Source organism: Salvelinus namaycush, chromosome 27, assembly GCF_016432855.1.
Source record: "Salvelinus namaycush isolate Seneca chromosome 27, SaNama_1.0, whole genome shotgun sequence".
Taxonomy (NCBI): Eukaryota; Metazoa; Chordata; class Actinopteri; order Salmoniformes; family Salmonidae; genus Salvelinus; species Salvelinus namaycush.
Genome location: NC_052333.1, coordinates 22,551,399 through 22,839,756, shown reverse-complemented (window position 1 = coordinate 22,839,756; position 288,358 = coordinate 22,551,399). Strand labels below are relative to the sequence as shown.

The window sequence follows — 288,358 nt, the reverse complement described above, 5'->3', positions numbered from 1 at the left end:
CATTGAGGCCTCCCTTGACAACAAAAAAAGTAAAAAAAAAAAAAAAAAAATGTACCAATCAGCGTTGAGCTAAATAAACTGAGCGAGCTCAACTGTGAATAGCCCTGGCGCACCCAAAAAAAATTGTCAAGGAAAGCCAGCTTGAATTTTGGAGTCACTCCTATCAAATCCCATTGAGAGCATATGTCATTGACAGATAGGGATTTGGACTTCTGGTTTTACTTAATTCTCCATACTGGCCAATGATTTTTATGATTTATTCATACATTGTTGTAGAAGGCTAATGTTAACTAGCTAACGTTGCCCATGAATGTAAGTTAGGCTTCCAAGCAAGCATTTTAACCAGTTAGGCTAGGACAACCAAAAATAAAAGCTTCTACTGTATGAAAGAGTGATAGACCGTTTCGACAACATGAAAGAGAGGAGGATGGCATTGGCGTTTCTCTACAAGTAGGGTGACGCCTCGATCACACCGACAGTATTGTTGTATTTTGGTACACCAAAAGTACATTCATTTCTAATGGTACGCAGCGTTTGCCTAGCAGCATTGCGTTGCAGAGGCAGTTGCAGTGCATTCTGTGTGGTGCATACGTTGGATTTATCGAACGTATGCGTCAAACTGTATGCATAGACGGCTTGACAGAAATGGTAGCAGATGGTGAATGTTGAACTTTTGTTGCACACATATCCAGATGATGCTGCTTACCATTTTGTGTAATGACGCTGTCGGTGTGATCAAGGCGTGACACGTGATCTAAACTACCTCGCCAGACTAGTGCAACGGGTGGGTTGAGTTGCACTTGGTTTAGAACTAAGTGGAATGGTCCCAAACAACTAAACTGTACTCACCTGTCAAACAACTAAACTGTAATTACCTGGCATGCTATAAATCCTGAATGAAGTGCAGCCTACACCTCTAGCCCACGGATAAAATCACTGCACCCTGCACCCTGCACACGCACACCCATCATTTGAATTTGTTGGAAGCAGCATGAGAGAAGATAGCTCTCAAAGTTAATCTGATTTTGTGGAAGATAAAAAAAGGAGCAAGTTTAAGGTAAGAATAATAAAAAAGCCTTTATTGCAGACAAATTATGATGATTTTTCATTTGCCCCTCGTTGGATTAGGCAAAAGATATCAGAACTCAAGTAGGCATGGTCTAAATTGGCATTTTCCTGGATTAAAATGTTATCTTTGAATAATTTTATTAAGCCTATAGGCATAGGGCTATATATTTCAATGGCAGACCAGTGGGTATTCGATGGTCATGAAATCACCTTTGTTGACTAAACCAGAACAAAGGTGAGTTTACCCCTTAATTTGTGAGCATGTGAAATAAAACCTTCATTAGGCTATTATGCAGCACTGTGTAATTACAATGCAAGGCTTCAGGAAATATGTACTTGTAAAAGGTTGTACTGATTATAATGAGCTAATGCTATAATGCCTATACATTTTCAGCTGTTTTATTAAGACCTATGCATCTATTCTACATGACAAGCTATTATTCGTTTATTATTGATCTCTTCACAGGTGTTGAGGATTCTGTGACACCCAACAGATACCCTGCTATCCCCAAAATGATTATCTTCAGGCATAGAAAAGGCCGTCTTATCACCGTTCTACTCATCACTATCTTTGTGTTACATACTGGACAGCTATTCTCCAAGTCACTTGTTGATTTGGCAAAAATTGCCCTTCGGCTGCTGGGCAGCCCAAGTCATTGTGCATGTATCAAATGTATGACTCAGCCGGATGATGACCTCTGGTTTCAGAAGCGCTTCATCAGGTCTATCAAACCATTTCTGACCAGAGAGAACAAGAAACTTAATGAAGATACCAGAGCATGGTGGCAGGTAATTATTATATATATTTTTTAGATCAACTGTTCTTTAAAATGATACCTTACCAAAATGGCAGAATAAACAGAATTGGACAAATAAAAGCATTGTCAGCGCACGTACATAGAAGGGTCCCTTGGGGAAAAACACCCCCTTAACCTTTTCCCCTGTGAGTTCCAAATATCTCTAACTGTCGCCCCAGCGCCAGTTGTTTTATGCATGTGATGTCAGAATGCACTCACTGTTCCAAAATGTGATTATTACGTAACAGGACAGTTAACACGCACTGCCTGCTAATTATCTATAGGCTGTTTCAACTTGTCAATTTCAAATTATTTTCTAACAACTTTTCTTTTCTAACAAACAGAATTGAGGTGTGTTCCGCCTCATTAATTCACATAGAAGTAGCCCATTTCAGTGTTGCGGACAATTTATTTTTGAGGTTTTATGGAGCTGGACAAACTTCTCTCTTTGAGGAGAGCCCAAGCACTTCCACAGTATTTCTGCAGATCAAGTATGCAGACATTTGCGCAGTCTTGCACAAACTGGCACATTTTCTGGCCGGCGCTCGCATTGCCTTCTTTGTTGTTTTCCTTACAAATAACTTTCTACATGTGTAAGTGCCTTATTTTCTGTATATCATGTTGTCGTTTCTACTGTAGCATACAGCATGTTTGTATGTATGTAGGGAGCAGAATATATTTACAGTTTTATTCACATTTAAGTACTGGTGACAAATAATGCATTCCAATTATTGCATAGATTGTAATGGACACCTATGATGTGTGTAAAATACTTGTACTAAAGGTTGTACTGACTATAATGAGCTAATGCTATAATGCTATGGCTCCATGTTTGTTGACATTATACAATGCATTCTGTCAGACCAAAGATGTTATAATGAGGTGAAGGAATGATTCACTCATCTTTTGAGTAAACTTCCAGAAGCGAATGAAGGGAAGTGAATGATACTAGATGACACCCCCCCTTCAACATGCATATTGCAAACAGAACAAACCCATCTTGTCTCCTCTTATTATCATTGGTTGATGCGAAAAAACAAACATGGCGGCACGCATAAACTACACATCGTCGGATTACTTTCGATTTCTAGAAAGTGTTTTACTCAATTATTTAGATCAATGGTGAGCTCGCCCGTGATGTGACGAATTATAAATAGTAATTGCTATTAGCTCATTCATATTGTGGTTTCTGTGTTACGTCAATCTTTCCTCAGTTAGTGCTAGAACCTACAATGTAGTTAGTGCTAGAACCTAATGTAGCCTACAATTTCCAGTTTGGAAGATTGTGCGGGGACTTGCTTCCATTCAGCCACAACAGCATTAGTAAGGTCAGGAACCGGTGTTAGGCAATTAGGCCTGGCTCGCAGTCAGCGTTCCAATTCATCCCAAAGGTGTTCGATGGGGTTGAGGTCAGGGCTATGTGCAGGCCAGTCAAGTTCTTCCACACCAATCTTGACAAACCATTTCTGTATGGACCTCACTTTGTGCATGTGGGCATTGTCATGCTGAAACAGGAAAGGGCCTTACCCAAACTGTTGCCACAAACTTGGAAGCACAGAATTGTCTAGAATGTCATTGTAGGCTGTAGTGTTAAGATTTCCCTTCACTGGAAGTAAGAGGCCTGAACCATGAAAAACAGCCTCAGACCATTATTCCTCCGCCACCAAACTTTACAGTTGGCACTATGAAGTCGCGCAGGTAGCATGCTGGCATCCGCCAAACCCAGATTCGTCAGTCGGACTGCCAGGTGGTGATCCATGATTCCTCACTCCAGAGAACGCGTTTCCACTACTCCAGAGTCCAATGGCGGCGAGCTTTACACTAATTCAGCCGACGCTTGGCATTGTGCATGGGGATCTTAGGCTTGTGTGCAGCTGCTCGGCCAAGGAAACACAATTCATGAAGCTCCCGACGGACAGTTCTTGCGCTGACATTTCTTCCAAAGAAAGTTTGGAACTCGGTAGTGAGTGTTGCAACCAAGGACAGAAGATTTTTATGTGCAACGTGCTTCAGCAATCGGCGGTCCCATTCTGTGAGCTTGGCCTACCACTTTGCGGCTGAGCCGTTGTTGCTCCTAGACATTTCCACTTCAAAATAACAGCACTTACAGTTGACCGAGGCAGTTCTAGCAGGGCAGAAATTTGACGAACTGATTTGACGAACTGACCCTATGACAAGGCCACGTTGAAATTCCCTGAGCTCTTCAGTAAGGCCATTCTACTGCCACTGTTTGTCTATGGATATTGCATGGCTGTGTACTTGACTTTATACACCTGTCAGCAACGGGTGTGACGAAATAGCCAAATCCACTAATTTGAAGGAGTGTCCACACATACAGTGCATTCGGGAAAAATATTCAGACCCCTTGACTTTTTACACATTTTGTTACGTTACAGCCTTATTCTAAAATGGATTAAATAAAACATTTTCCTCATCAATCTACACACAATACCTCATAATGACAAAGTGAAAACAGGTGCATCCTGTTTCCAATAATCATCCTTGAGATGTTTCTATAACTTGATTGGAGTCCACCTGTGGAAAATGCAATTGATTGGACATGATTTGGAAAGGCACACACCTGTCTATATAAGGTACCACAGTTTACAGTGCATGTCAGAGGCAAAACCAAGCCATGAGGTCGAAGGAATTGTCCGTAGAGCTCCGAGACAGGATTGTGTTAATGTACAGATCTGGGGAAGGGAACCACAACATTTCTGCAGCATTGAAGGTCCCCAAGAACACAGTGGCCTCCATCGTTCTTAAATGGAAGAAGTTCAGAACCACCAAGACTCTTCCTAGAGCTGGCCGCCTGGCAAAATTGAGCAATCAGGGGAGAAGGGCCTTGGTCAGGGAGGTGACTAAGAACCCGATGGTCACTCTGTGGAGTTTCTCTGTGGAGATGGGAGAACCTTCCAGAAGGACAACCATCTTTGCAGCACTCCAACAATCAGGCCTTTATGGTAGAGTGGCCAGACAGAAGCCACTCATCAGTAAAAGGCACATGACAGCCTGCTTTGAGTTTGCCAAATGGCACCTAAAGGACTCAGACCATGAGAAACATGATTCTCTGGTCTGATGAAACCAAGATTAAACTCTGTTGCCTGAATGCCAGTCATCACATCTGGAGGAAACCTGGCACCATCCCTATGGTGAAGCATGGTGGAGGCAGCATCATGCTGTGGGGATGGTTTTCAGTGGCAGGGACTGGGAGACTATTCAAGATCGAGGGAAAGATGAACAGAGCAAAGTACAGAGAGATCCTTGATGAAAACCTGCTCCAGAGCATTAAGGACCTCAGAATGGGGCGAAGGTTCACCTTCCAACAGGACAACGGCCATAAGCACACAGCCAAGACAACGCAGGAGTGGCTTTGCACACTCTTGGCATTCTCTCAACCAGCTTTATGAGGTAGTTACCTGGAATAATTTAAATTAACAGGTGTGCTTTGTTAAAAGTTAATTTGTGGAATTTCTTTCCTTCTTAATGCGTTTGAGCCAATCAGTTGTGTTGTGACAAGGTAGGGGGGTATACAGAAGATAGCCCTATTTGGTAAAAGACCAAGTCCATATTATGGCAAGAAGAGAAACGGCAGTCCATCATTACTTTAAGACATGAAGGTCAGTCAATCTGGAAAAATTCAAGAACTTTGAAGTTTCTTCAAGTACAGTTGCAAAAACCATCAAGAGCTATGATTAAACTGGCTCTCATGAGGACCGCCACAGGAATGGAAGACCCAGAGTTACCTCTGCTGCAGAGGATACGTTCATTAGAGTTACCAGCCTCATATTGCAGCCCAAATAAATGCTTCAGAGTTCAAGTAACAGACACATCTCAACATCAACTGTTCAGAGGAGACCGTGTGAATGAGGCAAATTGCTGCAAGGAAACCACTACTAAAGGACACCAATAAGAAGAGACTTGCTTGGGCCAAGAAACATGAGCAATGGACATTAGACCGGTGGAAATTTGTCCTTTGGTCTAGAGTCCAAATCTGAGATTTTTGGTTCCAACCACCATGTCTTTGTGAGATGCGGTGTGGGTGAACGGATGATGACTGCATGTGTGGTTCCCACCTTAAAGCATGGAGGAGGTGGTGTTATGGTGTGGGTGTGCTTTGCTGGTGACACTGATTTATTTAGAATTCAAGGCACAGTTAACAAGCGTGGCTACCACAGCATTCTGCAGTGATACGCCATCCCATCTGGTTTGGGCTTAGTGGGACTATAATTTGTTTTTCAACAGGACAATGATCCAACACACCTCCAGGCTGTGTAAGGGCTATTTGACCAAGAAGGAGAGTAATGGAGTCATGCATCAGATGACCTGGCCTCCACAACCCCCCCCCCCCAACCTCAACCAAATTGAGATGGTTTGGGATGAGTTGGACCGCAGAGTGAAGGAAAAGCAGCCAACAAGAGCTCAGCATATGTGGGAACTCCTTCAAGACTGTTGGAAAAGCATTACAGGTGAAGCTGGTTGAGAGAATGCCAAGAGTGTGCAATGCTGTCATCAAGGCAAAGGGTAGCTATTTGAAGAATCTCAAATATAAAAACATTTTGATTTGTTTAACACTTTTTTGGTTACTGCATGATTCCATATGTGTTATTTCATAGTTTTGACATCGTCACTATTATTCTACAATGTAGAAATTAGTAAAAATAAATGAAAACCCTTGAATGAGTAGGTGTTCTAAAACTTTTGACCGGTAGTGTACATATATATACACACACGTGTGTATAGCAAGACTAGTGGCATCCAGGGAAAGTGTTACATTTTTGGGGGTGACAGAGTGGTTTCTGTGAAAATAACTGGAGGGGGTTGTTTAACCCCAAGACACCCTAACCTACATACACAGACTTACAAAGCAACAATAGATACTATCCCATGTCATAAAAAAACTAAAACAAATTGGAAAAGTGACCTGTGGCGGGTAATTTATTATTAAAAACTTCATTACAGTATCCTACCCCATCTCTAAAAAACAACTGGTCAACTGTGCAGAAACAGTAGTGTCCTTTGTAGATTAGCCTATTAACATTCCTGTTGGTCAATGAATGCGCCAAACTACCACTATACTGTAGCGAATGGCGGGGCAGGGAAGCAAACCCAGGTCGCTGATGTGAAAGACAAACACACATATACTCATCGCACCAATAGGGTTAACCCAGTTGTAACGTGGCTCATATAGTGTGGATCACTACAATACATTCAAATGTCAAAACATCCAATAGCTTAATGTAGTCGCATGTTTTTATGTGTATTTTCATATTGACGTGTTCATATGTGGGAGTTTTTTTCAGAATGAACTCTTATTGGATGTTTTAGGCTGCAGTTTAAAAACATGGTCACTGACAACTGTTTGCTATTGTCATCAACAATAGCCAACAATAGCAATAGCAACAACAGTGTAAATAGCAGGTGGCTGGATTCAATACTTATGTATTTTATTGATGTATTACGTTTATTTGGACAGAGACAATGTTGAACAAAAACAGTCTCATTATCCTGATCCGTTGCACCAGATTTAGCCAACAGCTCATTTCCATTTGCAGTCCCTGGGCAGGTGAAAACGTAAACAGGAAACCATGAAATACAATCAGATATCACTTCAGTGTGAGGGTTTTCTCTGATGTTGTGGTGTGTGATTTGCACTGTGCTGTTTTTGGTGTCTATCTGTTGTGTTTTATGTAGGCTATTGGCTGGTGGAATCAAATAAAGTACTATCTTACCTTATCACCAGAAATTGCAGAATGACAGTAGCACAGCCACCTTCGGAGAGGTGGTGGAGCACTTGTTCCAGGTCATCCCTGATGATGACCTCTACATGGATGCGGCCCCTGAGCGCTGTAGGACCTGTGCTGTGGTAGGGAACTCTGGGAACCTCAAGGGCTCCCACTACGGAGCCCTCATCGACTCCAATGATGTCATCATAAGGTATAGTCCAACAAAGGGTGTTGATAGACTTTCCACAAAGCCTGTTTCAGCATGGGCAGTGCCATTGAGGACTCAGCAGGAGGGATTAGCTATCCTTCCTACCTCCAAATGTGTACTTGTTCACTTCCCTTTAATGATTTGAAAGGAAATGACTATATAAGAAATATGGTGGAAACTCCCACTAGCCCATGCCTCCACCAATCCAATGCTTTTGGATTTGTGAGAAGTAGTGAACAAGTGCACACTCCAGGAAAAAAGAGCAAACATTCTATAGTTGGAGGTGTCAATAAACCACCAACCTTGGCTTTATGCCTGTTCAGACCGCACACTCCAGGTAGCAGTAAGCACCATTTCAGTTTGTTTAGTGACTGCCAATAAACCATTAGAAGTAGAATAAGAAGAAATCAACTACTTTAAAATAGAGATAGCCCTCAAAGGCGCCACCAATGCTGTCACTATGTGTTTTGAATTCAAGTGCTTTGAAATATTGTTGTCATGATATGGGTCACTGCTTATTTTTTTACTGCGTTATCCAGAATGAACAAGGCTCCTACCTCTGGCTATGAGGAGGATGTAGGAAGCCGGACCACGCATAAAGTCATGTACCCAGAGAGTGCTATAGATCTGGACAACACAACCAGGTTCCTGCTGATCCCTTTCAAGACTCTGGACCTTCAGTGGCTAACCGGCGCCATCACCAATGGATCTAACATCATTTAGTGAGTAATCACTTATTATAGATTCTCTTTTGATTAGTCTAGCAGTTTGTTACACCATGCATTTTAATAAGATTACGTAGCACCTCCGGATGAAATCAGTCTTATTTTATTCAACAGCTCATATTTACCTCTTAGACCAAAGATAAAGGCCAACAAAGATTTGGTGAGTACCTTGTTGATCATGATGTATTTAATGTTATTATTATCATCTAGTGGCCTTGTGGTTAGTGTCCGCCCTGAGATTGGAAGATTGGAAGTTCAATCCCCGGCAGTCACACCGAAGACAAAAAAAATGGGACCCAGTGCGTCTCTGCTTGGCACTCAGCTTTAAGGAGATAGATTGAGGATAAGGCCCTCTGATAGACTAGCATCATGTCAAGGGGTGATACTTGTACATCAAGCTGCCTCACCTTACAGAAACAGGATATAGGCTCCTGCTCCTATAGCCATTCCAGTGCCAGCCTACTTACTTTACTACAAAACATCTACAGAGTCAATGATATCTAATGAATTATATTTTTATATTTTGGACACTATGATACACTTGTAATGCTTGTAATTGAGGATCTGTGTTAGGTATGGGCAGAGCCATCTACTACGATAAATAACTATACATATATAAATACATTTAAATAAATTAAATATGGTTCTTGGTATGGGTGGTTTCTTAACAAAAGGCAGTGAGGTCAGAAATGATTTGGATTGGTATTTGCCTCAAGGCAAATGTGTCATTAAGAGTCATGACCTGGCTCATAGTTTGAGACTGCATCAGAATGGAAGTGTACTAACAGTGCATCATGCCATCTATTCTCTGACAATTTCAAATCTAACAGCGTAAGTTCTCAAATTTGATGTATCACAAGTCATCGTTCCTCTTTTTCTAATTGAATCACATTGATATATACATGTTATGTATAATATCTTCCACACAGGTCTTGGTTCTTAATCCTGCATTTATGAAATATGTTCATGAAGTCTGGCTTGACTATCAAGGCAAATACCCCTCCACTGGATTCATGGCTTTAATATTACCCATACATATTTGTGACGAGGTAAGACTTCTTATACATATCTACATACATGCACTGCTAGGAATGTGGATAGGAGTGTACTTTCTCAGCTCTCTACAAGACACACTGGATAATAAAGAAATGACACAATACACACTGTATACTACACACAATGGGAGTATAGAGGAACAACACTGACATCTAATGGCTTTAAGTAGGGCTGGGTGATATGGCCTAACAATTTCAAACTTATGGGTGATTCACTATATATATATATATATATATATATATATATATATATATATACAGTACCAGTCAAAAGTTTGGACACACCTACTCATTCAAGAGTTTTTTGTTATTTAAAAAAAAAATTACATTGTAGAATAATAGTGAAGACATCAAAAGTATGAAATAGCACATATGGAATCATGTACTAAAAGTGCAAAACAAATCAAAATATATTTTATATTTGAGATTCTTCAAAGTAGCCACCCTTTGCATTGATGACAGCATTGCACACTCTTGGGATTCTTTTAACCAGCTTCATGAGGTAGTCACCCAGAATGCATTTTAATTAACAGGTGTGCCTTGTTAAAAGTTAAATTGTGAAATTTCTATCCTTCTTAATGCGTTTGAGCCAATCAGTTGTGTTGTGACATGGTAGGGTTGATATTCAGAAGATAGCCCTATTTGGTAAAAGACCAAGTCCATATTATGTCAAGAACAGCTGAAATAAGCAAAGAGAAATGACAGTCCATCATTACTTTAAGATATGAAGGTAAGTCAATCCGGAAAATACCAAGAACTTTGAAAGTTTCTTCAAGTGCAGTCGCAAACACCATCAAGAGCTATGATTAAACTCGCTCTCATGAAGACCGCCACAGGAAAGGAAGACCCAGAGTTACCTCTGCTGCAGAGGATAAGTTCATTGGAGTTGCCAGCCTCAGATTGCAGCCCAAATAAATGCTTCACAGAGTTCAAGTAACAGACACATCTCAACATCAACTGTTCAGAGGAGATTGACATGAATCATGCCTTCATGATCGAATTGCTGCAAAGAAACCACTACAAAAGGACACTAATAAGAAGAAGAGACTTGCTTGGGCCAAGAAACAAGAGCAATGGACATTAGACCGGTGGAAATCTGTCCTTTGGTATGATGAGTCCAAATTTGAGATTTTTGGTTCCAACCCCCATGTCTTTATGAGACACAGAGTAGGTGAACGGATTATCTCCACATGTGTGGTTCCCACCATGAAGCATGGAGGAGGTGTGAGGGTGCTTTGCTGGTGACATTGTCAGTGATTTATTTAGAATTCAAGGCATACTTAACCAGTATGGCTACCACAGCATTCTGCAGCGATACACCATCCCATCTGGTTTGGGCATTGTGGGACTATCATTTGTTTTTCAACAGGACAATGACCCTAAACACACCTCCAGACTGCGTAAGAGCTATTTGACCAAGAAGGAGAGTGATGGAGTGCTGCATCTGATGACCTGGCCTCCACAATCACCTGACCTCAACTCAATTGAGATGGTTTGGGGTGAGTTGGACCACAGAGTGAAGGAAAAGCAGTCAACAAGTGCTCAGCATTATGTGGGAACTCCTTCAAGAATGCTGGAAAAGCATTCAAGGTGACTACCTCATGAAGCTGGTTGCGAGAATGCCAAGAGTGCAAAGTTTATTTTTTGGTTCTTCTCTAAATAAGCTACTTTGTACAATTAAAGGTAATATACACTGCATTTCAAACAAACAGCAATATAACTAATGAATTCAGGGCTTGTGAAATTATACCTAGGCTAAATACACTGCTCAAAAAAATAAAGGGAACTCTTAAACAACACAATGTAACTCCAAGTCAATCACACTTCTGTGAAATCAAACTGTCCACTTAGGAAGCAACACCGATTGACAATAAATTTCACATGCTGTTGTGCAAATGGAATAGACAAAAGGTGGAAATTATAGGCAATTAGCAAGACACCCCCAATAAAGGAGTGATTCTGCAGGTGGTGACCACAGACCACTTCTCAGTTCCTATGCTTCCTGGCTGATGTTTTGGTCACTTTTGAATGCTGACGGTGCTCTCACTCTAGTGGTAGCATGAGACGGAGTCTACAACCCACACAAATGGCTCAGGTAGTGCAGCTCATCCAGGATGGCACATCAATGCGAGCTGTGGCAAGAAGGTTTGCTGTGTCTGTCAGCGTAGTGTCCAGAGCATGGAGGCGCTACCACGAGACAGGCCAGTACATCAGGAGACGTGGAGGAGGCCGTAGGAGGGCAACAACCCAGCAGCAGGACCGCTACCTCCGCCTTTGTGCAAGGAGGAGCACTGCCAGAGCCCTGCAAAATGACCTCCAGCAGGCCACAAATGTGCATGTGTCAGCATATGGTCTCACAAGGGCTCTGAGGATCTCATCTCGGTACCTAATGCTGCTGGGTTGTTGCCCTCCTACGGCCTCCTGCTTCCTAAGTGGACAGTTTGATTTCACAGAAGTGTGATTGACTTGGAGTTACATTGTGTTGTTTAAGTGTTCCCTTTATTTTTTTGAGCAGTGTATAAGCCTTCCATAACATGAGACCCACTAATCATTGAATTATTTCATGAAAATAGTTTAACCAGTTTTTTTCTATCTTGCTTTCAAGACTGTCTATCAAAATGCCTTTTTGTTTCAAATTTAAATCAGAACCATGCATACTGCACATTCACTAATAATGACAAACTTCTTGTAGCAGGCATTATAGAAAATGAAGACAGGTCTCATAAACAACTTCCCAACCACAAGCCCACGTGCTAGTTGTAGCCAGCTTACCTTGATATTTAAAGTGGAACTGACAGTGGTAACTACTTTGCAGATTGAAACAAACAATCATAGTCAAATATACAATTCCCAATTTATACTAGAAAACCAACTTTTAAAAATCCCATGACGCAGAGTAAGACATTGTTGGCAGTTCAATGCATGACTAATATAATTCACCAATAAATGTTTTACTAGTCCAACAAATATTATATCTGGTTGTAAATTACAGCTGGCCAGGTACATTGTTTGCAGCCTCCATTCGGATGCACTGTTTCAGTTTCAATGACTCAATATTTTGGACAAAAACGGACTAATGTCGCTAAGGCTGGGAGTGTCAATACAATCAAACTAGCTAGGGCAATGATCACAAGTCAGTCATAACGTGTCAGATACTGTATGCTAGTTTATCTATTTATTTAACACGCTAAAAACACTGAGTATAACCATACCTAGCTAGCTGCTGGGAAGATGTTGTCATTGGAAGAGTTGGTGAAAGGCCGACTTTTCCCCCCATATCGTTTTTCTGTGGCTACAGCTAGAGATGCAGGTGTTATTTGGTTAGCTAGCAAGAAATGTAAATCACTTCGCTTGCTATGCTGAACTTGAACGACTGTTACAGTTAATCAAATGTATTTGGCATCGATCGAATGGGCAGGCAGGCAAATGTCCATTCAGTTGTCAAAACGTGGGTTGGGACACGCATGCATTGGGCGAGCAGGCGCCTATTCTCCATCGTTTATCAGTTTGACCGCCAACTACAAGCTGAAAAACGTTCAGTTTATCTACCGTTTCCACGTTAGATTTGAGCTCATCTCGCTCTGGCTAACAGTTGTTGATCTTGATGACGTGCATAGGCAACTGAGAGAGCCTACCTTTTCATGGTTGCTTGATCAATAGGACTGTACATTTCCCAGATGTAAGACGACTCCCGTGGTATTTACATATTTGCACAAATCCATTCAGGTGTATTTTGTGGCTTTTGGTGAATGCTTTCTATTGCGCTAAAGTCCTGCTGTTGCTAATGCATGTAAACACATTCCAGGTCAAAGTAAATCATGGCAGGCCGATGTGGCACATGGCTTATTTGCATGTAGGCCTACTGTAGCTCTGATTGGCTATAGCGTATCGGTCTGTGTAAGACTCCAGTGTTGAACAAGATATGTTTTTATTAAAGGTTTTATTTGCTGCAGTGTGTATTAATTGTCCAAACGCATGGCCGTTTTCCCACTAATTGCTAAAGAATTTTCACAAATGCCTTACTCTACCTCATTCTCAAACATTCTATGAATGTATGAAATGTAAAAATGAGCATATCGAAGTGGTCGCTTGTCAGAAAATGTCAAACAGAAAGTGTATATGTAATACTTTAGCCTCCGTCCCTCTCCTCGCCCCTACCTGGGCTCGAACCTGGGACCCCCTTCGCACATCAACAGCCACCCACGAAGCATCGTTACCCATCGCTCTAGAAAAGCCGCGGCAGTGGCTTGCATCCACGACAGTGCGTGTGCTTGGCCGGTGAGCGCGTTCCTGTAAGACGTAGAGTCGCAAGCTAGCGCGAGGACGCGCTCTTTGAAAGGAGAGAGTATTGTAACGACCCTGGGGTTATAAGCGCGGAAATCGACTCTGCAGCACGAGCATGCTTTAGCGGGATAGTCGATAGCGCGCCGGACTTCGGGCTAGAATATATACACAAAAAGCTTATTTCTCTCAAATGTTGTGCACAAATGTGTTTACATCCCTGTTAGTGACCATTTCTCCTTTGCCAAGATAATCTATCCACCTGACAGGTGTGGCATATCAAGAAGCTGATTAAACAGCATGATCATTACACAGATTCACCTTGTGCTGGGGACAATAAAAGGCCACCAAAATGTGCAATTATTGGACACAACACAATGCCAGAGATGTCTCAAGTTGAGGGAGCATGCAATTGGCATGCTGATTGCAGGAATGTCCACCAGAACTGTTGCCAGAGAATGTAATGTTAATTTCTCTACCATAAGCCGCCTCCATTGTTTTTGAAAATTTGACGTTAAGTCCAACCGGGCTCACAACCACTGACCACGTGTAACCACACCAGCCCATGACCTCCACATCAGGCTTACTCACCTGCAGGATTGTCTAAGACCAGCCACCCGAACAGCCGATGAAACTGTGGATCTGCACAACTGAAGAATTTCTGCACAAACTGTCATAAACCGTCTCAAGGAAGCTCATCTGCGTGCTCGTCGTCCTCACCGGGGGCTTGACCTGACCACAGTTCCACGCCATTTACAACTTCAGTGGGCAAATACTCACCTTCGATGGCCACTGGCATGCTGGAGAAGTGTGCTCTTCATGGAGGAATCCTGGTTTCAACTCTACCGGGCAGATGGCAGTATGGCATCGTGTAGGCGAGCGGTTTGAGATATAAATGTTGTGAACAGAGTGCCTCATAGTAGTGGTTGGGTTATGGTATCAGCTACGGACAACGAACACAATTGCATTGTGAATGCACAGAGATACCGAGACGAGATCCTGAGGCCCATTGTTGTGCCATTCATCCGTCACCATCACCTCATGTTTCAGCATGATAATGCACGCCCCCATGTCGCAAGGATCTGTACAGAATTACTGGAAGCTGAAAATGTCCCAGTTCTTCCATGGCCTGCATACTCACCAAAAATGTCACCCAATGAGCATTTTTGGGATGCTCCGGATCGAACTATACGACAGCGTGTTCCAGTTCCCATCAATATCCAGCAACTTCGCACAGCCATTTTTTGTATTTCACCTTTATTTAACCAGGTAGGCCAGTTGAAAACAAGTTCTCATTTACAACTGCGACCTGGCCAAGATAAAGCAAAGCAGTGTGACAAAAAAAAGAGTTACACATGGGATAAACAAAAGTACAGTCAATAACAATAGAAAAATCAATATACAGTGTGTGCAAATGGAGTAAGGAGGTAAGGCAATAAATGGGCCATAGTAGCGAAGTAATTACAATTGAGTAAATTAACACTGGAGTGATAGATGTGCAGATGATGATGTGCAAGTAGAAATACTGGTGTGCAAAAAGTAAATAAAACAATATAGGGATGAGGTAGGTAGTTGGATGGGCTATTTACAGATGGGCTGTGTACAGCTGCAGCGATCGGTAAGCTGCTCAAACAGCTGATGCTTAAAGTTTGAGAGGGAGATAAGTCTCCAACTTCAGCGATTTTTGCAATTCGTTCCAGTCATTGGCAGCAGAGAACTGGAAGGAAAGGCGGCCAAAGGAGGTGTTGGCTTTGGGGATGACCAGTGACCAGTGACCTGCTGGAGTGCGTGCTACGGGTGGGTGTTGTTATGGTGACCAGTGAGCTGAGATACCTAGCAAAGACTTAGATGACCTGGAGCCAGTGGGTCTGGCAACGAATATGTAGCGAGGTCCAGCCGACGAGAGCATACAGGTCGCAGTGGTGGTTGGTATATGGGGCTTTGGTGACAAAACGGATGGAACTGCGATAGACTGCATCCAGTTTGCTGAGTAGAGTGTTGGAGGCTATTTTGTAAATGACATCGCCAAAGTCAAGGATCGGTAGGATAGTCAGTTTTACAAGGGTATGTTTGGCAGCGTGAGTAAAGGAGGCTTTGTTTGCGAAATAGGAAGCCTATTCTAGATTTAATTTTGGATTGGAGATTCTTAATATGAGTCTGGAAGGAGAGTTTACAGTCTTGACACCTAGGTATTTGTAGTTGTCCACATATTCTGAGTCAGAACCGTCCAGAGTAGTGATGCTAGTCGGGCGGGCGGGTGCGGGCAGCGATCGGTTGAAGAGCATTCATTTAGTTTTACTAGCGTTTAAGAGCAGTTGGAGGCCACGGAAAGAGTGTTGTATGGCATTGAAGCTCGTTTGGAGGTTTGTTAACACAGTGTCCAAAGAAGGGCCAGAAGTATACAGAATGGTGTCGTCTGGGTAGAGGTGGATCAAGGAATCACCCTCAGCAAGAGCAACATCATTGATATATACAGAGTAAAGGGTCGGCCCGAGAATTGAACCATGTGGTACCCACACAGAGACTGCCAGAGGTCCGGACCAGAGAAGAGTGTGATAACTGTGCTTAAAACATCAGACAAGCTCAGTAGCCTACATAGTTGATTTTATTAAAACACATAGGGTGTGTCTATATAGGGAAAAATACAAGTTAAAACATTTTGACCAATTGATTGGTCGAAAGAACAGACAACTGTAGGTGGACCAAGATTTTTTTTTTGTCGGGGACAGCCCTAGACTGACAACATTCCACAGGCCACAATAAACAGCCTGCTCAACTCAATGTGAAGGAGATGTGTCGAGCATGAGGCAAATGGTGGTCACACCAGATACTGACTGGTTTTCTGATCCACATACATACCTTTTTTTCTGTATTCCCAGTCATGTGAAACCCATAGATTAGAGCCTAATTTATTTATTTCAAGTGACTGATTTCCTTATATGAACTGTATCTCAGTAAAATCTTTGAAATTGTTGCATTTATATTTTTGTTTAGTGTAGAACAGTTGAATTGTTTCTCCAACTGTTTGAACAGCATGCTAGTCTGTCCACTTTGTTCAGATGTTGAAATCAAGTGGCCACCTTATTTCTCAGAATGAGAACGAGTGGCCAATTACTTAGTTTTTTTATGCTCATTGCACATTTATAAAACACAGACTAGACAGCTAGTATAAAAGTCTGTGGCTAAAATGCTGCTAGCAGTACCCGTGCATGACAGAATGAATGTTCATTGACAGGCTACTTTCAGTTTAGTATTGTCTGCTCTTTGCTCAATTTGAGGAGTTGATACATAAAAAGAGCATCATTAGAAAGGTTAAGTTCTCCTCTAATACAGTAAAATAATGTCTCAATGTGTTTCGGTGCCCATATGACCCATTTTGATTGACCAAACAAAAAATGCAAATAGTGTTAAAACCACTTGTCAGAGAGGAAGAAGTGACATTTGATCTTTGTTGTGAATGGTAGGAGGGCGAGGAGCTGTGTGTGTGTGCGTAAATGTTAAAGTGCACACTCTTGAAGGAGCGAAGGAGAAGAGACCAAAAATACATGAGAACAAGCGAACATAAATTATATTTAAAAATCCCACTTGATTCTTGTGATACATGCATTTGGTGCTAAAACACACTAATTAATTGCTCAAACCTACCTATAGGTTGCATTAACAAAATATCACATTGCCATAAATACAACCTTTCATAAACCTTATTATTAAACTAACTCTACATTTAATTCCAATGCAGGTGAATGTGTATGGATTTGGTAAAGACAAAGATGGCCACTGGCACCACTACTGGGAAGCACTAACCAATAAATGGCTCAAAACTGGAATACATGATGGAAACTATGAGTGCAAGGTCGTCATGAAGCTCTCGGAAAAATTCAAACTACAGATATATTAAGTGATGTTGGTAACTCATCCAGATGATTTAATTCACAGTTGTATGCTGCAATAATCTTTTGAAAAAAGTCATCATCAAATAAGTGTTCGCTTATTGTCTACATTGCACAGCATTTACATATTATTTTAACCTTATCCTTTTATCTGCACTACCGATTTTGGTTTTGCATGAACTTGAACCGATTGTTTCCGTTTTAACTTAAAGTAATCAGCAGTTATTAGCCATTAAATCAAATGTCTCCCTTATTTAGAGTTGTACATGAGTGAGGGTGGTTGTGTTTTTGATGCCATGGACAACTAGTTTTATACTTTCTGAACCTTATTTGGTTACTTACTTGAATGAAAGGACTGTTACTGTAAATGTTACTATTACTTACTTGGGAGGATTTTGTTTATACTTTTCCATTGACTGATTAAAATAATATACACAACCTGCATCAGTTAGGCTTACATGCCCTTTGGTCTGTATGGATTTATCACATCGCTGTATGACCATAAGTACAACACTGACATCTAGAGGCTAAACACTGGTATAATGTGTTACATTGTTAGACGTGACATCTCATTGCTATGAAAGATGACTTTATTCAAAATGATCACTTACATATTCATTTATACGTTTAAATGTTTTATCATCCTCATAAAACACGACTGAGTGAATGGGAAGTGGCAAGGAGCTTATGGCCATGTTGTCAGTTAATCATAACAACAAATAATGTCATCCAGCAACAACAGGACAAGTCACATACCAAGAAATACAAACTTTATACATTGTTGAACATAATATACTCTACAGGCATATTCACGTCTCGGGTTGGATCCCTGCTAGTTTTAAAGGTAGCAGACATCCTACTCTGGAACTTTGATATGCCTGTGGCGCAGGGCTCTCCAACCCTGTTCATGTAGCACTGCCCACCTGTAGGTTTCACTCCAACCCCAGGTGTGACTAACCTGATTTCAGTTTATTAACCACCTTATTATTAGAATCAGGTGCACTAGATTAGGGTTGGAGTAAAAACCTACTGGACAGTAGCTCTCCAGGAACCAGGTTAGAGAGCCATGTTGTAGAGTATATTATAGAAAATTTGGCCAAAATAAAAAAGTTCAATATTCATAAATTAATGTGACAAAAATTAAAATACAACTCACTACAGAGCAAGTGGTACCGATTTTTGTAGCACCAACAGATTTAAAATTATGGAGTTTTAAAGGCCTGTGTAAGGCCAAAATGTCAAACATTTCAACTTCAATTAATTATTTCTCAATTACGCTTTAAAATACAAATGTAAAATATATATCAACAATCCTTCCTCCAAAGGACCAGTCTATGGATTAAATTTCATTAAAATCCTGGTCTTATTCTATCCTTGTTTCCTGAGAAATCACCCTGTTATAGAGTTGAGCTAGCTCGGTGCTGGCCATAAGACTTGTGGTAGATGACAATCCTCCATCCCTAGCATGGACCTGCTGTCGTTCTTCCTGTTTGGTTGGACGTCTATCCAAGCCAGTTAAAGTAAACAGCCTTCTCCCAGCCTCTGCTGCCAACTCACAGCTGAGTGTAGGATGTTTACATTAACTATAGTCTTAGCACTATATAGACCGTCTGTATGGTGTCCTCCAGATTATGTTAGAGCTAAGGAGTGGATATTACAACTGAGATGCACAGGTTAAGAGTTTATGTAGAACAGTTGTCATAAAATGTATTTCAGCATTCCATTGAAATCAGTAGAGAAGTGTTATTCAATCTTGGTCATGGAGACCCACAGGTAGAACTGCCAGCTTCTGATTCAGAGCTGAGCACTGTGGGCTTGTCCATTAGCTATCCTACATTAGGTTTATTAGTCGTGCTGGAGTGGCAGAAAAGCATCCACATCTTGTGGGTCCCCAGGACCAGGATTGAAGGACACTGAACTTCGGCATTGGTAAGGATGCAGACTGTGGTAGTAAGTGTCTTTAGCAGGTCAAGCAACACATGCTACTGATCTGCTTCCCAGTAGGAGATGGAGGCAGCCAGCAGCAGCAAACACCTGACTGAAAGCTCTGATGATAGAGAACAGATTCCAGTCGGGGATGTTTACAGCCCCAAACAGCCCTCATTTGGCACAAACCAGGTGGGATAACATCAGGGTGGAAAAAGTACCCAATTGTCATACTTGAGTAAATGTAAAGATAACTTAATAGAAAATGACTCAAGTAAAAGTCACCCAGTAAAATCCTACTTCAGTATAAGTCTAAAAGTATTTGGTTTTAAATATACTTAAGTATATTTTAACAATTACATTTACTTTTAATACTTAATATAAGGAATTTGAAATGATTCATACTTAAACAAACCAGACAGCACCATTTCTTGTATACTTTAAGGATAGCCAGGGGCACGCTCCAACACTTAGACGTCATTTACAAATGAAGCATGTGTTCAGTGAGTCTGCCAGATCAGAGGCAGTAGGGATGACCAAGACGTTCTCTTGATACGTGTGTGAAATAGACCATTTTCCTGTCCTGTTAAGCATTCAAAATGTAACAAGTACTTTTGAGTGTCAGGGAAAATGTATGGAGTAAAAAGTACATAATTTTCTTTAGGAATGTAGTGAAGTAAAAGTAGTCAAAATATAAATAGTAGAGTACAGAATCAGATACCCCCCAAAAATACTTAAGGAGTACTTTAAAGTATTTTTACACCACTGGATAACATTCATGCATCTTATTTTACAGCTTGCACAATCAACAAAACAATGCAGTTCACTTGCATCTTCAAAAAAGTACAAATTTAAAAAAGTATGCACTCAATACTGTTAGTCGCTCTGGACAAGAGCGTCTGCTAAATTACTCAAATGTAAAAAAAAACAATGAACAGTTACACGGCTCACAACGCAATATGTTATAAAGTATAGCCTACAAATTGGGGCCAAGCATAGCTATCCACACACGACAGAGCTCGATCTCATTTAGCAAAAAGCTTTGTTCAGAAATGGGTGTGTTTGGGGAGAGGCATTGTGGAGATGTTTAGGGTCAGAGGGGTCACCAAAGCCATTCCTTCCCAGCCCCCAGGGTTGAATCCCAAATGGCACCTTATTTCCTATATAGTGCATTACTTTGGTCAAAAGTAGTTCACTATATAGGTGATAGGGTGCCCTTTTGGAATGCACAGCACTACCCCAGAGCAGATGGGGTAGAAATGATTCCCAGCCAAGAGGCCCAGGCCACTGGTTGACCCAACAAATGGGCTTGGGTCAGGAGAGCAGTGACATTGTGCACCACCAAGAATCAACTCCTGACCTGTTGTTCTCCCAACTCAAAACATTATGGACAGTTGAGAAACAGTGCTGGAAAACACTGACATGAGGCCAAGGAGGATGGCTGGAGGGAGGACGTTGCTCAAATGATAGCCAAACGGCACCCTATTCCCTATATAGTGTACTACTTTTGACCAGGGTCCATTCTGAATCACTTGAGGAACATCCTTTCATCTCCCAAGCCAATCACTAGTTCTCCCTTTTTACGTTGATATACACATGACTAAGAGCACAAACATCAATATACAGTACATTGAATTAATACAATGGCATAATTGAGGACATGAAACAAATGTAATGAAGATAAAAGTGCATACATCTTTGAGATAAAGGAACGCTATCATTGATACTAATTTGCACTAACTAGCTAATAGACATCAGTATACAAGCTGGCTGGCTAGCATAGCTACAATAGCCAAGAATTAGGAGTGTCCTTCCATAAACAAGTAAGCAGTCAGACGGCACCAGTACACATGCGTTTTATGCCTGCCGATGCCCGTTGTTACCTAAAGGTGGCTAACAAGCTCAACATGAACAAGAACATACTTTTCTTTTGTTGTTGTTTGACAAGGTTCTTGAACAGCAAGTGGTCTACTTTGTGCTAGTTATCTACTTTTCTAGCTTACGTTAGTTAGCTAAAATTGCAAATGTTAGCTAGTTAAGCTATTCAGTGAATGAGGTATCAAGTAACTATTCTCTCTTGCTACCCGAGTCTTCCTTCAACTGTATGTAAAACCACTAGCCAACAGAGTAGTTAGCTGTGTATATCACAGTGACTGTAAAGTCAGCCTCTGAAGATTAGCTAGCTAACTTTTCTGGCTAGCTACCATTAGCTAGCTAACGGGTTTCAACTGATATGACTTGACAACTCCTTACCACCAGCTTCTCCGCCTATTCCCAGACAATTAAAAGGAGGTATCCTTCACAACAAACCACTTCACTAAATGTTACTTTTGTTTCTGCAACAGTTTAAAACTCCTTTCTCCAGTTTGCTTCCGTTTCACTCACTTCTATTTATTTTGACCTTTGGTTACCCGACACTGATATTGACGTCTTGTCATGGAAACAGAACTCCGCCTACTTCTTCTTCGATGAGGTTTAACGGCGGTTGGCATCCAATAGATGTTGCATTACCGCCACCTACTAGACTGGAGTACAACTCCCTTATTCTCCAAGTACCCTTGACTGCAGTGTGCAGTTCGGCCCGGCTCAATGTTGGCGGAGTCAAACGTTTTACTCAGCCCGCGTTTTTTTTTCTTCCATCTGAGGTTTGACAGTCACACACTAAATACAAACACACACGTTTGTGCAAGGCACACGTTGAATACAAACATATTTCCTTTTTGAAGATCGTAATAAATATTATATAAAATGATACCAGCACATGTGCTGTAACACTTTTTGCTTCATGCTTTATTTGAGACAAGCTACTAATATTGTTGCAGTGAACAACACACTTGTTATGTATATCATGTACTGTTCAAATTGTGTTGATAAATTATTTCATTGAGCATATACAGTGCCTTGCAAAGGTATTCATCCCCCTTGGCATTTTTCCCATTTTGTTGCATTAATTAATGTAATTTAAATAATTTTTATTTAGATTTCATGTAATGGACATACACAAAATAGTCCAAATTGGTCAAGTGAAAAAATATATATAACTTGTTTAAAAAAAGTCTAAAAACGGAAAAGTTTGCTATGAAGCCCCTAAATAAGATCTGGTGCAACCAATTACCTTCAGAAGTCACATAATTAGTTAAATAAAGTCCACCTGTGTGGAATCTAAGTGTCACATGATCTGTCACATGATCTCAGTATATATACACCTGTTCTGAAAGGCCCCAGAGTCTGCAACGCCACTAAGCAAGGGGCACCACCAAGCAATGAAGACCAAGGAGCTCTCAAAACAGGTCAGGGACAAAGTTGTGGAGAAGTACAGATCAGGGTTGGGTTATAAAATATCCGTAACTTTGAACATCCCACTGAGCACTAATAAATCCATTATTAAAAAATTGAAAGAATATGGCACCACAACAAACCTGCCAAGAGAGGGCCACCCACCAAAACTCACAGACCAGGCAAGGAAGGCATTAATCAGAGAGGCAACAAAGAGACCAAAGGTAATCCTGAAGGAACTGCAAAGCTTCACAGTGGAGATTGGAGTATCTGTCCATAGGACCACTTTAAGCTGTACACTCCACAGAGCTGGGCTTTACGGAAGTGGCCAGAAAAAAAGCAAACGCGTTTGGTGTTCACCAAAAGGCATGTGGGAGACTACCCAAACATATGGAAGAAGGTACTCTGGTAAGATGAGACTAAAATTGAGCTTTTTGGCCATCAAGAAAAATGTTGTCGGCACAAACCCAACACCTCTCATCACCCCGAGAACATCATCCCCACAATGAAGCATGGTGGTGGCAGCATCATGTTGTGGGGATGTTTGTCATTGGCAGGGACCGGGAAACTGGTCAGATTTGAAGGAATGATGGATTGAGCTAAATACAGGGACAATCTTGAGGAAAACCTGTTTCAGTCTTCCAGAGATTTGAGACTTGGATGGAGGTTCACCTTTCAGCAGGACAATGACCCTAAGCATACTGCTAAAGCAACACTCGAGGGGTTTAAAGGTAAACATTTAAATGTCTTGGAATGGCATAGTCAAAGCCCAGACCTCAATCCATTTGAGAATCTGTGGTTTGACTTAAAGATTGCTGTACACCAGCGGAACCCATCCAACTTGAAGGAGGTGGAGCAGTTTTGCCTTGAAGAATGGGAAAAAATCCTAGTGGCTAGATGTGCCAAGCTTACAGAGACATACCCCAAGAGACTTGTAGCTGTAATTGCTGCAAAAAGTATTGACTTTGAGGGGGTGAATAGTTTTGCACGCTCAAGTTCTGTTTTTTTTGTTATTTCTTGTTTGTTTCACAAAAAAATATATTTTGCATCTTCAAAATGGTAGGCATGTTGTGTAAATCAAATGATACAACCCCCCCCCCCCCCCCCCCCCCCCCAAACAAATCTATTTTAATTCCAGGTTGTAAGGCAACAAAATAGAAAAATGCCAAGGGGGATGAATACCTTCGCAAGCCACTAGATATACAGTTACTATCTATCCTGATTTATAAAGCCATTTACTTTCCTCATGAGAATGGAGACAGACTATACCATATAGACATACTGACAAGCTGAATGTGCTTTGTACATTAAGTTATACCAGCTCTAGTAAAGAGATCTAACACAATTAACAATTGGAACAATTTACACAGCAGACAAAAATGGCTTCACTCCTGCTCCTTAAAAGAAGCAAAGACAGTAATTTTCTTGTCAACTGCCTCCACATAGAACATCTCATAATCTCTCTGTAACTGGAACGAGAACATGAATGGTTCCTTGAGGAGAATATTTTCCTCTTCACCCAGGCCATCGTACAACCGTAGTTCTTTAAGGGTTGTAATGCGGTCTTCCCCGTCCATCTCAATTACACTAGGGAGGGAAACGGTGCCTTTAAATGTTTGGCGTTCGCACCACCTTGCTGCCTCTAGGGTGTCCCTTAGAAGAACATCTGCTTCCTTGAAGAAAAAGGAAGAATAAATATTAAGAGTAGTGCCTCATTGAGTGATCAAGCCAAATTACACCCCACTTTCACAATACCATCATGCAAACAAAAGCCACTATTACTAAACTACTCAACCAGTCATCACAACTATTATATCTTGCCAATCATCAAGCCTTCCTCATTACACACAGTAGACTACATACCCAGTTCACAGCTCCAAGTTCGCTGTGCATTTTGTTTTTACGTTTCTTCTAGAAAGAAAACAGATTGTGGTCATTAAGTAATGTAAGGGAAGCTCTAGGGATGTGTGTACAAGAATGCACCTTACTTTAGCTAATAGCCTATACAGTACCTGATCCTGCAGAGCTGGATGCTAATGTGACATGCTGTGACTTCTTGGGGGGGGGGGGGGGGGGGGGTCTTCTACATCATCCTGAAATATATTGGAGGGGGGGGGTTTAAGTCTTTAAACATTGGTTTAAGACTATACCACTCATCATATGACACCTTCTACCTGTAGTGTGTTTTGTCTCTCTTCTTCAGACCTTAGTGAGTGAATGACATACATTCAATATGAAAATATATTCAGGTAAGTCTGGCTACAGTGAAACAAGTGATTTTAAGGATGCAAATTAAATGTTTTTATAATGTTCAAGACTTACGACATGGGAAAGTTCTGCAGGAGAACTAGGCACCACCATCGCCTAATTTGCTGCATGTTTTCCTTTGAAAAAGAAAATCACACAATCGGATGGGTATCCCAAAAAAACGTATATCCACTAGTGATGAGAATTTCATAATTTATACATACCTCAGTGAAATCACATTGTGCTTCCATTGCAATGTACAGAGTGTACTTTAAGTTAAGAAAGAGTAGGTTGTTAAGTTTGATAGTTATGATAACAACAATAATGATAATAGTAAATAATAATAATAATAACCCCCCCCAAGGAATATATTTCAGGATGTAGAAGACATCCTCCCCCAAGAAGTCACAGCATGTCACATCAGCGTCCAGCTCTGCAGGAGTTTGATGTATGAATTGTGTAGTGTAAAAATTGTAGGAAATAGGTCCCAAAAAGTGTCAAGAATAATAAACAAGAAAAAGTATGAGCAATAACAATAGTGTGCTTTGCAGGCTGCAAGCACAGAAATAATAATAACTTTTCATATGTTATAACAACAGAAAATAGGACTAATATGATATACTGAATAGCCAGCATCTTACGATCAAAACAAACACCCCACAGTTGTTAGAGAAACCTTGCTTTGGTAGGCCCTGTGGTGTGAACAAGGTACAATTTTCAATAAAGGAATGACAATCAAATGGTACAGTTCATTGGAATAATTGAAAGAAATATCTAACCTGCACATCATCCACACCGAAAGTCCTCCAAGGTCCAGGGTACAAGATCTTGAGGGGCGAAGTTATTGAAGGGCCTCTGGGTGCTCTTGAGGGGCCACTGGTATGCTGACGGTATGTCAGGTGCTTCAGAAACTGTGCTCTGTTGATTATTGTTGCCGTGCAATAGCAGCAATGAAAGTGTGTCGCATTTCTACAACTAAAGCCACACTTTATGATTGTGAACTCTGAAAGAAAGGAATAACAGTAAAGTAACAAGTTATATAATTAAATACACTGATGGAACTGAAAAAAATAGGGCAAATTAAAAAAGTGAACGTCAAATATATTGAATAAAGAATGAAATAGTACCTCTGTGCCTCACTGAAGCATGACATTTGATGTGGTTGTTGACCATATAATGTTCAGCCTTATATATGCAGAACGGCAGTGATGAAGTTGACTGCTGCTGCATTTTTTTATTTTGGGACTCTCGCCCTCCAATAACACACTAACGTGTCTCTATACAGCAAAGAAAATAAGCATAGACATAAAAGGCATGATAATTAGAAAATCATAAATGAAGCAATAGGCATTTCATTTCATTACTGTATATACTATGTGTAGGCTGTGTAGACTCGCTATGTGTAACTTAGCCTCTAATTCCTCCCAAACCCGGATTCGGGAGCACCCCCATCAGTAAAAAAGCTGACTAGCATAGCCTAGCATAGCGTCACAAGTAAATACTAGCATCTAAATATCATTAAATCACAAGTCCAAGACACCAGATGAAAGATACACATCTTGTGAATCCAGCCATCATTTCTGATTTTTAAAATGTTTTACAGGGAAGACACAATATGTAAATCTATTAGCTAACCACGTTAGCAAAAGACACCACTTTTTTTTTACTGCATCAGTAGCTATCACAAATTCGACCAAATAAAGATATAAATAGCCACTAACCAAGAAACAACTTCATCAGATGACAGTCTGATAACATATTTTTCCCGGGTGGCGCAGTGGTCTAGGGCACTGCATCGCAGTGCTAGCTGCGCCACCAGAGTCTCTGGGTTCACGCCCAGGCTCTGTCGCAGCCGGCCGCAACCGGGAGGTCCGTGGGGCGACGCACAATTGGCATAGCGTCGTCCGGGTTAGGGAGGGTTTGGCCGGTAGGGATATCCTTGTCTCAGTATGTAAAATGTAATAAAATGTATGCACTCTACTGTAAGTCGCTCTGGATAAGAGCGTCTGCTAAATGACTAAAATGTAAAATGTAAAAATGTATAGCATATGTTTTGTTAGAAAAATGTGCATATTTCAGGTATAAATCATAGTTTACCATTGCAGCCACCATCACAACTCTCACCAAAGCGACTAGAATAACTACAGAGACCATCGTGTATTACCTAATTACTCATCATAAAACATTTCTTAAAAATACACAGCGTACAGCAAATGAAAGACACAGATCTTGTGAATCCAGCCAATATTTCAGATTTTCTAAGTGTTTTACAGCGAAAACAATATCGCGTTATATTAGCTTACCACAATAGCAAACATCACAACAGCATTGATTCAAGCCAAAAATAGCGATAACGTATAAACCACCAAAATATATTAATTTTTTCACTAACCTTCTCAGAATTCTTCAGATGACAGTCCTATAACATCATATTACACAATGCATATAGAGTTTGTTCGAAAATGTGCATATTTAGCGGCACAAATCGTGGTTATACAATGTGATTAGTGGCCAAAACTTCAAGCAATCTGTCCGGCGCCATCTTGGATAGGCACCTAATCTAATCGAAAACTATTCATAAACTTGACTAAAAAATACAGATTGGACAGCAAATGAAAGATAAATTAGTTCTTAATGCAATCGCTGTGTTAGATTTTTAAAATTAACGTTACTGCGCAATACAGCGTGCGCTAAAGCGAGACCGCACCGAAATTCATGGCGGAATTATTATTTGACATTTGTCAACATAAATACGAATTAACAGCATAAAGACTGCTTACTATTTGCTGAGCTTCCATCAGCATCTTGGGCAAGGTGTTCTTTCTCCAGAACAATCGTCTTTTGGTTGAAAGATTTCCTCTTCTCCTGTCGAAATAGCCGCTAACGTTAGCTATGTGCCGGAAAGGTGTCCAACTCCTGATAGCACATCACAAAGAAATCCCAGAAAATCGCAATAAACTGATATAAACTGCTATAAGTCGGTTTAAATTAACTACATTGTGATGTCTTTAACAACTATAACGAATAAAAACATGACCGGAGATACAGAACTGCTAAAACGAAAGCTTTGCAGGACGCCATTGTGATGTCCCTATAGCGCCAGGCGCCCAGTTGAAAAGAACGGTACTTCCGTTCCACGGTCTTATATAGGGCCCCAGATGGTGCAATCCACTCCATTCAAATTCTCACCGCTTACTGACATCTAGAGGAAGGCGTATGCAGTGCATGTAGCCCCGTAGCTTGCATGGGGACTTATAAACTGACCTCAGAACAGGGACCTCGATTTCAGAAATCTCACTTCCTGACAGGAAATGTGCTGCAGAATGAGTTCTGTTTCACTCAGAGAAATAATTCAAACGGTTTTAGAAACTAGAGAGTGTTTTCTATCCAATAGTAATAATAATATGCATATTGTACGAGCAAGAATTGAGTACGAGGCAGTTTAATTTGGGAACGTAATTATTACAAAGTCGAAATGGCGCCCCCCTATTGACAAGAAGTTTTAAGGAATGGCCGTTGGCATCAACGATATACGTTTAGAGCCAGCCAAACACAACAAGGCATACATTGAAGAAACACCGACAATCAACGATCAAATCGATTACATAACTGTACATGTAAACCTAGGCTTGCTGCTCAAGTAGGCAAATTTGTCCAAATAAGATTCCCTCATTGTAAGCAATTAGCTAGCTCACGTGCAAATGCGGGTGATAATTAACGCTATGCTAACATCAGTGCGGTAGTTGGTTATATAAAAATATACCACTGCACTGGTATAACATGAATTTTACAAAGTACATTATGCATAATGACAGTCTCACTTACTTCCATGGTTTATATTTTTATCCATGTAGGTTAGGTTCGATTAAGATTCGCTTTCGTTGACGTTGATACCTTCGACGTGAACCTCAACTTGGGTGACCTTGAAGGGTTCAGGTTAAACACGTTTGACTCCGCCCACATTGAGCCTGGCCCCAAACTGCACACTGCTGTCAGGGGCTTCTCTTATACTTTGCTTTAAAAAATTATTAACAAATATCCTACCATCTAACACAACACTCACACAAAAAATAAAAAATAATAATTTAAAAAAACACCACCCTACTCCACTATTTCAATCTATTTAGTCCTACCTCAACAGCCTGAAAGGATGGGACACCACCACCTAACACACCCTGTAACTCTTCTGATGTCAAGACTTGCACAACCAAATACCTCTCTTCGGCTGCCTCCACAACCTCAATTTTCTGCATCCCTGCAGTACAGGCGCTCCCAAGTGGCGCAGTGGTCTAAGGCACTGCCTCTCAGTGCAAGCGGTGTCACTACAGACCCTGGTTCAATTCCAAGCTGTATCAAAACTGGCTGTGATTGGGAGTCCCATATGGGGTGGCGCACAATTGGCCCAGCGTCATCCGGGTTAGAGTTTGGCCGGGGTAGGCCGTCATTGTAAATAAGAGTTTGTTCTTAACTGACTTGCCTAGTAAAAATACAGATGATAACCATTGCTATAAATGCTAAAAATCCAATCTTACTGAAATGTATATCACTTGTTGACCTATCCCTCCGTACGGGTACAGACCGATCTTCCTCTACATTCTTCACTGCCTCAGCATATTTTTATTTTATTTATTTAAAAATATATATTTTTAACCTTTATTTAACTAGGCAATATGACAACTTCTGCACCACTCTAACCCTGGAAACCTCAACCTGCCTCTCTCACACAGGACATTCTGATCCCCAGCCCCATGGGTCCCCCTACAATTAACATATACAACTACTTTCCCCAATGCTACACATTCCTTTGTCTCATGCCCTTCTGCACACTTCTCACACCTAGGAACCTCCCTCCTACACACTGTTGCCACATGCCCTTAAGCTTGACACCTGTAACAACGTAATGTATGGCACAAAAAGCTCATACAGGATAACTTATATATACAAACATCACTTTGTCGGTCAAAGACTCAACATCAAAATAAAATAAATATAACAATGACTCTTCTGTTTCACCACTCACGCCACCCTGTCTGCGTCGCACCAAACAACGAGCATCACAAACACCGGGAATCTTCCCCTTCAGTTGGTCAACTTTTACATATACTGCTACTCCAGTAATCACTCCTTTGAATGGTGCCGTTTTCTTGGGAGCAAAACAATTCACATTTCTTGCCTCTATTTATTTAATGCGGAGCGCCTTCTCCCTCTGACCAGCAGAAACACAAACCGTTATCAGAAGACCACTTATGGTTACCCTCAGCGATTCCACAGCACCCAAGTCTGTTCTGTTTTCACCCACCCTGCAACCACAAATGTTCACCCTCTTTCCTCCCTCTCTCTCTTAGACCTCCTCTGGCGCTCTTTTTCCCTCCATTCCTCCTCCGTATTCCAAGTGTACGTCTCCTTATGATAATACTGCACTTCTCCTGACATACAGTACCAATCAAAAGTTTGGACACACCTACTCATTCAAGGGTTTTTCTTTATTTTTACTATTTTCTACATTGTAGCATAATAGTGAAGACATCAATACCATGAAATAACATATATGGAATCACGTAGTAACCAAAAAAGTGTTAAACAAATAAAAATAAATGTTATATTTGAGATTCTTCAAAGTAGCCACCCTTTGCCTTAATGACAGCTTTGCACAGTCTATGAGACCAGGCTGGGATTTCTGCTCCATCAGTGCAGTACAGTTAATAACCATGGTAATAAACGCAAGTAATCCAACCTTACTCAAACTCATCCTCTCTGGATCTCTCTTCAGTCCTGCTCACTGGGGGGCAACCAGCCGGAATCACTAAGCCTTAGGTTGTCCTCTACTCTCATCACTGCCTCAGCATAGAAAACCTTCTGCCCTACAAACACTGGCTCAACCTGTCTCTCGCACAGGGCACTTGGAATCCCCAGCTGCTTGGGCGGCATCACAGTTAACACACAGGGCTTTCTCTACCCCAACTTTACACTCTCTCTGACTATGGCCTCCTCCACACTTGTCATGTTGTCGGATCTCCCTTCTACACACTGCTGCAACATGTCCAAATCCTTGGCACCTAAAGCACCATTGCGGGTTTGGAACAAAGGCTCTCACGGAATAGCTGACAACCTAAACTGACCTTATCAGGTATAAACTCTGTATCAAAGTTTAACGTTTTTTAGAGGTTCATGCACTGGGCAATGAGCAAAATTACGTATTTTAGATGTCCATAGACGTCGGCATCGGACCGTGCTCACTGTGTATCCTCAGTCTCACCATTGCCACCGGGTCTACGTCTCACCAAACGGTGGGCATCTGATCCACCTCTACACTTCATGCCACCCCATTGATCACTCCTTTGAGCAGCACCCTACTCTTGAGAGCAAAGTAGGTTGTGATGTGTGACACGGAGAGCCCGTTGCGTCTGGGCGGAGGATGCACATAAAATCCAAACAATTCCACTTCTCAAAACTTTGACAGATGTAACAGTTCCCAGATTGTTCGTTACCCAGGGATGCACTTTCTCAAAAAAATTCACACCTGCCGGTCCAAAATCGTCTCTGATATGATTATCAGCATAAAGGCTAGATGTATCTACCACACCTGTCGCTGCAGGTACTTCATCCTGGTCAGGCTCAATTTCAAAGGAATCGTTACTGTCGACCGACTCCATCTTGATATTCTCAAGTGAGCTAGCAGAATGATGGGATCCAAGCTCCTCAAGAGAGCAAGTAGATTCATGATTAAATTTAGTTGTCTTGTATTCAGGAGACGAAGGTTTGTACTTTAGTGCCATTGTTTGTCTTTCGAGTCATCACACTTCCAACTTTCACCCTCAACTCCGCCTACTCTGTGTCTGCACTAGAAATAACCAGGGGGAGCATACCAATAATCTAATGTGGCTTCCTCTCCTTGTCTCCTCTCTTTCTTCAAGGACTTGTAAGCACAGGATAAGTGGAAGCACTTAGATAACATTTTAATGATTAAAATATTAGTAATGCTAAGAGAATGAGACATTTACTGAGGCAATTTGTTTTGACACAAGTATTTTACGAATGCTTTTAGAGTACTCAGTTTTCTGACTATGCTCTTTCAATAGGCCTACAATATATTAGCTACTATGAAAGTCAAGTGATGGGATCGGGTGGATGAGGGACGGTAAAGTGTAATATGAAACAACAGGATCACCTCTTCATCTCACAAGCCTTGCCAAGAGCCACTTCACTGTGTGACTGAGATAATAGAGTGCACTCCAGTTGGCAGGTGATGGGAATTAACCAGGCAAACCAGAAGAGGAGAAGCATCCATATAGATCTGATTTCAGATCTGCACATATGATAAAGGTATTGTCTGGCTTTTATTCAGTAAGGGTCTAGATCTGGTGTGTCACCTGCTCTCTGCACCCAGACACCTAATGGCCATGTCTGATGGTTGGGATGTGCCTTGTGTAAGAGGGTCTGCTAAAGGGGTTCCCAAACTTTTTCACTCAAGCCTCCAGTCCAGCATTAGGGAGCATCATCAATGACAAGAGAAGTTGTAACTTTTTTTTACCCTAGCATTAAAGGGGCGCTGAACTCACTGGTTTCGTCTCAGTTTTTCTTCATATTAAGAAATTTGACTGCGGAGATGAGATTTATGTCTTGGGGGTGTGATTTAATGTGGGTGTGTTATGTTTGCTGTAGCCTACCCTGACAGTATTGTTGTTTATTCCTCTTCACTCACCGTAGTTAAGATATCCCTAACAGCAACAGTACCAAAGATACTTTGTGTTACGGCTCTCGTTGGTGGTATGAAGAGTGGACCAAGGCGCAGCGTGGTAAGTGTTCATGATTCCATTTATTTCAAAAACACTCAAACAAAATAACAAACGTGAAAACGAAAGCGCATAGATCTGTCAGGCAGAAACACTAAACAGAAAACAAGATCCCACAACCTAATGGTGGGAAAAAGGGCTGCCTAAGTATGATCCCCAATCAGAGACAACGATAGACTGCTGCCTCTGATTGGGAACCACACTCGGCCAAAAACAAAGAAACAGAAAACATAGAATGCCCACCCAAATCACACCCTGACCTAATCAAATAGAGAAATAAAAGGCTCTCTAAGGTCAGGGTGTGACACTTTGGTACTTTGGCTAAAGGAATGACAGTTGTGCTTGTGATGCTAACCTAAGCTCATGAATGTGAGAATGTTTGAGTTCGAAAAAACCCAAGCCTTTTATAAAGAACAAGTCTCGATGTTTCAACATAACATTGGCAATGTTATGTTTCTTGTATGTGTCATTGTCTCATGTCACTCAAACAAGGCCGAGGCGCTGAGTGTGATGACTCAATTGGGTAGTTCTGCTGTTTGCATAGAAATGGGTGGGCTGTAGGTTGATTCTGCTGCTACGATTAGATAGCTCGCAGCTGTTTCACCTTTCAACTTTATTGCATGACAATTCTCCTTGCGTGTTTTGCTCTGATCATTTAGATGGGTGCTGCTAGCTGTCCTGTGTTAGTGGGAAAGTGGGCATGATTGAAATCCAAACCCAACCCTAAAATATCCAAGGACATCGGATACGTTATAAATTCCTTACTTCTCACAAATCTCTGTTTTAGTACATTTTGTGACTAGAATTGATGTTTATGACTGCTACCGAGGCCACATAGGTGTTTTCAACCAGATACATATTTTTTGGGGGTTCTGTTCCTCTTTAATAATTCCCTTATTACACTCTTTGAGGAAGGAAAGGCTATGTCTAATTGGCAGATCCCTTTTGGAAACTTCCCAGGAATCAAAATCACTCTGCTATAACATTATCGTATCACTTCCCAGTTTCTCTTTGACCATCAGTTACAGGCAGTCATTTCTGAAATCTATATAAAGACGCACATGGACAAACTAAACTACACATATGGAAATTATTTTTCTCAGAAACTCACTCCTGGTAGATATTGGATTCTCATGTTGCTTGGCAACAGCGCTACTATATATTGAATGGTAAAATGCCTATTATATTAATTGATATGAGACTATAGATGAATGTTTCAGTGTATGGCAGGCATACTGTAGCTACTTATTCACCTGCGACGTGTCTGCTCTGCCTCAACTGCCTTTCATGTATAAAAAATGGGAGATCAAAACTGAACACATTAATGTGCTACAAAAAGAGTACTTGTGCAATTGTTTTATTGTTACTTGGTTTTCAGGCAACATATGCAACTCCACTATTTCTGGCAATCATGCTGCGTTTTACCAACAAATTCCATCAACAAGACGAACACAGAAACTGACAATGGAGTTCCTCTCTCAAATAGCGTAACAAGTGACAAATCCCCCAAAATAAAACACGTCTACTGTATACTGGATGATAATGAAACAACTAGCGATGTTGTTGACTTTAGTAGAGGTCCTCCATTGTATCAAGCGTCCCCCCATGGCCCTCAATCAATGGGAATAAAAAGGCTCTCATCCAAGAAGCATTGCGATCCAGTACAACGTCACCCAGAAACCCTCAAAAATCAATGTGACATCAGTTTTGATTACCATATCGGAAAAAGAGTTCCATGTCATGACCTGATGTCTGCTGAACGCAATTTGATGATTTCTCCAGTGGTGGTATCTGCATTATTGAAGGATTTTAGTGTCTTTTCACTTACAGTATGTTTACGATAGTATAATATAACCCATCTGTCCTCTCCCAGTGTAACACGATGAGTCTGTCTATCATAACACCATGGCTATCATAATGCCTGAGTTGGTAACCTCACTCCTCAGCTTGAAATGTCTTCAAATTGCTAGCTTTTCGGGGGTGCGGCTGCCTAAGAGTTTGTCAAGAGGGCAGTCGTGTGTTTGCAAGACAGAGGTCCCGAGATTCAGTCTTGGTGTGAGCTGGTGAGGGAGGAAGAGGTACTGTTAAGAAAGCAGTGTGATGCATGTTACAGATGCATGTTACAGTGGTGACGTTAGACTCGGATCTGCAGTTGTAGTCAGCTCAACAGCTGGGGTCGCTGTGGAGTGAGTTTAGACGGAAGAGTGTAAAACGGGGCTATTGGGTCATCATGATTGGATGATGTAAACCCGATGTTAATGCAAGGTGTAACCAGGGCTTCGTTGTCATGGCCTTTAACTGGTGCTGAAAGATTCTACTAACAAGCCGTGTTGTGGAACAAAAATCAGTCACCGTCATTCCTGAGAGTCCCGGGCTAACAGCCCTAAACCAAGCATAGAAGCAATCCCCCAACTGAGCCCCTTTTTCAATCGCATCAATTCAGGACTTCCTGGTTTGGGATGCCCTGAAGACATAACTCAGACACAGCCATTCCATAGTCTATTTGGTTCTCAAGTGTTTTTTTCTGTCCTGTACCCTATCCATTTGTCACCCTGTAGAACCCGGCTCACAGCCCTTTCAGACTAATGGGAGAACTATGCCTCAACACACTAATGTCCTTAATTTATTTCAAGTTTACAGTGATTTGTCAGTGTAATTTCCTTCTCATTAAACTTAATGAAAATGGATATAAACAAAATAAATTAGACTTTTTACAGTTTGTTCAACAATAACAACACCTACTCCTCCGTTTAGAGACCATGGTTGCCTCCTTCTGCATGTTGTCAGTTCTCCTTGCCTATAAAGGAGGAAAAATGTATCTGTCGTTAAATCCATCAGTCTTGAGTTGATTGAAACGGTGTTGATTCAATTGTTTGTCTGAAAAGGAGAACAGATGGGATTAGAATGAGAGGAGAGAGGAATGAGGAGCAGAGGGGGATGAAAAGGAGAGGGGGATGTACTGTACTCAGGGTTGGGTAGGTTACTTTCTAAATGTCATCTGTTACAGTTACTAGTTACCTGTCCAAAATTGTAATCAGTAATGTAACTTTTGGATTACCCAAACTCAGTAACGTAATCTGATTACATACATTTTAGATTACAAAACTGTATGTCAACAATGGAATGAGATATATTGCAGGATAAATACATTTCATAGCTGGCCATATATGGATGTTCAATTTTACTTTATGGGTTGGTTATGTAGGCTTCTTCTAACCCATCGCTTTCTACTACATATAATAATACGATTAAATTATATCTTTACATTAAAAACCAGTCTATCAGAATTCCAGTCATTTCAATAAATGTTATACCCTTTGATCTTCAAGAATACGACTTGGAAATATAGATTACATTTTTTTACTTAAACATAACCCCAAAATGAAGGACTTATTAGCCAGCCCTACTCTGTTGTTTATGATTTTGTTGTCATGGAGAACTGATTGGGCTCATTGATTCGAGTGTAAAAAGAAATGGAATGGCATGCTTTGAGCGCTACTGAAAGTGCTATTTACATGTGAAAAATGAGTGCCATATGCTGCATTTGCTATAGGCCTATTGTTTACCTTTATGTTGGGGACACTATGATAGCTTGATAAAATGTAACTGTTTAAAGGAAAAATCCACAGATGAGACAATAACATAACGGACACCCCGTGTCACGGCCGTCAAAAGAAGTGGACCAAAGTGCAGCGTGGTGAGCGTACATTTTCCTTTTATTAGAATGTCGCCAACTGTAACGGCGTTCCTCCTCCTCTTCATCCGAAGAGGAGGAGCAGGGATTGAACCAAAATGCAGCTTCTTGAGTTGACATGATTTATTTAAAGAAAAGACGAAAACACGAACTTACTTGATAATAAACAAAATAACAAAACTAATGTAGACAAACCTGAACATACGAACTTACAAAAACACTAAGAACGCACAACAGGAAAAATGACTACTTAAAACGATGAACGAACGAAACAGTCCCGTATGGTGCAACAAACACAGACACGGGAGACAACCACCCACAACAAACAGTGTGAAAACACCTACCTTAATATGACTCTCAATCAGAGGAAATGAAAAACACCTGCCTCTAATTGAGAGCCATATTAGGTCACCCTTTAAACCAACATAGAAACAGAAAACATAGACTGCCCACCCAAACTCACGTCCGGACCAACTAACACATACAAAACTAACAGAAAACAGGTCAGGAACGTGACATAACCCCCCCCCTTAAGGTGCGAACTCCGGGCGCACCAGCACAAAGTCTAGGGGAGGGTCAGGGTGGGCATCTGACCACGGTGGTGGCTCAGGCTCTGGGCGAGGTCCCCACCCCACCATAGTCAATCCCAGCTTATGTCTCTCCCTCAGAATGACCACCCTCTTACTCCACCCACCTAATATACCGGGTAACATCAAAATAAGGGACAGCTCCGGGACAAAGTAGCTCAGGACAGATAGGTAGTTCAGGATAGAGAGGTAGCTCAGGATAGAGAGGTAGCTCAGGATAGAGAGGTAGCTCAGGATAGAGAGGTAGCTCAGGATAGAGGGGCAACTCCGGACTGAAGGGCAGCTCCGGACAGAGAGACAGCTCTGGACTGAGGGGCAGTTCTGGATACATGGCAGCTCTGGACTGAGGGACAGCTCATGGCTGGCTGACGGCTCTGGACGCTCATGGCTCGCTGACGGCTCTGGCAGATCCTGTCTGGTTGGCGGCTCTGGCAGATCCTGTCTGGTTGGCGGCTCTGGCAGATCCTGTCTGGTTGGCGGCTCTGGCAGATCCTGTCTGGTTGGCGGCTCTGGCAGATCCTGTCTGGTTGGCGGCTCTGGCAGATCCTGACTGACGAATGGCTCTAGCGGCTCCTGACTGACTAACGGCTCTGACGGCTCGGGACAGACGGGCGGCTCTAATGGCTCGGGACAGACGGATGGCTCAGACGGCGCTGGGGAGACGGATGGCTCAGATGGCGCTGAGGAGACGGATGGCTCAGATGGCGCTGCGGAGACGGATGGCTCAGACTGATCCTGTCTGGCGGAAGGCTTTGGCTGCTCCTGTCTGGCGGAAGGCTCTAGCGGCTCCTGTCTGGCGGCTGGCTCTAGCGGCTCCAGTCTGGCGGAAGGCTCTGTAGGCTCATGGCAGACGGGCGGCTTTGAAGGCTCAATACAGACGGGCAGTTCATGCGGCGCTTGGCAGACGGACAGTTCATGCGCCGTTGGGCAGACGGCAGACTCTGGCCGGCTGAGACGCACTGTAGGCCTGGTGCGTGGTGCCGGAACTGGAGGCACCGGACTGGAGACACGCACTTCAAGCCTAGTGCGGGGAGCAGGGACAGGGCACACTGGACTCTCAAAGCGTACTATTTGCCTGGAGCGTGGTACCGGCACTGGTGGCACCGGGCTGAGGGCACGCACATCAGGACGAGTACGGGGAGAAGGAACAGTGTGTACAGGGCTCTGGAGACGCACAGGTGGCTTAGTGCGTGGTGCCGGAACTGGAGGCACTGGGCTGGAGACACGCACCATAGGGAGAGTGCGTGGAGGAGGAACAGGGCTCTGGAGACGCACTGGAAGCCTGGTGCGTAGTGTAGGCACTGGTGGTACTGGGCTGGGGCGGGGAGGTAGCGCCGGAAATACCGGACCGTGCAAGCGTACTGGCTCCCTTGAGCATTGAGCCTGCCCAACCTTACCTGGTTGATTGCTCCCCGTCGCCCGACCAGTGCGGGGAGGTGGAATAACCCGCACCGGGCTATGTAGGCGAACCGGGGACACCATGCGTAAGGCTGGTGCCATGTAAGCCGGCCCGAGGAGACGCACTGGAGACCAGACGCGTTGAGCCGGCATCATGGCACCTGGCTCAATGCCCAATCTAGCTCTACCAGTGCGGGGAGGTGGAATAACCCGCACCGGGCTATGAACACGTACAGGAGACACCGTGCGCTCTACTGCGTAACACGGTGTCTGCCCGTACTCCCGCTCTCCACGGTTAGCCTGGGAAGTGGGCGCAGGTCTCCTACCTGCCCTCGGCCCACTACCTCTTAGCCCCCCCCCAAGAAATTTTTGGGGTTTCTTCTCGGGCTTTCTTGCTAGCCTCGTACCTTCATACATCCGGTTTTGAGCTTCATTCTCCGGTTTCCAGCCACGTCTCTTTGCTGCCTCCTCATACCACCGCTCCTGGGCTCGCGCTGCTTCCATCTCCTCACGAGCGCGGCGATATTCCCCAATATGAGCCCAGTGTCCTTTTCCCTCCAATATTTCATCCCATGTCCAGGATTCCTGTGTAGCAGGCCACTGCTCGAATTCACGCCGCTTGGTTCTGGTGGGGTGGGTGGTTCTGTAACGGTGTTCCTCCTCCTCTTCATCCGAAGAGGAGGAGCATGGATTGAACCAAGGCGCAGCGTTGTGAAATGACATGATTTATTAAACAAGACGAAAAAACGAACTACACTTGAATAATTTAACAAAACAAATAAACGATGTAGACAGACCTGGACGACGAACTTACATGAAACACGATGAACGCAATAACAGGAAAACTGACTACACAAAAACCGAACGAACAAACATACCGAGAACAGTCCCGTGTGGCATAACATACAGACACTGACACAGGAGACAACCACCCCCAACAAACAGTGTGAAAACACCTACCTTAATATGACTCTCAATCAGAGGAAATGAAAAACACCTGCCTCTAATTGAGAGCCATATTAGGTCACCCTTTAAACCAACATAGAAACAGAAAACATAGACTGCCCACCCAAACTCACGTCCTGACCAACTAACACATACAAAACTAACAGAAAACAGGTCAGGAACGTGACACCAACAAAACAAGAAACGAACGAACAACCGTGAAGCTTACTAATAAGTGCCACTAACAAAAGTCAACTTCCCACAATGACACAAGGGAAAAATGCTGCCTAAGTATGATTCCCAATCAGAGACAACGATGGACAGCTGTCCCTGATTGAGAACCATACCCGCGAAAACATAGAAATACACAAACCTAGAAAACAGAACATAGAATGCCCACCCCAAATCACACCCTGACCAAACCAAAATAGAGACATAAAAAGGCTCTCTAAGGTCAGGGCGTGACAGTACTCCCCCCCCCCCCCCCCCCCCCCAAAGGTGCGGACTCCGGCAGCAAAACCTGAACCTATAGGGGAGGGTCTGGGTGGGCATCAATCCGTGGTGGCGGCTCTGGTGCGGGACGTAGACCCCGCTCTACCTCTGGCTCACCCCACTTTGGTGGCACCTCTGGTGCGGGGACCCTCGTCGCCGACCCCGGACTGGGAACCCTCGTTGCGGGCCCCGGACTAGCGACCCTCGTTGCGGGCCCCGGACTGGCGACCCTCGTTGCGGGCCCCGGACTGGCGACCCTTGTTGCAGGCCCCGGACTGGGGACCCTCGCTGGAGGCTCCGGACTGGAGGCCGTCGCTGGAGGCTCCGGACTGGAGACCGTCGCTGGAGACCGTCGCTGGAGGCTCCGGACTGGAGACCGTCGCTGGAGACCGTCGCTGGAGGCTCCGGACTGGAGGCTCCGGACTGGAAGCCGTCGCTGGAGGCTCCGGACTGGGGATCGTCGCTGGAGGCCTGGTCCTTGGAGGAGGCACAGGATGAACCAGGCTGGGGAGACCTACTGGAGGCCTGGTCCTTGGAGGAGGCACTGGATGGACCGGGCTGTGGTGGAGCACTGGAGATCTGGTACGTATCCCTGGCACCACCCTTCCCGACTGAATGCCCACTTTAGCCCGGCACCTCCAGAGCGCAGGCACAGGTCGAACTGGGCTGTGGGGGAGCACTGGAGATCTGGTGCTTACCACTTGCACCTCTCCTCTTGGCTGAATGCCCACTTTAGCCCGGCACGGATGGAGCGCAGGCATAGGATGAACCGGGCTGTCACAGCGCACTGGAGACACAGGATACCCTGGGCCAAAACGGCGCACCGGAGACCAAGCATGCTGAGCTGCCACAATCTTCCCTGGCTGGATGCCCACTCTAGCGTGGCACTTGCGGAGAGCTGGCATATAGCGCACTGGGCTATGAGAGCGAACTGGAGACACCGTGTGCTTTACCGCATAACACGGTGCCCAACCAGTACCACGCTCCTTACGGTAAGCACGGGGAGTTGGCTCAGGTCTATACCCTGACTCAGCCACTCTCCCCGTGTGCCCCCCCCCCCCAAAAAAAAATTGGGGGCTGCCTCTCGTGCTTACTCTGCTGTGCCAACTCCTCGTAGAGTCGCCGCTCTGCTTTAGCTGCCTCCAGTTCCTCCTTCGGACGGCGATATTCACCAGCCTGTGCCCAGGGTCCCTTGCCTTCCAATATCTCCTCCCATGTCCATTCCTCCAGAAAGTGCTGCTCCTATTTACCACGCTGCTTGGTCCATTTGTGGTTGTAAGGTCTGTCACGGCCGTCAAAAGAAGTGGACCAAAGTGCAGAGTGGTGAGCATACATTTTCCTTTAATTAGAATGTCGCCAACAAAACAAGAAACGAACGAACAACCGTGAAGCTTACAGGGCATAAGTGCCACTAACAAAAGTCAACTTCCCACAATGACACAAGGGAAGAAGGCTGCCTAAGTATGATTCCCAATCAGAGACAATGATGGACAGCTGTCCCTGATTGAGAACCATACCCGGCCAAAACATAGAAATACACAAACCTAGAAAATAGAACATAGAATGCCCACCCCAAATCACACCCTGACCAAACCAAAAGAGACATAAAAAGGCTCTCTAAGGTCAGGGCGTGACACCCCACCTCTGTTTTGGTTAAAAGCTGAGGGATGGGCCTGGAGAAATGTAACCGCTCTCAGATTAATAGACAGAGCTACATCGGTTCCGACGCTCGTCGGATGTGGCAGGGCTTGCAAACTATGACAGACTACAAAGGGAAGCACAGCCGCGAGCTGCCCTGTAACACGAGCCTACCAGAAAAGCTAAATAACTTCTATGCTCGCTTCGAGGCAAGCAACACTGAAGCATGCATGAGAGCATCAGCTGTTCCGGACAACTGTCTGATCACGCTCTCCATAGACAATGTGAGTAAGACCTTTAAACATGTCAACATTCACAAGGCCGCAGGGCCAGACGGATTACCAGGGCATGTACTCTGAGCATGCGCTGACCAACTGGCAAATGTGTTCACTAACATTTTCAACCTGTCCCTGACCAAGTCTGTAATACCAACATATTTCAAGCAGACCACCATAGTCCCTGTGCCCAAGAACACTAAGGTAACTTGCCTAAATAACTACCTACCCGTAGAACTCACGTCTGTAGCCATGAAGTGCTTTGAAAGGCTGGTCATGGCTCACATCAACACCATTCTCCCAGAAACCCGAGACCCACTCCAATTTGCATACCTCCCCAACAGATCAACAGATGCTGCAATCTCTATTGCACTCCACACTGCCCTTTCCCACCTGGACAAAAGGAACACCTACGCAAGAATGCTATTCATTGACTACAGCTCAGTGTTCAACACTGAGAAAAACGGGTTTATATTTTGGGTTGTCATGGAGTGTGACAGTTGAACTAAGCTCATGAGGCATTTATAAGTTACATTCTTTAATAATCAATGGATATACAGTACCAGTCAAAAGTTTGGCCACACCTACTTATTAAAATTAAAAAATTATTAAAACTTCTTCCGACATTGTAGAATAATAGTGAAGACATCAAAACTATGAAATAACAAATATGGAATCATGTAGTAACCAAAAAAGTGTTAAACAAATCAAAACATGTTTTATATTTTAGATTCTTCAAAGTAGCCACCCTTTGCCTTGATGACAGCTTTGCACACTCTTGGTATTCTCTCAACCATCTTCACCTGGAATGCTTTTCCAACAGTCTTGAAGGAGTTCCCACATATGCTTAGCACTTGTTGGCTGCTTTTCCTCACACTGTGGTCCAACACATCCCAAACCATCTCAATTAGTTTGAGGTCAGGTGATTGTGGAGGCCAGGTCATCTGATGCAGCACTCCATCACTCTCCTTCTTGGTCAAATAGCCCTTACACAGCCTGGAGGTGTGTTGGGTCATTGTCCTGTTGATAAAAAAAATGATAGTCCCACAAAGCGCAAACCAGATAGGATGGCTTATCGCTGCAGAATGCTGTGGTGGCCATGCTGGTTAAGTGTTCCTTGAATTCTAAATACATCACTGACAGTGTTGCCAGCAAAGCACCACCACACCATTACACCTCCTCCTCTGCGTCTCACAAAGACATGGTTGGAACCAAAATTCTCGAATTTAGACTCATCAGACCAAAAGGACAGATTTCCACCAGTCTAATGTCCATTGCTCGTGTTTCTTGGCCCAAGCAAGTCTCTTCTTTCTTATTGGTGTCCTTTAGTAGTGGTTTCTTTGCAGCAATTCGACCATGAAGGCCTGATTCACGCAGGTCTTCTCTGAACCGTTGATGTGATGTGTCTGTTACTTGAACTCTGTGAAGCATTTATTTGGGTTGCAATTTCTGAGGCTGGTAACTCTAATGAATTCTGGGTCTTCCTTTCCTGTGGTGGTCCTCATGAGAGCCAGTTTCATCATTGCGCTTGATGGTTTTTGCAACTGCACTTGAAGAAACTTTCAAAGTTCTTGAAATTTTCCGTATTGACTGACCTTCAAGTCCTAAAGTAATGATGGACTGTTGCTTCTCTTTGCTTATTTGAGCTGTTCTTGCCATAATATGGACTATCTTGGGGCGGCAGGTAGCCTTGTGTTTAGAGCATTGGGCCAGCAACTGAAAGGTTACCAAGCTGAGAATGTAAAAATCTGTCATTTTGTCCCTGAACAAGGCTATTAACCCCCTGTTCCCCAGTAGGCTGTCATTGTAAATAAGAATTTTTTCTTTACTGACCTGCCTAGTTAAATTAAAATATATATATTTTTTTACCACCCCTACCTCTACCTCGTTTGAGCCAATCACAACTGATTGGCTCAAACGCATTAACCCTTGTTTGGTGTTCAGGTCTATGGGTCCAATTTTCAGTGTTAACTAAAATAAAAATGTTTTTTTCAACCTGAGACTCATTGGCCTTGGCTCATTTTCTGTGAAGAACATGTAAAATAACACATTTTTATTGAGTGCGCACTGTGCACCCCCCTACACATTTCAATTACATATGCAGTGTTCGGGTCCACTGGAACCGAGGGTAATAAAAGTGTGTAAAAGTGTGTGTTTCGGTGAAAACAAGTAAAAATCAAACAAAAACGTTTTGCTGTGTGCCTTCACTCTGTCTTCCTCCTCCCTGGGCCTGCTGTTTCAACATAGCACCAAGAACCTGTCTGTCTCCCTGCCTGTCTGCCTGTCTCCTGCTTTTCTCACACTCTTTACCCTTTGTAGTGTGTGAAACTACACAATGTCTTGCGGGAACCTGCACAATGTTATTACAATACATTGTTTCTTTACCTTATTTAGATACATTGTAAAAAAAATAAAAAATGCTGTATTTTCCGACACTCTATCCCAGCCAGGTGCGATTTGGGGGAGGGATACAACAAATAAATAGCTTTGCAGTATGGCAAACATAATCTCTGCTCAGAGGGCCTTAGAAATATTTTTTTTTGTCAGAGGGAGAGGCTAGCGTGGAAGGAACGTCTTCAACAAGAATTTTCCAAATATCTGTCTGACAGTGAGTTGGAAGAAGAGGATGTAGTAAAAATTAAGAAAAACCCTGGAAAGAGTAGGTGTGTCCAAAGTTTTGACTGGTACTGTATATATAATTTATAAATCCAAAAATGTATGTAGCAACTACAGATTTCCCCTTTCAGTCTATCAAAAGTGTGCAAGTTTGAGCATGTTTCCATTAGGCCTATATTTTATCAGCATGAATTGAGCAATAAAAGCCCCACTTTTATTCCATAGGCTGGGATCCACACTATGCAGCTGTTGCAAGAGCACATTTTTGACTGTGTCACGACTTCCACCGAAGGTAGCTCCTCTCCCTGTTCGGGCGGCGCTCGGCGGTCGGCGTCGCCGGTCTACTAGCCATCACCGATCCCTTTTTCCTTTTCTGTTTGTTTTGTCTTTGGTTCTTTCACACCTGGTTTAATTTGCCTTAATTACAATATTTACCCTGTTGCCTGCCTAGGTTTGTGCGGGAATCTTTTTTTCATTGTGATGTAGCTCGGTGAGGTTATGCCCTTTTTCTTGTTTTCACGGATTTAACAAGAGTGTGTTATTGTCGGAGCTTTGTTTGTTCCTCCGTGCGTGAGTACGGGTTCTCTGTTGTCGAGGGCGTTTTACTTTTGGATTGTGCCATACCTGTAATTTGGTGGATTTGCCTATTAAAGTACGCTTCTCAGACATCTCTGCTCTCTTGCGCCTGACTCCTTCACCTACCTCTGAACGCAACATTGTCACACACTGGCTGTCCGCTGGTTTCAAAACAATGATTGACAGGCAGATTAAACTTCTTGAATTCAACAATTATTGGATTCCAATACACATTTAGATTTGTGAACAGCCATCTACAACAACCACAATCCTATAGCGCAAATAGCTAATGAGAGAGCAGCAGTGTGATTCACATCAAAGCGCTAAGTAGATATCAATAATAAGTGATATCCATATCTCCGCAGACTACACCACTGATGTCATCCTTACCTCCAAGCGTTTATTCAAATTGGATAATCTTTGGATGCCGACAGCAGTCGCACCATTGAAAGACATAGCTTGGACTGTAGCCTACAAAAGCCCATTCCTACACTTTTCCCGCGATACGTCAAACACATTTGGTGTGGCATCATAGTGGTCTCTGATTTGTGGTCAGACTCGCTCAGGTGGAACAAACTTAAATTTGTACCTTGTTTTCAATGCTGATTTGAATGTCATTGAGGAAACGTGTCAAATTTTTTCGCAAGCAGCCTTTCTGAATTTATAAGTAATCTAGTTTTTCAAAAGTATCTTTAATCTGATTACAATATTTTTGTTGGTAACATAACGGATTACAGTTACCGTTTTTTGTAATCCCTTACATGTAATCCGTTACTCCCCAACCCTGGATGTACTGTAAATCATTAGTCCTTGAATGGTACTCTGAGGCGTCATCGTCAATAAGCGTAGCTGCTGTGTGTGCGTGTGTGCATGCTTGATGTGTGATGCCATCTTCATTAGGCGTCGGTCGGTCCGCTGGGAGTAATTATTGCAGTATGAATCTGTCAAAGAGGAAATGTTATACCATCACCTACAGCCTCATTATTCTGGATGACAATGACGAGGGGAATTTCACACAGATAGAAGAGGCTACAAAGATGACAGGTGTAAGAGTGGCAGATATGATTTAAAACTATTGTATGTGTGGTGTTTTTGTCTTTTAGTGGTTTCGATCTTAAATCAAAGTTCACTGTGGTTGATATGGTAGCTACCTTCAGGAAACATGTGCCCCAAAAGCCTGAAACAACCCCCACTGCCCTGTCCTGCTCCATCCTGTCCCATATTACCCCATCCTGTCCCAAATTTCCCCATCCTGCCCCAAATTACCCCGTGTCCCAATCTTACCTCATCCTGTCCCATCCTACCACATACAGCCACATCCTGTCCCAGGTTGCCCCATCCTACTTCCCCTACCCCATCCTATCCCATACTACCCCACCCTACCTCACCTGCCCCATCCTACCCCATCATGACACATCCTTCCCCATCCAGCCTGCCCTGCCACCTCTACCGTGTCCTATTCATACCCAATGGCCCTTGAGAATTTGTTTTGTGTTAAGTAAGGCTAAAGCTACTCATTTTATCTCACTCCATCAATAGCAAATACATTAACAATATCCAGGGTCTGCAAACACTCTATTCATTTACCACGACCTGTCCCTACAGGAGCAGAGGGATAGTCGGAGGCAACAAGGTGGATCCTCTTACCCCTCCCTGGGACACGGTGTCGACTCGCTGCTGGGGGATTGATGCCCACCAAGATGGGCTAGGGCAGAAGAAGAGGCTGGGCTGGATGGAGAGGGAGGCTGAGCTGGGGGGAGAGGGAGAGAAGCTGGGCTGGGGGAGAGGGGGGCTGGGGGGCTGGGGGAGAGAGAGAGAAGGGGACTGGGGGGAGAGGGAGAAAATCTGGGCTTGGGGAAGAGCGATGGGAAGAGCGAGACTGGGATGGGGGAAGAGGTAGAGGGGCTGGGGGGAGAGGGAGGCTGGGGGGAGAGGGAGAGAGGCTGGGCTGGGAGAGAAAGAGAGAAGCTTGGCTAGGGGGAGGAGGCTGGGGGGAGAGGGAGAAAATCCTGGCTTGGGGAAGAGCGATGGGAAGAGCGAGACTGGGATGGGGGAAGAGGGAGAGGGGCTGGGGGGAGAGGGAGGCTGGGGGAAGAGGGAGAGAGGCTGGGCTGGGGGGAGAGGGAGGCTGGCTACCAGGGTGGAGGAAGCCCCCTGCCTCCATTTCAGAGTGCTCCTTGTTCTCCAGGACTCGAGTCACGCTGCCCGCCACCTAAGAGCCTCAGCAGAGCAGACACAGTGGAGACGAATGGGATGTGCCGTCCGGGCAATACTGGAGCCATGTCTTCTCACACCCCTACTCCAAAGTTGTAGAGAACAGGGGTATTATATACTGTGGGCCCTGGTCCATGAAAAAAGGCTAAGACCTCCATTGACAGTTAATTGACATTGAGACATTTATCACTTGGAGAAGAAGTAGCTCTCTGGCTTCTAGTGGAATTGATCCTCTTAGGTTGACATGGGCTGAATCCCAAATGGCCTCATATTTTCTATATACTGCACTACCTTTGACCAGAGCCCTGGTAGCTAAGGGAATAGGGTGCCATTTGGAATGTACACATGGTAACCTTTAGCTCACGCTCAGGGAGCTGCACACAGGAAATGACCTCTCACTGACATACTGGGGAATGAAAGGGCAGTGTACATGTTATGGCAAATACAATGAATTCAACAAGCCACTCTGGCAGGTACAACATGCAAAATCCATTCAACACATTCCAAATATAGTAACATGATCCTGAATGTTCACTTTATGTCTGAATAAATATATATTGTATCTGAAGCATCAGAGTTTGGAAAGTATTTTTTATTTTTTGTATTTTACTCCCCGTATCTCCCCAATTTCGATCTTGTCTCATCGTTGCACCTCCCCAACAGGATCAGGAGGCAAAGGTCGAGTTATGCGTCCTCTGAAACATGACCAGCCAAACTGCACTTCATAATAAGGATTAGCCCATTTTTTTCAATTTTCGCCTAAAATGACATACCCAAATCTAACTGCCTGTAGCTCAGGCCCTAAAGCAAGGATATGCATATTCTTGGTACCATTTGAAAGGAAACACTTTGCAGTTTATGGAAATGTGAAATGAATGTAGTAGAATATAACACAATAGATCTGGTAAAAGATAATACAAAGAAAAAAACAACCATTCTTTTGTATTTTTTTTGTACCATCATCTTTGAAATGCAAGAGAAAGGCCATAATGTATTATTCCAGCCCAGGTGCAATTTAGATTTTGGCCACTAGATGGCATCAGTGTGTGTGCAATATTTTAGACTGATCCAATGGACCATTGAATTTCTGTTCAAAATTTTGTATCAAAACTGCCCAAATGTGCCTAATTTGTTTATTAATAACTTTTCATGTTCAAAATTGTGCACTCTCCTCAAACAATAGCATGGTATTCTTTTACTGTAATAGTTCCTTTAAATTGGACAGTGCAGTTAGATTAACAAGAATTTAAGCTTTCTGCCAATATCAGATATGTCTATATCCTGGGAAATCTTCTTGCTACTTACAACCTCATGCTAATCGCATTAGCCTACGTTAGCTCAACCGTCCCGTGGAAGGGATGCCGATCCCGAAGAAGTTTTAACAGCCACCCGCTTAACCCGGAAGCCAGCCGCACCAATGTGTCGGAGGAAACACCGTTTACCTGACGACAAGGTCAGCCTGCAGGCTCCCGGCCCACCACAAGGAGTCGCTAGAGCATGATGAGCCAAGTAAAGCCCCCCCGTCCAAACCCTCTACTAATCCGCACAACGTTGTGCCAATTGTGCGCCGCCCTATGGGACTCCCGATCACAGCCGGTTGTGATACAGCCTGGAATCAAACCAGGGTCTGTAGTGATACCTCTAGTGTTGAGATGCTGTGTCTTAGACCGCTGCGCAACTCGGGAGCCCAAGTATACTTGGATGCAGGACACTGCCCCCTCCCACTCCAGGTTAGAGTGTAGATGTATCATCCAGAGAGTTGTTGTTTGTTTGCTCAGCTGACTTCCACATGTTTACTACTTATTGGCATAAGTGTTGGGAATATTATTGGAGTTATGTTGGGTGTGATATGCAATGAATGTCCCACCTCCTTCCTGGTTCAAGTCCTGTACTATTTTTAAATGTGCTTATAACAGCAAATTCATAAAAGCGTGGTCATTTACAATATATCTAAAATTATATTCATATTTGTGGATTAATTTACTTCTACCTGATGCCCTTCATTAAGGTTTTTCATAGTTTTTTTGTTGTAATCAAAAACCTTCATAAAAGGCATTGGGTGCAGGTCAATTCCTCCATGAATAAGAATATCATTTTGCATACAGTGCCATCGGAAGATATTCAGACCCCTTGACTTTTTCCACATTTTGTTACGTTACAGCCTTATTCTAAAATGGATTAAATCGTTTATCCCCTTCTCAATCTACCCCTCCTCAATCTCAATAATACCCCATAATGACAAAGTGTTAAAAACAGGTTTTGAGAAATTTTAGCAAATGTACTGTATTGAGAAATAACCCAGAAATACCTTATTTACATAAGTATTCATACCCTTTGCTATGTGACTCAAAATTTGAACTCAGGCGCATCCGGTTTCCATCGATCATCCTTGAGATGTTTCTACATCTTGATTGGAGTCCACCTGTGGTAAATTCAATTGATTGGACATGATTTGGAAAGGCACACACCTGTCTTTATACAGTAAGATCCCACAGTTGACAGTGTCAGAGCAAAAACCAAGCCATGAGGTCGAAGAAATTGTCCGTAGAGCTCAGAGACTTGTCTCGAGGCACAGTGGCCTCCATCATTTTAAAAAGGCATAAGTTTGGAACCACCAAGACTCTTTCAACAGCTGACCGCCCAGCCAAACTGAGCAATCGGGGGAGAAGGGCCTTGGTCAGGGAGGTAACCAAGAACCTGATGGTGACTCTGACAGAGCTCCAGAATTCCTCTGTGGAGATGGGAGAACCTTCCAGAAGGACAACTATCTCTGCAGCACTCCACCAATTAGGCATTTATGGTAGTGGCAGAGGTAAGCCACTCCTCAGTAAAAAGGCACATGACATCCCGCTTGGAATTTGCCAAAAGGCACCTAAAGGAACCATGAGGAACAAGATTCTGTGGTCTGATGAAACCAAGATTGAACTCTTTGGCCTGAATGCCAGCGTCATGTCTGGAGGAAAACTGGCACCATCCCTACGGTGAAACATGGTGGTGGCGGATTCATGCTGGTGGGATGTGTTTCAGCGGCAGGGACTGGGTAACTAGTCAGGATTGAGGGAAAGATGAACGGAGCAAAGTACAAAGTGATCCTTGATGAAAACCTGCTCCATAGGACCTCAGACTGGGGCGAAGGTTCACCTTCCAACAGGACAACGACCCTAAGCACACTGACAAGACAACACAGGAGTGGCTTTGGGACAAGTCTCTGAATATCCTTGAGTGGCACAGCCAGATTCCGAACTGGAACCCGATCAAACTTCTCTGGAGAGACCTGAAAATAGCTGGGCAGCGACTTTCCCCATCCAACCTGACAGAGCTTGAGAGGATCTGCAGAGAAGAATGGGAGATACTCCCCAAATACAGGTGTGCCAAGCTTGTAGCGTCATACCCAAGATGACTCAAGGCTGTAATCGCTGCCAATGGTGCTTCAACAAAGTATTGAGTAAAGGGTCTCAATACTTATGTAAATGTGATATTTCAGTCTAAAAAAATAAAATAAAAATAGCAAAAAAATCTAAAAACCTGTTTTTGCTTTGTCATTATGGAGTATTGTGGGTAGATTTATAAGGGGGGGGGGGGGGGGACTATTTAATCCATGTTAGAATAAGGCTGTAATGCAACAAAATAGAAAAAGTCAAGGAGTCTGAATACTTTCCCAATGCACTCTATACAGGTTTTGGAGAGGTGGAGGCGGCTGCCACACAGCTGGGGAGCTGTTGTTGTAGGGCAGACCTGGGCAAGTCCAGTCCTCGGGGACCTGATTGGTGTCAGACCTTTCCCCCATCCCTAGCAAACACACCTGATTTAAACTAATTGCATTTTTAACTGAAGATCATGATTAGTTGATTATTGGAGTCAGGTGTGTTAGCTGGGGATGGGGCAAAAGTGTGACACCAATCATGCCCCCGAGTTACCCAGGCCTATTGTAGGGGTTAAGTGCCTTGCTAAAGGGCACAACAGCAGGCAATAGCATCTAACTTGATGCCATCAACCCTCCAGTTGCTGGCTCGCCTCTCTAACCGCCAGGGTATGTTTGTAAACTAAATTTAGTTATAATGTGGGGTTTGCATCCTACATCATACTTAGCCTTTTTGCATACAGGTTCACTGCTTTTTCAAAAACTGTGCATCCATAGTATTATTTAGGGTGCTGAAGACAAAAGATTATCATAGAGTACACTAAATGAAGTAAATTATTTGAACAACAATGGGAAGATTGTGTGGTTTCACAGAAAATAATCTTTCAACCATAGCCAGGACTCAATCCCCTATTCCCCTACCTGCTGAGCTACCGTTCAAGTGCTATAAACTGACAAAGTATCGAACTAAATTGGTAAATAAGGTGTCCAGTAGAGGTCGGTGTTTAAAAGCAACTTTGCATCGAAGAAAGCACAGGCGCCACGGTTAAATCAGTGACATCTCACATTTTGCAGCACATGGTTAGAAAAAGCAAAACTCACATTATTCATGTCATATGTATATAGTGTATACTGTATCCTTCACTATCTATTCTTTACGATCTATTGCATCTTAGCCACTCTGTCACTGCTCATCCATGTACTTATATATTCTTATCCCATTCCTGTACTAGATTGTGTGTATTAGGTTTTGTTGTGGAATTGTTAGATATTACCTGTTAGATACTGCTGCAATGTCGAATCTAGAAGCATAAGCATTTAGCTACACTCGCAATAACATCTGCTAACCATGTGTATGTGACCAATACAGTTTGATTTGATTTGACACAGGAAAGGAAGACCCAGAGTTAACTCTGCTGCAGAGGATAAGTTAATTTAAGATAACTGCACCTCAGATTGCAGCTCAAATGAATGCTTCACAGAGTTCAAGTAACAGACACATCTCAACATTAACTGTCCAGAATTGACTGCATGAATCAGGCCTTCATGGTCGAATTGCTGCAAAGAAACCACTACTAAAGGACACCAATAAGAAGAAGAGACCTGTTTGGGTCAAGAAACACGAGCAGTGGACATTAGACCTGTGGAAATCTCTCCTTTAGATGATCTCCGCATGTGTGGTTCCCACCGTGAAGCATGGAGGAGGAGGTGTGATGGTGTGGGGATGCTTTGCTGGCAACACTGTCAGTGATTTATTTAGAATTCAAGGTACACTTAACCAGCATGGCTACCACAGCATTTTGCAGCGATACGCCATCCCATCTGGTTTGTGCTTAGTGAGACAATCTTTTTTTTTCAACAGGACAATGACCCAACACACCTCCAGGCTGTGTAAGGGCTATTTGACCAAGAAGGAGAGTGATGGAGTGCTTCATCAGATGACCTGGCCTCCACAATCACCTGACCTCAACCCAATTGAGATGGTTTGGGATGAGTTAGACCGCAGAGTGAAGGAGCCAACAAGTGCTCAGAGTGAAGGAGCCAACAAAAGCAGTCAACAAGTGCTCAGCATATGTGGGAACTCCTTCAAGACTGTTGGAAAAACATTTCAGGTGAAGCTGGTTGAGAGAATGCCAAGAGTGTGCAGAGCTGTCATTAAGGCTAGGCGTCCCGCTAGTGGGACAATTTCCGGTAAAACTGGAGGGCGCAAATTCAAATAAATAATCATATAAATTATGAATATTAAACATTTAGTTACATAAGTGTCTGATATCGGTTGAAAGCTTAAATTCTTGTTAATCTAACTGCACTGTCCGGTTTACAGTAGCTATTACAGTGAAAACATGCCATGCGATTGTTTGAGGACAGCGCCCCACATCAAAATACTTTTCCACTGGAATAGGTTTCATAAATTCACAAATAGCGATTAAATAGTCACTTACTTTTTGAAAATCTTCCTCTGAATTGTCATCCAAAGGGTCCCAGCTATAACATGTAGTGTCGTTTTGTTAGATAAAATCCCTCTTTATATCCCAAAAAGTCTGTTTAGTTGGCGCCATCGATTTGAGTAACCCACTTGTTCAACATGCACAGAAAGGAATCCGAAAATCTACCACTAAATTTTGTTTCGAAGTCAAAATACATTTCTATTTACTCCTCAGAAACCCTAAAATGTAATCAAACTATAATATTTCTTTCGGAAAGAAGTATGTTCAATAGGAAACCGATTTAAGCAGGTGCATGCTGTCTTCATGGCGCGCACAAACACGAATTTCCAAGACTGTGTCCTTCTACTAAAACTGTTATTTCTTATTCGTTTTTGAAGTTGCAAGCCTGAAACCTTGAACATAGACTGCTGACACCCTGTGGAAGCCATAGGAATTGCATCCAGGGAGCTAATTCTCAGTATGATCTTATACTTGCCATTGTAAGAGGATGGTCTCTCTCAAAAAACAATTCCTGTTGGTTTTTCTTTGGATTTTCTCCTACCATATCTATGGTGTTATATTCTCCTACATTCTTTTAACATTTCTACAAACTTCAAAGTGTTTTCTTTCCAATGGTACCAATTATATGCATATCCTGGCTTCAGGGCCTGAGCAACAGGCATTTACATTGGGCATGTCAATCAGGCCGAAAATGAGAGAAAAGGGGCCTAGCCCTAAGAAAAACTATGAAGTCATTCCTTTTTTGTCTGACGCTTATGCCTGGAACCGGCCCTGGCTGCAGATAATGCCAGGATTGTAATCATTAGTCCAAACCGTAGCAAACAGTTGCAAACAGGAAAGGTTTTGCAACGAAAACGGGAGTTTCTATTGGACAAATTCATTTAGGTCCCTCCCTATTTTGTTCTGTTTTCTTCCATTTGGTTCTGTTTGGTTCCTAATGATTACACCGCAGATGTTCCTAAACCTTAATTGCCCTGTGTTGGCTATTTATCTTTCTGTGACAGTATTCTAGTATGTGTGAATAGCACTGTGTTTGCATGTTTCAATTTTATTCTTATATTATGCTAGTTTGCTCTTCTGCGTGATGTATATTAATTAATCTCATGATTGTAAACATGAATCCTCATGATTGTATTTGTTATTCTTTTTATTGAGCCACGTTAAATACTTCAAGTGGTAGCTGGTTTCCAGTGTATGTGTGGTGACAATATACTAGAGTTTTGAGCCTGAGCATCTACCTTTTCTGACTGGACAACCCTGTAGTTGGTCAGACCTTTAGCAGCCAGTGTAAATTACTAGTGCATGAGGGCATTTACAGCCAACCGCTCTGACTGTTCCAGCTAGTCGTTTTTACAGAATGTCATAGATTTAAGCCCACAGCATATAGGCCTAACCAATGCAACATACTACTTAATGTGAGACTCAATATTCTGACCATAGACATAGGTAGACATTATTTTTCTATGATTCTGGTGTCAGCAAGTTATTGCCAATGCTTTGTACCAACACACACATACACACACACACACACACACACACACACACACACACACACACACACACACACACACACACACACACACACACACACACACACACACACACACACACACACACACACACACACACACACACACACACACACTGTTGATGCTGCTCATTAGGATATATTGTGTTATAGACGCTGGGGGATGAAACACTCTGACGGTCCCTGTGATCAGAAATGAGAGGGGGCGGAGGGCTGGAAGGCTTTATGTTCTAGGATTACTACGGGCTATTTGATCCAGTGGCTTTGAGTGTGTCATTTCCACACAAAGGACGATTAAGTTGAAGGTAATGATTTGGCCTTGTCAGAGGGGTGGGGATGGAGAGGATGGAAGGACATGTCTGAAAAGTGTTCTATTCATAACTGTTACATATTGTAAAACCCAACTCTGCATCCGTAGATTCTCAGCTATTAAAACTCTTTAAAACTTAAGGTAACTTTCTGTTACTGCATCTGGACAACAGCTTCAGTATTTATTATTTCACCTTCTACATACTGTACGTGTCTTTACAGATACACTGGCCGGGATTCAGGCACGCACATGCATGCACGCACGCATACGAAAATGCACACACACATTTTTCTCCCCCTTTGACCCTGGCCCCACCTCAGATCAGATCACTACCACTTATCCTCCTTGCTATGGGACAGATTGCAGAGAGAGACCGTATCAGCAGCATAGCAGTTGATAATAACTCAGGAGAAACAGCCCCCAGGAGGAAGGTTACCTACATGTCCCTAATGGCACCCTGTTTCCTATATAATGCACTACTTTTGACCAAGGCATAGGGCTCGTGTCAAAATTAGAGCACTATATAGCGAATAGGGTGCCATTTGGGATTCAATCTGTATCAGCAAGTTCCTCAGCATCTGACTGGCTTGCTGGTGGCCCTGTGAGAGGTCAGAGGTTAGGAACAGAACGGTCGCAAGCAGAACAGGGCTTACTGTGTTGCAATGCTGAGAAATCACAGTGGGATGGTGTGTGTGTGGGTGTGTGGTGAAATTGAGGCACAAGATATTTTGGGAATCTAAGGAATAAGGATTTAGAGTATTGCTTGACTCACAATGCTTGTGTTGATTCATTGTGCCATTTACAGTAGTCCTACTTACAGTAGCTGTACCTGTCAACTGATCTCCCAGTCACATTTAAAATGACAAGTTCAAATTAATTCAGTCATTATCAAATCCTTATGCTACGAGTCAACAAAGGTTAATCAGCTGTTTCTTGACTCAAGCAGTCAATGAGCATGTAATTGCCGAAGGATTATACTTTATTCTTTAATCTTCTCATATAGTTGTACTGCAATGTGTTACAGGACGATGTGGATAACGCTCATTATATTATACCTTGTGCTGTACTACACTCCTCACACAGTTCTGTATCTCACATGATAAAGGTTCTAGATATGACGTTGTAGTGGAGATGTACATAATAATGTCAACATGACCATGACTAGGAATTAAGAATTAAAGACTTGTTTTGATATTTTGTCTGTTTCAGGAAACTTCACTTCTGCCCTAAAGGAGAAAATTCCTCCACAGTCTTTTCTAGACCACTGGAATGAAATAGCCTGTTATGCAGCAGCATCAGGCCTGGAGAGAATGACATGTTCAACTTTAAAGATCCTTATCACTCTGAGATTTCCCTGTCAGTCTGTCTGTCTGTCTGTCACTGCTCCTCCTGTGTGATTACCTGCAGTCGTCTCTGTGCTGACAGGAATGTTCCCCCTGCAGCTGCAGAACCCGGCCACACAGCAAGAACCAGACACCGACACCTCTGGGTTGAGAGCTAGCCCCCACCAATTACCTTATTTTCATCCCCTCCCTTATCTCCATTTTCTTCTCTCTATTTTTACTTAGGATTGGTGGGAGAGGAGAGTGTCACTTCTCTGTCTAAGTCATGGTAGAAAATGATCCAAGTCCTATGGGAAACCTGGACACAAATGTTATCAGGGTACAATAGTTTCTGATGTTAGCTTTTTCATGCATACCTATTACGAAAAGTTCCAGGTGTTTGAGGGATGTTTCATTTTTTGTATGTGCACGTCACATAGGACAAGAAAGATGAGGGCCAAGTGAAGCTCAATGCGGTGGTATTCCCATTCTCTAATAGTGGCTCGTCTGCACGCAATAACTGTAGCTAAACCAACAACTTCAAGCTATTCCATGATGTTCGTTGATTAAAATAAAAATCTTTCCCAATTATCTCCTGAACAGCTCCGATTCTAGCTGTTGTCTTCATGTGGGGGTCATTTAGTATCTAATTCATTATCATATTAGCCTCACTGGACTGAGAAGTATTTTAACAAATCTAAGATACCGTGAACTGTGAAAGAGATTTGCGTCAGTTCAAATCTGGCATCAGGACAAAATGTGATTCAGAGTCACCGAATATATTTTAAGTATTTTAATTAAACTCAAACGATAATTGGTAAATGCAATTTTCGTATATACGGGTTCACTGTATCTCTGCGCAGGGTAGATTAGGGAACTGTGGAATGTACTCAAAAAGCAGTTCTTATACTATGACATTTTTAGTTCCAACTCGTCCAGTTGGCCTATCATAGTAGAGGCTGAGCACGGTTTAGACTCTTGCTCCGCCTTTGGTGGCACTTGGACTTGTCCAAGTCCCTGAGTGCTTTCCTTTGTCCACATCTGGTTGCTGGGTAGATTAGCTCCGTCTTGTGTCTCCCCCTTGAATCTTCACTCAAACAATTCCTAATATGGTACTGATCAGTCTCCCAACCTCCCTGGTTGGCCTAGAGTGATGCACCCCTCCCCTCTCCAGACTGACCACAGCTTTTATGGCCAGTTGTTGGTCAATCCTTACACACCTACACACACACCCATCTGTGTTGTTTGTGTGTGTGTGTAACAAAACAATATTCATCTTCAAACAATATGCTAACAGGCTATAGTGCATAAACATAAACCCTAACAACTGTAGGTCTACTAACCATGTCTGTACTGTAGGTCTACTAACCATGTCTGTACTGTAGGTCTACTAACCATGTCTGTACTGTAGGTCTACTAACCATGTCTGTACTGTAGGTCTACTAACCATGTCTGTACTGTAGGTCTACTAACCATGTCTGTACTGTAGGTCTACTAACCATGTCTGTACTGTAGGTCTACTAACCATGTCTGTACTGTAGATCTACTAATCATGGCTGTAGGTCTACTAACCATGTCTGTACTGAAGGTCTACTAACCATGTCTGTACTGTAGGTCTACTAACCATGTCTGTACTGTAGGTCTACTAACCATGTCTGTACTGTAGATCTACTAATCATGGCTGTAGGTCTACTAACCATGTCTGTACTGTAGGCCTACTAACCATGTCTGTACTGTAGATCTACTAACCATGTCTGTACTGTAGGTCTACTAACCATGTCTGTACTGTAGATCTACTAATCATGGCTGTAGGTCTACTAACCATGTCTGTACGGTAGGTCTACTAACCATGTCTGTACTGTAGGCCTACTAACCATGTCTGTACTGTAGGTCTACTAACCATGTCTGTACTGTAGATCTACTAACCATGTCTGTACTGTAGGTCTACTAACCATGCCTGTACTGAAGGTCTACTAACCATGCCTGTACTGTAGATCTACTAACCATGTCTGTACTCTAGGTCTACTAACCATGTCTGTACTGTAGATCTACTAATCATGGCTGTAGGTCTACTAACCATGTCTGTACTGTAGGCCTACTAACCATGTCTGTACTGTAGATCTACTAACCATGTCTGTACTGTAGGTCTACTAACCATGTCTGTACTGTAGATCTACTAATCATGGCTGTAGGTCTACTAACCATGTCTGTACGGTAGGTCTACTAACCATGTCTGTACTGTAGGCCTACTAACCATGTCTGTACTGTAGGTCTACTAACCATGTCTGTACTGTAGATCTACTAACCATGTCTGTACTGTAGGTCTACTAACCATGCCTGTACTGAAGGTCTACTAACCATGCCTGTACTGTAGATCTACTAACCATGTCTGTACTCTAGGTCTACTAACCATGTCTGTACTGTAGATCTACTAACCATGTCTGTACTGAAGGTCTACTAACCATGTCTGTACTGTAGGTCTACTAACCATGTCTGTACTGTAGATCTACTAACCATGTCTGTACTGTAGATCTACTAACCATGTCTGTACTGAAGGTCTACTAACCATGTCTGTACTGTAGGTCTACTAACCATGTCTGTACTGTAGGTCTACTAACCATGTCTGTACTGTAGATCTACTAACCATGTCTGTACTGTAGGTCTACTAACCATGTCTGTACTGTAGATCTACTAACCATGTCTGTACTGTAGATCTACTAACCATGTCTGTACTGTAGGTCTACTAACCATGTCTGTACTGTAGATCTACTAACCATGTCTGTACTGTAGATCTACTAACCATGTCTGTACTGAAGGTCTACTAACCATGTCTGTACTGTAGATCTACTAACCATGTCTGTACTGTAGATCTACTAACCATGTCTGTACTGTAGGTCTACTAACCATGTCTGTACTGTAGATCTACTAACCATGTCTGTACTGTAGATCTACTAACCATGTCTGTACTGAAGGTCTACTAACCATGTCTGTACTGTAGATCTACTAACCATGCCTGTACTGTAGGTCTACTAACCATGTCTGTACTGTAGGTCTACTAACCATGTCTGTACTGTAGGTCTACTAACCATGTCTGTACTGTAGGTCTACTAACCATGTCTGTACTGTAGATCTACTAACCATGTCTGTACTGTAGGTCTACTAACCATGTCTGTACTGTAGGTCTACTAACCATGTCTGTAATGTAGATCTACTAACCATGTCTGTACTGTAGGTCTACTAACCATGTCTGTACTGTAGGTCTACTAACCATGTCTGTACTGTAGATCTACTAACCATGTCTGTACTGTAGGTCTACTAACCATGTCTGTACTGTAGGTCTACTAACCATGTCTGTACTGTAGGTCTACTAACCATGTCTGTACTGTAGGTCTACTAACCATGTCTGTACTGTAGGTCTACTAACCATGTATGTACTGTAGATCTACTAACCATGTCTGTACTGTAGGTCTACTAACCATGTCTGTACTGTAGGTCTACTAACCATGTCTGTACTGTAGGTCTACTAACCATGTCTGTACTGTAGGCCTACTAACCATGACTGTAGGTCTACTAACCATGTCTGTACTGTTGGTCTACTAACCATGTCTGTACTGTAGGTCTACTAACCATGTCTGTACTGTAGGCCTACTAACCATGTCTGTACTGTAGGTCTACTAACCATGTCTGTACTGTAGATCTACTAACCATGTCTGTACTGTAGGTCTACTAACCATGTCTGTACTGTAGGTCTACTAACCATGTCTGTACTGTAGATCTACTAACCATGTCTGTACTGTAGGTCTACTAACCATGTCTGTACTGTAGGTCTACTAACCATGTCTGTACTGTAGGTCTACTAACCATGTCTGTACTGTAGGTCTACTAACCATGTCTGTAATGTAGGCCTACTAACCATGACTGTAGGTCTACTAACCATGTCTGTACTGTAGGTCTACTAACCATGTCTGTACTGTAGGTCTACTAACCATGTCTGTACTGTAGGCCTACTAACCATGTCTGTACTGTAGGTCTACTAACCATGTCTGTACTGTAGGTCTACTAACCATGTCTGTACTGTAGATCTACTAACCATGTCTGTACTGTAGGTCTACTAACCATGTCTGTACTGAAGGTCTACTAACCATGTCTGTACTGTAGGTCTACTAACCATGTCTGTACTGTAGGTCTACTAACCATGTCTGTACTGTAGGTCTACTAACCATGTCTGTAATGTAGATCTACTAACCATGTCTGTACTGTAGGTCTACTAACCATGTCTGTACTGTAGGTCTACTAACCATGTCTGTACTGTAGATCTACTAACCATGTCTGTACTGTAGGTCTACTAACCATGTCTGTACTGTAGGTCTACTAACCATGTCTGTACTGTAGGTCTACTAACCATGTCTGTACTGTAGGTCTACTAACCATGTCTGTACTGTAGGTCTACTAACCATGTATGTACTGTAGATCTACTAACCATGTCTGTACTGTAGGTCTACTAACCATGTCTGTACTGTAGGTCTACTAACCATGTCTGTACTGTAGGTCTACTAACCATGTCTGTACTGTAGGCCTACTAACCATGACTGTAGGTCTACTAACCATGTCTGTACTGTTGGTCTACTAACCATGTCTGTACTGTAGGTCTACTAACCATGTCTGTACTGTAGGCCTACTAACCATGTCTGTACTGTAGGTCTACTAACCATGTCTGTACTGTAGATCTACTAACCATGTCTGTACTGTAGGTCTACTAACCATGTCTGTACTGTAGGTCTACTAACCATGTCTGTACTGTAGATCTACTAACCATGTCTGTACTGTAGGTCTACTAACCATGTCTGTACTGTAGGTCTACTAACCATGTCTGTACTGTAGGTCTACTAACCATGTCTGTACTGTAGGTCTACTAACCATGTCTGTAATGTAGGCCTACTAACCATGACTGTAGGTCTACTAACCATGTCTGTACTGTAGGTCTACTAACCATGTCTGTACTGTAGGCCTACTAACCATGTATGTACTGTAGGTCTACTAACCATGTCTGTACTGTAGGTCTACTAACCATGTCTGTACTGTAGATCTACTAACCATGTCTGTACTGTAGGTCTACTAACCATGTCTGTACTGAAGGTCTACTAACCATGTCTGTACTGTAGGTCTACTAACCATGTCTGTACTGTAGGTCTACTAACCATGTCTGTACTGTAGGTCTACTAACCATGTCTGTACTGTAGGTCTACTAACCATGTCTGTACTGTAGATCTACTAACCATGTCTGTACTGTAGGTCTACTAACCATGGCTGTACTGTAGATCTACTAACCATGTCTGTACTGTAGATCTACTAACCATGTCTGTACTGTAGATCTACTAACCATGTCTGTACTGTAGGTCTACTAACCATGTCTGTACTGTAGGTCTACTAACCATGCCTGTACTGTAGATCTACTAACCATGTCTGTACTGTAGATCTGTTAACCATGTCTGTACTGTAGATCTACTAACCATGTCTGTACTGTAGATCTACTAACCATGTCTGTACTGTAGGTCTACTAACCATGTCTGTACTGTAGGTCTACTAACCATGTCTGTACTGTAGATCTACTAACCATGTCTGTACTGTAGGTCTACTAACCATGTCTGTACTGTAGATCTACTAACCATGTCTGTACTGTAGGTCTACTAACCATGTCTGTACTGTAGGTCTACTAACCATGTCTGTACTGTAGGTCTACTAACCATGTCTGTACTGTAGGTCTACTAACCATGTCTGTACTGTAGATCTACTAACCATGTCTGTACTGTAGGTCTACTAACCATGTCTGTACTGTAGGTCTACTAACCATGTCTGTAATGTAGGCCTACTAACCATGACTGTAGGTCTACTAACCATGTCTGTACTGTAGGTTTACTAACCATGTCTGTACTGTAGGTCTACTAACCATGTCTGTACTGTAGGCCTACTAACCATGTCTGTACTGTAGGTCTACTAACCATGTCTGTACTGTAGGTCTACTAACCATGTCTGTACTGTAGATCTACTAACCATGTCTGTACTGTAGGTCTACTAACCATGTCTGTACTGAAGGTCTACTAACCATGTCTGTACTGTAGGTCTACTAACCATGTCTGTACTGTAGGTCTACTAACCATGTCTGTACTGTAGGTCTACTAACCATGTCTGTACTGTAGGTCTACTAACCATGTCTGTACTGTAGGTCTACTAACCATGTCTGTACTGTAGATCTACTAACCATGTCTGTACTGTAGGTCTACTAACCATGGCTGTACTGTAGATCTACTAACCATGTCTGTACTGTAGATCTACTAACCATGTCTGTACTGTAGATCTACTAACCATGTCTGTACTGTAGGTCTACTAACCATGTCTGTACTGTAGGTCTACTAACCATGCCTGTACTGTAGATCTACTAACCATGTCTGTACTGTAGATCTGTTAACCATGTCTGTACTGTAGATCTACTAACCATGTCTGTACTGTAGATCTACTAACCATGTCTGTACTGTAGGTCTACTAACCATGTCTGTACTGTAGGTCTACTAACCATGTCTGTACTGTAGATCTACTAACCATGTCTGTACTGTAGGTCTACTAACCATGTCTGTACTGTAGGTCTACTAACCATGTCTGTACTGTAGGTCTACTAACCATGTCTGTACTGTAGATCTACTAACCATGTCTGTACTGTAGATCTACTAACCATGTCTGTACTGTAGGTCTACTAACCATGTCTGTACTGTAGGTCTACTAACCATGTCTGTACTGTAGGTCTACTAACCATGGCTGTACTGTAGATCTACTAACCATGTCTGTACTGTAGGTCTACTAACCATGTCTGTACTGTAGGTCTACTAACCATGTCTGTACTGTAGGTCTACTAACCATGTCTGTACTGTAGGTCTACTAACCATGTCTGTACTGTAGGTCTACTAACCATGTCTGTACTGAAGGTCTACTAACCATGTCTGTACTGAAGGTCTACTAACCATGTCTGCACTGTAGGTCTACTAACCATGTCTGTACTGTAGGTCTACTAACCATGCCTGTACTGTAGATCTACTAACCATGTCTGTACTGTAGATCTGTTAACCATGTCTGTACTGTAGATCTACTAACCATGTCTGTACTGTAGATCTACTAACCATGTCTGTACTGTAGGTCTACTAACCATGTCTGTACTGTAGGTCTACTAACCATGTCTGTACTGTAGATCTACTAACCATGTCTGTACTGTAGGTCTACTAACCATGTCTGTACTGTAGATCTACTAACCATGTCTGTACTGTAGGTCTACTAACCATGTCTGTACTGTAGGTCTACTAACCATGTCTGTACTGTAGGTCTACTAACCATGTCTGTACTGTAGGTCTACTAACCATGTCTGTACTGTAGATCTACTAACCATGTCTGTACTGTAGGTCTACTAACCATGTCTGTACTGTAGGTCTACTAACCATGTCTGTAATGTAGGCCTACTAACCATGACTGTAGGTCTACTAACCATGTCTGTACTGTAGGTCTACTAACCATGTCTGTACTGTAGGTCTACTAACCATGTCTGTACTGTAGGCCTACTAACCATGTCTGTACTGTAGGTCTACTAACCATGTCTGTACTGTAGGTCTACTAACCATGTCTGTACTGTAGATCTACTAACCATGTCTGTACTGTAGGTCTACTAACCATGTCTGTACTGAAGGTCTACTAACCATGTCTGTACTGTAGGTCTACTAACCATGTCTGTACTGTAGGTCTACTAACCATGTCTGTACTGTAGGTCTACTAACCATGTCTGTACTGTAGGTCTACTAACCATGTCTGTACTGTAGGTCTACTAACCATGTCTGTACTGTAGATCTACTAACCATGTCTGTACTGTAGGTCTACTAACCATGGCTGTACTGTAGATCTACTAACCATGTCTGTACTGTAGATCTACTAACCATGTCTGTACTGTAGATCTACTAACCATGTCTGTACTGTAGGTCTACTAACCATGTCTGTACTGTAGGTCTACTAACCATGCCTGTACTGTAGATCTACTAACCATGTCTGTACTGTAGATCTGTTAACCATGTCTGTACTGTAGATCTACTAACCATGTCTGTACTGTAGATCTACTAACCATGTCTGTACTGTAGGTCTACTAACCATGTCTGTACTGTAGGTCTACTAACCATGTCTGTACTGTAGATCTACTAACCATGTCTGTACTGTAGGTCTACTAACCATGTCTGTACTGTAGGTCTACTAACCATGTCTGTACTGTAGGTCTACTAACCATGTCTGTACTGTAGATCTACTAACCATGTCTGTACTGTAGATCTACTAACCATGTCTGTACTGTAGGTCTACTAACCATGTCTGTACTGTAGGTCTACTAACCATGTCTGTACTGTAGGTCTACTAACCATGGCTGTACTGTAGATCTACTAACCATGTCTGTACTGTAGGTCTACTAACCATGTCTGTACTGTAGGTCTACTAACCATGTCTGTACTGTAGGTCTACTAACCATGTCTGTACTGTAGGTCTACTAACCATGTCTGTACTGTAGGTCTACTAACCATGTCTGTACTGAAGGTCTACTAACCATGTCTGTACTGAAGGTCTACTAACCATGTCTGCACTGTAGGTCTACTAGCCACACAGGTAAGTGTTCATGATTTTTATTTATTCAAAAAACACTCGAACAAAATAACAAAGAGAAAAAAAAAAAAACATGTTCTGTCACGTGCAGACACTAAACAGAAAATAACTACCCACAAAAACCAAACAAAAAAGGACAACTTATATATGATCCCCAATCAGAGACAATGATAGACAGCTGCCTCTGATTGGGAACCACACCAACATAGAAATAAAGAAACTAGAATGCCCACCCTAGTCACACCCTGGCCTAACCAAAATAGAGAATAAAAACCTCTTTATGGCCAGGGCGTGACAACTGTTGTGAACATTTTTTTTAACTACATGTAATTGTATTTGAGTGTTCACCAGCATTTGTAATTTGAGTCTGATAATTGTCTGTACAAAACCGTTAATCTGATAATACAATATACAAATACTTGCTTGATATTTGTTTTCCAGTTTCTTAAAATACTTTGCAAATGCAACAAATTTCTATGTGGAAACAGAAATGGTCTATTCATTAATTTTACTAGGTTATCCTGAGCAACTTACAGTAGCATACGTTTTCCCCGTGAGAATCAAACCCACAACCCTAGTGTTGCAAGCGCCATGCTTTACCAACTGAGCTACATCATTGCATCATCACAAACAACTTGATATCTCAATGTTCTCAATTACTGTATTGGCCATTGTTTTTCTTCATGGTGATGGAAAGTCTACAGGTACAAACCTAGATGACCAGCCTATGTACAATACAGTAACGTACATTTACATTAAGTGGTTTGTAAGGATGGTCAATTTATACTGCACAAAAAGTGGTGGTTTCCCATATTATTTGATCGAGAAAAATATTTGTTTTGTGTCTTTGCCCATAACTTCGCACCTTTTAATGTACGTTTTTGAGGACAGGGTTTTCTTCTTTCTGGATCCCATTATAATGACAATCCCAGAGAAAGGGACAAGGCAACCACTCTTACAATTACAACTACTGAATCCTGCAAGATACTGTTCTTAATTATACAGCTACCTTTTTTTGCCAAATCAGAGAGGCTGAAAAAATGTTTTTGCCCACGCTACAGACGTCTATATCTGTCCACTAATACTAGTAAAGGCCCCTGCAGCACCCTCAGCACCCCTACTTCCTGCTGCTATGGGATGCAGACACTGTTCTTCTGATGCTCCCAATAAACAGACATGCAGAGACATGTTAGTCAGCGAGTCAATATAGACACAGCCAGTATTCTGTGTAGGAGAAATGTTTTGCATAGCAACACCTACTGTAGGTGAGGCTTACAGAAATAGAAAGTACAACATGTGGAGGCAGGCATGTCTGTCCTTCACAGATACAGGTTCATCTTTGCATGAACTTAATTAAAAATACATGCTGTCTGGACCTGTTGAAAGCAATATTGTGAGGCTGAGAATCCCCTGGGGACAGTAGGTGGTCGGGTTGAAGTACTGGTGCTTAATGAGACAACAATAGGAACAGAGATCACCGGCTAAAGACCCAGCTCTCCAGACAATAATTACAGCTGTTGACCTGGTGTCCACTGATTGAATAATACATTTGTTTTTCATGGTAAGTGTCTCGGTGGTAGCCACATGCCATGTACAAAATTACACCCTGTTCCCTATACTGTTTGTGTGTGTGTGTGTGTGTGTGTGTGTGGGGGGGGGGGGGGGGGGGGGGGGGGGGGGCATATGAAAAAGGGGGGGGGGTTATCTCCTGCCTGGTGCCATTGATTTGTTTACCTATGTTGGCTGACAGCCTCTCATTAGGCTTCTGTCACGCACGCACGCACGCACGCACGCACGCACACACACACACACACACGAGAACAGTCTCTTCATAGCCAGGGGACACAGAGCTGATCAATGCACCTGATTGATGCTTGCAGTATCATTGTATTGAACACCTGTTTAGCAGATGTATGCACGCCATTGAGTGACTGCTCCAAGGTGTCCTTCACTTTGTGGTGTTTGAGACATCTAACAAAAAGCTCTTTGAAGGAAGAGGTCAGAACAGACGTTGCACAGTCCAGGTGTGTGTCTCTGAGTTGCCACTCAAACTGTAGAGTATTTTTTTACCCTTTTATTTAACTAGGCAAGTCAGTTACAGTTTTTTCCAACTGCTTACACACGTTTTCAAAACGGTCTCCTTTTTTCAAAACTCTACACACAATTCCCAAAACTGCACACACAAAATGCAAAATGCCTCACATCTCCTTCAAAATGTAACACTGCATTCAAAATGCCATAAACACATGTCAGAATGAAGCATTTGCATCAAATGGCAAACACTGCTTTCATAATAGTACATTTTTGGATATACCATGTAAACACTGTTGTTCTAAATCTAAAGCTCTTTGGTCTTTCATAGGCTTATATCTACATTTCAATACAATGTTCTACAGTGAAAGTAATCTGCTGAGAGGGGTAACAAGTACACTGTAAACACCAATGCAATGTAGAAACAGAAGATATTTATTAGGCCAAACATTACTGTTGTATACAGTAGCATACAACAAAACCATAAACATATGTAAACCAAAAGTATATTCTTTAGAATACAGTAAAGAACACAATTGTGTGTGGGGTCCCGGGGGGGCAGTCCAGGAATTGGTAGGGGGGGGGGGGGGCAGTCACCAGTGCTAAGCTACGCTTCATCTCTTCTCCGGCCTGAGTCTGGCCACAATACTTCGTCCACATCACAAGATACGTTTTCTCTTGCCAAACATCGAGGGAAGTATCTCCTAGCATGGCGTATCCAACCTTGGACAGAGGCAACCTCTATGTCCCCACATGCGTCCTCCATTGCCTGGAGAAGCGGCATGCGGGCATAGGGTTGGCGATCATACACTTTCCAGTGACAGGCTGAGAAGAATTCCTCTATGGGATTTAGAAAAGGTGAATATGGGGGTAGGTACAAAACTACAAATTGTGGATGGGTGGCAAACCAGTTTTGGACCAGAACAGCCCGGTGAAAACTAACATTGTCCCATAAAACCACAAATCTAGCAGGCTCCTGATCTGGATCAGGGACAAGCATTGTGTAAATTGCATCCAGAAAAGTGAGCATATGGCCGGTGTTGTACGGATCCAGTGTGGCATTGTGATGGAGGACCCCGTTTTGAGTGATGGCAGCACACATAGTTATGTTACCCCCACGCTGTCCAGGGACATTGGTAATTGCCCTCTGTCCTATTACATTTCTTCCGCGGTGCCTGGTTTTGGTGAGGTTGAAGCCAACCTCATCCACATAAATAAATTAATGGCGAATTACATGGGCATCCAGCTCCAATACTCTCTGTAACAGAGAAAAGGATATACAGATGAGTAAATATGGTATGTCTGAAGTACTGGAAGTAGTGTTGCATACATACCTCTACAAAGTCATGTCGCATATTCTTGACTCTGTCAAAAAAATGTAGTACAGCATGATAACCAACCTCATTCATTCAATGCAGTGCAGTAAATGGATGGCTTAGAGTTACAAATGTTTATGCAATACTATGCAGTCATACTTATTTTACAGTACATTACTGTAATGCTAAAATAGTCATTAGATAGTTGCATACCTGTTCTCATTTCTGAAGGTTCGAATTATGGACGCCACTGTAAATCGACTCAAGTTGGGCTGGACTCTCAGTCCAGCCTCTCTCATGGTCAAACCGTGGTTGATCACATGATCAACAAGTGTTGCCCTAATCTCATCAGAGATGGCTCTCCTTCCTTCTCTTCTTTGCCCTCGTCCTCTTCTTCCTCTTCCTCTTCCTCTCCCTCCTACTCCTCTTGCTCTCTGTCCATTGTTGGCATCCATTGTTCAAAACAGGTAATCTGACCTTTGACCTATTTATAGGCCTATACTACAGTAAAGCAGTGATTGGTTAGTGATCAGTTAAGTTATTAGTGTTTGCACATGTGAGGAGTGTGTGTGTGACCTGGTGAATAAGTGTAGCATTTTGATTGGTTGTGTTTGGAAAAGGAAAGCAAGTCACTTCCTGTTAGATTTTTGTGTTTTAGGTAGAGAATTGTGTGTAGTGTTATGAAAAAAGAGTTTTATGCAATTGACAACTGAGTCAAAGGCTGAGAAATAGCTTATGGTTTTGGATATTTGGTGTGTAGTTTTGCACTTTGAGTGAGAGGTTTCAAAAATCATGTGACATGAAAATATTTTGTGTGTAAGCAGTTGGAAAAAACTGTAAGAACAAATTCTTATTTACAATGGCGGCCTACTCTGGCCAAACCCGGACGATGCTGGACCAATTGTGCCCCGCCCAATGGGTAGAGTAACTCTGACGCACAGCTTGAACTTTGAATAAAAGGTGTGGCTATACTGTGCTGGTTATAGCTGCCAGCAAACCAACATATACAGAGGCTGCTTCCCAAATGGCACCCTATTCCCTATATGCCGCACTACTTTTGACCAGGGCCCATGATCACAGCAGAAACAGAACACTTCTTATCATAGAGATAGTGATTGTAAGCATCCATGTAATTAATCGTTCTGAAATTAAAGTCTTATTTAGTGGCTATTACATTTCCTTGTCTCTGACGTCATGCTACTTTGAACATTTCTTGAATTCTCTTGAGCGTCTTAAAGTATTGAATAGGCTATTACGTTTGAATTTAATGATCATCAGAGATGAGTTTTTTTCCCATATTTTGGCATTGATGGAATTGAAATGAGATGTATGTCATTGAGTGTTGTGTCCTTATGATACTGCCTTTTGGGCTGATAGTAAAATATAGTAAAAAGAGTACAGGGTTGTACTATTGTGCTGATCCATATTTTCAATAGGAGGCAGTGTTGTCACTTTATAAATAGCAGCTGATCACCACCAAACACACACATACGCACTCAAACATTCCAAGGGCAGTGTTTTTATGGCAGGTCCAATATTTTAACATAAACCAACTTCTGTTTGTCATCACGTTCCTAATGCTATCTCTGTAAATGTTGTGAAATTGCCAATCAATCAGGGAGATGATTGATGGCAGGGAAAACCTGTGGAAGAGAAAGAGAGAACTGATAGAGAATCACACTGCATGTAACATCAGTGGAAGACATTAACACATTGCATATTAGGCCTGTAATGTGAGACGTTAGGCAGACAGCCCACCCATCAGCCCCAAGACACATCACAGCATAATCAGTCCAGAGGTGACAACACAGCTATTCCATCTAGAAGACGAGCAGGTGAGTTTAATTTAGTATGGGGAAATTGAAAGCTGACATTTGGATTTTTTTTATTTATTTCTTTTTTTTTCAGTTGGGAAAGTGTCTTCTTGTTGTTGTTCTTCTTCTTCTCGGTTTATCTGTTTGTCAAGCCCTATAAAGTTTAGAAGAGGTACTTTTCTTTGAGTCCCGAAGTGTGAGTTGGTTTTTGTGTCATTGTCTTTGTTCTTAATTATAACAGATGGTTGAGTTAACTCAACTGTATCTTTTGTTTTTCATGCAAAGAAAAGCATCATTCTGTGACTATAATGAGAAGGAACACTGTCATGCAGAATTAAAAAAGTGTTTAGATCATTTTTTATGTTCTTTCTTTCACATACAGAAAGTTTTCATACCCATTGACTTATTCCACATTTTGTTGTTACAGCCTGAATTCAATATATTTTTGTTCACCCATCTACACACAATATTGTGCAAAGCTGATACAGACATACCCAAGACGACTCAAAGCTGTAATCGCCGCCAAAGGTGTTTCTACAAAGTATTGACTCAGGAGTGTGAGTACTTATGTCAATGAGATATTTCTGTATTTCATTTTCAATAAATTAGCTACAATTTCTAAAAACATGTTTTGACTTTGTCATCATGGGGTATTGTGTCTATATGGGTGGGAGAATTATTATTTTTTTAATCAATATTAAATTCAGGCTGCAACAAAATGTGGAAAAAGTCAAGGGGTATGATTACTTTCTCAAGGCAATGTACGTGGTCCACAATATTTTGTATAAGTCACCCCAGGCCATTAGAAAGGTGAATACTGTCTGAAGGCACTGTATAAAACACAGACTAGAAAGCTAGCACATTACAGTCTGTGGCTAAAATACTGCTAGCGGTACGTGGTACTGCAATTCTGTGCGCAACAGAAACTATGATTCACTGAAACCTCTGAGTATATAGGTCTAGGCCATCTTCAGTTACTGGTGTCATTAACATAATATTTACGGTGTTGAGGTACTAAATGTGAGGCCACTTTGGAGCAGCAGGGAAACAGGTAGAAGATAAAACACACTCTCTGTCAATGTAATGACTCAGTCTTCTGTTACACCTTCGTCTGATAACTGGAGCCGTGTGTGCATGCGTGTGTCTCTGTGTGTGTGTGTGTGTGTGTGTGTGTGTGTGTGTGTGTGTGTGTGTGTGTGTGTGTGTGTGTGTGTGTGTGTGTGTGTGTGTGTGTGTGTGTGTGTGCATGCGTGTGTCTGTGTGTGTGTGTGTGTGTGTGTGTGTGTGTGTGTGTGCATGCGTGTGTCTGTGTGTGTGTGTGTGTGTGTGTGTGTGCGTGCGTGCGTGCGTGCAGGTAAATCCTTTCACTGCTCCCTCAGTGGCCTAAGAATTATGAAAACAAGTTACTTCACCAACTTTAATTCCCCTTTCTTTGGAAATAGATGTCTTGAAAATTACAGGACAGGAGTTTTTCTCTGTTAAATAACGACATTGTTGGAAGAGATGTTTGTCTCTGGTTCCAGCCAGGTCACCAGTGATACAAGTCAGTGTTCAACGTCCATCCATGTCTGAGGACATCGGGAGATGATGTGGAAACCGGCCTCTAGGGGCAACAGTGAGCACTGTTACCTTCAAGTAGGTTTTGGTTTTGCTAATATCTTGTGGATGGGGATGGTCGTAAGCATGTGATTCCAAGGGTTGCAAGTTCAAATCCAGCAATAGAAAGTTGATTTTGAGATATTTGCTTTTTAGCCTATCCCAAACCTTAACCCTTACCTTAACCCTTCAGTTAATGCCTTAACATTAAGATTTCGGGGGTTAATGATTAAACTTAACCCTGACCTTAAAATTGTGGAGTTGATGTTTGAGAAACATGGTTGCTGGTTGCTGGTTCAGATGTAGAGCAGGAAGAACAATACTTTGTTTAGTTTAGAGACAACTTTTTTCAAAGACGACCAAGAGCAACAGATGGCTGCAGATGTATAAATAAGTCCTCTTTTCAGAAAAGGAGATTACTCCATTTGAGCCTGTTTTTATGGCCCATGAAAGAGAGATTAAATTGTAAGCTGTTTCATAACATATTTTTTTCTTCTTTACAGCTAAACATTCGTAAACAGGTGTCTGGACAATTACTGGGCAAGGTTTCAGTGAAGATTAATATCTGAGGTTGGAGATGAGAAGGGGAATTGAAAATATCACTATTAGCTATATTGTTTTGTCATATCACATGCTACTGTGTAGGACTGTGACTGTCTCCAGCATTTGCATCAGCTTCATTAAATATAAATGAAATACCAACAAAGTATGATATTTAAAAATACTTTCCTGTTCTATGTGGATCATTGTCAGGATGTGCAGTTAGCTGAACATAGCACTGACTGCAGAATACTACATTAGAATATGTTAAGCATGCTGTTACCTATAACTACTGTATTTAAACCTATGATATACCGCCCGAGCAGTTCTTTCAGAGTAAATAAACAAAGGCTCACTTCAGAGTTTGTTGAGGACAAATATAAAATCATTGAACCAGCCCTGCTCATAGCTTCTGGGTCGCATCTCAGCCAAGTTATTGAGAAGGAGGAGAGATACTTCTCTCAACCTTTTGTAATCTTCATTATATAATCTGTTCTTATCATCCTACGTGCTGTATAACGCCCACCTGGGGCATACCTCTGCATCCTCCACACATATCGACAGGAGCCTTTATTTTGACCACATCTCCCACTGAAATAATGATTTCACTTGAGTTAAAAGCACCTGTTTATCCCTTCATAGTGTAAATGATGTACACTATCCGTTCTGTAAAAACACTTCTCAACTTCTGGGCTGATATGCTGCTGTGGGTTCCCTGTGTGTTCAAGTCAAACTCGTACCTCATTTTATACAATCAGTCAATAGATGAGGGTTTCTGTGATATGAGCAAATATTCACGAGACTTTCCATACATTTCTATGCACTGACTCGCGCGATACTTGAACTAATTCTGTGATGAAATGTCTGATTTAATCCAGGCCTAAATCTGATCCTGCATTATCAACACAACTGTAGTGATATGGGCAATACACATTGAGCAGAACAGAGAAAACACATAGGCCTAGTTGAATAAAATATAGATCATGTTGATACATTTGTGGTTGTTTGTGTTTGGTTGTTTGTGTTTGGTTGTTTGTGTTTGGTTGTTTGTGTTTGGTTGTTTGTATAGAAAATGCAATGAATGGCATAATAAATGCACTTACATTCTAAAAGGGTCAGCGTGACCTATGTAGTAAGGTGAATGGATTTCCTCTGATCTATTGAATGGTTGTCTTAAGTGAAAGAAACCTGTGGAGTCTTGTATCAAAACAATCCATTCCTAAAGGTAATCAGAGAAGAAAAGCCCATTTAGTTTCAAGTAGTTGTGGTTCAATCTTCTCTGATTCAAATCAGATTGAAACACCCTACAGAAGAGATGCATTGTGTTATAATCTCTTCATGGCCAAAAGGCATGGCAGTCATCCTCTCCTCTGTTAAAGTCGTGTTCGTCATTTTAAACCATGGTAAATAAATCTACCACAGGAGGTTGGTGGCACCTTAATTGGGGAGGACGGGCTCGTAGTAATGGTTGATGCGGAATTAGTGGAATGGTTTCCATGTGTTTGATGCCATTCCATTCACTACGTTCCAGCCATTATTATGAGCCGTTCTCCCTTCAGCAGCCTCCACTGAAATCGACCACATGTTGCAAAAGAGAACCGAGACATACAGAACAGTTGACATCGTCGGCTACCCGTCAAGCCATAGTCAGCCATTAGAGATGATAGCTCACATTATTTTGACAGTCGGGAGAATGTGTAAGTGGATGACCGAATCTGCTGTCAGGACTAAACGCTAAACAAATTCGTTAAGACCAGCAGTTAAGAGTTGTTTTTTAAAGAGCCCACAGCTTGAATGTGACATATGACAACCTGGTCTCAGATCGTTTCATATTATTCTGTAACTAAATCCAAGCCACTCCAGTTAGTATGAAATGTTACGTTTCGTATGGTATGTATACATTTGTGCATGTCCATCACCCATTTTGTAAGATATGTTATGAATTACAATTCATATTATAATTTATGTATGAATTTGTGAAACGTATAATATGTTACGAATTTGCAAAACGTACTATATTTTACGAATGAGCAAAACGTATGATATCTTACAAATTCTAGGAGTTAAGGAGTTAGGTTAAAGGGTTAAGGTTAGGGTTAGGGAAAGGGTTAGCTAAAGGGGTTAGGGTTCGGGGAGGTGTTAGCTAAAGGGGTTAGGGTTAGGGATGGGTTAGCTAAGATGCTAAGTAGTTGAAAAGTTGCTATTTAGCTAAAATGCAAAGTTGTCCCTGATGAGGTTTGAACTTTTTTATTTTTTTATTATTTTTATTTCACCTTTATTTAACCAGGTAGGCCAGTTGAGAACAAGTTCTCATTTACAACTGCGACCTGGCCAAGATAAAGCAAAGCAGTGCAACACAAACAACAACACAGTTACACATGGAATAAACAAACATACAGTCAATAACACAATAGAAAAGTCTATATACTGTACAGTGTGTGCAAATGAGGTAAGATAAGGGAGGTAAGGCAATAAACTTGCATCCTTTGGGTTGCTAGACATAAGATATGCTCAGAATTCCAGCTAAGTGGCTAAGTGGCTAACGTTAGCTAGCTGGCTAACTTTAGCTAGGCTAGGGGTTAGGGTTAAGTTTAGGAGTTAAGTTAAAGGGTTAAGTTAAAGGGTTTAGCTAAAAGGGTTAGGGATAGGGGAAGGGATAGCTGACATGCTAAGTAGTTGCTAGTAGTTGAAAAGTTGCTAATTAGCTAAAATGCTAAAGTTGTCTGTGATGAGATTTGAACTCACATCCTTTGGGTCGATAGACAAATAACCATCTGTCTTCTACAACCATACCAAACATAACATAGCATACTAATTTGAGTGTCCCGGATTTACATTAGTATGTTAAATCTAGTCTATGGGACCAGGCTGCAAATTAACCTTTTTAGTAATTCTTATTTCCCCAACATTGTATAACATGCAACTCTCAAAGTGAACTTAAATGCACTCTCCTATGTCTCATTTCTAGAATCGGTTCTGTTGAAACTACAACAAAGGGTGCCTATGTACAGTATGTAGCATAACACATTTACACCCAAAAATACATTGGACACTGATATAAAGTATTGGTATATACAGTGCATTCAGAAAAAATTCAGACCCCTTGACTTTTTCCACATTTTGTTACATTAGTCCTATTCTAAAATTGATTAAATTGTTTATTATTTTTCTCATTATGTTTCTCGTCAATCTACACACAATACCCCATAATGACAAATCAAAAACAGGTTTGTAGAAATATTTGCACATTTATTTAAAAAAATTATGTGCGTCGCTGCTCAGATATTTTCAGGTCTCTCCAGAGACGTTCAAGTCTGGGCTCTGGCTGGGCCACTCAAGGACATTCAAAGACTTGTCCTGAAGACACTCCTGCATTGTTTTGGCTGTGTGCTTAGGGTCTGGAACAAACTGCAAAAATCTCTGAAGCTGGAAACACTTATCTCCCTCACTAGCTTTAAGCACCAGCTGTCAGAGCAGCTCACAGATTACTGCACCTGTACATAGCCCATCTAGAATTTAGCCCAAACAACTACCTCTTCCCCTACTGTATTTATTTATTTATTTTGCTCCTTTGCACCCCATTATTTCTATCTCTACTTTGCACATTCTTCCACAGCAAATCTACCATTCCAGTGTTTTACTTGCTATATTGTATTTATCTTGCCACCATGGCCTTTTTTTTGCATTTACCTCCCTTATCTCACCTCATTTGCTCACATTGTATATAGACTTATTTTTCTACTGTATTATTGACTGTATGTTTTATTTATTCCATGTGTAACTCTGTGTTGTTGTATGTGTCGAATTGCTATGCTTATCTTGGCCAGGTCGCAGTTGCAAATGAGAATTTGTTCTCAACTAGTCTACCTGGTTAAATAAAAATATATATTTTTAAAAGGGTCGTTGTCCTGTTGGAAGATTAACCTTCACCCCAGTCAGGTCTTGAGTGCTCTGGAGCAGGTTTTTATGAAGGATCTCTCTGTACTTTGCTCCGTTCATCTTTCCCTCGATCCTGACTAGTCTCCCAGTCCCTGCCGCTGAAAAACATCCCCACAGCATAATGCTGCCACCACCATGCTTCACCGTAGTGATGGTGCCAGGTTTCCTCCAGACATGACGCTTGGCATTCAGGCCAAATAGTTCAATCTTGGTTTCATCAGACCAACAAATCTTGTTTCTCATGGTCTGAGAGTCTTTAGGTGCCTTTTGGCAAACTCCAAGCTGGCTGTCATGTGCCTTTTACTGAGGAGTGGCTTCCGTCTGGCCACTCTACCATAAAGGCCTGATTGGTGGAGTGCTGTGGAGATGGTTGTCCTTCTGGTTCTCCCATCTCCACAGAGGAAGTCTGTAGCTCTGTCGGAGTGACCATCGGGTTCTTGGTCACCTCCCTGACCAAGGCCCTTCTCCCCCGATTGCTCAATTTGGCCGGGTGGCCAGCTCTAGGAAGAGTCTTGGTGTTTCCAAACTTCTTCCATTTAAGAACGATGAAGGCCACTGTGTTCTTGGGGACCTTCAATGCTGCAGAAATGTTTTGGTGCCCTTCCCCAGATCTGTGCCTCTACACAATCCTGTCTCGGAGTTCTAAGGACAATTACTTCGACCTCAAGGCTTGGGTTTTGCTCTGACGTGCACTGTCAACTGTGGGACCTTATATAGACAGGTGTGTCCCTTTCCAAATCGTATCCAATCCATTGAATTTATCACAGGTGGACTCCAATCAAGTTGTAGAAACAGCTCAAGTATTATCAGTGGAAACAGGATGCACCTGACCTCAATTTCGAGTCTCAGAGCAAAGGGTCAGAATACTTATATAAATATGGTATTTTTTTAATAAACATTTATTTTTTATTTATTAAAAAATTTGAACAAATTTCTAACAAATTGTTTTCGCTTTGTCATTATGGGGTATTGTGTGTAGATTGATGAGGATTTGTTTTTATCTCATCAATTTTAGAATAAGGCTGTAACATAACAAAATGTGGAAAAAGTCAAGGGGTCTGTATACCTTCCGAATGCACTGTATGTGCATTTTGATTTGCTATTGGGTTTTGGCACATTTGTATTGTACAATTGAACAATCTGATGAGAAAGACTGTTGTTAATGTTCATGTAATTCAGCTCGTTGCTGGCTCGTGTCACATCTAACAACCCATAGCCTTGCGCCGCGGAATCAGCACCAAGGACAGTTCCAACTGTTCCGCTCGCTCTCTCTCGAGCGCCCGCCCCTTAACGACTACATTCCATTGGGTTGAACACTGATCGGCAACCAATAGTAGAGGAGCTGGAATGAGCCCTCGTTGCTACTGGAGACGTTCCGGGGGAGCTTCAAAGATCTTGTTTACAGAACGCAGAGAGCCTCTAGTTCGGCGGTGTTGCATGTGAGGGGTCTGCACGGTGACGGTGAACATATAGGCTAGTACACCGATGGGATAACGGAATTCCTACCAGAGACACCCGCGCACAGACAGTTTTTGGTCGATGTTACAGCTTTGAAGTACTTCTGCGATGTTGTTATAGTGACTGCAAATGACATTGCCGCATTCCTTTTATTTTTTAAAAGAATTTACCGCTGATAGTTTCGGTGAGGGCAGGTGTTGGGAATAAGGCGAGGTTTTTGAATTGTATCGCTTCTGAATCATTTTGTGGACGGCGTGGACCAAAGGCACGGGACGAGATGGATACGGAAAAGTACTTACCGGAGCTGATGGCGGAGAAGGACAAACTGGACCCCACGTTTCATCACTCTCTACGATTACTAGATCAAGGTAAGAACAGAAAACATCCCAATTTATTATGGGACGTTTCTACAGTATAGCTTGGAGCACTAACCAATACTGTTTGAGTTATGTTGGTTCCTATGTTGGTTGGGTTATGTTGGTGCCACTTTGACATACTATTACACTTTAAAGACATGTTTAACGTTTTCATTAGGTGCTGTCCCAAATGGACCATGATACAGACCAGCTCCGCACACGGGCTATTTCATGTATTCCAGAACCAGCGCATTTGATTCTACTAAGGGCTTGTTGATTAGTTGAACATATGAATAACTGTCTGCAATACATCCGATAAGTTGAATGATACAGACAGCGACTACGCTATACAATGCCATGCCTTTCTGTTAGCCTGTACATAAATACACGTTCAATCATAATTGTAAAACACCACTCTTTTTTATACAATGTAGGCCTACAGTATTTGGTAACACTACATGTCTCTATGTTTGCATACAACTACTATGATGAACTGATAACGATGTAGGAGCGTCTCCAAGTAGCTCAGTCATCCAGCACTGAGACATGTGTAAATGATGATGTTAACAGTGGAATCAACACATTCTCATTATACGTTGGATTTGTTTTCCCCTTTGAAGAACTTGACTTGATTCTAATGCAATTGAGCAGATGGAAGCGCGTGTTCCACAGCGATTTGAATTGAAGACTGTTTAATTAATCCATTGCTGAGACGTCTGCGCGCCGAGCATACCGTTTGCTTTGAAGCTGTCAGAATTTTGCAAATACTTCCAGATGCACTCCCTTGGATCCATTCTGGCGGGAAGAGCACTGGAATAGCATCCTAATACATCCTTGAAATAGCACTCGTAAATGAGCTTAGTCTCTAGTGCTGTCTGCCTGGATTTCAGGAAATAAAATCATATTTGCAAAATGGCTATACCTCGCTAAGCTTTGAAAGAAAACGTATGGTTTGTATACTAGGCTCCTGGCCACCTAATTGTAACGACTGTGTTGACTTCATTACATGTAAGCAACTACTGATGTAAAATGTACATCCACAGTTGTTGAACTGTACCTGTACCTGACACACAAGAGACAAACACATAGACTACTGGATATAATATTCCTATAGAGTAGTATTCAGCTGTATACCATGCTCCATGAAAAGTAACCGTGCCTGAGACCTGGTGACTTGCGTTGACTCCCTGAGCTAATGCCTAGGCTTTAGCTCAGTGGGCTAACACAGTTGTGTGGCATTGCGGAGCCCACTCTGTACCCAGTCGCATGTTGTACCCGTTATGGATAGATTGTTCAGTTTTAAGAAAGTGAAATAGCCTATAGCTAAAAGTATTGAGTTAGGCAATACTGGAAATAATAGCTGAAAGCATTGAGTTCGGTTAAAATACCGGGACAGAAGGGCCGTTATGAATGTGTTTCTGTCAGCTCTCTCACATAGAGCTGAATCACGGAGATAAGAGCGTATTTTACTCAGCACTTTCTCCTTATCAGCTGGTTTCAATTCGTAAAATTTGTTAGGCCTTTTTCTCCAGCACAGATTTCCTAGCTCGCCATGAGAGGTAAATGTGATTTGAAAGAAATATACATGTGGTTTAACGTAGCACCTGTTTCTTCGACAGAGTGTCGCTGAGGGTTCACATAAGTCGTAGAAATGAACGAGCCAACGCTTTCAATGGAGTTGGAGGAGTATGATTTTTTATATTTCACAAGCATTTCCACTGTAATATATCAACTCTTGGATCCTATCATTTTAACAGATTCATTTAAGATTGACTTAAACTTGTGATGTTCTAGGGCCGTGTCCCAAATGCCACCCTATCCCCTCCAGTACATTTGTTTTGAACTATTATAGTGCAATATATTGGTCAAAAGTAGTGCACTATATAGGGAATAAGGTGTCGCATTTCATCAACCAAACAAGGCTCAGAGCTGCCATGAGTTGGTCAGTAGGAGCCCGTAATTGTCCTTAACAGTCAGTAACAGTCAGTAACAGTTTGCCACAAACTCCAAAATGTAAATACTGTTATCTCCCTCTTACGAAACAGATGGCACATGATGCAATTGAACAGAGCGCTACTTTAAGCACTTCTCTAATATAACACTTCTTCTGGCATCTTCCCCACCAGCTCCCGACTTGATTATGCAATTGGCAGGGGACATGAGCAGATCTACTGAGAGTAAGCACACACAGAGACAGACAGTGAGTGGCTGCATACTAGATAACTCAATGTCTGGAGAGATACACTTGCTAGGGAAGATGGTGGGGGGGATGGCTGTACTTGAAGACGGGAGTTTAGATACCTGTACCATACTGTAGGTATACTTTAGGGCGGCGTGTAGCCTAGTGGTTAGAGAGTTGGGCCAGGTTAGAATATCCGAGCCGTCAAGGTGAAAAATCTGATGATGTGTCTTTGAGCAAGGCACTTAACCCTACTTTGCTGTAGGGTTGCCGTACTACTCTGATTGACACTGTAAAACAACACCTTTCACTGCACCTATCCGGTGTATGTTACATATGTTTTAATAAAAATTAGATCTAATAGATAAGCACCTCTGCTGGAAAACAATTCATAAAATACTTATACAGCCACAGCTCCAGCTAGGCCTGTTTAGTATTGACTTCACTGCTGACATGAATTGATGTAAATATCTTGTCTGGTATCTAATTAGATACATTGAAGTGTTAATTTAACTACAAGAAGAAAATAATTTAAAGGAATTCAAAAGGACTGCTTTCGGCTGTGATAACCTCACATAGAATGCAAGATTGTTGAAAAGATTGTGTTTAGCTTAGAGGGCTTTCTTGTTTTAAACTATAGAAACAGCATCCAATATTTTAAGGTTTTAAAAAAAAAGAAAATACCTGCAATATCCACTTCAACGCAGATATATAGGCCTACCCGCCTACCCGTTTTATTACATGTAAAACATGCTGCTCACTCCAAGTATTCCAGGACCTTCTGCCCATCTCTGTGGAGCCAACCCTGGTTCTGCACATGAGCAGAACAGCTCTTCCACTAGTTCTATATGATACCTTATCTTATAATTGTCTGTTCCGCTGTAGGAACCCAGCACAGTGTTTGTATTACGTTAAAGAGCTCCGCTTGGTAGAACAGATTAGGCCACAATGGAAGGAACCCAGAGTAAAATGATCCTAGCACTTCTGAACAAAGATATGAGCAGGTGTGTGGTGGAGTCCATTACAGAACTTCTTTCAGAAGATCTCCTGTAGCAGTTGGTTCATACATACAGTATACAGGGTTCCAAAAGGGTCCTGCGGCTGTCTACATAGGGGAACCATTTTTGGTTCCATGTAGAACCCTTTTTGGTTCCATGTAAAACCCTTTTTGGTTCCAGGTAGAACTCTTTTGGGTTCCATGTAGAACCCTCTGTGGAAGAGTTCTAAATGGAACCAAAAAGGGTTCTACCTAGAACCAAAAGGGTTCTACCTGGAAACAAAGGGGTTCTTCAAAGTGTTCTCCTATGGGGACAGCCATTAGAACCCTTTTTGGTTCTATATAGCACCTTTTCTTCTAGGAATATATCCCTCTAGCATCAGCAGAAAGAGAAGCTATTCAGCGTAGCATTAGATGGTCTTAGATTGTACTGTGTCTGTGTGCACTGTAGACTAGTGCGGCATCCAAAAAAGCACCCACCCTATTCCCTATATACAGTAGTGCACTCCTTTTGACCAATGGTGCTATTTTGGACGCATCATAGGAACGCACACCCAGCAGTGAGCAGAAATAGGCCTTGGCAGAGCATCAAAGCCTGGGATACTGTTGTGTTGCTTGGGAAACGGTGGTTGATAGTGATAAACATCGGTGGCAGGCCAGCACGCTGAGCTAGTCGGCTACACAGGGAGACAGATACAGAACAGAAGGGGGTCCACTTACTCTGGGATCTGACCTACAGATATACTGTTATGCTTTTGAACTCACAGGTGAAGTGAGAGAGCTAGAGAGAGGGAGTGAGAGAGAGAGAAAGAGAGAGTGATAGAGACCCAGCAACCACTTTAAATTCAGCCTTGTAGTGCAGGGTTGCAGTGTGTAAGGTGTTGAGTGGTGCTGTGTGTGTGTGTGTGTGCTGTGGCTCAGAGGACTGAGGTGTTGCTGAGTGCTGTCCCAGAAGACTCTACAGGAGGGTGAGATGTAGGCCTAACACAGACTGAGACAGCCACGCTAGGTGATAAAACCTAATGGCATGTCATTTATAGGACTTATTCGTTTACACGGCGGCATTGATCTCATTGTTAATGTGTGACGCATGGAACACCCGTTATGTCACTGGTAATGAGGTGGTGATGCAGTAATTCAACAGTGCGTCCCTAACGGCACCTTATTCCCTACGTCCCTAATGACACTGTATTCCCTACATAGTGCACTAATTTTGTCCAAAGTCCTACGGGCCCTAGTAGAAAGTAGTGCACTATATAAAGAATAGGGTGCCATTTAGGATGTGTTCTGACAAATCCAGGTTCGCTAGTTTGTGGATAAAATGCAGAAGCAACGAATGAATGTTGTCACAGATCCCTCTGGAGATTTCATTACGCACACCTGGCCCCTATTCCCAGTGATTAGTATTTGTATAAGTATGCCCTTGGTTTCCATTGTCCTGTCGATTATTGTTACTATGTCCGTTGGTCGTGTGAGTACCTGTGCTGTGTGTTTTGGGATTTTGTGCCCTTGTGGATTGCGCAGATGATTACGGGTCTCGTCCCGTGTGTTAATCATTATATGCGTGTGTGTTTATTCGAGGTACTCCACTCTCTTTTGTTTGGGTTTCAACCTTGTGTTTTTGTTACGTGTTTGTTTGGTCTTCGTCCCCGTGCCTGTACACGGCATGCCGTAATTTGGGTGAAGTAAAAAACCCATATTACGCATTCCTGAGTCTGTCTCCCAATCCTTCATGCCAACGTGACAATTGTCTAGATACCATTTTATATTATATAATGTAATATTCCATCATAAGGATAAACAACCCAGTTATCACTGTAGAGGAATCAGTTATGTCACTGAGATGAGATGAGAAGCAAATTAAAGCAATATTCTGGCTTACTTGGTGGGAAACATGATTGCTGTAGTCAAAAGTTGTAGTCAGAAAAATCAATTCACTCTTTCTTTCTCAATTGTATTCATATAATTATGTGGGGTAAGTTGAGCCATTTTGTACATTCAGCATCACTCTGTAAAGGGAAATCTAATATTATTTCTATCAAAGATACATTATGTACATTTATTTCAGGGTGTTGTGTATCCCTGGAAATATTCAGAATTCATGTAAACATTACAGTATTGAAAACCTAGCTTGTCCTAAAAAAGTGTTCTCTTGGCACAATTTACTGTGCCAATTTACTGGGGTAAGTTGAGCCACGGGACAGGTTAAGTTACAGGCTGTATCAAAACCGGCGGTGATTGGGAGTCCCATAGGGCGGCGCACAATTGGCCCAGTGTCGTTCGGGTTAGGGTTTGGCCAGGGTAGGCCATCGTTGTAAATATGAATTTGTTCTTAACTGACTTGCCTAGTTAAATAAAATAAAATAGAAGTTAAGCCACCTACATATTTATGTTCTGAATTAAATATTACCACTACCTTTTTAAAACAATTTCTGTCTTTATTTCCCAAACACATTTCAACACAATCAATTGCTTTTAGTCTTTTAAAACTTCTTATGGCTGAGATCCCGTTAACGGGATTGATATGACAACAGCCAGTGAAAGTGCAGGGCGCCAAATTCAAAACAACAGAAATCTCATAATTAAAATTTCTCAAACATACAAGTATTTTACACCATTTTAAAGATACACTTCTTGTTAATCCCACCACAGTGTCCGATTTCAAATAGGCTTTACAGCGAAAGCACCACAAACGATTATGTTAGGTGAGTGCCTATTAACAGAAAAACACAGCCATTTTTCCAGCCAAAGATAGGAGTCACAAAAAGCAGAAATAGAGATAAATTAATCACTAACCTTTGATAATCTTCATCAGATGACACTCATAGGACTTCATGTTACACAATACATGTATGTTTTGTTCGATAAAGTTCATATTTATATCAAATAATCTCAGTATACATTGGCGCGTTATGTTCAGTAGTTCCAAAAACATCCGGTGATTTTGCAGAGCCACATCAATTTACATAAATACTCATCATAAATGTTGATGAAAATACAAGTATTATACATGGAACTTTAGATAAACTTCTCCTTAATGCAACCGCTGTCAGATTTCAAAAAAACTTTACCAAAAAAGCAAACCATGCAATAATCTGAGTACGGCGCTCAGAGCCCAAAACAACCATAAAGATATCCGCCATGTTGTGTAGTCAACAGAAGCCAGAAATAGCATTATAAATATTCACTTACCTTTGATGCTCTTCATCAGAATGCTCTCCCAGGAATCCCAGTTCCACAATAAATGTTTGATTTGTTCGATAAAGTTAATCATTTATGTCCAAATACCTCCTTTTGTTAGCGCGTTCAGTTCACAAATCAAAATTCATGACGCGCGTTCACTAAGAGCAGACAAAAAGTCAAAAAGTTCCGTTACATTCCGTAGAAACATGTCAAACGATGTATAGAATCAATCTTTAGGATGTTTTTAACATAAATCATCAATAATGTTCCAACCGGAGAATTCATTTGTCTGTAGAAATGCAATGGAACAGAGCTCGCTCTCACGTGAACGTGCGTCACGAGCTCATGGCACTCTGCCAGACACCTGGCTCAAACAGCCCTTATGAGCCCCCACTTCACAGTAGAAGCATCAAACAAGGTTCTGAAGACTGTTGACATCTATTGGAAACCTTAGGAAATGCAATATGACCAATATCCCACTGTGTATTTGATAGGCCAAGAGTTGAAAACCTACAAACCTCAGATTTCCCACTTCCTGGTTGGATTTTTTCTCAGGTTTTTGCCTGCCATATGAGTTCTGTTATACTCACAGACATCATTCAACCAGTTTTAGAAACTTCCGAGTGTTTTCTATCCAAATATACTGATGATATGCATATCTTAGCTTCTGGGACTGAGTAGCAGGGAGTTTACTCTGGGCACCTCTGGGCACCTTATTCATCCAAGCTACTCAATACTGCCCCCAGCCATAAGAAGTGAATCATTTTAAGCATCTTTTAGCACAGGCTTAACCCCTAAAAAACACTTTGTACTTCTGAAAATACTTTTAATGTATGCCAGGCCGTATTGTCACCTCATATCCCAGTGATAATGCCTTGCATCATGTCTGGGAAGAAAATAATGACATTTTCTCAACTTACCCCATGCCAAACATTTTGACTATATTAGCCCACACAGCTACAATGATTCACTTTCATGCTAGGTTTAACATCTCATATTGTAGTTTATATAAACCCCAACTGATGTATAGAACAATCTTAAAAAATATTTACTTTGTTTAGATGCAGTATAAAATTCATGAAACCTCGAACACAATACATTAATTTGACTTGATTGAAAATCAGTTTTTTGGACCTAACTTGCTTACCACTTTTTCCATTTAGTTTCTTCCTTCACAGACTCCATGAAATGGGGACCTTCCCTAAATATTTGGTCAAATTATTACTTTTGTGTATTGTTTCCTAGAGGCAAGGGTGGCTCAACTTATTTATTTCTCAACATCCACATCATCCGGGTTATTTCCGTTATGATGTGCAATTTCATTGCATGCCTTTCATTAAAACCCAGTGGCTTGGAAAAGGTGCTTTGCATTTAATTCTTTAGCAAAAATTAGTAGGAAGTGTTTAATGCTTTACGTTTTTCATTGTCAGCAGTGACACAGAGGAAGCACCTCTCTGCATCTCATCACTGCGTTCAATGGAAGATTAACTAAGATTAACTTAATTCAATCAATTAATTAGCTGGCTTCAGAGTCAATATAAACAGTCAAAACAAAACTCATTTTAATAAAGAGGAACCTAATATCTTCCTGATAGCAAATCAGGCCCAGGCGTAGCACGCTGATATGGGTCATGATAGCCGGCCTACCAGGACACCCTTGGACAAAACCCCATGGACAATACAAAGCATGATAGTTTAAAATACGATCAATTGTGCTTTAAAAAAAAAAACACTTTTCCATGTTCCTGATTGGTCCCTTCCCCCTAGCTGCTATCCACAAGTGCTCTATAGCCTCTCATTGCTGTCTTAAATAATGTACCGGTGCTTATTTAGAGAGAACCCCAGAGCTGTACTGAGATAATTTGGCCTTTCAGCCTATAAAAATACCTGCTAGAGAACATTGCCTTTAGCATATTTTTTTATTTAACTAGGCAAGTCAGTTAAGAACAAAGTCTTATTTTCAATGATAGCCTAGGAATAGTGCGTTAACTGCCTGTTCAAGGGCAGAACAACAGATTTGTACCTCGTCAGCTCGGGGATTTGAACTTGCAACCTTTCGGGTACTAGTCTAACAATCTAACCACTAGTCTACCCTTCCACCCCTATGCATCAAATGCACATCAACCTGCAAGGTGCAGTAAACATAAGCACCATTTCTTGATAAATAGTGCATAAACAAATATAAAGGATTAATTGCATGAAGAAATATTATTGGAAATATTTCAATAAAAATGAATAACAACAAAAGTAGTTTAGATAGAGTAAAGGATATGTTTAGTATAATTATACAAAGTCCTAGAAAAAACATAGGCCTATAGCTTATTTTCATTCCCTTTACAATAAAAACATTACAGTGTAATCCATTTGATCACCTTTATTTACATAATCGATTAGTAATAGTAATTAATAAAGACATTTGGAAGTAGAGCTGCACCTCTTGATTTGTGAGTTATTTGACAAACGTCAGTATCATAGAAACTGCAGAATATGCTCTTTCTGATACTATATAGAAACCACAATATTTTAACTACACGTGACTCTGAAGATGGTCCTTTCCCTGCACCTGTAAATTACAAAATGCGCACATCTCTTCATGTACCATGTACAGGTCTAATACTGTTAGTCATCAGATATTATCAATGTAATATTGGCTATAGGCTACACATCTTATTATGTGTGAAATTCGTTTCGGTATAGTTTAGGTGTAGTTTCGATGAGCCGGCTGCACAGGCTGACTGGCATCGTTTGTTTCCTGCTCATTAACTTGGATAGAGTCAAGGATATGTTTTGCATTATTCTAAAGGCCTACTGCAACAAATAGCATGTTTTAGTTTCCCTTACAATACATTCGATTAGAGCGCCAATGCAGATAAGCAGGCATAACACAAACTCATCATTACACTTGTGTTGTTCTAAATTTAATCAACCTCTTCACCCTCATCATTCAGTTAGACCTCATTTAAATTTGATTGAGAAGTAACTTGCACAAATATCGCCCATTCCATCCATTTGTCATTCATTCAGTGGGCTGGCATCGTTTGCTTCATTGGATAGAGTCAAGGATATGTTTTGCATTATTCTAAAGGCCTACTGCAACACCTAGCATGTTTCCGTTTCCCTTTATAATACATTTGATTAGTAATAGAATCCTTTTGTCATTCATTCAGTGAGGAGAGAGAGACGCATTAGCACCTGTCTTGGCGGGTAAAGTTGGGAATAGGAGAGGGAAAAAAAGGCTCAAAATACTTTTCTGTTTGAGATTTTTAAATTCTGACAAATGAGTAAAATACAACGTTTTATGAAAAGTCAGGGAAGGTGCAGGACGTAGGTACTTTTTTGCAGATGTAAAAAATGTATGGTTCTAGTCTTAAGCCCAGCGTGTGGTCAGAGAGTGGTGAGGTCTTCAACTCAACCAGCAGCACCAGCTACCAGCACAGACATCCAACTGCAGGTCAGACTCAGAGCTGTACACGGCCTCCTGGCCCCAGCTCCTCTCCTCCCCCAAGCCTTTTGGCCCCAGCTCTTCTCACCACCAGTACGTTACTTTAACTCTTATGTTAATCCAGGGCAAACTGTGTTCTCCCCCAGGCTCGCCCGCCACAATTATAAATCCATTAATCATATTCTTATTGGATGATAATGCACTGCTGTCTGCCCAAGACATCACTGTGGGATTACACTGGATTAGACTCGGAGCTAGAGAGAGACAGAGAGAGACAGAGAGAGAGAGAGCTCTGGTATGTGGGCATTTGTTTACTGTAGCTTGGGGCAACTGAAAGAGTTAAGGGTTCACATCCCCTGGGGGAATGTTCTTTGTGAAGGATTGGACCAAAATGGCATTAGGGTGGAGGAGGAAAGAGAGGAGTGGAATGAAATTGGAATTGAAGTAGAAAAAAGAAAAGGAAAAGTGGTAATGGAAAAATAGCTAGATGTGAAAGTGACAAATAATAATAAAAAGAAATATGATAGAGAAAGGCAGGTTAAGGTGTAGAAACACTGCTTTCATTCCATACCCTCTGAATCTCCTAGAACCATTTTCTGTGTCTAAAAAACCTTTCATGGTGAGGTTAGTTTATGTGTTCAGATGAATAGCTGAATAGGCAGACACGTCTTGTGCATGCCGAGTCCCTCTGGGTGAAACGGCGTGGTTGTATAGCTGTGGGGAGAATGACAAGTGTAAATTGACCACTCGTTCAAAAGATGGGAATGCTGTAAATTAAATACTTATTCATATTTGTCACCAGCATCACATATCAAATTCAGCTCTTTTATCACTCATGTAAAGAACAGACAACTGTCTTCACACATCGGACAGTGTTTAATTTGTCCCCAACCATGCTAGCTTGACAGGTTCAATAGATACCAGAATGAGAACGAGACCCAAAGAAAATGCTGTTGTATGTTTTTGCTCTCTGACTGACTGTGTAGCCCGGGAGTATCAAGTTGTCGAATGATAGTTCTGTACATCCAAACATCGCCACTCCTCTCTGTCTCTTCTCTGTACATCTACCTGCTTTCTAGCAGGGATTAGAATCCTGTCAGATTCTATGAACTGCCATTGATCTCACCCATAGTCTGCTTCACTCTGGAGTAGTTGTGGATTAGTTGTGTCCTCGTTTTGAAAAGGGGCCTTTTCAGTGCCCTTACCTTGATCTCTCTCTTTCTCTGACAGCTTTCTTCTTCTCCCCTCCTTCCCTCTCATCTCTTCCCCCACTCTTTATATACAGTGCATTCGGAAAATAGTCAGACCCCTTGACTTTTTACACATTTTGTTACTTTGCAGCCTTATTCCATTTTTTTATTTTTTATAATCCCTCATCACACACAAGACCCCATAATGTAAACAGTTTTTAGATTTTTTTGCAAATGTATTAAAAATAAACACCTGAAATATAACATTTACATAAGTATTCAGACTCTTTACTCAGTACTTTGTTGAATCACCTTTGGCAGCAATTACAGCCTTGAGTCTTCTTGGGAATGAAGTTACAAGCTTGGCACACGTGTATTTGGGGAGTTTCTCCCATTCTTCTCTGTAGATCCCCTCAAGCTCTGTCAGGTTGGATGGGGAGTGTCGCTACACAGCTATTTTCAGGTCTCTCCATAGATGTTTGATCGGGTTCAAGTCCGGGCTCTGGCTGGGCCACTCAAGGACATTCAGAGACTTGTCTCGAACCCACTCCTGCGTTGTCGTGTCTGTGTCTGTGTGCTTAGGGTCGTTTTCCTGCTGGGAGGTGAACCATCACCCTAGTGTGAGGTCCTGAGTGCTCTGGAGAAGGTTTTCATCAAGGATCTCTCTGTACTTTGCTCCGTTCATCTTTCCCTTGATCCTGACTAGTCTCCCAGTCCCTACCTCTGAAAAACATCCCCACAGCATAATGCTGCCACCACCATGCTTCACCGTAGGGATGGTGCCAGTTATCTTCCAGATATGACGCCTGGCATTCAGGCCAAAGAGTTCAATCTTGGTTTCATCAGACCAGAGAATCTTGTTTCTTATGGTCTGAGTGTCCTTTAAGGGCCTTTTGGCAAACTCCAAGCGGGCTGTCATGGGCCTTTTACTGAGGAGTGGCTTCCGTCTGGCCACCCTACTGTAAAGGCCGGATTGGTGCATTTGTCCTTCTGGAAAGTTCTCCCATCTCCGCAGAGGAACTCTGTAGCTCTGTCGGAGTGACCGTCTTGTTCTTGGTCACCTCCCTGACCAAGGCCCTTCTCACCCGATTTCTCAGTTTGGCTGGGTGGCCAGCTCTAGGAAGAGTCTTTATGGTTACAAACTTCTTCCATTTAGGAATGATAGAGGCCACTGTGTTTCTGGGGACCTTCAATGCTGCAGAAATGTTTTGGTACCCTTCCCCAGATCTGTGCCTCGTCACAATCCTGTCTCGTAGCTCTACGGACGATTCCTTCAACCTCATGGCTTGGTTTTTGCTCTGACATGCACTGTCAACTGTGGGACCTTATATAGACAGGTGTGTGCCTTTCCAAATCATGTCCCATCAACTGAATGTACCACAGGTGGACTCCAAGTTGTAGAAACATCTCAAGATGATCAATGTAAACAGGATGCAATTTTGAGTCTCATAGCAAAGGGTCTGAATGCTTCCGTAAATAAGGTAGTTCTGTTTTTTATTTTTAATACATTTGCAAAAATGTCAACCTGTTTTTGCTTTGTCATTATGGGGTATTGTGTGTAGATTGATGAGGATTTTGTTTCTTTAATCTATTTGAGAATAGGGCTGTAACATAACAAAATGTTGAAAAAGGGAAGGGGTCTGAATACTTTCCGAATGCACTGTATCCCCTCTCTCTTTATTTACACTGTGCTGTGTCTGTTGGCACCTTCTTTTGAGAGGATTGGTTCAGGGTTAGCCTCCCCGCCTCCCCAGATGATCCCATCCATTTTGTTGTAATCCAACTCAATTTAATTATGTTTATCGTTCCACCTCGCTGGAGCCCTGGGCCGGCAGGCAGCTGCGCTCCGCTTCAGTCAGATAAGGAGCACCTTGCCGCGCCTCACTCGCTTCTTGTGCACCTTGTGTTGCTGGCACTATGTCAGTTCTGTGAGTGTCGCTCCATGACAGAAGGTGTCCCTATTGGCATCCTATTATAGTACAGTACTTTAGACGAGAGCCCTATGAGCCCTGGTCAAAAGTAGTGCACTTCATAGGGAATAGGGTGCCATTTGGGAAGCATGCTAAGCCATCTAGACTCTTAGTAAATAAATAAAAACCTTGCAAAATCATCAGCCTGCTTTGCTCTATGACGTGCCACTCAACATGTTTTTTCCTCTCAGTATGTGTGGTATCAGGTCAAGCCAAGCAGATCTAATACTGAGGATGTAAACCTATATCTTCTGTAGGGTGAGCTTCAACCAGCTGCAGCTCTGTAAGGTCACAGAGAAGAGGCCCGTATTTCATATAAAGCCAAAGTGTTCACACTGTGTATACAGTCTCCTTTATTACTTTGGTGGGCCTAATCCCCAACATGCAATATCAGAAGCTCGCAAAACAAACCTAAAACTAGTAATGTAAGCAGTACAAGCATTAACTGACTCAGAAAGAGATAATTCATGAAAGGCTCCAAGAGAACTCCAAGATAGTTTTAGAAAGAACTTTCTTTTTCGAGTACAGCCGCTGTTCTCCGAAAGCATGAAACGTATGATGAGATGAAATGCATTCAGAGGCTTCCCATTAAGGAAAATCATGTTGAAAAGACATTGAAGTTAGATTGATTTTAGGTTCTGAATGAAGGTGAACGAACAGTCTTTTCCATGCGTTTAAAATCTGTATTTTCCGGACGTTGAAATCAGATTCATTGCGGTTCTGAATGAAAGTTGAATAGACATATTTTCTGGACATTGAAAATATGACTATTCCAGACACTGAAATACAGTTCATTTGCGGTTTTTACTGAAAGGTGAAAATATGTTATGTACAGATGTTGAACATACATCATTTTTGGTAATTGATTCTATTGCCAAATTTCAGCTGCACATACATTCTCAATGAAGTGTATTTTATATCACAATAATAATTGTTTTATCTATTTAATATAAGAAAGAGGAGTCAACTGATGATTGCAATATTTTTTATTGCTACTATCTGTACATGCACTTATGCTAGCTTTTTCAAAAGCTGACAGCGATGATGTTCAAAGTTGTCCAACAGTAGAGCACAGTAGAGTACTGTACGGCACAGTACAGTACAGGACAGTATTTTTATTCAGTACAGTAGAGTACAGTACGGTACAGTACGGTACAGTAGAGATTAATTCAGTACAAATCAGAGTACAGTACAAATCAAAATCAAATCAAATCAAATTTTATTTGTCCTTTGCAGCAAATAAAAAAGGTTTAGAACATACTGTGAAATGCTTACTTACAAGCCCTTAACCAACAATGCAGTTCAAGAGATAGAGTTAAGAAAATATTTACAAAATCAAATGTAAAAATCTAATTAAAAATAACACATAAAAAAACATTAACGAGGCTATATACAGGGGGTGCTGGTACCAAGTCAATGTGCGGGTGGTACAGGTTAGTCGAGGTAATTTCTACAGTACCAATCAAAAGTTTGGACACACCTACTAATTATTTACATTTTATTTATTTATACTATTTACTATATTGTAGAATAATAGTGAAGACATCAAAACTATGAAATTACACACATGGAATCATGTAGTTACCAAAAAAGTGTTAAACAAATCCAAATATATTTTATATTTGAGATTCTTCAAAGTAGCCACCCTTTGCCTTGGACAGCTTTGCACACTTTTGACATTCTCTCAACCAGCTTCACCTGCAATGCTTTTTGGGCATTCCAGGTAGGCATTCCTCTGACACGGCCTCGTATATAGGTCCTGGATGGCAGGAAGCTTGGTCCCAGTGATGTACTGAGCCGTACGCACTACCCTCTCTAGTGCCTCTAGCAGTTGCATACCAGGCGGTGATGCAACTGGTCAGGATGCTCTCAATGGTGTAGGTGTAGAACTTTTTGAGGATCTGGGGACCCATGCCAAATCTTTTCAGTCTCCTGAGGGGGAAAAGGTGTTATCATGCCCTCTTCACGACTCTCTTGGTGTGTTTGGACCATGATAGTTTGTTGGTGATGTTGACACATTAGAGTTAATTTAGTAGAGTAGAGTGCAGTACAGTAGAGTTTAGTTCAGTAGAGTATATTAGAGTACATTAGAGTAGAGTACAATACAGTATATTTTCTGTACTATACTCTAGTGTGCTGAGATATACTTTACTTTACTCTACTGTGCTCTAATGTATTGTCCTGTACTGTACTGTACTCTACTGTACTATACTCTACTTTTCTTTTCTTTACTGTACTCTGCTGTGCTCTACTGTACTGTACTGTGCTGTCCAAACTTGTCAAATATAAATGTCTATGATTGGTTTGTATTTGATCTGGTCCAGACCAAATCGGAACCAAACTAGACGTCTACGCCAAATCAAGGCCAGTCCGGACAGGAAATAGACTTCCGTCGGGTCATGCTTAGTCGGCTTGGGCTATTAACTAACTGATTCTTCTGTATGAACAGGAAATCCAGTAAGATGCTCTATCCGTTCTCACTCAGCACCTAGTCAGTGTAATCATTTGTACTAAACACCAGATGTTACAACCCAACACACATACCCCAGACAATATCTAAAATAACAGTTACTCTGTTTCCTGTGTGGAAAACGTTCCTCATTCATTGTACTGTCTGCTATGATGAACTTACTGTTAAAAGAGCCACTAGGAATCATCTCTCATCTGAAGCTCTCGGCTTAAACTATCTGCACGTCTATCTGTCTCAAGAAATAACACTCAACATCTTCAGGCTTTTAGTGCTTTGCTCACATCATGAAAAAAAGACCAAATCTGAACATGGAGTTGGATGGTGGTGGTGTTGTTGGGTATGAATTTTTGAATCTTTCATGACTGAAGGTAGTGGAAATAGGATATCAGAAAAGGAAAGTTAAGTGCATTTTTTTGTTTTTTGGAGCATAAGAATCTATCCTGTAATATACTGAGAGGAGGATATGGGGGGAAGGGAAGAGGAGAGAGGGGAGGTTGAGAGAGGGGGGAAGATATGGATGCTCATTTAGGCTAGCCCCATCGCCAAGGGACCTCTTCTAGTTGTCCTTCTAGGCCGCTTGCTTCACTTTGTCTCCTGTCTCTATTTTAAGGGGATACTTTTTAAGCATAATTGTTTTCAGATTTTGGGGACGTCTCTTTTCTTTCCACTTATTTTCAAGGGCCCATCGTGGACTCGTTCCTCATATCTGCAGATCCACATCTAACCAAAGGACACAGACAACCACATGGTCGTTCACACTGCTTTAAAAATAAGTAGCACACCTCTCATCCTTTTGAAATAAAACAGCCACAGACAACTAGCAGAAGGCATGGTATTCTTTATCAATTTGTATTTGATCATTATTTATTTTATTTTATTTAACCTCTATTTAACTAGGGAAGTCAGTTAAGAATTAATATTGCTTTGATTGAGTATTGAAAGCTAATTTACTATTATAGCTCCAGAATAGAAACTTGTGGAGTCAAGTATGAATTGTTTCCCTCCATAACAAGGACAGTTATCCTCTGTTTGTCTGCTCGACAATGAAACCGTACTTCTTTTACTGCCGAACGACAGTAGGTCCATTTGCTACTCAAACCGATGCCACCTATTTGTGCTGGCCAAAAGCCTTGTTAAAAATATGACCTGGGATCTGCCTTCGCTGCTTGTTAAAGGCAGCAACACAGCAAAACAACAAACATCTCTCTCTCTCTCTTACAGATCATCATTCCACTGTTGTTGTAGTCTGGTTTTAAAACACCATTATGAGAGATGTTGTGTTATTTTGACCATCATTACTAAATGAGGCAGTTGCTGTGCTGTTGGCCCCCTGACAGCAGCAAAATAATCACACACACACACACACACACACACACACACACACACACACACACACACACACACACACACACACACACACACACACACACACACACACACACACACACACACACACACATATATCAGATCCCAGCTCTGTATAACGGACAGCAGCAGAGCGAGGGTTATCGTTATGAAGCCCTAGCCAGTCCTTTCCCTCTCAACTGTGATTTGTCCATCATGTCTGCTTGTTGAGGATGATGGTAATGATACTTCATGTGCAGTCCACAAAGAGGATCTCCTGTAGATCATTTGTCATGGAGGAAGCGTGGGGGCTGAGTGAATACATATCAAGCTTTACATCTGTGGTTCAGACACATTCATACTTCCAGTATGGTGGTGGTGGTGTGTGGGGGTTATGGTTTAAATTGCTTTCCGTCCGCGGTTAGGTTGGTCAGTGAAGACAGTTTTGGAGGGAGACCGGTAAACAAGGGAGGGGAGGGTGATTTGGGTTGCTTTCTCCGCTTCGTGGTTGTTGTTGTATTGACAGTTCCTGGTTCCTGGAGAAGCATGATTAGAAAGCAGGAGCCACAGAGCCAGGAGAGCGAGGAGAGCCTGGAGAGCGAGGAGAGCGAGGCAGGGAGAGACAGACATGGAGGAGTGGATCACTTTTCAGCTTCAGACATCAGAGCTGTTTCCATGGGCTGCGTCCCAAATGTAGCCCTATTCCCCATGCATTGCACACTTTAAAAGTAATGTACTATTTGGAATAGGATGCCATTTGGGCTGCAAACTAGGCTTCTAGGCTGCAGAAGTACTGCCAGATGCTCCTGAGGAGAACAGGTTGGGCTCAACTTCCCCAGAACTGAAATTCCAATGAGGAGAATTGGATTTAGAATTTCAGTTTGCCTGAATTGACTGAATTTAAATGGAATTGAGCCCAACCATGGAGGACAAGTAAAGTGTAGACAGTGGTGTAAAAAGTACTCAATTGTCATACTTGAGTAAAAGTAATCATACCATGTTGTGTTGTTTCTATGTTGTTGTCATGTTGTGTTGCTACCATGGTGTGTTGTCATGTGTTGCTACCTTGCTATGATGATGTCTAAGGTCTCTCTTTATGTAGTGTTGTGTTGTCTCTTGTCGTGATGCGTGTTTTGACCTATATTCATATTAATAATAATAAATAATTTTAGGGGGACGGGGGCTGGGAGTAGAAATCTTAAAGTATTTGATTTTAAATCAACTTAACCCATCAGTGGCTAAGTACTGTCTAAGCCGGGGGGGGGGGGGGGGGGTCAGGTTAGTTCATTTAGAATTTTAAGACCACTTGAAGTATGTTGAAGTATGTATATTGAAGTATGTTTAAGACCCTTTGAAGTTTAAGACCCCTTGAAAAATGTTTGGCCTTACTGCTATTAGCCCATACAAAAGCATTGAATAACAATTCACTGCAACATATATTCCCCCCAAAAGATCAAAAAGGAAGTTTGTTCTGAAGCATCTGAGAGATATAAGAAAGAGCATGAAATATATATATATTTTTACATGTATTTAACCCCATATTTTTGGCATTGAACAGTCTCCATATGTATTTCTATTCATGTTTTCAACTGATACCGGGGGACCTTCCGATGACTCTGGTGAGGCCTGTGGGTGTCCTAGATATTATAATATTAGTGTTCGGATGCTACAGACAGAAGTTGGCAGATCAGCTGTACCAACTTCAGACGAGTCTCCTGACACTTGTGGAGGTCGTAGAGCAAAACGGAGACCACCAACGTGTTTGTGAGTCTCATCATGCCATAGAGGGCCGTTCGTACGCTACAGACGAGTCTCCTGACACTTGTGGAGGTCGTAGAGCAAAACGGAGACCACCAACGTGTTCGTGAGTCTCATCATGCCATAGAGGGCCGTTCGTACGCTACAGACGAGTCTCCTGACACTTGTGGAGGTCGTAGAGCAAAACGGAGACCACCAACGTGTTCGTGAGTCTCATCATGCCATAGAGGGCCGTTCGTACGCTACAGACGAGTCTCCTGACACTTGTGGAGGTCGTAGAGCAAAACGGAGACCACCAACGTGTTCGTGAGTCTCATCATGCCATAGAGGGCCGTTCGTACGCTACAGACGAGTCTCCTGACACTTGTGGAGGTCGTAGAGCAAAACGGAGACCACCAACGTGTTTGTGAGTCTCATCATGCCATAGAGGGCCGTTCGTACGCTACAGACGATTTTGTGAAAAGATTGATTTTCGGAATGTCTCATGTTCTGACAAACACAGCTCTAGCCCTGTCACCTTTCACTGCAGATGCAGAAGTTCGACATAGGCAGATGTGGTGGATTGAGACGCATCCATTGAAAAAAAGATATATCTGTAGGTATCTGTTTGATTTCCGCGCGGGAGTGGACATCACCTTAGGGGGTTAAATATGAAGAGTAAATGTAATTGCTACAATACAGTTAAGTATAAAATAAGTACAATTATAAATCATTTCAAATTTCTTATATTAAGCAAACCAGATGTCACAATTGTCTTGGTTTTTAAAATGTCAAAATTGTAGCTAAAGCTGTTTTTTCTTACATCATTCAGTCGGCTTATTACTATTTGTTACTGTGTGTGTTCAGACTCATTCAAAGCAGAGCCACTACATTACTCCTACTGAGCAACTACATTACTCCTACTGTGCCATTACATCACCTCTCTACTGAGCCCTACATTACTCCTACTGAGACACTACATTACTTCTACTGAGCCACCACATTACTCCTACTGACCCCTACATTACTCCTACTGAGCCCTACATTACTCATACTGAGCCCTACATTACTCATACTGAGCCCTACATTACTTCTACTGAGCAACTACATTACTACTACTGATACACTACATTACTTCTACTGAGCCACCACATTACTCCTACTGAGCCCTACATTACTCCTACTGAGCAATTACATTACTCCTACTGAGACACTACATTACTCCTACTGAGCCCTACATTACTCCTACTGAGCCCTACATTACTCCTACTGTGCCACTACATTACTCCTACTGAGCCCTACATTACTCATACTGAGCCCTACATTACTCATACTGAGCAACTACATTACTCCTACTGTGCCATTACATCACATCTCTATTGAGCCCTACATTACTCCTACTGAACAACTACATTACTTCTACTAAGCCACTACATTACTCATACTGAGCCCCACATTACTCCTACTGAGCCACTACATTACTCCTATTGAGCCCTACATTACTCCTTCTGAGACACCACCTTACTTCTACTGAGCCACTACATTACTTCTACTGAGCCACCACATTACTCCTACTGAGCCCTACATTACTCATACTGAGCCCTACATTACTCCTACTGAGCAACTACATTACTCCTACTGAGCCCTACATTACTTCTACTGTGCCGATAAATTACTCCTACTGAGCCCTACATTACTCCTACTGAGCAACTACATTACTCCTACTGTGCCATTACATCACATCTCTACTGAGCCCAACATTACTCCTACTGAGTCCTACATTACTCCTACTGAGCCACTACATTACTTCTACTAAGCCACTACATTACTCATACTGAGCCCTACATTACTCATACTGAGCAACTACATTACTCCTACTGTGCCATTACATCACATCTCTATTGAGCCCTACATTACTCCTACTGAACAACTACATTACTTCTACTAAGCCACTACATTACTCATACTGAGCCCCACATTACTCCTACTGAGCCACTACATTACTCCTATTGAGCCCTACATTACTCCTTCTGAGACACCACCTTACTTCTACTGAGCCACTACATTACTTCTACTGAGCCACCACATTACTCCTACTGAGCCCTACATTACTCATACTGAGCCCTACATTACTCCTACTGAGCAACTACATTACTCCTACTGAGCCCTACATTACTTCTACTGTGCCGATAAATTACTCCTACTGAGACCTACATTACTCCTACTGAGCAACTACATTACTCCTACTGAGCAACTACATTACTCCTACTGTGCCATTACATCACATCTCTACTGAGCCCAACATTACTCCTACTGAGTCCTACATTACTCCTACTGAGCCACTACATTACTTCTACTAAGCCACTACATTACTCATACTGAGCCCTATATTACTCCTACTGAGCCACTACATTACTTCTACTGAGCCCTACATTACTCCTACTGAGACACTACATTACTCCTACTGTGCCATTACATCACATCTCTACTGAGCCCTACATTACTCCTACTGAGATACTAGATGACTTCTACTGACCCACTACATTACTCCTACTGAGCTCTACATTACTCCTACTGAGCCCTACATTACTCCTACTGTGCCACTATATTACTCCTACTGTGCCACTAAATTACTCCTACTGAGCCCTACATTACTCATACTGAGCCCTACATTACTCCTACTGAGCAACTACATTACTCATACAGTGCCATTACATCACATATCTACTGAGCCCTACATTACTCCTACTGAGCCACTACATTACTTCTACTGAGCCACTACATTACTTCTACTGAGCCACTACATTACTTCTACTGAGCCCTACATTACTCCTACTGGGCCACTACATTACTCCTATTGAGCCTTACATTACTTCTACTGAGCCACTACATTACTTCTACTAAGCCACTACATTACCTCTACTGAGCCACTACATTACTCCTATTGAGCCCTACATTACTTCTACTAAGCCACTACATTACTTCTACTAAGCCACTACATTACCTCTACTGAGCCACTACATTACTCCTACTGTGCCACTACATTACTCCTACTGAGCCCTACATTACTCATACTGAGCCCTACATTACTCATACTGAGCAACTACATTACTCCTACTGTGCCATTACATCACATCTCTATTGAGCCCTACATTACTCCTACTGAACAACTACATTACTTCTACTAAGCCACTACATTACTCATACTGAGCCCCACATTACTCCTACTGAGCCACTACATTACTCCTATTGAGCCCTACATTACTCCTTCTGAGACACCACCTTACTTCTACTGAGCCACTACATTACTTCTACTGAGCCACCACATTACTCCTACTGAGCCCTACATTACTCATACTGAGCCCTACATTACTCCTACTGAGCAACTACATTACTCCTACTGAGCCCTACATTACTTCTACTGTGCCGATAAATTACCCCTACTGAGCCCTACATTACTCCTACTGAGCAACTACATTACTCCTACTGTGCCATTACATCACATCTCTACTGAGCCCAACATTACTCCTACTGAGTCCTACATTACCCCTACTGAGCCACTACATTACTTCTACTAAGCCACTACATTACTCATACTGAGCCCTACATTACTCATACTGAGCAACTACATTACTCCTACTGTGCCATTACATCACATCTCTATTGAGCCCTACATTACTCCTACTGAACAACTACATTACTTCTACTGAGCCACTACATTACTCATACTGAGCCCCACATTACTCCTACTAAGCCACTACATTACTCATACTGAGCCCCACATTACTCCTACTGAGCCACTACATTACTCCTATTGAGCCCTACATTACTCCTTCTGAGACACCACCTTACTTCTACTGAGCCACTACATTACTTCTACTGAGCCACCACATTACTCCTACTGAGCCCTACATTACTCATACTGAGCCCTACATTACTCCTACTGAGCAACTACATTACTCCTACTGAGCCCTACATTACTTCTACTGTGCCGATAAATTACTCCTACTGAGCCCTACATTACTCCTACTGAGCAACTACATTACTCCTACTGTGCCATTACATCACATCTCTACTGAGCCCAACATTACTCCTACTGAGTCCTACATTACTCCTACTGAGCCACTACATTACTTCTACTAAGCCACTACATTACTCATACTGAGCCCTACATTACTCCTACTGAGCCACTACATTACTTCTACTGAGCCCTACATTACTCCTACTGAGACACTACATTACTCCTACTGTGCCATTACATCACATCTCTACTGAGCCCTACATTACTCCTACTGAGACACTAGATGACTACTACTGAGCCACTACATTACTCCTACTGAGCTCTACATTACTCCTACTGAGCCCTACATTACTCCTACTGTGCCACTATATTACTCCTACTGTGCCACTAAATTACTCCTACTGAGCCCTACATTACTCATACTGAGCCCTACATTACTCCTACTGAGCAACTACATTACTCATACAGTGCCATTACATCACATATCTACTGAGCCCTACATTACTCCTACTGAGCCACTACATTACTTCTACTGAGCCACTACATTACTTCTACTGAGCCACTACATTACTTCTACTGAGCCCTACATTACTCCTACTGGGCCACTACATTACTCCTATTGAGCCCTACATTACTTCTACTGAGCCACTACATTACTTCTACTAAGCCACTACATTACCTCTACTGAGCCACTACATTACTCCTATTGAGCCCTACATTACTTCTACTGAGCCACTACATTACTTCTACTAAGCCACTACATTACCTCTACTGAGCCACTACATTACTCCTACTGTGCCACTACATTACTCCTACTGTGCCTCTACATTACTTCTACTGAACCACTACATTACTCCTACTGAGCCCTACATTACTCCTACTGAGCCACTACATTACTCATACTGTGCCTCTACATTACTTCTACTAAGCCCTACATTACTTCTACTGAGCCACTATATTACTTCTACTGAGCCACTATATTACTCCTACTGAGCCCTACATTACTCCTACTGAGACACTACATTACTTCTACTGTGCCACTACATTACTTCTACTGAGCCCTACATTACTCCTACCGAGCCACTAAATTACTTCTACTGAGCCTCACTGAGCTGCCCAGTGAGAGATAATTGTAACACCTGCTGAGATGGAAGAGCCCAGCATAAAGGAGAGGAGCTGCTGTCTCATGCTAGCTGTCACAGTAGGGCTGGTGAGATAGATCTGGAGGGGAGTGAGACAGAGCACAGCACGCAGAACACTTCTGTCTGAGGGTTAAGTTAATATAGAGCGCGGATATTTGGGCATTGATTCTCCCAAAAATAATTTTGGCTTTAATGAGAGAAACACATAGTCATGGACACATGCACACACACATTCCCACCACGAGTTCTGTTCAACTCCGGCGCGACAGACATACAGCAACATCTCTTTCGATTACTATCATATCATTCAAATGGAATATCCACAGAGACTGCTTGGTCCAGAACACAAACATCCGCCTAGCGATTGGCCCAGTGTCTGCCTCATTATCATATTTATTTAAAGTATCCTATGACCCATTTCATTCCAGCATGGCCCTGGAAACATGATGGAAGAGGTCCGTATCTAAGGGTAGTCCTGTGGGAGGGACAGGTATTAAACACTCAAGTCTTTAATGGGACAATCACCTCACAGCCTACCACAGTTACAGGCATATCATTATCATTACCTGCTTACTTTATAAACACCCTAGTGTGTTGTGTTTTTTAATTGGGCAATCATTTACAATCAAATCTAGGTTCATTCAACACACAGTATATAATAGGCCTAGCTACACTTCTTTCTTTGGACTACAGATACTTTAACTTACTCCTCTTTCAATTTAGTTATTAGAGGGCATTATTCCTGTAATATGTAATGAAACCCATGATAAATAACATGTTTGGTGGTTTAGTAATAGAGTTTGCAGAGCTGTGCTGGCTGAAGGGCAGGGTCAGGCGGTGCCCTGGTTGTAACCTGCCCAACCTAATGGTGCAGGACTGACTGATGCTCATTGCTTTACCAATAATACTGAGAGAGAGATTGGTCCGATTGTTAACGTTAACAGTGTAAATAAAAATACAAATGCATTTGATTTGAACCCCTTAATGGTGTGTGTGTGTGTGTGTGTGCTGTCACTAAAGCCAGTCTAATATGGCCCCTGGCCCCGTGGCAGTAAACAGGGTGTATTACATACAGGCAGTATGTCTCTGATCGGAATATTTAATGCATCCCAAATGGCACTCTATTCACTTTATAATGCACTACCTTTGACCAGGAATGAGCTCCCTCCATTGGATACCTCTCAGAGTCTGCCCATGTCTTGTGTATTGATCGGTCTCTCGTGAATTTATGGTTCTATTTCTTAAATTTGCACAAAGGCAAAAACATCTCCGTTCACTTCAGTCTTTGACTTCCTGCAGACCTGCTGGCTGCTGTTGTTTGGTCTGTCTAGTCTGTCTGGCTGTCTGTTCCTGTACTGTGTCTTTCTGTCCCCCTGCCTAGTCTCACTGTCTGTCCATCGCCCTGTCTGTCCCTGAGTCTCTCTATGTGGCAGACAGTTAGTTTTCATTTTAGATCATGTTGTTCTTCATGTAAGAGTTGATTCTCTGTCTTCCTCTGAGTTAGCTACCATTGTTGACAGCCCAGGACAGGACAAGGGACATACAGAGGCCAGGACAGCCACTCTTCTGCTTTGGAGAGAAAAGCTAGGGGAGAACTGCTACAGTCTTAGAAAAAAAGGTGCTATCTAGAACCTAAAAGGGCTATCCGGCTGTCCCCAAAGGAGAACCCTTTGGAGAACCCTTTTTGGTTCCATGTAGAACCCATTTGGTTTCGGGTAGAACTCTTTTGCGTTCCATGTAGAACCTTTTTTACAGAAGGTGAAAAACCCTTTTTACTAAGAGTGTACTTGTTAACGGTGCCTTAGTCAAATGGTTGGGCCTGTGGAGTGATAGTAATGAGATGTACTTGTCTGCTTTTTCCAAGCAGAGAGAGAGAGACAAAGAGAGAGACAAAGAGAGAGAGAGAGAGACAGAGAGAGAGACAGAGAGAGAGACAGAGAGACAGAGAGAGAGAGAGAGAGAGAGAGAGAGAGAGAGAGAGAGAGAGATCTGTAGGGACTTGGTAGAAGCTGTAAGGCCAGGAGATGAGGAGTGCAGGATATATTCAGCCACAGAGTGGGTGTTGATATGGGAACTAATACGGCTTTGTTTCTCCTTATCAAGTTACCAAGACATAATCATGAAATAAAGATCTCTTGTATTTCACTTAATTAAATAATCAAATTGATATTGTTTGTATCAGTCGAATAAACAGTGTGAGGCCATTTAATTGTATTGGGTTATACCGACATTATGTATCATGCTCTATTTCTAGTATGGATTGTAAGGACATATTTGCATACATTACCAGCTTCACTGACATCATTCAGACAATGCTATGTGAAATATCTGACCTCGTTGAGACGTGCTCCATTTATTCCATCTTCGGTATAGAAACATCTTTTTTTTAAAGTAGGAATGAAGCACTTCAGTTTAGTGAGTGGGGAGGGCACGCTTCCTGAACCATTAGGAAATGCAAATTTGTGCATGCCCTTTAGCTATAGGCTTCCATTATCTAGTGGGAATTTGCATTTGTTTGTTGCGAAGCCGTGCATTCACACCTAGGGTTCTCATGGTACCTTAAGCAACGAGGCATGAAGATTGTTTCTGGGAAAAGCTCACAGCCAGCTGTGTCTCGGAAGTCAAGCCTTGCGTCCCAAATGGCACCCTATTCCCTGTATAGTGCACTACCTTTGACCAGGGCACCTAGGGCCCATGCATTCAAGATGTATCATCAATACTAGTTGCGACAAACGGCAGGTATTGTCTAAGTCTCACCAAACCAATTAGGATGACATTATACAAGCTCAATTAAACTTAATTAAACATAACACGAATAACCCTATCGGTACAGTCTACAGAACGTCACCAATCTCCACATATAGTATCCTTGCGGGCTCTGATCAAAATTAGTGCCCTATATAGGGAATAGGGTGCTATTTGGGACTTATACCATATCTGTTCTTGTAGGAGTCGCTATGCTAATGACCTAGAGTGGGCGTTGATTCGTTGATGCGTTGAAGATGTTGTAGATGCATCTCTCTCTCTGATATTGGTTCAAAGTTTATTCTCCTCTGTCTGTCCAGCTGACATGACATATTCAGTGTTTTACACTGTGAAAGAACATTACTGAAGAGTTCATGTGAACACCCCTCAGAGGGTCTTACTTCATCTGCTGCAATTGTGTGTGTTTCTCTCTCATTCACACAGAGTGATTCTGTCATCAGTTTCTACCACACAGCTCTGACATTGATCATAATGGCAATTCATATTGTTAGCCAGAGAGCGGGTGTTGATATGGGAACTAATGCGGCTTTGTTTCTCCTTATCAAGTTAGCAAGACATAATCATGAATTAAAGATCTCTTGTATTTCATTTGATTGAAGGTCCAATGCAGCTGTTTTTATCTCAGTATCAAATCATTTCTGGTTAACAATTAAGTACCTTACTGTGATTGTTTTCATTAAAGGTGGACTCAGCAATATGATGTAGATGCAGACAGTCAACAGCATAGTGGGTCAATTTCGGCAACAGCTAAGAGCGTTGAAGCGCAAGGCTCAACTTCTCTCCTGTTTTGGTGCCCTGGCTACCATGCTCTAACAGCGTGACGTGAACCCGTGCACATGTGCAGATACTGTGTGAGAGAGTCTTGCATCTCGCTCATCTCAATATCTGCGGTAATTTAGCTGAGTCTGCCTTTAAAATGGTTAAAAACAATTGAAAAAAATGCTCCTTAGCAAAGAGCAATTTCTCAAGCAATAATTTTGCTAGCTGTCTGGGAGTGGTCTGAGTGGGGAGGGGAACACTGAAAACTAGCTGTTATTGGGAGAGAAGTTTGTAACTCTCTTATTGGTCTATTCACTAATTTACCTCCTGGTGATGTTACTAGGCAGGCCAAAACTCCATCCCACCAAAACAGGCTGACATTTCAGACGGTCTTTTCAAACAGGTTTTACACTAAAAGAGCATTATCATAATTTTCACAATTTCACAGTATTATTCCAACCTCATAGTGTGGAAATATATATAAAACACAGGAAAATTATGTTTTTGACTGCAATGGGCCTTTAAATAATGTAATTTATGTTGTTTTTTGGGTTATACCTACATTATGTATCATGCTCTATTTCTAGTATGGATTGTAGGACATATTTGCATACATTACCAGCTTCACTGACATCATTCAGACAATGCTACAGTATGTGAAATATCTTACTTCACTGAGACTTCATTTATTCCATCTTCGGACAGAAAAACATTGAAAAACGGTTTAGTGAGCGGAGAGGGCACATTTCCTGAATCAATACAGTATGTATCATGAGTATTCCCCCCCCCCCTTGGATTCTTTCACATTTTGTTGCATTACAAACTGGGATTGAAATAGATTTAATTGTGATTTTTTGGTTGTTGATCTACACAAAATACTCCATAATGTCAGAATGAAAATACAATTCTAGATTAACTCAGGAGTAAAATGTGGCTTAACAAATCACATAATAGGGGTTGACATTATTTTTTAAGGACTACCCCTTTCTCAGTCCCCCATACATACAACATCTGTCAAGTATTGCATTTCAAGCAAAGATTTAAGTTCAAAGAAAAGGGAACTTTTTGAAAGCCTCACAAAGGGCAGTGATTGGTGTGTAACAATAAAAAATCAGACATTGAATATCTCTTTAAGCATGGTCAAGTTAATAATTATGATGTGGATGATGTATTAAACCACCAAGACACATCACAGATACAGTCGTCCTTCTGAACTGAGCTACAGGACAGGAAGGAAACTTCTCAGGGATGTCACCATGAGGCCATTGGTGATTTGTTCAATGGCTGTGATGGGAGAACTGAGGAGGTATCAACAACATTGTATTGACTCCACAATAATGACAAAGTGAAAAGAATACAAAGTGAAAAGAATAAAAATATTCCAAAACATGTAACATGCATGCAACAAGGCACTAAAGCAATGCTGCTTAAAAAACACAGCAAAATAATACACAATGCAAAGGCTTATGTTTGGGGCAAATCCAACCCAAACACATGACTGAGTAACTGCCTTCTGATTTTCAACCATGGTGGTTGCTGCTTCATGGTATGAATATGCTTGACTTTGGCAAAGACTGGGGAGTTTTTCAGGATAAAAATGTATCCTGACACAGGCAAAATCCTAGAGGAAAACCTGCTTCAGTCTGGGAGAGGAATTCACATTTCAGCAGGACTTTAACCTACAACACACAGCCACGTCTACACTGGAGTTGCTAACCAAGATGACAGTGAATGTTTGGGAAAGTCTATGTTTTCTATTTCTTTGTTTTGGCCGAGTGTGGTTCCTAATCAGAGGCAGTTGTCATTTTCCGTTTGGGTTTTGTGGGATCTTGTTTTCTGTTTCGTGTCTGTACCTGACAGAACTGTGCGCTTTGGTTATTTTGGTTTGAGTGTTTTTTGAAAATAAAAATCATGAACACTTTCCACGCTGCGCTTTTGACCACTCCTTTCGACGAGAGCCTTAACATGACAATTAAATCCCTTTTAATCTCACTTAATAAAATGTGAAGAAATTCAAGCGAGTGAATACTTATGAATACTTATGATGATTATGTATGTGCAAATGTATGCATGCCCTTTAGCTGTAGGCGTCCAATATTAAGGGGAGTGTGCGTGTGAGCTGACAGCCCAATGTGTTTGTGAGTGTGAGCTGACAGCCCAATGTGTTTGTGAGTGTGAGCTGACAGCCCAATGTGTTTGTGAGTGTGAGCTGACAGCCCAATGTGTTTGTGAGTGTGAGCTGACAGCCCAATGTGTTTGTGAGTGTGTGTATATGTGTGAGTATGGGTGTGAGCTGACAACCCACTGTTTGTGTGAAGGTGAGCAGACAGCCCACTGTGTATGTGAGTGTGAGCTGACAGCCCACTGTGTGTGTGTGTGTGTGTGTGTGAGTGTGAGATGTGAGCTGACAGCCCACTGTGTATGTGAGTGAGTTTGTGCTGACAGCCCACTATGTGTGTATGTGTGAGCTGTTAGCCCACTGAGTGTTTGTGTGTGTGTGTGTGCTGACAGCCCACTGTGAGTGTGAGCTGACAACCCACTGTGAGTGTGAGCTGATATCCACTGTGTGTGTGAGTGCGATTGTGAGCTGACAGCCTACTGTTTGTGTGTGTGTGTGTGTGTGTGTGTGTGAACTGACGTCCCACTGTGTGTGTGTGTGTGTGTGAGCTGACAGCCCACTGTGTTTGTGTGTGTGTGTGTGTGTGTGAGTGTGAATTGACATCCCACAGTGTGTGTGTGAGCTGACAGCCCACTGTGTGTGTGAGTGTGTGTGTGTGTGTGTGTGAACTGACGTCCCGCTGTGTGTGTGTGTGTGTACGGACGTCCCACTGTGTGTGTGTGTGTGTGTGTGTGTGTGAGCTGACAGCCCACTGTGAGTGTAAGTGTGAGTTTGAGCTGACAACCCGCTTCAATTGTGGTTGTGAGTGTGAGTGTACTGTGTTTGTGTGAGATGTGAGCTGACAGCCAAATGTATGTGAGTGTGAGTTTGTGCTGACAGCCAACCATGTGTGTGTGAGTTTGAGTGTGAGCTGAAAGCCCACTGTTTAAAAAAAATTGAGCTGACAGCCCACTATGTGTGTGTGTGTGTGTGTGTGTGTGTGTGTGTGTGTGTGTGTGTGTGTGTACAGACGTCCCACTGTGTGTGTGTGTGTGTGCTGACAGCCCACTGTGTGTGTGTGTGTGTGTGTGAACAGACGTCCCACTGTGTGTGTGTGTGTGTGTGTGTGTGTGTGTGTGTGTGTGTGTGTGTGTGTGAGAATGTGAGCTGACAACCCGCTGTGGTTGTGACTGAGTGCGAGTGTGAGCTGACAACCACTGTGGTTGTATGTGTACTGTGTTTGTGTGAGTGTGATCTGACAGCCCACTGTGTGGTGTGTGTTCTTGTGAATTGACATCCCACAGTGTTTGTGTGTGTGTGAGATGACAGCCCACGGTGTGGTGTGTGTTCTTGTGAATTGACATCCCACAGTGTTTGTGTGTGTGAGATGACAGCCCACGGTGTGTGTGTGTGTGTGTGCGTGTGAATGTGAGCTGAGCCACTGTGTGTGTGAGTGTTAGTGTGAGCTGACAACCCGCTGTGGTTGTGAGTGTGAGCTGACAAATACTGTGTGTGAGTGCGAGTGTGAGCTGACAGCCCTCCTGTGTGGTGTGTGTGTGAGTGTCTGTGAGTTTGAGTGTGAGCTGACATCCCACTGTGTCAGTGTGGGTGTGGGTGTGCGTGTGTGAACGGATGTCCCACTGTGTGTGTGTGAGCTTACAGCCCACTGTGTGTGTGTGTGTGTGTGTGTGTGTGAGAATGTGAGCTGACAGCCACTGTGAGTGTTAGTGTGAGCTGACAAATACTGTGTGTGTGAGTGTGAGTAGGTAATGACAGCACACTATGTGTGTGTGTGTGTGTGTGTATGTGTGTGAGCTGGCAGCCCACTTTGTGGTGTGTGTGCTTGTGAATTGACATCCCACAGTGTGTGTGTGTGTGTGTGTGTGTGTGTGTGTGAGCTGACAGCCCACTGTATGTGAGTGTGAGCTGACAACACACTGTGTATGTGAGTGTGAGCTGACAACCCACTGTGTGTGTGAGTGTGAGCTGACAACCCACTGTGTGTGTGAGTGTGAGCTGACAACCCACTGTGTGTGTGAGTGTGAGCTGACAACCCACTGTGTGTGTGAGTGTGAGCTGACAACCCACTGTGTGTGTGAATGTGAGCTGACAGCCACTGTGTGTGTGAATGTGAGCTGACAGCCACTGTGTGTGTGAGTGTTAGTGTGAGCTGACAACCTGCTGTGGTTATGAGTTTGAGCTGACAAATACTGTGTATGTGAGTGCGAGTGAGCTGACAGCCCTCCTGTGTGGTGTGTGTGAGTGTCTGAGTTTGAGTGTGAGTGTGAGCTGACATTCCACTGTGTGTCAGTGTGTGTTTGTGTGTGAGTGTGAGCTGACATCCCACTGTGTGTACACACACAAACACTGTGGGATGTCAATTCACAAGCACACACACAAAGTGGGCTGCCAGCTCACACACACACAGTGTGCTGTCATTACCAACTCAATCACACACACAGTGGGATGTCAGCGCACATCTCACTCAAATTTGGCTGTCATCTCACTCACAAAAACACAGTGGTTGTCAGCTCACACTCTGTCACGTAGAGTAGGCCAGAAGGATAAACTGGAAAACCTAACCTCTATCAAAATAAAAAGATGGCGGAGCCGCATAAGTTGTTCTGTGCAAAGGTGTTAATATACAAAGTGATTCCGGAACAAAAACAACAGTACTGCCATCAAACAGATACCTTATGGGCCAGCTAAAAACAATGCTGCCCCATCCACAGCTAAAAACAATGCTGCCCCATCCCCAGCTAAAAACCATGCTGCCCCATCCCCAGCTAAAAACCATGCTGCCCCATCCCCAGCTAAAAACCATGCTGCCCCATCCACAGCTAAAAACCATGCTGCCCCATCCACAGCTAAAAACCATGCTGCCCCATCCACAGCTAAAAACCATGCTGCCCCATCCACAGCTAAAAACCATGCTGCCCCATCCACAGCTAAAAACCATGCTGCCCCATCCACAGCTCAATCCAAAATGCCTCTCCATGAACTGAAAGAGAGGCTCCTTTTGTAGGGCTAGCCCCTCCCCTCAGAACAATTAACCATAATTAATTAAGCAATTAACTATACAAACCTACATTTCCCATGAACTAAACCTACTAAAGGATATACATTGCAACACGTTTTTTAAACAATACCACAACATAACATTTACAACATTACATCACTACTGACAGTGTCTTTCAATATGCTCATTTACATTAATGAGCCATTTGGGACAGGCACTATAAAGTCAGCCCAATTCCCTTAGCTCAGGTCCTTTTCCAGCATTCCTTGAAGCTACAGAGATGGAGAGAGAGGAACAGAACAAACAAACAAAGCGCTCATCCACAACATTGATAAGTATAATAAATATTGCATATCTTAAATATGAACACTGACAAGTGTGAAATGTATGTACTAAGACAGAAGTTAATTTGTGTGTCGACCCACATTGTTAACTTATCTGATAACGGAGGAGTGATGAATGTGTGCGTGCGTTAAAGAACCAAATGCTGCCCGCGGCCAGTGACGGACTTCTACGTCACACACACACAGTATTTGTCAGCTCACATACACACACACACACACACACACACACACACACACACACACACATTGGGCTGTCAGCTCACACACACACAGTGGGACATCCGTTCGCGCACACGCACACACACAGTGGGATGGCAGCTCACACTCACACACAAACACACACTGACACACAGTGAAATGTCAGCTAACACTCACACTCAAACTCAGACACTCACACACACCACACAGGAGGGCTGTCAGCTCACACTCACAACCACAGCGGGTTGTCAGCTCACACTAACACACACACACACACACACACCGTGGGCTGTCATCTCACACATTTACAAACACAGTGGGTTGTCAGCTCACACTCACACACACACACACACACACATACACACAGTGGGCTGTCAGATCACACTGACACACAAACACACACACAGTGGGCTGTCAGCTCACACTCACACAAACTAACTGTGTTTGTGTGTTTGTGAGCCGACAGCCCACTGTGTGTGAGTGTGAACTGACATCCCGCTGTGTGTGAGAGTGTGAGTGTGATCTGAGAGTCCACTGTGTTTGTGTGAGTGTACTCTGTGAGTATGAGCTAACATCCCACTGTGTGTGGGAGCTTGAGCTGACAGCCCACTGTGTCTGTGAGTGTGAGTGTTGCTGTGAGCTGACTGACCACTGCGTCTGTGTGTGAGTGCGAGTGTGAGCTGACAACCCATCTGTATGTGTGACCTTGAGATGACAGCCCACTGTGTGTGTTTGAGTGAGTGGGATGGTGAGCTGACAGTCCGCTGTGTGTGTGTGAGTGTGAATGTGTGAGCTGACAGCCCACTGTGATTGAGTGTGAGTGTGAGCTGTGAGTCCAGTGTGTGTGTGTTTATGTGAGTGTACTCTGTGTTTGTGAGTATACGCTGACTGCCGTGTGTGTGTGTGTGTGTGTGTGTGTGTGTGTGTGTGTGTGTGTGTGTGTGTGTGTGTGTGTGTGTGTGTGTGTGTGTGTGTGTGTGTGTGTGTGTGTGTGTGTGTGTGTGTGTGTGTGTGTGTGTGTGTGTGTGTGTGTGTGTGTGTGTGTGTGTGTGTGTGTGTGTGTGTGTGTGTGTGTGTTAGCTGATAGCCCATTGTGTGTGAATGTGAGTTGAAAGCCCACTGTGAGTGTGATGTGTGAGTGTGGTGCGTGTTAGCTGACATCCCTCAGTGTTTATGTGTGTGTGTGACTGTGAGCTGACAGCCCACTGTGTGAGAGTGAACTGACGTCCCGCTGTTTGTTTGAGCTCGAGCTGTCAGCCCTCTGTGTTTGTGTGTTTTAGTGTGAGCTGACAGCCCACTGCGTGTGTTTGTGTGAGTGTGAGCTGACAGCCCACTGCGTGTGTTTGTGTGAGTGTGAGCTGACAGCCCACTGTGTGTGTGTGATTGTCTGTGAGTTTGAGTGTGAGCTGACATTCCGCTGTGAGTGTGAATGTGTGAGCTGACAGCCCACTGTGATTGAGTGTGAGTGTGAGCTGTGAGTCCAGTGTGTGTTTATGTGAGTGTACTCTGTGTTTGTGAGTGTGAGCTGACAGCCCACTGTGTGTGTGTGTGTGTGTGTGTGTGAATATGATCTGACACCCACTCTGTGTGTGAGTGCGAGTTTGAGCTGACAACCCACTGTGAGTGCTAGTTTGAGCTGACAACCCACTGTGAGTGTGACTGCGAGTTTGTGCTGACAACCCTCTGTGGTTGTGAGTTTGAGTGTGATCTGAAACACGTTGTGTGTGTGAGTGTACTGTGTTTTTGTGTTTGTGAGCTGATAACCCAATGTGTGTGTAAACTTGAGCCGACAGCCCACTGTGTGTGTGAGTGTGAGCTGACAGCCCACTGTGTGTGTGAGTGTGAGCTGACAGCCCACTGTGTGTGTGTGTGAGCTAACAGCCCACCATGGGTTTTTGTGTGTGTGTATGAGTGTGAGATGTGAGCTGACAGCCCACATTGTGTGCGAGTGTGAGCTGACAACCCACTGCGGGGTGTGAGTGTGAGTGTATTGTGTTTGTGTGAGTGTTGCTTTGAGCTGATAGCCCACTGTGTGTGTGTGTGTGTGAATGTGAGTTGAAAGCCCACTGTGTGTGTGTTTGTTTGTGTGAGTGTGATGTGTGAGTGTGGTGTGTGTGCGTGTTAGCTGACATCCCTCAGTGTTTATGTGTGTGTGTGACTGTGAGCTGACAGCCCACTGTGTGTGAGAGTGAACTGACGTCCCGCTGTGTGTTTGAACTCGAGCTGTCAGCCCTCTGTGTTTGTGTGTTTTAGTGAGCTGACAGCCCACTGTGTGTGTGTGTGTGTGTGTGTGTGTGTGTGTGTGTGTGTGTGTGTGTGTGTGTGTGTGTGTGTGTGTGTGTGTGTGTGTGTGTGTGTGTGTGTGTGTGTGTGTGTGTGTGTGTGTGTGTGTGTGTGTGTGTGTGTGTGTGAGAGCTGACTGACCACTGTGAGTTTGAGTGTAAGCATTCAGCCCACTGTCTGTGTGAGCTGACAGCCCATTGTGTTTGTGTGTGTGAGTATGAGATGACAGCCCAGTGTGTGTGTATTTTTATTTATTTATTATTATTTTTTTTTCACCTTTATTTATACAGGTTTTTTCTCGTTGAGTTAATATCTCTTTTCCAAGAGAGACCTGGTCCAATAGCAGCAGGGGGAACAATGTTTCAGACAAAACAACAATACACTAACACAACAATAAACAAAACTATAAACACACATATACAGTACAACAATTACATATTACATTAAAAACACAAACATCTTGACTAAAAACAGCTGGCCTAAAAACAATTACACTCTTCTATGATATATACATCGATCAAGTGTTTAAACTCCACCAACGAAACTAGATCACATTTTAAAATGTTCAGGAGAGAATTCCAGGACCACAGAGCTGAGTAACTAAAACTATTTCTACCATGACCTGTTCTAATTTTTGGTACTGTTAGAAGCAAATCAGAATGGGACCGTAATTTATATTTATTTACTGACCTGACTAAAAAGAACAGAGATAAAATGGCATTTTACCAAATTTGGCATTATAAATCAGTGTATACCAGTGTTTAAGCCTATGCAAGGTCAATGACGACCAGCCAACAGCGCTGTAGAGATCACAATGATGTGTTAGACGTATCTGATTTGTAATGAACCTGAGGGCTGCATGATACACTGAATCAAGTGCTCTCAGGGTAGTGGCTGAGGCCTGCATATATATAACATAACTAAAATCTAAAACCGCCAGTGGTGTACATCGTACCAGCACCTTCCTGGCCTCAAAAGAAAAACAAGCCTTATGCCGGTAATAAAATTCTCAGTTTGAGCTTCCTTATCAAGTTCTCTACATGCACAGTGAAGCTCAGCTTATCATCAACCCACACACCCAAATATTTGTACACTTTAACTTGCTCTATAGTATGTCCAGCTAATGTAGCAATGACATGATTTGTAACATGCCTGGCATTTGAAAATACCATGCATTTTGTTTTACCCGAATTTAGAACCAGCTTTAAATCATACAGATTCTGTTGTATGATGTTAAATGCTCTTTGGGCATTTTCAAAAGCTAAAGATAAACTACTACCACTTGAATAAAGAACAGTATCATCTGCATAAAAATTAACATCCGCTGTTTCAATAAGATCCTCAATGTTGTTGATATACAAAATGAACAACAGTGGGCCCAAAATAGAACCTTGCGGAACACCTTAGCACACCTCTATGGGCTCAGATTTACAATCATCCGCCATTACACATTGTGTACTATTTGATAGGTAATTTATAAACCAATCTAGAACATGACCAGTAATTCCACAACCTTTTAACCTTTGCACTTACACAGCATGGTCCATGGTGTCAAAAGCCTTCGACAAATCAATAAAAACAGACACACAATGTAACTTCTTATCAAGAGCAGTGTGTGTGTGTGTGTGTGTGTGTGTGAGAATGTGTGTGTGTGTGTGTGTGAGAATGTGTGTGTGTGTGTGTGTGAGAATGTGAGCTGACAGCCCACTGTGTTTGTGTATGTGAGTGTAAGTGTGAGATGATATCGAATTGTGTCTGTGAGCTGACAGACACTTTTTTTGTGTGTTTGAGCTGACTGCCCACTGTTTGTGAGTGAGAGTGCGAGCTGACAGCCCACTGTGAGTGTGAGGTGACAGCCCACTTTGTGTGTGTGTGTTTGATCTGACAGCCAACTGTGTGGTTATGTGAGTGTGAGCTGACAGCCCTCTTTATGTGTGAGTGTGATCTGACATCCCACTCTGTTTGTGTGTGTGTGAGTTGTCAGCCCACTGTGTGTTTGTAAGTGTGAGTGTGAGCTGACGGCCCACTGGGTGTGTAAGTGTGAGCTTACGGCCCACTGTATGTGTTTGTGTGAGTGTGAGATGACAACCAAATGTGTGTGTGTGTACTTCAGCTGACAGCTCAGTGTGTGTGTGAGCTGACAGCCCACTGTGTGTGTGTGATCTGACATCCCACTCTGTGTGTGTGTGAGCATGAGATGTGAGCTGACAGCCCAGTGTGTGTGTGTGTGTGTGTGTGTGTGTGTGTGTGTGTGTGTGTGTGTGTGTGTGTGTGTGTGTGTGTGTGTGTGTGTGTGTGTGTGTGTGTGTGTGTGTGTGTGTGTGTGTGTGTGTGTGTGTGTGTGTGTGTGTGTGTGTGTGTGTGTGTGTGTGTGTGTGTGTGTGTGTGTGTGTGTGTGTGTGTGAGCTGACAGCCCACTGTGTGTGTATCTGATCTGACATCCCACTGTGTGTGTAAGTGTGGGTGTGATCTGACATCCCGCTGTGTGTGTAAGTGTGAGTGTGAGCTGACATCCCGCTGTGTGTGTAAGTGTGGGTGTGAGCTGACATCCCACTGTGAGTGTGAGTGTGAGCTGACATCCCACTGTGTGTAAGTGTGGGTGTGAGCTGACATCCCACTGTGTGTGTAAGTGTGGGTGTGAGCTGACATCCCACTGTGTGTGTGTGTGTGTGAGCTGACATCCCACTGTGTGTGTGTGAGTGTGAGCTGACATCCCACTGTGTGTGTGTGTGGGTGTGAGCTGACATCCCACTGTGTGTGTAAGTGTGAGTGTGAGCTGACATCCCACTGTGTGTGTGTGTGGGTGTGAGCTGACATCCCACTGTGTGTAAGTGTGGGTGTGAGCTGACATCCCACTGTGTGTGTAAGTGTGGGTGTGAGCTGACATCCCACTGTGTGTGTAAGTGTGAGTGTGAGCTGACATCCCGCTGTGTGTGTAAGTGTGGGTGTGAGCTGACATCCCACTGTGTGTGTAAGTGTGGGTGTGAGCTGACATCCCACTGTGTGTAAGTGTGGGTGTGAGCTGACATCCCACTGTGTGTGTAAGTGTGAGTGTGAGCTGACATCCCACTGTGTGTGTAAGTGTGAGTGTGAGCTGACATCCCGCTGTGTGTGTAAGTGTGAGTGTGAGCTGACATCCCGCTGTGTGTGTAAGTGTGAGTGTGAGCTGACATCCCACTGTGTGTGTAAGTGTGGGTGTGAGCTGACATCCCACTGTGTGTGTGGGTGTGAGCTGACATCCCACTGTGTGTGTAAGTGTGAGTGTGAGCTGACATCCCACTGTGTGTGTAAGTGTGAGTGTGAGCTGACATCCCACTGTGTGTGTAAGTGTGAGTGTGAGCTGACATCCCACTGTGTGTGTAAGTGTGGGTGTGAGCTGACATCCCACTGTGTGTGTGGGTGTGAGCTGACATCCCACTGTGTGTGTAAGTGTGAGTGTGAGCTGACATCCCACTGTGTGTGTAAGTGTGAGTGTGAGCTGACATCCCACTGTGTGTGTGAGTGTGAGCTGACAGCCCACTGCTGTTGTGAGTGTGAGTGTACTTTGTTTGTGTGATTGTGAGATGACAGCCCGCTGTTTGTGTGAGTGTGCGTTTGAGCTGACAACCCGCTGTGGTTGTGAGTTTGAGTGTGAGCTGACAGCCCACTGCTGTTGTGAGTGTGAGTGTACTTTGTTTGTGTGAGTGTGAGCTGACAGCCCACTGTTTGTGAGTTTGAATTTGAGCTGACAGCCCACTGTGTTTGTGAGTTTGAATTTGAGCTGACAGCCCACTGTGTTTGTGAGTTTGAATTTGAGCTGACAGCCCACTGTGTTTGTGAGTTTGAATTTGAGCTGACAGCCCACTGTGTTTGTGAGTTTGAATTTGAGCTGACAGCCCACTGTGTTTGTGAGTTTGTGTAATCTGACAGCCCACTGTGTTTGTGTGTTTGTGTAATCTGACAGCCCACTGTGTTTGTGTGTTTGTGTAATCTGACAGCCCACTATTTGTGTGAGTGGGAGCTGACAGCCCACTGTGTTTGTGTTTGTGTGAGTGGGAGCTGAAAGCCAACTGTGTGTGAGAATGTGAGCTGACAAACCACTGTGGTTGTGTGTGTTAGTGTACTGTGTTTGTGAGCTTGAGCTGACAGTCCTGTGTGTGTGTGTGTGTGTGTGTGTGTGTGTGTGTGTGTGTGTGTGTGTGTGTGTGTGTGTGTGTGTGTGTGTGTGTGTGTGTGTGTGTGTGTGTGTGTGTGTGTGTGTGTGTGTGTGTGTGTGTGTGTGTGTGTGTGTGTGTGTGTGTGTGTGTGTGTGTGTGTGTGTGTGTGAGAGAGAGAGACTGTGAGCTGACATCCCACTGTTTCTGTAAGTATGAGTGTGAGCTGTCAGCCCACTGTGTGTGTGCGTGTGAGCTGACAGACCACTGTGTGTGTATGTGTGTGAGTTGACAGCCCTCTGTGTGTGTGTGTGTGTGTGAGCTGACAGCCCACTGTTTTTGTGTATGCATGTGAGCTGACAACCTGCTGTGGTTGTGTGTGTGAGTTGATTGCCCAATGTGTGTGTGTGTGAGTGTAAACCAACATCCCAGTGTGAGTGTGAGTGCTGGTGAGCTGACAACCCGCTGTGGTTGTGAATTTGAGTGGGAGCTGACAGCCCACTCTGTGTGAGTGTGTGTGTGTGAGTTTGAGATGATATCCCACTGTGTGTGTAAGTGTGAGTGTGAGCTGACAGCCCACTGTCTGTGTGTGTGTGTGTGATTGTGAGCTGACAGCCCACTTTTTTTGTGTGTGTGAGTGTGATCTGACAGCCCACTGTGTGTGTGTTTGAGCTGAAAGTCCACTATTTTTGTGAGTAAGTATGAGATGACTCCCCACTGTGTGTGTGAGTTTGAGTGTGAGCTGACAGCCCACTGTGTGTGTGTGTGTGTGTGTGTGTGTGTGTGTGTGTGTGTGTGTGTGTGTGTGTGTGTGTGTGTGTGACCTTACAGCCCACTGTGTGTGTTTGAGCTGAAAGTCCACTGTTTTTGTGAGTGTAAGTATGAGATGACTCCCCACTGTGTGTTTGTGTGAGTGTGACCTGACAGCCCATTGTGTGTGTGAGCTGAAAGTCCACTGTGTTTGTGAGTGTGAGTATGAGATGACAGAACCACTCTGTGTGTGTGTGTGAGCTGACAGATCACTTTTTTTTTTTTTGTGTGTGTGTGTGAGTGTGAGCTGACAGCCCACTGTGAGTGTGTGTGTGCATAATTGTGTGTGTGTGTGTGCGTGAGTGTGTGCATGTGTGTGAGTGTGAGTTGGTTAGCTGTTTATTAAAAAAGAAACCAAGGGGACGGCTGGCCCAGATGCCTACGCATCAAATCACCATATTATTTATCTAGAGGGGCTTTTGCTTCTGCATGAGAATGTGCTGTTTGTTTTAAAGTGATGGTATCACACTGCTAAATCAGATTAGTTAGGGTTATGTCATAACGATAACATATGCTGGCATAAATTCACTTAATACAGTTAAATTACATTGTGCTGACTGTGAAGTGGAGACTAATCACCTCATTGGCCCTATCCTGAGAGGCTGCTCACACACACACACACACATATACACACACCCAGTCCGGAACCTCATAGACCACACAGTGTCAGTCTCCTGCTCAAGGGGGATGCTGTGTGTGTGTGTGGGCGGTCTGCGTGTGTATGGGGTCTGCGTGCAGCAAGGGGCACTGCCCTCTCCAGAGTACGTGTGGTCGATAATGAGATTGTTGGAGACCCAAAAGAACTCCATGAACTCTCATTAATTCCCTTAATCTAGGCTCATGTGCGTTTCAGTTTCACCCAGTCATTACTCTCCAACATTACATACCGCTACTTGATTACACACCGCCTGCTTTGGTCTGCATGGATAAACCAGAGAACAGAGATCTGCCCACCAAATGAAACACTAATGTACGATCTTAAATAAAGACATGGAACAAGTCTAGTCGTAAAGCTCCATTTAAAAATGATGAATTGCACCAAACCCTCCCCTCCGACTCCAGGCTATTCAGTGTAAATGGTGACCTCCGACTCCAGGCTATTCAGTGTAAATGGTGACCTCCGACTCCAGGCTATTCAGTGTAAATGGTGACCTCCGACTCCAGGCTATTCAGTGTAAATGGTGACCTCAGCCTGCCAGGCTATTCAGTGTAAACGGTGACCTCAGCCTGCCAGGCCGGCCAGTGTAAACAGTGACCTCAGCCTGCCAGGCTATTCAGTGTAAATGGTGAACTCAGCCTGCCAGACTATTCAGTTTTAATGGTGAAAAGGCTGCCCTCTGTCTCAACTCTATTTTCAACCCAGCACAATAACCCTGCTTTTATTTCAAGCAGGCTTAACTACTGTAATGCTCTCCTGTCTGGCCTACCCAAGAAAGTAATTGGGAAAACATACAAGAGCAGACGGAGAGCACACATTACACCGGTTTTAAGGTCTCTACACTGGCTGCTTGTGAGTTTTAGAATTAATTTTGAGATTTTTCGATTGGTTTTTAAATCAATCCACTATTGTTCACCCCAATACATGTCAGACATGCTTTTAAATTATGTACCCAGTAGGTCCCTCAGTTCCTCTGGCACTGGCCTTTTAACTATCCTAAAGCCTAGGACCAAGAGGCATGGAGAGGCAGCCTTTAGTTATGATGCCCCCAGCCTCTGGAATAGCCTGCCAGAGAACATGAGGGGGGCCAAAACTGTGGACATATTTAAAAGAGATCTTAAAACACATGTCTTTAGCTTTGCTTCTCCTAAGGGTACTTTTTAGTTGTTCAGTTTGTCATGCCATTCTTCTGTTTGTTATCTTATGCTTGTTGTGTAGTAAATATTTCAGCTTTTATTTTATTTGTATTGGTTTTATTCGTTTTTTCCTGGAAAGCATATTGCGTTGCATTCCATTTTTGAAATGTGCTGTATAAATAAAGCTTGATTTGATTTGAACCCAGGCAGCCGCACAAAGACATGTTATCCCCCCTGTTTTTTTCTCTCCTTTTCTCCTTGTTGATCTTGCCACCAGCCCAGTTCCCCCGTGGTTCTCCCGCTCTAAACCCCAGGTTCTCTCCCTCTGTCTCCCCTTTCATAAAGCCCGGGTTTGATGTGCTTCCTGGGGATCCGGTAAGAGGTTGGCTCAGCAGCAGGGCGGCGCGCCGGGTGACTCAGCGGGAGGAGAAACCAGCAGACTGACACTATCACTCCTCTCCTGTAGCACAGGGCTCAGAGCGAAGCTAAGCACTCACAATTGATTTAATCACTGTGTATAGAACTGGAAGGGGGGGCATAAAGGACGGCTCTGTTCAGGTTTTCCTAACCCTGTTTTTAAAACCTAACCTTGGTTAGCCTGTCTGCTGCCTGCGAGACGAGAGGCTGATCAGTTCACATGGTGAACCTGTAGATAGTTTAGTAGTTCAGACAGTGGCTGTCTGTGTCACAAATTGCACCCTATTCCTGTGGAATTACAGGGTGGTAGACAAGGTAAATAACTGTGGTATTACAGGGCGGTAGACAAGGTAAAGAACTGTGGTATTACATGGTGGTAGACAAGGTAAAGAACTGTGGTATTACAGGGAGGTAGACAAGGTAAAGAACTGTGGTATTACAGGGCGGTAGACAAGGTAAAGAACTGTGGTATTACAGGATGGTAGACAAGGTAAAGAACTGTGGTATTACAAGGTGATGGACGAGGTAAACATCTGTGGTATTTCAGGGCGGTAGACAAGGTAAAGAACTGTGGTATTACATGGTGGTAGACAAGGTTTTGAACTGTGGTGTTACAGGCTGGTAGACAAGGTAAAGAACTGTGGTATTACAAGGTGATGGACGAGGTAAAGATCTGTGGTATTACAGGGCATTAGACAAGGTTTTGAACTGTGGTGTTACAGGCTGGTAGACAAGGTAAATAACTGTGGTATTACAGGGCGGTAGACAAGGTATAGAACTGTGGTATTACAGGGCGGTAGACAAGGTATAGAACTGTGGTATTACAGGTGGTAGACAAGGTAAAGGAGTGTGGTGTTACAGGGCGTTAGACAAGGTAAAGAACTGTGGTATTACAGGGTGGTAGACAAGGTATAGAACTGTGGTATTACAGGGTGGTAGACAATGTATATAACTGTGGTATTACATGGTGGTAGACAAGGTAATGAACTGTGGTATTACAGGGCGGTAGACAAGGTATAGAACTGTGGTATTACAGGTGGTAGACAAGGTAAAGGAGTGTGGTGTTACAGGGCGTTAGACAAGGTAAAGAACTGTGGTATTACAGGGCGGTAGACAAGGTATAGAACTGTGGTATTACAGGTGGTAGACAAGGTAAAGGAGTGTGGTGTTACAGGGCGTTAGACAAGGTAAAGAACTGTGGTATTACAGGGTGGTAGACAAGGTATAGAACTGTGGTATTACAGGGTGGTAGACAATGTATATAACTGTGGTATTACATGGTGGTAGACAAGGTAATGAACTGTGGTATTACAGGGCATTAGGCAAGGTAAAGAACCGGTATTACAGGGTGGTCGACAAGGTAAAGAACTGTGGTATTACAGGGTTGTAGACAAGGTATAGAACTGTGGTATTACAGGGTGGTAGACAAGGTATATAACTGTGGTATTACATGTGGTAGACAAGGTAAAGAACTGCGGTATTACAGGGTGGTAGACAAGGTTTTGAACTGTGGTATTTCAGGGCGGTAGACAAGGTAAGGGACTGTGGTATTACAGGTGGTAGACAAGGTAAAGAACTGTGGTATTACAGGGTTGTAAACAAGGTAAAGAACTGTGGTATTACAGGGTGGTAGACAAGGTAAAGAACTGTGGTATTACAAGGTGATGGACGAGGTAAAGATCTGTGGTATTACAGGGCGGTAGACAAGGTAAAGATCTGTGGTATTACATGGCGGTAGACAAGGTAAAGAACTGTGGTATTACATGGTGGTAGACAAGGTAAATAACTGTGGTATTACAGGGCATTAGACAATGTAAAGAACTGGTATTACAGGGTGTTAGACAAGGTAAAGAACTGTGGTGTTACAGGCTGGTAGACAAGGTAAAGAACTGTGGTACTACAAGGTGATGGACGAGGTGTTGTAACTTTAATGTGTTACAGAGTTAATGTTTAAGTTAATTCATTGAGCTGTATCTAAAGATATTTCTTTACAGTTATTTACATATGTAATTGTATTGGTTAGTATTGAATTACGCTTTTGACTGCAAGTTCCAGAATGCCTTGCGACAGGAAGTAGAGAGTGAACGCGCTAGTTAAGTGCAATTAACAAGTGATTATTTGGCCACTTTACGCTAGCATCTTACTGGCATTGCTCTGTAGAATCTAAAATTGTTAAATGTAACGTGATCAAGAATTATTACTAAAAGAAGCTTTCATATCAAACCCGACGTCCCGAGTCATTACTTTGAAGATAGTTATTCTATATTTTGGTGCCGAAACCCGGGATATGAGCTGCGACGAAGAAGCAGCTGAAATGGCTGAGGAGGAACGTCGGCATGAAACCGAAAGAATGAGACGAAAGCGGGGTACCATTCGAGGTGCCACAACACGGATTTTGAATCAGATTGACGTGGAAATATCCCAGTCGAATCCGGATACCGATCACTTGAGTACATTGTTGGAATTGCTGTTAGCTAAGGAGAACAGTTTGTTTGAACTTGATCGTGGAATTGAACAGTTAACGCCATTGGACGGATTGGAGGCAGAGATTGCATGCACGGAGGATTACAAAGAGCGCGTTATCATGCTGAAGAGCCGTGCACAACGAGTGATAAAGAAAAACCAGGATCTCAATCCACTAACAGCACGGGTGAGTGACGCTAACTCCAACAGATCACAGAGACAATCAGTAAGGCTACCAAAGTTGATTATTGAGAAATTCTATGGAGATGTCAGTATGTGGCAGGAGTTTTGGAGCCAGTATGAGACTGCTATTCACAACAATGATTCACTGTGTAATAAAGAGAAGTTTACCTATCTGAAAACATATCTCAATGGACCAGCTGCAAAGGCAGTAGCAGGACTGATGTTAACAGACAGTAACTATGATGATGCAATCGCTTTGCTTAAGAGCAGATTTGGAAGGAAAGATCTTGTGATTAGTGCTCATATGTCAAAGCTGCTGAATCTCACTCCTGTGAAGAAATCCTCTGATCTAAATGCATTGAGGCAGCTATATGATGAATGTGAAATTCAGATTAGGAGCCTGGAATCACTGGGTGTAGTGTCAGAAACCTATGGAAGCCTACTATGCCCAATCTTACTGCAGATGATTCCAGAGGACATAGCTCTTGACTATAGTCGTCAGAGGGGAGTAGATGATGAATGGAAAGTGTCTGAGATTGTCAGTTTCCTACAGAAGGAGGTTCAGAGCAGGGAGAGAGCGCTACAAATGACAAGATCATGCAACCAACAGAAAGAGAGCAAACCATGGAACAAGTCATGCTTCTCCAATGAAATGAAAACAAAAAGACCCAACATGCCCTCTGCTGCAGCGCTGCATACAGCCAGCCAGAAGGAAAAAAACTGTCTATTCTGTGACAGTGCAGACCACAAATCAGAAAACTGCCCTGACCACAATATTGCTGCATGCAAAGAGAAACTAAAGAAAATGGGAAGATGCTTTGTATGTTTAGGACAGAGACACATAGCAAAATTCTGTAAAGTCAAAGATGTGTCATGTGCAACATGTGGAAGCAGACATCACATTGCTGTGTGTACCAGTAAGAGGAGTGAGGTGCAACCCCCTACTGTTTCTGCAGATGCTGTTGTTTCCTCAGTTATTCCCCATTCAGTGAAGATGAAACCAGATGGACAGAACACTGTGTTGCTACAAACGGCAAAGGCATGGGTAGAAGGCCCATCGGGCAGGAAGATAGCTCGTTGCTTACTAGATGGAGGCAGTCAGAGAAGCTTCATACATGAAAACCTTGTGAAGGGCTTGAAGCTACCAGTAATCAGACAAGAGGCACTCACTCTTCACACGTTTGGCTCCTCTGCCCCAGCAACGTCCCAACGCAACACAGTGAAAGTAATCTTGGAGAATGTCTGGGACAAACAGCAGAGAATAGAGATAGAGGCAATTGAAACCCCACAAGTGTGCACAGCTGTGATGAAGGTTCCTGGTGAACAGATTCGACATGAGCTCAATAGAAAGGGACTGCAGCTTGCAGACTTTCCAGGATATGACAATGATCCTGAACTCTCTGTCCTGATAGGAGCAGACTACTACTGGCAGATAGTATCAGGCAGAGTGGAGCGACTGACGGAGACGCTGGTTGCTTTAGAGAGCACCTTTGGATGGTCGGTGCAGGGACCCGTGTTCATGTCAAGTGTCGCCGAGGCAACTTGCATGTTCATCCCACTTGATGAAGACACACTAGTCTCCAAACAACTGCATACATTCTGGGAGCTTGAGTCTCTGGGTATTATAAGCGAGAAAACACAGAACACAGAGGAAACCGAGGCTCTACAGAGGTTCGAGGAAACAACCACCTTCAAAGATGGTCGATACCACGTGGAGTTGCCATGGAAACGAGAAATGCCAGAACTCAAAGACAACTATAGAATCGCCAAGAAACGGTTTGAAGGTCTGAAGAAAAGACTGAAGAAGGATGTGACGTTGTACAGCAGATACAATGAAGTGGTAGAGGACTACTTACAACAGGATATGGCAGAGGACGTGCCCAAGGACAACGCATCAAGTGCAGACAACGTAAAATACTACTTACCTCACCATGCAGTACTCCGAGAAGACAAGGTGACAACAAAACTGAGAGTGGTGTTTGATGCCTCGTCCCATGAAGATGGCTGTCCATCCCTCAATGACTGTCTACTCACAGGACCGAACCTGAATCCGGATCTGCTCAGCGTTCTGATAAAGTTCAGACTACATGAGATCGCATTCATGGCAGACATCAAGAAAGCTTTCCTGCAGATATCCCTAGCAGAGAGAGACAGAGACGCCGTGAGATTTCTATGGCTCACAGGCCCACCAAGGGGAGAAAATGAAGAGGAGCTGCGTGTGCTGAGGATGAAAAGAGTGGTATTTGGAGCTTCCCCAAGTCCATTTTTGCTGGCAGCTACAATCAGGAAGCACCTGAAACAATATGAAACAGAACAACCAGAAGTTGTAGAGATACTGAGAGAGTCACTCTATGTAGATGATTTCATTGCAAGTTCACGCAATGTTGAAGAGGCTTACCTTGTGACAACAACTGCAAAGCGAATGCTGTCGATTGCAGGCATGGACCTCTGCAAGTGGATGACCAATTCTCCTGAATTAAAAACAAAATGTGAGGAGAGTACGACAACTGACCACCCGTTGACGCTAGAAACACAAGGATTAGTGCTGAAGGCTTTAGGTTTAGTATGGAGACCGGAAACAGATGACTTTGTGTTTGACCTCAGGCCGCTACTGAGCATTCTAAAGCAAAAGGAAAACACAAAGAGAAGTGTTCTGCAGTCGTCTGCACGTATCTTCGACCCTCTTGGTTTCTTAACTCCCTTCACCATCAGGATAAAGTGCATGTTACAGGAAATGTGGGAGAGGGGACTCAGCTGGGACGAAGAATTACCACCTGATCTGACACGAGAATGGCAACAGTGGTGTTCAGAACTACCCCAGTTACACCAGCTCACCATACCAAGGTGGTACAGAACAGACATGCGGCCACAGAATAGCCACACTCTGAAACTACACGTGTTCTGTGATGCAAGTGAAAGGGCTTACAGTGCAGTAGCTTACTTGCAAGGTGAATCCCAAGACAGGGAAACAACAAGTCTAGTCGCATCCAAGTCCAGGGTAGCCCCACTCAAGAAAATGACGCTGCCACGCCTGGAGCTCATGGGAGCTGTGATTGGAGCGAGACTCGCAAACAACTTGATGACCACACTGAAAATGGAAGAAAAACAGATCAAAATGTGGACAGACTCGATGATCGTGCTGCATTGGATTTGCAGCTCAGCTCAGAAATGGAAACAGTTTGTTGCGAACAGAGTGACGGAGATCCAGTCCTTGACCAATCCAGAGTCATGGTCACATATTGAAGGGAAAACTAATCCAGCTGACCTCCCTACAAGAGGACAAACTGTTCGAAACTCGACACAGAGCGAGCTATGGTGGAATGGACCCAGAATTCTGATATCACCCAATCAGTCCGAAGAGACTGATGATAACAAGGTTCCGGAAGAGGTGAATATAGAACTCAAGTCCAGCTGCCAGGTTACTGTACAACTCACAGCAAACAGCACAGCAATCACTGAACCTGTGTTGGAGCTTGAAAGGTACAGCAAACTGAAAAGAGTGTTCAGAGTCACCGCCTGGATAAAGAGATTCATAGCCAATGCTCGTACAACCATAAAGATACAAGGTGAACTGACTGCTGACGAACTGTTCGATGCAGAAAAGTACTGGATTAAGGTAACACAACAACAGAGTTTTGGACAGGAGATCAAACTACTGAAGGCAGGAAAAAGCCTTAACACTGACTGTAAAATCAGAGAACTGAAACCGTTCCTGGACGAACACGAACTACTCAGTGTAGGAGGAAGACTGCAACAGTCCAGCTTCACATTCAGAGAGCAGCACCCATGGGTTCTGCCCAACAAGTACAGATACTCAGACAATGCAAAAACGTTCAAGAGAGCTGATCAGGACTTGAAAGAGCTGTGGAAGGCAATCGAAGAGCCCCAACTCTTGGCTTTTTTCTCAGAAAGGGGCATCACCTGGAGGTTCATCGCCGAACGAGTAGCCTGGTGGGGCGGATTCTGGGAAAGACTTGTCAGGTCAGTGAAAACATGTCTGCGAAAGGTTCTTGGGAGAGCTTCACTCAACTTTGAAGAGATGTGCACAGTCCTGACAGAGGTTGAAGCAATTCTAAATTCTAGGCCTCTGACCTTCGTGCACAATGAAGTGGATGAACCACAACCCCTGACCCCAGCACACTTCCTGGTGGGTAAACGACTAACCTCTTTGCCTCCAAAGCCATTTCCAGCTGACACTCAGCACCCAACGCTAAACAAGGAGGACATGACACGCAGATGGAAGTACAGGCAGAGACTTGTGACCAGCTTCTGGAACAGTTGGCGAAGAGACTACTTGCTGGATCTAAAGTCAGCACACCGCTGTGATACACCACAGCCCACCCCACTGAAAGCGGGTGACGTTGTACTCATAGGAGAAGATAACACACCCAGACAAACCTGGAAACTAGGAAAGATTGAGGAACTGTTTCCAGGCCGAGATGGCCTAGTTAGATCATGTTCAGTTCGTACTGCTTCAGGGACTTTGTTGAGGAGACCTATTCAGTTGATATACTGCCTAGAGATCTAGATGAACACAGTTGTTCATCGGGGGGGGAGGATGTTGTAACTTTAATGTGTTACAGAGTTAATGTTTAAGTTAATTCATTGAGCTGTATCTAAAGATATTTCTTTACAGTTATTTACATATGTAATTGTATTGGTTAGTATTGAATTACGCTTTTGACTGCAAGTTCCAGAATGCCTTGCGACAGGAAGTAGAGAGTGAACGCGCTAGTTAAGTGCAATTAACAGGTGATTATTTGGCCACTTTACGCTAGCATCTTACTGGCATTGCTCTGTAGAATCTAAAATTGTTAAATGTAACGTGATCAAGAATTATTACTAAAAGAAGCTTTCATATCAAACCCGACGTCCCGAGTCATTACTTTGAAGATAGTTATTCTATACGAGGTAAAGATCTGTGGTATTACAGGGCATTAGACAAGGTTTTGAACTGTGGTATTACAGGGCTGTAGACAAGGTTTTGAACTGTGGTGTTACAGGCTGGTAGACAAGGTAAATAACTGTGGTATTACAGGGTTGTAGACAAGGTAAATACCTATGGTATTACAGGGCGGTAGACAAGGTTTTGAACTGTGGTGTTACAGGCTGGTAGACAAGGTAAATAACTGTGGTATTACAGGGTTGTAGACAAGGTAAATACCTATGGTATTACAGGGCGGTAGACAAGGTATAGAACTGTGGTGTTACAGGGCGTTAGACAAGGTAAAGAACTGTGGTATTACAGGGTGGTAGACAAGGTATAGAACTGTGGTATTACAGGGTGGTAGACAATGTATATAACTGTGGTATTACATGGTGGTAGACAAGGTAATGAACTGTGGTATTACAGGGCATTAGGCAAGGTAAAGAACCGGTATTACAGGGTGGTCGACAAGGTAAAGAACTGTGGTATTACAGGGTTGTAGACAAGGTATAGAACTGTGGTATTACAGGGTGGTAGACAAGGTATATAACTGTGGTAGACAAGGTATATAACTGTGGTATTACATGTGGTAGACAAGGTAAAGAACTGTGGTATTACAGGGTGGTAGACAAGGTATATAACTGTGGTATTACAGGGTGGTAGACAAGGTTTTGAACTGTGGTATTTCAGGGCGGTAGACAAGGTAAGGGACTGTGGTATTACAGGTGGTAGACAAGGTAAAGAACTGTGGTATTACAGGGTTGTAAACAAGGTAAAGAACTGTGGTATTACAGGGTGGTAGACAAGGTAAAGAACTGTGGTATTACAGGGCTGTAGACAAGGTAAAGATCTGTGGTATTACAGGGTGGTAGACAAGGTAAAGATCTGTGGTATTACAGGACGGTAGACAAGGTAAAGAACTGTGGTATTACAGGGTGGTAGACAAGGTAAAGATCTGTGGTATTACAGGACGGTAGACAAGGTAAAGAACTGTGGTATTACAGGGCTGTAGACAAGGTAAAGAACTGTGGTATTACAGGGTGGTAGACAAGGTAAAGAACTGTGGTATTACAGGACGGTAGACAAGGTAAAGAACTGTGGTATTACAGGGCGGTAGACAAGGTGGATAAAGTTCGGAGGTCTTAGTGTATTTTGACTGAGCTGAACATGATAGCAGGGAATCAGCTGAATGCTGTGGGACTGACTACATTTACGTAATTTAGCAGACACCCTTATCCAGAGCGAATTACTGTACTGAGTGCATACATTTTCGTACTGTTCCCCCATGGGAATCGAACCCACAGCCCTGGTGCTGCAAGCACCATGCTCTACCTACAGCAAGCACCATGCTCTACCTACAGCCACATGGGACCATAGGACAAAAATGTTAATGTAATCCTATTTCACATGACTTATTTACTGAGAGGAGTATACAGTATGCTTAACCTACTCTGTGACCTTTTAACACTAAGGTGGTTGAGATGGTCGGTACCACAGAACAGTATTGTAATGTACCTTTGGCTGGTACAGTCATCATCATAAGGATGAAATACTCCATTCGTGAGTGGAACAGCTGTTTCGCTGTGGTCTGAAGACCAGCTCCTTTTCCCAGCTGTGGCTCAGACTGTCCCCAAAGTATTCACAAATCATCTCGGAGTAGAGGTGCTGATCTAGGATCTGTTTGGCCTTTAAAATAATAATGAATATGATTTTATGGTCAGGGGGGACCTGATCATAGAGCAGCCTTCCTACGCTGAGACGCTTTATGAATAGGGGCCTTGAAATGGACCACCACACAGTAGACCTGGACAAAGGTTGCTGCACTCTGTGGCTGGGGCTGCTGAAGGCAATGACAGAGGAAATATGACAAAGGAAATATGCATGAAAACAATACGGGCCTGCTTCCCGGCAATTAATGTCGACTGAATCAATGCTGCTGCTGGATTGTCTGTTTTCCTGCATTATTTCTGGGCTTGGAGAAGAGATTGGTATCGGTAGACAGGTCATCTTAGTGAAAATGATATCAGATTTGATTAGAAAATATATTTTGAGGAGGATCTCTTCAAAATCCACTTCTGCGGGTAGAAAGTGAACCTCTCAGATTAAGTGGCTCAGCTGCATGTTAGACATTTCAATGACGATCCAGAGTCTGAGACGCTGTTATGAGGAGGGGATTGAGGGATGGAAGGGAGGAGTGGCGGTTTCGGTTTACCCAGGAGAGAGCTACTGTAATCCATCAGCCTGGCTGCCCCTTCAGATCCTTCAGCACACTCAGACCAGCTGCCTGACCACCTCTCTCTCTCTCCCCTTCATCCCCTTCATCCCTCTCGCTCTCTCTCGCTCTCTCTCGCTCTCTCTCGCTCTCTCTCGCTCTCTCTCGCTCTCTCTCGCTCTCTCTCGCTCTCTCTCGCTCTCTCTCGCTCTCTCTCGCTCTCTCTCGCTCTCTCTCGCTCTCTCTCGCTCTCTCTCGCTCTCTCTCGCTCTCTCTCGCTCTCTCTCGCTCTCTCTCGCTCTCTCTCGCTCTCTCTCGCTCTCTCTCGCTCTCTCCTTCATCTCTCCTTCATCTCTCTCGCTCTCTCCTTCATCTCTCCTTCATCTCTCTCGCTCTCTCCTTCATCTCTCTCGCTCTCTCCTTCATCTCTCTCGCTCTCTCCTTCATCTCTCTCGCTCTCTCCTTCATCTCTCTCGCTCTCTCCTTCATCTCGCTCTCTCGCTCCCCTTCATCTCGCTCTCTCGCTCTCTCTCTCCTTCATCCCTCTCTCTCCCCTTCATCCCTCTCTCTCCCCTTCATCCCTCTCTCTCCCCTTCATCCCTCTCTCTCTCTCTCTCTCTCTCTCTCTCGCTCCCCTTCATCGCTCTCTCTCTCCCCTTCATCGCTCTCTCGCTCCCCTTCATCGCTCTCTCGCTCCCCTTCATCGCTCTCTCGCTCCCCTTCATCGCTCTCTCGCTCTCTCGCTCTCTCGCTCTCTCGCTCTCTCGCTCTCTCTCGCTCTCTCTCGCTCTCTCTCGCTCTCTCTCGCTCTCTCTCGCTCTCTCTCGCTCTCTCTCGCTCTCTCTCGCTCTCTCTCGCTCTCTCTCGCTCTCTCTCGCTCTCTCTCGCTCTCTCTCGCTCTCTCTCGCTCTCTCTCGCTCTCTCTCGCTCTCTCTCGCTCTCTCTCGCTCTCTCTCGCTCTCTCTCGCTCTCTCTCGCTCTCTCTCGCTCTCTCTCGCTCTCTCCTTCATCTCTCTCGCTCTCTCCTTCATCTCTCCTTCATCTCTCTCGCTCTCTCCTTCATCTCTCCTTCATCTCTCTCGCTCTCTCCTTCATCTCTCCTTCATCTCTCTCGCTCTCTCCTTCATCTCTCTCGCTCTCTCCTTCATCTCTCTCGCTCTCTCCTTCATCTCTCTCGCTCTCTCCTTCATCTCTCTCGCTCTCTCCTTCATCTCGCTCTCTCGCTCCCCTTCATCTCGCTCTCTCGCTCTCTCTCTCCTTCATCCCTCTCTCTCCCCTTCATCCCTCTCTCTCCCCTTCATCCCTCTCTCTCCCCTTCATCCCTCTCTCTCTCTCTCTCTCTCTCTCTCGCTCCCCTTCATCGCTCTCTCTCTCCCCTTCATCGCTCTCTCGCTCCCCTTCATCGCTCTCTCGCTCCCCTTCATCGCTCTCTCGCTCCCCTTCATCGCTCTCTCGCTCCCCTTCATCGCTCTCTCGCTCCCCTTCATCGCTCTCTCGCTCCCCTTCATCGCTCTCTCGCTCCCCTTCATCGCTCTCTCGCTCTCTCGCTCTCTCGCTCTCTCGCTCTCTCGCTCTCTCGCTCTCTCGCTCTCTCGCTCTCTCGCTCTCTCGCTCTCTCGCTCTCTCTCCCCTTCATCGCTCTCTCGCTCCCCTTTATCGCTCTCTCGCTCCCCTTCATCGCTCCCCCTCTCTCTCTCTCTCTCTCCTTCATCCCTCTCTCTCTCCCCTTCATCTCTCTCTCTCTCCCCTTCATCTCTCTCTCTCTCCCCTTCATCTCTCTCTCTCTCCCCTTCATCTCTCTCGCTCTCCCCTTCATCTCTCTCGCTCTCCCCTTCATCTCTCTCGCTCTCCCCTTCATCTCTCTCGCTCTCTCGCTCTCTCGCTCTCTCGCTCTCTCGCTCTCTCGCTCTCTCGCTCTCTCGCTCTCTCGCTCTCTCGCTCTCTCGCTCTCTCTCCCCTTCATCCCTCTCTCGCTCTCTCGCTCCCCTTCATCGCTCTCTCGCTCTCTCGCTCCCCTTCATCGCTCTCTCGCTCCCCTTCATCGCTCTCTCGCTCCCCTTCATCGCTCTCTCGCTCCCCTTCATCGCTCCCCCTCTCTCTCTCTCTCTCTCCTTCATCCCTCTCTCTCCTTCATCCCTCTCTCTCGCTCTCTCGCTCTCCTTCATCTCTCGCTCTCCTTCATCTCTCGCTCTCCTTCATCTCTCTCTCTCTCTCCTTCATCTCTCTCTCTCTCTCCTTCATCTCTCTCTCTCTCTCTTCATCTCTCTCTCTCTCCCCTTCATCTCTCTCTCTCTCCCCTTCATCTCTCTCTCTCTCCCCTTCATCTCTCTCTCTCTCCCCTTCATCTCTCTCTCTCTCCCCTTCATCTCTCTCTCTCTCCCCTTCATCTCTCTCGCTCTCCCCTTCATCTCTCTCGCTCTCCCCTTCATCTCTCTCGCTCTCTCGCTCTCTCGCTCTCTCGCTCTCTCGCTCTCTCGCTCTCCTTCATCTCTCGCTCTCTCGCTCTCCTTCATCTCTCTCTCTCTCCCCTTCATCTCTCTCTCTCTCCCCTTCATCTCTCTCTCTCTCCCCTTCATCTCTCTCTCTCTCCCCTTCATCTCTCTCTCTCCCCTTCATCTCTCTCTCTCTCCCCTTCATCTCTCTCTCTCTCCCCTTCATCTCTCTCTCTCTCCCCTTCATCTCTCTCTCTCTCCCCTTCATCTCGCTCTCTCGCTCTCTCGCTCTCTCGCTCTCTCGCTCTCTCGCTCTCTCGCTCCCCTTCATCGCTCTCTCGCTCTCTCGCTCCCCTTCATCGCTCTCTCGCTCCCCTTCATCCCTCTCTCGCTCCCCTTCATCCCTCTCTCGCTCCCCTTCATCCCTCTCTCGCTCTCTCGCTCTCCTTCATCGCTCTCTCGCTCCCCTTCATCCCTCTCTCGCTCTCTCTCTCCTTCATCCCTCTCTCGCTCCCCTTCATCCCTCTCTCGCTCTCTCGCTCCCCTTCATCGCTCTCTCGCTCCCCTTCATCCCTCTCTCGCTCTCTCGCTCCCCTTCATCGCTCTCTCGCTCCCCTTCATCGCTCTCTCGCTCCCCTTCATCGCTCTCTCGCTCCCCTTCATCGCTCTCGCTCCCCTTCATCGCTCTCTCGCTCCCCTTCATCGCTCTCTCGCTCCCCTTCATCGCTCTCGCTCCCCTTCATCGCTCTCTCGCTCCCCTTCATCGCTCTCTCGCTCCCCTTCATCGCTCTCTCTCCTTCATCCCTCTCTCTCTCCTTCATCCCTCTCTCTCTCCTTCATCCCTCTCTCGCTCCCCTTCATCCCTCTCTCGCTCCCCTTCATCCCTCTCTCGCTCCCCTTCATCGCTCTCGCTCCCCTTCATCGCTCTCTCGCTCCCCTTCATCGTTCTCTCGCTCCCCTTCATCGCTCTCTCGCTCCCCTTCATCGCTCTCTCGCTCCCCTTCATCGCTCTCTCGCTCCCCTTCATCGCTCTCTCGCTCCCCTTCATCGCTCTCTCGCTCTCTCGCTCTCTCGCTCTCTCGCTCTCTCGCTCTCGCGCTCTCGCGCTCTCGCGCTCTCGCGCTCTCGCGCTCTCTCTCTCGCGCGCGCTCTCTCTCTCTCTCTCTCTCTCCCCTTCATCCCTCTCTCGCTCTCTCGCTCCCCTTCATCGCTCTCTCGCTCTCTCGCTCCCCTTCATCGCTCTCTCGCTCCCTTTCATCGCTCTCTCGCTCCCCTTCATCGCTCTCTCGCTCCCCTTCATCGCTCTCTCTCTCTCTCTCCTTCATCCCTCTCTCTCCCCTTCATCCCTCTCTCTCTCTCTCTCTCTCTCGCTCCCCTTCATCGCTCTCTCGCTCCCCTTCATCGCTCTCTCGCTCCCCTTCATCGCTCTCTCGCTCCCCTTCATCGCTCTCTCGCTCCCCTTCATCGCTCTCTCGCTCCCCTTCATCGCTCTCTCGCTCCCCTTCATCGCTCTCTCGCTCTCTCGCTCTCTCGCTCTCTCGCTCTCTCGCTCTCTCGCTCTCTCGCTCTCTCGCTCTCTCGCTCTCTCGCTCTCTAGCGCTCTCTCTCGCGCTCTCTCGCGCTCTCTCGCGCTCTCTCGCGCTCTCTCGCTCCCCCTCTCTCTCTCTCTCTCCTTCATCCCTCTCTCTCCCCTTCATCCCTCTCTCTCTCTCTCTCTCTCTCGCTCCCCTTCATCCCTCCATCGCTTTCTCGCTCCCCTTCATCGCTCTCTCGCTCCCCTTCATCGCTCTCTCGCTCCCCTTCATCGCTCTCTCGCTCCCCTTCATCGCTCTCTCGCTCCCCTTCATCGCTCTCTCTCTCTCTCTCTCTCTCTCTCTCTCTCTCTCTCTCTCTCTCTCTCTCTCTCCCCTTCATCGCTCTCTCTCGCTCCCCTTCATCGCTCTCTCGCTCTCTCGCTCTCTCGCTCTCTCGCTCTCTCGCTCTCTCGCGCTCTCTCGCGCTCTCTCGCGCTCTCTCGCGCTCTCGCGCGCTCTCTCGCGCTCTCTCGCGCTCTCGCGCGCTCTCGCGCGCTCTCGCGCGCTCTCGCGCGCTCTCTCGCGCTCTCTCGCGCTCTCTCGCGCTCTCTCGCGCTCTCTCGCGCTCTCTCGCTCCCCTTCATCGCTCCCCCTCTCTCTCTCTCTCTCCTTCATCCCTCTCTCTCCCCTTCATCCCTCTCTCTCTCTCTCTCTCTCTCGCTCCCCTTCATCCCTCCATCGCTCTCTCGCTCCCCTTCATCGCTCTCTCGCTCCCCTTCATCGCTCTCTCGCTCCCCTTCATCGCTCTCTCGCTCCCCTTCATCGCTCTCTCGCTCCCCTTCATCGCTCTCTCGCTCCCCTTCATCGCTCTCTCGCTCCCCTTCATCGCTCTCTCGCTCTCTCGCTCCCCTTCATCCCTCTCTCTCTCTCTCGCTCTCTCGCTCCCCTTCATCCCTCTCTCTCTCTCTCGCTCCCCTTCATCCCCCTCTCTCTCTCTCTCTCCCTTTAACTCTCTCTCTCTCTCTCTCTCTCTCTCTCTCTCCCTTTAACTCTCTCCCTCTCTCTCGGTCTCTCTCTCTCTCTCTTTGCATTTTCACATTTGCTGGGTTTGCATTTTGAAAGCGCTGAATGATTTGCGTTGTCTAGAAAGAAGTATTGATGATTTCAGTTGTTGGACACATTGATGTGAGCACCTTGAACCTTCCCGTGATGTATTTGTTTTTTAGAGACTAACATTCATCTTCTGACGGTATGCCTCTATAACAACCATGACTGGTGTAAAAGCTGTAAAGGTCTTGCTCAAGTGTTTTATAAACTAGACTGAATAAGAGCACTTGAAGCAGAGCTGTGTATAGTCCATATAACAATAGGCCTCATGGATTTGGACTCTGTCCAGAGTGGGTGAAAACGCACTTTGGTGATGAAATGTCACAGCCTTACCTTATAAAATACATTTTACCAAGACAACTAGGATTATTCATGTTCTGAATCGTTCGGTGGGGTCTTTCTCTAACATATCATTAACAGTATATAACAAAAGTCGGATGTTGTAACCTAACACATCCAATAATAAGCACCGAGCTCTGTTATTATTATTCATGACCTTTCGTGGTATCCAATTGGTAGTTACAGTCTTGTCTCATTGCTGCAACTCCCGTACGGACTCGGGAGAGGCGAAGGTCGAGAGCCGTGCATCCTCCGAAACTCGACCCTGCCAAGCCGCACTGCTTCTTGACACAATGCCTGCTTAACCCGGAAGCCAGCCGCACCAATGTGTTCGAGGAAACACTGTACACCTGGCGACCGTGTCAGCGTGCATTGCGCCCGGCCCTCCACAGGAGTCACTAGAGCGTGAATGGACAAGGACAACCCGGCCAGCCAAACCCTCCCCTAAACTGGACAATGCTGGGCCAATTGTGCGCCGCCCCATGGGTCTCCCAGTCACAGCCGGGTGCGACACAACCTGGGATCGAACCAGGATCTGTAGCGACACAGCTAGCACTGCGATGTAGTGCCTTAGACTGCTGCACCACTCGGGAGGCCCAGCACCTGAGCGCTGTTGACAGAGATGTCGCTTTCTCGCAATAACTTTTGAGGATTTTACATGTTGTGGTGTGTTGTCCTCATGACACAAATTTAATAAAATGTAAAAGGCGTTTAAGTAAAATATAAAGTTTTCAGTACTCTCAGTGCTCCATTGACATTTCACAGAAATACTCTTGTTTTTGTGAGATCTTTTAAAAATAACAGGCATTTCGCATTAATATGAAAATACTACACGTCATGTCTCAAAAGCAATATCTATCTTACCTCTATATTGTTTTATGTCCTCTGGATTTGAGAAGAAAGATGAGTTCAACGGTGAGCCTGTCAGTTGGCCTTAATTCTCGCACAGTATCCGCCCTAGCTGACGCAATGCTATTTTACCGTTTTTTTACAACAACAAAAAATCTCTGGCCTGCATTGATTTACTCACCCTTTTTTTGACCATCCTACAAGGGTAAAAACTCCAATAACTTTTGAAAGGATTATGATAAAGACATGCGGTTTGGACCATTGGTTTTCTAAGAGGAGTATCTATACAATAATTTTATAGTTATGGCCAAAAAATCGATATAGTATCTTATCGTTTTGACAACGATCGCAATATTATTTTTTGCACCAAACTCCAGTATTTTTCCTTCATATCCTCCATCTTCTTTTGAAATAGGGAGTCAATTTGTTATCAGCACTTTTATTTCCATGACTGATCAAAATTCACTTTCTCATGGCTCCCTCGTATCACTCTGCAGCAGACATTTGGTGAGCAATATGTTAGGAACAGCAACTCAAACTAAAATGACAATACATATAGAATTGTGAGAATCGCAATACATATCGTTTGGGCACCTAATTATCATGATAATATAGTATTTTGAGGTCCATGGCAATTCCCAGCACTTATTTTACCCATTGGTCAAAAGATGCATATATGATTGGACACCCTACAGTAGTGTTTCCCAAACTCTGTCCTCGGTACCCCAAGGGGATGGACATCTTGTTTTTTGCCCTAACACTACACAGCTGATTAAAATGATGAAACCTTGATGATAAGTTGATTATTTGAATCAGCTGTGTAGTGATAGAGCAAAAAACAAAACGTGGGAAACCATGCTGTTACGTCCGTCGTTGAATGAATGAGACCAAAGTGCAGCGTGGAAAGTGTTCATAATATTTAATACTGAAACACCGACAAAACAACAAAATATAAACAAACAAAGTTCTGCAGGGCTAGACAGCAACTGTGCAAAAACAAGATCCCACAAACTAGGGTGGAAAACAGGCTCCCAATCAGAGACAACGATAGACAGCTGCCTCTGATTGGGAACCATACCCAGCCAACAAAGAAATAGAAAACTAGAATGCCCACCCAAATCACACCCTGACCTAACCAAATAGAGAAATTAAAAGGCTCTCTAAGGTCAGGGCGTGACACATGCCCTATAATTTAATCTTTAAGAACTAAGAATCACCTAAATAAAAGCTAGACAGTCAGGGAGAAGTGACAATTAAAAAAATATGAATTTAGCATTATTGTTTTTATGTTCGAGCAAAAAAACACAGCGTTAGCCATTGCAAAATGCATAACTAGCGTTAAAACTGCTCAATGGCAAAATGTGTAGAATTGCAGGAAATTAGCTTCAAAACTACAAACATTTCTCAGTGCTCCATGGAGAAATTAGTAGAATTGCAGGAAAATAGCTTAAAAATGAAAACATTTCTCTACCCCACAAGCATTTTCTCTAAAATTCAGCCACCCTGACGGGCCGCCCCCGCCCATTGCCACGCCCCCTGCCACCTCCATTAAGTCCCTTTATAATTCAGAAAAAACCCTGGGCCTGCATAAATAATGAACGTCCAGATTATCATCCTGTAGTACAATAACAGGACAGATAGTTGTGTTTTCTGACCACTGATGCTATCTCACTAGTGTTCTGTTCCAGTAACACCCCACATGCTATGAGAGGGCAATATTTAGACCCCCTTGTCCCGTCACCAGAAACACACCTCCACCCCCATACCTGAAAGGTGTACAGAAAAGTACAAGTGAGCTGTGCATTCAAACCCGGTAACCAGAGAGAAACCAGAGCGCTTGTGTATCAGGTTCCTGTTCATTCAGAGATATCACTTTGCTGTCTGTCATGGGACACTGTGTGGCATACTGAAGTGCTCTGCAATGAGGACCAAATAATATCCATATCTGTGTGCATGGAGGAGATTGAATACATTCAGGAGGTATAACTACAAGAGGTTTCCTTTATTGATATATACTGCATGTAATTGAATGCTGAGTCGCATGTTACAATGATATGCATGAAAAGCCTAAGGGTGGATATAAACAGAATGCCTACCAATACATAATTAACAGTAATACCTTGTTAGACAGTATACTCTATAATGCATGCATAATAATGCATGTATAATGTATTTTTATCTAGCTGGCTTTATTGTTTTTCCGGTAGCATTGTCAGTGTCAGTGTTGGGATGTAAACCTTTTAGTAGGGTGACAGGATTCAGAGACAGCTAAACAAACCATGCTTGACAAGCTCTCAAATCTGACCAAAAAAGCGTATTGGCAAAGTTCAACTGACTGTTTTCCCCTAGCTATCATTGTTGTAGTGGAGGGAAAACGCCTTCACGGAAAACATGCCGTCAATCCAGAAAAAATGCTTTGAAAATATTGGGACAGTTACTTTATCCACTGCAAATGGCGATTAGCGTTTACCTAACTATTTCGTTACCACTACATAGCTGATTGTGCTAATAGAGAAATGATCCAACAGAGAAGTGAACATAGATTAGGGTAACTGTGGTGGTCTGGCACTTGATATGGATGCTGTTTTAGAAAAGGGTCAACTCTCCTCCTTACAGAGGACACGGGAGATGAATCTCCTTGACAACTGAACGTATTATTAAGAAATATGAGGGCCGAGAGAAATGACCATGTCCCTTGTATTAATATTTGATCATTATGAAATCATTTTAATCTCCTTTTTTAATTAAACTTTTGACAGTCCCTTAATGGCGACTCAGTATAAGAAATAAATGTATAAAGTATCATATAACTAGTTAATTAGTTCTGTGTAAGGTAATTAAAGGCGTTAGCATATACATTACATTTAAATCAAATGAAATGATTTAGATTTTAGAACTAAGGAATCTTTTAGAACTATGTGAAAAAGAAACAAGGCAATGCCACGAAAGAGAAATTAAGTACATTTGTATATCTTCTTATCCGCACATCCTCACACTCTTGATAGAAAAAGTTGTTACAAACCGGTTTTTAAAACACATGAAAAGCAGAGTACACATAAATAAATGATTACTGGTCTGCATTAATAAAGAACAGGGTCTGAGAGCGATATGCATAAGTTCTACTGTAGATGAATCATCTCTCTGCTACACAGTCTTCCTCCGGTCTTTCCCTGGGGACTCAGAGACTGTCACAGGGCCAGGCTGAGCTAGAAGCCACGAGAACAAGAAGCAACATGAAACAGACCAGCTTGTTTTCTATGCCGCATGGCAGGGATGGGCAACTTTGATGGGGGAGGGGGCCACCAAATATCTGAACTCATCATGAGGGGCCGCAGTTGCTCGCGGGTCTGCGTACCCACATCCGTAACCCCCCCCACACCCCACCCCTCCACACATTGCAATAATTTGTTTTTAGTGGCCCTCGACTTGACAGCGGATAAATATTTTTAAGTTTTACAGTTAATTGCGTGCAATTCTACACATTTTGCCATGGGGTGGAGAGAAATGTTTGCAGTTTATAATATGATATATAAGTGGAACAGACTAACAAAATAAATGGGTCCCTCTGCCGGTAATTCGACCGTGATAACAAGTTTAGATTGCTTACCGCTAATCTAACTTAGCTGACATGGGCTAATTGACTGACTATCAGTATCTGACATGCAGTGCCTTCAAAAAGTATTCACACAACTTGACTTTTTCCACATTTTGTTGTTACAGCCTGCCTTTAAAAAGGATTACATCGAGATTGTGTGACACTGGCTTACACACAATACCACATAATGTCAAATTTCTTTTTTTAATTCATAAAGAATTATGGCAAGCCTAAATAAGTTCAGGAGTAGACTTGTGCTTAACAAGTCACATAATAAGTTGCATGGACTCATTGTGTGTACAATAATAGTTAATAGCATGATTATTTTATGACTACCTCATCTCTGTACCCCACACACACAATTATCTGTAAGGTAAGATTCAACCACAAAGACCAGAGAGGTTTTACAATGCAATCGGTCTTCTCTGTTAGAGCAACAATATACTGGAATGCAACGCCCATGGACTTGAGAAGCTGCACTGATTATTGTACTTTTAAATGTAAATTGAAAACATGTCTCAAATCTATCCAAACCTATACACTTTAGTTATCTGTTGTTACTTATGTGTAAGGCGACAATTGATGATAGTGTTGTTATTAGAATTATATATTATTGGATGTAATGTATTTGTATTTTGTATTGTTTTAGTGATTATTTGTATACTGGGTGTGTAAAGGACCCTACCTGCCCTGGGAACACGGGTCCAAATGATCTTTTGGCTAACCCCGGCACATTTACATGGATGTTGCGTTATTGTAATATTGATGTTGATTAATGTGCATTGTCCTCTATAAATAAAAAATAAAAACAAAATAATGGCTGTGATAGGAGAAAACTGAGGATGGTTCAACACCATTGTAGTTACTCCACAATACTGACCTAAAGAAGTGAAAAGAAAGGGAACAGGGATATCTAGTCAGTTCACAACTGAATGCATTCAACCGAAATGTGTCTTCCGCCTTCATCCCAACCCCTCTGAATCAGAGAGGTGTGGGCGGCTGCCTTGATTGATGTCCACGTACAGAATCATATTTTTAAAACATGCGTCCTTTTGCAATAAGGCACTAAAGTAAAACTGCAAAAAATTGGCAAGGAAATAAAGCGTTAAATCTAACACATCTCTGAATACCACTCTTCATGTTTTCAAGCATGGTGGTGACTGCATCATGTTATGGGTATGCTTGTCATCGGCAAGGACTAGGGAGATTTTTTAAAGATAAAAATAAACTGAATTGTTATTTGTTATATTTGGTTGTAAAAACAATGGCTCCTCCTTTAAGATGAATTTAAACGTAGCTAAGTTGTTTTTGACTTGGATAAAAAGCTAGGCACACCAGTGATCCTTCACAGTTTGTCAAGGCAGGTTTTCCTGCTCTGTTCCTGCCCAGCAGAGACTCGTTAGTTCCCTCATAAAATTATAAAACTCATTATGGTCTATTCCCTAATCTATATTCTCTGGTCTAAGACAGGAGTTCTATTCCCCAAGGTAGAAACCTGTGTGTCATCCCAAATGGCACCCTATTCCTTATAGTGTGCACTACTTTGACCCATGGGCCCTGGTCAAAAGAAGTGCACTGTGTTGGGATTATAGTGCCATTTGGGATGCAAACCTGGAATCCTTTTATCACTCTGGCTTCATCTCCGAATGTCTGACCTGGTGGTTAATCAAGACATTTCCTTTTAGTCTTGTTCTATGTCTCAGCATGCTGTACATGCTAGCAACCCTGTTCCCTTATGGCTCCAGATGGAGATTATTCTTCTCTCTGCTTGAGCAAAGTAACTATCTTCTGATGGATGCGTTGACGGCAACATTATAATTGCGTATATCTAGCCCTAATGTCATAGACGTTCCTGTTTGGATGCTACATTAGTTGGAATGTTAATGAGGTAAATAGAACAGTGAAACGAACAAAGGTAATAAGTAATAGAACATTATTAGTTATGGTAATTATTTTGTATATTTTTATGCATTCTAATGAACGTTTTCCATTTAAGAACAGCCCATCCATCCAGTAATTCTGCTTCCGTTAACTTGGAATGTATGAGGATTAGTCTGAGCATGTTGTAGTGATGTTGTCTTCATGGTAGAGGTAGATCGTCATGAGGGGATTTCATATTGAGCTGTAAGGAAGGAGTCACTGGGCAATACTAACCCATTATGTAAGGATTTACTTTGACAGCGAGGTTTACATCTTTATGATTAATCAGCATAACTGACATAGGCCGACATACAATATTTTGCATAATGTTGATATTGTTCTGTCCACATTTGTGACCACACACACATACACACAATCCAATGTATAGCCTACGCATCCAGCGTAGTTGCTGGAACAATGCTGGAAAGAACAATGTGAAATGAAAATATCAGAGCCAGCACAGTCCTGTCCAGGACGGTTTAATGATACTGTGAAAAGGGTAGAAGGCTAGGCCATAATAAGATGTAAAATCACTATGATACATGGTGTAGACTACAGCAGGCTAGAATCTGCCACCGTGTTCACCATGGATTTACATCTGGATTATATTCTGATCCTAGATACAGAGCTGTCAGATAATCTGTTACTATGGTAATAAAACAACAAGGTCTATATTAGTAGATCTGATCTGGCATGTTATCCCACTACCCTCCTGACCCCCTTGCCATTGATACCAAACACAGACTCTATCACTCAGCATAAATAAGTGTAGCATCATCTCCAAGAGAAAATCGAGGCTCTTATTTCAATTAGGATATTGATTTCTTATGTTTTGGGGTTGTTTGATGCTTAGTGCCATGAAGAGGCACTCTGTTTAATCTAATAGATTCAGCAGCTCAGAAGGCGCTGGACACAGGATAACCCAAAGACTGTGGCCTTCTAAGGATATGGCATGCATTGTTGAGTTTCAGTCTATTAGAGGTGATGAATTATCTATCAATGTGAGGGAAAATACTTCATAGTATACAGAATCAATATCAATAACAATACAATGCCATCATTTCTGACTTTTCCCATAAAAGCTCATACAAATGTTTTGTATAACAAAGAAGTGACATTTTAAAAGGCTCTGTGACTGTATGTCTGTAACATGTTTTGGCTGTATGGAGTCAAACCAACCAGTAGGCTCTAGCTAACCCTTTAAAGGGGCATTCTGGGATTAGTACACCCATTTTTTGATGGGTGTACATAGCTTTCACCTGGATTCACCTGGTCAGTCTATGTCATGGAAAGAGCTTCATGTTTTATACACTCCGTGTATATCCATTGATTCTTGAAAAAGATAGCTTATTAAAATACCTCACGAGATTCGTTCAACTGTCTTACTTTAAATCCTGGATTTCCCCTTGAAAAGCACTTCCATGCTCCGCAGCAGTATCTCCCTTCTAGCCTCAGCCTCGTCTGCAGTTCTAATTGACACCAGATGAGTAATTGAAATGAAAAAGGAAGGCTCTCAGGTCGTTATGAGTTATGATGATTCAGTGAATTTTGATAATGTAACCTGACATGAATTCCAGATAATGACCACTATTAAGCCAAGTCACAGTTCCTTCTCCTTTTTTCACGTCCCCCCTCTTTTCAGAGCCTAATGATGGTTTGATGGGAAGCTTCATTTGGCTAAGCGACGTTGAACCGATAAACATCAGCTCATGCTAATTATATATTAATAGTTCAAGCAGTGTTGCTGTGCTGTTCCTTTTAGAAAGCACTCTCAGAGAAAGGCGTATCATGCCAAGTAGGCGTGCGGTTGCCAAGTAGGCGTGCGGTTGGACCCGTGAATTATAGTTGGATAAAAAGACAGACAGATGTTGGTACAGTACCATTTATTTGAGTGCTCTCACTCACTAACACATCGACATGCAAAGTGTGTTACGGTAAATATTTCCTCAATCTGTTCAGAATCTACAGCTGTAGTTTTTAGTGTTTGTTATGTGTTTATTTTCCAATGGTGGACCAGCATCAGAGTTTATGTGAAGCCATAAGGAACCATGGGCAGGCGTCTGTGTTCTTGTTCAGGCTGGCCACACAGAGATAGTGGTTCATCTTAGAGTGAATCTGACAGGAGAAAGGCGTCTGGTCCCTTCCCCAGGACGGCTCACGTCAACTCTCATCTCGCTCTTCCACAACCGCCTAAACTGCATTTTTAATCAGACACCTTCAAAGTGCAGGTAGTCTAGTGTGTCTAGGATTGGACGGCTGGAGAAGCGAAGGGGCTGATGGAGACGTCAAATGGGCAGGACAGGTACGGGGGTGGGGGGTGGGGCAGGATAGGTGTGAGGGGAGAGAGAGGACAGGTGTAGGGGACGCGTCAGTAGCATCTATTTGGAGTGTGTGTTATGGTGGTGGGTGGTAGCTTCCAGTAGCATCTCATTGGAGTGGGAGACCATCATTCCAGCCTTCTGTTACTGTATCCCTGTATTATCCAACTCCACAGGAGGCCCTGCTTTCATGCATATTTAATACAGTAAGGTATACCTAACTAGCGATCTAACCTCAGATGTTCTCCACATGGGATGTTCTCTATGTGGGTACTTTATTCTGCTGGGTCGATGTTTCTCTAGAGCAGCTTCATTTTCTGCTAATCTATTGTTTTGTGGGAAAAACATAATGTTTTATGAACCCAATATTTGTGAATTATGCATAGAGAATGCCATTAACCTATATAACAGGTTTGAGGCACGAGCCAGTGTGTTGGAGTCTCACTTCTGCAGTGTCAGAGGAACTAACTGTTTTAGTTTGAGTTAAATGTAGTGTAGTGGTGGTGATACAGTATACTGGCATGCTTAAATCTACATAGGGTTTCTTTAGTATCTTTAAAGTCTCTTTTAGTTTTACACTAAGACATAAATTACATATAGAATATGCCTTGTCTGGGGTTTTTGGAATGCTTTTCAGAGATTTAAGTAAACAAAACATATTGCATAATGGTTTGTTGTTGAATATGCAACCGAGGCAGTCTTATAGCAGGGTGTCTGGGGACATATCTTTCCCATGTGTGCATGTGTGAGCATGCGTGTGTTTGTATTTCATGGTTTGTTTGTTTTCTTTCGGGGGCTTGAAATATTGTACTTATTTCAGTCTTAAGTGGATTGAGACAGTGAACAAGGAGATATTTGACTCTGCACGAATATGTAGGTCAGAGGAGTTCATTGGAGCTACTTAGACTTCTAACCCAGATTGGTTGTGACAGCAGAAGACTGTCACACTGGCTGGGGCCACATGTAATGTAATGGTTATGGCTATTACAATGCTGTCAGGCTAGCAGGCACTGTCTTTCTGAAGAACACGGCTTAATCAGACAAGCCTTTGCCATGACAGAGATCGGAGTTCAGAGTTAGTCTACCAGTCAAGGGATGTTGTTCAGAGTTAATACTGCATGAGTCCCACCCTGTATGGCACCCTATTCCCTATGGACCCTGGTCAAAAGTAGTCCACTATGTAGGGAATAGGGTGCCATTTGGAACTCATACTGACTCTGAACTATATATAACTGGTAATTATTTGATTATTTTATGAATCTGCCTCCAGGGGACACAGCATGGGAATTCGCATTATTCTGCAGTTTAAGAAACCTTTGCAAATATAGTCATATAGCAAATGCTTGAATTTTTGCTGAAAATGTAATCTCTCTATGAACTGGTTGGAGACCTGACTTGACATCCTAATAAAGCTTGTCATGATATGTCTACATGGATTATATAATGTCCTCTACTTTTATGAAGGGCTTCAGTATGAGCTGAGGACACAGAGATAAGTATCTTGTGTTGAGTATCTGTGTTGGGTTTGGTTGAGGATGAGAAATAGGAACTCATAAGCCAAATTTTGATCCTTTCATGTCTTTGACTGTCTCCTGAACTTAAACATCTCTGTCTCCCCAGACTGTTATATGGAAATATAAAAATGCATATGCAATTCAAGACTCCTCCAGGTAGATGAGAAAAAAAACATAATTTTTCTTCCCATTGCCATGACAAGGAATCGTCTAAATTGTTTATAGCTGTACAAATCTATAAACAATTTATGACAAATAACTGAATTCATCGAACCATTATACCACTGTATAATATCACAGTAAAATAATTCATTTTAAGGCTATTTCTTTTTGTTATGCAGATGTCTTTATCCAAAATACAGTGCCTTCAGAAGGTATTCATACCCCTTGAATTATTCCACATTTTGTTGTGTTACAGCCTTAATTCAAAATGTATGAAATACATTTTTTCCTCTCCCGTCTACACCCAATACCCCATAATGACAAAGTCAAACATGCTTTTAGAAATATACAGAAATATGGAGCCAATACTTTGTAGAAGCACCTTTGGCAGTGATTACAGCTGTGTCTTTCTGGGTAAGTCTCTAAGAGCTTTCCACAGCTGGATTGTGCAACGTTTGCCCATTATTCTTTTCAAAATTCTTTAAGATCTGTCAAATTGGTTCTTATCATTGCTAGACAACCATTGTCAGGTTTTGCCATAGATTATCAAGTAGAATTAAGTCAAATCTGTAACTCGTCCACACAGGAACATTCATTGTCTTCTTGGTAAGCAACGCCAGTGTGGATTTGGCCTTGTTTTAGGTTATTGTCCTGCTGAAAGGTGAATTTGAATTTGTTTCTCAGTGTCTGGTGGAAAGCATACTGAGCCATGTTTTCCTCTGGGATTTTTCCTGTGCTTAGCTCCATTCCATTTCTTTTTTATCCTGAAAAACTCCCCAGCCCTAAACGATTACGAGCATATCCATAACAAGATGTAGCCACCAGCATGCTTGAAAATATGGAGAGTGGTGCTCAGTAATGTGTTGTATTGGATTTGCCCCAATCTTAATGCTTTGTATTCAGGACAAAAAGATAATTGCTTTGTCACGCTGTCAATTAGGTTAGTATTGTGGAATAACTACAATGTTGTTGATCCACCCTCAGTTTTCTCCTATCACAGCCTGATGTCTGCTCCTCCTGGCCACGCTGCTTGGTCCTGGTGGTGGGATCTTCTGTTACGTCCGTCGTTAGAACGAGACCAAGGACGAGACCATGCTCAAAGGGATATCTGCTTCTTTTTATTATACCCATCTACCAATAGGTGCCTTTCTTTGCGATGCATTTGAAAACCTCCATTGTCTTTGTGTGGTTGAATATGTGTTTGAAATTCACTGCTGGACTGAGGGATCTTACAGATAATTGTATGTGTGGGGTACAGAGACGAGGTAGTCATTCAAAAATCATATTAAACACTATGTTTCACACACAGTGAGTCCATGCAACTTATTATGTGACTTGATAAGCAAACTTTTGCTCCTGGACTTATTTAGGCTTGCCATAACAAAGGGGTTGAATACTTATTGACTCAAGACTTTCAGCTTCTCCTTTTTAATACATTTGTAAAAATGTCAGAAAACATAATTCCATCGGGTATTGTGTCAGTGACAAAAATTCTCAATTTAATCCATTTCAAATTCATGGTATAACACAACAAAATACGGCAAAAGTCAAGGGGTGTGAATACTTTCTGAAGGCACTGTATTCCCAATACTATCAGTAAGGCAGGGTGGGGCAGGCCAAATAACTGCATCCTATATACTCTATCCTCTCTATGAGAATGATTAGAGAGGAAGATTTAACTGACCAGAGAACAGAGGCCCAGGTTAGTTGGGTGAATTCCTGATACCAGCGGGCAGGCTGCTGAGTTGAAAAGGCCCCCTGCAGTGGTGGAGGGCCTCTCAGTCTCAGTCTTACCATAGCTGGGCTGCCAGGTGCTGCAGGGAGGGAGAGTTTGCAGTCTTAATCCTGGACATTGTTTGCTGGCTGTACGCAGGTCTGGGCACGTAACTTACCTCACAGCAGAGAACCCGGCTGCCAGGGGCCAGGGAGAGAGAGAGAGAGCGAGGGAGGGAGAGCGAGGGAGGGAGAGCGAGGGAGGGAGAGCGAGGGAGGGAGAGCGAGCGAGGGAGAGCGAGCGAGGGAGGGAGAGCGAGGGAGGGAGAGCGAGGGAGAGCGAGCGAGGGAGGGAGAGCGAGGGAGGGAGAGCGAGGGAGAGCGAGCGAGGGAGGGAGAGCGAGGGAGAGCGAGCGAGGGAGGGAGAGCGAGGGAGAGCGAGGGAGGGAGAGCGAGGGAGAGCGAGCGAGGGAGGGAGAGCGAGGGAGAGCGAGCGAGGGAGGGAGAGCGAGGGAGAGCGAGCGAGCGAGGGAGAGCGAGCGAGGGAGAGCGAGGGAGGGAGAGCGAGGGAGGGAGGGAGGGAGAGCGAGGGAGGGAGAGCGAGGGAGGGAGAGCGAGGGAGAGCGAGCGAGGGAGGGAGGGAGAGCGAGGGAGAGCGAGCGAGGGAGGGAGGGAGGGAGAGCGAGGGCGAGCGAGGGCGAGCGAGCGAGGGCGAGCGAGCGAGGGAGAGCGAGCGAGGGAGAGCGAGCGAGGGAGAGCGAGGGAGGGAGAGCGAGCGAGGGAGAGCGAGGGAGGGAGGGAGAGCGAGGGAGGGAGAGCGAGCGAGGGAGGGAGAGCGAGGGAGGGAGAGCGAGCGAGGGAGGGAGAGCGAGGGAGGGAGAGGGAGGGAGGGAGAGCGAGGGAGGGAGAGCGAGGGAGGGAGAGCGAGGGAGGGAGAGCGAGGGAGGGAGAGCGAGGGAGGGAGGGAGAGCGAGGGAGGGAGGGAGAGCGAGGGAGAGCGAGGGAGAGCGAGGGAGAGCGAGGGGGAGGGAGGGCGAGGGAGGGAGAGCGAGGGAGGGCGAGGGAGAGGGAGGGAGGGAGAGGGAGCGAGGGAGGGAGGGAGAGCGAGGGAGGGAGCGAGAGCGAGGGAGGGAGGGAGCGAGGGAGGGAGGGAGAGCGAGGGAGGGAGGGAGAGCGAGGGAGGGAGGGAGGGAGAGCGAGGGAGAGCGAGGGCGAGGGAGGGAGGGAGAGCGAGGGAGGGAGAGCGAGGGAGGGAGGGAGAGCGAGGGAGGGAGAGCGAGGGCGAGGGAGGGAGGGAGAGAGACGAGGGCGAGGGAGGGAGGGAGAGTGAGGGAGGGCGAGGGAGGGAGAGCGAGGGAGGGCGAGGGAGGGAGAGCGAGGGAGGGCGAGGGAGGGAGGGAGAGCGAGGGAGGGAGGGAGAGCGAGGGAGGGCGAGGGAGGGAGGGAGAGCGAGGGAGGGAGGGAGAGCGAGGGAGGGAGGGAGGGAGAGCGAGGGAGAGCGAGGGCGAGGGAGAGCGAGGGAGAGCGAGGGCGAGGGAGGGAGGGCGAGGGAGGGAGAGCGAGGGAGGGCGAGGGAGGGAGGGAGGGAGGGAGAGGGAGCGAGGGAGGGAGGGAGAGCGAGGGAGGGAGCGAGAGCGAGGGAGGGAGGGAGCGAGGGAGGGAGGGAGAGCGAGGGAGGGAGGGAGAGCGAGGGAGGGAGGGAGGGAGAGCGAGGGAGAGCGAGGGCGAGGGAGGGAGGGAGAGCGAGGGAGGGAGAGCGAGGGAGGGAGGGAGAGCGAGGGAGGGAGAGCGAGGGCGAGGGAGGGAGGGAGAGCGAGGGCGAGGGAGGGAGGGAGAGTGAGGGAGGGCGAGGGAGGGAGAGCGAGGGAGGGCGAGGGAGGGAGAGCGAGGGAGGGCGAGGGAGGGAGGGAGAGCGAGGGAGGGAGGGAGAGCGAGGGAGGGCGAGGGAGGGAGGGAGAGCGAGGGAGGGAGGGAGAGCGAGGGAGGGAGGGAGGGAGAGCGAGGGAGAGCGAGGGCGAGGGAGGGAGAGCGAGGGAGGGCGAGGGAGGGAGAGCGAGGGAGGGCGAGGGAGGGAGGGAGAGCGAGGGAGGGAGCGAGGGAGGGAGAGCGAGCGAGGGAGGGAGCGAGGGAGGGAGCGAGAGGGAGGGAGGGAGCGAGGGAGGGAGGGAGAGCGAGGGAGGGAGGGAGAGGGAGGGAGTGAGGGAGAGCGAGGGAGAGCGAGGGCGAGGGAGGGAGGGAGAGCGAGGGAGGGCGAGGGAGGGCGAGGGAGGGAGAGCGAGGGAGGGCGAGGGAGGGAGAGCGAGGGAGGGAGAGCGAGGGAGGGCGAGGGAGGGAGAGCGAGGGAGGGAGAGCGAGGGAGGGCGAGGGAGGGAGGGCGAGGGAGGGAGAGCGAGGGAGGGAGGGCGAGGGAGGGAGAGCGAGGGAGGGAGAGCGAGAGAGCGAGGGAGAGCGAGGGAGGGCGAGCGAGCGAGGGAGAGCGAGCGAGGGAGAGCGAGCGAGGGAGAGCGAGCGAGGGAGAGCGAGCGAGGGAGAGCGAGCGAGGGAGAGCGAGGGAGCGAGGGAGGGAGGGAAAGAGATGGGGGCAGGGGCTGTAGGGAGAGAGAGAGTCTGGGAGGGCAGGGAGAAAAGGAGAGTGAAGGCACAGTGAGCAGTGAGAAAAGGAGAGTGAAGGCACAGTGAGCAGTGAGAAAAGGAGAGAGACAGATAGGGGGGAGAGAGAGAGAGAGGGCCCAACGCTGGGCCGGGCAAGGAGAATGTAATCTCCAGATTAGGGGCCAAAACGAATTCCTGCCGCCAGACTGACCTTGTCAGGCAGCCAGTGAAATTGGTGGACGGCATGAGGGTCGGAGTGTTGAACTGAGGCTGAACCCTGTGTGGTTGGAAGATCGGAGTATTGAGCGGCGCGCTTTCTCTTTCTAGGTTCACAGCCTGATACCCTGAATCACACTGAATTGGTGGTCATATTAGGAATGAAACATAGACAGTGAACCCTGCATGGTAGGAGGGTCTGAGTGTTGAGCTGAGACAACCCTGCATGGTGGGAGGGTCTGAGTGTTGAGCTGAGACAACCCTGCATGGTGGGAGGGTCAGAGTGTTGAGCTGACACAACCCTGCATGGTGGGAGGGTCAGAGTGTTGAGCTGAGACCACCCTGCATGGTGGGAGGGTCAGAGTGTTGAGCTGAGACAACCCTGCATGGTGGGAGGGTCAGAGTATTGAGCTGACACAACCCTGCATTTTAGTAGGGTCTGAGTGTTGAGCTGAGACAACCCTGCATGGTAGGAGGGTCTGAGTGTTGAGCTGAGACAACCCTGCATGGTAGGAGGGTCTGAGTGTTGAGCTGAGACAACCCTACATGGCGGGAGGGTCAGAGTGTTGAGCTGAGACAACCCTGCATGGCGGGAGGGTCAGAGTGTTGAGCTGAGACAACCCTGCATGGCGGGAGGGTCTGAGGGTTGAGCTGAGACAACCCTGCATGGCGGGAGGGTCAGAGTGTTGAGCTGAGACAACCCTGCATGGTGGGAGGGTCAGAGTGTTGAGCTGAGACAACCCTGCATGGTGGGAGGGTCTGAGTGTTGAGCTGAGAAAACCCTGCATGGCGGAAGGGTCTGAGTGTTGAGCTGAGACAACCCTGCATGGTAGGAGGGTCTGAGTGTTGAGCTGAGACAACCCTGCATGGTGGGAGGGTCAGAGTGTTGAGCTGAGACCACCCTGCATGGCGGGAGGGTCGAGCTGAGACCACTCTGCATGGTGGGAGGGTCTGAGTGTTGAGCTGAGACCACCCTGCATGGTGGGAGGGTCAGAGTGTTGAGCTGAGACCACCCTGCATGGTGGGAGGGTCAGAGTGTTGAGCTGAGACCACCCTGCATGGCGGGAGGGTCAGAGTGTTGAGCTGAGACCACCCTGCATGGCGGGAGGGTCAGTGTTGAGCTGAGACCACCCTGCATGGTGGGAGGGTCAGAGTGTTGAGCTGAGACCACCCTGCATGGCGGGAGGGTCAGAGTGTTGAGCTGAGACCACCCTGCATGGCGGGAGGGTCAGAGTGTTGAGCTGAGACCACCCTGCATGGCGGGAGGGTCAGAGTGTTGAGCTGAGACCACCCTGCATGGCGGGAGGGTCAGAGTGTTGAGCTGAGACCACCCTGCATGGCGGGAGGGTCAGAGTGTTGAGCTGAGACCACCCTGCATGGCGGGAGGGTCAGAGTGTTGAGCTGAGACCACCCTGCATGGCGGGAGGGTCAGAGTGTTGAGCTGAGACCACCCTGCATGGCGGGAGGGTCAGAGTGTTGAGCTGAGACCACCCTGCATGGCGGGAGGGTCAGTGTTGAGCTGAGACCACCCTGCATGGCGGGAGGGTCAGTGTTGAGCTGAGACCACCCTGCATGGCGGGAGGGTCAGAGTGTTGAGCTGAGACCACCCTGCATGGCGGGAGGGTCAGAGTGTTGAGCTGAGACCACCCTGCATGGCGGGAGGGTCAGTGTTGAGCTGAGACCACCCTGCATGGTGGGAGGGTCAGAGTGTTGAGCTGCACGTTTTCTCTAACTAGGTACACAGCCTGATACCCTGAATCACACTGAATTGGTGGTCATATTAGGAATGAAACATAGACAGTTTGTCAACAGCCTGCTTTCATGTAGCGATCATTTCTCTATCACTATACGGAGGTGGAGCTGTAGAGGTGGAGGAAGAGAAGGAGGCATTGATAATTCAAATGTAAATGCATTTTAAAGTGATTTTTGTCTGAGATTGATTTAATGAACAGAGGCGAGGAGCGTCTGGTCTCCTGTTGTGAGGAAACTGACCAGGGTTGTTCTAGGTCTGCACAGTTCATTAAGGCTTTGCTTCAGAACATTATAGAATAATGACATGAAATTCCTGTTTCAGCATTTCTATTCAGTTGGTCCTTGATTTCACTTAAAAGCCAAAAGTAAAACTCATTATCTCTTTTGCAGAAAGAAAACAATATACTATAATTTTCAATAAAGAGGAAATCAAGAAACAAACGTATTTTAACTCTTTTTTATTAAATGTCAACTTAAAGTCAGGTTTTTTCAGCCCTAAGAGTCCTATCTGTTGAAAGGACAGAGAGAAATTAGTTAAATTCCCTCTGTGTTAATATGAAGTTATTTTGACCACACAATGTCACCTGGAGGCTTCAGGTAATCACTTAACCGACTGAAACCCAGAGTATGGTGCTTTTCATCACAGTCTGTCAGTTGTCATGGAAATCTACAAAGAGTCACAAGCAGGGGGCAATTTGAGGGGAAAATAGCATCTACATCAAACACTGGGCTAACACAAGACTGTGACACATTGAAATGACAGCAGGTAGCCCTGGTATTGATCTGTAACCTGGTAAATCTAGCTACCCAAACCTACAGACCACTTATATTGTGTGTTTCTTACTCATATTATTTCTTTCTTAATATAATATACACATACTATAATGTTGTATCATGACACTATTTTGTATAGTCTGTTTGACTGGGAAGTATTTCAGTATTAAGTTGAGACAGAAATATATAGGATATATAGGCTACGGTGTGTGTTCACTGCAAAGTTTGGGAAATCGATTAAGACACTACTACATAAAACAAGTAACAAAATAAATGATTATGTTTATTTAACTCTAAAGCACCAGTCTGTTCCAGCCAATTGAGTTAGAATGTGGAGTTAGACAGTTTTACTTATTTTTCTTTATGTAGGAATTTGAAGAAGCCTTTTATGGTAATAATGTTTGGTTCATGCTATATCACAGAAACATTGCATAACATGTTTCTCTCTTTTTCTGTCTAAATGTCTAAATTCTCAAAGCTCTGACATGCTTTACCATCACAAAAGTAGACTTGGACATTTTCTGCCTGAGGAAGTTTGTACAAAGACATAATGTCTTTCTTTTGGAAAAACATAACAAAAACAACATGAAGACAGAGTAAGGAGCAGGACAGAACACATTTAGAAGAATAATGTCCAAGCATTTGTCGCCCAACTCATGGTGTGTGACCATTATTGCCCAGGACCACATTGCCTCCTGTTTGGAAGAAATGTAATACCCTTAACCTTATGCATCTATCAACTAGTCTCAAGGAGTTTGGCGAAAATGTCACGGTTTAGCCACAAATGCAACGTATGCATTCCCCACATAGTTTGCATGATCAATATTTGATGTGACCGCTGTTAGACCTCTGACGCTTGATATTCTTAATATCACATCGCAACATTTACCCTCTCTGCAATGTGACATTAGAGGATGTAACAAACCCTCTCCACCCCCTCAACTCCTCACCGCTCACAGTCTGATGTGGAAGTCAAGCATAATCTTGCAAATCTCTTCCAGTTTACGCATTTTAAATGGGAGGATGGATGTGGTCTAAATAAGTGCACTGCTTTTCTTAAGTGATTCCATGTCTAATAGAGGACTAGACATCTGGGAGCTGGACCAGGCCCCCTACTGTGTAGATCCTAGCTATCACCGAAGCACACTGAGGCCTTGGAAAGCTGTAAATACAATTTTAATGACATATCTATCCTCTTTGATGGAGGAAGAATAACCACAGTCCCCATCAAACAAGACCTTTTTCTTGAACTTAAGGATCCCGACAGGGCCAGTTGAAATGCATCTACCACTACAGTCACCACCGGTTCAGAGGAGAAGAGGGCACTCTTAGTGAACACTGTATTCTTGATACGTATTAACCAAACCACTGTGGAAATAGAACACCAAACTGCAGTTTAGGTTGTTTCAATAGAGGGGACAGCTTGGTATTATAGATGGGAAATATCCACACGTTTAAGTTTTCAAATCCTTATAGCCATGAACATTGAGGGATTTCACTGAAACATCAGAGAACTGTTGAAACCAATAACGAGGTATTGACTCATCCACAGGATACTGAATATTGCCCTGAGGACAACCAGAGCATTGAGGAACAAAGACAGACTCTCTGTAAGGCCACATATTAATATTAATCTGGGCTCTCCTCAGAATGTGAGGAATCTGCTCCCTCTTGGGATGAGTTCAGGCTTAGAAGAGATTCCAGCTTACTGATACATCCGTTATCGTAGTCTTTCACTTCATTCTTGGAATCTAATGCTGTCAACTAGGGGCGGCAAGTAGCCTAGTGGTTACAGTGTTGGGCCAGTAACCGAAAGGTTGCTGGATCGAATCCCTGAGCTCTGACAAGGTAAAAATCTGGCGTTCTGCCCCTGAACAAGGCAGTCATTGTAAATAAGAATTTGTTCCTAACTGACTTGCCGAGTTAAGTATAGATTAAATACAAAAACTCAGAGAAGCAAGACCTCAAGATGCGATGGAACTGATATGCAGCAAGTAGAAAGTCAAATCTGGAGACAACTTGTTTTCAATTTCTTCACATCACTACCATGGCTTTATTAGCCTGTATGCGAAAGACCCAGATGTTACACGTGTCACACAAGTTACACTCTGATATCATGCTAAGCCAGTAGGGCTGTGATGGTCATGGAATTTTGGATGACAACAATTGGCCAGCCAAATGACTGTGGTCACTGTAATAACTATTTGAATAGCAAAAAAAAAAATATATATATATAATGTTTGTTTTTTATTAGAATTGTTTTACGCACATTTTCTCCTCTCCTCTGTTTCTGACTGTGCTGAATAGACAGTAGCGGTACATGGTTATAAATCACTGGGGAAGCCAAGCCAGGAAAAAAAGCCATATTACAACCTATGTGTTGTGATAATTGCACTGTTTGCTCTATAACCTGTTAGTTGTGTCTTACCACCGTGATATATAGGCCTATAAGAATAAGACAATAAGAAGACACGGCGTGCAGAATAAATTCAACCACGGTGTGTTTCATCACAAAACCAGAGAGCAACATCTGTCTGGTGAAGTCCACAAAGCATATTGCATGTGATAAACAGGTACATGACCTACAGCATGGTCAAGCAAGTTATTCATGTTTCTGACATTTTCGGACTACTAAACAACTATTGATTTAGAACACCAGAGAGTTATTGAGAGGAAACAGGAGATGCCTCCACTATTCCAGCACCATTTCAACTTTTCATCATCAAATCACCTATGCTTAGTCTAATACTGTGACAACTAAACAATACCAAAAACAATTTAGTCCAATCAACATAAGCTAAATATAATGTGGCTGTCCATGGTACTGATTTATCTGTTTGTGAGTGTGTGTGTGTGTGTGCGTATGTAGAAAAAACATGTTGACTCACCCTACTTAGAGAACTGCCAATGCCATCCTCCTCTCTTTCATGTTGCTGAAATGGTCTATCACTCTGTCATACAGTACACACTTTTAGTTTTTGTTGTCATAGGCTACCTTGATAAAATGCTTGCTCGCTAGCCTAACTTCCTTTCATGGGCATTAGCCAGCTAGTTAGCATTAGCCTTCTACATCTAGCTACACATTGATCTTCCATCCTCTCAAGCCAGAGGCACAATTTATGAATTTATGGCTGGATCAGAATCAACATTAAAATCGCAGATGTAATCATTGAGCATTACGGATAATTAAGTGAAGCTACAAGTCCAAATCCTTATCTCCACCCATGACTAATTTAGGAAAGGGCCCATTTGAACTAGCTAGCTAGCCACTGGAGGACAACAACACAATGTTTTTTTCTGTCAATTACGTTTGGCTTTTGATGTGATATGACTGGAAAAGCTCATTGTTCTAGCTGTGTTAATGGTGTGAAGCCAAATCCAAATTGGCTTCCATTGACACATTTTTGTTGGTGCGCCAGGACCATTCACAGTTGAGCTCACTCAGTTTAACTTAACGCTGATTGGCTATTATTGTATGAATTATTTTATCAAGGGAGGCCAGATGCTCCCTGGCTTCCCTTGCATTCAATGCTATGGGCAGCAACAATATCATACTCCTTTTGACCAGACAGCATCAGATAGCATCGCTCGGATGCTTTCTCCGGTGAGATACATTTAGCCTCTTCCAAATTGAAGAAACGTTATGAAACACAGAGAGACTAAAGATAAATTATTTTAGACTTTTTTTCTTGGTAAATTTTTGAGGGAAGCCTGGCTTCCTTTGGCATCCATGAATACACTCCACTGTGAATAGAACGGGCATCCCCATTCAGGTCAATGATGGCATAATGAGTGGACTGGCGGCCATTGCGAGTGTACCCATAGGAGCAAAGCAGGAAGTAAAATATGTGCTAAAATATGTGCTGTGATTTGTTGGTTCAACTCAACTGACATTACTAAAAATACATACCATTTCATGAGCCACATCAGTTAACATCATTTGAATTAACATTGTACGTACATTACCATGGAAATTATTGCATCACAATACCAGGCAGCCATTGTGAGTGTACCAATTAGTTTACCAGTCAAATTGCCAGGGTTAGAAGTTCCAAGCCTGTTCTATTCATCCTAGTGTTATGTGTGCTTCTGCTGCCTTGTGGTCATTCCCCAAATTATTTTTTAAATACAATAATATTGATGGTTATTTGATTTTAATGACGGTCTTCATCCATAACAGTTGGTTACACGGTTGTACGGTAATTGTAATTGTAGCCCTAGTAGGTAGTATATGTCCATAGATAATGTGTGTGTTTCTATTGAAGTCCTCCCTCCTACCCCAGTTAAAGTGTCCACTGACCAATGCTAGCCTGAAGACTTTGGTTCTGCCCTTGGTCCCCTCCCTACCTGCCCCCCCCCTGGCCCCCCCTACATTACCATTTTATTGGCTCCTGAACACAGATGTTATCCATCTCATTGATCCTTCAAGGTTACATCTTCAAATACATCAAAGGCTACCTTCTAAACAGGAGGAACCATCACGCCCAATATTTTACATAACCTACAGATATACTTGCCTCCCTAATTATACATTTTCATGAGGAAAAACATGAAAGCTATTCAAATGTCTGGGAAAGTCAAATTTGATCTACCTACTATTATATTGCAAAATAATACAAACCAGACAGAGTGCTTCTTCCAATGGGCACGATGAATGACTATGATATGATTACAACCATATCCAGGTAAATTACAGCATTGCCAAAAGAGCCTATTTCACAGTTGACTGAGAAAGCAAAAAGGTGTGAGCCTGAGCGACAACAAACCAACCGGCAAACTGGCACCCGTAAATTATATTATTTCAGTTCAGCAAACTCCTGTGAGAAGATGGACAAACATCTTTTGATCCTTTGATCACTTTTTGTCTTAATCATTTATAGTCATTGGCTCTTATCTTGCTTTTATCTTTCTCCCTGTAGAAATTGAACAATTACAAAAAGATGAAGGAAAAGAAGAAAAAGAAGAGGAGAAGTTCATCGATGTTGTCATCAACAAGAACATGAAGCTGGGCCAGAAAGTGTTAATACCCGTCAAACAGTTTCCCAAAGTAAGTACTGCTGGATTTGGCTACATATTTTCAGATCGTACTGTGCAACTGCAAATAAAGAATGGTTTCTATTCAGTTAGCCTCTGTGATGTGTTTTCTTCTCCAAACATTTATTTTACGTTTTTGTAACATTAGTGCAAATCACCTTTAATTTTAGAGAACCCCTCCCATTCTTCTGTTAGATGACATCCCGTCAGCTCTATGACCTTGGTCAATGACGTGTGTTCACATCTCCATGTGCTTGTCACTCTTTATGTTCCCTTATATGCTTTCCGTTTGATCCTGAGACAATGACTCACTACTGATGCATGTTTGAGGATGCTATTTCCTGCAGAGATGTCTAGGTTTAAATTGTTCTTGGTCTTTTAATTTCTATCTAATTGCTTTTGGCACCTTGCATGTTTTCTTTGAAAAGACAAACTGGGGAAAAAAATATGCATGTCTATCGAGGACAAAGCAGATATATAACAATAGGCAATACAGAGCGAAAGAAAAGAGCGAGGGAGAGATAGAGAGAGCACCTGCGCTTTCCTTTTTTCTCGCTCCAGCAAATAGAAACAGAGCGTCTCACAGAGCCTCACACCTCTCAGAGTAACCTCCATGTGAAGATGAAACAGCCCATGCTGTTTGAGTAATAATGCTATGCTCCTCTAGCCATGTGATGAGAGCCCCTCAGCCCTCCGCTCTGAGACAAAGCTCCCAGCAACAGTATCAGCCTTTAATGGCGCCACACGGCAGCTACATGTCAGCCGGCTCCCACAGGGACCATAGCAGGGAGGCTAGTAGGGTGGCGGAGAGGCTAGCGTAAACGTGAGATGCCTCACTCAGGTGATGATGATGTCTTCACTCAGGCTTTCACCTCAGTCCTCTCTGAGAGTGGCTGTAGATGAATGACCTGGATTTCAGAGGATAGAAAGCTGCAGAAGGTTCAACAATCTGTGTTGACACACTATTCCCTATTTAGTGCACTACTTTTGTCGGTGCAAGATTTATGTCTTCTAGATAACCTGGTGAGAGCTACATTTTGTCCCTTTCTAAAACAATTACAATGACATGTGTAATAAAGGGAGATGTAATGTCATCCATAAAAACATCTGTGTCACATAGGAGTGCAGCTAAACACATTTGCTTGGACAGCTTTGATAAGTGGGGCCGCTAATACGCTGTTTAGAGCCTCAACAAGCCACAGAAGGAAGACAAATTCAATTTGTTCAATCTGACAGGTAGCAATGGACTAGAGTGATCGCTCTGACTCCAATGGGTTTTGTCCCTGAACAACAGACATCACTTTTTGGTTTTCGCCACTGAAGTGGCTCGCTGCGTTTTCCAAAAGTGACCGTTTAGACTCATGTTCAGAAGGCTTAAATCCATCTTCGAAAACACAGCTTTTCTATCAATAGTATGAAACAGGCAAGGACACCATAGGGAAGGTTCCAGACGTTTGGTTTTCTAGGAACAAATTAATTATACTTTAGCTATTAAATTAAAGACCTAACACTCTTAAATTGGGCCGCTGGTTAAAAACTAGGTTAACCTGGATTATCATATTCACATAGCAGCACAGTTCATTGTCAGCCTAGCGGGTACTTCTGCAATGATGGAGAATGGGTTATGCATGTGCAGTGGTTCCTCACTTAAAAGTTTTGAGATTATGCCGTGACTGTTCGTGGTAGATGCTGGCAGATTGTGGTAAATTGCGTCATTCTGTCATCGCACCACACTGTCACAAGGGGAAGTTAGAACTGTGGCACAAATTGACTATCTTTTCATAAATTAATGGAGGTTTGAATGTTTCAGTCCAAGAGTCTCTCTTCTCTGGCACTAGAGTCCTGCATCAGGCAAAAATAATGTTAGCAAGAAGTCCCGGAGTTGAGAGAGAACTTGGGTAAATACAATTGCGCAATTACACTTGACATGTGAACTGACGATTTTTGAAAAATAGGCACGGTGGGCATTTTGTTTCTTTCCCTCGAAAAACAGAAAATAAATATTCTAAATAACAAACTGGCTGTATTTACCACAGTGTGAAAGAGTGATATCCCCTCAAGTATACAGTATACAGTGCATTCGGAAAGTTTTCAGACCCCTTGACTTTTTCCATGTTTTGTTACGTTACAGCCTTGTTCTAAAGCCTTATTGATTAAAAAATATATATAAAAAATCATCATCTATATACACACAATACCCCATAATGATCAATCGAAAACAGTTTTTATATCAAATAAAAGTAACAAGTCCGGGCTCTGGCTGGGCCACTCAAGGACATTCAAAGACTTGTCATGAAGCCACTCCTGTGTTGTCTTGGCTGTGTGCTTAGGGTCGTTGTCCTGTTGGAAGGTTAACCTTCAACCCAGTTTGAGGTCCTGAGAGCAGGTTTTCATGAAGGATCTCTCTGTACTTTGCTCTGTTCATATTTCCCTCAATCCTGACTAGTCTCCCAGTCTCTGCCGCTAAAAAACACCCCCACAGCATAAATCCTGCCACCACCATGCTTCACCGTAGGGATGGTGCCAGGTTTCCTCCAGACATGACGCTTGGCATTCAGGCCAAAGAGTTCAATCTTGGTTTAATCAGACCAGAGAATCTTGTTTTCATGGTCTGAGAGTCCTTTAGGGGCCTTTTGGCAAACTCCAAGTGGGCTGTCGTGCCTTTTACTGAGGAATGGTTTCTGTCTGGCCACTCTACCATAAAGGCCTAATTAGTGGAGTGCTGTAGAGTTGGTTGTCCTTCTGGAAGGTTCTCCCATCTCCACAGAGGAACTATTGAGCTCTGTCAGAGTGACCATCGGGTTCTTTGTCAACTCTCTGACCAAGGCCCATACCCGATTGCTCAGTTTGGACAGGCGGCCAGCTCTAGAAAGAGCCTTGGTTGTTCCAAACTTCTTCCATTTAAGAATGGAGGCCACGTTGTTCTTGGGGACCTTCAAATCAAATGTATTTATATAGCCCTTCGTACATCAGCTGATATCTCAAAGTGCTGTACAGAACCCCAGCCTAAAACCCCAAACAGCAAGCAATGCAGGTGTAGAAGCACGGTGGCTAGGAAAAACTCCCTAGAAAGGCCAAAACCTAGGAAGAAACCTAGAGAGGAACCAGGCTGAGGGGTGGCCAGTCCTCTTCTGGCTGTGCCGGGTGGAGATTATAACAGAACATGGCCAAGATGTTCAAATGTTCATAAATGACGAGCATGGTCAAATAATAATAATCACAGTAGTTGTCGAGGGTGCAGCAAGTCAGCACCTCAGGAGTAAATGTCAGTTGGCTTTTCATATCCGATCATTAAGAGTATCTCTACTGCTTCTGCTCTCTAGAGAGTTGAAAACAGCAGGTCTGGGACAGGTAGCACGTGCGGTGAACAGGTCAGGGTTCCATAGCCGCAGAACAGTTGAAACTGGAGCAGCCACATGGCCAGGTGGACTGGGGACAGCAAGGAGTCATCATGCAAGGTAGTCCTGAGGCATGGTCCTAGGGCTCAGGTCCTCCGAGAGAGAGAAAGAAAGAGAGAGAGAAGTAGAGAGAGCATACTTAAATTCACACTGGACACCGGATAAGACAGGAGAAGTACTCCAGATATAACAAACTGACCCTAGCCCCCCGACACATAAACTACTGCAGCATAAATACTGGAGGCTGAGACAGGAGGGGTCAGGAGACACTGTGGCCCCATCTGATGATGCCCCAGGACAGGGCCAAACAGGAAGGATATAACCCCACCCACTTTGCCAAAGCACAGCCCCCACACCACTAGAGGGATATCTTCAACCACCAACTTACCATCCTGAGACAAGGCCGAGTATAGCCCACAAAGATCTCCGCCACGGCACAACCCAAGGGGGGGCGCCAACCTGAGCTCAATTTCGAGTCTCATAGCTAAGCGTCTGAATACTTATGTAAATAAGGTGTTTCTATTTTTGTTATTTTTAGCAAAAATGTTTTCGCTTTTTCATTATGGGGTATTGTGTATAGATTGGTGAGGATGTTTTTATTTTATACATTTTAGAATATGTCATTAACGTAAGAAAATGTGGAATAAGTCAAGGGGTCTGAATACTTTCCTATGGCACCTTAAAGGGAGTTTCTGAAAAACAGAGTCATTCTTTGCTGATGTGAAGAAGAAACTGAATGAAAGAGATTCCAGCGAGGTAGGGAGGGGAAAAACATTGCACATATTTTCAAGACCTGAGCTACTTAATTTGTATATGAAATGTACTAGTTTATTTAGGTAATTTAATATATTCGTTTAGGCTTGACCTAATTAGTAGGCTATTTTGCAGAATTAAGCTAAATATGTCAGCTGAGTGAGTCATTTGTGGCTTTGGATCAAAATAAATAAGTACCAACATTCTTTCTCATAGTCTTTAATAAAGACATGTTTTGACCAAGTTAATCTGCTCATGTTGCGTGTGTTCAATTATTTGTGATATTGTGGTTACAATGAAGAATGTAAACAAAATAAATAAAATAAATCCTATTTGTAATGAATCATCAGATGCGTGTAACCTAATGGACAAAAAAGGGCAAACTTGCAATGTATTCAATGCTTAAGTATACTAAAGTTTCATATTTCTAACTCAACATCAAAGACCAGATTTGCTCTAACGAAAAATGCATCAACCCCTACAAATAAATACATTTATTATAATCCAATAATTCAAACAAAAGTATCTGTAGCGAGAGGAGAGACTGCATGCTAAAGACAATCAGAAAGAATGTGTCTTTAACCCTGCATTATAATAGAACTTGTTTTGAAAGCCAGGAATGAGTGAGTCACTCAGCCCTATGCTGTTCCTGCTTCTGTTGCTTGTTTGACTGTTTGTTTAACCTACTGATTCTGTGATCACCAAGTCTCATGCAACCACAAAATGTTGGATAAAGCAGTTTCACAAATCCATCTGTTTTTAAACTTTGCTATGCTGTATTCATTAGAACAGACTCTCTGGTATTACTTCTACTTTATTTAGTATTATTTACACTGTTCCAAACTGGCAGATAAATAATATTGTAATCTAACAGCACCTGTTTGTCATGCAACAGTATCTCTTGCACTTTTGACAATGATTTTACATGAGGCCTAATTCACATGATATGCCTAAAATACTGATATCCACTAGGATAATAAAAAATAACATTTTTCCTTTTGATTATTTAATCTACCTACATCATGTTATTTCAAGTTATCCCTTTGGTGCACATGCAAAGTGATTTGGAGTTGTTGAACGGGACAAAATCTTTTACAATTGAATTTGAATTGACTGAATGATGAGGATGAAGAAGATAGTGATTGAGTTTCGAACAATAGTGTAAGAATTGCTCTTCCTCTGTCCCGCGCGCACATTTTAAAAAGAACAACTTTTTTTTGTTCCTACTTTATCAGAAGAAGCTGTAACCGGACCGTAGCGTATTACTTACTAAAACTGTTGTTACACTGAATGGCTTTTGTTTTATTCTAAGACAAATGAACATGGTGTCTTATATTCCATTATATTCTTAAAATATATGTGTTGACAATGTGTGTGTATATGTATACAATTATGTGTATACGCAAATGATGTCTGCTAAATTAACAAGTTGATGGTGAAGGCATGAAGCCTCCGCTACTAAGCCCAGATAAAATATTATTATATCACATATTTTCAAGACCTGAGCTATTTAATGTAGGTGTTTTATTTATTACATTTACTTGTGGAATGTTCCCGAATAGATAACATCAATATAACTAATAATCTGGTGGCATTGGTAGAGAGTCAGGCGGAGAATGGAGTGAAAGTGCACTGTACTTGTAAGTACACAACAATGCTATTGACCAGGTGGAAGTGTTTTTAGCAGCCTTTCTAATTAATTGGATTTTTACAAGGCATGTCACTTCATCCATGTCTTTGCATAGCCCACCACATGCACTGTTTTCTAACCACATCTGGATGGATCCAAAACAAATTACTATGGGAATAAATATCACTGAATGATAGAAATATTGGAATAATGTAGGCTAATGCATTTGCAGCCAACAAATTGTTGCATACTGAAACACCCAAAGTCATCCAATTGTTATAATAGGATTTGAAGCATTAGCCTACCCACGTGTGGTCAACTACTTCAGCACCGTTTCACGCTGCTCTGAGACAAGCATGGGGACTGGTCTTGATAAATCAATACTCCGTTTGGGTATTGGTTAGCCTACAATTAGGGTGTGGAAATGTTCGGATTATTTTGCTCTTCACTAGGAGTCGCTTAGGCCTACTCCCGACCGGTCACGTTGTACAGCGCATTACTTTCCGGAAACCCTGAGGCCTACATAGGCTACTGTGAAATGCATTTTTGTTTTTCTTGGTCTAAAAACACCATCATATTAATCAGTTTAATCCATCAAAATTTCTAGCAGTATAAACAGCACAACAAATACAATAATAATTCTGACCGACCGGCTCGATTCGGTCTTATGTAGCAACATTTTAAATGTTTTTTTTAAATATTGGATAAAAGTTGAGAAATGGGAAAGTATGGGAGTGTAATTCTGCTTTGAAAGTTGATGAACTTGTAACCTCACTTTTGGGAAAATGGCCTTTGAATGTTTTGCTACATACTGAAGAGCTCTTCTTTGTCTACACCCGTTCAGGCATCGTTCACACCCTCTCAAGCTTTAGCCCCACCCGTCTCTGTAAGGGTTGATCCGAGCATTCTGTCCTAACAGCAGTCAAGCACCCAAGCTAACTGGCTAACGTTGGCTAGCTACTTCCAGACACAAATGAGAGAACTCACTCTGACCATTTTACTCACCTTAGCAGAGCTGGTTAGGCTGTTTTTATGTTATCCAGAGCATTGGTGATTGCAACTGTGCTGTTGGCAACAATTTACGCTTTTTTGCCAGTGTTTACAGACACCGGCCATATTCAATGGGTGTTGAGCGTTCCTGTCAGTTATTCTGCGCTCTGGCACACTCAGATGAGAGTGCTCTTAAATTGGAGTAGATAGCCAGAGCGAATTTACCAGCTACGTCTGGTAAATAAAAACATTCTATTAAAATGGATACTTGCATAGTGGAGTCTTTTGTTAAGACAGCTAAACAGTGAACCATAATCCTAAATCATGATGTTGAATCTGCAGGTAGCTAACCAACCAGGTTCAATGTTAGCTAGCTAACATGAGGCTATTACTAGCAAAGCAAATGGTTCTGAGATACAAATAGTATTACTACACAGATCATACACATAACGTTAGCTAGCGAGACAGCTAATGTTAGCTACAGTGGTTCCTCCTTTAAAAGTTGTGAGCTTGCACCACGGGACTTAGAGATACCCAGTGTCACGGCTTCATTGCTCCAGACCACCACAAGGGGGAGTTAGAGCACTCATTATGCATTTGGGTCCCAAGGTTTTTATATGACCAATCATATTGAGTGGTTCCAATGACGAATTTTGACGCGAACCACCCTTGCCTTGTGGCATTCTTCAACAAAGATGGCTGACAAAACATTACGGTGGAACCAGATGTAAGTTGTTATAACGTCATGAGTCAAGCAAAAAATTTACAATTGAGAGGAATATGTTAGTTAATGTAGAGACAAACGTTTTTGCATATTTCTTCGTCATGAAGTTAGTTTACGAAAATCGCTATTTAGCAAGTTATCTGACTAGCTAACATTAGCCAGCTAGCTAGTGTTAGGATAATTCATTTGTAATTCATGTTTAATGTTTTAGGGACTCCTGAGAAAACCAGCAAACCAGACTGTCGTCTTGTGAAACAGTAGATGTAAATAATCTAGCTAGCTGAAGCTTTTACTGCAATTTGAATGTACAATTGTGTAATCTTGCCTTGCAATGCAGCTGAAGTAACATAGCTAGCTAACTATTTACTTGCTTATTGTGTAGCGAAGGATAAAAATAACTGTATGCCTATGGCTGTGTAGCTAGCTACGGTATGTAGCCAATCTGTGTATGGACCCTAAAACGTTAGGTTCTGAACCAATGTTCATACCAATCTATTAACCTCAGCTATCACAGTAGTTGTATCAACTTCAAGTCTGAATGGCATTAATGAAGCCTATGGATAGAGTTGAATATAATAACTTTATTGTGCCAAGAATGCAAGTCCTATATACACATGTACTGTAGTTATTACCACACGTGAGATTCCCACATTGTAGCCGGTACATTGAATATATTCACTGATCATGTACTCTTCCTTGGCAAATAAAGGTGCGGTTCAGGTATGAATCTCTGAGACATTCTTTTTCAGTCATATCAAACTATTTGAATGATGCTGTGTCTGCCTTTGTATTAAAACTATACACTTCAACAGTATTTACCACTCTTGCTCCTGGGACATCAATGATTACACATTGTAACTATGCAATAGACTAGAAACATGATTGAGTTGTAATTCATATATATAGAGAAAAAAAAGATGCATATCTATCTCCCTTCACCTGCAGTAATCTGAGGACACAGGATAGTATTTCAATGAGATACTTAATTTCAACCAGTGGAGAATGTGAAACGCTTTATTGAAAGAAGTTCATTATCCAGGTGTTATAAATACATAAATGCATTATAATTATGATAATTGTAATATTATAAATACAAGTTCAATCTGTACTTCAATGCACATATGGTGTTGTGCATTATAAAACGAGGAAGAAAGACGAGGTGGAGAGAGGTGTAGAAGACAGAAAGGGAAAGAGGTAAGAACAGCGGCAGACAGCAAGCATATGATTCTTGAATTACAGTGCTACCCTAATATTCTCTCAATTCATCACAATTGCAGTGTCTCCTAACCAGCCTTGGGCCCCCAGTTGGCCAGAAAGTTATCTTAAGAGCGGGTGAGGTGGCGATGACGGGACTGGCTTCCTCTCTCACATCAAAACATACATGCAGACTAGTGACAAATAGATAGAGAGAATATCTAAGCCTTGTTTTTTTTGAATATTTTTGAATATTTTAACACGGTCAGTCATCTTAAATCAGGAGGTGAAATTCAAAACTGACCTTGGATCATTAACTCTGGGACTACTACATCTCTGTCTGTATTTCAATGTAAAGCAACTCTTTAATAATACTTCCTGTTGACCCGACCAAGTGACATCTCACCTATGATCATGCTGTGCCCTTCATGTCAGCCAGTTCAGATGCGGGAGGGGTTCACCAAAACAGCTGATATAACCTAGAGGATTTAGGGAGAAGGGGGAGAGGTATGAAGTGAAGAAGAGAGACTGTTATTGTGTGTGTGTGGTCTCACCTGGTGTCCACACTAAGTGGCTACAGAGTACTTTATGCTGAAAAACAGACACGAGGACAAACAATAGAAGATAATGTCAATAGAATATACTGTATGTGACGCAGACACCTATCGGAGTGTACCTGAAACATTTAAATATAGAGGGCTATGTGTCTCACCACTTGGTTATTGCAAGGCTAACCCCCAGGGAAATCATGACTTGGCAGCAACAGATAGTCCAGTGAAAATGGCTGTGCATATGTGGTGTAAATCTGAAAATTAGCATCTGACATCTTAAGAGTTTTTAAATTAATGCATGTGCGACAGGTTCCATGTACAACAAGACAGACATAGATGGAGAAAAATAACACAGAACAGTTTAATTACCTCTGGTTATGGACACTTTTGCCACAGTAAAGCTTCCACGGCCTGTTCCTCGGACATCTACATTTTCGACCCCTTGGTCAGTTCGCTCTCTGAAAGTAAAGAAAACAGCTTCTTTTTTATAGATATGAAAACAATAACTGAGATATGACCGTTAAATCTCAAGCAGCAGATGTCATTTTTAGGATACGCCAATACAGCCCAGTGCTGCTTACCTGAGATGCCATCTTCGTAGGTGTCCTCTTTGAATTCCTTTGTGTTGGAAAAAAGTTGCTTTCAGAACAATTATTTTTGATTGAATATAAAAAAAGTTTTGCTCTCGACAAAAAGACACAAATGTACCAAATCAAATCAAAGTTTATTTGTCTCGTGCGCAGAATGCAACAGGTGTAGTAGACCTTACAGTGAAATGCATATAACAATTTGCCGGTGAATATCTACACCTTCATACAAACGTGCTACTGTATTCAGAATTCTAGACGCACAACCGAAAATGCTGCCATATCCTGCCAGCACGCCCACAAGCGAGCCACTCGGGAGCAGAATGATGACGCGTGGAAGAGGGAAAGGAGTGAGATTGGCACAGCAATCTGTTGCAAGTTTGGGAGGAGAGCTAATAGCTGAACAATAGATTATTCAACCTTTACTAAAGAATAGTCTAAAAGCAGAGCTAGGTGTGAAAAGCCCCCCTCCTATCGCAGACCAGATTTGCCCTAACGACCAAGGGCTAGCTTGCTACTCAACTAAAGTAATGACTTTTCAAATAAGTTACCTTACACGTTATGTTGGCTGACAATTTGTTAGCTACGCTGTCCTTAGGAACCACATAACATATCATTACAGCAGTATGTACCAGTATGCTAGCTGTCTATCTAACGTTAGTAGTGTAGCGACCCGCACAGACAGCTGTGTGTTATGTGTTAGGCTGGTAGGTGGTTGTGTTGTACTTACCAGTACCCAGTGTTCGCGGGGTCCGACATGCCAATCAACCTGCTATCTGCCAATCACGGGAATGCCTGGAATGTTCTGATGCCGGGCATCCTGGCGGTTGGTGGAGTGGCGTGGAGGGGGGTTGGGCAGGGGGATGGAGCATTGGAAGTTAAGACCAGGTTTAGCCTTTGTTCTCTCTCTTATGTCTGGCCTTCACAAGAGAAGGTCACGGTTTGTTTGTGGTTATCTTTCATTTATTTGGCGTGGGCTACGGCCAAACAGTAGCCTGTGTAAAGTTGGGTTAATAAACCGTCAATTCGTAAACTCAAGCCTCTGTCTGGACAACTGTTCCTTTATGATCTAGTCAGGTCATTACAGTAGTTATACATCAAACTTGCCAGTATATTAACTATAGGCTATCTAACTACCCAATGTTTATTGACTTGATTATTCTCGTCATTCTTAGCTTAGCTAAATGGTATAGTTGTTGTGCTTTCTCAATGGACATTCGGGTACTTTCGTAAATTCGCTCTGGTTATCTATAGGCTGGACAATAGAACGAATCAAAATTCACCCAGGGCTGAAAAACGGCTTAAGAACGTTGGCTAAACTGGAACACTAGCGCGAGCCCATAGCAAATTAATGGAATCGAAGGTTCGCAGAGCCTGTTTTGACTGGAGTGATGCTTAGAATTCCATTAAAAATATATATTTATTTTACCACTACAATCTGTTCGTCGGACGAAACTTGTGAAGAAAGTAACCATCCGCACCTTGATGGTGTAAACTGTGCTTATGGCTGCGTAATGAAAAAATAGGGGGAAAATGAACATGTCGGACTATTTCTGGTCTAGCAATCGATGACAAATGAGCTCGCTGCCCAGACTTACATCATAACAAAGAGGGGGTCTCCTGATTAAAATGGTGCCCGTGTAACAGTTTTGCTTCCGTCCCTCTTCTCGCCCCTATCTTGGCTTGAACCAGGGACCCTCTGCGCACATAGACAACAGCCACCCTCGAAGCATCGTTACCCATCGCTCCACAAAAGCCACGGCCCTTGCAGAGCAAGGGGAACAACTACTTCAAGGTCTCAGAGCGAGTGAAATCACCGATTGAAATGCTATTAGCGCGCACCCTGCTAACTAGCTAGCCATTTCACACCCGTTACACCCGAGTTGAAAAAAATCTAAATATACACATTGCGAGATATTTGGCGAAATAGACAGACATGCCTATATTTCCCCCATAGGAATGGGAAGAACGCAGAGTTCCAATATTATTTTTGTTGTTTACATTTTGTTGCTTACATTTTAACTGTAAAACAATGTGAGCAGGTCTCATTGCCAACAATAGCGAAGCAGGCATTGTGACGTTGAACAATAAGCTGGGAATAGAATGTTCGGAAGGCGAGTTGTTGCCACTGTGCTCAATAGAACTAATAAAGGCTGGCAGGGAGAAAAATGCACAAAAATAAGGCCTGTCTTTTCGTAATTACTTCAAAACGACGGCACCAGCTGGGAATTATGGTCATATTATGAAACTGGCCCCCACGGCAGATGCAATGAACTAGTTTTTATCAGAAAAGAACGTTGTTAAAAATGTCATGTGTCCAGCCTACTATCTACATGGATTTCAGAGCACATTCATCTGAGTGTACCAGAGCACAAAATAATTACTTTACGAGTGCTCAACACCCGTTGAATATGGCCAGTGTCAGTAAACGTTGGAAAAAAGCGCAATTAAATTGTTTCCAGCAGCACATTTACAGTCACCAATGCTCTGGTTAACACGAAAACTGGCTTACCAGCTCTGCTTGGGCGAGTAAAATGGTCAGAAAGGTCTCATTTGTCTGGAAGTAGCTAGCCAACATTAGCTTGGGTGCTTGACTGCCGTTGTAAGGCCAGAACGCTCAAATCAACCCTACTCCTCGGCCCGAACGTCCAGTGTGCGCTCCGAGAGCAAAACGGTCTGAATTTACAAACTGACAATTTCTCTCTGGATGGAAAAACCACAATATTAATCAAATGAATTAAGACAAATTTCTTAAAATCAATCCCATATACTATATTATTACAAAACAAAAAAAAAATCTCAGGTAATGCCAATACGGAATACTATCAAATGTATCTCAAAGATGCCCTCCGGTGGTCAAACTAGCAATAACTTGCAGTAACAGAAGAAATGGCTGAGAATTAAATGATGTGCCACAGAATGCTGCAGCAGCACGCAGGGTGTGTATGACGTAACTTTTAAAAGATGAACCACTGTAGCTAGCTAACAGTACACTTTAACTTGAAATGAAAATGACTTTCTGACAAAATTAGAAACGTGTAATATCTGAAAATGTTTCTAACTAGACTCTCTTACCTGTATACATGTCACAGGTGCCATGGTTGCCCTTAGTTTGAAGATGTAATCCGGATACAGGTGTTTTCTTCATCTCCTTAACTGTCATACTATAATTCCACTGATTTCAAACCTCAGTCCTCCAGAAAGTGGAGAGCAACACTTATGCAATTCTATTACGCAATATATATATAAAAAAAAGCTGTGTTAGATAGGATTACCTACACTTACTGACCAGCTCAAATAGACAGAAGCATGGCAGACCAATCTGAACTCATCTCTTGGCATGTCCAGCCCACTCATTATCTCAGCCAATCATGGCTAGCGGGAAGGTTGCTGACTTTTTCTGTGGCTAAACCAACTAGGCTCGTAATTTAACAATTTTATTCATATTTACAGATGGCATACAAGTTTGTTATTAAGGCACATGAAAGTTCACATGTTCCAGAAGGCATTTCTGCCAAAAAAACGCATTTAGATTTTAAAAAAAGTTGACATTCAAATGGCTCTCCTGTGAAGTAGTGACGCATGACAAGTCACAATTTACAAATAAATTATAATCAATCCCATATAGTCTGTTCTAACAAAAAACTTCTCTAGTACAGCTAATACTGAAAACAGTCAAATGCATTTGTGAATTAAATCGTGTTAGCCGACATGTTGTGGTTTATTAATTGTTTAATTATTCAAGGCTCCCTTTCTATTTCGTTTTATAGCTGAAATGCATGACTGTAATTAAAGACATGGATGTCTTGTATGCTGTGTGATGACATGCACAAAGGAATGAATGACTGAGTGATATACTGTATATTGAAGTAGTACTTTATGCCATTAAGTCAGTTAGGCTAAAACAGCTACGGTCAACAGGACTCTCAGGCCTCCAGCTCCATGTTATTTCAATAACTTAGCTTCTCAAAGATGCCCTCTGGTGGTCTAACTAGCATTAATGGCAACAATGGCTGACAGCAAAATACGATGACGTCATGCATTTCAACGTGCCATACCATTCCGCAGCACCTAGCAAGCTGTGCTGCAGTATGACACAACTTTTAAAGGAAGAGCCACTGTTTGCTTGTTATTACACCAATTTGCATCTAGAAAACAGAGTAATCCCTTGTAGTTGTTTTACAGTATTAGTGTTGCTGTGAGATTGGCTTAGAAGTGATTTATGTGTAAGCGAAGAGAGGACTGCTGCCCACATCACTGCATGCGCCACCAAAATGTTCCCCTTGTGTCACTGGTGCCACTAACTTTTAAGACTCGCACACATCTCACCAAATGTGGATCTAGCGTTCCTCTGCCGATCCTTCAGTGCGCTGTGTTTAAGGAACCACCCGCTGTAGACTTCTGATTGACGTCATTTTTCACTTGATTCTACATGTAAAATCGGTGCACACTTGGTTCGCAAAGCAGTTCTCTTCGCTGATCTGTTTAACACTTTTTTGTTTGCTACATGATTCCATCTGTGTTATTTCATAGTTTTGATGGCTTCGCTATTATTCTACAATGTAGAAAAAAAAGTAAAAAATAAAGAAAAACCCTTGAATAAATAGGTGTTCTAAAACTTTTGACCGGTAGTGTACGTGCACCCCGTCATACATCTTTTTGTATAAGTCACCCCAGGCCATTAGAAAGGTGTAAGGAGCTCCACTGGTATATTTCTAGTTTAGGCTGTGTTTCTGTTGCTCTGTTGTTTCTGTCTTCTCTGTGTCTGTGTTTCTGTCTTCTCTGTGTCTGTGTTTCTGTTGCTCTGTTGTTTCTGTCTTCTCTGTGTCTGTGTTTCTGTTGCTCAGTTGTTTCTGTCTTCTCTGTGTCTGTGTTTCTTTGTCTCTGTATCTCTGCTTGTCTCTGTCTGTGTCTCTGTATCTTTGTGTCTGTCTCTGTGTCTGTCTCTCCTCTCCTGTGTCTGTCTCTGCGTCTCTCCCCTCTGTATCTCTGCTTGTCTGTGTCTCTGTATCTTTGTGTCTGTCTCTGTCTGTCTCTCCTCTCTCCTGTGTCTGGCTCTGCGTCTCTCCCCTCCTCTGTGTCTCTCTTTGTCTCTGTATCTCTGCTTGTCTCTGTCTGTGTCTCTGTATCTTTGTGTCTGTCTCTGTGTCTGTCTCTCCTCTGTCCTGTGTCTGTCTCTGTCTCTCCCCTCCTCTTTGTCTCTCCTCTCCTAGAAAACGGCCACAATGATTTATTCTTCTGCTGTTGGCTCGGTCTGTCCTGCTGTCTTCAGCAGAATCGCCGCATGCTGGCTTTTTCTAAACACACCTCTCCTCTCGCAGTGCAATACACACACACACACACACACACACACACACACACACACACACACACACACACACACACACACACACACACACACACACACACACACACAGACACACACACTCTCTCTCTCTAGCACAGCACAGGCTAGCAGTACAGTAATACATTCAGGAAATGATGAAAAGATGTCAGATGTTGGTCCGCCCCACCCCCCTATGTAGCTGTGATTAATCATAGATCCGTTCCTACTGTTTGGTGTCCTCTGACTTTTTCTTAACCCGCTATCACTCTACCTGCTATCTCCATCCCCTGCCAGTTTCCAAATAGGTTATTTGGCTGTCCCCATAGGAGAACCCTTTTTGGTTCCAGGTAGAACTCTTTTGGGTTCTATGTAGAACTCTTTGTGGAAAGGGTTCTACATGGAACCTTAAAGAGTTCTACCTGGAACTTAAAGGGTTTTTACCTGGAACCAAAAAGGGTTCTACTATGGGGACAGCCGAAGAACCCTTTTAGTTTCTAGATAGCACCTTATTTTCTAAGAGTGTAGTGTGGTCCGTGTGTGTGTGTGTGTGTGTGTGTGTGTGTGTGTGTGTGTGTGTGTGTGTGTGTGTGTGTGTGTGTGTGTGTGTGTGTGTGTGTGTGTGTGTGTGTGTGTGTGTGTGTGTGTGTGTGTGTGTGTGTGTGTGTGTGCGCGCGCGCGCGCACGTGTATGTGTGCTTGCCTGCTTGTTTTTATATATATATATTTTTTTACACCTTTATTTAACCAGGTAGGCCAGTTGAGAACAAGTTCTCATTTACAACTGCGACCTGGCCAAGATAAAGCAAAGCAGTGCGACAAAAACAACAACACAGAGTTACACATGGGATAAACAGGCGTACAAATAGAAAAATCTGTATACAGTGTGTGCAAATGAGGTAAGGAGGTAAGGCATTAAATAGGCCATAGTGACGAAGTAATTACAATTTAGCAATTCACACAGGAGTGATAGATGTGCAGATGAGGATGTGTAAGTATAAATACTGGTGTGCAAAAGAGCAGAAAAACAAAAACAAATATAGGGATGAGGTAGGTAGTTGGTTGGATGGGCTATTTACAGATGGGCTGTGTACAGCTGCAGCGATCGGTAAGCTGCTCTGACAGCTGACGCTTCAAGTTAGTGAGTGAGATATAAGCCTCCAACTTCAGTGATTTTTGCAATTCATTCCAGTTATTGGCAGCAGAGAACTGGCAGCAGAGAACTGGAAGGAGAGGCGGCCAAAGGAGGTGTTGGCTTTGGGGATGACCAGTGAAATATACCTGCTGGAGCGCGTGTTGCTATGGTGACCAGTGAGCTGAGATAAGACGGAGCTTTACCTAGCAAAGACATAGATGACCTGGAGCCAGTGGGTCTGGCGACGAATATGTAGCGAGGACCAGCCAACGAGAGCATACAGGTCGCAGTGGTGGGTAGTATATGGGGCTTTGATGACTAAACGGATGGCACTGTGATAGACTGCATCCAATTTGCTGAGTAGAGTGTTGGAGGCTATTTTGTAAATGACATTCCCGAAGTCAAGGATCGGTAGGATAGTCAGTTTTACGAGGGTATGTTTGGCAGCATGAGTGAAGGAGGCTTTGTGTCACGCCCTGACCATAGTTTGCTTTGTATGTTTTATGTTTTGTTTGGTCAGGGTGTGATCTGAGTGGGCATTCTATGTTGTATGTCTGGTTTGTCTATTTCTATGTGTTTGGCCTGATATGGTTCTCAATCAGAGACAGGTGTTTTGCGTTGTCTCTGATTGGGAACCATGTTTAGGTAGCCTATTTTGTATTGTGGGTTGTGGGTTGTGGGTGATTGTCTATGTGTAGTGTTTAGTGTCAGCACTATTTGTTATTTAGCTTCACGGTCGTCGTTTATTGTTTTTGTATTAGTTTCGCAAAGTGTTCTCTTTCTATTAAACAAGATGAACACGCTGCATATTGGTTCTCTGATCCTTCATACTTTTCCTCCTCGGACGAGGAGGAGGAAGACAGCCGTGACACTTTGTTGCGAAATAGGAAGACGATTCTAGATTTAATTTTGGATTGGAGATGCTTAATGTGAATCTGAAAGGAGAGTTTACAATCTAGCCAGACACCTAGGTATTTATAGTTGTCCACATATTCTAAGTCAGAACCGTCCAGAGTAGTGATGCATGTGTGTGTGTAACCAAAATTAAAGCAGTGGTTCTAGCCAACACATGATTAAGAGGCGGCTGTTCAGCTCTCATGTGGGCCATCACTATCAGTGCCAGGCAGCACAGTCCCCTCCTAGTCCCCATCCAGAGACAGTAATGGACCCACACTGCAGAAGTTTAGGACTGGGTTCAGATTACTGTTGTTGTTGAGGTAAATAGATTAGAGATATAAAAGCTGAAAGCTCTGTTAATGACCACAGGCCCCACTCAGACTATGGTTACGTCCCATTACACCCTTTTCCCTTTATAGTGCTCTACTTTCTGGTCAAAAGTAGCGCACTATAAAGGGAATATGGGTGCCATTTGGGATGCAGAACATTTATATCTAATTCTAAACACCCATTGAAGAATGGCAAGACTGATATGTCCTGTAAAACAGAACGGTGAACACAGAATGTGGGTTAGAGAGGTTTTAGTTTGCATTAGTAGACAGGGCGATGTCAAGATTAAATCTCTGACATTTAGAGGCCTTAAACAGATTAGATCCAAGGCAAATATCTTTGATCTGTCTGTAAATAGCGAGCCTTTAATAAAAGCACCAAATCAACAGCATCCCATAGCGCAGCACCAAAAAAGCATGTGATATGCTGCCTGACTGACTGTCATCCCTCCTGTTATTTGTTTGAATTAAATGACAGCTTTTACGGAATGTTCTTTTTTTTTTACTTTAACTTTCTCATGCTTGACCATTGTTTACAATACATGATGTATTCCCCCCTGAATATAACAGGTGCAAACTTTGGACTTCCAGATACCATTGGCACCTTTTATGAAGCTTCACCATCTGCAGACATCCTACTATGTACAATTGTAATGCGTGGAATTTAACTGGTGTTAGCATATGTGAAGGCCTGTGTACGAGAGCACTAGTGAAACTGACAACATAGGGCCATATGGCCTGAGTTCACCTGAGTGCACTGCCTGCGACTGATCATTGCAATGCCAGTTACTGACCATTGCAACGACAGTTATTGACTATGGCAACTACAGTTAATGACCATGGCAACGACAGTTACTGTTGTGAGAGAATAACAGGCAGGAGACATAAGAGCCATAGGTGAGGTGTAGAACAAAATAGGGCTGTTTTTTTGTCTCTCCTGTCTGCTAATTAATGACCCAGGGAGATGTAGGAGACAGCTGTATAACTCACCGTTAAAGGGAGAGAGATGGTGAGCAGAAGAAAACTAGCTCTGTACTCTGTACCCTCTATCTCTCTCTCTCTACCTGCTATCTCTCTCTCTCTACCTGCTCTCTCTCTCTCTCTCTCTCTACCCGCTCTCTCTCTACCTCTCTACCTGCTCTCTCTCTACCTCTCTACCTCTCTCTCTCTCTACCTCTCTACCTCTCTCTCTCTCTACCTCTCTACCTCTCTACCTGCTCTCTCTCTACCTCTCTACCTGCTCTCTCTCTACCTCTCTACCTGCTCTCTCTCTACCTCTCTACCTGCTCTCTCTCTACCTCTCTACCTGCTCTCTCTCTACCTCTCTACCTGCTCTCTCTCTACCTCTCTACCTGCTCTCTCTCTACCTCTCTACCTGCTCTCTCTCTACCTCTCTACCTGCTCTCTCTCTACCTCTCTACCTGCTCTCTCTCTACCTCTCTACCTGCTCTCTCTCTACCTCTCTACCTGCTCTCTCTCTCTACCTCTCTACCTGCTCTCTCTCTCTACCTCTCTACCTGCTCTCTCTCTCTACCTCTCTACCTGCTCTCTCTCTACCTCTCTACCTGCTCTCTCTCTACCTCTCTACCTGCTCTCTCTCTACCTCTCTACCTGCTCTCTCTCTACCTCTCTACCTGCTCTCTCTCTACCTCTCTACCTGCTCTCTCTCTACCTCTCTACCTGCTCTCTCTCTACCTCTCTACCTGCTCTCTCTCTACCTCTCTACCTGCTCTCTCTCTACCTGCTCTCTCTCTACCTCTCTACCTCTCTACCCCTCTACCCCTCTACCTCTCTACCTCTCTACCTCTCTACCCCTCTACCCCTCTACCTGCTCTCTCGCTCTCTCGCTCTCTCGCTCTCTCGCTCTCTCGCTCTCTCGCTCTCTGCTCTCTCTCTCTACCTGCTCTCTCTCTCTCTCTCTCTCTCTCTCTCTCTCTCTCTCTCTCTCTCTCTCTCTCTCTCTCTCTCTCTCTCTCCTCTCTACCTTCTCTCTCTCTCTCTCTCTCTCTCTCTCTCTCTCTCTCTCTACCTTCTCTCTCTCTCTCTCTCTACCTTCTCTCTCTCTCTCTACCTTCTCTCTCTCTCTCTACCTTCTCTCTACCTGCTCTCTCTCTACCTCTCTACCTGCTCTCTCTCTACCTCTCTACCTGCTCTCTCTCTACCTCTCTACCTGCTCTCTCTCTACCTCTCTACCTGCTCTCTCTCTACCTCTCTACCTGCTCTCTCTCTACCTCTCTACCCCTCTACCCCTCTACCCCTCTACCCCTCTACCTCTCTACCTCTCTACCTCTCTACCCCTCTACCCCTCTACCTGCTCTCTCGCTCTCTCTCTCTCGCTCTCTCTCTCTCTCTACCTTCTCTCTCTCTCTCTCTCTACCTTCTCTCTCTCTCTCTCTACCTTCTCTCTACCTGCTCTCTCTCTCTCTCTCTCTACCTGCTCTCTCTATGTTACAGTGGTAACATAGACATAGATCGGCAAAATGGGGTATTGTATAAAACTTGATAAGTTGAATAGAAAAATATTGTACTATATGAACCTGACCGTTCAAACGCTTAGAATCCTAATTTCACATAATGCTGTTATAATTGGAAGGATTATGTATGTTGTCTAAGGCAGAAATGCTGTATTGCGTCCCAAATGGGACCTTTTTCCCTATATAGTGCACTACGTTTAACCCTATGGGCCCTGGTCAAAAGTAGTGCACTATATAGAGAATAGGGTACCGTTTAAAAGAAAACAAATGACATTTTTATTTGTCAAATGCGCTGAATACAACAGGTGAAATGCTTAATTACAAGCCAGTAAGTTACTTAACCAACAACGCAGTTCAAGAAATGGAGTTAAGAAAATATTTACTAAGAAACGAAAGTAAAAAATGGAATAGAAAGTAACACAAAAAATAACAATAATAAGGTTATATACAGGGGGTACCGGTACTGAGTCAATGTGCGGGGGTACAGGTTAGTCCAGGTAATTTGTAGATGGTTAGGGGGTAGAGTAACTATACATAAAGAATAAACAGCGAGTAGCAGCAGTGTAAAAACAAAGCGAAGTTGAGGGGGGGGGTGTGTCAATGTAAATAGTCCGGGTAGGCATTTGATGAATTGTTCAGTAGCCTTATGGCTTGGGGGTAGAAGCTGTTAAGGAGCCTTTTGGACCTCGAGTTGGCGCTCCGGTACATTTGGGACGCACACCTGGATATGGTTGAAATAACAGTGTTACGGAGACTCAGCGCTACTATAAAAGATGTCAAATAAAATAGGGATCAGTAAAACATTTTACTCTTGTCAAATGCTAACAATTCTTGCTTGATTTTTGTACTATTTCAACCTGACCATCCACACTCTGAGCCTCCTCATTTCACATAATGCTGTTATAATTGTAAGGGTTATGTGTGTTAGTTGTCAAAGGCAGAAAGATTGCAGTCAGAGTGCAGTGTAACTGCAGTATGCTGCAAATACTGCATTTAAAATATATTTTTTTTTACTGCAGTAATTTTGGAGTGTAACTGCAGTACACTGCAGTTATTCTGACGTATTCTTTAATTTCTGAAATCCAAAATACCAGTCGGCTGCAGTTACTGCAATTTTACTTCAGTTTCAAAATGGCAATCTTTTTTTTGTATGGGAAATGGCATCCCTTTCCCTATATAGTGCACTACGTTTGACCGTATGGCCCTGGTCAAAAGTAGTGCACTATATATGGAATAGGATCCCATTTGGTATATACCCCTGGACATGGCTGAGATAACAGTTTTATGGAGACAGTGCTACTAGGAAGATAGTTCTCATGTCAACCCAAATACGGATTACTTACATTTTGTACTCTTGTCAATTGCTACAATTCTTGTTTATATTTAATCAAAAGCAGACTGTTTGAACCACAATGTGATTGACATACAACTGTTTTTGTCTTTATCTCATCAGCACAGTTACTCATTAAGCTTCTCTGCTTGTGTTTCTGTTTTAGTTTAACTTTGTGGGCAAACTGCTGGGTCCACGCGGGAACTCACTAAAGAGACTACAGGATGACACGCTCACTAAGATGTCCATTCTGGGGAAAGGATCAATGAGAGACAAAGAGAAGGTAACAGCCAAGTCTTTCTCTCCTTCTCTCTAACAATCAAACATTCCTCTTTCTCCCTCCCTGTCTAGTAAAACCCAAGTCCTCTTCTCTTTCTCTCACTCTCTATCTCTCTGTTGTTTGTTTCAGGTAAATTGAGGCAGATACCCTCAGTGGAAAGGCATCAATAACCAGCTGAGTTATTGTGGATATGTTCTGTCTTGTTGTGTCTGTGACAGTCTTTCTCCGTCAGTCAGTTTGTCATCATGGGTGATTTGTGACATCGATGATCTTCAGTGTCATACACAAACGTTCCATTAGATTGTTGTGATCGATTCTCTCTGACGGCAGATCTGTCATGGAGATGTGCTGAGTTCAGCAGGCTCAGCAGGTTTCAAACACACACGCACGCGCACACACAGCTCGCACACGCAGCTCGGCATGCCTCCTCCACTACCTCACCAGGGAGATCTGTGATCTGTGATTGACAGCTTGCTCCAGATCCAGCTTGCACCTTTACTTTCATAGTTTCAGAAAACGATGCGCCCGAAAATAACATTTAGTGCTTCAGACTTTTCTTGCAGTGAGAGGCCTGTATCATACATTAAGTTTTCTATCATTAAGAGGCGTAATTCTAGAATTGAATTATCATTGTCTGGATACAGCTGTGTTCTTATAGCTGCCCCCCTGCAAGCCAGTTGGAGATGGATAAAATCTCAGCCTCAGTGTATGCTTTATGGCTATGTATAGAATTCCTCCAATATCTGCCCAAGATTTGTCATCGTCAGTTACACAGAGTGTCAGTGAAAGGATCAAAGGAAGGCCACAGAAGCAACAGGCTTCTCCTTCTCTTCCTCTGCTTCTGAGTGTGGAGCTGATGGCACCCCTGACATCCCTGCACTGTCACCATACTCTTTTAGCCAATATGACATAGAAGCATTCAGAGTCTCTGTCCTGTAGGTGCTTTATTGTACGTTCCTTGGGCTGGGTGACGTTTAGGGAGGCGTATGCTTCTGGGTTCAAGGTTGGTAATATGGAAACGAAGGCTAGTGGAGCTTAAAATGGATGATGAAATGACATGTTGTTGTTGAATTGGACTGCATCCATGTTGTTGCTGTTGTGGCATCCTCCTATTGTTCAGAATGCATAAGAATGCGTCATCTGCAACAACTAACAGCATACATGTCATGCTCTGAACCAAACTGTCTTTCCTATGTTGTCACGCCCTGACCATAGAGAGCTGTTTATTCTCTATGTTGGTTGGGGCGTGATAGTGTCTAGGGTGGGTCTTCTAGGTGAATTGTATTTCTATGGTGGCCTGATATGGTTCCCAATCAGAGGCAGCTGTTTATCGTTGTCTCTGACTGGGGATCATATTTATGTAGCCATTTTCCCCATTGTGTGTTGTGGGACCTTGTCTACAGATCGTTTCCTATGTGCACACCAGTAGCTTCACGTTTCGTGACATATGTAGTTCCTATGGACTCTCACTGTAACGCTTGTCGAAAGGATGAGACCAAGGTGCAGCGTGGTACGTGTTCATGCTTCTTTATTAAAACCGAACACCAAACAAAACAACAAAAGAACAGCGAACGTAACGTCTTGAAGGCTACACAGAGCTAACAAAAAACAACATCCCACAACCTAAGGTGGCAAAGCAGGCTGCCTAAGTATGATTCCCAATCAGAGACAACGATAGACAGCTGTCCCTGATTGAGAACCATACCCGGCCAAAACATAGAAACACAAAACCTAGAAATAAAGAACATAGAATGCTCACCCAAATCACACCCTGACCAAACCAAAAAGAGACATAAAAAGGCTCTCTAAGGTCAGGGCGTGACACTCACGTTGTTGTCTCAGGCTTTGTGCCTCTTTGTGCCTCTGTTTCTGGGAAGAGAATGGCTGTTTGATAACCAGATTCGCAGTGAGAAATATAAACAGATTCTCTATGAGGAATGTCAACAGAGGGGAGATGCTTGGAGGAGATAGAGGAGGTGGCACATATAGGAAGACAGTGTCTGTGTGTGTGTGTGTGTGCGTGCGTGCGTGTGTGTGTGTTGCAAGATTCCACTTGAGGAAGGAAGTTCTCAATAGCTAGCAGCATAGAGGAACACCACTAGAGAAGAGGTGAGCAGGATTTTGTTCAGATGAGGAAACTGTGGTGTCTATACACCTTTTTGTTTTACAAGACAAGTCAGTTAATTAAGGACAAATTCTTATTTACAAGGATTGCCTACTTGTAAAGGCCCCTCGGCCTAACCCTCCCCTATACCGGACAACGCTGGGCCAGTTGTGCGCCGCCCTATGGGACTCCCGATAATGATTGGTTGTGATACAGCTCGGGCTCGAACCCGGGTCTGTAGTGACACCTCTAGCACTGCCTTAGACCGCTGCACCACTCGGGAGATGTTGTTGACTGTGCTGTAGTTTTACTTAGGGTTTGCTGTCCCATTTTGGCCCTTCAATTACACATTGCCTCTTTCTGTCTGGATGAGATGGCCCATTGAGATCTATTTTGGTTGGGTCCTATTTACACTATACTGTAATGTATTACATGTAGAGTATAGAGTGGTGCACTCCTTTATGGCATTAGAGGTTTGATCAGTATTGTGATTGTATTACAATTAGAGCTGTCAAACAATATTTTTTTTAAAAATTAAGGTAATCGCAGGATTTGCTGTGTTTAATCTCGAATAAACACAACTTCTGAATTTGCTCAAATTGAGCAGGAATTTCAGATTTTTTATAAAAAAAACATCACAAGAATATTGACGTCTTGATTTTGTCCAAAGTAACAGTTAGCAAAATCTGGTAAATTGATAAAGCACTTTAACCTCAATGTCAACTTGTTTTGACATCCCGCTGTTGTTTTTAGCTGTACAGATTGTTTGGATTGGTCAGTATATTATAAATGCTTTCGGACAATGCGATTAATCACAATTTATAAAAATGTGTACACTTACATTTTAAAAAGTAAACTAGAGTTATCTGATTAACTCCGCCCTAAATATAGTACGTTTAAATTCAATAATCAAGTCCAACACATTTGCTGGATCAGTCTTGCTGATCCTGTATTGATTCAACAAACTGTGAGGAGTAATTGAGGTGACATTATAATAGGCCGAGTTAAAGCACGTTCTGACAACTTCTGGTGTAAAAAGGGCTTTATAAATACATGTGATTGTTTTTTGTTCCACCAGGAGGAAGAGCTACGGAAGAGTGGAGAAGCCAAATATCAGCACCTGAACGAGGACCTCCATGTCCTCATAGAAGTGTTCGCTCCACCTGCAGAGGCCTACAATAGGATGGGTCACGCACTGGAGGAGATCAAGAAGTTCCTCATACCTGTACGTACTGACACCTACACACACATTACTGTTACCCTGTTCTCTTTTTATTTAATCCAACATATGAACAAAATATATCAATCAATCAATCAAATGTATTTATAAAGCCCTTTTTACATCAGCGGAGGTCACAAAGTGCTGTTCAGAAACCCAGCCTAAAACCCCAAACAGCAAGCAATGCAGATCTACATCAGCTACTCTGCTTCTTTTGTGCGACATGTGATTATACTCTGTGTCAGTGTCCACATTGAACACCCAGATAGTACAGTAAAGGTTATACAGGAAGTAGCAAGTGGCAGAAGTCTGGTCCAGTCCAGTCACAATCCCTCTGCTTCTACGAGTCAGCCAGCTGAAGTAGTTGAACCACTATCCCACTCTGTCTGATTGGACGCATGTCCCTCTGAGGGAAGGGAAGTCATGGGGATAACTGACTAAGCTGAATAAGTGAGTAACACAGTCAGACAGGAAGCACTCAGCACAGCCTAACCCTCTCTGGGACTCCCATACATCACGTTTATTTACTCTTACTCCATGCTATTATGGATGTGACTGATCTGTCCGATGCTATTATGGAAGAATAGTATGATCTCTCCATCCCATGTTGATATGTTTGATCGTTCCAGTCTCACTCCGAGCCATGATGATTTATTTCTGCTCATGAATGACGTCTTTAAATTTCCCTTACAAACACACAGAGATGTGTTGATATGGAGGAGACACAAGACAATCGTCTCCATGGAGGCATGATTAAATGCTGATTTCCATATTAATTGCTACGTTCCATTGAGTGGTGAATACAACTGTGTGTGATGATAAAGCACACACACACACAGAGAGAGAAACTATTGTGTGTGACGATAAAAAGCCAAATGGGGTTCCTGGGTTTTATCAACGGGGGATCAGGAGTGTGTTGCTCTGCCTGAGGAGCAGCGGTCACAGCAGCATCATGACACGCATGAGCGCATGCACACCCACCCGTACACACACACACAAATAATGCACACTACACACACACACACAAAAATAATGCACACTACACACACACACACACACACACACACACACTGCTTGGTCACAGAAGCACTGTATAGTACATTAATTAGACATTCCTACAGGGCTGTAACCCTGGAGATAGTACATTTAATATGCTGTAATTAAAAGGGTATGTGTGTTTGTTTGTGTGTGTGTGTGTATGCAGGATTACAATGATGAGATCCGACAGGCGCAGCTGCAGGAGCTGACGTACCTGAATGGTGGCTCGGAGGATGCCAAGGTGCCAGCGGTGAGGGGCAAACTGCCTGTAGCACGGGGTAGAGGGACACCTGCCCCAGGACCCATCAGGTACCTACTGCCAACGTGTGTGTGTGTTGGTGTGGGGGGTACACCATCTGACCCAAATGATACACTTTGAGAACTATTGACATTCAAATAAATGTTTGTATGCATCTGTCCTGCTGTTTTCTCTTTATGATGTAACTCCCCAGATAACTTAGAATAATACTCAAATAGTCATCTCCATTCATAATACTTTATAGTACGCACGCTGTGTGACTCTCAAGCGTTCTACTAAATGCAAAGTATATTTGTGTTTATAAAAGGAAACATCAGATGAAGAGATAAACCAGGTCAGAGAGAAGGGATATGTGTGTGTTAGTGTGTGTGTGTGTAGATGTTTGTATTGCTCTGAGAGGGATTATAATTGGATCTGTTTTAAATTAGACAGTAAATAGCATTTAGCATGCCTAATGTAGGTGAAAGAAGAAAGAACACCTAGAGGCAGTGTGGTGTACAGTAAGTCAGATGCATAAACCATATACTCACTGCCGGTAATGTGATTATGTCTGAATTGCAGAGGTATCTTGCTGACAGCCTACTGGTCCACTTAAGCCATAGGGCTCTGGTCAAAAACAGTGCACTACATAGAGTGATATTTGAGACGCTGCCTAAAATTCCCTGCTTGTCCTGTGTGGTAGGAGTCGAGGAGGTGTGCCCCCTCCCCACGCAGCCGTCCCCCGTGGAGCAGCACCGAGAGGGGCACCCCCTAGCCGGGTACCATCCGCCCGAGGGAGGGGTGTGCCAGCACAAAGAACACGAGGGGCTCCCCCGCCCGCGGGGTACAGACCACCGCCACCCGTAGTACAAGACACATATGGGGAATATGTGAGTATTTACACAGTAAGAGGGAAACGTGTTCATGCATGTACCTGGCACACACACACACACACAGACACAGACACAGACACAGACACACACACACACACACATTGTGTCTGCATACAGGTACATCCTCCTGGTATTATCAAAACTGACAAGGGATTTTACTGGTAACTGCTATGGTAATCTTGGCATGCTAGTTTACCTGTTGTTTCTGGAGGGAGCCCATATGAACAGCTGGCAGCGATAGAATATATTAACTCTAGAGTCAGACCCTTTGGACACATGCCAAGGAGGACTCCCTCCTTCCGTCTACCTCCCACCTTACTGTCACAGCAGGTCCTCAGGGATGCTGCACCAACCCAGCATATTTAGTAGAAAGGATGACGGGAGGAGGGGTAGGAAAGGACAAGTACCCTGCCAGTACATAGCTAACCACATCTGACAGGTTTATATGGAGGTCTGCAGTTAGAATGGGTGGAGGTCGTAGAGAATGACTGGTAAAGAGCCTCGGCTGGACCATCTGCTTCACATCATTGTCACAGTGGTAAACTGGCTCCACAGACACAGACACACACCTGCACCTGGGGATCCGGGAGAGAGAGCACTGCAGACATCTGGCTGATGATAAATCTTCACCATATCGCTGTGAATTACAGACTGAATGAGCTCCACTACTCTCCATCGTTGTAGAGGGTTGGTAGTACACACAACTACTGCTCTGTTGTTGTCACCATTGAGTGATGCTAACAAATAGTTTCTTGTAGTTTTCTATTAAATTACTGCTGAGGAGGAGATGCATTTCTTGCTCATACTTGATGCCTCATTCTTCCAGTTTTTACCTTGTCTACAGACAGTCTGGCTCAGCCAAAGGGCTTGAAGCCATGTTCTGTTTATCCAGCATGTTTTTAGAGAAGTTAACATTACAATATATCACCTACTGCAGGTGTCCCCAATTACATTCAGCCGCGGGCCGATTTTTTCTTGAGTGAAAGTCGGGGGGCCGGAACATGGTTATAAATTATTTGTAGACTGCAGACTGACCTCAAGAAGCCCAAACAGATATAGTATTTGACAAAAACAGAATCATTTCAAACCTTGATTAGATTGTGATACGATCACATATACCTCTCAATTTATTAGGGATATGCGTGTCTCCTTACAAGGACAATATCTAGATTCATGGGCTCCGATACGATAGTTTTAGTTTGGAACAATACTTTTGGTTTGAAACGATTCGGTGCAATTTGTTAACATTAGCATACTACATCTAGCTACATATTGAACTTCCATCCTCTCAGGCCAGGGGTACAATGTATGAATTTATGGTTGGATCAAAATTGCTGTTATTGTAACGGTCGTCTTGTGGTGAATGAACGGACCAAGGCGCAGCGGGTGATGAATACATACTGATTTATTTTAACAGACGAAACACTGACAAAACACTATGAAAATACAAAACAACAAAACGACGTAGACAGACCTGAACTTACGAACTTACAAATAGACACGAAGAACGCACGAACAGGAACAGACTACCTAAACCGAACGACCAAACGAAACAGTCCCGTGTGGTATACACAGACACAGGAACAATCACCCACAAACAAACAGTGAGAACAGCCTACCTTAATATGGTTCTCAATCAGAGGAAACGTCAAACACCTGCCTCTAATTGAGAACCATATCAGGCAACACCTAAACCCAACATAGAAAACACATAACATAGACTACCCACCCCAACTCACGCCCTGACCAACTAAACACATACAAAACAACAGAAAACAGGTCAGGAACGTGACAGTTATAATCATTGGCTAGTACGGAGAATTAAGTAAAACCAGCGCCACCCACGGCCAATTTAGGACAACAACACAATGAGATGCAACAATTCAAGTTGTTTATGTTAGTTACATATTGCTCTCAATGTGATGTGATAGGAGTGAAGCCAAACCCAAACTGGCTTCCCATGAAACTTTTTTTTTGGTATGCCAGGACCATTCCTAGTTGAGCTCACTCAGTTTATCTCAACGCTGATTGGCTATTATTTGAAACTTTTTTTTTTCAAGGGGTGCCAAATGCTCGCTGGCTTCCCTTGCATTCAATGGTACGGGCGGCAAAAATGTCATACTCTTTTTGACCAGATAGCATCAGATAGATGGCCTACACATACAGAGATACAAAAAGAATGCTGAAGGTGACACGCAGATGTAGCCTACGAATATTAAAACAGGGGTAGAGTAGGCCTACCTCTCATTGGTGCGAGCAGCTGCTTCTCCCGCACTGTGCACACAATTATCTAACTTGTAGATCAATGTCATACTCGGTTTTATGCACAAAGTTCGATAGGCTGAAGGAGAGGATGAATCGATTCAATCAGAACAGATTAGAGGTATTTTCAGAATAAGGCAGAAACAGATAAAATGAGTAAAAAAAACTTTAGTGAACCGGCGATTTGTAACATTTTAATCGGTTTTCTTACCAATGCATGCATCATTTGGATCGATTTGGGCTCCCGGGTGGGCAAATAAATTCACCCGTGGACCGAATTTGGTCCGTGGGCCACCTATTGGGGAACCCTGACCTACTGTATTGAGCATTCTGGAGTTAGGATGTTTTTGTTTTGGTAATTCAATTACTTTCAGAATTCAGTGGCTTTACTGTGCCTCTCTCTATTATCAGTGATTCGATAATAACAGTAAGTAGCGATATCAGATTATTGGCAAATCTAATTTGTATAAAACTAAATTATGAATGAGATTATTTGCCTAGCAATCTGATTGCACAATACAGTAAATGCATCCAAATCTCATTAAAGATATTTCATAGACCACGCAAACACGCACACAAACACATTCGTGCAAGCACAGACACACACATACACTCAAAAGGCCATAAGGAACCTGTTACCGACCTGCCTTTCAGCCCATTGGCCAGGAATTAGTAGTAATAGGATTGTGATTATTCTGCCTGTTACCCATTTCTTAACATTCACTAGGAATCAGAAATACTTGTCATTTCAATTTGGGCTGATAATGAGAAAGGTGTGGATAAAGAATGTATTTTGGTATTTGGTATTTTATTACGATCCCCATTAGCTGTTGCAAAAGCAGCAGCTACTCTTCCTGGGGTCCACACAAAACATGAAAAATACCATAATACAGAACATCATTAGACAAGAACAGCTCAAGAACAGCTCAAGGACAGAACTACATACATTTTTAAAAAGGCACACGTAGCCTACATACAGTTGAAGTCGGAAGTTTACATACACCTTAGCCAAATACATTTAAACTCAGTTTTTCACAATTCCTGACATTTAATCCTAGTAAAAAATTCCCTGTCTTAGGTCAGTTAGGATCACCACTTTATTTTAAGAATGTGAAATGTCAGAATAATAGTAGAGAGAATGATTTATTTCAGTTTTTATTTCTTTCATCCCATTCCCAGTGGGTCTGAAGTTTACATACACTCCATTAGTATTTGGTAGCATTGCCTTTAAATTGTTTAACTTGGGTCAAACGTTTTGGGTAGCCTTCCACAAGCTTCCCACAATAAGTTGGGTGAATTTTGGCCCATTTCTCCTGACAGAGCTGGTGTGAGTCAGGTTTGTAGGCCTCCTTGCTCACACACACTTTTTCAGTTCTGCCCACCAATTTTCTATGGGATTGAGGTCAGGGATTTGTGATGGCCACTCCAATACCTTGACTTTGTTGTCCTTAAGCCATTTTGCCACAACTTTGGAAGTATGCTTGGGGTCATTGTCCATCTGGAAGACTCATTTGCGACCAAGCTTTAACTTCCTGACTGATGTCTTGAGATGTTGCTTCAGTATATCCACATAATTGTCCGCACTCATGATGCCATCTATTTTGTGAAGTGCACCAATCCCTCCTGCAGCAAAGCACCCCCACAACATGATGCTGCCACCCCCGTGCTTCACGGTTGGGATGGTTTTCTTCTGCTTGCAAGCCTCCCCCTTTTTCCTCCAAACATAAAGATGGTCATTAGGGCCAAACAGTTCTATTTTTGTTTCATCTGACCAGAGGAAATTTTTCCGAAAAGTACAATCTTTGTCTTCATGTGCAGTTGCAAACCGTAGTCTGACTTTTATATCGCGGTTTTGGAGCAGTGGCTTCTTTCTTGCTGAGCGGCCTTTCAGGTTATGTCGATATAGGACTGGTTTTACTGTGGATTTAGATACTTTTGTACTTGTTTCCTCCAGCTTCTTCACAAGGTCCTTTGCTATTTTTCTGGGATTTATTTGCACTTTTCGCACCAAAGTACATTATTCTCTAGGAGACAGAACGCTTCTCCTTCCTGAGCGGTGTGACGGCTGCGTGGTCCCATGGTGTTTATACTTGATTCCTATTGTTTGTACAGATGAACGTGGTACCTTCAGGCATTTGGAAATTGCTCCCAAGGATGAACCAGACTTGTGGAGGTCTACCATTTTTTTCTGAGGTCTTGACTGATTTCTTTACATTTTCCCATGATGTCAAGCAAAGAGGCACTGAGTTTGAAGGTAGGCCTTGAAATACATCCACAGGTACACCTCCAATTGACTCAAATGAGGTCAATTAGCCTATCAGAAGCTTCTAAAGCCATGACATCCTTTTCCGGAATTTCCCAAGCTGTTTAAAGGCACAGTCAACTTAGTGTATGTAAACTTCTGACCCACTGAAATTGTGATACAGTGAATTTTAAGTAAAATAATCTGTCTGTAAACAATTGTTGGAAAAATGACTTGTGTCATGCGGAAAGTAGATGTCTCTCACACCCTGACCATAGAGAGCCTTTTTATTCTCTATTTTGGTTAGGTCGGGGTGTGACTAGGGGGGGTGTTCCTATCTAGATTGTTTATTTCTATGTTGGCCTGGTATGGCTCCCAATCAGAGGCAGCTGTTTATCGTTGTCTCTGATTTTGGATCATATTTGGGCAGCCATTTCCCCACTGTGTTTTGTGGGATCTTGTTTTTGTGTTGTTGCCTGTGAACACTCCAGAATGTCACGTTTAGTTTGTTCTTTATTGTTTTTGTGTGTTTCATTGAATAAACATGTGGAACCCATATCACGCTGCACTTTGGTCCGAATGTTCTTACGACGATCGGGACAATGTCCTAACCGACTTGCCAAAACTATAGTTTGTTAACAAGACATTTGTGGAGTGGTTGAAAAACGAGTTTTAATGACTCCAACCTAAGTGTATGTAAACTTCCGACTTCAACTATATCAATGTATGCAAACAAACTATCTAGGTCAAATAGGGGAGAGGAGTTGTGCCACAAGGTGTTGCTTTATCTGAGCAATATGAGATGGAAGGAAGTTCCATGCAATAACGGCTCTATATAATACTGTACGTTTTCTTGAATTTGTTCTGGATTTGGGGACTATGAAAAGACCCCTAGTGGCATGTCTGGTGGGATAAGTGTGTGTGTCAGAGCTGTGTGTAAGTTGACTATGCAAACAATTTGGGATTTTCAACGCATTGATGTTTCTTACAAAAAGAAGTGATGCAGTCAGTCTCTCCTCAACTCTTAGCCAAGAGAGACTGATATGCATAGTATTTATATCAGCCCTCTGATTACAATGAAGAGCAAAACATGCCGCTCTGTTCTGGGCCAGCTGCAGCTTAACTAGGTCTTTCCTTGCAGCACTGGACCACACGACTGGACAATAATCAAGATTAGACAAAACTAGAGCCTGCAGAACTTGCTTTTTGGAGTGTGGTGTCAAAAAAGCAGAGCATCTCTTTATTACGGTTAGACCTCTCCCCATATTTGCAACCATTGAATCTATATGTTTTGACCATGACAGTTTACAATCTAAGGTAACGCCAAGTAATTTAGTCTCCTCAACTTGTTCAACAGCCACACCATTCATTACCAATTTCAGCTGAGGTCTAGCACTTAAGGAATGATTTGTATCAAATGCAATGCTCTTAGTTTTAGAGATGTTCAGGACCAGTTTAATACTGGCCACCCATTCCAAAACAGACTGCAACTCTTTGTTAAGGGTTTCAGTGACTTCCTTAGCTGTGGTTGCTGATGCGTCTACGGTTGAATCATCAGCATACATGGACACACATGCTTTGTTTAATGCCAGTGCAGGCCATTGGTAAAAATAGAAAAGAGTAGAGGGCCTAGAGAGCTGGCCTGCAGTACACCACACTTTACATGTTTGACTTTGGAGACGCTTCCATTAAAGAAAACCCTTTGAGTTCTAGTTCTGAATCCACAATATGGCAGAGGTTGAAAAGCCATAGCATTTAAGATTTTTCAATAACAGGTTATGGTCAATAATATCAAAGGCTGCACTGAAATCTAACAGTATAGCCACCACAATATTCTTGTTATCAATTTCTTTCAACCAATCAGTCATTTGCATCAGTGCAGTATATGATGAGTGCCCTTCTCTATAAGCATGCTGAAAGTCTGTTGTTCATTTCTTTACAGAAAAATAGCATCGTATTTGGTCAAACACAATTTTTTCCAACAGTTTGCTAAAAGCTGGCAGCAAGTTTATAGGTCTGCTGTTAGAACCAGTAAAGGCATCTTTACCACTCTTGGGTAACTTCTGAGGAGACAGACAGTGAATGGTGTCTGAAGGGATAGCACACAGTGTAGTGTAGGGAGAGTCACAGACAGAGAGGGGAGAGCTTTCTTGTTAAACAGTGAAGTAATTTCCAGGGTGATGCCTGGTGATGGAAATACTTCTACAAGCTCATATCTCATACCGTCCTTACTTCCTGTCCATGCAGTGTGGTGCAGGCCTTGGTCACATCACATGCCTTGGACTCCAACACATGAGTTCCATCTGAGAGCGGAGAGTGTGTGCATTCCATTCCTTGTTAAAATTGTGCACTATATATGTGATAGGGGCTTTTGGGGAATTAAGTAGTGTGTCATGTTAAGCAGAAAAACACTTACAGTGCCTTCAGAAAGTATTCACACCCCTTGACTTTTTCCACATTTCCAAATTGTATTGTGTTACAGCCTGATAATCGGCCATACGCATGACTCTCTTTAGCGCCTTGTGGTTGGATGCCAAACAGTTGCCATACCAAGCGGTGATGTAACCAGTCAAGATGCTCTGACTGGTGCAGCTGTAGAACTTTTTGAGGATCTGAGGACCAATGCTGAATCTTTTCATCCTCCTGAGGGGGAAGAGGTGTTGTCGTGCCCTATTCACAACTGTGTTGATGTGTGTGGACCATGATAGTTCCTTAGTGATGTGGACACTGAGGAACTTGAAGCTCTCGACCTGTTCCACAATACACTCAGTCACTACAAAGATACAGGCGTCCTTCCTAACTCAGTTACCGGAGAGGAAGGAAACTGCGCAGGGATTTCACCATGAGGCCAATGGTGACTGAACAGTTACAGAGTTTAATGTCTGTAATAAAATAAAACTTAGGATAGATCAACAACATTGTAGTTACTCCACAATATTAACCTAAATTACAGAGTGAAACATGCATCCTGTTTACAGTAAGGCACTAAAGTAATACTGCCAAAGTTTACAAATGAATTCACTTTTTGTCCTGAATACAAAGTGTTATATTTGGGGCCAATCTAACACAAAACATCACTGAGTCCAACTCTTCCTATTTTCAAGCATGGTGAGGCCTGCGTAATGTTATGGGTATGCTTGTCGGTCGGCAAGGACTAGGGAGTTTTTTTTAGGATACAAATCCTAAAGGAAAACTTGGTTCAGTCTGCTTTCCAACAGACACTGGGAGACAAGTTCACCTTTCAGCAGGACAATAACCTAAAACACAAGGCCAAATATACACTGGAATTGCTTACCAAAACAACATTGAAGGTTCCTGTGGTATAGTCACAGTTTTAACTTAAAACCTCTTATGGCTGAGATCGGCTAAGATCCGGTTAACGGGATCGATTTGACAACAGCCAGTGAAAGTGCAGGGCGCCAAATTCAAACAACAGAAATCTCATAATTAAAATTCCTCAAACATACAAGTATTTCACACCATTTTAAAGATACACTTCTTGTTAATCCCACCACAGTGTCCGATTTCAAAAAGGCTTTACGACGAAAGCACACCAAATGATTATGTTAGGTCAGTACCTAGTCACAGAAAAACAGCCATTTTTCCAGCCAAAGAGAGGAGTCACAAAAAGCAGAAATAGAGAATAAATGAATCACTAACCTTTGATGACCTTCATAGATGACACTCATAGGACTTCATGTTACACAATACATGTATGTTTTGTTCGATAAAGTTCATATTCATATCAAAAAATCTGTTTACATTGGCGCGTTATGTTCAGTAGTTCCAAAACATCCGGTGATTTTGCAGAGAGCCACATCAATTTACAGAAATACTTATAATAAACATTGATAAAAGATACAACTGTTATGCATGGAATTTTTGATCCACTTCTTAATGCAACCGCTGTGTCAGATTTTAAAAAAACTCTACGGAAAAAGCACACCATGCAATAATCTGAGTACAGCGCTTAGACAACAAAACACGCCATACAGATATCCGCCATTTTGTGGAGTCAACAGAAGTCAGAAATAACATTATAAATATTCACTTACCTTTGATGCTCTTCATCAGAATGCACTCCCAGGAATCCCAGTTCCACAATAAATGTTTGATTTGTTCGATAAAGTCCATCATTTATGTCCAAATACCTACTTTATGTTCACGCGTTTAGTACACAATCCAAACTCACGATGCGCGGGCAAGTCCAGGCGAAGGTTCAGACGAAAAGTCATATTACAGTTCGTAGAAACATGTCAAACGAAGTACAACCGGAGAATTCCTTTGTCTGTAGAAATTCAATTGAACAGAGCTAACTCTCATGTGAGCGCGCGTGATCAGCTCATGCCACACTGGCAGAGCCCTGACACATTCAGCTCTCATTAGCCAGCACTTCACAGTAGAATCCTCAAACAAGGTTCTAAAGACTGTTGACATCTAGTGGAAGCCTTAGGAAGTGCAATATGACCCCATAGACACTGTATATGGGATAAGCAAACCTACAAACCTCAGATTTCCCACTTCCTGGTTGGATCTTTTCTCAGGTTTTTGCCTGCCATATTAGTTCTGTTATACTCACAGACATCATTCAAGCAGTTTTGGAAACTTCAGATTGTTTTCTATCCAAATCTACTAATAATATGCATATATTAGCAACTGGGCCTGAGTAGCAGGCAGTTTACTCTGGACACCTTATTCATCCAAGCTACTCAATACTGCCCCCAGCCATAAGAAGTTTTAAATCGGCTTGAAAATCTATGGCAAGACTTGTAATGACTGTCTCACAATGATCAACAACCAACTTGACGAAGCTTGAAGAATTTTTTAAAGAATAATGGACTTACCCAGAAAGACTCACAGCTATACATGTATTGACTCTGGGGGGTTGATTACTTATCTAAAAAATCTAATCAAATCAAATTGTATTTGTCACATACACATGGTTAGCAGATGTTAATGCGAGTGTAGCGAAATGCTTGTGCTTCTAGTCCCGACAATGCAGTAATAACCAACGAGTAATCTAACCTAACAATTCCACAACTACTACCTTATACACACACAAGTGTAAAGGGATAAAGAATATGTACATAAAGATATATGAATGAGTGATGGTACAGAACGGCATAGGCAAGATGCAGTAGATGGTATAGAGTACAGTATATACATATGAGATGAGTAATGTAGGGTATATAAACATAAAGTGGCATATTTTAAAGTGGCTAGTGATACATGTATTACATAAAGATGGCAAGATGCAGTAGATGATATAGAGTACAGTATATACATATGAGATGAGTAATGTAGGGTATGTAAACATTATATTAAGTGGCATTGTTTAAAGTGGCTAGTGATACATTTTTACATACATTTCCATCAATTCCCATTATTAAAGTGGCTGGAGTTGAGTCAGTATGTTGGCAGCAGCCACTAAATGTTAGTGGTGGCTGTTTAACAGTCTGATGGAAGCTGTTTTTCAGTCTCTCGGTCCCTGCTTTGATACACCTGTACTGACCTCGCCTTCTGGATGATAGCGGGGTGAACAGGCAGTGGCTCGGGTGGTTGTTGTCCTTGATGATCTTTATGGCCTTCCTGTGACATCGGGTGGTGTAGGTGTCCTGGAGGGCAGGTAGTTTGCCCCCGGTGATGCGTTGTGCAGACCTCACTACCCTCTGGAGAGCCTTGCGATTGTGGGCGGAGCAGTTGCCGTACCAGGCGGTGATACAGCCCGACAGGATGCTCTCGATTGTGCATCTGTAGAAGTTTGTGAGTGCTTTTGGTGACAAGCCGAATTTCTTCAGCCTCCTGAGGTTGAAGAGGCGCTGCTGCGCCTTCTTCACAACGCTGTCTGTGTGGGTGGACCAATTCAGTTTGTCCGTGATGTGTACGCCGAGGAACTTAACTTACTACCCTCTCCACTACTGTCCAGTCCATGTGGATAGGGGGGTGCTCCCTCTGCTGTTTCCTGAAGTCCACAATCATCTCCTTTGTTTTGTTGACGTTGAGTGTGAGGTTATTTTCCTGACACCACACTCCGAGGGCCCTCACCTCCTCCCTGTAGGCCGTCTCGTCGTTGTTGGTAATCAAGCCTACCACTGTAGTGTCGTCCGCAAACTTGATGATTGAGTTGGAGGCGTGCATGGCCACGCAGTCGTAGGTGAACAGGGAGTACAGGAGAGGGCTCAGAACGCACCGTTGTGGGGCCCCAGTGTTGAGGATCAGCGGGGTGGAGATGTTGTTACCTACCCTCACCACCTGGGGGCGGCCCGTCAGGAAGTCCAGTACCCAGTTGCACAGGGTGGGGTCGAGACCCAAGGGTCTCGAGCTTGATGACGAGTTTGGAGGGTACTATGGTGTTAAATGCTGAGCTGTAGTCGATGAACAGCATTCTCACATAGGTATTCCTCTTGTCCAGATGGGTTAGGGCATTGTGCAGTGTGTTTGCGATTGCGTCGTCAGTTGACCTATTAGGTCGGTAAGCAAATTGGAGTGGGTCTAGGGTGTCAGGTAGGGTGGAGGTGATATGGTTCTTGACTAGTCTCTCAAAGCACTTCATGATGACGGAAGTGAGTGCTACGGGTCGGTAGTCGTTTAGCTCAGTTACCTTAGCTTTCTTGGGAACAGAAACAATGGTGGCCCTCTTGAAGCATGTGGGAACAGCAGACTGGGATAAGGATTGATTGAATATGTCCGTAAACACACCAGCCAGCTGGTCTGCGCATGCTCTGAGGACGCGGCTGGGAATGCCGTCTGGGCCTGCAGCCTTGCGAGGGTTAACATGTTTAAATGTTTTACTCACCTCGGCTGCAGTGAAGGAGAGCCCGCAGGTTTTGGTAGGTAATCAAGATATATTAGTGTTTTATTTTCCATTCTTAAAAAAAAAAATAATAATAATAATTCTTCCACTTTGTGTAGATCATTGACAAAAAAATTGCAATTAAATATATTTGAATCCCACTTTGTAACACAACAAATTGTGGAAAAAGTGAATACTTTCTGAAGGCGCTGTACAACCAACAGAATGGCTAAAAACCACATCTGGTAGAATAAGATAAACGAACAGCATGATCCCTTTGGGTGGTGAGGGGCAGAGCAGTGTGTGTGTGTGTGTGTGTGTGTGTTGCGCAATACAAGTGGGTTAGTTTTGTTTATGATAATTCCCCCAGACTATTCTCCTCTATGCTGTATGTTAGGAGCCAGGGTGTGTGCGTGTGTTTGAAGATAGGCTACACCCTTCATGCTGACACTAAAGAGAAGACAAGTGTTATATTGTAGCTGACAACAGTGTAATGCTCCTGAATACAGTATAATGTGTATAAGTACAGGTTACATACAATACAAACATTATATTGCTCTATGAAATGGTTTATCACTTTGCATTATGTTGGCTTTATTCTCTGGATTGGTGACAGTTATTTTCATAACATAATGTCGTGGGCAGAGCATGCACGCTTTCCTTACATAGCACACCAAAAACAGGTTTCAAAAGTAGACATTTTTGTTATAAAACAGATGGCTGTGACATAATGATCATGAGAAAAAGTTGTTCATACAGATGTAGGATATTCATTTGAGCCAGTTCGCTACAGCAGGAAAATGTTAATTATTATGTTGATTATAATTAATTTCCATTTTTGTTGGGGTTGAAACATTTTTCATAAGGGAAAATCAAGTCTGATATTTGGAAATGGAAAATTAGTATTTTTAAACCTCATATACACTACAAGTTTTACATTTCCTGCAACAGGGTGATCAATTTAATATCCTACATCTGTACTGTATAGCTTAACCATGACATTTATTTGTTTTTAAATATACAATGAGTGTACATGACATAGACTGACCAGGTGAATCCAGGTGAAAGCTATGAACCATTATTGATGTCACCTCTTAACTTCACTCAGTATAGATGAAGGGGAGGAGACAGAAGGATTTTTAAGCCTTGAGAGAATAATTGTATTTTTCATTTATTAACATGTTTTATTTAACCTTTATTTAACTAGGCAAGTCAGTTAAGGACAAATTCTTATTTACAATGACGGCCAAGAACTGCAACACTGCTGGGTTTTTCACACTCAACAGTTTCCTGTGTGAATCAAGAATAGTCCACCACCCAAAGGACTTTCAGACAACTTGACACAACTGTGGGAACATGAGTCAACATGGGCCAGCATCCCTGTGGAACTCTTTTGACACCTTGCCCTGACAAATTAAGGCTGTTCTGAGGGGAAAGGGGGTGCAACTCAATAATTAGAAAAGTGTTCCTAATATTTTGTACACTCAGTGTAGGTTCAAAGTGGCATAAATCCCACTTGAAATGACGATGAACATAATGGGTGTATAATGTCTAACTCTCATGGAGATGCTATGGGAGTGTGAGACTCCAAACCTCCCCTCTGTATTTCAGCAGCATCCCTCCCTATCTGTTCCTCTGATCCAGCGGGTGTATTGTAGAGCAGAGTAAAGCGTCTGATACTGTTGTTGGAACATGCAGTTCCAGAGCCTCTGTTAGTCTCTATGGCCTATGAGGGCAACCCTTATCTTTTAACAACATGCATCTCAGCCCTCCTCTGGCATACAAATGAAAGACTCACTTAGGAGCTGTTTCTCTGCTCCCGCCCTCTCTCTCTCTCTCTCTCTCTCTCTCTCTCTCGATTTGCTTTCTCTGTCTGCTGTCTCTCTCTCTGTTCTCTAAGCCCTCTCTCTTTCTCTCTCCATATTTTCTCTGTGCTCTCTCTCTATCTCTGTCCTCTCTCTTCTGCTCCCTTTCTCTTCTGTCTGCTCCCCTCTCTCTCTGCTCCATCCATCCCTTTCTGACATGTTAATCATGTTTGAACTTGGAAATGTAGCCATCTTGTATTAGTGCTGTTTGTGTGTATGCCCTCATTTCCTCCCTCAAGCACATTTCATTCAGACTGCTAGTTACTGAGCTGTGCAATCAGTGCTTTGCAAGAGGTGAAACAAAGGTATGTGACTAGCATTACCTATCGCAATCAAGTTTCTGACTGAAAAGCCGTTCAAATTTGCCAAAGGCCCATCTCTCTAAAGAAAAGTCCAGCTAACATAATGAAAGTTGTTGCTAACCTGCAAGCATGCTTAGTAAAACAGTCATGTTCTGGGTTCAGTTCTCCCCTAACTCACTGGAGCTGGTAAGTTAAACGACAATAACATGACATTGTTAGGCCCTAATGTGGATTTAAAGTGGCACTGAACACCACAGAGTAACAACACTGAGATGAGGAAGGACAGCACCCTGATAGAGTTGGGTCTGAGAGAGAGGAATTAAAGCTCCATTACATGGTAAGGGACAGTAGCCTTCAAATAGATTGTGAACCATAAATGTAGCCTTCTCGCTAAGGGCTTGTATTACTAACATGTCTGTCATCCATGGTTATGTTAATAAAGATAAGATAATGCCTTTATCATCCCTGTGGGGAAATCTTGGTTGCAGTACAGTATATTCAGTGCATTCAGAAAGTATTCAGACCCCTTCCTTTGATCCACATTTTGTTAAGTTACAGCCTTATTCTAAAACTGATTTTAAAAATATATACTGTATATAATATACCCCATAATGACAAAGATTATTATTTATTTTTTTAAACGTTTGCAAATGTATTACAAATAAAAAACAGAAATACCTTTCCTATAAGACTCGAAATTGAGCTCAGGTGCATCCTGTTTCCATTGATCTTCCTTGAAATGTTTTTGACAAATTCATTGAAGTCCACCTTTGGTAAAATCAATTGATTGGACGTGATTTGGAATTGCAGACACCAGTCTATATAAGGTCTGACAGTTGACAGTGCATGTCAGAGCAAAAACCAAGCCATGAGATCCAAGGAATTGTCTGTAGAGTTCCAAGACAGGATTGCGTCGAGGCACAGATTTGGGGAAGGGTACCAACATTTTTTTGCAGCATTGAAGGTCCCTAAGAACACAGTGGCCTCCATCATTCTTAAATGGAAGAAGTTTGGAACCACCAAGACTCTTCCTAGAGCTGGCTGCCCGGCCAAACTGAGAAACCGGGGGAGAAGGGCCTTGGTCAGGGAGGTGAGAGCTCCAGAGTTCCTCTGTGGAGATGGGAGAACCTTCCAGAAGGACAACCGTCTCTGTAGCACTCCACAAATCAGGCCACTCCTCAGTAAAAGGCACCTAAAGGACTCTCAGACCATGAGAAATAAGATTCTCTAGTCTGATGAAACCAAGATTGAACTCTTTGGCCAGAATGCCAAGTGTCATGTCTGGAGGAAACCTGGCACCATCCCTACGGTGGAGCATGGTGGTGTTTTTCAGCGGCACAGACTGGGAGACTAGTCAGGATCGAGGGAAAGAAGAACGGAGCAAAGTACAGAGAGATTCTTGATGAAAACCTGCTCCAGAATGCTCAGGACCTCATGACTGGGTCAAATGTTTATCTTCCAACAGGACAACGACGCCAAGCACACAGCGAAAACAATGCATGAGTGGCTTTGGGACAAGTCTCTGAATGTCCTTGAGTGGCCCAGCCAGAGTCCAGACTTGAACATAGCCGAACATCTCTGGAGAGACCTAAAAATAGCTCCCCATCCAACCTGACAAAGCTTGAGGGGATCTGCAGAGAAGAGTGGCAGAAACTCCCCAAATACAGGTGTACCAAGCTTGTAGCGTCATACCCAAGAAGACTCGAGGCTGTAATCGCTGTCCAAGGAGCTTCAACAAAGTACTGAGTAAAGGTTCTGAATACTTATGTAAATATGATATATCATTATTTTATTTTTTTATACATTTGCAAACATTTCTAAAAACCTGTTTTTGTTTTGTTATTATGGGGAATTGTGTTTAGATTTATGAGAGGGGGAAAAACTATTTAATCCATTTTAGAATAAGGCTGTAACGTAACAAAATGTGCAAAAAGTCAAGGGGTCTGAATACTTTCCAAATGCACTGAATACACTGAGTGTACAAAACATTAAGAACACCTTTCTAATATTGAGTTGACCCGACCTTTTTGCCCTCAGAACAGCCTCAAATAGTCGGGGCATGGACTCTACAAGGTGTCGAAAGCGATCGTGAAAAACACAGCAGTGTTGCAGATCTTGACACAAACTGGTGCGCCTGGCACCTGTACTACCAAACCCCGTTCAAAGGCACTTAAATATTTTGTCTTGCCCATTCACCATCTGAGAGGCACACACACAATCCAGGTCTCAATTGTCTCAAGACTTAAAACCTTTCTGGGAACGGGGGCAGTATTGAGTATTTTGGATGAATAAGGTGCCCCATGTAAACTGCCTGTTAGGCCCAGAAGCTAGGATATGCATTTGCATGGTAGTATTGGATAGAAAACACTCTAAACTTTCCAAAACTGTTAAAATGATGTCTGTGAGTATAACATAACTGATATGGCAGGCGAAAACCTGAGGAAAATCCATCCAGGAAATGCTATTATTTTGAAATGGCTGTTTTTCCATTGTAAGCCTATCCACCATACAAAGACTTATGACCCAGTTCACGATCCTTATGGCTTCCACGACATGTGGCCAGTCTTTAGGCATTGTTTCAGACTTTTACTCTGAAAAATTAGGGAGAAACACCACTTTCAATGAGTGTACAGTGGAAATTTCCAAAGATGTTTGCTGCACATGACCGGGAGTGCGCCTTTCTTGTTATTCCTTTTCTATTGACGGAGATATTGTCCGGTTGAAATATTATTGATAATTTATGACAAAAACAACCTGAGGATTGATTATAAACATCGTTTGACATGTTTCTACAAACTTTTTATGGTACTTTTTGGATTTTTTGTCTGCCTGCTGTGACCGCGCTTTGTGCCAATGGATTACTGAACAAAAGGCACCAACAAAATGGAGGTTTTTGGACATAAAGAGGGCCTTTATTGAACAAAACGAACATTTATTGTGTAACATGGAGTCTTGTGAGTACAACCATATGAAGATCATCAAAGGTAAGTGATTAATTTTATCGCTATTTCTGACTTTTGTGACTCCTCTACTTGGCTGGTAACTGTATGTAATGTTTTGTTAGCTGGGCGCTGTCCTCAGATAATCGCATGGTACGCTTTCGCCATAAAGTATTTTTGAAATCTGACACTGTGGTTGGTTTAACAAGAAGTTTATCTTTAAGCCGATGTATAACACTTGTATGTTTTAGGAATTTTTATTATGAGATTTCTGTTTGAATTTGGCGCTCTACCTATCCCTAATAGGTTAAAAATCCTTCTTTAACCTGTCTCCTCCCTTCATCTGCACTGATTGAAATCAATAAGGGATCATAGCTTTAATTTGGATTCACCTGGTCAGTCTGTCATGGAAAGAGCAGGTTTTCTTATTGTTTTGTACACTTAGTGTATAAAAACGCATAATCAGGCATAGACATGTACTGATAATAAATGCAGGTAGAAAAGGTGCAGTTCCTGAGAGATCAATGATTCATCTGTACACTATATACACATCAGTACACTCAGTCAACTACAGTGTTAACTGTACCAGCTTGCTTATCCTACTGGTGGTTGGGTTTCATTCAGAAGCCACTGGGACAAAGGATTGCCTGGTTCTACTCCTTTTGTGTCCTGGTGCCCTATAATGCTATACTTAGAGGTAGAGCTCAAACTCCTGGTAAAGAGGATGTCTGGGGTGCATCAGTACCTTGTGCGCCTTTGTGAGGGCTCTCTTGTCATAAATGACCTCCAGACCTGTCTGCTTGACCCCCAGCACCTTACTTGCAGAGTTAACTTTTTTTGTCGTTGCATATTTCTCTGAGACATGCTACATGTTATGGAAAAACAAGTGCTTGGGTTTGTCTTACGGCCTTCTGTTCTATAGATTCATATTTTTCTAATTTCACTCGTGATCAGATTACATTATAACCAAAACCATGTTATGATCAGCTACATGGGGTCAGGACATATTAAGATTAGTAATGTAATGCTGAGAGGACATATTTAAAAATGGATCTGCGCAACGGAGTAGAACATGAGAATTCCTCAGCAATGACCTTATTACTGTCTGACAGAGAAAGAGATGATTGCATAATGTTATTCATTATGTGAATATACTGTAAATGCTATTCATTAAGCATGTTGCACAGTATTTGTTTTCTCAATGTTGTTACAACTGACTAATCAAAAGAAGAAATGGACTAACTTTTCTGTGTCATTGTATCATGTATCATGTGCTCATCGTGCAGGCACGTATTTCAGATACAAATAATATTTGTATAGATTCTTGAACTGGATTAGTGAATCCAGTTGCTGTGAAGATTTTCCACTGTTTCATTATTTATGGACTTGAAAATGATTTTTATTTCTGGGCTGACTGTCTCTTCCGCTTGAACAGAAACTGTGTTCTCTCTCCGATCTAGGATCATCTCCTTCTCGCTTTTCATACTCAACTGAGACTAATTTATTTGATAAGTGAGGCTAGCTACTGTATGCATACTTGATCAGCCACAGTTACATGGTTTTACTTTTTACCATTTTGCTGAGATTTTCTATAATTTAATATTAATAGACTGATGGATGCTGTCAGAAAGTATTCACACCCCTTGACTTTTTTCACATTTCCACATTTTGTGTTACAGCCTGTTTTTAAAATTGATTAAATTCAGATTTTTTTTGTCTCTGGCTTACACACAATACCTGTAAGGTTAAAGTGGAATTATGTTTTTTGACATTTTTACAAATTAATAAAAATGAATTGAGTCAATAAGTATTCAACCCCTTTGTTATTGCAAGCCTAAATACTTTGAGAAACATTTTGCTTAACAAGTCACATAAGATGCATGGACTCAGTACCGGTAATAGTGTTTAACATTATATTTTTGCAATAATAGTATTTAACATAATTTTTGAATGACTACCTCATCTCTGTACTGGGGTTGAATATTTTACAAATGTTCCATCCCGAGAATAAATCACTGGATTTGATTAGAGCTTTGATCAGCATGAACATTCCAACCTGAAGCTCCCTGAGCCTGATGAGCCATATATTAAATACATTTTATGAGCCCCACATTATCAACATTTAATGAGCCCAGGCCCCAAAAATCCCAAATGATTGTGCCGTTATCCAATACATAGGCTATATGATATAGGCTACTGCACATAACGCACAGCACTACACAACACTAAAAGATACATTAATTTGTCACGCCCTGACTTTAGTTATATTTGCTTTCTTTATTTTTTGGTTAGGTCAGGGTGTGACAAGGGTGGTTTGTTTAGTTTTTGTATTGTCTAGGGTTTTGTTTTGTCTAGGGTTTTTGTTTATCTATGGGGATTTTGTATGGTCTAGGGGTATGTAGGTTTATGGTGGCCAGAATTGGTTCCCAATCAGAGACAGCTGTTTCTCGTTGTCTCTGATTGGGGAGCCTATTTAGGTTGCCATTTTTCCATGTTCGTTTTGTGGGTAGTTGTTCTCTGTCTTTGTGTCTGCACCAGACAGAACTGTTTCGTGTTTTTCGTTTATCTCTTTGTTATTTTTGTCATACTGTTCACTTTTCAACTAAAGGCATGAACACTTACCACGCTGCGCTTTGGTCCGATGACTACTCTTCATCCGAAGAATATTGGTACATAATTGCTCTATAACGGTGACAAACTGTGCCCACAAATGGCCTACCTAAAGCGTTCCCAACAGCAGTCCCAAAATATTACCACTGCTACACCTGGCTATCAGTGGAGCATTGTCTGGCAGCGAAACAGTTAATTCAGCAACATTTACTGCCTTTAAAAAAAACATAGCTGTTAAGGCTGACTTGCTTAAATAAATGTGGTTTCTAATGACATTTAAGATGTACAAACTATGGCATAAGGGGACGACAAGCGGATAAGAGGCAATCCGTAATTTCGATTAAGACATTAATGAGCGAGTTAGGACGGGCACAGTCAGTATAACTATTTGTTTAGCACTTTTGAAATGTACCCTGACAGAATTCAGAACATGGGCTGTTCTTACAGTGTTCTCCCTGTACACCAAGTCAGAACCGTAGGATAAATGAAGGGGGCATATAGGCAGACAATGAAAGCTCTTACAATATTTGAAGATTAGATTTCTCTAAAACAGGTTATAGGCTACATGCACAAAAAGTCAGAACAGTAGGCGGAATTAAGAGGTGAAAATAGACCAACTTAGTAGGGTGAGGCACATGGGCTACTAACATCTTAATACACAACATACACTTATTAATACTTTCTTAGCTACAGTACACACATCTCACTGCCATATTACATCATTTATGCAGCAGCATACAATACATTTTTGGAATCACCTTATTGTGCTGTGCTGACTTGAACAGGAAGGGCCTTCATTGACTCATTTTGTCATCAAATTCTGGCATTCTCTGGATTTATGGTGCTTTCCAAACAACTGGGAACTCTGAAAAAAACAAGGTTTAATCATGACAACGTCATCGATCTTGAGGTCGTAGCTCTAGAAAGAAGCCGGATTTACAATTCCAAGTTGGATGACCATTAAATGTATTTTCCAAGTCGGAGCTCATTTATTCCCAACTTCCCAGTTGCCTTGAATTTACTGATGTCAAGTTTTTGCAGTTCCGAGTTAACAGTTGTTTTAAACACGGCACAAATCATGCTTCACTGACAGCATGGCCAACGTTGAATGTTTATTATTTTAAACCTGGAAAAGGGCCCCTAATCCCAGATTTGGGACCACACAAGTCACTCCACTGAATAGCAGGCTAGTGATTGCTTTTCAATTCTTGCAGTTAACATTAGCCACTGTCACTGATTCCTTCCAAACCACTCATTGTTGATTTTGCGATTTCCAACTTGTTGTGTAATATTTATGTCCAATGGCCGATGAGCACCGATACGTTTTATCTATAATTTCTGCTCATTATTTCTCTTCATATGACACGGATTAAAAAGGATTTGCCAGTAGATTGTTGACTTGATTCATGATGATGACTGCTAGCTAAGATTTTGAAAGTATGATGTTGACATGTTCAGTCCAATCAAAGCTCCTGTACATATAACGTGATTTGACGTAATTTTATCTGTGGCCAATGACCTTGAGCCTTCTTGGATGGGCACTTCTAATGTAACTCTGCGGTAGCACCCAGGAGCTAGAATTTTCTAGCTCTACTCTTAGACTTGGCAGTGATGTACTGTTCCCATGAGTGACAGAACACTGAGCCAATCACGGCACAATGCTCCATATTTTCTGTTGGCTTGCCCCACCACCACAAAAGGCACTGAGCTAGTCTGAAACACCTGCATTTTGGAGCTGCCTTACCCAAGAAAACAAAAAAGAGACCATGTTTGTATGCAACTTTATTAACTGAATGATATGTTTTACATTGTTTGCAAACTGATATGTGACACGTGTTAATGCCAAAATAACATGCAAAACAGGCAAGGCCCAAAAATATATATTTTTTATTATTTATTTATTTAGCAAAAAATGTGGGGCTCAAAACAGGTGCTACTAACATCTTACTACACAACATTCACTGAGTATTACTTTCTTAGCTACAGTATACATATCTCCCTGGCATATTACATAATTTATATATATTCTGCCCCACCTGCCCTGAATGACAGGTCGCCATTGTGCGTTCGCTCTTCTTTCAAACTAACCCGGGAGTTCTATTGGGCTGCTGTATTTAACATTCAGCAAAAAAAAGCATGCATCCCTCTTCGAATAGTCTATTGGTGTAACAATTGCAAAAACAAATATATGTCCAGCAAGCTATTCTAGTCTAGCATTTCCTGCATGGGACTCCGAGGTTTAAGGAGCATTTTTAAGGAGAGGCCAGCGGACCACAGGTGCTTGCGTATTGCGCAAGATACAGAGGCTATAAGTTAGATGCTTATTATGTATAACCCATCATTAGTTAGTTAAATATAAGGCTAATACTGCATTGAATGTATTACTTGAAAGAGGTAGTCTAGGACATCTATATATAAGGCTGTATATCAATCTAGAACAGGAGTATCTATTTTGGATGCAATTTGAATGGAGTTGATGGAGAGAGAGAAATGCTGTGAGAGACTGCTCACACGTGTCCTGATTTAAAGCAACAATAATCAAGTGACAGGCTGTTTTAAAACTCTGCAGCTGTAGTTAAAAAAAGTATAATCTTTACAATTAAAAAACAAGGTCACCCCCGAAAGCCAGATGGAGATGTGTAAATTAGACGCGCATTCAGTCTTTATATTACTGTAGCATAGACCATGCTGCATCAAATGCAGGCCTACCTGTCATAAGTAAAAAAGTTGCCATGATGAGATGATACTGTAGGTCTACATGTACAGTATTGTAAACTACACTCCATACTTAGATGGGCTGTCTGTCCCCACCCTGAGCATTGATTCATCATGCAGAGGCCTTAGGGAAGCCAGATTTAGGCATCAGATATAATTTAACAGTTCCATTTTACACCATGCTGTTCATATAAATCATTTATTATAATTTACTGGTTTCTAGCAGTTATTTATCCAGGGAAAAGGGAGTGGTTTTGGCCGATAAATCCCAGTAAATCTCAATAACCGGGTTCCCACCATTCAACCCTACTCTGTACCCCACACATACAATTGTCTGTAAAGTCCCTCAGTCGAGCAGATAATTTCAAACACAGATTCAACCACAAAAACCAGGGAGGTTTTTCAATGCCTCGCAAAGAAGGGCACCTATCGTTAGATGGGTAACAAAAAAGAAAATACATTGAATATAACCCAAAACACACTGGAGTTGCTTACCAAGAAGACAGTGAATGTTCCTGAGTTACAGTTTTGACTTGAAAATCTATGGCAAGATTTTTTTTGGGGGGTGGACTTGCCTGTTTTGCATGTTATTTGGCATTTATATGTGTCACATATCAGTTTGCAAGCAATTAAAAATATATATATATATCATTGATTTAATAAAGTCGCATGCAAACATGGTCTCTTTTTTGTTTTCTTGAGTAAGGCAGCTCCAAAATGCAGGTGTTTCAGCCTAACTCAGTGCTTTCTGTGGTGGTGGGGCAAGCCAGCAAAAAATACGGAGCATTGCGTCGTGATTGGCTCAGTGTTCTGTCACTCATGGGGACCCTACGTCACTGCCAAGTCTAAGGGTAGACCTAAAAAATTCTAGCCCTTGGGTTCTGCCATAGTTACATTAGAAGTGCCCATCCATGAAGGCTCAAGGTCATTAGCCACAGATAAAATTACGTCAAATCACATTATATCTTTAGTAGCTTTGATTGGACGGATCATGTCAACATCATACTTTCAAAATCTTAGCTAGCCAGCTAGCAGTCATCATCATGAATGAAGTCAACAATGTACTGGCAAATCCTTTTTAATCCGTGTCATATGATGAGAAATAATAAAGAGAAATTATAGATAAAACGTATCGGTGCTCATCGGCCATTGGACATTAACATTATACAACACATTGGAAATTGCAAGTTCAACAATGAGTGGTTTGGATGGAATCAGTGGCTAACTGCAAGCATTGCAAAGCAATCATTAGTCTGCTATTCAGTGGAGTGGCTGTGGCTATGTGGTCCCAAGTCTAAGATTAATGGTCTCTTTTCCTAGTTTAACATTATAAACATTCAGCATTGGCCATGCTTTTAATGAAGCATGATTTGTGCAACGCTCAAAACAACTGTCTACTCAGATCTGCAAAAACTTGACTTTAGTGAGTTCAAGACAACTGGGAACACGGGAAAAATGAGCTACAACTGGGAAAATACGTTTTGAACTTTCATCCAACTCGGAATTATAAATCGGGAACTCGGTCTTCTGTCTAGAGCTACAACCTGAAGATCACTGATTCAACCTGTTTTTCTGAGTTCCCAGTTGTCTTGAAAGCACCATAAATCCAGAGAATGCCAGACATTGATGACAAAGTTTGTTGACATAATTTGCCCACGAAGGATCTCCGTGCCACCTTCCTGTTCAACTGAGCACAGCACAACAAGGTGAGTCCAAAAATATAGTGTATGCTGCTGCATAAATGACAGAATATGCCAGGGAGATATGTATACTGCAGCTAAGAAAGTAATACTAAGTGCCTCACCCTAATAAAATTTTATATTTTCACCTCTTAATTTTGACTACTGTTCTGACTTGGTGGTGCACATGTAGCCTATAACCTGTTTTGGACAAATGTAAACATTGAATATTGTAAGAGCTTTCATGGTCTGCTTATATGCCCCCTTTGTTTATTCTACGGTTCTCACTTGGTGTACAGGGAGAACACTGTAAGAACGGCCTATTTTCCAAAGTGCTGAACAAATAGTTATATTGACTACATCCGTCCTAGCTCGCTCATTAATGTCTTAATCGAAATAACGGGTTGCCTCTTATCCGCTTGACGTCCCCTTATTCCATACTTTGTACATCTCAATTGTCAGTAGAAACTACATTTGTTTAAGCAATTCGGCCGTATCAGCTATGTTTCTTCAAAGACAGTAAATGAGGCTGAATGAACTGTTTCGCTGATAGCCAGGTGTAGCAGTGGTACAGTGCAATTCAAGTATTGTTTAGTGTTGTTGTGTAGTGGCTTTGCTGCCATGCATCCCACATTTAGATTGTTTTTTGCCCCACCAAGATTTACATGCTAACATTGCCACTGGATATTTCTGTATTTCATTTTCAGAAATTTGCAAACATGTTTTCACTTTTTCATTATGAGTTATTGTGTGTAGAGTGAGAGAAAAAGTGAGAGAAAAACTGCATCTATTTTAAAGCTGTAACACAACAAAATGTGGAATAAGTCAAGGGATATGAATACTTTCTCAAGGCATTTGGGTCAGTAATTACTGACACCTGTCACGACGTGGCATGACGTGGTCATGGCTCCACCCCCTCTACCACTCTCTCTCCCTCTCTCTTACCGTTTTACAACGGTAATAGATTCCTGGTAGAAACTCTGGGAGAACAAAGAGCTTCTCTTGCCAAACCTCCTAATCCCCCAAATTTGAGAATTAAACAATATTTCTATTTTTGAGAATGTGGGAATTGTCCTTGGGTATTTAAAGAACAATCCTGTCGAGTTGGTTTTATTGTGTGACATTAGGAAAGACAGTAGAACCATATATACTGTGTCTTTGGTTGTGTCCACTTCTCAATTATGGGGTTTAGATCTAAATGTTGTATAAAATAAATGATTGATTTTGAAACTATTTGTGAGAAGATGTAATGTGATGTTGGCCTTCTAAACGAGATACTTGTTAAAATAATTATAAATCGTCTATTTTTCTCATTTTCCGCCTGACTGACGTGCCCAAAGTAAACTGCCTGTTGCTCAGGCCCTGAAGCCAGGATATGCATATAATTGATACCATTGGAAAGAAAACACTCTGAAGTTTGTAGAAATGTTAAAATAATGTAGGAGAATGTAACACAATAGATATGGTAGGAGAACATTTGAAGAATAACCAACCGGAAATCTTTTTTTTTTGAGAGCCCATGCTCTTCCAATGGAACGTATAGGTAAAAAATGTAATCTAGCTCCTAGTATGCAATTCCTATGGCTTCCACTGGGTGTCAGTAGTCTTTCTTCAAGGTTTCATGCTTGTTTCTTCCAAAACAAGTACGAATGATGAGTTTTAGTACAGGGACACAGACTTGGAAATGTGTTTATGCACACGCGACGAAGAGGACACGCACCTGCTAATATCGTTTTCCTATTGAACATACTTCTTTCCGTATTAAATATTATAGTTTAGTTACATTTTAGGGTATTTGAGGATTTAATCAAAATGTATTTTGACTTGTTTTAACAAAGTTTAGCGGTAGCTTTTTGGATTCCTTTCTCTGCATGTTGAATGAGTGGATTACTCAAATCGATGGCGCCAACTAAAATTACTTTTTGGGATATAAAGAAGGATTTTATCAAACAAAACGACACCACATGTTGTAGCTGGGACCCTTTGGATGACAAATCAGAGGAATATTTTCAAATAGTAAGTGAATATTTAATCGCTTTGAGAATTTATGAAACCTGTGCCGATGGAAAAATATTTTGATCTGGGGCTCCGTCCTCAAACAATCGCATGGCATGCTTTCGCTGTAAAGCCTACTGTAAATCGGCCAGTGCAGTTAGATTGACAAGAATTTAAGCTTTTAACCGATATAAGACACTTGTATGTACATAAATGTTTAATATCCATCATTTTTATGATTATTTATTTGAATTGCGTGCCCTCCAGTTTCACCAGAAGTTGTCCCGCTAGCGGGATGCCTAGCCTTAATTAAACAGCTGCAGTCGGAATAATTGTTCCTTAGTTTGTAGATTCCTTAGCCATTCCAATGTGGGGAATTCGTCGGAAGTGGGTTTTATACCCTGTGGAAGAAGGGGCGATTCCATGATGCCTGATGTAATGGCTGGCCTCACGGGGGCGTGGCCACTGACTAGTTAAAACTTTACATCGTAACTTAAGGCTAGGCATCCCGCTAGCGGGACAACTTCCGGTGAAACTGGTAACGCAGCCGATCTAAGAAGATTTCCGAATGGTACTCTGAAGTATCAATTATAACCACTACAACAGAATGGCTTCTGGGGAATGCAACCAGAGACTTTTCTGTCAACTCTCTCCAGCAGATGGACCGGCGAACACAGAGAGGCATCAAGACATACACTCATAAATATGTCAATTGCAATTTATTTTCGAATGAGCGGTCGTTCATGTAAAGTATTAGCATTTTCTATGAGTGTATTTATCAGCTATGAGTTTCCAGCTCTTGAGCGGTCTCCACCCCCTTTCCTTTGTTCCTTTGCCCCTTTCCTTTGTCGGTTTTCCTCTGTCGGTTTTCTCCGCTATGGACTTTTTCTTTGTATCATGTAATACCCAATGTATGAACCAATTGTGTATGTGTTATGTAATTCTGTGATTTGATTAGTTAGGAAATAATTAAGCAAGTTTGTATATCGCTGATTCATGATTTAGGCTAGGGTTCGTGCAGACCAGAGGACCAGAGGAAATTTCTCCAAAAAGTACGTTCTTTGTCCCCATGTGCAGTTGCAAACCATAGTCTGGCTTTTTTATGGCGGTTTTGGAGCAGTGGCTTCCTTGCTGTGCAGCCTTTCAGGTTATGTCGATATAAGACTCGTTTTACTGTGGATATAGATACTTTTGTGCCTGTTTCCTCCAGCATCTTTGCAAGGTCCTTTGCTGTTGTTCTGGGAATGATTTGCACTTTTTGCACCAAAGTACATTAATCTCTAGGAGACAGAACGCGTCTCCTTCCTGAGTGGTGTGACGGCTGCGTGATCCCATGTTGTTTATACTTGCGTACTATTGTTTGTACAGATGAACGTGATTTCATTTGGAAATTGTATTTGGAAATTGCTCCCAAGGATGAACCAGACTTTTGGAGGTCTACCATTTTTTTCTGAGGTCTTGGCTGATTTATTTAGATTTTCCCATGATGTCAAGCAAAGAGGCACTGAGTTTGAAGGTAGGCCTTTAACCTTTTATGGCGGCAGCCCGACACCGGTACACCTATGACAACATCCAGCTCAAAGTGCAGGGCGCGAAATTCAATTTTTTTTTTTTTTTTTATATTTAACTTTCACACAATAACAAGTCCAATACAGCATATGAAAGGTACACATCTTGTGAATCAAGCCAACATGTCCGATTTTTAAAATGTTTTACAGGGAAGACAAAATATGTAAATCTATTAGCTAACCACGTTAGCAAAAGACACCACTTTTCTAACTCCATCAGTTTCTTACTCCATCAGGTGCTATCACAAATTCGACCAAATAAAGATATAAATAGCCACTAACCAAGAAAAAACTTCATCAGATGCCAGTCTGATAACATATTTATTGTATAGCATAGGTTTTGTTAGAAAAATGTGCATATTTCAGGTATAAATCATAGTTTGCCATTGCAGCCACCATCACAAATCTCACCAAAGCGACTAGAATTACTACAGAGAGCAACGTGTATTACCAATTTACTCATCATAAAACATTTCTTAAAAATACACAGCGCATAGCAATGGAAAGACACAGATCTTGTGAATTCAGACAACATTTCAGATTTTCTAAGTGTTTTACAGCGAAAACACAATAAATCGTTATATTAGCATACCACATATGCAAACGTTACCCGAGCATTGATTCAAGCCAAAGAGAGCGATATCGTTATCATCGCCAAAATATATAAATTTTTTCACTAACCTTCTCAGAATTCTTCCGATGACACTCCTGTAACATCATATTACAACATACATATAGAGTTTGTTCGAAAATGTGCATATTTAGCCACAAAAAAACGTGGTTATACAATGAGAATAGTAGCCAACCTGGGCCGAAAACGTCGGCCGCCATCCTTGACAGTGATCTAGTGTAATGCATAACTAATCATAAACTTTACTAAAAAATATAGGGTGGACAGCAATCGAAAGACAAATTAGTTCTTAATGCAATCGCTGAATTACATTTCTAAAATTATCCTTACTGTGCAATACAGGGTTCGCCAAGCGAAGCTACACAAAAAAAATGGCGATTTATGCGTTTAACATTTTTCAACAGAACAACGATTTATCATCATAAATAGTTCTTACTATGAGCTGATCTTTCATCAGAATCTTGGGCAATGTATCCTTTCTCGGGTCTAATCGTCTTTTGGTCGAAAGATGTCCTCTTGTCCCGTCGAAATGGCCACTAACGTTCGACCGGTACTGGAAACGTGCCCAGCGCTTCAAAGTGCACCACAAAGAAATGCCTCAAAATCGCACTAAACGGATATAAATTGCTATAAAACGGTTTAAATTAACTACCTTATGATGTTTTTAACACCTATAACGAGTAAAAACATGACCGGCGATATATAAGTGGCTAAACCAAAGCTTGGAAGGAGGCCAGTCCCGACGTCCATCGTGCGTCAGGCGCAGGAAGAAAAGAAAGCTACTTCCGCCTTGTGCTCTTTTATACAGGCCCTGATTGCGCAATCGACTCCATTCAAATTGTCACCTCTTACTGACATCTAGAGGAAGGCGTAGGCAGTGTTTGTATCCTCATAGCATTTACAGGGACCTTAAAACTGACCTGGGACCAGGGGCCAAGATTTCTGAAATCTCACTCCCTGTCAGGAAAAGTGCTGTAGAATGAGTTCTGTTTCACTCAGAGACATAATTCCAACGGTTATAGAAACTAGAGTGTTTTCTATCCAATAATAATAATAATATGCATATTGTACGAGCAAGAATTGAGTACGAGGCCGTTTGAAATGGGCACGATTTAACTGGCTACTCAATACTGCCCCTTGCAGCCATAAAAAGTTTTAAATACATCCACAGGCAGACCTCCAATTGACTCAAATGATATCAATCAGAAGCTTCTAAAGCCATGACATAATTTTCTGGAATTTTCCAAGCTGTTTAACTTCTCTAGGGTATGTGGGACGCTAGCGTCCCACCTCGTCAACAGCCAGTGAAACTGCAGGGCGCCAAATTCAAAACAACAGAAATCCCATAATTTAAATTCCTCAAACATATAAGTATTATACACCATTTTAAAGATACACTTGTTGTAAATCCAGCCCCAGTGTTCGATTTCAAAAAGCTTTTACGACGAAAGCACACCAAACGATTATGTTAGGTCAGAGCCAAGTCACAGAAAAAGACAGCCATTTTTCCAGCCAAAGAGAGGAGTAACAAAAAGCAGAAATAGAGATAAAATTAATCACTAACCTTTGATGATCTTAAATCAGATGACACTCATAGGACTTCATGTTACACAATACATGTATGTTTTGTTCGGTAAAGTTCATATTTATATCCAAAAATCTGAGTTTAGGCGGGACGCTACTGTCTCACTAGTCCAAAAGCCAGGGAAAATGCAGAGCGCCAAATTCAAATAAATTACTATAAAAATCAAACTTTCATTAAATCACACATGAAAGATACCAAATTAAAGCTACACTGGTTGTGAATCCAGCCAACATGTCAGAATTTAAATAAGCTTTTCGGCGAAAGCAAACGATGCTATTATCTGAGGATAGCACCATAGTAAACAAAGAGAGAGAAGCATATTTCAACCCTGCAGGCGCGACACGAAACGCAGAAAGAAAAATATAATTCATGCCTTCCCTTTGACGTGCTTCTGTTGTTGGCACTCCAATATGTCCCATAAACATCACAAATGGTCCTTTTGTTCGATTAATTCCGTCGATATATATACAAAATGTCCATTTATTTGGCGCTTTTGATCCAGAAACACACCGGTTCCAACTTGTGAAACGTGACTACAAAATATCTCAAAGGTTACCTGTAAACTTTGCCAAAACATTTCAAACTACTTTTTTAATACAACTTTAGGTATTTTTTTACGTAAATAATCGATAAAATTGAAGACGGGATGATCTGTGTTCAATACAGGATTAAAACAAACTGTAGCTAGCTTTCTGGTCACGCGCCTCTAACAAACAGGACACTTCGAGTGACCCTCGTTCAAGGTGGCCGTACTTCTTCATTACACAAAGGAATAACCTCAACCAATTTCTAAAGACTGTTGACATCCAGTGGAAGCAGTAGGAACTGCAAGAAGGTCCCTTAGAAATCTGGATTCCCAATGAAACTCCATTGAAAAGAGAGTGACCTCAAAAAAAAGAATCTGAATGGTTTGTCCTCTGGGTTTCGCCTGCTAAATAAGTTATGTTATACTCACAGACATGATTCAAACAGTTTTAGAAACTTCGGAGTGTTTTCTATCCAAATCTACTAATAATATGCATATCTTATCTTCTGGGGATGAGTAGCTAGCAGTTTAATTTGGGCATGCTTTTCATCCAAAATTCCGAATGCTGCCCCCTACCCTAGAGAAGCTTTAAAGGCACAGTCAACTTAGTGTATGTAAACTTCTGACCCACTGGAATTGTGATACAGTTAATTATAAGTGAAATAATCTGTCTGTAATCAATTGTTTGGAAAAATTACTTGTGTCATGCACAAAGTAGATGTCCTAACAAACTTGCCAAAACTATAGTTTGTTAACAAGAAATGTGTGGAGTGGTTGAAATACTAGTTTTAATGACTCCAACCTAAGTGAAGGTAAACTTCTGACTTCAACTGTATATTCGGGAATTGTAACTCTATAAACAACATATTCCCGTGGTGCCCCAACTTCCTAGTTAGTTACTGTTATATGATTAGTTTAATCGCGTAATTAAATTACACATAGAGAGTTGATTTGATAAGATACAGTCTTCACATTTAATGATAGGCAACAACACGACACACCCTTGATGAAGATGAGCAATAATGACTGTATAAAATAAATAATTCAAATACTGAGCTATATTGATTGCAAATAAATTGGGAAATTACAGTGCATTAAGAAATGTATTCAGACCCCTTGATCTTTTCCACATTTTGTTGTTACAGCCTTATTCTAAAATGTATCAAAAAAAAAATTCTCCATTAAACTGATATGACATTTACATACGTATTCAGACCCTTGAAACTTCTTAGGGATTGGTGTCCCGTCAACGGGACAGTTGTAAACCATGTAGCGACTTATGTCAAAATCGCAGATTTTAGAGAAACAACAAATGTCGGTACATGTAAGTGTCTTATATTGGCTGGAAGCTTAAATTATTGTTAATATAACTGCACTGTCATATTTACAGTAGAAATTACTGCGAAAAAATGCCATGCTATTGTTTGAGGAGAGCTCCTAACAACAAAACTCTTTTTTTCACCGTGATAGGTTTGATAAATTCACCTCTGAAGGTAAAATGTGTACTTACATTCTGAAATCTTGCTCGGATTTATCATCCAAAGGGTCCCAGAGATAACATGAAGTGTCGTTTTGTTAGATAAAATCCTTTTTCATATCCTAAAAAGGTCCATATAGCATGCACGATTGATTTTGTATTTCCGCTCGTTCAATTTGCAAAGAAAGGAATCTGTGAAAATCTAACCCTAAACATTGCTTCAACCAGTCAAATCACATTTGTATTTATTCCTCAGAGATCCTATAACATAACCAGACTTCACAATATCATTAGGGGTGTAGTATATCCTATAGGACACCATATTTGGTCAGAGAGCGACGCCTTCATGGCATGCCGATGACGTGGGTTGTCTTCACTTGAACGACTGTATCTTTGTCAAATTAGCACCAATCGGGGTCAAACTAAGCTAGCTAGATAGCCAATGAGCTGCGCTTTACGGGAGTATCCGGAAACCCTGTGTCTGTCGCAAACTGTAGGTGCTAACCTTTTGTGACAGCATGCCTTTTACTTTTGGACAAAAATTATAAGAATATTCAGAGTTATAAAGTTATGAAAAGTGGTTGTTTTGCAAATGTTGAACTTATAAATATGGCTATTAATACTGGAAAAGCTAAATCAAAGTCCAAGTATACAGATTTGACAATATTCTTGCAGAAAAATGTCATATGAATGCAAATGTCTCTTTCACGATTTGTCCAAATGTACCTGGGTGACTTCACACTAAATGTCCTGTAGCTCGCTCATACTTCAAGTTATCCATCTAAAACTTTGCACACACACTGCTTCCATCTTGTGTACACCATCGGAATTCTCTTGCATTCCAAAGATGGTGGTAGAATTTTTTTTTGTTTTTTTATTTGTATTTTCTTCTACCAGAACTATTGTGTGCTTAAGGTCATTGTCCTATTGAATCTTCGTCCCAAGTCTGAGGTCCTGAGTGCTCTGGAGCAGGCTTTCATCAAGGATCTCTCTTTACTATGCTCCGTTACTCTTTTACTTGATACTGACTAGTCTCCCAGTCCCTGCCACTAAGAAACATCCAGACAGCATGATGCTGCCACCACCATGCTTCACCGTAGGTTCTGATGTGTTTGAGCTGTACGGACAATTTCTTCATCCTCATGGCTTGGTTTTTGCTGTGACATGCACTGTCAACCTTATATAAACAGGTATGTGCCTTCCTAAATCATGTCCCATCAAATTAATTTACCACAGGTGGACTCCAAGTTGTAGAAACATCTCAAGGATGATCAATGGTAACAGGATGCACCTGAAATCAATTTCGAGTCTCAGGAATACGTATGTAAAAACCTGATGAGGAAAAAAAGGAATTTAATCAATTTTAGAACAAGGCTGTAACGTAACAAAATGTGGAAAAAGAGAAGTGGTCCGAATATTTTCTGAAGGCACTGTACAGTACATGTCGGTCATTGAACAACCCCATGCCATGATTAAATAGAGAACAAACACACCAATAATTTCTTTAAACAATAAAAGCTAAATACCAATATTTCTAAAAATGTATATAAAGTATTTTAGATTTTTTTTTGGAATTTGAATCATATTATATATTATATCGCTATGTATCCTATTTATAGGATAAATAGCCTATTGATGCCACGTTCAAGCATTGTATAATGACAGTCTATAATACATCATCCACCAACAAACCACCATGACACACCAGTGATCTAACATGGTAATAATGATGTTGATACTGTGGTGATTAGGAAGCCAGAGGCCAGGGAACTCTATTTGTAACAGAGCGTACCTCCCAATTGACACCCTATAACCCATATAGTGCACTGCTTAGGAAGGAATTGGGTGCCATTTGGGACGGATACAGATTCACACAGCCACAGCACCAGCCCAACTTTGATTAACTTTATTTTCCATCATCGTACACAATTAGTTAGTAAGTTAGCTTCCTCGGGATTAAAGATAAAAGAGTGGATTCAAATAGTGTCATTTGGCAGAAGCATGTTTCTAATCACGCATTAGCGGCCTTCATAATAACATTGAGAATGAGATGATGAGTATGTTGTCTCTCTCTCACATTCTCTCTCGCTGTAATTCTTACAGTTCATGCAAATCACCCAGATGGAATGAGTGGTGGAGGGTTGGGGGGAGTGAGGGATGTGTCACGAGGGGTCCACATCTTTGTGGAACATAAGTCCCATTTATCCCAAATTAGGATGGGTGCGGCTCTGCGCCCCTTTGATGTTCCTCTAGGCAGGGGGATAGGGGGCTGGGGGGTGTTGAAGGGGGTGAGTAGGGGGAGGAGAGGTGGTATTGCTGGAGCACAAGCAGATGGTGATGAAATGGACTCATACACACGCACACATACACACATATATATCAAATCAAATCAAATGTATTTATATAGCCCTTCGTACATCAGCTGATATCTCAAAGTGCTGTACAGAAACCCAGCCTAAAACCCCAAACAGCAAGCAATGCAGGTGTAGAAGCACGGTGGCTAGGAAAAACTCCCTAGAAAGGCCAAAACCTAGGAAGAAACCTAGAGAGGAATCAGGCTATGAGGGGTGGCCAGTCCTCTTCTGGCTGTGCCGGGTGGAGATTATAACAGAACATGGCCAAGATGTTCAAATGTTCATAAATGACCAGCATGGTCAAATAATAATAATCACAATAGTTGTCAAGGGTGCAGCAAGTCAGCACCTAAGGAGTAAATGTCAGTTGGCTTTTCATAGCCGATCATTAAGAGTATCTCTACCACTCCTGCGGTCTCTAGAGAGTTGAAAACAGCAGGTCTGGGACAAGTAGCACGTCCGGTGAACAGGTCAGGATTCCATAGCCGCAGGCAGAACAGTTGAAACTGGAGCAGCAGCACGGCCAGGTGGACTGGGGACAGCAAGGAGTCGTCATGCCAGGTAGTCCTGAGGCATGGTCCTAGGGCTCAGGTCCTCTGAGAGAGAGAGAAAGAAAGAGAGAATTAGAGAGAGCATACTTAAATTCACACAGGACACCGGATAAGACAGGAGAAGTACTCCAGATATAACAAACTGACCCTAGCCCCCCGACACATAAACTACTGCAGCATAAATATACACATATACACAAGGATAGAGCTACATGGAACAGTGGTACATCCACTATCCTTCTCCTATGCTCACAATTGAGAAATAATGTATGTAATTTGAGATCAGTAAATATTTTCGATGTCAGAGTAGTTTGAAACGGTAGAAAAATCTATGTGTGGGGTGGTGTCTTCAGATCAATGACAGTTAACGAATGCATAAAATAAACATTTACACATTAAATACATTTGAAATGACAGAATAATACTTGATGTAGGATCTTAATTTGAGCCAGTTTGCTACGGCAGGAAAATAATCATGCAGTAACGGGAAATATGAATTATTTTTTGTAGGGGTTGAATCATTTTTCATTAGGGCAAATCCAGTCTGACATTTTAAAGTGGAAATGACAAAATTTAGAAGCGTTTTTAAACCTTGAATATGCTGCAAATGTGCATTTCCTGCTTAGCAGGAAAATTCTCAGCAACAAAAGAGTGGTTAAATTAAGATCCTACATCTGTACATCTGTGCTGATCTTTAATTGATTGCAGCTGCATCCAGCTGTTGGTAATGATCGGTTGGGGAACAATTAACAGTTAGGGATCTGAAGAATTGCTTTTGACATACCTCCAGGAATTAACAGAGGTGTACAGCATGGTTGATGAATAGTACAGTTCTAAAGGAGACAACTATAGGTAGAAACACACTATGTTATGACCAACTGAAGTGACCTGGATTGACTGACCAGTCCCATAGCAGACAAGGGATTTCATCTTCCTCTTCTGATTCAAACGTTTTCATAGGTGGTAGCAGAGCGCAGAATAATGACATTGTGGTGATGTTTATAAATGTTCTTTATGTATTTTATCCTCTCTTTCTATCTCCAGGAATATGATGATGGATACGGGACAGCTTACGATGACCAGGGTTATGACTCCTACGACACCAGTTACAGCAATCAAGGACAGAAGTAAGATTCCGTTTCCTGTTTCTCAGGGCTGTACCTAAATGTATTCTCCGGGTCTCCTTATCATCCTAACCTGTGTTTTAGCAAGACAAAACTGTAGATATAGTACATATTATTGGTGTACACCCTTATTCTTTATTAGTTAAATAGGGGGTTAAAGGATACGTGCGTGGGCAAATCAAGTGGACCCTATAAGGATTTTTCTTAATAAAAAATACATTCAGTTTGTCAGAGGTTGTTGACAGTATATTGCATCAATGCTTTACATCAGATTAACCTGTTAGCATGCTAGTTCTCCATTAGCAACTTGTGAACCTACACATCAGATTAGCATGCTAGTTCTCCATTAGCAGTTTGTGAACCTACACATCAGATTAGCATGCTAGTTCTCCATTAGCAGCTTGTGAACCTACACATCAGATTAGCATGCTAGTTCTCCATTAACAGCATGTGAACCTACACATCAGATTAGTGTGCTAGTTCTCCATTAGCATCCCTATACATCAGCATATTAGCATGGTAGTTCTCCAAGTAACAGCATGTTACTGATCCTGCTCGTTGGCCACGGGCTTGGAATCTGTGTGAACATTTGTGAAATACACACCAGATCTGAAATTATATTTGAAGAGTTTAGTTCAGGAATGCAAATTGCACTCAATTACATTTTATATTTACAGTTTATTCTCTTAAATTGTTGTCAGCGGGTCGGTCCCCTTTCATCAAACCAAATGTGTCAATATCATTTTGTGACAAAACGACATATTTGCTTCTTGAAAACCAGCTACTGCGCACTTCACGTAATGCGGGGTGAAATTGGCAATATGCCTACTTGTTGTGGGAGAGGAGGAGGATGCAGCAGAAAAGAATGATAGTCTCTATAAAGTGAGTTTCTGAAAAATGGAGTTGTTCCTAACTGAAGTGAAGAAGAAACGGAATGAAAGAGAGCACAGGGTGGAAAAACCGACAGGCAAATCGTCTGTATTCGCCTCATTTATGCACATTGTGGATACGGAAGGGAAAAGGTCACCCATATTTTCAGGACCTGAGCTATTTAATTTAATTGTTTTATTTATTAAATGTACTTGTTTATTTAGGCTATTCAATTTATTTGTTTAGGCTTGGCATATTTAGTAGGCTGCTTTGCTATTTTATTTGGGTATTTTCTTTGTTTAAAATAACAGTTTGTTACCTAATGTTGAATGACTCGAGTCAAGTGTGATGTAAGATGTGTGACTCATTGAGGTGCTAGACTGATAGCGATAGGCTTATCTGCAGAAAATATTGTATTTCCTAATGTTGAAAGGCTGCCGATTTCTTGATTGTGTATGGCATGGATAAGTATAAGAAATATCAGGAAAACTTTTCACTTCAATTATAAGTATTTTATTAACTCTCCGGATGGTAGCCGTGAATGACTTTTCTATCAAACCCACATCCAAACCAATCTCAGGCTGTATAGGCGAATTCTGTAGGCCTAGAGGATGATGTACATTTAATTTAGGATAAAATATTTTTAGTGCTGTTATAGAAATAGCCTACCAAAATAGGGAATACTAACCTAGACCTACACATCCCAATTGTTGGAAATGACACGGAATGTAAATAGGAGACTCCATCCTTCTGTAGCCTATTCCTAATTGAGAATCATGCTTGCTGATCAGACTTTTGACTACCTTTAGTCTAAATCAATGTTTATCAAAACAGTTAAATTGGCTGGATTGTAATGTTGCTCAGTAAAATAAGTAGCTGTTCTCAGTCTTGCAAGCGATGGTCGTCACAAAAACATCATCCTGCTCAAATATTTGGGCAACAGAAATAAGGAAAACATTTCTGAAAATGAAATCTCCATCTAACTATAGGGATGTCATTATGAAAACAGCATCCATCTGTCGGTAATGATCGGTTGGGGAACAATTCACATTTAGGGATTAGAATTGCCTTTGATATAATTCCAAGAATCAACGGAGATACAAAAATATTTAATAGAAACAAACGAGTTCATGAATATTATAGTTCTGAAGGACAACGAGATAGTTCTGAATTATAAATACTGTAGATAAACATCCTTTACGTCATGACCAACTGAAATGGAACGACCTCTAATAGATTGAACTCTAATGGAACATATGGAGGGGCGACCAGAACGGCCAGGAATGAACAGTGCACGTCTTAGTGCCAACATAGAACCAGTTTGGGGGTTCAGAATGAGATTGAGGGGAAACAAGCTTTTGAACTAAATAATGTTGATAGCTGTCTTTCTATTGTAACTTCTCAATCTGATGTCCTGTCATAAAGTATTTGAACCATAATGCCATAGTTTGACTAATACCAGTGGATCCCTTGTGCTAATATTATTTATTCCTATTTTCATGTTTCAAGCCTTTGTTGCCCCATGAAGCCCAAATGGCTGTTTGGTTGTTTGGATCTATGTAACAGCAACAGAAGACCCTGCAGCTACATGGCTGTTTGGTGTCCTATAGCTCTATGCAATACAAACCAGGGGTTGGAACCGGTTCAGGTTCACCAACATTTTTCGAAGAACAGAATCAGAACCGGGAACAAAAGTGATCTATACTGTTCTGGAACATGGGAACCGGTTAATAAAATTGTTACGTTCCGGACAATATGTTCCATGTTTTTATTTTAATTCTGGTGCCGCTCTGCACACACAAGCTTGTTAGCTAGCTAGCTAGCTCTAGTGCAACTTTAAGCCAACTCTTGGAAGTTCAAAAACATTCAAAGTTCCTTCATAGAAACCGCTCCTCTGTAGGTATAATTCTGTTGGCCTAATTCAGATTATACATGTCATAAGATGCCCAGCACTTCAAGTCAAGCCTCCTACTCCACCCTCTCTCGCTCTCTCCCAACTCACAAAATGTCACTTGTCTCTCCAATGCACCTAAACAACTATAGCCCAATTGGTCACGTAATCGAATGGAATAAAATATATTTCACATGTTTAAAAAGGAACAGAAAGAAACAATATAAACTGTTACTTTTTGGGGATTCGAACTGGTTCAGAACTTTATTTTACTAGTCGGAACAGTGGAAGGGAACCCCAACAAATAATGGTTCTGTTCAGAATGAAACAATTGGGAAATCATTTCCATTCCAACCCTTGATAGAAACAGAAGACCCTGCAACTAAACACACAGAATTGATTTTCTCATATCAAGGGAGCGATCACCCTCACCATGTCACTTAAGGTCAAAGGACTTTGCTATGGCACGTTGGCTTGTTTGCTGCCATCTCTCTTTTTTATCGGTCCTGCAGCAGGGATGCGTCCCAAATGGCACCATATTCCCTATATAGCGCATTACTTTTGACTGCTCAAAAGTAGTACACTAAATAGGGAATAGGGCACTATTTGGGATGCATCCCTGCTGCTGTCACACCATCTTCCCTCCTCTCCTTTATTCTGTATGTTCTGCTTGCATGGGCAGTTTCAAAGAGGGCCTGATTGTTGCTGCACTTAAGATGTCAAAAATGGCATTAGTGGCAGCTGTAAGGGGGGTAAAGGAGAGAGAAAAAAATAAAGAAAAAAATAACATATTAGGCTGTCCCATGCTTTGTGAGGAGGGATGGTTGATGATTTCTTTTGTGGCCGTGTCAGGATATATGTTGCCCAGGCCAGGCAGCCTACATCTCTCACACACTCTCTCTCTCTTGGGATGGCAGGTAGCCTGGCTGTTAAGAGCATTGGGCCAGTAACCAAACGTTTGCTGGTTCGAACACACCAGCAGAAAAAAATGTTTTTGCCGATCTGCCCTTGAGCAAGGCAGTTAACCCCCAACAACAACTGCTCCCCGGGCGCTGATGACGTGGACATTGATTAAGGCATCCCTCTGCGGAGGGGTTGTGTTAAATGTGGAAGATATTTTTTTTTGAATGCATTCAGTTATGCAACTGACTAGGGCCCATGTGTCAAACTCATTCCACGCAGGGCCGAGTGTCTGCAGGTTTTCGCTCCTTCCTTGGACTTGATTAATCATTTAGGTAACTGATTAGTAAAGAACTCCCCTCATCTGGTTGTCTGGGTCTTAATTGAAAAACCAGAAAATACTAGGCCCTCCATGGAATGAGTTTGACACCTGTGCCTCAGGGCCAGAGTCTCTGACCTCCCCTGTCCTCTATGTAGTTGGGGTACATCTTAAAGGGGGGTACATCTTAAAGCCTGCCTGTTAGATCTGCAGAGAGGCAGAGGGAGTCACTGGGGGTAGGCTGGCCCTGAGCCCTGGTGTCTATCTGCAGCCATGTGGTGAATAATCAGAGGCTTAAGGCAGAAGAAAAACGGAGTCCATCATGTAGAGGCTGGGTGGGTTGTGTGTGTGTGCTTGGTGGGGTGTGCTCGGCTCTGTTCTGCCCAGAGGCATGATGCTAGACTCAAAGAGATTTTGAGATCTGTTGCCTGGTTAGAAAGGCGGTGCGTCCCAAATGGTACCCTATTCCCATTATAGTGCACTACTTTTGACCAGTGCCCATATGGTAGTAGTGCAAAGGTAGTGCACTATATGGAATAGGGTGTCATTTGAGACACTCACTTAGGCTGACTAATGGGCTACCAGACTTTACAGCGTCTTCCTCCTGAGACACACTAGTCAGTTTATTTACTTATTTTTGTTAACTTATTTAAGTCTCAGAACTGCCTAGAGCGTTTTTTTTTTTTGAGTGTAGATTGTTTATCATCTACATGATCATGTACATCTCTTGCAATTTCTTAGAACCTGACAGTGTGTTGTTTAAAGTGTAGTCGGATGATTGCAACCAGCCTGCTTTTTATACTCTCAGAATGTGTTTTTACTCTCAGTGGGTATTTGTAAATATGTACAGGACACTGCAGTACACTCCCTGTTTACAGGACTTACTAGTCATTTTTTTAATGTCTCAGAAACAAATACATAATTTTTCAAACAAAATAATCACTATTTCATATGAAAATTGATTATTAAGAAATATTGTTAACCAGACAAGACCCTTTGAGTTCTTCTTTCATCTGTAGAGTAAGAGCATCATAGATGCTAGCAACCCTTTACAATGCATGGGGATGATACACAATATACACTCAGCGGACAGTTTAATAGGTACACCCATATAGTACCGGGTCGGACCCCCCTTTGCCTCCAGAACAGCCTGAATTCTTCAGGGCATGGATTCTACAAGGTGTGGCGTTCAAACGTTGCTCAAATAGTATCAAGGGATCTAGCGTGTGCTAGGAAAACATTCCCCACACCATTACACTACCGCCACCACCACACCATTCTCCTTCAACCTCTCTCATCAACGAGTTGTTTGCACCCGGAGGACTGCCGCTGACTGGATGTTTTTTGATGGTCGCACCATTTTCGCACAGACTTTCTTGTTTCCTAAACCATTCGTTTACCACACCGCAAAGCCAGTGTGTACAGTAAATACAGTACAATACTGCGGTCTATAGTGCATACGGTACAGAATATTTCCTTTTTAAGGTCATCCAATTTAGATCTGCTGATGGACAAAAGGTACAGCCCTGTTTTACCCCGGAGCCCAATCTCAGCTTGAGCAGGTCAGAGCGGTAGCAGGGCTGGAACAGGGAAGGACCCAGGGGAATGTTAGACTGCATCCATGGACAAGACGTCTCCCTAACAATGCCTCACAGAGCCTGAGGAGCTCACTGCACAGTCACCAACCACATCAGAGCCCTGGCTGGGCGGCAGGCAGGACTTCACTAGCTGCAGGATAACAAGCAGAGCAATTTACTACAGTTGGTTTCTCCAGTGTCTCTAGTATGATATCAGCCCCTATTCCTGGCGGGGAAAGAGGGTCACCATTCTGGAGAGTTTGTTTTGGGGATTCTGGGCAAATACACTGTATGTCTACTATACTGTAGACATAATTGAGGTGGACATAATATTCCTGCTAAATACAAGATATGTAACTTGTTTTCAAATTGTAATTGCTGATAATAACCAAAACAACATTGTATAACATATTTAGTCAACATGAATGTAGCAGATTCACATTGAAAGGAAAACGAAACAGTTCACAACCTTGAAGCATGAGACTTTTAGCTAAACGGTGGTTCTTCTCAATAGTTCGGAGACATTTACTTGTTTCAGAAGAGAGGGAAAGCCTAGAGGAACATCTTGGAACGCCAAATCAGCATGACATCCATGGCAGCTTCAGCATAGCGGTCAATCTTCCGTATGAGCGCCATCATAGCCTTTTTCTACGGCATTTAATATACCGACCCAACCCACCGTTATTATTACCTGAAGGCAGGTAGGTAGATGTGTGGGTATTATTAAGCAGTTGGAAGGTCAGATGAATGGAGAGACTGAAGGAGAATCACTTTCATTGTATTAGCAGATAGAGGGTGATCTCCCTGTAGGTAAATGAGGAGGATGACAGGTGTTGCTCTGGGTGAGGTCATACAGAGGTTGGACACACACCGATCGGTTTGGATCAGAGTGTTATTTCATTCCTGACACAATACTACAGGGGCCTCTCGCCTCTTGCCTTCCTCTTCCTTTTCCCTGGCTCGTCAGCCTGCTCCCAAAGGGCCGTGGTTACAGGGAGGAGGGCCGCGGTTACAGGGCTAGCTGTGACAGCGTTTTAAAGGGCAGACACATCCCCTAGGAACAGTTGTAAAACTCAATACAGGAGAGAAGTGTGGAGGTGTGGAGGTAAAAGGTAGCACAGAGCACAGGGGACTTGTGGAGATAGCAGCGAAGGGGAGAGAACCAGTCTGAGGTAGGACAGAGCACAGGGGAGAGAACAGTTATGGATGTCTGAATGGCAAGTCTTGGTGGGTAGTCAAATCAAATCAAATGTATTTATATAGCCCTTACATCAGCTGATATCTCAAAGTGCTGTACAGAAACCCAGCCTAAAACCCCAAACAGCAAGCAATGCAGGTGTAGAAGCACGGTGGCTAGGAAAAACTCCCTAGAAAGGCCAAAACCTAGGAAGAAACCTAGAGAGGAACCAGGCTATGAGGGGTGGACAGTCCTCTTCTGGCTGTGCCGGGTGGAGATTATAACAGAACATGGCCAAGATGTTCAAATGTTCATAAATGACCAGCATGGTCAAATAATAATAATCACAGTAGTTGTCAAGGGTGCAGCAAGTCAGCACCTAAGGAGTAAATGTCAGTTGGCTTTTCATAGCCGATCATTAAGAGTATCTCTACTGCTTCTGCTCTCTAGAGAGTTGAAAACAGCAGGTCTGGGACAGGTAGCACGTCCGGTGAACAGGTCAGGGTTCCATAGCCGCAGGCAGAACAGTTGAAACTGGAGCAGCAGCATGGCCAGGTGGACTGGGGACAGCAAGGAGTCATGCCAGGTAGTCCTGAGGCATGGTCCTAGGGCTCAGGTCCTCCGAGAGAGAGAAAGAAAGAGAGAAGTAGAGAGTCCACCAACAGTATGTGAACAGAGTACCAATGTAGACCACCATGGTGTGTATCAGTTGTGGAAAGTACCCCGAGAAATCAAGAGTTATACTATTAAAACGTACAGATCTTGGCATGATTAGGCCTAGGAAATATGCGCCTGGTATTTCAGGCTTTGCAAACACACAGTAGTACATTAGTTCAAGAGAGTTAATTAGTTCAACACAATGTAATTGATTTCTATCTAAGAACCAGAGGTCTTGCAGTTCTCAGATGGGTACTTTCTGTAATAGCTTTACTTGCACGTTTGATCCTTTTAATATTGTTCTAATTCAGTTCTCAGCAGTTTGTAACATTTGTTTTGACAGGCAACGTCTGTCTTTTGCCCTAATTAGCTTCAGAGCTAGAGATATTTTAATGTTGTAAGGCCTAACAAGAGTTTTTGTTGCTGTCTCAAGTGTTGTCTTGGAAAGATTCCAGACGCTCTCAGGATGATGTCAGTTTATAGCATCGCAGAGAATATGATGAAAAACTGAGGATGAATCCCAAATGGAAACCTGTTCTCTATATAATGCACTTACTTTGACCAGAGCCCTATGCACCCTAGTCAAAAGTAGTACACTATATAAGGGATAGGATGTCATTTGGGATGCAACCTCAGTCTATATGCTTGGGCCGTAATAACGTTGCAGTCACCTGCCCATCCGTTGACCAAGACACAATCTGAGGTGAATTTTAATGTAATATGGCTGACTTTTGATCGTTGACTGACCATCGACATGTTAACCACATTATGTCATTTTTGATCGTTGACTGACCATCGACATGTTAACCACATTATGTCATTTTTGAACGTTGACTGACCATCGACATGTTAACCACATTATGTCATTTTTGAACGTTGACTGACCATCGACATGTTAACCACATTATGTCATTTTTGAACGTTGACTGACCATCGACATGTTAACCACATTATGTCATTTTTGCTTGGTAGATTTTCCCTAAATCTACAAATGTAAGATGGTAAAAATAAAGCGGGGTCAGATTCAGACAAAGCAGATGATTATATTCACACATGTAAATCCATAACGTTTACCGTTCAGTCCGTCTTTGTGACATCGCAGCAAGGGTCCAACATTGAAGATTGCGTACGCAATCAGCTGCTGAGACAAGCAATCAACAGCATATCCCTGAGGGAGTTTTCAATAACAATTACACCATCCTCATTTTGGATAATATACAGGACACATTCTCCCAAGTACAGTGCCTTTTCTGTCTGTTTATATTTCATCTATTTTTGTCTATTTTTGCTTTTTGCTGTATTTTTTTCAGAGCCTTAATCCATTAAATACAAAATACATACTGTACCCACTCTCCCGAGTGGTGCAGCGGTCTAAGGCACTGCATCTCAGAACAAGAGACGTCACTCAGTCCCTGGTTTGAATCCAGTTATAATATCCGGCCGTGATTGGGAGTCCCATAGGGCGACGCACAATTGGCCCAGCGTCGCCAGGCCTGGCCGTCATTGTTATTAAGAATTTGTTCCTAACTGACTTGCCTGGTTAAATTTATTTTTATTTTTTATATGTCAATATGAAGGAAGTCATGTCATTTTTCATAGTCTGAGATTGAAGGTTATCCTTTATCAAAATGAGTTATCTCGCTATCAAAATTATGTTTAACGCTCGCTATCTAATGAATATGCCCCTGAATGTTCTTCCTCCTGCATTGGAAAACCTATGAAATATTTAGTGTCTCCTCTCCCCTGGATATGACTGCTGACTATAGATTGTTCTTCTCAGTACCTCTGGATCCTCTCTAAATGTCCTAGCAGATCTCTGTAGGTTTATCACAGAGCAACAGAAGAGCAATGGCTGTGTAAGAAAACAAAGTCCACCAGGGACATGTACTACATCACTCAGATGTAACATCACCATCTGTTTATTGGTGCCGCAAACGACAACATCAGTACTTAGGATCAGCCATTTATAGAGGATACCTGTAAATCTGAGAGCCAGGCGGTAGGTATACCTGTGGACGAGCAGGTCTGGAGTCAGATTCCGTGATTCCTGATCATGAGACAAGGTTAGCTAATGGCCTGCACTTTAAGACAGATTGCTCTTGCTTGTTATGTCTGAGATTGTCTGTTGTCTGTTGTGAGGCTGAGGCTGGGGCTGAGGCTGAGGCTGGGGCTGAGGCTGGGGCTGAGGCTGAGGCTGGGGCTGAGGCTGGGGCTGAGGCTGGGGCTGAGGCTGGGGCTGAGGCTGGGGCTGAGGCTAAGGCTAAGGCTGAGGCTAAGGCTGAGGCTAAGGCTGAGGCTGGGGCTGAGGCTAAGGTGGGGCTGTACCCCATGGTGTTCTGGTCAAAAGTAGTGCACTATATAGAGAATAGGGTGCCATTTGAGACACATCCTTTGTGTTTGTCTTGAACTAGCAGGAGACTAAAAATCTATTTTTTATCTTTGAAGCCAGAGATTTAAACACCCAGCATAGTACAGTGGACTCTGGGTTTCTCCTTGAGATATAATCACCCAGCATAGTACAGTGGACTCTGGGTTCCTCCTTGCTCCTCTCCATCATTAGCTGTTAAGGAATGTTTACAGAGTTTACTTGTGATTAAAACAACATAAAATATAAATTAAGTTGGGATTGTTTCAGTCCCTAACATGTTTCCAGCCACATTCCATTAGTGACTATTTATATAAACTTAGCAAAAAAAGAAACGTCCCTTTTTCAGGACCCTGTCTTTCAAAGATAATTCGTAAAAATCCAAATAACTTCACAGATCTTCATTGTAAAGGGTTTAAACACTGTTTCCCACGCTTGTTCAATGAACCATAAACAATTAATGAGCATGCACCTGTGGAACGGTCGTTAAGACACTAACAGCTTACAGACGGTAGGCAATTAAGGTCACAGTTATGAAAACTTGGGACACTAAAGTGGCCTTTCTAGTGACTTTGAAAAACACTAAAAGAAAGATGCCCAGCGTCCCTGCTCATCTGCGTGAACGTGCCTTAGGCATGCTGCAAGGAGGCATGAGGACTGCAGATGGGGCCAGGGCAATAAATTGCAATGTCCATACTGTGAGACGTCTAAGACAGCGCTACAGGGAGACATGACAGACAGCTGATCGTCCTCGCAGTGGCAGACCACGTGTAACAACACCTGCACAGGATCGGTACATCCAAACATCACACCTGCGGGACAGGTACAGGATGGCAACAACAACTGCCCGAGTTACACCAGGAACACACAATCCCTCCATCAGTGCTCAGACTGTCCGCAATAGGCTGAGAGAGGCTGGACTGAGGGCTTGTAGGCCTGTTGTAAGTCAGGTCCTAACCAGACATCTCAGGCAACAATGACGCCTATGGGCACAAACCCGCTGTCGCTGGACCAGACAGGACTGGCAAAAAGTGCTCTTCACTAACGAGTCGCAGTTTTGTCTCACCAGGGGTGATGGTCGTGTTCGCGTTTATCGTCGAAGCCTAAACTCTGGAGCGGGATCGATTTGGAGGTGGAGGGTCCGTCATGGTCTGGGCTGAGCTTGTTGTTATTGCAGACAATCTCAACGCTGTGCGTTACAGGGAAGACATCCTCCTCCCTCATGTGGTACTTTTCCTGCAGGCTCATCCTGACATGACCCTCCAGCATGACAATGCCACCATCCATGCTGCTTGTTCTTTGCCTGATTTCCTGCAAGACAGGAATGTCAGTGTTCTGCCATGGCCAGCGCAGAGCCCGGATCTCAATCCCATTGAGCACGTCTGGGACCTGTTGGATTGGAGGGTGAGGGCTAGGGCCATTCCCCCCATAAATGTCCGGAAACTTGCAGGTGCCTTGGTGGAAGAGTGGGGTAACATCTCACAGCAAGAACTGGCAAATCTGGTGCAGTCCATGAGGTGGAGATGCACTGCAGTACTTAATGCAGCTGGTGGCCACAACAGATACTGACTGTTACTTTTGATTTTGACCCCCCCCTTTGTTCAAGGACACATTATTCAATTTCTGTTAGTCACATGTATGTGGAACTTGTTCAGTTTATGTCTCGGTTGTTGAATCTTATGTTCATACGAATATTTACACATGTTAAGTTTGCTGAAAGTAAACTCAGTTGACAGTGAGAGAATGTATTTGTTTTTGCTGAGTTTAGTGTTAATGGATGCTTTTTAATAAATGCCATTTAGCGTACAATTTTATGCAAAGCGAATTAGTCATGCATGCATACATTTTACGTATGGGTGATCCCAGGAATCAAACCCGCTACTCTGGCATTACAAGCACCATGCTCTACCAATTGAGCTACAAAGGGCCACTATAAAAGTGATAGGAGGCGTTTGACTGTGCCATTTGGGATACAACCTGTATTTTACTTGAAGCAGTTTGTTTCACCTGGATCGTTGCCCTTCAGGGCGTAGCTGAGGCCTGAGGACTCACTGACCAGACCAGGGTAATAGAGGAGAAAAGGACATTGGTAGAGAGAGGCAATGTGTGAGGATATTGACAAAATGTCAACCCAGAAATTAGAGGTGCCTAACAGCTTTGGGAGTCCTCCTCTCGTCCTTGTGAAAGGGGAAAGCTTTGACTTGGCAGCTCTCTGAGGACCTGACAGCAGCTATTGGTCCTCGTAGCCTTTAGCTTTACACCAACAGGAAGGATAAGCCGCTTGTTTAGCCCCTCAGCTTCCCAGGGCGTACTCTAGCGGAACGGTTTGTAGTTGAGTGTATATTCAGAGGGGTTCCGCTCTGGGAAGAATATACCCCAGTATTGAGACATGGTGTGAAATCAAATGACCACACACCCTGTCAGGTGTTTCATAGTGTACATCTCTGGTGTTTCATTTGCTGCATCTTCTCTCTCTCGCTCTCGCTCTCGCTCTCGCTCTCGCTCTCGCTCTCTCTCTCAAAAGCCATGATGAGTGGTGTCAGGTATATATAAGCAGCTGGACACCAGTGTAAGACTCACAGTGGTACCTCTGCTGTGAGGGTTGATTGGAAAACCTCACACTCTGAATAACAAAGTCTGGCTTCTCTTTGTGGACACAGAGCATAAATATTCACTCACATCTTAGCAGGGGTCCAGTTTAGATAAGAGGAAAAAGCCTGCCTTTGTTTCTGCTGTTATTGTTCCCTGGTTGAGTCATGAGCTGTGTGAGCAATGCAATCTTCATGCCAAGTCAATGATCTCCCCGGGGAAGAAACCCAACATGAATGCCTTTTCTGGACAATGTCTCAAGCAGACATTTATAGATCCGCAACTATAGACGTTTCCCCCCTCCCCCCTCCGTCCCCTAATATAAATTTCAATTGTTCATGTATAATTGTGCCTTTAAGTTTCTTTAAAAAAAAACAATCAACATGCTGCCAATCAAAGTTGAATAATGATTAAGTGCTTTGAAACACGAAAATCATAAAAGTCATCCTTTTTTGTTGATCTGGTGTATAGCTGGGCCTTTAGTGTCACCTCCAGCACTAAGCCAGAGAGAGGAGGGATAAGCCCCAGACTGACAGGCACGGAGACCAGGGCCATAACTACATATGAGGACACCGAAAAATATATAATAATAGAAATATATATTTTCCACACAATAAAGTAAATCAATTACGGGTCAACATCTAAAGACTGCTCCCGGTGTTGATTAAAGCTCAGAATGCTTATATTCTTGATCTGACTGACTTCTAATCACCCCTGCCGCTTTGCATACGAGTGGAATCATGAGGATTTGCCTCCCGGATTTGCCTTTATCAGCACATTTACCGCTCTCTCAAACGGCTATCTCCGCCCTCTCGCCGAACAGGCCGAGGGCCTGAGATGATAAACGAACTACCCCAACTCGGAGTCGGCTCTAGTGGGCAGCTAGAGACGCTGATGACAGTGTGTTTGTGAAATAACGGACCAAAGGCCATTTTAAAACTGTCCCGCGACTGCTGCCGTATCTACAGTCATCCCCAAACAAACAAAAACTGGTTAATAGTTGCTTATAGATACAGTCAGTTAGGTGGCTACATGCTGGAACACACTTCTATTGCGGTAATGTTAAAGGCCTCTGGCTAGTATTACTTAGCTAGCTAGAACGATGAAGTAAGAGGCTGACGTTAAACAGAGGCTAGCTCAGCAGGAGCAAAAAAATAGTCTACTAAGTTCTCATAATAACTCTATAAAAAAAAGAAGACATGTTTCAATATGAACATCTCCGCCTGTCCTATCTTCCCTGTAGGCCTAGATTAAAATGCAATCAAACTACAAACGATACAGTTCATACGTTTTCATTTCTATGGGTGGTTGTTCGTTCTTATCTCCATCATCCACTGGAGTTTAAAGTTGACCCGTTACCCCCCCCCCCAACAACGTCACTGATATTGATACAGAATTGGACGTCATATTCTAATAACTCATGCGAATGTGATGATACGATCATCGGTGCACTCCATTGACGTCTGTTTATGCAGAACTTGATTAGTAATGCCTAGGAATACAAATGTGAACGCTATGTATATCTCTATGTTACGAGTTGATGATTTTATGCAAGTCATCATTACAAATGACTGAACAGATGCTACGTGTCAGTGTGAATCATTTCTCATATTTGCCCCCTTTCTGGGGTATAACATTACAATCGTATAGCTAATAGGCTATGTGTTTGTAAATCGAGTGAGGTGACTCAACCTACAGCAGCCAAGGTGATAATTGTTTGGGAAATTTTTGCTTGTTTTGCTGTTCTCCAAATAGTATTTTAAAACATTTTTCTTATATAGAAATGCAGTAAATGAGCTTCAACTTTCAAAAAATGTCCTGGAGGGGACCTCACTAAAACTGAAACCCTGGTTACGGCCCTGACGGTGACAGAGATGGTGACGGGGAGACGACTCAGCTGTGATGGGTGGCATGTGCCGGCTCTGTGGCAGCCTTATGATGAATTACCTTTCTGGGCTTGAATGATAGGACTGATACTGAATGATACCAGCGCACGATTGTTCTGTCAGCAAGTCAACAGGGACCGCTGAGAAATAAATAAAGAATAGCAAAGAAATGAACCACAATTCAAGATGGCCTCCCTTTTTATTTTTTTTATTACAGGTGCCATCTCTCATATATAGCTCCACATCCTGGATATGGGGAGACTGACATAGCCAGGAAATTGCCATGTGAAAGCACAGAAGGCACAGCTACTGTAACTTCTGAGTGAATATTGGCTGTCTGATCTATTGTGTACTGTATCCTGTAAGGGAGGGAGGGCATAGTTATGAAAGAAATTATCTGTATGCACCTTTTGCGTATGTTTAATGTAGAGTATATGTTCATGGTTACATACAGCAGAATGGTACATCAATTCTGTACATCATGACGTTATTTCACTTTACCGAACAGTTCATGCCATTCTCATTGCAGGTAATGATTTGATAGCTGTGTGCTGTAATGTACCTCTATCATTTTCTATTAAGGCCTAAAGGCCATGTCATTTTATTGTTAAAAAGAGATTCTGATGGATATCTCCTCTTTCTTTCCTTTCACAGCTCAGACCATTATTATGAGTACGGACAGGATAATGGTGAGGAATCATACGAGTCATACGGACAGGATAATGGTGAGGAATCATACGAGTCATACGGTCAGTTGCTAACTGCTTTATTCAAATGTGAAATGTTGTTTAAATGCATACACACCACCTGTCTTGTTCAGTGTGGACCTCTTTTCATCATCAACGCAGCAGTTTAAATGCTGTTAAACCCACATGCAATGTCTTTTCCCCTAATAGGTGCTATATAAATGTTTTGACAGATTTGTTGTAGATGTATTGTTAGCATTAATCAGAATGCCAAGTGATGGGATACATGAGGCATGGTCTGTGTCATCTTAATGGTAAAATAATTTATTGGTGATTATTCTGTTCCACAACTGAATTAGGCCTCTTTTACGCAACTCCATATGAACAACGTACATTTATCTGACAATGTCAAACACAATTCTGTTATTATAAAGGTTGGGGATGTCTGATAAAGACACAGTAATTCTATAAAGCGGGGCATGGCTACGTCCACAGAATGTCCTGACTGTATTCATACGTAAACCATGAGTGATAGAGTAACTGATATGCATTGACGTCTGGTTTTCTAATACAGCTTTAACTATGGTTTTATTTTCTGGTGAAATGTTTGGAGCGCTGTATGGTTCTCGTCTCAGTCACTGGGCCGTTAATGTAATCTCATTACCCTGGTCTCCTCTTGCTTTGGCAGATGTCAATTCTTATAGCACTTCACAGTAAATGTATACAGTTGTCACCAGAGACTATCTGTAAAGTAAAGGACTTTTATGCTCTTCAGTCCATAATAACGTTGTAACAGCTCATAACATAGGGTGGCAGGTAGCCTAGCGGTTAAAAGCGTTGGGCCAGTAACCGAAAAATTGCTGGTTCGAATCGCCTTTAATCTAATTGCTCCAGGGTCACTGCAAATAATGGCTGATCCCTGGCTCTGAACCACCTCTCTGAAGCTGTCTCAGGGGAAGTGGGATTCAACAACAAAAAATTGTGAAATAGGACAAATGTAAGCACACAGCTAATTACTATAACTGAAACAGCAGCTAATTCATATTACAATTTGCAACACAGATTAACACACGAGTTATGTGGCAAGAAACTCTGGCTGGAAAGTGTTAAGAACTAACCTCCAGAAGCAGACAAACACACAGAGGCTAACAGTGCAATGCTACATGCTTTCTAACAGGTCAAAAGAAAGAGGTGTTTGACAGTTCAAAGAAAGGCGCTGTTTAAACGATAAACAGAGTTGATGGTACATGGTTAATCTCTAACCACAATGTTACATTGGTCACTGTCTCTCTAAAGTGAGTGTCAGAGAAGGTGTGACAGGTTTAGAGACTATTAGATACTATTGGTTATGGGCTGCCAGCAGAGACCATGTCAAGGGAAAAACAGTCCTTTGTGAGCCTCTGCTCTGCTCCGGGGATGAGACTCTGTTGGCTAGAGATCACACAAAGGCTGCCATCGATGCAGCAGGCACTTGGCACATAGACAGCAGAGGGCCTGAATGAGGTCTGATTTGGGCTAATGGTTATTGTGACCTTTTGTTAGGAGCCACTACACTGGCTCTTTTCAAGTAGCTATCTGATCTTCTGTTTCAATTATCTAAACGCATCCTTCTAGGTTAATGACAAGCTTCTTGGTGGATTGTCTGTTTGAACTACAGAGGCCGGGAGTCTTCTGTTGTTCCAGTTAGATAGGCCATATCAACATCAGTCTCTCAAATAACTCAGAAAGTTAGTCCATTGACATAATTCAACTTTTGTTTGACTGGTTTGATGCCTGATTGAAGTATGATTGCTGAATTCTTACCTCAGTTCCAGGCTAAGGAAAAAATGACAAATATTTGTCCAATAACCTGTTGACATAATAAAAATCTGAGTTACACAAGAGTGTATGTGTGTGTAGAAGTGTTCCTTACGTATGGCTGTTTCCCTATAAAGCAGGTCAGGAGGACTGGACAACTAATCGTGGCAAGGCGCCAGCTGCACGGACGGCCAAGGGAGTGTACAGAGAGACGCCCTACTCCAGATATTGAACTGATTATACAACAACCTGCACAATCCCTCATGGATGTGTCATCAAGTAATGGATTTTATACGGACGCTCCCTTCTTTTTAGAATAAAAACACAAAGAAAACCAAACAATAACACAGAGGAAATGATGAAGGTAAAAACCTTGATATCAATCGTAAACATGGGTTTTAAAAACGGAAGACCCTGGTATGATGTCAAGACTGTTTCCACTGGGAATAATGTGTATAATTTAGGTCATCTACCCACTCCTAAACAAGTAGATATCTAAATATTCTGGACCCAGTTATAGAGTGATTGGTCATTGGTAATATATTAGTGATTTAGTTGTAGAGAGGTGAAGTATTGTAGATATTTTTGCCTGTCCCTTGCAAATGAAACCTTTCCAATCAGAAAAGATCCTGATATAAATATTGTTGTTTGATCTCCTTTTGTAAATGATAGTTCTTTAATGTTAAAGGGCTTATAAAAGCATGGCGTGGAATCATTGTGGATAGTGTCAACTGTTTTATTCCTGTCTTAAAACGTGTAGATGTGTGTTTCTGTTTAATTTCCCCCGTTTAATCAATCTTCAATCTCAGCTCATACCCTTCTTTTTTTTTGTGTAAAAACCCTCAGTAAGAAAAAATAATCAAGAGCTGCAAGACATTTTAGGTAAAGCTCTTAATAATTCATTCCAATCCATATATTTTTGGGGGCTTTAATACCTGAAATGCTTTCAGACATTGTATAAATCAGGTTCTTGAGACATTAACAGAAATAGTATATTAGCATATTAACATTATCCGCTTATGTAAGCCCTTTACATTGTTCTTCTTGGTTGATGCTCAATAAACTTTTGGAAATATAGAAGTTTGTGTTCAAGAGCATAATTCTGTATTTACATAAATAGAAAAACACAATAATCTAAACTAACAAACTAACATTGCAAAGAATGATGTTGATGATAATATTGAAAACGCTCATTTTAATACAGGTTCTTAAATTCCGTAATGACACTACCGTTGAAAAGTTTGGGGTCACTTAGAAATGTCCTTGTTTTTGAAAGAAAAGCAAATTGTTTGTCCATTAAATAACATCAAATTGATCAGAAATGGAGTGTAGACATGGTTAATGTTGTAAATGACTATCGTAGCTGGAAACGGCAGATTTTTTTATGGAATATCTACATAGGCATACAGAGGCCCATTATCAGCAACCATCACTCCTGTGTTCAAATGGCACGTTGTGTTAGCTAATACAAGTTTATTATTTTAAAAGGCTAATTGTGAAGAGGCGACTCCAGTGAACGTCAACAGTGAATAGGCGACTCCGGGATGTTGGCCTTCTAGGCAGAGTTCCTCTGTCCAGTGTCTGTGTTCTTTCGCACATCTTAATCTTTTCTTTTTTTGGCCAGTCTGAGATATGGCTTTTTCTTTGCAACTCTGCCTAGAAGGCCCTCATCCCTGAGTCACCTCTTTACTGTTGACGTTGAGACTTGTGAGGCCTCTGTTTCTTAAACAAGACCCTCTAATGGTCTTGTCCTCTTGCTCAGTTGTGCACCAGGGCCTCCCACTCCTCTTTCTATTCTTGTTAGAGCCTGTTTGCACTGTTCTGTGAAGGGAGTAGTACACAGCGTTGTACAAAATCTTCAGTTTCTTGGCAATTTCTCGCATGGAATAGCCTTCATTTCTCAGAACAAGAATAGACTGACGAGTACTTTGTTTTTAGCCATTTTGAGTCTTTAATCGAACCCACAAATGCTGACGCTCCAGATACCCAACTAGTCTAAAGAAGGACAGTTTTATTGCTTCTTTAATCAGAACAACAGTTTTCAGCTGTGCTAACATAATTGCAAAAGGCTTTTCCAATGATCAATTAGCCTTTTAAATGATAAACTTGTATTAGATAACACAACGTGCCATTGAAACACATGAGTGATGGTTGCTGATAATGCGCCTCTGTATGCCTATGTAGATATTCCATATACAATCTGCCATTTCCGGCTACAATAGTCATTTATAACATTAACAATGTCTACACTGTATTTCTGATCAATTTGATGTTATTCTAATGGACAACAAAAAGGCTTTTCCAAAAACAAGGACATTTCTAAGTGATACAACTTTTGAACGGAAGTATATGTTGAGACTCTTGAGAGATATCATACTGATCAAGAATTAGCTTTTGAATAATATGATAACATGTACAACAACATAAAAGTGAACATTATTTTAACACAAAAATATATTTAAAAACTGAATGCAAGTAACAAAACAACACAATTTTGTAAGAACTGTGTTGTATGTATATTGCCTATTTGTATATTGCAATTCAGCTAATGTTTTGTAGGTAATGATTTCGATACAATGTCAATCACAGATTTAAGTCTCTGATGTGTGTTTTTCATATGTAATATCTTAAATAAAACGGATTACAATATGTCAGTTGACATTATATGTAACAGTACACGAACATGTACAGTAACAATGGCAGCGGCACCTGTATATTCTTGCTTGCCTATCTGATAATAAGCGACTTTGAGTATCTTATAATAGACAGTCCTATTACATTTTAATGACAACAAACAGTGACACCAGGAGAAACTCCTAGGGACTGTTCATAACTTTTCTACTGGATGTAAACAACGGCTTTTAGACAATTGTATAGAATTTGTATGGAGGGGATCTCGTTTCTGTTCCTGTTTTGCTCCCTGTGTTCTCCTCTGGAGCCTGCCCTGACCTTTGGCCCTGCCCCTCTGTTAGAGAGACTCTAAATGACCCCTGACCTCTGAACCCCAGCTGACCTCCGCACTGAGAGGACGGCAGACAGACAGTAGCTGTTTTAAAAGACCTCCCTCCATCAGTTCCACAAGGTAATCAAACCCAACCAACCTAACCTCACCGTAATGTAGACTGACAAACATAAAGCACTAAAACTAAAATGAAGTTTAATATGTTGTTCATCATTAAGTCTTTCTTAATCTTGAAGGGGTTTAAAAGTCAACACTGGGGATTAATTAGACTCCGATATAAACAATTTAAAAGTAATATAAATAGCTGTAATATTTCTAGCAAGTTTGGTGTGCAATAACTGTATTATATGACTTTGATTATATATGGTGTATTGTAAGTAAAATGAATTACTCTTTAACCATACTAAAACTATTTTTCTGAATCACTTTAAATTGCAACGGTTTGCTTTCTTTCTGTACCTTTATTTTGTCATCAATCATGTTATTTCCTTTATTTTAGGCTGGTGCCAGAGCCCACAGCAGGAAATCATACGTCCGACCACCCTCAAGCTCTGAAGGTGAGTTGCAATTAAACGCTATTCGTCTGATAATTCTTCTTCTTTATATCAACATAACCAGAGTGCTTTTGTTACATATACAGTATTATCCATGATTAGAAATATACAGGGTATGTCCCAAATGGCACCCAGTTCCCTATATAGTGCATTACTTTTGACTAAAGACCTATGGGCCTTGATCAAAAGTAGTCTACGACAGTGCCTTCAGAAAGTATTCACACCCCTCGACTTTTTCCACATTTTTTGCATTACATCCTGAATTGAAAATTGATTAAATGTACCTTTTGTGTCACTGGCCAACACACAATACCCTATAATGTAAAAGTAGAATTATGTTTTTAGAAATGTTTATTCATTAAAAATTAAAAGCTGTAATGTCTTGAGTCAATAAGTATTAAACCTCTTTGTTATGGCAAGCCTAAATAAGTCCAGGAGTTAAAATTTGCTTAACAAGTCACATAATATATTTCATCGATAATAGTGTTTAACATGATTTTTGATGACTACCTCATCTCTGTGCCCTACACATACAATTACAGTGCATTCGGAAAGTATTCAGACGCCTTGACTTTTTCAACATTTTGTTATGTTACAGCCTTATTCTAAAATAGATTTTTTTTCAAACTAATGCCCATCAATCTACACACAATAGCCCATAATGACAAAGTGAAAACAGGTTTTTAGAATTTTTTGCAAATTCGTTAAAAATTTAAAACTGAAATAGCTTATTTACATAAGTATTCAGACCCTTCGCTATGAGACTCGAAATTGAGCTCAGGTGCAACCTGTTTCCATTGATCATTCTTGAGATGTTTCTACAACTTGATTGGAGTCCACCTGTGGTAAATTAAATTACTTGGACATGATTTGGAAAGGCACACCCCTGTCTACTATACAAGGTCCCACAGTTGATAGTGCATGTCAGAGCAAAAACCAAGCCATGACGTCTAAGGAATTGTCCGTGGAGCTCCGAGACAGGATTATGTGTCGCGGTCTCTCTGGTCTGATGAAACCAAGATTGAACTCTTTGGCCTGAATGCCAAGCGTCACATATGGAAGAAACCTGGCACCATCCCTGCGGTGAAGCATGGTGATGGCAGCATCATGCTGTGGGGATGTTTTTCAGTGGCAGGGACTGGGAGACTAGTCAGGATTGAGTGAAAGATTAATGGATTAAAGTACAGCGAGATCCTTGAGTGCTCAGGACCTCAGACTGGGGCAAAGGTTCACCTTCCAACAGGACAATGACCTTAAGCACACAGCCAAGACAATGCAGGAGTGGCTTTGGGACAAGTCTCTGAATGTCATTGAGTGGCCCAGCCAGAGCCCAGACTTAAACCAGATTGAACATCTCTGGAGAGACCTGAAAATAGCTGTGCAGCGACGCTCCCCATCCGACCTGACAGAGCTTGAGAGGATCTGCAAAGAAGAATTGGAGAGACTTCCCAAATACAGGTGTGCCAAGCTTGTAGCATCATACCCAAGAAGGTATGAGGCTGTCATCGCTGCCAAAAGTGCTTCGACAAAGGGTCCGAATACTTATGCTTGCTGTTTGGGGTTTTAGGCTGGGTTTCTGTGCAGCACTTTGAGATACCAGCTGATTTAAGAAGGGCTATATAAATACATTTGATTTGATTTATGTAAATGTGATATCAGTTGAATTTTTTTATACATTTGCAAAACTTTATAAAAAACTGTTTTTGCTTTGTCATAATGGGCTATTTTGTGTAGATTGATGAGAAGAAAAAAAACTATTTAATCCATTTTAGAATAAGGCTGTAACGTAACAAAATTTGGAATAAGTCAAGGGGTATGAATACTTTCTGAAGGCACTGTAACTGTAAGGTCCCTTAGCTGAGCAGTGAATTTAAAACACCAATTCAACCACAAAGGGCATCTATTGGTAGATGGGTTAAAAGAAAACAAAAAGCAGACAGTGAATATCCGTTTGAGCATGTTGAAGTTATTAAATACAAAGATACAGGCGTCCTTCTTAAAAACGTCTTACGGCTGAGATCCCGTTAACGGGATCGATATGACAACAGCCAGTGAAAGTGCAGGGCGCCAAATTCAAACAACAGAAATCTAATAATTAAAATTCCTCAAACATACAAGTATTTTACACCATTTTAAAGATAAACTTGTTGTTAGTCCCACCACGGTGTCCGATTTCAAAAAGGCTTTACGACGAAAGCACACCATCTGATTATGTTAGGTCAGTACCTAGTCACAGAAAAAAAGCAGAAATAGAAATAAAATGAATCACTAACCTTTGATGATCTTCATCAGATGACACTCATAGGACGTCATGTTACACAATACATGTATGTTTTGTTCAATAAAGTTCATATTTATATCCAAAATTCTCAGTTTATATTGGCGCGTTATGTTCAGTAATGTTTTGCCTCCATAACATCCGGTGATTTTGCAGAGAGCCACATCAATTTACAGAAATACTCAAAATAAACATTGATAAAAGATACAAGTATTATACATGGAACTTTAGATAAACTTCTCCTTAATGCAACCGCTGTGTCAGATTTCAAAAAAGCTTTACCGAAAAAGCACACCATGCAATAATCTGAGTACGGCGCTCAGACACAAAAACAAGCCATACAGATATCCGCCATGTTGTGGAGTCAACAGAAGTCAGAAATAGCATTATAAATATTCACTTACCTTTGATGATCTTCAGCAGAATGCACTCCCAGGAATCCCAGTTCCACAATAAATGTTTGTTTTGTTCGATAAAGTCCATAATTTATGTCCAAATACCTCCTTTTTGTTCGCGCCTTCAGTTCACAAATCCAAATTCACGACGCTCAGGCCTGATGAAAAGTCCAAAAATTCCATTACAGTTCGTAGAAACATGTCAAACGATGTATAGAATCAATCTTTAGGATGTTTTAACATAAATCTAAAATAATGTTTCAACCGGAGATTTCCTTTGTCTTTAGAAATGCAATGGAACACAGCTACCTCTCACGGGAGCGCGCCTGATTGAGCTCATGGCACTCTGGCAGACCCCTTACTCAATCAGCTCTTATTCTCTCCTCCTTTACAGTAAAAGCCTGAAACAAGGTTCTAAAGACTGTTGACATCTAGTGGAAGCGTTAGGAAGTGCAATCGAATCAAATTTCCACTATCTTGGATAGGCAAAGAGTTGAAAAACTACAAACCTCAGATTTACCACTTCCTGGTTGGATTTCTTCTCTGGTTTTTGTCTGCCATATGAGTTCTGTTATACTCACAGACATCATTCAAACAGTTTTAGAAACTTTAGTGTGTTTTCTATCCAAATATACTAATAATATGCATATCTTAGCTTCTGGGCCTGAGTAGCAGGCAGTTTACTCTGGGCACCTTATTCATCCAAGCTACTCAATACTGCCCCCCAGCCATAAGAAGTTAACTTCGGTTGCCGGAGAGGAAGGAAACCACTCAGGGATTTCACCATGAGTTTAAAACAGTTACAGAGTTTAATGGCTGTGATACGAGAGAACTGAGGATGGATCAATAACATTGTAGTTACTCCAAAATACTAACCTAAATGACAGAGTGAAAAGAAGGAAGCCTGTACAGAATAAAAAATATTTCAAACCATGCATTATGTTTGCATTACGCACAATAAAGTAAAACTGAAGAAAAAAAATGGCAAAGAAATTAACTTTACGTCCTTAATAGAAAGTGTTATGTTTTTGGGAAAATCCAACACAACACATCACTGGGTCCCACTCTTCATATGTTCATGCATGGTGGTGGCTGCATCATGTTATGGGTATGCTTCTCATCAGCAAGGACTAGGGAGTTTTTTTAGGATAAAAAGAAACGGAATAAAGCTAAGCACAGGCAAAATTGTAGATGGAAAACCTGGTTCAGTCTGCTTTCCAACAGACACGGTGTGTAACGGCAGCCTTCCCTCTCTTCATGAGAAGAGGAGGTGTAGCAGGGATCGGACCAAGACGCAGCGTAGCTCGTGTTCAACATGATTTTAATTACGAAAATACTGAACACTAAACAAATACAAAATAACAAATGTGGCTTACCGATACAGTCCTAGCTGGTGCATAGAAAACACAAAGACAGGAAACAACCCCCCACCAATCCCCAACACAAAACAAGCCACCTATATATGATTCTCAATCAGGGACAACGATTGACAGCTGCCTCTGATTGAGAACCATATTAGGCCGAACACAGAAACTGACAAACTAGACACACAACATAGAATGCCCACCCAGCTCACGTCCTGACCAACCCTAAAACAAGCAAAACACATAAGAACTATGGTCAGGACGTGACACGGTGTCACGTTCTGACCTTAGTTCCTTTGTTTTGTCTTTTGTTTTAGTATGGTCAGGGCGTGAGTTGGGTGGGTTGTCTATTTTAGTTTTTCTATGTTTTTCTATTTCTGTGTTTGGCCTGATATGGTTCTCAATCAGAGGCAGCTGTCAATCGTTGTCCCTGATTGGGAACCATATTTAGGTAGCCTGTTTTCTGTTGGGTTTTGTGGGTGGTTATTTTCAGTCTTTGTGTGTCTGCACCAGACAGAACTGTTTCGGTTGTTTCTTTGTTGTTTTGTTATTTAAGTGTTCAGTTTTGATTATTATTAAACATCATGAACACTTACCATGCTGCACCTTGGTCCTCACCTTCTTCCACCGACGACAGCCGTTACACACGGGGAGACAAAATCACCTTTCAACAGGACAATAACCTAAAACACAAGGCCAAATATACACTGGAGTTGCACACCAAGAAGATATTTAATGTTTCGGAGTGTTACACTTTTGACATAAATCGTCTTGAAAATCTATGGCAGGACTTGAAAATGGTTGTCCATTAATGTCTAGCAACCTGAGACGTGTTTGAATCATTTTTTTAAAGAACATTGTGTTTCATTTGCTGCATCTCTCTCTCTCTCTCTCTCTGTCTCTCTGTCTCTCTGTCTCTCTGTCTCTCTGTCTCTCTCTCTCTCTCTCGCCTAATCGCTGCCAAAGATTATTCTAACGTGTTGACTCAGGGGTGTGAATACTTATGTCAATGAGATATTCCTGTATTGTTTTTTTTACATTTCTAAAAACTTTATTTCACTTTGCCAAATTTCATCAATTTTGAATCATAGGCTGTAACAGAACAACATGTGGCTTAAGTGAAGGGGTATGTATATGTAACATTTTGGACATGGCTACAGAGATATTATGAACGCAACATACAAACGGTTGCATGAGGTCTTGAGTTAGAAATGTAACACTTTATAGTACTTAAGCATCGAATACATTGTAAATTGGAGGATATTCACACCTACAGTAGCCGGGCTGTGAAGAGTCTATTGTCCTGCTGATAGGAAACATTGTTTGCATAATGGGCTAAACTTGCTACAGTACTACAGTGAAAAACAAGTGTTGCCTCCAGCTGTAAATAAAAACACAGCATCTTGTTTACATTCTTTATTGTAAACATAATGTCACAAATAAGTTGTATCTACCTTTCCAATTACTTTTAGAGTTGGGATTTACAAATGTGCGCTTTTTATGTCATTTTTAGTAAGTAATATGCTACAGTCCAGTTACAGCTTGTTCGGATCAAATAGAAACCCCCAAAATACGTGTATTTTTGGGGGGTGTGCGTGCAGGACAGAGGAATAGCAATTCTTACACTGTTGTTCAGGAGGAACGGAAAATTGCATGTCAATTCATAAACCATGTGCCATCGAAAATCTCTTCCCAACTATTTTGCAATCTATATGGCTCTTCGCCAGTAATTACATTGAGAGGATTGGAGAATTCTAAATTGTTTGTTTAAAGAATTACGATATTTTGGAGATGATTTCGTTTTCAAATAACTGAAGTGAGTGATTGTAATCTGAATAAATATTTATAAAGGCCAAAATATTTATTTATGTTTTTAGAATTAGAGAAACTAAAAGCCCACCATGCCAATTTCTTGGACAAGGACATCCCGGCCAGCCAAACCCTCCCCTAACCCAGAAGACGCTGGGCCAATTGTGCATCGCCTCATGGGTCTCCCGGTCGCAGCCGGCACTGGTATCGAACCAGCATCTGTAGCAACGCAGTTTGCACTGCGATGCAGTGTCTTAAACCCACAAAAATCCACAAAGTTTTTAATGATGATCAATTGCTTTGCGCAAAGTATCAAAATAGAGAGAGGTGTTGGCAAGCGTCTATTGTCCTGCTAATAGCCCATAATGGCGCTGTACAACATGACCGGTCGGGAGTAGGCTGCAGTACTACAGTCAGAGCAAAATAATCCTAACATTTCCACACCCTAATTGTAGTCTAACTATTACCCAAATGGAGATTCAGTGAAAAATAAAAATCTTGTTGATTTATCAAGACCAGTACCCATCCTGTCTCAGAGCAGCGCTGTCTTGACCTCTGAATGCTGTCTTTCCCCCTTCCACTTGCCTCTTCCATTCATTTTGAAAGAGTATTTTCCAGTAAGCAACAATTTTTTTACCTTCATTAGCCTACTTTGTTCCAATATTTCTGTCATTTTTCCATATGGAAAATGACATCAAATCAAATTGTATTAGTCACATGCGCCAAATACAACAGGTGTAGACCTTACAGTGAAATGCTTATTTACGAGCCCCTATATATATATGCTGATCAATTGCCTTGACATGCACAAGAGATGGTAATATTTTTCCTTTTATAGACTATAATACATGGTGTCCTGGTCAGGATAACCAAAATATATCTTTATTAATTTAACATTAACACAAACTTAACATTAACACAAAGTGTTTCCTTTCAAATGGTATCAATAATATGCATATCCTTGCTCCAGGTCCTGAGCTACAGGCAGTTAGATTTGGGTATGTCATTTCAGGCAAAAATTGGGTAAAAAAGGGGCGGATCCTTAAGAGGTTTTAAAGACTATCAGAAAGAATGTTGGTGCTTATTTGTTTTGATCCAAAGCCATGAATGAGGAGTCACTCAGTAGTATGTAGGTGCCGAGGCTATATGCCTGTGCCATCAACTTGATTATGTAGCAGACATCACTTGCTCATATTCAGTCAACACATATATCTTAAGAATATCATGGAATTTAATTGAACATTTCCGTTTCTCTTAGAATAAAAACCTTAGTGTAACACCAGTTTTAGTAAGTAACACTGACGAGTAGAAACAAAAAATATGTGTATTTTTCCGGGTGTGCGCATGCAGGACAGTTCTTACACTATTGTTCTAAATTCAACCACCTTCATCCTCATCATTCAGTTCATTGAAATTCAATTTTGAAGTTGTGCACAATTATCAGTTTCTACTTGGTTCATATCGCCCATTCATTGTCAGTTAGAGACACATTAGCGCCTTGGGACCCAAAAGCATAATTAGTGCTCTAACTCCCCCTTGCGGTGGTCTGGAGCAATGAAGCAGTGACTCAGGGTACCGTACTAAACCACAAATTACTTCTAAATCCAGCAGCATAATCTCAGAACTTTTAGTTGAGCAACCACTGTAAGCCCCGTTTCCATTGGCATTTTGAATTTAATCTACCCTCACAATGCTGTAACTAACATTACCCCATACTCCTGTCAATGCCAGCCAGACTCAGAGCCATGTATTTAGCTTGCTGACGTTAGCTAGCTAGCTAAATGGTTTGTGTCATCACTAGCATAACAGGCTAACTAGCTAGCTTAATTCCTACCTTGCTTGCCATGGTATCGGCTATTAGCTAGCTAGCAAGCTAACTAAGCAAACCAGGCGACAGGTTTGATGTGATGTAGCTAGCTAGCTAGCTTTCAATACAACCTGGCCAGCTAAAATTCCTGCTAGCTCACGTTAGCTAGCTAGCTAGCTAGCTTGTTTCAACTCTGGTTTATTGTTTATTGTGTAGTGCAAAATGAATGAAGTATCCAGCTATGGTGGTAATTTGTGTCATGTCTGACTACTGCAGTACTGCTTGTCCATGTGCTAGCTAACAACAACAAGCCCAGACGAGCTAGCTAAACATTGTGTCAGCATCCAGCAGTGATCATCTTTGTGGTTGCATGGTAACAGTGTCACCAGCCCGAATTCTAATTGAGCTGGCACCAGTTGTGAAATTGGGCTGCGCTGGCCCGGGTGTCCCTCGACCCAGCTCGAATTTGAGAATTCCATTGGAGCCAGCTCGAATTTGGCCCTAATTTTAAGTGACAGTGGAAATGGTGCTATATTGTACTGCTACTAAGCAGCAGGGGGACATGGCTGAAGGGCTTGTTACCACCTCGTGTTAAACATGGTAAACCCATGTTACTGCGGTTCAGGAAAGCTGTTCCTCTGGGATAGTCTCCAGACTGGGGAGAAATCCTGGACATCTCAATGGAACACAAACCATAATTCTCCCTGCTTTACCGGCCCACAATGTATGTATGCCATGCGGGACCACTGCCACCCTTGTTGTCTGTGTGATTAGGACAAAGAGGAGTTCAGCTCTGTGTGGTAATGGGCCCAGTGCCATCTGAACCAACCTCTAGGCCCTTCCAACTGGAGCCGTTTGAACATGATAGCGAGCTGAGCGCTAGCTGGGTTCTCATCTCCTCTCCATCATCAACACACACACAGATAATGACTTATTGATTGGTTTTGACAAAAATACATTTACTTAAAAGAGGAGGCCAGCTCTTGTAAGTCCACGATGACAATAGCTTAAAAACTAAAAGTGATTAAAGAGTTTGTTTTTGTTGATAATATTGTTGTTTTTGTGTTTGTCAAGCTACTAATCATAGCTTTTTGTATCCTTTTAGGGTGAATATCTGGAATGACATGACTCTAAGATTTAGCTTCCAGACAGCTCTCAGAAGAATCACATTTCAGGACCACAAGAAAGAAATGACCCGATTTGGAAAGGAAAGAACACATCTCACAGCTGAAGAAACCAGATGAAGAACCTTCAGTGTGGATCTTTGATATCTTGACAGACTAAACATTGGACATTTAATTTCCCTCCAACTAAACTCAGCTGAATTGTGTGGAGGTTGTAGCAGAGCACCCTATAGAAAAACTGTAAAAGGAAGAAGCTAATGTGTAGATCACACTTCCTCATAGTTCTCCTATAGACACAGCAGACCAGCATCACACTTTTCCCAGCTTTTGGAGAGGCAGACAACAGAACAATATCACAATATCACGACTTTTAGAGAGACAGACAATTAACCTGTATCACACTTTTCCCAGCTTTTATAGAGAAAGAGAGAAAGAGAGAGAGAGCAGACCAGCATCACACTTCTTCCATGCAGCCTCTAGAACCACTGACAGGGAACCTGTATCACACTTCTCCTCCAGAGAATCAGACAGGATACCTGTATCACACTTCTCCTCTAGAGAGAGAGACAGGAGACCTCTATCACACTTCTCCCAGCCTCTACAACCATAGTCAAGAAACCTATATTACACTTCTCTCATTCTCTAGAACCACAGACAGGAAACCAGTGTCACACTTCTCCTCTAGAGAGACAGACAGGAAAGCTGTATCCCACTTCTCTCATTCTCTAGAACCACTAGACAGGAAACCAGTGTCACACTTCTCCTAACCTGGAGAGAGACAGACAGGAGACCAGCCCGGCAATGGAGTATCTCATCTTCTGGCAGAATCTGTCAGGGATTCTCTTCCTCTTCACAGAGACACATGCAGTCCTCATCTCAAACGGCACCCTATTCCCTTAGGGCCTCTGGTCAAAAGTAGTGTACCATACAGGGAATAGGGTGCCATTTGGAAAGCAGCCTGGCTCTGTATACATTTTATGTACATTCTAAAGTAGGCTGAACTGACGGTGAACCATCCTAGTGTCTCTTTGTTGACTCAGATAGTTAAATGTGGGAAAATGTGTCCTCCTTCCCCACATTATGATGTTTACTGTGTTACTGTATACCAGAGGAGGCTGGAGGGCAGCGCTATAGGAGGACATGCTCATTGTAATGGCTAGAATAGAATAAATGGAATGGTATCAAACACATCAACATACGGAAATCACATGTTTGACTCCTCCCACCAGCCTCCGCTGCTGTATACACCGACCGCCAAGGACGAGATAGAAATGAATAATGCAGTATGCCACAGGCCTGACATCCTATTGCGCAAAATTATAGTCTTCTAATTGCATTTGGTTTTGTTCATTACCGAATAAATAATCCACTCAAATGAATAAATAATTCACTTGCAGTGCCTTATTGTATGCCAAGAAGCTTAGATAGCCCAGCTTGATGCTCTTATAAGAGTCTGTCAAATACAGAGGAAGGAAAAATGAAATTCAGAAAAATGCCATTCAGGACACACAGGGTACCCAAACCGATCTAAAATAATCTGAATAGGCCACGACAGCCGTGGAAATCCCCAAAATAGCTTTCCTTCTATAAAGGAACTCGTGCATATGTCTGTTGCTGCATCCAAAATGGCACCCTATTCCCTCTCTCTATTCCTCTCAGCTGATGTCAGTGGAGTAGTAGTCAGGCAACAGTTTTCCATTAGAGGAAGTGATTCTCTTTTGACTCTGAGGCCAAGTCCCCGGACAATAACACTGACGCGGTGTCTTTGTGTCAACTCTCTCATCACCGCCGGGGGATAGCAGTTAGTGGCTTCACTTCCATTCTGGAGTGCCTTATAATGCCAAGACTTATCTGGGATTATCCTGTCTGAGTTAATGCAGAGTAAGAGCAGTTACATGGCTTATTTGATTGTGAATGTCCATAAAGAATGTCACAATCCTGGCTGTCACTGTGAGACAGCTCTATTCCTGGCGTTCTCTTGCTCTGTAGACACACATATACAAGTTTGTTTTACTATCCTTGTGGGGACCAAACAATCGATTCCCATTCAAAATTATATTGTCCCTAACCCTAACCCTTACCCTAACCATAAACCTAACCACTAAGTCTAAAATATAATTTTTACTTGTGTGTACTGGCGAAATGTTTTTTTTGCCCTGGTTTTACTATCCTTGTGTGGACTGGTCCCCACAAGGATAGTAAAACCAAAAACACACACACAACACACACACACACACACACACACACACACACACACACACACACACACACACACATTCATTTCAACATCCTATTCATTCCACAGTGATGTTCAGAACAAAATGAAATTATACACCTGTTGTCAGATGCTGTATGTCCAACACTGAATAATGCCAGAGTTACAGGAACAACATTTTGATCTTGTTTCCATTGATGTGTATTCCGTTCATTTTAATCATGTTGATGAGCTCTTACCTAGCAGCCACTTCCTACCTTTTATTCTATAATTAACTCAAGGTCTCCTAATCTCCTCCTGATTAAAATGATGTGAGCAATGATGAAGTGCTCCTCTTTTATCGTCCCTAGTCATGTGGAAGGAGCACCAACCAGACCACAGCCACAAGTCACCAACGGCCTTTCATTTAGAAGAGAGGATGTTACATTACGCTCGTTTTTTACACTCTACTTCTAACAAGCATTCCACAGGAGTCCATGCTATAACCTACTTACATCATGTGTCATCATGTCAATGTCCTGCACACCTGTAAAGCTCATGAATAGCTAATAAATGTTTAACATAATCTCATGTATTTATTAACCAGAAAATGCATGTCATTTTTTGGTTTGCATTTCTACGTGATTTTCTGTACTACAGTAAAATATTGTGTGGTAGGGAGGACAATGTAACACTCAGTGTAGATTTACTGTGGTAACCTGACTTAACCTGAATATAGGACTCAGCTTGCATCTTAAATTGCACCCTATTCCCTTTATAGTGCACTACTATTGACCAGGGCCTGTCATGCCAAATAATGTCCCCTGGTCAAATAGTGTCCCCTCACAAATTATATTATTTCAGTGTAGATAAGGGAAGGGCAGGTTAAAATAAAAACATGACAGTCAGACAAGTCAGTGTATGAATCAAACGGATTTGTAGTAATGTTTAAGACATGGATTTCATGTTGTAATGTTAACAAGGTACCCAAAACTAGTTTGAATTAATGTTTTCATTTAATTAGCTAAACAAAAAACAAAACTTGCTTAATTAAACAGCGAAATTGTTGCGGAAATCAGCCTTGTTTGCATAGCGATGATGAAAAGAATGTCATTTTTAGGCTGTAGCGATCTTCAAAAATGTTATCATTTGGTCATCACACCAGTGATATAGCAACGGACGCTAATAGTTTATCGAATCCCATTGTGACGTAGAGGGGGACACTATTTGGCCGGGGGACATTATTTTGTATGACAGGCCGATACGACTCCAGTCAAAAGTAGGATACCTAGTCAGTTGTACAACTGAAATGTGTCTTTTGCATTTAAACCAACCCCTCTGAATCAGAGAGGTGTGGGGATACCATAATCAACATCCATGTATTCGGGAGTTAACTGCCTTGCTCAGGGGCAGAAGGACAGATGTTTACCTTGTCAGCTTGGGGATTCAATCTAGCAACCTTTCAGTTACTGGCCCAACGCTCTAACCTCCAGGCTATCTGAGTGCACTATATAGGGAATAAGGTGTCATTTGGGACACACACTAATGAGAATCACAGTATGGGATGTCTATGAAATAAATTACATGCCAGCATCTTAACTGTATTGAATTGACCCTATGTGATGAAGTCAGTTTATAAATATAGTTTTACTGTTTTAACACGCCTCAGATGGAAGGTCCCGAGAGATCCTGGCAGTTTGGCACATTTGGAAACTTAAAAATGTATTAATGACTGGATAGTATTTACCTTTAAATGCCCTTGAAATAATACTTGCACATCAAACAGGTGTGTGAAAGTGAAGAACTGTCTCCCTAAGACACATATTTTCCTGAATGTAAATATTTCTCTATTCTCTATTCTACCCAAACGGCACCGCATTCCCTTCATAGTGCACTACGTTTGATAGAGTGCCATCTGCGTCTCACAGATCTGACTTTGAACTTTTGTTTCACACTGGGTGAAGTTCAGTCCATCTGCTCTTGCCCTCATCATAGACATCAAAACAAGGGCTGTCCCAAATTGCACCCTATTCCCTAAATAGTGCACTACTTTTGGCGAGAGCCCTATGGGAATCACCCAAGAGAATTGTTTTCAGTGGAGGGTTCAGAGGTTGTCTCTCCTTTAAACAAATGGAGTCTGATTCAAAAATCGGGTGGTTATTTCAAGAAAGGAGCCTTGTACTGTAGATGGGATTGTTTTCAGCTTCACTAAATCCATCACAGCCAGTTCCAAACCAACAAACATCTTTATCTAATTCTGGCCTATATTCATATAAACATTCCTTGACTAAAACGACCAGTTTTGTGTAATGTTCTAGGGGCATGGGCTGATAAATCCCTTTTAGGTATTTTTCTCCACTTCAGACCAGGTTGTTTTTGCTTTCTTCTTCTTACAGGTGAGAATAACAAGAGAATCGCTCAATAAAACCCTGAGGAGTGCGGCTGGCTCATTTGTGCCGGGCAGAGGCAAGGGCTGAGGCTGGAGTTTAGATGGCCTTTTCAGCGGTCAGCTTTTGACAGCCAGGCAGTCTGGTGGTAATGGGATGCTGGGGCCTGGCTGTCTGGTTGTTATCTAGTCTGAACTATGAGCCTCGACTCTGCTTCTCTGCTGATAAACATGACCCTACACTGTATATATGGTACATGGATGTTCTGTTATTAAGTGTATTATTCAACTTTCACTGTGTGTTTTGTCCATTAGAAACAGGAACGGGGTCAGAAGATCCTTCCCATTGTGAATACCACCAAGCTAGGCTGCAACCCAAATGACACTGTATTCCCTATGTAGTGCATTACGTTTGACCAGGGTCCATTTAGGACACACTCCGTCTCAGGCCTGTCTCTGATGGTTGGATAAGCCACTCTGTTCTGTATCCGCTGATTTCTCTGTAGCAGAATATTCAGCGCCTTCCTCATCATATCGAAATTACATTTCAGAAACAAGGTTCAATTGCTTTTTATTTGAACAGATTATAATGCAGGAGGCAGAGAGGTGTGTGAGACAGAGGGGGTGGGTGGCGGGGGTGGGGAGAAGAGGTAGAGGGGGAGGTGGAGGAGAGGGGGAGGGGGGCTTGGAGGACACTGGGAAGTCTGATGCTCTGCAACAGAATTGGATTCTTCCCAGCACCTAAAATATTCCTTTCAATAAAGCACAAATCTGGTTCATCCATGACCCTCTGACCTGCAGAGTGTGCAAGGAGAACACAGGCAACAAGACAAGAAAATGGAACATGGTAAGATGGGGATGACAACATTTATTTTGTTGGCGAGAGTTCAGTAACATTGGGCTAAATTACCTCTGGGACACTGAGCTCAGAATGCAAGTCTCTCTCTACCTCTCTGGTTTAGAACCAAACTGATTGAACTACGTCCCAGAAGCCTGGAAACTCACCTAGGTAATTAATATAGGAGTAGTAGCTCAATAAAATGGCTTCTCTTCAGCTCTTTAAGACACAACATTAAGTAAAGATCACTGCTCTGAAAAGCAGTGTGTTTTCATCTTCTGTAGTTAATGAGAGAGTTCACTTAGTACAGATTGTCTGTGTTAAAGCTCGGAATCAAATGTGGCAGACATCCAACATTCAACACTTTTCATTTGGTTTATAAAAATGTTCAAACTGTTATTTGTCAGTAGATAGGTAGTCTATTTATTTGGATTCTCATAAGCTACAACCAAATTATCACTATCTTTTTTATTCATTTTTTGATTTAAGTCAATTGTACAGGCAGAACCAAACACCCCCTCTGCTGGAATGGCAGCCTACTCAGAGCCATGGACAAAGAGAAGCCAGCCTCTGTCTGACATACAGTAGCCTGGGAGGGAGGGAGAGGGCATTTTACTATAACCTTGACTAGAGTCAGAAAGGAACAACTGACCAACCAACGGCTTTGTACTCATGGGCCACTTTGTGTCACCATTAACCCCCATCCCCCACTCCTCCACAATGTCAGTTTACTATCAGAGTGCAGAGGGCCCGGTGGCAAAACATTTAATAAAATTAAATGTCAAATGAAAGAGAGAGAGGACAGAAAACTTTGGTCACTGCAGGGCTGGAAGGATTTCTCCCTGAAAGAGAAAAAGTGACTTACCATGAGAATTCTGTGTTCCTCTAAATGTTCTTATCCGATGTAGAACTAAAGATTAAATTACGCTCTCAAATTTGAAGATAATTTACACCTTCCTTCTGATATTTCTTTAGAGAAAATAGACCTTATGATCTCTTACCAGCAGACCTGGGATCAGTGTGGTACCAGCCTGTAGTGATCATCCTCGCCCTGTAGATGTCTATAATTGTCTGGGATGAACTGTGATCAGATCAATGTGATAGCATCCCAAGAACCCTGAATATGAGGTGTGCGTTATGGCTGAAATGGGATAAGTGTGATAGCATCCCCAGGTCCCTGTAGATGATGTCAAGATGGTGCCGACAGAGAGGGCCGCCTCACTTGTAGTCCTTAGGAAACTTTTTTTATGTATTCTTACATTGTTAGCACAGAAAATCTTAAGTTGTATTGCGAACAGGCGGGAAGAACTATTGGATATCAGAGCGATGTCAAATAACCAGCACTACGACCAGGAATACGACTTTCCCGAAGCAAATCCTTTGTCTGAACCACCCAGGTCTTTCAAACTGATTCCAGAGGCTGACCCAAAACAACGCCGCCGCAGAAGCTGCCTTCTGGTCAGACTTCAGAGGCGCACACACCACCCACCGCTTCCGAGTATATTACTCAATAATGTCTAGTCTCTAGATATTAAGGTAGACAAAATTAGGGCAAGGGTTGCTTTCTGTCATGCCGACAGAAATATACATCTATCCAGGAAGAAGAGGGGTGGAGTGTATGTTCATAATTAATGACTCGTGGTGTAATTGTAACAACATACAGGAACTCAAGTCTTTTTGTTCACCTGACCTAGGGGGATTTTAAGGAAGCAAATTTGAGTACAAGACAACCTACAGTTGGAGTCAGAAGTTTACATAAACTTACATAAAAACTCATTTTTCAACCACTCCACAAATTTCTTGTTAACAAACTATGGTTTTGGCAAGTCGGTTAGGACATCTACTTTGTGCATGATGCAAGTCATTTTTCCAGCAATTGTTTACAGACAGATTATTTAACTTATAATTCACTGTATCACAATTCCAGTGGGTCAGAAGTTTACATACACTAAGTTGACTGTGCCTTTAAACGTCTTGGAGAAATCCATAAACTGATGTCATGGCTTTAGAAGCTTCTGGTAGGCTAATTGACATAATTTGAGTCAATTGGAGGTGTACCTGTGGATGTATTTCAAGGCATACCTTCAAACTCAGTGCCTCTTTGCTGGACATCATGGGAAAATCTAAATAAATCAGCCAAGACCTCAGAAATAAATTGGAGACCTCCACAAGTCTGGTTCATCCTTGGGAGCAATTTCCAAACGCCTGAAGGTACCACGTTCATCTGTCCAAACAATAGTTGTCACGCCCTGACCTTAGAGATCCTTTTTATGTCTCTATTTTGGTTTGGTCAGGACGTGAGTTGGGGTGGGTATTCTATGTTCTATGTTTTGTAGTTCTATGTTTTGGCCCGGGTAGGGTTCTCAATCAGGGACAGCTGTCTATCGTTGTCTCTGATTGAGAACCATACTTAGGCTGCCCTTTTTCCCACCTGTGTTTGTGGGAAGTTGACTTTATTTAGGGCACATAGCCTTTAGCTTCACGGTTTGTTTTTGTAGTGTTTATTGTTTTGTTTGGCGTCATTTTTATTATTTAAAGGAAAATGTACGCTGACCACTCTGCACCTTGGTTCTCTTCTTTTAACGGCCGTGACAATAGTACACAACTATAAACACCATGGGACCACGCAGCCGTCATACTGCTCAGGAAGAAGACGCATTCTATCTCCTAGAGATGAAAGTACTTTGGTGCAAAAAGTGCAAATCAATCCCAGAACAACAGCAAAGGACCTTGTGAAAATGCTGGAGGAAATAGGGACAAAAGCATCTATATCCACAGCAAAACGAGTCCTATGTCGACATAACCTGAAAGGCCGCTCAGCAAGGAAGAGGCCACTGCTCCAAAACCACCATAAAAAAAGCCAGACTACGGTTTGCAACTGTACATGGGGACAAATATCGTGCATTTTGGAGAAATGTCCTCTGGTCTGATAAAACAAAAAATAGAACTGTTTGGCCAAAATGACAATCGTTATGTTTGGAGGAAAAAGGGGGAGGCTTGCAAGCCGAAGAACATCATCCCAACCGTGAAGCATCATGTTGTGGTGGTGCTTTGCTGCAGGAGGGAGTGGTGTACTTCACAGAATAGATGACATCATGGTGAGGGGAAAGTTTGTGGATAAATTGAAGCATCATCTCAAGACATCAGTCATGAAGCTAAAGCTTGGTCGCAAATGGGTCTTCCAAATGAACAATGACCCCGAGTATACTTCCAAAGTTGTGGCAAAATGGCTTAAGGACAACTAAGTCAAGGTATTGGAATTGCCATCACAAAGCCCTGACCTCAATCCTATAGAAAATCTGTGGGCAGAACTGAAAAAGTGTGTGCGAGCAAGGAGGCCTACAAACCTGACTCAGTTACACCAGCTCTGTCAGGAGGAATGGGCCAAAATTCACCCAACTTATTGTGGGAAGCTTGTGGAAGGCTACCCGAAACGTTTTACCCTAGTTAAACAATTTAAAGGCAATGCTACCAAATACTAATTTAGTGTATGTAAACTTCTGACCCACTGGGAATGTGATGAAATAAATAAAAACTGAAATAAATAATTCTCTCTACTATTATTCTGACATTTCACATTCTTAAAATAAAGTGGTGATCCTAACTGACCCACAACAGGGAATTTTTACTAGGATTAAACATAAGGAATTGTAAAAAAAAATAAAAAATAGTTTCAATGTATTTGGCTGACCTGTATGTAATCTTCCGACTTCAATTGTAAATTCTATCATCATATTGATTGTAGAACTTGTGCTGGCAAAACTCTGGATCACTGCTACTCTAACTTCCACGATGCATACAAGGCCCTCCCCCGCCCTCCCTTCTGCAAATCTGACCACGACTCCATTTTTCTCCTCCCTTCCTATAGGCAGAAACTCAAACAGGATGTATCCGTGACAAGGACTAGTCAATGCTGGTTTGACCAATCAGAATCCATGCTTCAAGATTGTATTGATCACGCGGACTGGGACATGTTCCGGTTAGCCTAGGAGAATAATATTGATTTATACGCTAATTCTGTGAGTGAGCTTATAAAGAAGTGCATAGGATATTTTGTACCCACTTCGACTATTAAAACATATCCTAACCAGAAACCGTAGATAGATGGCTGCATTCGCGCAAAACTGAAAGCGCATTTAACCATGGAAAGTTGACTGGGTATTTGGCCGAATACAAATAGTGTAGTTACTTCCTCCGCAAGGCAATCAAACAAGCGAAATGTCAGTATAGAGACAAAGTGGAGTCGCAATTCAACGGCTCAGACACGAGACGTATGTGGTAGGGTCTACAGACAATCACGGACAGCAAAAGAAAACCAGCCTCGTCACGGACACCGACGTCTTGCTTCCAGACAAACTAAACACCTTCTTTGCCCGCTTTGAGGATATTACAATGCCACCGACGCGGCCTGCTACCAAGTACTGTGGGCTCTCCTTCTCCGTGGCCGACGTGAGTAAGACATTTAAACGTGTTAACCCTCGCAGGTCTGCCGGCCCAGACGGCATCCCTAGCCGCGTCCTGAGAGCATATGCCTACCAGCTGGCTGGTGTGTTTACGGATATATTCAATCTCTCCCTATCCCAGTCTGCTGTCCCCACATGCATCAAGATGGCCACCATTGTTGCTGTAACAAAGAAGGCAAAGGTAACTGAACTAAATGACTATCACCCCGCAGCACTCACTTCTGTCATCATGAAGTGCTTTGAGAGACTAGTCAAGGATTATATCACCTCCACCTTACCTGTCACCCTAGACCCACTTCAATTTGCATACCCCAATAGGTCTACAGATGATGCAATCGCCATCATACTGCACACTGCCCTATCCCACCTGGCCAAGAGGAATAGCTATGTAAGAATGCTGTTCATTGACTACAGCTCAGCATTCAACACCATAGTACCCTCCAAGCTCATCATTAAGCTTGAGGCCCTGGGTCTCAACCCCACCCTGTGCAGTTGGGTCCTGGACTTCCTGATGGTCTGCCCCCCAGGTGGTGAAGGTAGGAAACAACATCTCCACTTCACTGATCCTCAACACTGGGTTCCCACAAGGATGCGTGCTCAGCCCCTCCTGTACTCCCTATTCACCCATGACTGCATGGCCATGCACGCCTTCAACTCAATCATCAAGTTTGCAGATGACACAACAGTAATAGGCTTGATCACCAACAATGACGAGACAGCCTATAGGGAGGAGGTGAGGGCACTCGGAGTGTGGTGTCAGGAAAACAACCTCTCACTCAACGTAAACAAAACAAAGGAGATGATCGTGGACTTTAGGAAACAGCAGAGGGAGCAGCCCCCTATCCACATCGACGGGATAGCAGTGGAGAAGGTGGAAAGTTTTAAGTTCCTCGGCGTACACATCACGGACAAACTGAAACGGTCCACCCAAACAGACAGTGTGGTGAAGAAGGCACAACAGCGCTTTTCCAACCTCAGGAGGCTGAAGAAATTTGGCTTCTCACCTAAAACCGTCACAAACTTTTCCAGATGCACAATTGTGTGCATCCAAAAAGATCATCAAGGACAACAACCACCCAAGCCACTGCCTGGCCACCCCGTTAACATCCAGAAGGCGTGATCAGTACAGGTCCATCAAAGCTGGGACCGAGAGACCAAAAAATAGCTTATATCTCAAGGCCATCAGACTGTTAAACAGCTGTCACTAACACAGATAGGGTACTGCCTCAATACAGACTTGAAATCATTGGCCACTCTAATAAATAGATCACTAGTCACTTTAATAATGCCACTTTAATAATGTTTACATTACTCATTGCATATGTATATACTTTATTTCATACCATTTATTGCATCTTGCATATGCCGCTCGGTCATTGCTCATCCATATATGTATATGTATAAATTATTATTCCATTCCTTTACTTACATTTGTGTGTATTACGTAGTTGTTGTGGAATTGTTAGATTACTTGTTAGATATTGCTGCACGGTCGGAACTAGAAGCACAAGCATTTTGCTACACTCGCAATAACATCTGCTAACCATGTGTATGTGAACAATAACATTTGATTTGATTTGATGAGTTGTGCGTAATGGCTGAACTGGGATCAGTGTAATAGCATCCCCATGTCCCTGTAGATGAGTTGTGCGTAATGGCTGAACTGGGATCAGTGTAATAGCATCCCCAGGTCCTTGTAGATGAGTTGTGCGTAATGGCTGAACTGGGATCAGTGTAATAGCATCCCCATGTCCCTGTAGATGAGTTGTGCGTAATGGCTGAACTGGGATCAGTGTAATAGCATCCCCAGGTTCTTGTAGATGAGTTGTGCGTAATGGCTGAACTGGGATCAGTGTAATAGCATCCCCACGTCCCTGTAGATGAGTTGTGCGTAATGACTGAACTGGGATCAGTGTAATAGCATTAGGGCGGCAAGTAGCCTGGCGGGTAGGAGCGTTGGGCCACTAACCAAAAGGTTGCTGGATTGAATCCCTGAGATGACAAGGCAAAAATCTGTCGTTCTGCCCTTGAGCAAGGCAGTTAACCCATTGTTCCTCAGGTGCGGTTGACGTGAATATCAATTAAGGCAGCTCCACGCATTGGGTTAATTGCGGAAGACACATTTCAGTTGAATGCGTTAGGTATCCCCCATCCACAGGTCCATCTATATGAGTTGTGTAATATGGCTGAACTGGGATCAGTGTGATGGCATTCCCAGATCCCTCAAGATGAGGTGTGTATTGTAATGGGAGGATCCTCATATCTCTCCTCTCTGAAGGATGAATCAATGCAGCATGAAGAAGAGAGTTTCCAACCCATTTCCCCCTCTGATTACCCCCCCCCCCCACACACACACACAAAGCTTCTTGATATTACCCCCCACCACACACAGCTCCTTAGTAGCTTGTTGTGTCTCATAAATCTGTCTTTACCACCCAGGCATCACAGATGGATCACACTGGATGTTTTACATATTACATCGGGCAGCAGGTAGCCTCGAGGTTAGAGCGTTCTGTATGTTTTTTGTTGTTGTTTTTTTCCACCTTTATTTAACCAGGTAGGCTAATTGAAAACAAGTTCTCATTTACAACTGCGACCTGGCCACGATAAAGCAAAGCAGTGTGACACAAACAACAACACAGAGTTACACATGGAGTAAACAAATGTGCAGTCAATAACAAGATAGAAAAAGTCTATATACAGTGTGTGCAAATGGCGTGAGGAGGTAAGGCAATAAATAGGCTATAGTAGCTAAGTAATTACAATTTAGCAAATTAACACTGGAGTGATAGATGTGCAGATGATGATGTGCAAGTAAAAATACTGGTGTGCAAAAAAGTAAAGAAAAACAATATGGGAATAATGTAGGTAGTTAGATGGGCTATTCACAGATGGGCTATGTACAGCTGCAGCGATCGGTAAGCTGCTCAGATAGCTGATGCTTAAAGTTAGTGAGGGAGATATAAGTCTCCAACTTCAGCTATTTTTGCAATTTGTTCCAGTCATTGGCAGCAGAGAACTGGAAGGAAAGGCGGCCAAAGGAGGTGTTGGCTTTGGGGATGACCAGTGAAATATACCTGCTGGAGTGCGTGCTACGGGTGGGCCGTTCAGAGTAGTGATGCTAGTCAGGCAGGCGGGCGGGTGAGGCGATCGGTTGAAGAGCATGCATGTAGTTTTACTAGTGTTTAAGAGCAGTTGGAGGCCACGGAAGGAGAATTGTATGGCATTGAAGCTTGTTTGGAGGTTTGTTAACACAGTGTCAAAAGAAGGGCCAGATGTATACAGAATGGTGTCGTCTGCGTAGAGGTAGATCAAGGAATCACGCACAGCAAGAGCGGCATCGTTGATATATACAGAGAAAAGAGTCGGCCCGAGAATTGAACCCTGTGGTACCCCCATAGAGACTGCCAGAGGTCTGGACAACAGGCCATCCTTTTCACACTGAACTCTATCTGAGAAGTAGTTGGTGAACCAAGCGAGGCAGTCATTTGAGAAACCAAGGCTGTTGAGTCTGCTGATAAGAATATGATGATTGACAGAGTCAAAAGCCTTGGCCAGATCGAAGAAGACAGTACTGTCTTTTATCGATGGCGGTTATGATATCGTTTAGTACCTTGAGCGTGGCTGAGGTGCACCCGTGACCAGCGCGGAAACTGGATTGCACAGTGGAGAAGATACGGTGGGATTCGAAATGGTCAGTGATCTGTTTCTTAACTTGGCTTTCGAAGACTTAAGAAAGGCAGGGCAGGATGAATATAGGTCTGTAACAGTTTGGGTCTAGAGTGTCACCCCTTTGAAGAGGGGGATGACCGCGGCAGCTTTCCAATCTGTAGGAATCTCGGACAATACGAAAGAGAGATTGAACAGATTGGTAATAGGGGTTGCAACAATGGCGGCGGATGATTTTAGAAAGAGAGGGTCCAGATTGTCTAGCCCAGCTGATTTGTACGGGTCCAGGTTTTGCAGCTCTTTCAGAACATCTGCTGTCTGGATTTGGGTGAAGGAGAAGCTGGGGAGGCTTGAGCAAGTGGCTGCGGGGGGTGCGGAGCTGTTGGCTGGGGTTGGGGTAGCCAGGAGGAAAGCATGGCGAGACGTAGAGAAATGCTTATTGAAATCTTCGATTATCATGGATTTATTGGTGGTGACAGTGTTTCCTAGCCTCAGTGCAGTGGGCCGCTTGGGAGGAGGTGCTCTTATTCTCCATGGACTTTACAGTGTCCCAAAACGTTTTGGAGTTAGAGCTACAGGATGCAAATTTCTGTTTGAAAAAGCTAGCCTTTGTTTTCCTGACCGACTGCGTGTATTGGTTCCTGACTTCCCTGAACAGTTGCATAACGCGGGGACTATTCGATGCTAGTGCAGTTCGCCACAGGATGTTTTTGTGCTGGTCAAGGGTAGTCAGGTCTGGAGTGAACCAAGGGCTATATCTGTTCTTACTTCTATATTTTTTGAAAGGGGCATGCTTATTTAAGATGGTGAGGAAATTACTTTAAAGAACGACCAGGCATTCTCAACTGACGGGATGAGGTCAATATCCTTCCAGGATACCCGGGCCAGGTCGATTAGAAAGGCCTGTTTGCAGAAGTGTTTTAGGGAGCGTTTGACAGTGATGAGGGGTAGTCGTTTGACCGTGGACCCATAGCAGATGCAGGCAGTAAGGCAGTGATCACTGAGATCCTGGTTGAGAACAACAGAGGTGTATTTGGAGGGCAAGTTGGTCAGGATAATATCTATGAGGTTGCCCATGTTTACGGATTTAGGGTTGTAGCTGGTGGGTCCTTGATAATTTGTGTGAGATTGAGGGCATCTAGCTTAGATTGTAGGACTGCCGGGGTGTTAAGCATATCCCACCTAACAGAACAAACTCTGAAGATAGATGGGTAATCAATTCACATATGGTGTCCAGGGCACAGCTGGGAGCTGAGGGGTGTCTATAACAGGCAGCAACAGTGAGGGACTTATTTCTGGAGAGATTACATTTTTAAATTAGAAGCTCAAACTGTTTAGGGATAGACCTGGAAAGTATGACAGAACTTTGCAAGCTATCTCTGCAGGAGATTGCAACTCCTCCCCCTTTGGCAGTTCTATCTTGATGGAAAATGTTGTAGTTGGGTATGGAAATCTCAGAATTTTTGGTGGCCTTCCTAAGCCAGGATTCAGACACGGCAACGACATCAGGGTTGGCGGAGTGTGCTAAAGCAGTGAGTAAAACAAACTTAGGGAGGAGGCTTCTGATGTTAACATGCATGAAACCAAGGCTTTTACGCTTACAGAAGTAAACAAATGAGAGTGCCTGGGGACACACAGGGCCTGGGTTAACCTCTACATCACCTGAGGAACAGAGGAGGAGTAGGATGAGGGTACGGCTAAAGGCTATCAAAACTGGTTGTCTAGTGTGTTGGGGACAGAGAATAAAAGAGCAGTAACCGAAAGGTTGCTAGTTTGAATCCCTGAGCCGACAAGGTGAAAAATTGTCCATGTGCCCTTGAGCAATACACTTAACTCAAATCTTTCCAGGGTCACCATTGATAAGGGCAGACCCTAGCGGTTACCCAACTCTTCGAGGGGTCTCAGGGAGAGTTGGGTTTCCAATTCACACGTGTAAAATACACACTTGTACATGTGTGATATTGGACAAATATAAGCACCCACCTAATTATTATAAACACTAATGTGTCTTTGGGATATGGGTAATGTGTGACGGTGCTGTACTATATGATTGGTATGTCAGAGGGATCCAGGCTAGACTGTATGACATTCAGTCTGTACTGTACTGTATGACAGAGGGATGTAGGCTAGTCTATATTATAACCAGTCTGTACTGTACCATATGTCTAAGGGATCCAGGCTAGACTGTATAATATCTAGTCTGTACTGTACGTCAAAGGGATCCAGGCTAGACTGTATAATATCCAGTCTGTACTGGATGTCAAAGGGATCCAGTCTAGATGGTATGTCAAAGGGATCCAGGCTAGACTGTATAATAACTAGCCTGGACTGTACTGTATGTCAAAGGGATCCAGGCTAGACTGTATAATAACTAGCCTGGACTGTACTGGATGTCTTAGGGATCCTGTGATGTGATTAGGGGTCCAGGCCCACAGTCTAAATGTGAAATAACAGGAGCTGGACAATGGAAGGATAAATGTCCCTTCATCTGAAGAAGCTCAATCTTGCCCTGTTTAAACCAAGTGCTCACATACGTCCTGTGTTCTGATCTTGTCCACATTCTGATTGTGCCCATGTTTTCAGACTGGTGAAGATGATTAAAAGACACATTGTGAACTGATTGTGATCAGATCTTCCTGACCCCCTCCGGAGGTGGTCGAGCGGTATCTGAACATCTTACGAGTGTAAACGGATCCGTTTATATCATCATTATCCTTCCCTCTAAAATCATTGATTTGATTTACAGTTGTTTATTTACAACCATGACATAAGCAGCAACCACTGTGTCTACTGCTCTAATATAGTCTTGATAGTAAGATTCCCTGAACTTTTGTGACTGAATCAATATTGATACCTTCTCTAACAAGAACATCTATAAAGCAGACAATATCAAATTAGATGAAGTTTGTTCGTTCACAATAAAACAAGACTGGCAACCAGCAAGCATGTCCTGCAGAGAGTCTGCCATCGATTCATCAGGTGAACAGATACATGTGCAGCATTAAGTTAAAGCTAGTGATCACATACATCATAATACAGAGCACCTTACAAAGACAAATAGCTCTTTCTCAGGACAGTCAGGACTGTTTACAGGCAGCATTTTTCTTTGTAGCAGCAGCAGCATGGATCCACTGAAGAGGAGGACAGGGATATATGTAAACCAATCAATGGAAAACAACATTGAAAGAGCCAAATTCAGTTAGTTTCTTTGTAAGATTAGTATGAATTCATTGCCATGTACTCACCAATTATTGGCTTTTTTGTGGAATGCACATTCTTTTTACTTATGATAAACAGAATATACTTTCCCACCTCTTTCTAAATGTGAGACAGTAATTTCATTCTCTAAGCAAAGGTTCCCATGAAATTCCCTTCTCCCTGCCGATAACTGCTTTGAAATCACCTCTGTCACCATTCCCTCCCTAGGAGAACGGAGACTTTTATTGGGAGATTGTTTTGCTCAGTAAATGTGAATGGTTTATTACTTTCATTATACAAACTCTTCAGTGAAAGTGATACTTTGCCATGCATGTTTTTACTTCACTAAGTGCAACCTGCGAAATTCAATCGGTGGAAGGGAGCTACCTTGAACTGTTTAACATGAACTCATTCTAATTGAACTCTCCTACTCCTTCCAGACTGGCTAATCTCTGTCAATAGGATGAGACACAATGAGGTCGCCATGCCAACGACCATGTCACCAGCCAACCAGAGACGTAATCTGAGATCTCTTGCACAGCAGTGACAACATTGACTCCTCCAGCAGTGTTCTTTGGATGTTTTGTTTGTCTTGTACATTTAATATAATAGGATATGCCATTTGTCAGATGCTTTTATCCAAAGCAACTTAGCATGGTGCGTGTGTACATGTTGATATGGGTGGTGGAAATTGAAACCATAATCCTGCAGAATGTTGCAAGCGCCATGCTCTACCAACTCTGCCACACAGGACCACAGATTTAGACTGAGGAACATTTCTTCAGGTAGTTCTACCTTTCTATGACTCAAAAGTGTGTGTTGATAGCATAGATATCAAACATACAGTACAGGCTATGTATCATATACTGGGTCTATATACAGCACATTCAGAATGTTTTCAGACCCCTTGACTTTTTCCACATTATGTTACATTACAGCCTTATTGTAAAATTGATTAAATAAAACATAATCCTCCTCAGTCTACACACAACACCCCCATAATGACAAAAACAGGTTTATAGAAATGTTTGCAAATGTATTGAAAATAAAAAACAGAAATATCTTATTTACGGAAGTATTCAGACCCGTTGCTATGAGACTCAAAATTGCATCCTGTTTCCACTGATCATCTTGAGATGTTTCTACAACTTGGAGTCCACCTGTGGTACATTCAGTTGATGGGACATGATTTGGAAAGGCACACACCTGTCTATATAAGGTCCCACAGTTGACAGTGCATGTCAGAGCAAAAACCAAGCCATGAGGTCAAAGGAATTGTACATAGAGCTACGAGACAGGATTGTGTTACCCTTCCCCAGGCACAGATCTGGGGAAAGGTACCAAAACATTTCTGCAGCATTAAAGGTCACTAAGAATGCAGTGGCCTCCATCATTATTAAATGGAAGAATTTTGGAACCACAAAGACTCTTCCCAGAGCTGTCCACCGGGCCAAACGGAGCAATCGGGGGGGGAAGGGCCTTGGTCAGGGAGGTAAGCAGGAACCCGATGGTCACTCTGACAGAGCTCCAGAGCTCCTCTGTGGCGATGCAGCACTCCACCATTCAGGCCTTTATGGTAGAGTGGCCAGACAGAAGCCATTCTACAGTAAAAGGCACATGACAGCCCGCTTGGAGTTTGCCAAAAGGCACTTAAAGAAACAAGATTCTCTGGTCTGATGAAACCAAAATGTAACTCTTTGGCCTGGATGCCACGCGTCACATCTGGAGGAAACCTGGCACCATCTCTATGGTGAAGCATGTTGGTGACAGCATCATGCTGTGAGGATGTTTTTCAGCAGCAGGGACTGGGAGAATAGTCAGGATTGAGGGAAAGATGAACAGAGCAAAGTACAGAGAGATCCTTGATGAAAACCTGCTCCAGACTGCTCAGGACCTCAGACTGGGGCGAAGGTTGACGTTTCAGCAAAACAACGACCCTAAGCACACAGCCTAGACAGCGCAGAAGTGGCTTCGGGACAAGTCTCTGAATGTCCTTCAAGGACTTGAACCTGATCGAACATCTATGGAGAGAAGACTCGAGGCTGTAAATGCTGCCAAAGGTGCTTCAACAAAGTACTGAGTAAAGGGTCTGAATATTTATGTAAATATGATATTTCAGTTTTAAACTGTTTTTGCTTTGTTATTTTGGGGTATTGTGTAGAGATTGATCAGGGGAAAAAACAACTGAATCCATTTTAGAATAAGGCTGTAACGTAACAAAATGTGGAAAAAATGAAGGGGTCTGAATACTTTCCCAATACACTATATGATATAATAGGCTACCAACTTTAGTCAATTATGTTGACTCAATTGACTATCTGGAAGTTTCTAAATGACATATCTCAATTGGGGTAAATATTTCCATGCCCATAATAATTAAAAGATGTGAATATCCGTGCCTAAACAAATATAGCCTCAGACAACCAAATACTATAATTCACAGATTTTCCTCTTATTTATTTCCTTCTTGACCTATAGGCTAAACAAGGATGTGTTCAGACTTTAACATCGAGAAAGTCCTGTGCCTTCCTTTAATCTTCGTCATATTTTTTCATCATATAAACGCTTGGCCAGAATATTTCAGGGATTATGTAGTCAACAAAAAACATAATTTGACTCTGGGATGTTTGGATTAGTCTTGTATCTGTCCGAGCTTCAGACTGTCAGCTGTGAAACAAGATTTGTTTTTCTTATTCTTTGCCAGAGTTGATCTACAACCTACTAATCACAACTGAACTCTAAATCCCTTTTTCAATCACATCACTGGGAAAATAAAATATTAGATCATTTATTGGGGCATATGCATTTTCCATTTAAATTGCTTACTCAAAGAATAACAAACTGCTTCATTTAGGCTGATGCGGATCATCAGTATTAAGATAAGAATCAATGCAGTAATTACAATATTACCTCATGTCCCCAGTGGGAGTGGTGTGTCATTGACTTTCGGTCCTCTCAGGATCGGATGGGTTGATGAGTGCATCCAGACAAAAGAATGCTTGGCCTTGCATTTCAAGGGTTAGTTAGTTTAGTAATGACAACACAAAATGACCATATGATGACCTGTAGTCCTCAGAAAATACAGAAGTATCTCTACCCTCTAGTTTATGTCCACACTCTCAAGTTCAGCTGCGTGTTTCTGTTAAATTAATTTCAAAATGTCAATATTTAAAATCCTGTGAAAGTCCTGAATACGTAGTCCTGATGCAATAGTCCTGCAGTAAATAGTTGACGTGCACACAACCTTTCCTACATTAATGAAGTGTGGCAAATAGCAGTACAATGCGAAATACTGAACAAAAAACACACGTCACACACGCGAGCAGCACTTATGGCAGAGCAGTAGAGTACATTCGAGTCAGGTTCTGCTCTCAGAGGACAGAGAGGCTATTATAAACTGATGAGGTGGAGGAGAGCTGTATGGAAGTGATTCCTGGGTCTTTTTAAAAGCATTAATTAGTGGCTCTGTCACTGACGACCATTCTGTAGAGATGACTAATGCTCTCTCCCTCCCTCCATCCCTCCCTCCCTCCCACGGGTCCTCGTGACCAGTTGGCACAGGGATGTCAAAGTTACATTCACATAGATTGCTCTAAGAGCAAAGGAGTCCCATTGCACCAGAGGAGGCTGGTGGGAGGAGCTATAGGATGAGGGGTTCCTTGTAATTGTTGGAATGGAATCAATGGAAAGGAGTCAAACATGTGGTTTCCATATATTTAATGTGCTTGATAAAATTCCATTGATTCCATTCCAGCCATTACAATGAGTCAATCCTTCTATAGCGCCTCCCACCAGCCTCCTCTGCATTGCACATACAGTAGAACATACCCTGGCAGGTATACAATGTATTAAGTGCTGTTACAGTACCACTATATGCCTTGACACAAAGTCTTCCATTGTTGAAATCAAAGGACATATTATGGATATAATTGCTTTTTCTGGTCAGTTTTGCGTTGACTAGATAGGTCAAGTCTCATTCAATCTCAAAATAAAATAGAATCACATTTTATTGGTTGCATACACATATTTAGGAGATGTTATTGCATGTGTAGCGAAATGCTTGTGTTCATAGCTCCAACAGTGCAGTAATATCTTGCAATCTGCAGACAGGAGAGCATCCTACATCCCAATCTAAAATAAGAGGCTCGAACATAGACCCAAAGTGGCACTCTATAGGGACTTAGAAATGACTAACATTCATCTTAACATGTTTCCATCTAACCATGTCTTTCTACAGAGTGAATCTAAAAGAACAGCAGAGCAGCTGGCAGGCTTCGTGAAGGGTCAGAGTTCAGAGAGGACATGCAGATTGTAGGACAGAAGCAGGTCAGCCAGGCTGCATCCCATTCCCTATGCCCTACTTTTGAACAGGGCCCATAGTGTGCTGGTAAAAAGTAGTGCACTAAATAGGGAATACGATGCCATTTGGGAATTAGCCAGTCAGTCCACGCGAGCGTCCAGTCCAGGCATGGGCTGTTTCTGCAGCATGCTGAGTACAGCCCCACACCAGCCCAGCCCGTCCGTCTGCCCAGCCACCATCCACCAGCCCACCTCTAACCCCCAGTCGGTCAGGGGTTTGATCCAGCCGTCACCCTGCAGCTGCCCAGCTGTTACCAGGAGAAACAGAATCTCCTCCGGACCCAATTAGGCCCAGCCGGGTCTCTCTCCTCTGGGTCCTCTCCTCCAGCTGGCCCCCTCCACAGGGTGTATTCCTCCGAGGAGAGGGGAGAGGAGAGAGAGGGCGAGGATAGGGAGAAGAGGCAGAGCCAGGCATGACACTGATGTGGGCGTACAAATGCTGAAGGGGAGGGCAACGAGAGGTGCAACCTTTGAGGCGATGCCAATAAGTGTTTTCAAATGAATGCCACTCTTGTCAAACGTTCGCTTTTTTTTGTAGCTACACTGCCATAGCTACCATGTCCAGGGTTAGTGCCTGAGGCTATTACACAATGACAGTCACGTTTGTTTTTGTAGTCTCTCATTGGCTGCGTTTAGACAGGCAGCCCAATTCTGATCTTTTTTCCACTAATTCGTGTTTTGACTAATCACAGCAGAACTTTTCACATCAGATCTTTTTCAGAGCTGATCTGATTGGTCAAAAGACCAATTAGTTAGAAAAGATCAGAATTGGGCTCTGTCTAAATGCAGCCATTTTGTCTTTCTTTACCTCTCCTTATTACTCTGTCTGTTGCCCTCGTGTTCTCTTTGTCTGCTCAAAATGTTTTCCTTTTGACATTGTTGGTTTAGTCCATGAAGAATATTTCTCTATTAAGAGTATGAGAATGGTTCCGTATGAAGACTTGGCTGACAGAACACATCTAACTTATGTTAATGAGGTCTCCCAGAGCGACTAGCTGGCCAACTGCCCTACAATGTGAGACAGTGACAATCTATTCTGTCAATTAGCCTGTTCTACAGCCAGAGTGTTGGGGACAGCTGGTCACCGTGATGCGACGCCAGCCAATATATCACAGATGTAATATTCAGTCACTGCAGAGACCAGCACCTCCCTCTCTCCAGCTATTATTTGACAATTCTTTCTAGGACTTAAACAGATGACTATTTTCTACATTGTAGAATAATATCAAAACTATGAAATAACACATATGGAATCATGTACTTAACCAAAAAAGTGTTAAACAAATCAAATATATTTTAGATTTTAGATTCTTCAAAGTAGCCACCCTTTGCCTTGATGACAGCTTTGCACACTCTTGGCATTCTCTCAGTCTTGAAGGAGTTCCCACATAATGCTGAGCACCTGTTGGTTGATTTTCCTTCACTCTGCAGTCCAACTCATCCCAAACCATCTCAATTGGGTTGAGGTCGGATGATTGTGGAGGCCAGGTCATCTGATGCAGCCCTCCATCACTCTCCTTCTTGGTCAAATTGCCTTTACACAGCCTGGAGGTGTGTTGGGTCATTATCCTGTTGAAAAACAAATGATAGTCCCACTAAACGTAAACCAGATGAGATGGGGTACTGCTGCAGAATCCTGTGGTAGCCATGCTGGTTAAGTGTGCCTTGAATTCTAAATAAATAACGGACAGTGTCACCAGCAAAGCATCCCCACACCAACACACCTCCTCCTCCATGCTTCACAGTGGGAACCACACCTGCGGAGATCATCCGTTCACTTACTCTGCATCTCACAAAGACACAGCGGTTGGTACCAACAATCTCACATTTGGACTCATCAGACCAAAGCACAGATTTCCACCGGTCTAATGTCCATTGCTCGTATTTCTTGGCCCAAGCAAGTCTCTTCTTCTTATTGGTGTGCGATAGTAGTGTTTTTTTTGCAGCAATTCGACTATGAAGGCCTGATTCACGCAGTCTCCTCTAAACAATTGATGTTGAGAGGTGTCTGCAACCTAAACTCTGTGAAGCATTTATTTGTGCTGCAATTTCTGAGGCTGGTAACTCTAATGAACTTACCCTCTGCAGCAGAGGTCATTCTGGGTCTTCCTTCCTGTGGCGGTCCTCATGAGAGCCAATTTCATCAGAGATCTTGATGGTTTTTGCGACTGAAAAGTTATTGAATTTTCCGTATTGACTGACCTTCATGTCTTAAAATAATGATGGACTGTCGTTTCTCTTTGCTTATTTGAGTTGTTCTTGCCATAATATGGACTTGGTCTTTTACCAAATAGGGCTATCTTCTATATACCACCCTACCTTGTCACAACAGAACTGATTGGCTCAAACGCATTAAGAAGGAAAGAAATTCCACAAATGAACAAGGCCCACCTGTTAATTGAAATGCATTCCAGGTGACTACCTCATGAGCTGGTTGAGAGAATGCCAAGAGTGTGCAAAGCTGTCATCAAGGCAAAGGGTGGATACTTTGAAGAATCAAAAATATGAAATATATTTAGATTTGTTTAACACTTTTTTGCTTTTTTGCTTACTACACGATTCCCCCTTACTATGATGTCTTCACTATTATTCTACATTGTATAAAATAGTAAAAATAAAGAAAAACCCTTGAATGAGTAGGTGTGTCCAAACTTTTGACTGGTACTGTACATGATGAACCATGTGACAGAATCAGACATTTTATTAGCTTAAATTTGCGAATTGAGACGTTCGCTATCCTAGAAGTTAATTGGGAGGATTTGGGTCTAGAAAAAAAAGAGGTATTGACTATTTCTGTACTATATTCTCTCACTTTATTTGCGTGAAGCACATGACTGGGACAATGGTTTCATTGGATTCAGCATATGGTCATGCTACTCTTATCAACCACCACCAGACCCACTACAGCTATTCAGCCAGGATACAGAACTCACAACTCCCACAGGGTTCAACCAGCACCAGTATTCCCTATACTTTTGGTATTTTTGTTACATTTAATTGTATTTCAAAAAAAGTTAATTGTTTCTCTGACATTAAAATGATTGCATATTTAGACAGTCAAAATCGACAGGATGTTGTGTGTGTGTGTGTAAAGAGCTCCACAACAGACACATGAGATCCTCCTCAATGAGCTAAACACAGTGTGACACATGGGTCAACTCTGGTCTGATGCTAATAACACAAACTATTCCGTTTTTTAGAATATTGTGAATAAGCATCTCACATTTCGAAGACACATTTTTTTTGCAAACGTACACAATTAAACTGCATTCCTTTCAGTGCACAGACCATCAATATCATCAAAGATCGGTTCAGCTTCAGAAAGAACACACACTATGGGTTGTATTTGACCGTAGAGACGTGAGATTTTTTCTACTTATGGACAAAACTGAAGACAAAATCCCAAAAGTGAACTCCTTCAGGAGATTCAATTTAGTTTGTCTTCATGTGACAAATTGATTGGATGAAGACATAATGCTAATTGCCAGGCAGTCATAATATGTGTTCCAAATGGCACCCTATTCCGTATATAGTGCACTACTTTTGTTTTATGGGCCCTGGTCATAAGTAGTGCACTAAATAAGGAATAGGGTGCCATTTGGGATGTAATCCTGGTAGTGACCCTGCTAAAGAGTCCAGGCCAGGGAGGATTCTAGTGTTATAGTGAGGAGGGTTGGGGGAGGGAGGCTGGAAAGGGAGGTGGATTGGAGGAGGGAGTGCTATCCTCCCTAGGGATGTGTGTGCACACAGCCTTGTGACAAATGAACATCAAAAAGGTCCTGTGGTTCACACAAGCTCTATGAGGAAATCTCTCCCTCTACTGATATATTAATCTGTGGTCTCACCCACCGTTAGAGAGAGCTGTGATCTGATACCTTTCCGCAGCCCTGGACCACTCTCATTCACATAAAACTGAAGCAATTTAATTCAAAACAAGGGCTCTGTCCCTAATGGCACCCTATTCCCTATATAGAGCGCTACAGGGCTTTGGTTAAAAATATAGGGAACAGGCTGTCATTTGGGACGCAGCCAAGACCTTTATCACCTCCTCCCTATTCACCCGTAATGTAGAGCTGGGGAATATCACAGTGATTTTCTACTGCTGACGCGCAGGCTAGGTGGGATTTCATTGGCTCTAGGTGCATAAAGATGATCTTTAAGGTGAGGACGACAGAGAACAAGGTTTCTTTTAGTGCAATTAGTTTCATCCTATAAAATACTGTACCTTCTCTGTAATTACCAATCTAAATGTTATTCATCCACACTAGACTCTGAAGGCTTTATCTTCATTGTAGAAAATATTTATTTTAATTTGACCCCCCCACCCTAAAAACGATAAATACATTGTAGGGCTTGTCACACCCTGATCTGGTTCACCTGTCCTTGTGATTGTCTCCACCCCCTCCAGGTGTCGCTTATTATTCCCGGTGTATATATCCCTGTGTTTCCTGTCTCTCTGTGCCAGTTTGTCTTGTTTACCAAGTCAACCAGCGGTTTTCCTTGCTCCTTTTTTCCCCCAGTCTCTGTTTGTTTCTAGTCCTCCTGGTTTCGACCCTTGCCTGTCCTGACTCCAAACCCGCCTGCCTGACCACTCTGCCTGTTCTGGCTACCAGCCTGCCTATCCCCTTGTACTGTTTTTGGACTCAGATCTGGTTCCTGACCCCTGCCTGGCCTAACCTCGAGACTGCCTATCGTCTGGTACTGTTTGGACTCTGACCTGGTTAATGAGCTCTCGCCTCTGACCTGCCTTTGCCTACTCCCTTTGTTATAATTAAAATCAGAGCTTTACCATCTGCCTCCTGTGTCTGAATTTGGGTCTCACCTTGTGCCCTTATAGGGCTGAGAAATTAGAAACTTAGTGTAGGTCTTTTGTAAGACTTTGCAGGGATAAACAATATGAGCTCAGTAGGAAACTTAAATAATCAGCATTTATTGAGACGTTCGTAAATGTTAGTAATCCTTTGAAGTTAATATTTTACCATGACTGTCACGCACTGAACTGTTTCACCTGTCTTGTGATTGTCTCCAACACCCACCAGGTGTCTCCCGTTACCTCATGTGTATTTATACCTGCGTTTTCTGTTTGTCTGTTGCCAGTTTGTCGTGTCCCATCAAGTCCTACCAGCGTGTTCCCGTGTTTCCTGTGCTCTAGTTTTTGCTTTTTCTAGTCTTCCCAGTTCTGACCTTTCTGCCTGTCCTGACCCTGATTCTACCAGCCGTTCTGTACCTGCCTGACTCTGATTTGGATTACGACTTTTTGTCTGCCTTGACCTACCAATTGCCTGCCCCTTGTATATTAAACCTCTTAGGGCTAGGGGGCAGTGTTCAGAAGTTTGGATGACTGACGTGCCCAAGGTAAACTGCCTGTTGCTCAGCCCCAGAAGCTAGGATATGCATATAATTGGTAGCATTGGATAGAAAACACTCTGAAGTTTCTAAACCTGTTAACATAATGTCTGTGAGTATAACACAACAGATATGGCAGGCAAAAATCCATCCAGAAATGCTCTTTTTGAGGTCACAGGCCATTTCATTGCTAGTCTATGGGATATCCAAATAAAAAGGACCCAGATTGCAGTTCCTATGGCTTCCACTAGATGTCAACAGTCTTTAGAAAGAGTTTCAGTAGTTGTAGTTTTTCCCAAGGCATCTCTCATTAGAAAAGTAGTCTTGTTGCGCACATGAATGAGGTGCCCGCTCTTCGTTATTTATCTTCCCTATTGAACATACTATTCTCCATCTTAAATTGTATTGTTTATTTAGATATTAGAATACCTGAGGATTAATTAAAGATTTTGACTTGTTTGGACAAACTTTACTGGTAACTTTTTGGATTTCTTTGTATGCATGTTGAACTAGTGGATTACTGAAATCAAAGGCGCCAACTAAACAGACTTTTTTGGATATAAAAAAGGACTTTATCGAACAAAATGACAATTCATTGTGTAGCTGGGACCCTTGGGATTGCAAACAGAGGAAGATCTTCAAAGGTAAGTGATTTATTTAATCGCTATTTGTGATTTTTTTGTGATGCCTCTGCTGGTTTGAAAAAGTGTTTTGATGTGGGGCGCTGTCCTCAGATAATTGCATGGTATGCTTTCGCCGTAAAGCCTTTTTTAAATCTGACAACGCGGTTGGATTAACAAGACGTTAAGCTTTTAAATAATGTAGGACATTTGTATGTTCATGAATGTTTAATATTACTATTTTGTAATTTGAATTTGGCGCGCTCCAACTTCACCGGATGTTGTCAATTTTGATCCTGCTAATGAGATTGGATCCCTAAGAGGTTTTAATAAACTCTGAGACTCGTACTATCCACCTCCTGTGTCTTCATCTGGGTCTGAGCCTGAGCCGTGATAGTGTGAACTGGCCATGACTAACCCAGCAGACTCGGACAAGCTCCGCAACGCTGCCTCCTCCCAAGGAGCCACCATTGGAAGACATGAGGAGTTACTGCAAAGCCTAATGGAGGGACTCCATACCCTGGCAGAACGCAATGACCATGTGTTCAATACATTACTGGAGTAATTACGCGGATTCCGGACTAGGCAGCAAGTCACAACAGTAATCCCCCAGACTCTCATCAACCCCGCCACCAGCGGCACTTCCTCCCAGCCCACCAGGATGTCCCAAGAACCTCGCTTATCTCCTCCGGAGCGCTTCGCTGGAGATTCTGGAACCTGCTGGGCATTTCTCTCCCAGTGCTCCCTCATCTTTGAGCTGCAGCCTTCTTCGTTCCCTTTGGACCGCTCGAAGATAGCATACTTGATAACGCTGATGTCCGGGAGGGCCCTCGTCTGGGCTATGGATGTGTGGGAGCAATATTCAACTGTTTGGCTCAGTCTGGAGGAGTTTGTGGCGGTGCTCCGAACATTTTCAGATTTTCCGTTGTTCGGGAGAAAGGCTGCTCGTAAGCTGCTCCAACTACGTCAAGACTCCCGTAGTGTGACAGATTACGCTGTGGATTTTTGCACGATGGCGGCTGAGAGTGCCTGGAATCCCTGTTCGACAAGTTCCTTCACGGATTAGCGGATGTGATTAAAGACGAGTTTGCAGCCCAGGAGCTGCCCATTGACTTCGACTCCCTCATAGCCTTGACCATCCGGATCGATGGGCGGCTACGGAACGCCCTCGCTCGTCCTCGAATTCCACCTCGCCTCTGAGAAATCCTGGGAAATCCCTGAAGTCTGCATTCATGAGAGAATCCGGTGTCACCCTACCCATTTCTCCCGAGTGGTGCAGCGGTCTCATCACTGCAGGCACTGCATCTCATCACTACAGTCCCTGGTTCGAATCCAGGCTGTATCACATCCAGCCATGATTGGGAGTCCCATAGGGCGCCACACAATTGGCCCAGAGTCGTCCGGGTTTGGCCGTCTTTTTAAATACAAATTTGTTCTTAATTGACTTGCCTAGTTAAATAAAGGTGAAATAAAATAAAAATAAATAAAAGACCAGGCTCATCTGTAGCTACGAGTACACATGTGATCCGTACGGGAAGTTTACAATTTCTCACTATTCGTAACCCCTTCTATGCTACCCTGTTGTGGGGAGACCAGTCCAAATCCATCCGGGTACTTGTTGACTCTGAGGCCGATGAGAGTTTATGGACACTACCCTGGTGTTGGAGCTGGGTATCTCCATTCAACACCTTTCCATCCCGATGGATGTCAGAACGCTGGATGGGCGATCTATTGGCAGAGTCACCCACAATACGGTTCCTATTAACCTGCGAGTGTCAGGCAACCACAGTGAGGTTATGCAGTTTCTGCTCCTGGAGTCTCCTCATGTACCCATGGTTTTGGGGTTTTCATGCCTCCAGAGGCACAACCCCCTTATCGACTGGGCTATGGGTTCCATCATGGGTTGGAGTCCGTTTTGTCATGCACATTGTCTGAAGTTGCTGCTGCTTTCCCCAGATGGTCTCCCGTCGGGCTTGGCTCTCTGCTGTTTCCATGGAGTACCAGGACTTACGGGAGGTTTTCAACTCTGCCCGAGCCACATCTCATCCTCCACATCGGCCTTACGGCTGTGAAATCAACCTTCTCCTGGGTACCGCGCCGCCTTGGAGACTTCATTCCCTGTCGGGTCCGGAGACCAAAGCGATGGATGGGTACATTGAGCACTCTCTCGCTGCAGGGATTATGCTTCCATCTGCCTCCCCCGCCGTCACCAGCTTCGTATTTTGTCGAGAAGAAGGACAAGACCCTCCGTCCGTGTATTGACTACCGGGGCCTTAATGAAATTACGGTTAAAAAATGTTACCTGCTGCCACTCATTTCCTCGGCTTTCGAGCTTCTCCGGGGGGGCGGTCATCTTCTCCAAGTTGGACCTTCAGGACGCCTACCATCTGGTTCGGATACAGGAAGGAGAAGAATGGAAGACGGCCTTTAACCTGTTATGGCTGCAAGGGGCAGTATTGAGTAGCCTGATAAAATGTGTCCATTTCAAACGGCGTCGTACTCAATTCTTGCTCGTACAATATGCATATTATTATTACTATTGGATAGAAAACACTCTCTAGTTTCTAAAACCGTTTGAATTATTTCTCTGAGTGAAACAGAACTCATTCTGCAGCACTTTTCCTGACCCGGAAGTTCAAAGTCTGAAATCGAGGCTCTCTTCCTCTTCATGCCTATACATGGGCAATGAACGTAAGAGTCTACGTACACTTCATACACCTTCCTCTGGGTGTCAAGAAGGCTGTGAGAGAAGAAAGGAGGTGATTATCTCGATCTGGGATGGAATAAACCAATGACGTGGAATGACGTGTACCCAACTTCCGGTACTCTGAGGAACGCAATTTGGACAGTGGGGTTGCCTTTTGTTTTGCTGACGTTATAGGCTAATATTATTTCCGGCTTTGATTTTATTTGATACATGTCACCATATCATCGTAACGTATGTTTTTTTCAATATAGTTTCATCAGATTATTGAAATTTTTTCGGGAGTTTTACCGTGTTCCGTTCTCTTCCGTTTGTTTACATGGAGAGATCCGTGCAACCCGGCTAGCGCGCTTGCTAAATGGAGAGAGAAAGTTGCCATTCTGAATCCAAACAACGACTCATCTGGACAAAGGACACCTTGTTCAACATTCTGATGAAAGATCAGCAAAAGTAAGACCCAATTTATGATGTTATTTCATATATCTGTCGTAGTCGCCGGCGCCCAAGTGTTTCTATTGTGCTAAGCTAAGCTAATATAATGCTACATTTTGTTTTCGCTGTAAAACACTTAATAAATCGGAAATATTGTCTGGCATCACAAGATGCCTGTCTTTCATTTACTGTACACTATGTATTTTTCAGAAATGTTTTATGATGAGTAATTAGGTATTTGACGTTGGTGTCTGTAAATATTATGGCTGCTTTCGGTGCAATTTCTGATTGTAGCTGAAATGTAAACTATGATTTATACCTGAAATATGCAAATTTTTCGAACAAAACATATGCTATACAATAAATATGTTATCAGACTGTCATCTGATGAGGTTGTTTCTTGGTTAGTGGCTATTTATATCTTTATTTGGCCGAATTTGTGATAGCTACTGATGGAGTCAAAAACTGATGGAGTAAGAATAGTGGTGTCTTTTGCTAACGTGGTTAGCTAATAGATTTACATATTGTGTCTTCCCTGTAAAACATTTTAAAAATCGGACATGTTGGCTTGATTCACAAGATGTGCACCTTTCATCTGGTGTCTTGGACTTGTTAATGTGTGAAAGTTAAATATTTTAAAAAAATATCTTTTGAATTTCGCGCCCTGCACTTGAGCTGGATGTTGTCATAAGTGTACCGGTGTCGGGCTGCAGCCCAAACAGGTTAACATGGCTAGCAGGTAGTATGAGTACCTGGTGATGCCGTTCGGACTGACCAGCGCTCCTGCAGTGTTCCAGGCCCTGGTCAATGATGTGCTCTGTGGCATGTTGAACCAATTTGTGACCCATTTTAGGAAACTAGGCCCCTCTAGTTGTCACCCATCTTCCCCAATATCCCCAGTGTATTTATACCTGTGTTTTCTGTTTGTCTGTTGCCAGTTCGTTTTGTTCGTCAAGCCTACCAGCGTTTTCCCCTTTGCTCCTGTCTGTTACTAGTTCCTGTTTTCCAGTTTTCCCTGTTTTGACCATTATGCCTGCCCTGACCCTGAGCCTGCCTGCCTGCTGTTCTGTACCTTGTCACACCACACTGGATTTTTTACCTCTGCTTGCCTTGACCCTGAGACTGCCTGCCGTTCTGTACCTTTTGGACTCTGATCTGGATTACTGACCTCTACCTGCCCTTGATCTGTCGTTTTTGCCTGCCCCCTGTTCTAGTAATAAACTTTTGTTACTTCGACACTGTCTGCATCTGGGTCTTCCCTAAAACGTGATACCAGTATGCAACTATCCATTCTCCTCTGAGTGTACCAGAGCACAGAATAACTAATGCATTTACGAACGCTCAACACTGGTTGAATATGGCTGGTGTCAGTAAACGTCAGCAAAAAAGCATAATTAAATTGTTGCCAGGAGCACAGTTACAGTCACCAACGCTCTGGATAACATGAAAACAGCCTAACCAGCTCTGCTAGGGAGAGTAAAATGGTCAGAGTTTGGGTGGGGGCTAAAGCTTAAGATGTTTTTTATGGCATATGGTCAGTGTGAACCAGAGTGACTTGACATAACAACAATGGGCTAAGCAAGCTGTACATACAGTGGTTCTTCTTTAAAGGTTTTGAGCTTATGCCTCGACCATTTGTGGTAGATGGTGGCAGATTGTGATAAATTGTGTCATTCTGGCTACAATGGCTGACACTTAAATAATGTGCCATAGAATTCTGCGGCATCCCGCAAGCTGTGCTGCAGTACCCAGCAACTTTTAAAGGAAGAACCATTGTACAAACAGAAAAGACACAGGACGTCTTATTTAATGAAAGTGGTTGCAGTCTGCCGTGAAGCTTTCATCCATGTATACAGGTAAGAGTCTAACCCTAACCCTACAGTTTGATATTATACGTTTCTAATTTTGTCCGAAAGTTGTTTTCATTGCAAGTTAACCTGTTTGGCGTGCAAGCCCGACGTCGGTACAATTATGACAACAGCCAGCTCAAAGTGCAGGGCGCGAAATTCAAAAGATATTTTTTTTTAATATTTAACTTTCACACATTAACAAGTCCAATACAGCATATGAAAGGTACACATCTTGTGAATCAAGCCAACATGTCCGATTTTTAAAATGTTTTACAGGGAAGACACAATATGTAAATCTATTAGCTAATCACGTTAGCAAAAGACACCACTTTTCTTACTCCATCAGTTTTTTACTCCATCAGTAGCTATCACAAATTCGACCAAATAAAGATATAAATAGCCACTAACCAAGAAACAACTTCATCAGATGACAGTCTGATAACATATTTATTGTATAGCATATGTTTTGTTCGAAAAATTTGCATATTTCAGGTATAAATCATAGTTTACATTTCAGCTACAATCAGAAATTGCACCGAAAGCAGCCATAATATTTACAGACACCAACGTCAAATACCTAATTACTCATCATAAAACATTTCTGAAAAATACATAGTGTACAGCAATTGAAAGACAGGCATCTTGTGATTCCAGACAATATTTCCGATTTATTAAATGTTTTACAGCGAAAACAAAATGTAGCGTTATATTAGCGTAGCCACAATAGCCAGAAACACTTGGGCGCCGACGACCAGTTCACATGCACGACAGATATTAGAAATAGCATCATAAAATGTTTCTTACTTTTGGTGATCTTCCGTCAGAATGTTGGACAAGGTGTCCTTTGTCCAGAACAGTCGTTGTTTGGATCTGGAACGGCAAATTTCCCTCATCATTTAGCATGGGCACTTGCCAAGTGGCACGGATCTCTCCAACGTCAACAAAGTCAGAGAACGGAACACGGCAAAACTCCCGAAAAAATTTCAATAATCTGATTAAACTATATTGAAAAAACATACTTTACGATGATATGGTCACATGTATCAAATAAAATCTAAACCGGAGATGTTAGTCGTCCATAACGACAGCTAAACAGAAGGCAAATGCATGTCCCCTTTCGCGCGCTCCAGAAACAGGAAATGGACGGTCACGTCATACAAAGAGCTTTAATTCCACCTCAGACCAAGATAAACACGAAATTTCTTCTCTCACCGCCTCTTGACAACCAGGGGAAGGTGTATGAAGTGTACGTAGACTCTTACGTATCATGCCCATGTATAGGCAGGAAGTTGAACAGAGCATCGATTTCTGACATTCCACTTCCTGGTCAGGAAATGTGCTGCAGAATGAGTTCTGTTTCACTCAGAGAAATAATTCAAACGGTTTTAGAAACTAGAGAGTGTTTTCTATCCAATAGTAATAATAATATGCATATTGTACGAGCAAGAATTGAGTACGAGGCCGTTTGAAATGGGCACCATTTAACTGGCTACTCAATACTGCCCCTTGCAGCCATAAGAAGTTAAAGCTTGCTGTTTGCTAGCTAGCTGTAGTTCGATGGCTGGATTGCTAGCTAACATTAACTTTTACTTGGTACTCATCCCGGATCCGGGAGCACCCTCATCAGTAAAAAAGCTGCCTAGCATAGCGCCACAAGTAAATACTAGCATCTAAATATCATGAAATCTTAAGTCCAAGACACCAGATGAAAGATACACATCTTGTGAATCCAGCCATCATTTCTGATTTTTAAAATGTTTTACAGGGAAGACACAATATGTATTTCTATTAGCTAACCACGATAGCAAAAGACTAAACTTTTTTTTCCCCACCATTTTTTTACTGCATAGGTAGCTATCACAAATTCGACCAAATAAAGATATAAATAGTCACTAACCAAGAAACAACTTCATCAGATGACAGTCTGATAACATATTTATTGTATAGCATATGTTTTGTTCGAAAAATGTGCATATTTCAGGTATAAATCATAGTTTTACATTGCAGCCACCATCACAAAATCTCACCAAAGCAGCTAGAATAACTACAGAGACCAACGTGAATTACCTAAATACTCATCATAAAACATTTATGAAAAATACACAGCGTACAGCAAATGAAAGACAAACATCTTATGAATCCAGCCAATATTTCAGATTTTTTAAGTGTTTTACAGCGAAAACACAATATAGCATTATATTAGCTTACTACAATAGCCAACCACACAGCAACATTGATTCATGCACGTTAGCGATAGCGAATAAACCAGCAAAAGATATTAAATTTTTCACTAACCTTCTCAAAACTTCATCAGATGACAGTCCTATAACATCATATTACACAATACATATATGGTTTGTTCGAAAATGTGCATATTTAGCGGCACAAATCGTGGTTATACAATGAGAATAGTAGCCAAACTGCAAACAAAATGTCGGGAGAAATTCTGGGAGAGGCACCTAATCTAATCAATAACTAATCATAAACTTGACAAAAAAATACAGGTTGGACAGCAAATGAAAGATACATTAGTTCTTAATGCAACCGCTGTGTTAGATTTTTAAAATTAACGTTACTACGACATACAGCGTGCGTTAAAGCGAGACCGCACCGAAATTAATGGCGGAATAATAGTTTAACATTTTTCAACAGAAATACGAATTAACATCATAAATAGTTCTTACTATTTGATGAGCTTCCATCAGAATCTTGTGCAAGTTGTCCTTTGTCCAGAATAATCGTTGCTCGGTTGTAGATTGTCGTCTTCAACTTTGGAATTAGCAGCAAACATTAGCCATGTGGCGAAGACGTGTCCAACTCACCATAACGCAGCACAAATAAAATACCGAAAATCGCAATATACTGATATAAACTGATATAACTCGGTTTAAAATAACTACATTATGATGTTTTTAACACCTATATCGAATAAAATCAGAGCCGGATATATCTAACGCCTATAACGAGAGCTTTTCAGAATGCAATCCTGAGGTCTGTCTTGCGTCATGACGAACGTTGAAAAGACTGCACACCCGGTTCCAAGAGCTTTTGTACGGCCTCAGATCTACCTAGACACCCCATTCCAATTCTCACTGCTTACTGACATCTAGGGGAAGGCGTATGCAGTGCATGTCGACCCATAGATTACATGCAAATTAATAAACTGACCCTGGAACAGAGTGCCCGATTTCAGATTTCTCACTTCCTGACAGGAAGTTTGCTGCAAAATGAGTTCTGTTTTACTCACAGATATAATTCAAACGGTTTTAGAAACTAGAGAGTGTTTTCTATCCAATAGTAATGATAATATGCATATTGTACGAGCAAGAATTGAGTACGAGGCAGTTTAATTTGGGAACGTTTTTTTACAAAGTCGAAATGGCGCCCCCCTATTGAGAAAAGTTAAACCGTTAGTAATGTTTTCTCAAAATGCCATTTCACATTGTTAGTTAAGCCTAATGTTAACGAGCTAACATTGAACCTATTTGGTTAACTTTTTTTAGGTATGACAATCGGTTTGTATTACTAGTACTCTGGATTGGGATTAGAGTTAATTGTTTAGCTGGCTAGCTACATTCCTAAACAATAGACCCCAAGTTAAAGCTTGCTGTTAGCTTGCTAGCTAACATTACGTGTATGAATCAAATCAATCTTTATTTGTCACATGCGCCAAATACAACATGTGTGGACCTTACTGTGAAATGCTTACTTACAAGCCCTTAGCCAACAGTGCAGTTCAAAAAGAGTTAAGAAAATATTTACCAAATAAACTAAAGTAAAAAATAATCAAAAGTAACACAATAAAATAACAATAACGAGGCTATATACAGAGGGTACCGGTACCGAGTCAGTGTGCGTGAATACAGGTTAAGTGAGGTAATTTGTACATGTAGGTAGAGGTGAAGTGACTATGCATATATAATAAACAGCGAATAGCAGCAGTGTACGAAAACAAATGGAGGGGTGTCAATGTAAATAGTCCGGTTGCAATTTGACTAATTGTTCAGCAGCCTTATGACTTGGGGGTAGAAGCTGTTAAGGAGCCTTTTGGTCCTAGACTTGTTGCTCCGGTACTGCTTGCCGTGTGACAGCAGAGAAAACAGTCTATGACTTGGGTGACTGGAGTCTCTGACAATTTTATGGGATTTCCTCTGACAACCACCTCTGAACTGTGTGTAGTGATGCTATCTCAGAATGAAAATATTTGTATCTGGAATTTGTCTTTCAGCGTCAGTTGACCAGTCATACAAAGAGAATGGTCTAATGCCTCCCATCAAAAAGAGAGCTAGCCAAAGCAAGCACATTTTACACCTGAAGCATTAGGACTTGCAGCGAGTGGTGAACTTCATCAACTAAGCAGATGATAATGCAATAGTATTACCAGGACGCCACCCAGGACACAAACACTTTGGTGGAAAGCTGCTGCCATCTCATGTCAAAAGCAGCAGTGTTGCGTCTCTACAAGGAATCGATGACAACACTTGGTATGTAATGCATCAACGCGTTTTGATTATTATTTAATTGACCTCCAAAATGATTTGCAGTCAGAGACCAAAACAAGCCATAAAGATACCCGCCATGTTGTGGAGTCAACAGAAGTCAGAAATAGCATTATAAATATTCACTTATCTTTGATGATTTTCATCAGAATGCACTCCCAGGAATCCCAGTTCCACATTTATGTCCAAATACCTCCCTTTTGTTTACGCGTTTAGTACACAAATCCAAATTCATGAGGCGCAGGCCAGACGAAAAGTCAAGAAATTCCATTACAGTTCGTAGAAACATGTCAAACGATGTATAGAATCAATCTTTAGGATGTTTTTAACATAAATCTTCAATAATTTTTCAACCGGAGAATTCCTTTGTCTTTAGAAAGGAAAAGGAACGCAGCTACCTCTCACGGGCGTGTGCCTGAGTGAGCTCATGGCACTCTGGTAGACCTCTGGTTGAAACAGCTCTCATTCTCTCCCCCTTCACAGTAGAAGTCCCAAACAAGGTTCTAAAGACTGGTGACATCTAGTGGAAGCCTCAGGAAGTGCAATATGACCCCATAGACACTGTATATTAGAAAGGCAATGAGTTGAAAAACTACAAACCTCAGATTTCCCACTTCCTGGTTGGATTGATACGACTTCTGTTATACTCACAGACATCATTCAAACTGTTTTAGAAACTGCAGTGTGTTCTATCCAAATCTACTAATAATATGCATATCTTAGCTTCTGGGCCTGAGTTCCCACCACCTGGAGCCAGCAACTCGTGTGGGTGGAATATGCTCGCAACGCCCTTCCCTGTTCTGCTCCTGTTCTCACCTTTTGAGTGTTCCCTGGCATATCAGCCCCCGTTTTTCCCAGAGCAAGAGGAAGAGGTCAGCATACCTTCTGCCCAGATGTTCATCCGTTACTGTCTCCGTACCTGGAAGAGAGCCCGGGCCGCTCTTCTCTAGACCACCTCCAGGTATCGACGACAGGCGGATCTCCACCGGACCCTTGCTCCCCGCTACCATCTTGGGCAGATGGTATGGCTTTCACTCGGGATATGCCCCTCCGGTGGAGACCTGAGAACTTTCCCCCCATTTTATCGGTCCTTTCCCAATCTCTAAGGTCCTTAGCCCCTCTGCTGTTCGCCTTCTGTTGCCTCGCAACCTCCGTAAATATTCCACTTTCCATGTATCTAGAACTAAACCCCTGTCTCACAGCCCTTTGTCTCCTGTTTCCAGATTGTGTTTTTATGGCATGGGGTTGTTCAATGACAAATAATCATGTTATGTATGCTATATATTCGCCTCACTCTCAGAGAAATACAGTTGAAGTCGAAAGTTTACATGCACTTAGGTTGAAGTCATTAAAACTCGTTTCAACCACTCCACAAATTTCTTGTTACCAAACTATAGTTTGGGAAGTCGGTTAGGACATCTACTTTGTGTATGACACAAGTAATTTTTCCAACAATTGTGTACAGAAAGATTATTTAACTTATAATTCACTCTATCACAATTCCAGTGGGTCAGAGGTTTACATACACTCAGTTGACTGTGCCTTTAATAAACAGCTTTGAAAATTCCAGAAAATGATGTCATGGCTTTAGAAGCTTCTGATAGGCCAATTTACATAATTTGAGTCAATTGGAGGTGTACCTGTGGATGTATTTCAAGGCCTACCTTCAAACTCAGTGCCTCTTTGCTTGACATAATGGGAAAATCAAAAGAAATCAGCAAAGCCCTCATAAAAAAAATTGTAGACCTCCACAAGTCTGGTGCATCCTTGGGAGCAATTTCCAAGTGCCTGTAGGTACCACGTTCATCTGTACAAACAATAGTACGCAAGTATAAACACCATGGGACCACGCAGCCATCATACCGCTCAGGAAGGAGAAGCGTTCTGTCTCCTAGAGATGAATGTACTTTGGTGCAAAAAGTGCAAATCAATCCCAGAACAACATCAAAGGACCTTGTGAAGATGCTGGAGGAAACAGGTACAAAAGTATCTATATCCACAGTAAAACGAGTCCTATATCGACATAACCTGAAAGGCCGCTCAGCAAGGAAGAAGCCACTGCTCCAAAACCGCCATAAAAAAGCAAGACTACCGTTTCAACTGCACATGGGGACAAAGATCGTACTTTTTGGAGAAATATCCTCAGGTCTGATGAAACAAAAATAGAACTGTTTGGCCATAATGACCATCGTTATGTTTGGAGGGAAAAGGGGGAGGCTTGCAAGCCGAAAAACACGGGTGGCAGCATCATGTTGTGGGGGTGCTTTGCTGCAGGAGGGACGGGTCCACTTTACAAAATAGATGGTATCATGAGGAGGGGAAATTATGTGGATATATTGAAGCAACATCTCAAGACATCAGTCAGGAAGTTAAAGCTTGGTCGCTAATGGGTCTTCCAAATGGACAATGACCCTATGCATACTTCCAAAGTTGTGGCAAAATGGCTTAAGGGCAAC

General features: G+C 42.6%; 2 protein-coding genes across 2 annotated transcripts; both read left to right on the top strand.

The window, feature by feature from the left end:
- The first annotated feature begins 1,581 nt into the window (after nt 1-1,581).
- LOC120022295 (CMP-N-acetylneuraminate-beta-galactosamide-alpha-2,3-sialyltransferase 1-like) lies at nt 1,582-17,758 on the top strand. Its single transcript, XM_038966196.1, has 6 exons — nt 1,582-1,857; nt 7,609-7,802; nt 8,339-8,521; nt 8,639-8,684; nt 9,454-9,573; nt 17,600-17,758. The coding sequence occupies exons 1-6, from the start codon at nt 1,582-1,584 to the stop codon at nt 17,756-17,758; spliced, it is 978 nt and encodes a 325-aa protein (XP_038822124.1).
- Nucleotides 17,759-77,760: 60,002 nt separating this feature from the next.
- LOC120022640 (KH domain-containing, RNA-binding, signal transduction-associated protein 3-like) lies at nt 77,761-238,102 on the top strand. Its single transcript, XM_038966616.1, has 9 exons — nt 77,761-78,133; nt 157,919-158,046; nt 179,514-179,630; nt 182,810-182,956; nt 184,155-184,297; nt 184,930-185,116; nt 220,258-220,340; nt 235,223-235,317; nt 237,192-238,102. The coding sequence occupies exons 1-9, from the start codon at nt 78,043-78,045 to the stop codon at nt 237,281-237,283; spliced, it is 1,083 nt and encodes a 360-aa protein (XP_038822544.1). The 5' UTR covers nt 77,761-78,042; the 3' UTR covers nt 237,284-238,102.
- The last annotated feature ends 50,256 nt before the right edge of the window (nt 238,103-288,358 follow it).

Coding starts and splice junctions, on each gene's coding strand:
- LOC120022295 (XM_038966196.1), top strand. CDS start 1,582: ATGATTATCTTCAGGCATAGAAAAGGCCGTCTTATCACCGTTCTACTC. Junction 1,858..7,608: donor ATACCAGAGCATGGTGGCAG/GTAATTATTATA, acceptor CCTTATCACCAG/AAATTGCAGAATGACAGTAG. Junction 9,574..17,599: donor CCATACATATTTGTGACGAG/GTAAGACTTCTT, acceptor ATTCCAATGCAG/GTGAATGTGTATGGATTTGG.
- LOC120022640 (XM_038966616.1), top strand. CDS start 78,043: ATGGATACGGAAAAGTACTTACCGGAGCTGATGGCGGAGAAGGACAAA. Junction 182,957..184,154: donor TCAAGAAGTTCCTCATACCT/GTACGTACTGAC, acceptor GTGTGTATGCAG/GATTACAATGATGAGATCCG. Junction 184,298..184,929: donor CCTGCCCCAGGACCCATCAG/GTACCTACTGCC, acceptor CCTGTGTGGTAG/GAGTCGAGGAGGTGTGCCCC.